The sequence below is a fragment of the Geotrypetes seraphini genome, chromosome 8 (assembly GCF_902459505.1).
Source record: "Geotrypetes seraphini chromosome 8, aGeoSer1.1, whole genome shotgun sequence".
Classification (NCBI taxonomy): domain Eukaryota; kingdom Metazoa; phylum Chordata; class Amphibia; order Gymnophiona; family Dermophiidae; genus Geotrypetes; species Geotrypetes seraphini.
The window spans coordinates 39,968,791-40,257,148 of NC_047091.1; the positions used below are offsets into that span (position 1 = coordinate 39,968,791).

General features: G+C 44.0%; 1 protein-coding gene across 3 annotated transcripts; it reads right to left on the bottom strand.

Moving 5' to 3' along the window:
• Positions 1-8,497: 8,497 nt before the first annotated feature.
• EML2 (EMAP like 2) lies at positions 8,498-218,290 on the bottom strand. Of its 3 annotated transcripts, XM_033954399.1 has the most exons (19): positions 218,167-218,290; positions 204,357-204,385; positions 190,992-191,121; positions 184,776-184,925; positions 165,338-165,407; positions 153,032-153,142; positions 150,995-151,090; positions 142,475-142,609; positions 139,011-139,110; positions 132,472-132,626; positions 124,411-124,536; positions 120,110-120,241; positions 114,454-114,521; positions 106,624-106,712; positions 63,800-63,897; positions 59,751-59,838; positions 36,752-36,847; positions 12,189-12,319; positions 8,498-9,937 (listed from the first exon to the last, which is right to left on the bottom strand). In XM_033954399.1, the coding sequence occupies exons 1-19, from the start codon at positions 218,181-218,183 to the stop codon at positions 9,812-9,814; spliced, it is 1,947 nt and encodes a 648-aa protein (XP_033810290.1). In that variant the 5' UTR covers positions 218,184-218,290; the 3' UTR covers positions 8,498-9,811. The 3 variants fall into 3 exon arrangements, with proteins under 3 accessions (XP_033810290.1, XP_033810291.1, XP_033810292.1); XM_033954400.1 differs by lacking the exons at positions 184,776-184,925; positions 190,992-191,121; positions 204,357-204,385; positions 218,167-218,290 and adding an exon at positions 175,494-175,915; XM_033954401.1 differs by lacking the exons at positions 184,776-184,925; positions 190,992-191,121; positions 204,357-204,385; positions 218,167-218,290 and adding an exon at positions 166,818-166,993.
• Positions 218,291-288,358: the final 70,068 nt, after the last annotated feature.

Here is a 288,358-nt window from a genome sequence, read left to right on the forward strand (position 1 = left end):
ACTACGCTGTTTGGTACTTGATCAGATTCCTATTCATCCTAGGGGTGGCAATAGAAGACTTCAACTCCAGTACAGGGAGCAATTTTGGATTTTTCAGCTCCAGGCTGTGCAGCCCCATGGATTAAATACAAGCATCGATTGGTTCTATTTTTACTGAATCCCGTCAGCATTTCTATAGTTAATCATGTCATCATTTTAGTTTTATCTTGTCTGCAGTATTTCTCTAGTATGCTCTCTTTTGTGTATCAGCTGTTTTTAGCTCATGTGATTTCAATCATTCTGTTTTGTGAATGAACTGACATGGTCTGCCCGGATTGGCTGGTTCATGTTCAGCTGACCTGTCATGCGATCTTTCTCCTGACAGGGCTGGACATGGTTATAAGCCCCACAACAGTGTTTTAAAAGTTGTGGTTGAAAGCAGCAGTTAGGATCTGTGTACTAAGTAGTTGAATGAGCTTTTGCTCTTTTTCAACTTTCAGCAGGTAAGCAATTTCATTTCCCTTTTGGTTTTATGTTATAGGATAGCCTGGATTTGCCATTAAGGCCCTGAAGCAGTGGTTACCAGCCACAAAACGAACGTCGGCCTGGCCTATTTGTGTTCAGTGGTTTTTACCATTAATCATTCTCGGCTATTTTTTTGCTCCCATCTGCTAACTTTAAACTTGTGCGAAAGTTTTTTTGCTTATGATGCTTTGGTGGAAGAGTGTAGGTACACTCTCTGTTTGTCTGAGGCTTTTCTTTCGCTTAAGTAATAAGCTAGCTTTCTTGGCTTGTGTGGTGCTTTTGTTTTGGAGTGATATTTTTGAATCTTTGTACAAATGCAAAGTGATGCACATTGGGAAGAATAACCTGAATCACAGTTACTGGATGCTAGGGCCCACTTTGGGGATTAGCGCCCAAGAAAAGGATCTGGATATCGTCATAGACAATATGATGAAATCTTCTGCCCAATGTGTGACAGTGGCAGCCAAAAAAGCAAATAGGATGCTAGGTATTATTAAAAAAGGGATAGTTAACAAGACTAAGAATGTTATAATGCCCCTGTATCGCTCCATGGTGCGATCTCATCTGAGTATTGCGTTTAATTCTGGTCTCCTTATCTCAAGAAAGATAATGGCACTAGAAAAGATTCAAAGAAGAGCGACCAAAATGGTAAAGGGGATGGAACTCCTCTCGTATGAGGAAAGCGTAAAATGGTTAGGGCTCTTCAGCTTGGAAAAGAGACAGCTGAGGGGAGATATGACTGAAGTCTACAAAATCCTGAGTGGTGCAGAACAGGTACAAGTGGATCGATTTTTCAATCCGTCAAAAATTACAAAGACTAGGGGACACTCGATGAAGTTATAGGGAAATACTTTTAAAACCAATTGGAGGAAAATTTTTTTCACTCAGAGAATAGTTAAGCTCTGGAACACGTTACCAGAGGATGTGGTAAGAGCAGATAGCGTAGCTGGTTTTAAGAAAGGTTTGGACAAGTTCCTGGAGGAAAAGTCCATAGTCTGTTATTGAGAAAGACACAGAGGAAGCCACTGCTTGCCTTGTATCGGTCAAACAAACAATAAGGGCAATAATCTCTCAAAACTGAGAGTAGAGTGATCAAAAAGCAGTGAACAATGTAAACGATGAACACTCAGTATCAAATGATCAAATATAAACAATTATATACAACTGATAGTGAATCATAATGCTCAGAGATATGGAAGTGATAACAGGGAGGTCCCAACACTACCACCTCACCGCCCAATTCAATGCACCAGCTGTAAAATATATTGGGTATGCACAATTGCTTTGAGTGCACTAAGCTACTGATTTTGTAAAAAATAACAAACTCTAGTTAAGTGGTCTGAAACAGCAAACTTATCTTGAGACACAGACACGTTTCGCTCATGCCTCAGGGAATCAAAGGAGAATTTGCAAGGATACTCAAAATGTGTGGGCGAGAAGAAACTCACATATTTAATGCATTTTTACCAAACGAAGGGCTTTCAAAAGCATAAGCGCTTAGTAAGACTGCCTCCTCGCAGCTCCTTTGGTTCCCTAAGACAGGAGCGAAACGTGTCACGTCGGAACCCGCAAGCTTAAGATAAGTTTGCTGTTTCAGACCACTTAACTAGAGTTTGTTATTTTTTACAAAATCAGCAGCTTAGTGCACTCAAAGCAATTGTGCATACCCAATATATTTTACAGCTGGTGCATTGAATTGTGCGATGATTGGGCGGTGAGGTGGTAGTGTTGGGACCTCCCTGTTGTCACCTCCATATCTCTGAGCATTATGATTCACTATCAGTTGTATATAATTGTTTATATTTGATCATTTGATACTGAGTGTTCATCGTTTACATTGTGCCTTGTATCAGTAGCATGGAACGTTGCTACACCTTGGGTTTTGGCCAGGTACTAGTGACCTGGATTGGCCACTGTGAGAATGGGCTACGGGGCTTAATGGACCATTGGTCTGACCCAGTAAGGCTATTCTTATGTTCAGTCAGTTTTCTTGCATTTGCTTCCTAACCAGGCTACACTGATGTTCCGAGTCTGATATGGCTGGTGTGAGATCACAGATGGATGCTTTTGCTATTGAAAGTTAATGTACGAGTGTACCTTTGCATGTACACTAATATTCTCTATATGCATGCGAAGTGCATAGTTCCTTGATAGGCCATGCTGGTTATTACTTTCTTTTATCTAAGTTTTGTTACAGAGACCTTGCTTTTTGTTTACTACTAGTTGGATTACTTCCACAGCTGCAGTGTATAAATTCTTCTTCCCCTTAGGGAAAAAACCTTGTTTCCGCTTAGAACAGGACAAGCCTGCATGCTTTTCTGTAAATACCACTGCAGCTCATTGTCAACCACCTATTTTCATTGCTTGGGGGAGTAGAGCATGAGTGCTGGCAGGGACAGGGATCTGAGGGAAACAAAGAATAATGAAGGCAGACAAAGACCATGTGGTCTATCCCAGTGATTCCCAACCCTGTCCTGGAGGAACACCAGGCCAATTGGGTTTTCAGGCTAGCCCTAATGAATATGCATGAGAGAGATTTGCATATGATGGAAGTGATAGGCATGCAAATTTGCTTCATGCATCTTCATTAGGGCTAGCCTGAAAACCCAATTGGCCTGGTGTTCCTCCAGGACAGGGTTGGGAACCACTGGTCTATCCTATCTGCCCATCTATTCTTCCTTTCACTCCTTTAAGATCCTCTGTACTTGTCCTAAGCTTTCTTGAAGACAGACACTGTTTCTGTCGATATCAGAGGTGTGAGTCAGGTCTGGAGAAGAGGGGTGCCATTGGCTTCTGCACCTGCCCCTCGAGGTGCACCATGAACTGGGAGCTAACATTTGCATGTGCTTCAGGGTGGGTGCAAAGGGCAACATGGAGTTAAATATACAGTAGACATATTTAAATCTCACCCAAGCCTCACCTCTTTTAATCTTGAGGCTGGGGGTGGGAGGAGGAGAGGAATATACATGCAGAGGACTAAAATCATTATTTTCCAGTGTTTTTCCAATTCACACATGTAAATGTTACCATTATTAGTATTTCAAGCTGGTTAGCACAAGGTTGTGCCTGTATATTGATCCCATGTCACATTATCACATGATTTTGTCAACAACGGCATACAATCTGATAACGTACCTCTTTACCCTTCAGCTCCTCGCACATAAACCAACTTTTCAAATTGATTGGGGGCGCTAAACACAATACCAGGAATCACTGCAAGGACAGAGTGAAGTAACTTGCCCAATATTAGAGTAACTCAGCATCCACTGCACCTCCAGAGCTGGCACTTATGAATACAATCACTAGTTGCTGAATTGGGAATTGCCTCAGGCCATTCTTATAAGAAAGAAAAAACACTGTGTAGTAAATGTCAGTATCCCACCATACAGTTCAGCAAATCTCATTACCATAACATAGAACCAGTTTTACACGGGTTCACCGGCTGTGCAGACCACGTCTCTTTCCTCGATCGAGCATTTGTAGGGAAAGATTTTGAACAGCTAAAGAATGATAATTTGGGTCCTTTTAGGAGGAAAGTAACAGTTGGTGTTCTAGAAAATCATACAGATCTAAGCACATCAGAAGATATTACACCAGGCCTTGAGAAACAGGCTGATAAAAACAATGGAGTCCATACTCAAAAGGTAGTACAGCTGGATAAATGCTGGAGAGAGGGATATTAGGTAGCACTTACCAGAGAGTGCTGTTGACTCTTCCTTTGCCTGAGGGCAGGATGCAGAGCTCCATTAACCCAGTGGAAAACAGCAGGTTGGGAGCAATTTACTTTTGCTGGGATAAGCTCAGCACAAACAGCATGGTAAATTATATACACGTTAATTGTGCTGAGTAGTGCTGCCCGATTCAGGAAAAAAAATTTCGATTGAATTGGTTTTTCGATTCGATTTTCCTGCCCAATTGGGTGTTTTTTTTTCAAACATCCTGGTGGGTTTATTTTATAGCCTCTTCACCCCTTTGCCTTCTCCTAACCACACTGGCTCTGTGGTGTAAAAAAAATAAACAAACAAAAAAGACTTTTCCTCTCTCTGTTAAATCCTAGCTCACATTTGCGGTCTAACACCAGCTCTGGCAGGATACACATTTCAAATCTGACATATTGTAATCACAAAACAGAAAATAAAATTAGTTTTTCTACCTTTTGTTGTCTGGTCATTATTCAAATTTTGTTGGTCTCAGGCTCTGGTTGACTTCTGATAACTTGCTTGCCAGGGTCTCCTTCTTTCTTCTTTCTCTCTGCTAACCATCCATCTCTGTTCTCCCCTTCCGTTTCTCTTCCCTTCCCAGGAGGTCTGGCATCTTTCCTTTTTTACGTCTCCCTCCACAGATCCACCTATTCTTAATTACTCTTTCATCCAGCATCTCTCCTTCCTTCCCCACCACCCCAATGTCCACCATTTCTCCTTTTCTTTTCCCAACTATCCTCCTATCCAGTATCTCTATCCCCCCTCCACACCATCCCTTGCATTCAACTTCTCTCCCTTTCTGTTCCTTCCCTCTCTAAATCCCATTGTCCATCATCTCTCTCCCTCTCCTCTGTTTTCAGACCCATTTCTTCCTCCCCAAAGTCCGGCATATGCACATCTCTTTGAACTCCACCTTCCCTCCCTCCGTGTACTTCTATACCAGGGCCCCCCTCCCCTAATGGTCTGTCCCCCCTTGAAGGCCTGCACCCCACCCCTAAAGGCCTGTGCCACCATCCCTGAAGGCTTGTTTCCCCCTTGAAGGCTTGTCCCCCCCCATTAAAAGGTCTGCATCACACCCCTGAAGGCCTGCCTGTTCCCCCTGAAGGTCTGTCCTCCCCGAAGGCCTGTCTCCCCCCCTTGAAGGCTTGCCCCCCCCCTTGAAGGCCTATCCCACCCCTGAAGGCCTGCCTGTCCCCCCTAAAGGCCTGCCTATCCCCCCTAGAAGCCTGCCTGTCCCCCCATTGAAGACCTGTTCCCCCCTTTGAAGGCCTGCCTCCCCCCTTTGAAGGCTTGTCCCCCCCCCTAAAGGCCTGCCTGTCCCCCTAAAGGCCTGCCTGTCCCCCCCCTTGAAGGCCTGCCTCCCCCCCTTTAAGGCTTGCCCCCCCTTGAAGGCCTGCCTGTCCCCCCCTAAAGGCCTGTCCCCCCTTTGAAGGCCTGCCTCCTCCCTTTTGAAGGCTTGTCCCCCCCTTTGAAGGTCTATCCCACCCCTAAAGGCCTGCCTGTCCACCCTGAAGGCCTGTCCCCCCCTTGAAGGCCTGCCTCCCCCCTTGAAGGCTTGTCCCCCCCCCCTTGAAGGCCTATCCCACCCCTGAAGGCCTGCCTGTCCCCCCTAAAGCCCTGTCCCCCCTTGAAGACCTGCCCCCCCTTTGAAGGCCTATCCCCCCCTTGAAGGCCTGCCTGTCCCCCCCTTTGAAGACCTGCCTGCCTGCCTGTCCTGACTGATCCTCCCCCCTCGCCCTCTAAAGCAGGTGTGGCAGCTGCCGCTCCTGCTTTAAGGGGCAACGGGGGAGGGTCAGGAAAATCGGGAAGGCCGATTTTTTTTTTTGTTTTGAACTGATTCGAATCGATTTACCTGAAGTGAATCGGTGAACCGATTCGAATCGTGAATCGGGTAGCACTAGTGCTGAGTACCTCGGTAATAGGGGGAGGAACTGTGCACAAGAGCTAAGCGCTAGGAACAGCTTTTGAGCGCAGGCCCAGTACAGTGCAATGGTAGAGCTCTAATAAGCAGCAAGGACAAAAAAAGAAGAGAAACTTCAGCTGCAGCTGAAACCTTTTTTGCTGCAGCAAGTTCAGAAGTCTTGTGTGTGAGTGTGATTTGGACACAGCTGTTTGTGCTTGTTTTATGTGCATGCTGTTAGGCATGGGGGACACATGCACATAAACCATACCATACCCTACATTTTCTTCTATACTGCAAGTTGCAACAAGGATTCAAGGCAGTTTACAAGATTTCTAACCAGTGCTCATGAACAATGAATTACAGGTTTGAAGAAGTAGAAATGTCTTTGCATTTTGAATTATAGGCTAGAAGAGAAGAGTCTTTAGCTAACCAAGCACAAATAGTTCCTCTTCAACCAGAATTGAAGCTACAGGAAAACTGCACGGTAAGAGGTGGGCATTCCTTGCTGTGAATCACGAGTGCTCATTTTAATACTGATGAGCTCCTTGTAATGCATTTGCATAGGATTCTCAGTGGCTGCAACCGCGTTTGGTAAAGGCCACCGAAAACCATTTTGTGCATCAGAGATTGAGCTACCTAGCAAGCAAGACTAACCACAACCAGTCTTACTTGCATGGCAAGCTTTTGAGCACCAGCTCAATAGTCCAAGGATGGTCCATAGGCAAAGCCAAAGGCAATCTGGTTTACAGCATTATTCAGTGCTACTACCTGCATAACTATTTGAGTAACTTAGGGCAGCAAAAATAAAAAATAAAAAAAATCTGTCCTAAGCACTGTTCCCTCTAAGCTGAGCGGGAGTCCTCCAACTGTACGACTGCCAGTAGGGGGTGTTTTCAATTACTAGAGACAAGCAGGTTCCTTAGAGTTCTGTAGCGCTCGCTTGTCCCATTATTGGAAATGTGATAATGAAACAGCATCCTCCCATTGCCAGGACTGTAATTGGAGGAAAACCGCTTAGCTTAGAGCAGTGGTCTCAAACTCAAACTCTTTGCAGGGTCACATTTTGGATTTGTAAGTACTTGGAGGGCCTCAGAAAAAATAGTTAATGTCTTATTAAAGAAATGAGTTTTGCATGAGGTAAAATTTTTTTTATAGTTTATAAATCTTTCCATTTGGCTAAGTCTTAATAATAATAATATTGTTATTTATAGCTAAAGAGACATATGATCAAGAAACTGTTTTATTTTATTTTTGTAATTATGATAAACATACCGAGGGCCTCAAAATAGTACCTGGCAGGCCAAATGTGGCCTCCGGGCCGCGGGTTTGAGACCACTGGCTTAGAGGGAACAGTGCTCCTAAGTGGTATTTTAAATATGTTGTCTGCTATCCAGTTACTGCTGCAGTTCACCGCTCTATTCGGCAGCCAGAATTTTTAGCTGAATGTCAGCATTTAAAAATGCTAATCACTAGCTGCTCAGCACTGGGGAGAACACATCTTTTTACCATAAATGGAAGCTATTTTGTAAGACAAGGGAAAGGAGGAAGCAGTGCAACTTTTAAAATTGGTGTAACTTTTCTGCATTCCTATTGCACAGATAAGGTAACTTGTTATGAAATTACCTCTCCTTATTGACAACACCTGTGAAATTGTCATACCAATAGCTTATCTGAATTCAAGAGACATGTAACACCCCCCCCCTACCCCATGGAAGGGCATAGATCAGTGAATTGCAAGCGGTGTGCTGCAGCAATATTCAAAGTATGCCACAAAACACTGACAAGGAGGAGTTGCCGGTGCCAGCTGGCTGCCTACAGAAGGTGTGTCAAAGTCTCTCTTCGAGGGCCACAATGAGGTTTTCATGATTTCGCCAATGAATATGAATGAGATCTATTTGCATGCACTGCTTTCATTGTATGCTAATAGATCTCATGCATATTCATTAGGGAAATCCTAAAACTCCAACTGGATTGCGGCCCTTGAGGAGGGACTTTGACACCCCTGGCCTACAGGATGTGCCTCTCATGGAGAGGGGCATGTCCTGTAAACAGTCAGCCAGCTCTGGAGCCTTTCCTCCTCCCCGGCATCTCGCCTCCTCTCTGTACCTCTTCTGTTGAACCACCACCACCGCCACCTCAAGGCCCCATCTGCAAGGACTTTGCGCTTGATGTGATGATATCACGCGGGTGCATGACATCATCGCATCGATGTCCATGCACTTCCGGGTGCCCTTGAGCTGAGGCTACCTGTTTAGTGTGCCCGTTGTTGGAAATAGTTTGCGAGACACTGGCATAGACTAAAACTTTAAAATGTCAACACATCTCAAGAATGAAAAGGGACAAAAAAAAAAGAGCAGACAAGCAAAACAATGAGACACACAGCCCAGGCTGCAGGAAAAAAATGGTTATTCAGCAGGTTTCCACAGACAGAAAATTGACAAGACAATTTTCACTCACTGTGACACAAAAGCTTCAACAGAAAACTTTCCCCAGAGCAAATTCATGATTCCCATTGCCTAGAACTTGGCTACGTTTAGCACTATACTTGAGACTTGCCAAATTGTGTCAGGCACTACCAAGCAGGACACAGGAACTGGTGAAACAAAATTGAAACCCTAAAATCCTGCCTATTATCGGAGTAGATAGGACCACTCTTGTCTAGAAGCACCCAAGAACAGTTGATGGATTGTAAACAATGGGTCAATTCTATAAATTGTGTGCCCATATAAAGGTACCCAGAAGACACCCAATTGGCTCTTTCTATAAAGGATAGTATGCACCTACTGTATAATTAGTTATATGTACACATATGCACTTAGGTGTGAGTATTTATGCCAGCCATAGAACTGGTATAGGTGTAATACCTATACTCCAGAGATATGTGCCCAACTTATAGTATTCTATATGTTATATGTATAGCTTTGCACCCCACCCATACACACCCATATGCCAGATATATGTAGTTACAGAATATAGCTCAGGGGTGTATTGGCATACACATGCATATATACCAGCATTCTAATAATTTTTGTGCATTCTGTAGTGCTTAAATATAGGAGCTCATGTTACAGAATTATACTGAAAACGGCCAAGCAGTGACTAGGGAGTAACTGATGTCCCTCCATGACGTTTTGCAACCCAGCCTCTTGCATCTTTGGTGCATGTATAGGTAGTCCTAATTGGCTGTAAAGCTAGGCCAAATTATAGGCGAAATCTACCATCTTAATCTAGAATGTGAATTTTTTTGGACCTCAATTCTAGAATGTTTCCCTTTGACAAAGGCACCTCTGCATTAAGATAAGAGGGAGTACCTTATGTTCCCTTCTTTCCCCCCCAGATGAAGTTGGGTCTTATAGACCACTATAGGGCATTTCCTATTTCATCAGTGCAAATTCCTTCTCGTACTTCTAAATATTTTTAATGAAGCACATATATGTATATAATTTTCTCTCTCATATATATATATCTATATATCTATATATATAATTATTTACCACCATATTTCAAAGACCTGTGACTTTACAGCATAATTCATAATATTAAAGAGTATAACATATAGAACAGTTATATTGCCTATCTTTCCTACCTGGACACAAATCCCAAAAAGTTACATAGGTTTCTGGGGAATTAGCACCCTCATGATTAGCTGCCTTCTGTTGCACACACGCACATACACACATACAAACTGCTAGGACCGTGGGTTTCAAATGACCCGCCATTGGAAAATACTGGTGTCCTTCCCCCCTGTGGAGAGCAGAAGACTGTCGTCATGCAGAAAGGCAATGTTGGTCACATGACTGCTATGGCCGCTATACGTGTGACTTGAGGCCTAGTTAAAAAAAACACACAAAAAGAGAAGTGGAATTGGAAAATCTCTCTCGGTTCACTTTTCAACCTCAGAAGGAATTTTGTTAAATCTTTAAAAGCTGAAATATATATATTTTTTATGGTGAGGGGGTTGCAAAATAAAGAAATACACAGAAGCAGGTTCTTCACTGATACATTTTACCCTTCTGATCCTCTGCGCCTCCACATAATCACAAGTGGTCTCACTAAGTGAAGGCTCGCAATTCTTAGCCTATCAGCTTTTTCTCTTCCCATTTTAGGACCTATTCCCTCATCCCACCTAGCCCAGCCATATACAGCAGCAGTCCTGTAGCTGGTACACAGGCTATGGTTCCCTGTTTGGATCTGAGTCAGCCCCTAGGTGAGTTATTTTACAAGAACCACCTAGTTTTAGGCACATAAGGCCCAATTTTACATATGGGGCCTAAAAATTCAGCGCCGATCAAGGCAATACTGAGCACAATTCTATAAATGTTATGTACACCATATAGAATCATGCTTAGCACCCATATGTATCATAAGTAGGTGCACCTACTTAGGCCAAGGAAAACCAGGCCTAAATTCCATGAGGATTGGACGCAATGTACATCACTTAGGATCGCCCACTATCCGCCCATGCTTCTCTCTTGAAAAAAGGATGCGGCCAGATCACACACTAGAGATGACATGTACCACTTTCTATAATGCGCCTACAAAGTTGTGTGTAACTTCTAATTATTGTCAATTAGTAGATGTTAACTGCCAATTATTGGTGCCAATAGGTGTGCAAATCGGCTATTTGTACCCATATACAACTTAAGGTGCTATATGAAGAATTAGGTCCTAAGAGCACATGGAAATGCTAGTATTTTTAGTCATCATGTGTGTAAGTGGCCACTTATAAAATGACCAGCATGAAAGCGCAAACAAAAGTTTCAGGGTGTGCACTTTCTCTGTGGACAAATACAGGGTACAGTCTGCACTTATATGAACAGAACCATAATTTACAAGCAAAAAGTATACAGTAACATTTACACCAGAAGTTGGTGGTAATGCACTTTCACATCTATGTTAGTATATCACAAAGTCAAGTAGGTGCATGAAAATGTGCGTTAATTATGTGTGACTTATATAAAATTAAGCTGTAGGTGTCTCTGTTGGGCAACAACTGAGACTCCTTTCTTCCAGCGGCTGTAGCTGTTTTCTCCATAGTGATCCCAGGCTAAAGCCAGTGGCGTAGTAAGGGGGGGGGCTACCCAGGCACCATCTTGGTGGGAGCACTGGCACCTCTCTACACCACACTCACGCCCTCCCTTCCCCCCACACCATACCTCTTTAAATCTTTAAGCAAGTTTTCCAGCCGACTGCTTGTGCCGGCCTGGCTCCCCTCTGAAATCACTTCCTAGTCACAGGGCCAAGAAGTGATAATAGAGGGAAATCCAAAACCAGTGTGAGCGGCAGGCCAGAGAAGCTGTTCAAACAAGCAACGATTTAAAGAGGTACGGGGGAAGGGAGGAAACTTCACTGGCTTCCATTTCGATTAAGAGTTCAATTTACATGTGCCTGAATGATTTTAAAAATCTTACATGGGCTTTTTGTGCCTTTAATCTCCATCTCTAAACACCCTGAAATCTTCAGGTTCAAGAACATCTCACATGTATAAATTCTCTTTCCCATCCATAAAAGGAAAAGTCTACTAGCAAAATTTCCTGTTCCTTGCCATATTAATTTATTGCAATTTGGAATGAATTACCATTTCACATAAGAACTTGTCTATCTTTTCAGATTTTTCACAAAGCCTTGAACACTTGTTTGTTTCAGTGTTTTTTTAGGTAATAGTTCCAATGAATGCCAATAGCTCTTTTCTGTAATTTAATTATGTAAACTGAATCGAGCTCTTAACTCTAGGAGATGATTTGGTATATAAGTCTAAGGTGCCCCGGGTGCCTCCTACCCTTGCTATGCCACTGGCTACAGTCATCGCAAGGTGCTACAACTCAGCTCAGGAATGAAAACTCATTGACAACACATAGGGCTCCTTTTACTAAGGTGTGCTTTGTGTTTTAGCTCACGCTAACGTGCCCATAGACTTATAACGGGCACGTTAGCATTTAGCGTGCATGTATATTTAGCACGTGTTAAAACACGTAGCGCATCTTAGTAAAAGGAACCCTTAGTGCCACTATTGCATAAGCTAATAATGAGTGATTTCTAACAGTCAGTTGCTTGTCCACGAAGCGCCTTCTGAGACTTACCCGCGGCTGGTAGCAGGGGTATGAGAAGAGATGCACTTTTCCAAAATCATCCGCAGAGGCCAAGAGTTTTGTGTCATGTGACCGGCAGATGGCATTGATGTCAGTTCCATCAGAGCCCTCTGGCCACACACCTTTTAATTAGATATTCATGAAAAAAAAGGAACATATTACACTAACTGATCCAATCTTATTAATACACCACTTTACCTTAAAAAAACCAAGGCTAGCAAAAACATAAAAATATAAGGTGTAACATCAGGCACAATAATTCAATAGCCATAACTCATGTAAGAAAACCTATACAAAGACACAAGGCTCGATATTCAGGGTGGGTTAACCAAACAGGATAGACTCCTGTCCAGTTATACCATATTCTCAACCGGAGAGTGCCACTCAACATCTCCGACCACTGTGGCAATCTTTAGTTAGTACCAAGGTATCTGTGGGCAAGGTGTCTGTTACCCAAACGCTGCCAATATTCAGCAGTGGTAACCAAATTGTCCCAAGTTAACCAGGAAGCTATCTGGGTATGGCTACTGAATATCAGTGGTGCCCAGGTAAACTCCCAGTAGCTGCTCCTCACCTTGATATCTGGCTCTGATTCAGCCTCTAGCTCTTGTTGCCAGAAACTTTTAATATCAAAATGTAAAACAAGTAAATAGCAATAAAATAACCAAAAGTATAAAGTGGTGATTGGCATTTAACCCATTTTAAAAGTTAATAGAAAAAAACACAAAAAAGGGAAGTGAAAATGAAAGAGGGTCCAATAAAGCGGTTATCAAAAGTATAAAACTGAGTTCACCTACTGATATATTAAGGAGCCATTCTGGATGTGTTAGTAGGCATTTACATCTGGAAAAAACTAATCAGAATTTTTTTCCCCTCCTTTTATTGTAAATCATTTGAATGGCATTCCTGAAGAGTGGTATATCAAAATAAAAATAAACTTGGAACTTATTTTACTAAAGTCAGAATAATAGCCATACTGGGTCAGCCCAATGGTCCATCTAGCCCACTATCCTGTTTCCAACAGTAGTCAATCCAGATCACATGTACCTAGCAGAAACCCCAATAGTAGCAACATTCCATGCTACCGCTCTCAGGGCAAGCAGTGGCTTCCCCTATGTCCATCTCAATAGCAGGCTATGGACTTTTCCTCTAGGAAACTTGTCTAAACCATTTCTAAAACCGTGGAGGGGCATAATCAAAAGAAAAAAACATCTAAAAAGTGTCCTAAATGGCTACTTGGACGATCAAAACGCTTGATTGTCCAAGTACCCATAACCAAAGCTGTTTTTTAGACGTATGTAAAACCAACTTAGGCCTTTCCCCTGCCTCTAGACGCACAGAGAGAAAAGAGGCGTGTTTAGAGGAGGGGAAAGGGGGAGCGGTGGGCGGGAGGGGGCCAACCTACACCTAGGCGTACAACAGGTATAACCAAAACCTTAGGCAGGTTGCCTAGTCGGCACTTATACGTTTTTGACTTAGACCAAGTCAAGACACGTCTAAGTGCCGAAAACGCAACCTGCCTACCCCTCCACCGCAAGCATCGTGGCAGGAGAGATGCCTCATCTCCTCTACCGCAATGCTATCACTCCTCTACCTGAACTTCCGCGGCAGGAGAGATGCCCTATCTCTCCTGCCGCGGGTCGCGGCAGTTCGGGTAGAGGAGTGATAGCATCGCGGTAGGGGAGATGAGGCATCTCTCCTGCCGTGAGACATCACCCCACACACACACACACATCGGGGCAAGAGGGAGCCCAAGCCCTCTTGCCCCGCGGCACCCCCGCCGATCGTGCCCCCCCCTGCTGAGTACGATCGGGTCAGGATGGGGCCCAAACCCTCCTGGCCCCGGCGCCCCCCCCCCCTGAGTACGATCGGGCCAGGAGGGAGCCCAAACCCTCCTGGCCCTGGTGACCCCCCCCCACAACTGGAATGGGCCAGGAGGGAGACCAAGCCCTCCTGGCCCCAGCGACCCCCTACCCCCCACGCCCCACTACATTACGGGCAGGATGGATCCCAGGCCCTCCTGCTTTCGACGCAACCCCCCTCCCCCTAACGATCGCCCACCCAGAACCCCTGATTGCCCCCCGCCGACCCGCGCCCCCCCCCCGGCCGACCCTATATATAACAATAAGTGATTTTAATTACCCTAATATTGATTGGATAAATGTCATATCAGGAAAAGTTAGGGAGGTAAAATTCCTAGAACTGGTCCAGGATCCAACAAGAGGGGCAGCTACTTTAGTATTGTCCTTAGTGGAATGCAGGACTTGGTGAAAGAGGTAACCGTTTGAATAACAGTGATCATAACATGATGAAAACTGAGCTAATAACTGTGGTGAAGACACTGACAAAATTTGTGGCAGCATTTATCTTTTAAAAGGGCAACTTTGATAAAATGAGGAAAATGGTTAAACAAAAATAAAAGCCAAAAGGAGCAGCAGCCACAAAGGTTGGGAGTTGAAATTAGGTATGAACATTGTTTAAAATTACAACCCTGGAAGACCATTTATATTCCACATATTAAAAAAGGTGGAAAGAGAAGCAAATGACAACCAACATGGTTACAAGGTAGAATCAAAGAGGCTATTCGAGTCAACAAAACATCTTTCATAAAATGGTAAAAAGATCCCCGTTAGCCACATTACTATTATGCTGCTGCTGGGTGGGTCTGAGTCTAAAGTGGGTTGGCTTGTGCCCACCTGTGACTATGCTATTGTCTTCAGCTAAATAGGGAAGTTCTGTCAGAGTTTATGGAACAGTGTTTTGGTGGTTTCTTTAAATAATAACTACTTAAGATTGACAGGAGGGGAGGCAGAGTATTGATATTGGGTAATTTTGAAAGTCCCTTATAATTGATCTGGCTTTGGATATTTTGACCAATTATTGTGAGCCGATAAAAAACAGGTTAGACTATGGGGGTAGGGGGGGCATAATCAGAACTTTAAAACGTCCAAAACCTTACCTAAATTGGTACTTGGACATCCTAATAGGGATTAAGGCATAATCCTCCCTTATTTCCCCACCCAGAGATGGGGGGGGGGAACCCCTCCTACCACCCAGAGATGGAGGGGGGGGGGGAACAGCATATTGAGGGCTTGCCATCAGCTGATTGGGGTAGAGGAATCCCCATCAGCTGAACCAGTTTTGGGGATTTCAGCTGATAGGGATTTCCCCCTGCCAGATCAGCTGAACTGGCAGGGAGATTCCTCTCTCCCTCCCTCCCCAGCCCCCTCCACAGAGAGCCCCCACACTACACCCCTTCCCTCAACATTCCTCGACAGCACTGGCAACACCCCCTCCTCCATATCACCCGTCACTCCCGTATCTTGTGCTGCAAAATTGGCAGAAGGAAAGCCCACTCCCTCCTGTCTACAGGGCTGCATGCTGCGAATGACTAGCCTTCCCTTTCCCAATGCATCTTAGGATGCAATGGGATGGGCCTAAGGCCCTGACTGGCTCAACATTTTTAAAACTTTATTTTAATATGTAAACCACATAGATGTTATCATCAATGCGGTATATCAAATGTAAATAAAACTTGGAAACTTGGTATGATTTTCTTGATGTTTGGTATCTTATTACCTCTCTCAGTTTTCAACTGGCACCTACTTTATCCCATTCAACTAATAAAATAATCAGCTTTTCATTTCAGGTTATTAACTCCACTGATGCTGTTAAGAACACCATTCTCCACAGGGGCGTTCCTTTCTTCCATCTCAATGAACAATTCTTACTAAAACAAACTTTCATGCCTTGCTGAATGGAAGCAGACAATCCATGAGCAATCAACTGATCAGATGAAGAAGCATTTTAACTTATGGTCTCTGTTCATGTGGATGTCAACTTGCTGTTAGTCATTGACATATTTAAATATTCTGGTCAAATTCTTTGGTTTAACTCAATTGTTAATAAATCCATGGTTACTAGTAAATCTCTTAATGTACGAGGTCCACCATCAGCAGTTATGAAAGGTACTCCACTTTCTTAAACCAAGGGTGAGGGAGGTTAATGTGACTCACTAACAGGTTTTATATGACTCAACAGAACAAGTAAAGCTTCAGAGGGACAGGGTGAGGCAGGTTGTTGTTTTCTCGTTTTTTTTTGTAGGGGGGTTCTCTTCTGCCTATAATTCTAAGGGGAGTGCCTTTGTACTTCAGCATAAATCGCTGCTGCTTCACGCTTCTAGATCAAAGGAAGATTCTGAAATTTAGAATTTTGACATGTTCCTTGAACTAGTTTAATCTGAAATAGGTGAATATTTGTGACCATTAAAAAAAGTACATTCTGCAATCTGCTGTCTATATCGGAGGTGAATGAACATCTGCATGAACCCAAAGTGTGACAGATTGCATTTTCCTTCAGAGAGTTTTCTCTGATGACTAAGGGGTCCTTTTACTAAGGTGTGCTAGTGCATCTTAGCGCGCGCTAAAAGCTAACGTGTGGCAACGCATCCATACGATATAATGGACGCGTTAGAATTTAGTGCGCACTAAGACACCTTAGTAAAAGGACCCCTAAGTATGGTTTCATAAACAATTCAGAGAGACATTTTCATTGTGGCTACTATCGAGATGTGTTATTTTACCATTAACCCCATTTATTAGTATATCAGTTTCATTGCATAAAATGGGACCTGTACTATAAGTTAATGGTAAAATAACACATCTTAACAGTAGCCTAGGTTAATAGATAAGCCCCTAAATTTCTTACATGGTTACGTAGAAGGAGCTGTTTCCTTTGAGTAGGGGCTAAATATTTTATTCACAGAGACTGAATTCCTTTAGCCAGCTTCTTTTACCCCTGTCCTGTGCTGTCCCATCTAGCTACTGTGTAATTTACCTAGCACTGATTTCCATATCTCTATGATCGAGATATCCCTGGATACTCAGAATCTGTCTTATTTGGTAAGGTAAAATGTACAAGCTGTTAGAACAGAGTTCTTAATGTTAATTTTGTCAGCAAGTATTCACCCATGCTCCATTAAGAGACCCTTAAAGCAGTCTGGCATGAAATCAGTATGTAAGCAAGTCACATTAAAAAACAGCGTAAAGAACCAGTTAAAGGGAAGAAATTAGAAACTTGAGAATTCTAAAAAAAAATAAAAAAAATGGTTCCCCAACTATACTTAAAACTCTGGAGTTAACCAGGATATATTTAAGGTTTTGTAAGCCACCCTAAGAGTCCTCAAAAGGTATTATGAACACAGAACAAGCTTTAACATTTCTGGCTATATCTGCAAGGTAGAGAATGACACACGGACAAATTTTTCCCCGTCTCCAAGGGAACTCATTTTCCCGTTCCGTCTCCTGAGCTCTTTTCCTGTCCCTGCCCCATTTCTGCAAGCTCCATCCTCATCTGCACAAGCCTCAAAATACTTTAAAATCATAAGTGTTTGAGGCTTGTGCAGGTAAGGCAGAGCTTACAGGAATGGGGTAGGGGACAGCAACAAAACTTGCAGGAAGGGGGAATTTGAGTTCCTGTGGAGATGGGAAAAAATTTGTCCCCGTATCATTCTCTACTGCAAGGCTCCAGAAAATTCAATGTTTTGTAATAACATCAAAGAAGATCTGAGACTTTAATGGACCTGCCCATCTAACCTTAGCTCTGTCTTTAGACATTTCTCAGTCCTGCATACCCTCAGGGATGTTTGCTTCACATCTGATCTAAAATTTTTCTAGTATCTGTAAAAAGTTCCCCTGGCCCATTCACTTAATGCTTCTGTTTCTTAACCTAAAGATAGAATGGCCATCTACTTCCCCTCCTTCCAGGCTGAGCCCTCAGATGGATGTCATGTAGATTTTTATTTAAAATTTTTCTTCCAACTCTGACCACCATTTTCCTACAATTATATTTAAATTAATTTAAGAAAGCAAATGCTACCAGCGGTAATTTTTCTAATATGATTATAATGTTCATTCATAAAAATGACAGATTATTTATTTAAAATCATTTATTATCCACCCTTCATACATTCTAAGCAGTGTACAAACCCCACCACAATATAATAAAATAAAAAAGGCAGACAAAACTACAAATCGGAGCATATATTTTAAAATAATTAGATCTCCAGGCTGATCTAGATCCATTTTAAACTCCCTCTGCAAAATGTTTGCATAAGAGAGATATTTATGACCTTCTTTCAGAATATGAAAAGATCAGTCTCCAACTGTAATTCCCTTATTAAGCATTCCATAATAGCAGATGAGTAATTTGCTAAAGACCTGGCCCTAGCTAAAGACTGAATAACAGCTTTGGGGGTGGGCACAGCTAAAAGACCTGACCCTTCTCGAGTGAACTCCCTAGCTGATAAGAAAAATTTGCTACTTGAAAATAAGAGTGCTGTGAAACAGAGCTAACATTTTAAACTGCATACAATACTGGTATCCAGTACAAGGATGAAAGCTGGGGTGTAATGTGATATTTTTGTACTCCTAGCTGCAGCATTTTAAGCCAATTACCGTATTTTTTGGACCATAAAACGCACCCACCTGTAGAGGAGGAAAAACCAAGAAAAAAAAATTTGGTTCAGAATTTTTTTCTTCTTGGTAACTGACTGCAGCCAATCACAGAGCGGCACAGGACCAGGCAGGAAGCACAAAGGTTGTGCTCCTGCATTGAACGTCGCTCTTCTGGACCACCACCACTAAAAAAGGTACCGGGGGGAGGCGCACAGTGTATTCAGTTTGCCTGTGGCTATGGAAATGCCAAAGCCTGACTCGCCGCTATCACGGGAACAAAACTTTTCACCGCCCATAAGAATGGTGAAAAGTTTTGTCCCCCTTTTCCACCCCATTTTCTCCGGCAACGAATTCCAGAGTTTAATTACACAGTCTGTGAAGACATATTTTCTCCAGTTTGTTTTAAATCTACTACTTAGTAACTTCATTGCATGCCCCCTAGTTCTAATATTTTTGGAAAGCGTGACCAAGCGATTCATTTCTACTCTTTCCATTCCACTCAGTATTTTATAGACCTCTATCATATCACCCCTGGCGATACACAGATAGCTACCTAATCAGGAGCCCCACAAGCGCCAAATGTGCCCTGTGCAACATGCCCCCAACTGACAGTGCGCTGCTACTCTGCCCACTTTGATGATGTCAGCATTAGGGAAGCCAATGGATGGCTTCCCTGGTGCCTTGTGCGGACACACATAGCATTCTACAGCCCTGAACCCAACTAACTTAGGACAGAAATAGGTAGTCCTAAGTTAACTGGGTAGTTGTCAAGAGTATTGCAGCTGGATACTGGGGGTACCCAAGTAACTTCCGGCTGCCTCATCTAATACTGATATTCATCATTAGTATCTAGGTATGGCTGTGCACTGAATATTTATTTAAAAATGCTTACCACTGCAGGCTAAATATTGACTCACTTAGGGCCCCTATTACAAAGCTGCAGAAGCGATTCTCCCTTGGCAAATGCACTGAAACCCATAGGAATTGAATGGACTTTGGTGCATCTGCCATGGGAGAATTGCTACTGTGGCTTTGTAAAAGGAGTCCTTAATTCTAAAAATGAAATCTTCAATTTTTCTCTTTTTTACCTGTAGAATAAAAATTGGAAACTGTATGAATGTTTCTCTAAAATGATAAACATTTTATAAAAATTTGAAGCAGGAAAATGAGCATTTATCTTCCACTTTGACACATGCAGGTAACCTTCTGAACTCTACGAATGATAATTGGTGATTGTAGTTATTTTACTCAAGAATAGTCCCTACTGAATACAATAATTGCTCAATTTATTTCATAACACTAGAATGTCTGCCATTAGCAACAATTTTCATTATTTGGGTCAGTTTCTTCTTATTAACATTATTCACTATTTTTAAGAATGAGATAGGAAAAGCCTCAGAATTGTGATAGCTCTTATGACTTCAGCTATCTATCATTGGCTGAAAAACTTCCCCAATTTTTCATTTCTTGTGCAAACTTCTATTTACTTCTTTTGCAAACATATGTTATTTATTACCAGCCAAAACAAAAAGTATCTTTGCATGAAATCAGCTCCACATTGGGCTAAATATAGCCTCCTCCATACTACGCTTCAATGCTGGCAGCATTTTGCTGCTCCTTACCCGTTGCGTCATGGAACAGTTTTTTGCTGTCTCTATGACTGATAGCTTCTTAAGCTTCAACTGAGCTTTAAGAGCAATGCTGCCAGTCACACAGACAGTATAAAGCAGTTCCCTGATGCAGTGGGTAAGGAGCCATGAAATGCTACCCGCGTTGGCATATAGCATGGAGGAGGCTGTATGATTTCATGCAAAGATAAGTTTCTTTTTTTGACTGTAGATAAATATATGTTTGCAGAAGTAAATAGAGGCTTGTATAAGAAATAAAAAGAAGGGGCGAGGTTTTTCTGCCAATGATCAAATCATAATAGCTCTTATGGATTCAGCTATCTGAGGCTTTTCCTTCCCCATTCTTATAAATAGTGAATAACGTCGATAAGAAGAAACTGCAGAGTTGTGAAAATTGTTGTTAATGGAAGATATGCTAGTGTTACTGTACGAAATGAATTGAACATTTATTCAGTGGGACCTTATCTTATGTAAAATAAGTTACAGATCACTGTCCAGAAGGAAGTGTGTGGACGTCGCCGCAGTAATCTGTGCTGGTAATTACCTTCTAGTGAAGTCTAATCAAGCATCTGACTTCTAAGCAAAATGTCTCTGTAAAATCCAGAGGAACGACAGCAAACTACTTATCTGGTAACTGAAGTTTTGGTTTCATAAGGATATCATCATTTATGAAGATTTGGAAGAAATGAGGTTCAGACAGATTAAGTTACTCCTGTTTCTTCTTTGCCCCTTCACAATGCAGCTCAACTGTCTTCACACAAAAGTGCTGTTTTCCTTGCTCCATACACTCTAATAGAAATTGAATGAATTGAAGCAAACTGATTTTGCTTCAATCAGGATCTGTCCCTGTTTCATTTGAAACCGACATGCTCATCACATTTTCCATTCATGTCAATAAAAATGCATATCCTTGATCTATACATATGATATTCTTATATTTAAGTTAGCCTGAGCATTCTTTCCTGCTACTTCTAGTATTAGAGGTGTCAGGCTCAGTTCCCCATCAATTTAAAAAGGTTATGCATGGGTTTAGATAGTCAGGCATCCATAGAGCAAACCAGAATAGAGTTAGTTATTTTAAAAATTCTCTCATCAATTTTATCTATTTTTGCAAAGGGATTTGTTGGGCTGGGTTGATCTTTGTGTTATGGGAAGGCAAGTACTTAAAGATATTGAACTGAGATAACCAGCTGATTAATGGCCTTGGTAAAATATTCTCTCCATTATCCTGAGGTGATTGCTTAACTGAACAAAACTCAGAGCAGGATAATTGGCAGTAATTTGTTAAGATACAAACATCTCCATGTCATGCAAACAAACAGCTTACATTAAGGATATTGCATTGTGCATAGTTTTTCCCAGTATTATTCTCTTAATTGAGAAGCTCCAGAGGGAATATGGGAAAATCCATTCACACTTCAGTTGTATTCAACCAGCTGGTGGTAATCCTGTTTCATACAGCCTTTCTGCCAGGGACTGAGTAAATGACTGAACCTAGAAGGCTGTGAGAACAAATCTACTGGAGTGGATCCCACTTAAAAATGAAGAATGGAAGGGTGGAGGCTCTCCACCGTATCCGAGGTCTCCATTGTCATTTCTGGTCAGCCAGTACTCAGAACATAAAATTATACTGGATGATTGCCTCAATTTGCCCTGAGTGTCTTTCTTAATTTTACCAGGTTCTTGGAAATGTGCTGTTTTGGCTAGGGTTCAAAATAAATTAATACTTGACCTATTATGCTGCCAGATTCACATCAGGTACTTTTTGGACATCAATTCACTATCACTTACATTTTGTATCATCGTGTTTCTAATCTGGCAGACCTGAAAACCTAACTTACTGTGTGTCCAGAGGGGACATATTAAATTCTATAATCATGTGTGAGGTCCTCCTGGAAATGAAAAGGTCAGATTCAATTCAGTCAGCCATTTTCCCTATAAATTTTGTTCACTTGATTTTTGTTTCATGTATCCATTAGATGTGTTCCACCATTGCTTACACCCTATGCTGTCCATTAAATTGTTTTATTGTATATTGTTTGACATTGTAAGTAGCATACTATGGTACTCATTTTCAAGCAGATGGACATCTCAAAATGCCCCCCAAAAGTCTATCTGCCAAAAATATCCAAATTACGATTTTTGAAAGGCAGAATTTGGACGTCCTACACTGTAGTTCCTTCAGCTTTATGTTAGGCTGTTTAGGACAGAACTAGGGAAGGCCCAAATTAGGATGTCCAAAAATGAATCAAATGGGAAGAAACATCCAAGCCTGAGGGCTACAGAGATGGTGTAAGTCAAGTATAGCAGGTATTTCCCAGTTTCTGGAGGGCTCACCATTTAAAATAACAGAGTTGCAATGGAATATGAACCTGAGTGCCCTAAATTAAAATCCACTGCACTGACCACTAGACTGCTCATCCAACTGATAGTATGAATTTATCTCAAGAAAGCGCTAATCCTTGGGAGCGCAGCCTTTGATTCCAGTTCAAATGGTACCGGCGTCTCATAAGGAAGTCCTTCCTAAAGACAAAGTAATTACTTTGAATGTCTGGCTGGTGGTCAAAAGGATTGAGTCCTCATTACAGGCTACTGTATCTAATTTATGTCAATTTTCCTCAGATATAACTGTTAAAGTTAATGAGCAACAATCTCAGATAAAGTCTTTGGAAAATAGAGCAGAAAAACTGGAAGGTACAGCTGATGCTTTACAGCAAACTACTGCTAAGGACAAGTGTTTAAGCCTGTTACATTAATGGGTGCTAGAGTAGATGTGTCTGTCTGTCTTTCTTTCTTTCTCTCTCTCTCTCCTTTTCCGCTGTCTGTCTTTCTTTCTGTCTCTCTCTCTCTCTCCTTGACCGCTTTCTACACTCAGGCCAAATATTTTACCTTTCTATTCTCTCCCTCCTTCTTTCCTATGTCCTTAGTGCCCCAGTGCCTCCTTCCCATGTTCTTAGTGCTCTCAGTGCTCCTTCCTGTGTCCCCCCTCACTGCCTTCCAGCATTTGTCCCACCCCCATCCCCCGAATCTAGCCAGCCTACCTCCCTATCTGCCGCGCTATAGCCAGCCTGCCTGCCTGCCTCCCTCCCTCCAGCGCCTGAGCCAAAGTCTGTCCCCCTCCCCATACCGGCCCCCGCTGCTGCTACCTACTATCTGGCCTACCGCTGCTTCAAACACCCCCCCGGTCCACCACTGCTGCCGCACGCCGCAACTAAAGCAAAGGGAAAAGGGTCTGCCGCACACAAACCGCCGCAGGATCCAGCTGAACGCGTTGAACACTGCCACAGAACTACAGATCATGGAGGCAGGGATCACAAAGTTGTAAGTGCGCATGCGCGCTTAGGATTATATTATGATAGATAGTACCTTGCTTTATATACAAATGGAAAAAAACGGAGAACCTAATGAGACAAAGGAATCTTAGATACCTCAACTTCCCTATTTGGCACCATTGGAACTCCTAAGAATGTACCTGAAGGATATTTTACAATACACCCTCGGGTGGATTCTTTTGTACCAGATAATTTATATTATATTCCTAGGAGTTCCAAAGAAATAAGGGAAGAAGGGGAAAATGATAGGCTGGTCTCACCCGACAGCTTGAACATCTCCCAATTTCTGGAATCTTCTAAAGATTTGATAACTAAATGTGCTACATTATTGGTAACTTTTAAATCTGAGATGGAAAAACAACAAATTCCTAAATTGTACTTTGTAAATAAGAAAGCATTGTTCTGTGGACAACAATTGAATATTTTTCCGGATGTGTCCAGACAATCACAATTTAGGAGAAGGAAATTTCTACAGCTTAAACCTCAAGTTTTGGCTGTGGGAGCTGAATTTTTCCTACAATTTCCTTGCAAGTGCCTTGTAACATATGGGAATGATAAATTTATTTTTGTAGATCCATTACAGTTGGAAAACTTCTTGAAAGATAAACCTATGCAGAAAGTTTCAGATACTAATTTGGATGAAGATAAAAAGTGACATTTGATTGAGGCCTATTTTGCCTGCCAGGAATATTCTATTTTGTTTTAATTTGTTTCTCATTATATAACTAAAGTGTAGTAGTACTTGGCTCCATTAATGTGGACTAGAATTGATGTTCATTTTTGATTAGATTTTGTTTTATGTATGACATTGTTTATTTTCCTCTATTTTGTTATTTTTTAGAAACAAAAATCAATAAAGTACAAAAAAAAAATACATGCCGACTGTGAAAAATTGCAGACATACCTTAGGAAAATGGAAGACTGAGCATCCAAATGGCAGATGAAATTAAATGTGGATAAATGCAAAGTGATGCACGTCTTTTAGTATATGATACGACAAGAAAGGTAAAATTATGGTCTTACCTGTTAATTTTCTTTCCTTTAGAAGCAGCAGATGAATCCAGACTAGTGGGTATAGCTCACATCGACCAGCAGGTGGAGATAGAGAACTGATTAACAGTTGGCCTTAAAGCCTGGTGTTCCTTCTGTTGCTTCAGTTATGCACTTTTGCCCAAGCATCCCGAAAGGAGAATGAGCCGCAACAAAACTCCATTCCAGTAGAAAATGTGTCTATCTCTTCATAATATTATCCTTTGTTTTTCATTTGGTTTTTTTTTCAGCAATGAAATAATACACTTACCAACCATAGCCCCAACTAACCCAATCAACTAAACACCCTTCACACATCCAGTGCCTATGGGGAGGGGCTCTGGATTCATCTGCTGCTTCTAAAGGAAAGAAAATTAACAGGTAAGACCATAATTTTACTTTCCATAGCAAAGCAGCAGATGAATCCAGACTAGTGGGATGTAGCAAAGCAAACTCAAACTGGGTGGGACGCCAATGCTGCCTCTGTCAGCACTGCAGCGCCAAAACTTGCCTCTGCAAGGGCCGCTACATCTAACCGATAATGCTTTGAAAAAGTATTTCCCGACGACCAAGTGGCCGCCCGGCAAATCTCCTCCAAAGACATCCCCCCGGACTCCGCCCAAGATGTAGCCAAAGCCCGAGTGGAATGAGCATGAAGGTGCTCCGGTACCTTCTTCCCTGACAACACATACGCCGAAGCAAACGTGTCCTTGACCCAACGCGCCATGGACGCGTTAGACGCTGCCATCCCTTTGTTTTTACCCGCGAACGTGACAAAGAGATGGTCCGACCGACGAAAATCATTCGTCACTCCCAAATAATGGAGACGCATACGTCTTACATCCAGAAGCCGTAAAGACCAAAATTGTTTCCCCCAATCCTCCTTCCGGAAGGATGGCAGGAACAAACTCTGGTTCACATGAAAGGACGAAATAACCTTCGGCAGGAAGGATGGCACCGTACGCACCGACACCCCAGTTTCCGAAAAACGCAAAAAGGGTTCTCTGCAAGAAAGCGCTTGCAGCTCCGATACTCGCCTTGCTGAAGCTATCGCCACCAAAAAAAAACTGTTTTCAGGGTGACATCTTTCAACGTGGCCGCTGCCAGGGGCTCAAAAGGTGCCCCCTGCAACTTCCCAAGGACGAGTTTAAGATTCCATGATGGACAAATGCGCTTTACCGGCGGGCGGATATGGTGAACTCCTTTGAGGAAACGGACCACGTCCGGCTGCGACGCGAGAGCCGAGCGATCCACCCGGCCCCTGTAACAGGTAATGGCCGCCACCTGAACCTTTAAAGAGTTATAGGCTAACCCTTTCTCTACGCCCTCTTGCAGGAAAGCCAGAATAGCTGGCAGAGAAGCCTTGAAGGGCTCCAATCCTTGGCGACCGCACCATCCCTCAAAAATCCTCCAGACTCTTGCATAGGAGGCTGATGTCGAAAGTTTCTTGGCTTTAAGCAGGGTGGTGATCACCCGCTCTGAATAGCCCTTCTTTTTTAGCCTTGACCGCTCAATAGCCAGGCCGTAAGACCAAAGCGGGCCGGATCTTCCATCCAAATTGGACCCTGAGTTAGTAAGTCGGGAGTGACCTGGAACGTCAGTCGCTCGCCTACCGCCCGCTGAGCAGATCTGCGTACCACGGCCGACGCGGCCAATCCGGAGCCACCAGGATGACTCGGCCGTGAAAGCGAGAGATGCGCTGTAACACTCGACCTATCATGGGCCAAGGTGGGAACACATACAGCAGGGAATTCGGAGGCCATGGGAGAGCTAACGCGTCCACCCCCTCCGATCCCATTTCCTTGCGTCTGCTGAAGAACCGAGGCAACTTCGTATTGCGGGACGAGGCCATGAGATCCATCTCCGGCAACCCCCACCGACGGACTATCAGGCTGAACGCTGGAGCAGACAACTCCCACTCGCCCGGATCCAGAAGATTCCTGCTGAGAAAGTCCGCTTGCACGTTTTCGTGACCTGCAATGTGTGCCACCGACAGAAGCGGAACATGTCCTTCTGCCCATTGAAACAAAGTTCTTGCCTCTTCTGCCAACCGCGGACTCCGGGTGCCCCCCTGCCGATTGACATAGGCGACCGCCGTGACACTGTCCGAAAAGATTCTGGTCGGCTTGTCCTGAATCAGCGACTGAAAAGACTGCAGCGCCAGTCTGACCGCTCTTAATTCCAACAAATTGATGGGCCACTGGGCCTCCTGGAAGGACCACATCCCCTGCACTGACGCCTGCAGGCACTGGGCCCCCCATCCCCGCAGACTGGCATCCGTTGTGACCACCACCCAGTCCGGCGTGGCCAACGGCATGCCCCTCCAAAGATGCAACTCGTGGAGCCACCACTGCATGCTGCGAGCTGCTCGACGACTCCATTGGAGACGCACATTGTAGTTCAGCGAAGCTGGGGACCAGCGAGAGAGCAGAGAGTGCTGTAAGGGTCTCATGTGGCTCTGCGCCCAGGGGACCACCTCCAGAGTCGCCACCATGGAGCCCAGCACCTGTACATAATCCCAAACTCGAGGTCTGGCCGACCCGAGAAGTAGGCGAATCTGAGCCTGCCATTTCTTCCCCCGGTCTCGGGGTAGAAATACTTTCCCCAGCGCCGTGTCGAACCGCACCCCCAGATGCACCAACGACTGCGATGGGGACAGAAAACTCTTGGGAAAGTTGACAATCCACCCCAACGACTGGAGGAGAGAGATCACTCGCTGAGTAACCGCCACACTCTCCTGCCTGGACGAGGCGCGGATTAACCAGTCGTCTAAGTAAGGGTGTACCCGAATCCCTTCCATGCGTAGGAAGGCGGCTACCACCACCATGACCTTGGAAAAGGTGCGGGGAGCCGTTGCCAAACCAAAGGGCATTGCCCGAAACTGAGAATGCTGACCTAGAATCGCAAACCGCAGATATCGCTGATGCGGAGGCCAGAACGGAATATGGAGGTACGCCTCCTTGAGATCGAGGGACGTGAGGAACTCTCCTGGTCTTACAGCCGCAAAAACCGAGCGCACCGTCTCCATGCGGAAATGGCGAACACTGAGAAATCTGTTGACTCTTTTGAGATCCAGCACCGGCCTGAAGGACCCCCCCTTCTTTGGCACAATGAAGTAAAGAGAATATATACCGCTGCCTACCTCTTCCGGGGGCACCGGCACCACCGCCCCTAGCTCGAGCAGCCCCTGAAGAGTCATCCTGACCGTGTCTCCCTTGGCCGCCCCATTGCACGGGGACACCAAGAAAGAATCTACGACGGGAGAGGCGAACTCTAACTTGTACCCTTCTTGAACAATGTCCAACACCCACTGATCTGACGTGATCGTGGCCCACTCCGCCCGGAACTCCGAAAGCCGGCCCCCTAAGGGAAAGGCGGAGGGAGCCAAGCCCCCGTCATTGTGGAGTGCGAGAGGCTGGGGTACGAGTTAGCTGCCCTGCAGAGGGTCTCGTCGTACGAAAGGAACCCCTCTGCTGAAACCTCGGTCTCGAAGCAGAGGACGAACCAGATGCCGAACTAAAGAAGGGCTTACTAGACCTGGATCTCCGCACATCCCTGAAGCGCGGTCTAGACGAGGAGGGCCTCACCTGGGGCCTAGCTCTATCCTCCGGTAAACGTTGAGTTTTGGTATCCCCAAAATCTTTCACCAGTTTATCTAAATCTTCTCCAAAACAACAAACCCCCTTTAAAAGGGAGCCTCACCAGCCGAAGCTTAGAAGCAGCATCGGCCGCCCAATGCCTGAGCCATAAGGATCTGCGAGATACCACTGAAAGAGACATCTGTTTCGCAGACGCCCTAATCATATCATATAAGGAGTCTGCCAAATAAGCCAATCCGGATTCTAAATCTGCCAGCTCCGAAGGGACAAAACCCCCAAACTCCATTAAATTATCTGACATTACTTGCGACCACTGCAAACATGCTCGGGCCGCATAAGAGCTGCAGATTGCGGCCTGCAAGGTAACCGCTGCTACATCAAAGGACATTTTTAAGGAAGCTGTCCAGTTCAGTCGGGTCAACCGGATACAAGAGCCGCATGGCTTTTGCCACCCTTAAACTGGCCTCTGGCGTATCCCATTGCGCCGAGATCAGCTCCTGCATGGCTTCATGCACCGGAAAAGACTTAGGTGGCCTACGTATGCCTGCCATCAGGGGATTACCTGATACCGCAGTATCTGCCTGAGAAATATTCAGCCCCTGTAAAGCCTTCGAAATTAAGGAAGAAAGTTCTTCTCTATGAAATAACCGCAAAGCGGACGGGTCATCCAGTTCTTGACCCGGGGGATCCACTGCATCCCAATCCAGGACCTCCCCCTCCTCCAACAATTCCGGAAGAGAAAAAGGGGATCTAGGCAGAATGTCCTCTGCCTCCGCGGTCGCGAGCCTACGCTTCTTTGCTACCCGCGACCTCGCCGGCGACCCCACCGTGCCCTCAGCCGGTCTGCCTGTCTCACCAGTCACCACCGCCGACGTCGAGGGCACCGGCCGGGACACATTGACCACCGGCACCGGCGGGGCAGGCTGCGCACCCTGTAACAAATATGCCCGGTGCAGCAGCATCACAAAATCCGGCGAAAATGAACCAAACGGAAGGACCGCTGAAGCGTCCTGATCCGTGCCGGGGAGCGGGGCCGCGACTTCCGCTGGCGCTCCCGCCTCCCCCACCGCCGCCGAACTCCCCCCTGCCAAGGAAGAGCCCCGCAGCTCTGACTCACCCTCGCGTGCCGGGGAAATTTCCCTTGCCTCTCTGACCCGGGCAATAGCCAGCTCACAAGCCTGCAAAAAGGCATCTTCAGCTGGTGCAGCCTCACAATCGGCCGAGCAAAGGCCCGACGGCGTTCTGCGCGTTCCACAGCGCGAACACCGCTGACCGGCCTCCGTTGCCATGCCGCGTTTCGTTTTTTTTTTTTTACACACGCGGCGAACGCCGCCGACGGCCGACTCCGCCCCCAACCACCCCTCCACTCGGCAACGCGACACCCAAGCCCCGAGGCAGGGAAAACACTCACCACTTTGCTCCCGCAATCTCAGACGCCAGGACACAGCTGGTAAGTGTACTGCAAGCAAATGCAAAGATTGCAAAGCTCAGCACTAACAGGAAGTCGACTTTTTTTTTTTTTTTTTTTACTGGAATGAAGAAAGAAGACTCCTGCAGGACCAACAAACCCCTCAATCACCCGGAGGGGAGGGTGGAGCAGGGACCTGGGGGGGCCCAGGTGTAACTCCTGAAGCCGGCACCAATCAGCCAGGCACCCCTGTCCTACTGAAGAGACAGAGTCTCAACAGAGGAAGTCCACCGAACACCAATATCTCCGGCAGTATCCAGAATCCAAGAGCTAGAGGGCTAGCTCAGTCCCTGCTGGGAGATAGAGCAAAACTGAAGCAACAGAAGGAACACCAGGCTTTAAGGCCAACTGTTAATCAGTTCTCTATCTCCACCTGCTGGTCGATGTGAGCTATACCCACTAGTCTGGATTCATCTGCTGCTTTGCTATGGAAATCAATTTTCTCAGTCATTGCTCCATCATTATGGAACACTATGCCCATGTACCTTCATGAATAATCTTCTCTTAACAAATTTAAATCAAATTTAAAAACATTTTTATTTAAAGATGTATTTGATCATTAATGTCATCTGCTTACTACTTTTTTTAAAAATAATTTTTATTCAGGTAGCAGCCAGCACCACAACAAGGAAACATAGGCTACATCACAACAGTATTAAATAACAAAACAAAACAAGCAGGCCCTGTTTGTATTCTTTGTGCACAGCATATACTCGCTGGGGCTCTTACATATGTCTTTTCATGATTCTGCATACTTCTACCTTCTTATTAGATTTTAATACCCTTCCTATTGTGTTTCCCTCTTAATGTTTCTCTTGCCTTTCCATTATTGTATTTCTCCCATCTTTCCGATTATTTTACTAGTCTGTCTTGGTATTTGGAACTCCTATTTTTATTAACTTTGTAATTATGTACACTAGGTGAGGTTGCACCAAGCAGCGATATAAAGGTTTTATATAACATTCTTAGTCTTGTTTACCATCCCTTTTCTAATAAATTCTTAGCATTTTGTTTGCTTTTTGGCCACTGCCACACATTGGGTGGAAGGTTTCAGCTTACTGTGTACAATGATATCCAGATCTTTTTCTTGGGCGCTATCCTCCAAGATGGAATCCTAGCATCTGGTAACTTATGATTTGGGTTATTCTTCCCAATGTGCGTCAAAACATAGTAACATAGTAGATGATGGCAGATAAAGACCCGAATGGTCCATCCAGTCTGCCCAACCTGATTCAATTTAAATTTTTTCTTCTTAGCTATTTCTGGGCAAGAATCCAAAGCTCTTCCCTGTACTGTGCTTGGGTTCCAACTGCCAAAATCTCCGTCAAAACTACACCAGCCCATCCATACCCTCCCAGCAAGTGAAGCCCTCTCCAGCCCATCCTCCCCTAAACGGCCATATACAAACACAGACCGTGCAAGTCTGCCCAGTACTGGCCTTAGTTCAATATTAAAATTATTTTCTGATTCTAGATCCTCTGTGTTCATCCCACGCTTCTTTGAACTCAGTCACCGTTTTCCTCTCCACCACCTCTCTCGGGAGCGCATTCCAGACATCCACCACCCTCTCCGTAAAGTAGATTTCCTAACATTGCTCTTGAATCTACCACCCCCTCAACCTCAAATTATGTGCTCTGGTTTTACCATTTTCCTTTCTCTGGAAAAGATTTTGTTCTACGTTAATACCCTTCAAGTATTTGAACGTCTGAATCATATCTCCCTGTCCCTCCTTTCCTCTAGGGTATACATATTCAGTGTTTCTAGTCTCTCCTCATACATCATCTGGCGCAAGCCTCCTATCATTTTTGTCACCCTTCTCTGGACCGCTTCAAGTCTTCTTATGTCCTTCGCCAGATACGGTCTCCAAAACCGAACACAATACTCCAAGTGGGGCCTCACCAATGACCTGTACAGGGGCATCAATACCTTCTTCCTTCTAGTGGCTATACCTCTCTTTATACAGCCCAGCATCCTTCTGGTAGCAGCCACCGCCTTGTCACACTGTTTTTTTCGCCTTTAGATCTTTGGACACTATCACCCCAAGGTTCCTCTCCCCATCTGTGCATATCAGCTTCTCACCTCCCAGCATATATGGGTCCTACCGATTATTAATCGCCAACTGAAAAGGATCAAACCCTACATCTCCACACCAGACCTCGCCCAACTCCTATACGCATATGTCCTCTCCAGAATGGATTATTGTAACTCCCTATTTAATGGACTAACCAAAAATAATATCAAACGCCTCCAACGGGTCCAAAATGCAGCCATCCGCCTCCTACACAACCTCAACTACCACGATTCCATCTCCCCGGCACTCCATGCTGAACACTGGCTCCCAATTAGCCAACGCTGTACTTTCAAAGCCCTGACAATTGCCCACAAGAGAATTTATTCCACCACCCCCTCCTACATAAAATCCAAGCTACCCATCTACAACCCCACTGCACCCTCCGCTCAAAGTCAGAGATATGCCTATGCACCCCCCCCCCCCCCCCCGGAAGATCCCTGCTCATAGAAACAGCCCACAAACGATCCTACAGCCACTTCATTCCACACCTTTGGAACCAACTCCCCCCCCAACTTAGACAACAGAACTCATTATTAACTTTCAGGAAATCGGTAAAGACCCTCCTCTTCAACTAAAGATCTCCTCTGTCTTCTCCCCCCCTTACGCCCCCCTCCACTCTCCTATCTCCTCCCCAAAACTCCAATATAACCCTCTCTTACTCTCTCCACCAACAAATTGTATCTAAACGCATATAACTTTCCTTAAACTAAACTACTGTATTTCCCCCTTCTCTCTTTCTGCTATACTCTCCCTGTATTTAATTCTCTCCAAAATCTATAAATCCAATTACTAAACCTGTTGTATTACTTATATGTCTATTTACTCTCCACTATGTATGTTCATTGTAGACCGTTCTGAGCTACTGGGAGGACGGGATAGAAATCCAAATAAATAAATAAATAAATAAATAATAAAATAATAAAATAAATAAATGCATTACTTTGCATTTCTTTCCATTGAATTTTAGTTGCCAGGTATTAGACCATTCCTCTAACTTTTGCAGATCCTTTTTCATGTTTTCCACTCCCTCTTCGGTGTCTACTCTGTTACAAATCTTAGCATCATCTAAAAAAAGGCACACTTTTCTTTCTAACCCTTCAGCAATGTCACTCAAACATATTGAACAGGATCGGCCCTAGCACCGAACCCTGAGGGACTCCACTTTCCTTCCACTTTCACTCCATTTTCCTTCCTCCGAGCGACTTCCATTAACCACCACCCTCTGGCATCTGTCCGACAGCCAGTTTCTAACCCAGTTCACCACTTTGGGTCCTAACTTCAGCCCTTCAAGTTTGTTCAACAGCCTCCTATGAGGAACCATATCAAAGGCTTTGCTGAAATCTAAATAAATTACATCTAGCAAATGTCCTCGATACAGCTCTCCAGCCACCCAATCAAAAAATTCAATCAGGTTCGTTTGGCACGATTTACCTTTTGTAAAGCCATGTTGCCTCGGATCCTGTAACCCATTAGATTCAAGGAAGTACACTATCCTTTCTTTCAGCAACACTTCCATTATTTTTCCAACAACTGAAGTGAGGCTCACTGGCCTGTAGTTTCCTGCTTCATCCCCGTGACCACTTTTATGAATAGGGACCACATCCGCTCTCCTCCAATCCCCAGGAATCACTCCCATCTCCAGAGATTTGTTGAACAAGTCTTTAATAGGACCCGCCAGAACCTCTCTGAGCTCCCTCAGTTTCCTGGTATGGATCCCGTGTTTATTCAGTTTTTCAAGTTGCTCATAAACAAACACTCTCCTCCATGAACGGCGCAGAATCTACTCCATTTTCTCGTGCAACTTTTGCACGACAATCTCGGTCCTTCTCCAGGATTTTCTTCTGTGAACACAGAACAGAAGTACAGTGGAACCTTGGTTTACGAGCATAATTCGTTCCAGAAGCATGCTCGTAAACCAAATTGCTCGTATATCAAAGCAAGTTTCCCCATAGAAAGTAAGGGAAACTGCTTTGATTGGTTCCACCTCCCCCCGCCACGAGGCTACCAGCGCTGCTCCATTCTCCCCCCCTTGAGGAATCCGACACTGTTCCAAACCCCTCCCCGCGATCCAGCTTTCCCCCCCCCGAGCACCGGTATTCCCCCCCGCTCGCGTTGTCCCCCCTCCACCGCGATCCTACTTTCCCCCCTCCCAAGCAGTCAATGACACCCTTTACCCGACTTGGCACCAGTGCGGGTGCCCGAAGATCCTCCCTCTTCTGGCGTGGCTGGGCGGTGCGTTGGAGATCCTCCTTCTTCTGGTCTGGGCTGGGCTGGACTGGCTTTGAGCATTTGCGCATGCTCAAAGCCTTCTGGTCTCGCTCTCTCCGAGATCGAGAGCGAGACCAGAAGGCTTTGAGCATGCACAAATGCTCAAAGCCAGTTCAGCCCAGCCCAGACCAGAAGAAGGAGGATCTCCGACGCACCGCCCAGCCCAGGCCGCGCCAGAAGAGGGAGGATCTTCGGGCACCGGCACTGGTGCCAAGTTGGGTAAAGGGTGTCATTGACTGCTCGGGGGGGTGGGGGGGGAAGTAGGATCGCGGTGAAGGGGGGCAACGCAAGCGTGGGGGATGCCGGATAGCAGGGGAGGGGCACTCGTACTGCGAGGCAAGCTCGGTTTACGAGGCACCAAGTTTGCGAATGTTTTGCTTGTCTTGCAAAACACTCGCAAACTGGTGCACTCGTAAACCGAGGTACCACTGTATTTGTTTAGCACATTTGCTTTTTCCTCATCACTCTCCACATATCGTTTCCCAGCATCTTTTAGTTTAGCAATTCCATTTTTTTTTAATCAAAAAAGGACGTTTTTTTTTATTATGGACATTTTCCCTGCTTCTACTTTCAACGTTTAAGGCCTTAGGCCAAAAAGGGACTTAGACGTTTTTTTTTTATTATGCCCCTCACGTGTTTTTTTACTCTTTGCTCTCCCTTTCCATATGCAGGCAGTATTTCAGAAAAAGCTAAAGTCTTTAAAAAAGGTTTCAAGCTCTCATCAAGCTTCCGAAAAGCTTTCTGTGCTGCAAGTGTGGAGTTGTTGGCCAGGTCATTTGTTCCCAGATGGAAAACAACATCAGTATTAAAATCCTAGTGTCTTCCTTAATTATAGTCAGTATTTGCCTGGAACTCCTGGTAGCTGAGGATCCTGGAAGACATTTCACTATTTTGGTCTCCTCGCCCTGTGTTCCAAGGTTAATGCCTCTGATGATGGAATCCCCCAACAGTAATCATTTTCTGTTTTTGGCTTTTTTTTTGTGCTTATGGTGCGCTTGTTCTCTTGAGTTACCTTCATTGGTTCCAGTCCCACCTCCCTTCTGTTTTCTTGGGTATCGCAGTGCACTAGTAGAGCCAAGGAATTCTATAGAGATAATATTTGTGAAAGTGGATGTTTCTGTGTTACATGTCGCAGTGTTCCTGAGCCTACGTGACCCATTTATTCCTGGGCTGTTTTATTCTTTGAGGTAGAGGTGGTAAGTTGGTATGATTTTCTGGAGTGATGGAAGCTGCTTTAATTGTATTCAATTCCTGTTTAAGTTTGCAGAGCTCCTCCTTAATATTAGCAAGTTGAAGACAGATGGGGCAAGTCTTAAACCTCCAAATAGTGTGTCAAGTTTCAAGTTTATTTACAATTTGATATACCGCTTATCAAATATCTAAGTGGTGTACATAATTACAAAGTTAATAAAAATAGGGGTTCACAAAAACCAGGACAGACTAGTAAAATAATAGGAAATGGGGGAGAAATACAATAATCGAAAGGCAAGAGAAACATTAAAAGGGAAACACAATAGGAAGGGTACATAAGAACATAAGAATTGCCGCTGCTGGGTCAGACCAGTGATCCATCGTGCCCAGCAGTCTGCTCCTGCGGCGGCCCTTAGGTCAAAGACCAGTGCCCTGAGTCTAGCCTTATCTGTGTACGTTCTGGTTTAGCAGGAACTTGTCTTATTTGTCTTGAATCCCTCAAAGGTGTTTTCCCCTATAACAGCCTCTGGAAGAGCGTTCCAGTTTTCCACCACTCTATGGGTGAAGAAGAACTTCCTTACGTTTGTACGGAATCTATCCCCTTTTAAGATTGTAGAAATATGCAGACTACATTAATGATCAAATGCATCTTTAATTAAAATTGTTTTGATTTAAATTTGTTAAGAGAAGGTATCGCTGCTTGGTGCAACCTCACCTTGAGTACTGTGTTCAATTCTGGTCGCCTTAGCTCAAAAAAGATATAGTGGAACTAGAAAAGGTTCAAAGAAGAGCAACCAAGATGATAAAGGGGACAGAACTGCTCTCATATGAGGAAAGATTAAAGAGGTTAGGGCTCTTCAGCTTCGAAAAGAGATGGCTGAGGGGAGATATGATTGAAGTCTACAAAATCCCGAGTGGTGTAGAATGGGTACAAATGAATTGATTTTTAATGCCATCAAAAATTACAAAGACTAGGGGGGACACGAAGTTACAGGGAGATACTTTTAAAACAAATAGGAGAAAATATTTTTTCACTCAGAGAATAGTTAAGCTTTGGAATGTATTGCAAGAAGATGTGGTAAGGGTGGTTAACGTAGCTGGTTTTAAAAAATGTAGTCTGCTATTGAGACAGATATAGGGGAAACTACTGCTTGCCCTGGATTGGTAGCATAGGATGTTGCTACTATTTGGGTTTTTGCCAGGTACTAAAGTGCCTACTGTCATTAACTTACATTAGTAATAACTAGGCCCCATTGCATAACATATTACCCATAGTAAATAATGCAAATTAATGTGCATTAGCACATTGTAATGTGGTATTGTATCATATCAGATTTATTAAAAGACAATGGAGGGTGACATGACTTGCCAAAGTGCTGTTTCAATACTGCTGCTTCAATACTGGTATGAGTTTACTTGGTCTATACTTCTCTGAATGCATGCATTGTTCTGTAATAATTTTTGATTTGATAGTCTATACATTACAAAGAAAAGTTTTAAAAACCCAACTCACCAAATACACTGAATCCCAGAACACAAGTAGCTGTGAACCATTCGACATTTCTGACTGACTCAGCGCTGGTAATCTGTTTGCAGTTTGTAGGATCCCCTGTGAGAGAGATGAAAGGACCAATCAGATGATTAAGGGGTATCATCACAAAAGTCAAACATTACTCTTCCTCCACATGAAGAAAACAGATGAGATAGGAAGAAGGTATATCATGCTTATTCATGCTTTCATGCTTATTCAGTTTTGGATTTATCTCTTTCTGCATACTAATCCTCCAGCAGGCCTCTTCAGACTTGCTGCTGGGTAGTTTCAAATTTGGGAACTTCACCAGCTGGAAGGCGCTTGCTTTGTTCCGAGTCACAGAGAAAAGTAAATTGAAACAAATGGCATCTCAAACTGAACCTGATGGCACTATACTGGTGCTAAGTACTGGAAATGGGAGTTGCTGGGAACAAAGAAGTTGTTTTGAGCATCTTTAGGGCTTCCAAGTCATATAAATAAATTATGATGCTAGCAAGAGATATCTAACTTCTGCTCTGTCCTATCTGTCTATATGTTCCAACTCTGCTTACACCTATAATGTATATTAAGATGTTTTAGATTCAAACAGTTTTTATTGATGCAAATATCATCAAATACAATAAATACAGCATCAAAGGACATCAATAATGCATCAATTATTAATAAACATAATAAAAGACAAATTCCAATATCAATAAACCCCCACTTATCTATATGAGTTTGAACCTTTACCATCCCTCTCCACACCCAATAGTACTCTCTACCCAATAATACTCTCTTTCTTTGACTTAATAAAAAGCCCAATTAAGAGATCCAACTTAAAATCGCATTACGACCCTAAGGATGCAAATCTTGCAAATATGAATTCCAAATTTGTATAAATAACATCTTTCGCTTTCTTACAATTCCTGCATCTCTAGCTTCCCAAATGGCCAACTGATGTAATTGGTTCCGCCAATGCCAAAACCTCGGAGGATCAGGGATCGTCCAATATTGTAATATACATTTTCTAGCCAAAAGACTCATTTTCCTACATAACACCCTATTTCCTTTAGGTAAATGGCCAAGAGCTTCTGGCAAATCCAAAATAAAGAAAGAATGAGAGAACAGCGCAATGATCTTCCAATTATTTTTGACATATAATTTATTATTCGCTTCCAAAAGTGCTGAATTATTGGGCAAAACCAAAATGCATGACCTAATGTATGACTTTCCCTCTCACATTTATGACACAAAGGAGTAGGAAGACCTCCACTATAAAACAATTGTGTTCGTGTGTAATAGGCATGTAATGTAACCCTATAATACGTTTCTCTTAACCATGAACAAGATGTCACCCCAGGTGTCGCTCTTAAAGTACGGGCAACATCCCAATGTCTCAAATTAAGCTGTAATTTTTTCTCCCATGTCTCCCGAATTTTCTGATAGTCCTTGTCTGGTTGTAATTTTTGCAAAATAGAATGAATATAAGACACCAAAAGAGACATCCCCTCCTCCTGAGCAAAGAATTCTCTCAATCTAACACCCAAATGCATACTCAACTGTATTCTGTCAAGGGATCTCACATAATGTTTCACTTGAATGCATGCATGCAAATTGCGCTCCCCAAGTTTCTCCCACCTTAGCCAACAATTCAGTACGAGTCAATATTTCCCCCTCATTTCCCAATATGTGTTCCAATCTTAAAATTCCTCTTGCACCCCATAATCTATACTCTCTAGAATCTCTACCCGGAAGAAAAGCCGGATTACCCTGCAAAGGTAACCATTGGATTTCCTCCCAATAATTGCACAAACCAACGCCATACCGTCTGTAAAGTATTAAATACAACACTTGAACGAATAAAAGATGGTAACACATTTCGCGCATAATCATAAGGAGATAAAAACTCCTGTTCCATCTGAAGTGGAGTATAAATGCTTGTCACATTTACCCAATCACCCAAATGACGAAGTAAACATGCATAATTATAAATCCGCATATCCGGTAAACCCAACCCCCCTCTATTCAAATTACCTAGCAAATATGTCATCTTTAATTTAGGTTTCTTAGCAGCCCAACAGAAATGAGTAATTTTTTAATAAAAGATCTTTAAATCCCTCTTGAGTAAACATAATGGCAAAGTTTGTAACATATACAACCATTTAGGAAAGATAAATAACTTAACCAAGCAGATGCGACCCATTAAAGAAAGGGGCAACAACTGCCAGGTATCCAACAAAATCTCCATATTCTGTTGAAGCCTATCCACATTAAGACGATATAATTGAGAAGTCGACATAGTCATTACTGTCCCCAAATACATAAATTGCCCTTGTGCCCAAGTCAATAGAAACTCCGACCCCCATAAAGCATTTACCGCAACAGAGGACGCAAGTGCCTCAGATTTACCAAAATTTATACGGAAACCAGCATAATCACCATATTCTTTAATCAATTCCAATAAAGCCGATAAAGAAGACAAAGGATCCGTGAGGTGTACTAAAATATCATCTGCAAAAGCCGAAAGTTTAAAAGTAGTGTTTCCAATATCAATCCCTCGTATAGATGATATTGCATATATATCCCTAATAAGGGGGTCTAAAGTAAGCACAAATAATAATGTAGATAACGGACATCCCTGTCTCACCCTCCTATAGATAGAGAACTTTTCAGTTTCAAAATCTTTTAACACCAATTTAGCTTGTGGATGTGCATACAAAGCACGGACCGCAGATACAAAAAAACATCAAAACCATGTATCATATAGGAAATCCCATCGTACCCTGTCAAACGCCTTTTCAGCATCAAAACTGACCAGCACCGAAGATAAATTATACATCGCCCTCTGTTCCAAAGATATCAATAATTTCTCATATTTTTAAGCAATTCTTCTTCCCTTCACAAATCCCACTTGGGCATCATGAATGAGAGAGGGCAAAACAGAAGCCATCCTATTTGCCATAATCTTCGCTAACAGTTTAGCCTCCGTATTTAATACAGAAATAGGACGATATGATCCCGCTTTTTCAGGGTCTTTATTCGGCTTAGGCAATACCAAAATTCATGCCATATTCATACCATCAGACAAAGCCTCTGCACCAACCATGATGTTAAACATCCTTGCAAGAGGATTGATAATCTTTTCTTTTAGAAGTTTATAAAACTCTATTCGCATGCCATCCTCACCTGGCGCCTTCAGCAGAGGACTACTCCCAATTGCCCAGTACACTTCTTCTGGAGTAATTGGCTCATTCAGACGCTTCCTATCACTCTCAGAAATACATGGCAATTTTATCTCATCCAAATAGGAATTTGTTAATAAACCCCTTTCTGATGGAGGGCCATAAAGAGACTTGTAATAACGAAAGAAAATATCGCCTATCTCCAGATCAGTTATAACTCGCTTCCCTTATTCATTTATCAAAGCTCCAACCCTATTGAGACCCATTCTAGATGAAACCAAATGAGTTAATAGTTTTCCCCCTTTATTTCCTTGTTTATACAGTTGAAATTTATAATAAGCTATAGATTTATGTGCTCGCTGATGCAGAAAGGAATTGAGTTATTTGGTATTCAATCAACTCTTGTCTAAGCGTTCAGTCACCCAAGTGCCCATATTTCTTCCTACCTTTACAATATCCCTCTCCAAACGCAAAATTTCCCTATCCCGAGCTTTTTTAACATGACAACTAAAACTTTTTGTATCTCCTCTCAACACCACCTTTACAGCTTCCCAGAATAAGATAGGATCCTCCTCTGCATGAGCATTATGCCTCTTATAATCTATCCATATACTCAATAGTCGTTCTCTATATTTTTTGTCCCTATATAATGCAAGCGGGAACACCCATCGCCACCTCCTTTGAGACCCATTCTGCCATCTCGCATTTACCCATGCATGATCAGAAATTGTATAAGGACCTATATCCATCTGTACCAAATTCCAAAACACCAAATCCGTTGCCCAAATGTAATCAATACAAGATTGTGTACCATGTGCTCGAGATACATGGGTATAATCCCTCTCAATTCCATGTAATACCCTCCAAGAATCTATTAATTCCAGATTTTCACTAAATTTTTGGATCTCCCTTTCCCCTATTCGACGCATAGTACCCCCTGGCCCCGTGCAATCCAAATTAAAATCATGTACAGCATTAAAGTCTCCCCCAATAATTAAAGAGCCCTGAGCAAAAGGCAATAATAATCGGGTTAAGTTGACAAAAAAACCCGGATCACTATCATTTGGAGCAGTGTTTTTCAACCGCTGTTCCGCGGCACACTAGTGTGCCGCGAGATGTTGCCTGGTATGCTGCAGGGCTGCCATCAGGGCAGTACTACCAGTCCTGCATTCAGGGGCCCGGAGTTGACAGGGGGCCCGAGGCAGGGGAGCCAGTAGCTCGCCAAGGCAAAGTGAGTCGATCACCCAGGACTCACTTTGTCTTGACGATCTAATCTATCGAGCCGATAAGTCTTCTTCTCCCCGACGTCAATTCTGCAGTCGGAGAGGAAGTTCGGGCCAGCCAATCGCTGCCTGGCTTGGCGGAACTTCCTCTCCGATTGCAGAATTGACGTCAGGGAGAGCATGCGTCGGTGTCGGCTTTGGGTCCTGTTATCCATTGGTGGGTCCTGTTCCCCGATGGCAGCGGCAGTGGCAGTGGCTTGGGGAACGGCAGGGAGAAAGAAAGAAAGGGGGCAGGCAGGGAAACAGAAGGAAAGAAGAGAAACAGAAAAAAAGAAAGAAAGGTCAGGGAGAGAGGAAGAAAAAGTTGGGGGAGGGAATGAGGTGTGGAGGAGAGAAAGCATACAGGTTGTTTTTGTTATAATTGATAAATTGTATGTAATGTTTTCGTTTTCATATGTGTATATTTTATTGTAAATCGCTTAGAAATTTGATTAAGCGATTCAACAAACAACCTAATAAACTTGAAACTTGAAACTTGAAGAAAGTGCAACCAGAAATCACCAGACAAGGTAGGAAAAATGATTTTATTTTAAATTTAGCAAAGTGGAGGCAATATTACCACAGTTTTCAAAGGAATTTGCCCAAATAACTTAATAGTTAACTGGGTAAATTCCCAGAAATGAAAACTTCCCTTCACTTACTATGCACAGTTCTGAATTTATATCTGCTGTCTATATTTTACAATATGGTCACCTTTTACTAAACCGCAATAGTGGTTTTTAGCGCAGGGAGCCTATGAGCGTCAAGAGCAGCGCTGGGCATTCAGCGCAGCTCCCTGCGCTAAAAACTGCTATTGTGGTTTAATAAAAAGGATGGAGGGTATATTTGTCTATTTTTGCATGCTATAAAAACCAAATACAGAGAGAGACTGAGAGCTGTTGACGAAGAGCTACGTGTGTGTCTTTCTTCGATTCCAGCCAGAATATCAGCTTTGTGTTCAGCCAAACAGGCCCAGGTTTCGCACTGAATAAAGTATTTTATAATTTTTCACTATTCTGTTTACTTAATATTTCATAATAAAGTAATTATAAAATACTTTCTTTGTGTTTATTTGATTCCTATTCAAGAGAATTACTTTATATATATAGTCAATATAGGCACAGAGTTAAATTTTTTAACGTTTTCTAATGGTGGTGTGCCTTGTGATTTTTTTCATGAAACAAGTGTGCCTTTGCCCAAAAAAGGTTGAAAAACACTGATTTGGAGCATATACACAGCAAAAAACAAAATTCTGTTGCGCTATAACCCCCTGACAGAGTACATATCGTCCCTCTCCATCTTTACTCAAAATTTGTAAATTATCCACTAAACCCCTACGAAACAAAATCGCTACTCCTCTGTGTTTACTTTGTGCAGAAACTGCCACACATTCCCCAACCCACCATTGCTTCAATTTCATATGTTCAATATCATTTAAATGAGTCTCTTGGAGAAAGGCCACGTCCACCTTGTGACATTGTAATTGTTGCAAAATGTTTGTACATTTGATGGGAGAATTAATTCCCCCCACATTCCAAGATATAAAATTAACCAGGATCCATTTTCATTAACCATTCCACATACTCCTCCCATCGAAATCCGTGTAACTCGGCCATCCCAGCCATTGATCAAGTTCCACCCTAACATCAGTTGATCATTCAGTTTCAAAGCTAGAGAGTACCATTTCCTTTCATCCATCCCTTTATTCCCAACACTTCCCCTATTATACCACTATAATTTCCCACCCCCCCTAAACCCTACCCAAAATTGTATCTCAAGACCTACCATATAGATCTTAAGATCACAAGAAAGAAGTAACCTCATCATCCCAACCACCTCAAAATATTTCTCCAACTTCCAGATAAACACCTAAGAAATCCCCACCTTCAGAATATCCCTTTCAACCTTACTACACTCAGACAGACCCACCACTATTTTCAACACCAATATTAACCCTAGCAATCCAATCAACATACAATCCACACTCAAATAGCACTCAAACCACTCATCAATCCTCCAAATATCCTCACACTATATGCAAACCAATAAAAAGGTCCAGGAATGACAATAAATCTTGTTAAACCAGTCTGAGGCTCCTCTGGTTTGACGCCGCCATCCGGAAGAACCAATTATATCTTATCCTTGGTCACAAGCATATTCTTTCACCGGAAGATTAGGAGCTCCTAATTTTTGTAACTCCATCCAAACCTCCACTACATGACTAGTTGTACTCCCCACAGTCAAAGCTAAAGCAAATGGAAAAAGCCATCTATATTTAATACCCTTTTTACGAAGATAGGTAGTCACCTCTTGCATCTCCTTCCTTTTTCGTAAGGTAACTGCTGCTACATCCTGATAAATATCCAGTCGTAAATTGTTCCATTTGTAATCCTTTAGATTTCTTGCTGCATGAAAGATTTCTTCCTTCATTCGAAAGCTTCCCATACACATAATAATGTCTCGAAGAAGTTTGGATTTAGGACGTCCCATATTAAGATGTTTTAAAGTGTACAGTACTGTGTTGACACCAAGTAGCATATTGTGCTCTAATGTGCACTGTTAATTGAATATGTTTACTGCTGTAATTGTCTTCTACCTAGATTCATTACTTTCTTGCAGTACACAATGTCTTCAAAAGGGCAGTCGATCCCTGAAATTCACAAGGGTTATGTGGTTTAAAAAAATGCCTATTTTCATAGTTTAAACCCTAACTATGCCCCCCAAAACAATTTAAAATAAAGTAAAATGTACATGTACTCACCAATAATGAATGATATTGATTGACGTGAAGTACAATGAAGGTATGCACAGCAAAGCAGAGGATTTACAGCTCCTTGGGTGGTGCCTCTTCTTCAGGTGCTTCAGGAGGAGTCATATCTTCTGACGGGTCTTCATCTGGTGGGGTTTTGTGCTGGCTTTTCTCGATAGGTTTGAGGAACATTGTGATGGGAAGTTGTTGTTTCTTCATGGTGGCAAGGAGGGTTTTATAACCCTTTAATGTAAAATTCCACAAAGTGTTGGAGAGAATTCCGGGTATAAAGAACCCTGAAGGCACGGATCACGCCTTGGTCCATAGGTTGGGATAAGGGAGGTGGTGTTGGCAGGGAGAAACTCAATCTGGACTCCCTATTAATACAAATCCAAATGGAGGCAGCCAGCATTATCCATAATGAGCAACACCTGGAAGTCCATGCCTAAGTCATGGATGTAAATCCTTAGCTTGAGGGATGAAGCACTGAAACCAGTTTGAAGTTAGGATTTTGGTAATCCAGGCCTTAGGGTTGTGCATCCAGTGGACAAGCAGCAGGTTTTTGTTTTTCTTTTTCAAGGTTCGCTGATTTGTAGATGAGTCCTGGTTTCATCATGTAAGCAGCAGCATTGCCATACATAAAGAGCGTCACTCTGTCCTTCTGTGCCTTATCATGATGTAAGTTCTGGACAGCATCTTCTTCCAGAACAAGCCAGTCTCATCCAAGGTTGAAAACTTGTTCAACCTTGTATCCCTTCTCCTCTATGATGTGCCCTAAGTTCATGGGGTACTTTTCTGCGGGTTCTTTGTCGTCAGATGCTGCCTCTCCATGTAGAGAAATATTTTTAATATTGAATCGTTTTTGGAAACAAACAAACCATCCCTTACTGGCTTGAAAATCTTCAGGCTCCGGTGTTGTTGATGGTCCTGGTTGCGGTTCTTTAGCACCTTCTACATTGTCTCCTGTAGCAAACTGCTGGTACAAATTCCGTGCTTTCTCACGGATGATGTTACCGTCCAAGGGGATGTTCTTCTTCCTGCAGTCAGTGATCCACAATGCCAAGGCAGATTCCATCCTGACGATATTCTTATTTCTTACGGTCATTAACTTTTTGGCAATATCACAGAAACTTACTGATACGGTACTCCTGATCGCTGCCTCGTTCTTCTTTATGTAGCGTATGGTGTTTTTGTTGATGCCATAATGGTGCGCTACAGCAACATAACATTTCTGTTCCTGGAGCAAATCCAGTAGTTCAACCTTCTCCTAGAGTGTCTTAAACTTCTTTTGGCACTTAGGTTCATTGTCAGAAACCTTCGAAGGTGCAGGGCATTTAGGTGGCATCTTTGGTCTTTAAACACTCAGCAAAAGTTTCAAATTAATTTAAAATTTGATTTATCGCTTATTCAGACTTCAAATCAATGTACAAAGAAAAAATACAATTTTTCGGGGAACACTTGAGATAGCTTCTATTGTGGGAATGCTGAAATGCATCTCTGATTGGCTACTTTCAAACCTCCCACCAAACCATTTCATAGCTCCCGATTGGCTACTATGCTTCCAAACCTTTGCGGAGGGAAAATCCGCAAACAACTGAGGCCGCAAACTCTGAACCGCAACTTTGCGGGGTTATACTGTATACATATAGACTACAGTATATACTCAAATATAAGTCGAGACCCCCTTTTCCCCCCCAAAAGGAGGAAAAATGGTTGACTCGAATATAAATCGGGCAGATTAATATTCAGGTGTCCTGCCCCGTCAGGCTCTGCACCCAGCCCCCTTCCTTCCTCCCCTCTCCTGTCAGGCTCTGCGACCAGCACCCTTCCATCCTCCCCTCCCCTGTCAGGCTCTGCACCCAGCACCCTTCCATCCTCCCCTCCCCTGTCAGGCTCTGCACTCTCCCTCCCAGGCTCTGTCCTCTGTCCCCTTTCCCTATCTTCTTACCTCTACCGATCTGGTGGAGGTGCAGCGGGTCCTCTGCCGAATGTTGGTGGAGATGCAGTGGGTAGGAGCATGCTTTCTGAACTCCTGTCCCGCGCTAACCGGCTGTGTGGATCCACTTAGTCCAAATAAGTGGCATGATCAGCAGCGCGATTTGGCACTGCTTCTCAGCGCTGAGCGGCTTCCTTACTGACTCCAGCGAATTCTTGCTATAATTCGGAGCCAGTAAGGAAGCTGCTCAGCGCCAAGAAGCAGCGTCAAATCGTGCTGCTGCTTGTGCCGCTGAAATGGACTAAGTTGATCTGCGTAGCCGGTTAGCAGTAGGGCAGAAGTTCAGAAAGCTTGCTCCTGACCGCCACCAACGATTGACAGAGGACCCCGCTGCACCTCCACCAGATCAGCAGAGGTAGAAAGATAGGGCAGGGAGGAGGAGGGGGGCAGAGCCTGGCCGCGACGGCCTTAAAAAAATTCTGGGAGGGGGTACTGACCCGAATATAAACCGGGACTCCCCATTATTGGGCCAATTTTTTGGCCCAAAGATCCCGGTTTATATTTGAGTATATATGGTATACTAGTGTTTTAGCCCGTTACATTCGTTACAGTAACGGGTGATAGAATAGTCGCACCTATACCCTGACCCTGACTCTGACCCCACCCATGCCCTGCCTCTATCATGCCCGGACCCTGCCTCCCACTGATCCCAGTCCCACCACCTCACCTTTCACCATTTCCTTTGTACCCTTTTGGCCCTCATAGATCCTCCATTGCATTTATCACCTGACAGGGCCTTTACTTACCTGAGGCGGCAGCAGCAGTCCTGGCGTACCAACCTTTCCTCCCTCGGTGCCCCAAAGCAGCAGTGGTCCTACCATTTCCATCTCTCCCTTTCCCCCTTTCACACCCTCTACCATCTCTCTCTGACCCTGTTTCATCCCTTTTGCCATCTTTGCCTTTCCTGTCCCCCTCTGTCATTCCCCAAGACCATCTCTCTATCCTGCCCCCTCCACACTCCCTGAAGTCTATCTCTCCCTATCCCCTACCATCTCTCCTGGTCCCCCTAGTAGCCCCTCTGTCCTTCGCATCCATCTGTCTCTGTCTGTCTCTCCTTTCCTCACTTGAGTCCAACATCTCTCCCTTCTCCCACTCCCTCCCCCGAATCCATCACCTCCTGCCTCTGTGGAGCTCTCGCAGCTTCTCCTCGTCCTCCTCCAGCCAGGCTTCAGCCATCTACACTGGCTCCGGGCTTGGCTGCTGCGGCCTGCAGCCACCGACAGCCACCGCAGCCGCCGACAGCTGCCACGGCCTGCAGCCGCCTCGGTGGAGAGAGAGAGATAGAGAGAGAGATTCTCATGTACACCGGGAAAGGGTGCACGGGGGGAGGGGGGGAAGGGGCCACAACGATGGCGAAGTTAAAGTGAGGGAGGGAGGGAGTAGAAGCGCGCATGCGCACTCTTGCCCATGGGGCCCTACAGCTCACGGAAAACGGAACACGCAGGTGGGAGTGCGCATGCGCACTTAGGGTTTTATTATCTTAGATATTGTAGCAGGGAAAAGTCAGGAAGTACAGCAGTGCCCGGTGCAAAGCACATGAAGAATGTAGTCCCTGCCCCAGTACCAAAACCCAGGATAAGCAAGCCAATGCCTCAACTTAGAGCACGTAACCATGTTCCAAATAGAGTATAGCAGCCACAAGAAAAAAGGGTAGCAGACAAGGACCTATTTATTCTTTCCAAAACATGTCACCAGGGTAGTAGAGAAAGCTTCAGAACTCCAAACCACATTAGGAAGTCCTAGGAGGAAAGATATAGGAAAAAGAAAACCTATGCAAATCAGCAGATAGTTTCTGCCCAAGCCTCAAGGTTGAGAACACTCCACCCAATCAGGGGTCAGAGTACACATGGGAGGGTGTTAACAGACTAAGGCTCAAGCAGAAGGGAGCAGCCACATAAACCACATAGCTGGTGAGAAAACAGGAGGCAAGCCAGTTCCTTCTCCAAGGTCTAGCTCACTAAAGAAGCTAGATGAGTCTACAGAAATTTCACAGCTGAGTTTGAGCCACATTGAAGCAAAAGATTTTTGTGAGTGCTGATTTTACTTTATCATCCCCAAGATTTATTTGCAGTTACTCTCATGTCATAATCTATGTGTCATGTCTGTCTATCCAAGTTAGATTGTAAGCTCTTCCAAGCAGGGACTGTCTATAAATGTTGTAATGTACAGCACTGCCTATGCCTTTCAGGCACTATATAAGTGATAACTGTTCCTCAATTTCTTCTACCACTACAACATTAGTTATCTATTTATTCTGAGGATGATGCCAATATAAGGGAACAAATAGGCCCATGGACTGTTCAGACATTTATTGTGAAGTTCCTGATGTAGAAGAAATGATTTGGGAGGCTAAATCCTGAAAGAAGGGTAGATAATCTGCTTCTGTGAGTAAAAGGCTTTTAAAGTTCAGTCTGTGTTTTGCGCCTAGTTAATAGAGCTGCTGAGAGACTTGAGTGAGTCACAAGCATTGAAAAGGACTACAGTGCTCTCCCATGAATTCGCGGTCCCGGTCATTTGCGGTATTTCCTGACCGCAAATGACCAGGCAGGAGAGGGCAGCCGGAGCACCGGTGAGTGGAACGGAACCCCTACGAATATCGGGGTAGTACTGTATATGATTGTTGAGACTCTGTAGTCAAAGCTGTGATCTGTTTGGAAACCTGTACAATTCAGTAACTACAGAAAAGTGTTTAACAATTGACTTATTTGAACTGGAAAGCCAAACTTGGGCTTAAAAAGTCTATAGTAAACCTTGAAAGGGAATGGGGGGAGGGGAGTGTTAATACCAAACTCAAAGGGTGGTTTGCTCCCTCTCCACAGGCTAAAGTACTGAAGAGCTCCGTAGAAGATTAATTCAAAGTGCTACTTGAATTGGAAGACTTTGTGGCAGAACAAGGGTGTTTGGATGACTATCAATTTGGTTTCCGGAAGGATCACAGTATGAAGTTACTGTTGTTGACTTTATGTGATGAGATCCGTAAAGGATTTGATAATGGAAAACATTTCTTGTTGGTCTTGCTCGATGTGGCATCTGCCTTCGACACCATAGATCATCTTATAATACTGGACAGTTTACATGGATTTGGGATTGCTGGTAATGTATTGAAGTGAATCTTTTTTGAGTGATAGATCCTTTTGTGTGGTTAATGGAAATAATCAATCCCCATTTTTTCCATTGAAATGTGGCATGCCTCAGGGCTCTTCATTATCTGCAATGTTATTTAATCTCTTCTTGGCTGCTATTAGGAAGTTTTTGTAGACTTTGGTCTGCAATATCACATCTATGTAGATCTGCAGTTTTTGTTTGAATTTCCAGCAGATTGCATACAGGGCTTCCAGTAGTTGCATTATATGGATGAGATTCAACTGTGGAAGACTATGAACCATCTTTGCCTAAATGTTTCAAAGACTAAGATTTTATGGCTTTCCTCCACTGGTATCGAAGGAGCTCCAGGGAATTTTGTGTATGCTGGGATTACCATTTTAATACAGCAGGAAATTAAGAGTTTGGGAATAATCCTTGATACCTCGTTAAAATTTTGCAGCCACATTGCCTCAGTAGTTAAAACTCTTCTTTAAAATAAGGATGGTTTTAAAACTATGGGATTTACCATCAGCTACGAGCTTTAGATTGGTTATGCAGTGTTATGTCTTAGCACATCTAGACTATTGTAATTCTCTTTTTTGCAGCTTGCCGAAGACATTACTCAGAGTGCTTCAGGTGGCTCAGAATACCACTGCCAGGGTAATAGCTAGATTGCCCTGTTATTCCCATGTTACACCTTTGCTGGCCAAACTTCTCTGGTTGCCGGTTATTTGGAGAATACAATTTAAGCTTCTAACCTTGGTATTCAAATCTATCTGGGATCTATTGCCCAAGGTGATTGCTTCTCTGCTGCAGACTTATATGCCTTCTCATTCTTTAAGATCACAAGATAGAGCTTTTTTGGCTGTTCCCACTCTTTGTTCTGTCACCAAAGTTGCAAATCGATCACATATGTTCTAAGTAACCAGACCGGCAAGAACTCTGTTCCAGATTCTATCCATCTGACCTGATTTTGGGGCATTTCAGAAAAGTTTGAAAGCCTATTTTTTTTGACTTGCCTATTCAAACTTGGTTACTTTGTTATCTTGTAATTACTTGGCTTTTTATTTTAAGGCAGATGTATAAGTTGCTTATTGTATGCTGTTATTTTAATAATCTGTTTTATTATGTATGCAATGTTTTCTTTTAATTATGTATGTATCTGTTGATATGCAGGCTACAAGTGTTTTAAATAAATATGCAGAAGCTAATTTACTTACTTGAGGTAAGCCTAGGGCATGACCCAGGCTCTGGCCTGAGCAAGGCCCATCTTGGACAATGTTCTTTTTCTTTTGAGGGATAAAGCTCTAGCAAAGAGACTGAACAGTGAAGTTGAGTGAAATGTTTATGCCTTTATGACAGCTGAACTGTCATAGTGAAAGGAATGTTTAGGGTACTCTGAAGAAGCTTATTAGAGTTTTGGACTGATTGCTGGATGTTTACATTTTTTTGTTTAAACTTCACTAAATGGTGGAAAATATATATACAATAATTCAGCACTCATATCAAAATTATTCCCCAAATTAGTTTCTATAATTCAACACAATAAAAAAATAGATAAATAAAAGCCAAAAGCTTATACAGTATATGTTTCAAATAATAACAGTATGCTTAGTGTTCCTACTCACTGGTCAATTTGGAAATCACCCAATGAACAAGGGAACTATCATTGCTACACTTTTTTCACTGAACACTATTTTCAATGAATAGATCTTATGTTACTAATAATTACATGAAAAAAGTTTGGTTAAAAATGACTTAAGGCTCCTTTTACAAAGGCGCGTTAGCCGCTACCGCCTCCTCTTAAGCAGGCGGTAGTTTTTCAGGTAGCACGCGCTAATCCGGTGCATGCGCTAAAAACGCTAGCGCACCTTTGTAAAAGGAGCCCTTAGTTCATTCAAAAGGAAAACGTTCAAACTGTTTCTTCTTTTTTGAAGAAAGTGTCACTAGTAAGATGATATTAAATGTTCAAAATTCCAAGGAAACCAGGTGAGCAGTCCAAATTTTAATAACTCCAAAACTCCAAAAAAATAAAGGAAAATTATTCAATAAATCTTCTCAATGTCTTCAAAATCTTCAAAGTGTTCAATAAATGGACAATCCTCAGTTTGAAACCCTTTCGAATCAGGCCGAGCTTCAAAAAAACTCTTCAGGAGGAATGAGGTTAATTTACGCTTTACTGAATAGCTACCAAATTTTTTCATGTAATTACTAGTAAAAAGCATTGGAAAAAGCAAATTCCAGAGAATTGTGCCTGGTGGCGTCTAATTCTTCTTCACCGGACGCAATGTCAGAGGGAAGGCTTCCAGATGAGGTGTGGGGCGCATGTGAGGAGCCGCTGCCCACAGCTTTGTGCAATGCATCACTCAGGGAGCCGGCCCGAAGACGCTGCATTGATCGCACAGTGGACTGGCCCAAAAGATAACACCCAGGGGCAGGCCAGAAGGCATGGAGGGAGAGAAACAACAACGGTAGGGGAAATGCTTTTTTTTTAATTTAGTGACTGATTTGTCTGTTCAGGAAGAAATGCATTTGTTTCTTTTCCTCTGGGGTTGTACTGCTTGCAGTGTCTTGCATCTTAGGGTTTGTTTGTAAATATTAGTACTTTTAGTTTTTGGTCCTGCATTTGCATGGGGTTATCTGTTTTCTGGTAGGAATGAATGTTAAAAAGCATATAGTGTATTTTAATTTTGTGGTTAACCATTATGTGTTGTTAATACAATTATATTGTGTGTGTATATACGGACAAAATGGTGTTACAATTAGTACTATTATGGGGGCGGGGTCTGGGGTGGAGTTGGGCATGACTTAGTCCAGTGTTCTTCAACTGCCGGTCCACAGGCGTCAAAAGGTTGAAGAACACTGCCTTAGAGTATTCCCCAATCCAGGGGGTGGATAACCAAGGTCCTTGAGGGTCACAACCCAATTGGGTTTTTAAGATTTCCACAATGAATATGCAGGAGATTAGATGTAGTACATGCAAATCACTGCTTGCAAAAGATCTCATTAGAGTTTTATACAGAGGCACCATCACCGTTCATTAGCCATTCTTCTCTGAATGTATATGAGCAGTCTTAATTTATTTAGTCACCTTCAGATTTACATTAACATTTACAGTATATTCCACTTCTTCGGGGAGTTTAAAAACACATCCTACATACATAATACTGAACCTGTACTCCCCACCAATATGCAAGTAACAGAAATTTACAGGTTATCTAAATATCTACAGTCTAACAGCCCTCAACATCCCTGACTATACTATAATCTTCTGTACAGGCAGTCCCCAGATTAAGAACGAGTTACGTTTTTAAAGCTGTTCTTTGTATGCAACTCAGAACTTGTAGATTTTAAAATTCTTGCTGCTTACCTCTGCTCCCAGCTGCCAAAAGCGCTAACTGTCCCAGTGTTCCCTCTAAGTTACAACATGCACAACCACACACTGCTCTAAATGTGGCCAAGCATCATTATTGAATCTGCTGCAGGAGAAGTGTAGGAATCTATGCCACCGGACATAATGCTCAGTGAAATCAAATGAATCTACAACTGCGTTCTTAAGTACGAGTCATACTTAAATTGGGTTTCTGTAACTCGGGGACTGCCTGTAGTCACAATAAAGCCCCACTCTCTGGCAACCTTTTATATGCAAACAATTAAACCACCCATAAAAAATAAAGAACCCAGCTAGATACATTCTTTCTGCAACTACATCATGCAAATTCTGCACAGTCTCCTGTGCCGAGTTCCAAACATTCCAAAACAGCTGGAGGTGTAGAAAATGCATGCACTATCATTCTCACAGATTATAAACATGCAGTTTCCCAAGGTGTTGTTGCAAAGATAAGTCATTTCACACCATTTTCAAGATCACTATAGAGATAAAAGATATATTAAATTACTGATATATGGACACTATGGAAATTGATTAAGAAAAGTTAAAGAAAAACAGCTTTATATAATATTGAAACAGGATCGATGATGATTGCTACCAACGTGGGTTATGCGACTCGACTGGCATTCTGAAGATCCCTTATGAAAATGATGTTGCTATAGTTCTTGCTTTGGGAAGCTGCATGTTTGTAATTGATAGTAGAGCCTTTATCATCAGTGAGGAGCAAATTCTCACAGATTAGCAGATACAAATACCCCCTGAGCCTACTCTTGTTTTGTACACAAGTTATCCCTTATACTGTACTGCTCCCTTGGATTTTTGCAGCTCACATGCATGATCCTGCATTTTTTGTAGCAATAAATCTTGGCTGCCATGCTCTAGCCCAGGGGTAGGCAAGTCCTCGAGAGCCGGAGTCAGGTCAGCTTTTCAGGCTATCCACAATGAATATATATGAAATGGATTTGCATGCACTGCCTCCTTGAGATGCAAATCTATCTCATGTATATTTATTGTGGATATCCTGAAAACCTGACCTGGCTCCGGCTCTCGAGGACTGGAATTGCCTACCCCTGCTCTAGACCTTTCATATTCCAGAATACAAGTACTGTGATTTGTCATACCCTGGAGGTGAAAATAAAATAAAATTAAAAAGTTATTTGTGCATACAGAGTATGTGGCTATCTTGACTATTACTGTGAATCAGAGTTGACAGTGGATCTTTTTTGACACATGTGGCCCATCACACCTTTGACCCATAACCCATACCCATGACTCATTGTGCATTTTCCTGGCTCCAGACGCAGTGTCAGCAGATAAGGCTACAATTGACAAATACAGGCCTCTCAACAACAAAGAATGATAGTCCAGCCTCAACAACTAGATGCAGTTCAGCACTCTTCACAGATCGATCCTCTAGTGCAGTGTTTTTCAACCTTTTTTGGGCAAAGGCACACTTGTTTCATGAAAAAAATCACGAGGCACACCACCATTAGAAAAAGTTAAAAAATTTAGCTGTGCCTATATTGACTATATATAAATATATAGGAATCAAATAAACACAAAGAAAGTATTTTATAATGCTGCCACCGCCACTGGGGAATAGGCTGCCACTGCCGCCATCGGGAACAGGCCGGCACCGAGTTCTCCCTGCTTCTCTTCCCCGCAGGGCCGACCAACTCTCGCCACCCGTCGTCAATTCTAACGTCGGAGAGGACGTTCTAGGCCAGCCAGGCAGCGATTGGCTGGCCCAGAACGTCCTCTCCGACGTCAGAATTGACGCGAGTGGCGAGAGTTGGCCGGCCCCACAGGGAAAAGCAGGGAGAACTTGGCGCCGGCCTGTTCCCGATGGCGGCGGTGGCACTCAAGTGGCTAAAGAGCCGCAGTTTGCCGGCCTAGGGACAACACTGGAGGGTGGCCAGCTGTGCACCCCCTTGGGACGTAAACCCGGGGTGGGGCAGACTGCCCCCCCCCACTCTGGTATGCCACTATCTGTACCTCACTCCCTCCCTATGACCAAAAATTCTCCTTTCTTCTATTCCCCGTGTACACAACCATCTCTTTCCCTCCCTTCTTCTCTCCAAAGTCCATGCCTTCTGTGTCCAAACACTCATTCCCTCCCCCACCTCAGCATCTCTTTCCCTCCCTTCCTCTCTCCCAAGTCCATTTCTTCTGTGTCCAAAAATGCATTCCCTCCCCCACCTCAGCATCTCTTTCCCTCCCTTCCTCTCTCCCAAGTCCATGCCTTCTGTGTCCAAAAACCCATTCCCTCCCCCACCTCAGCATCTCTTTCCCTCCCTTCCTCTCTCCCAAGTCCATTTCTTCTGTGTCCAAAAACGCATTCCCTCCCCCACTTCAGCATCTCTTTCCCTCCCTTCCTCTCTCCCAAGTTCATGCCTTGTGTCCAAAACGCACTCCCTCCCCCCTTTTGTGTTCCGTGTTTGCCTCCCAGCCCATCTTTGCAACTTTCTCAGCAAAACGAAGCTCAAGCCGCGAGGCTTGTCTTCTGCTTCCTGCCTGCCCTGCCGCGCACAAATAGCCGAACGGAAGTATTCTCCGACGTCAGCGTTGACGTCGGAGGGCAGGCTTTGCTTAAGCCCTCCCTCCGACGTCAGCGCTGACATCGGGGAACGCTTGCGATTGGCTATATGTTAGCTGCAGGGCAGGCAGGAACAGAAGACGAGCCTCGCGGCTCGAGATGTATTGAACTCCGCGGGTCCCCCGTCCAGCTCTCTCCTGTCCACGTGGGGCGGACCGCCCCTCTCCCTAGACTGGTGTTACTGCCCTGATGGCGGCCCTGACCGTACGGCACACCAGGCAACATCTCGCGGCACACTAGTGTGCCGCGGAACAGCGGTTGAAAAACACTGCTCTAGTGCACAGGTGTCAAAGTCGAGGACCAGAATCCAGTCGGGTTTTCAGGATTTCCCCAATGAATCTGCATGAGATCTATTTGCATGCACTGCTTTCAATGCATATTCATTGGGGAAATCCAGAAAACCCGACTGGATTCCGGCCCTCGAGGAGGGACTTTGACACCCCTGCTCTAGTGAAATATTTGTATCAGGTATCTTTCTCACAAACCGATCAATGTTTTCCTGCCTAGTCTGGCAATAGCACATGACTTAATATGATCTGTCATATTTTTTGTCCCATACTGTTTTAATCGATCCTTCATATTACCTTCACTTAAACAGTAGACAACTCAAACAATTCATGCAGGTTGCCCAGCCAAAAATCTGCTGTTTCAACTAATTTAAACATTTTCCAACATTCAGCTTTGCCATCTGCATTTTCTTTCACAACAGAACCATTTTGAATTGCATTATACAAACTGTCCAATAAAATACTTCTTCTAACCTTCAAAACAAAAATCTCCAACCAACCAGCCTTCATTGACAAACTTATGATCCCTTATGCATCCTCCAGGGTACTCCGATCCAACAATCAAAACCTACTTACCATTCCATCAATATGTGAATCTTTCTATGACACTACATGCAAATCCATTTTTTCAGTCACCATCTTTGTGGAATGCCCTCCCATTGGATCTCCGACCAGAAAACTCTAGAAAAATTTAAAACTAAACTCAAGACTTTTCTTTTTAAAGATGCCTATACTCTCTAATTCCAGCTCCCTCAAATAATTCTCATACAATTCCCCGAAGTAATTTGGAAAATCAAACGCTTCTTTTGAAATGAGCCTTACTCTAATGTATTTCCCCTTATCCACATGCCTCCTTTTTATTTTTAATTTTCATCTAGATGTATTTACTAACTTACCTTCCCTCACCTCTCCCTCATCTCGTGTACATCAGTTTGATTATGCCCCCATACTTTTTAACTCTAGACATATCTTATTTTAACATTTTATTTTTAAATCTCATTTTATTGTGAACCTTTTAGATACCCGACTGATAAAAGGTATATCAAAAATAAAGAAACTTGAGATGGTTTACAGTCATTCTTAGACATCTTGACTGATATTTCACTACTCTTACATACAGAGCCAGACTGCCCAGGCCCACCCAATCTGAGCTCAGATCGCCAATTGGATTCCTACTTACAGTCAGTTCAGTCCTGCACAGCCACCCTCAGCCTCAGCCACCAGTGCACAGAACCAGTGTTTTGTTTTTATTGGGGAGTGGGGAGTCCGCGTTGGGGTTTATGTTTATTGAAAGCTTCTATATTGTTAGTAATGACTGGGGAGTCAATTCAAAGCAGTTTATATGAGCTTCTGTAAAGGTGTTATAATATAAAGTTAGCATTTTTTGAGATGGCTTTCAATACAGACACATTTATACCATAGTCAATCATCCTACGTATATACACCTATAATACTAGTACCATGTATTATGTTCATACTAAATCCTACATATTTGCAGACATAATACCTGCTTCATGTTCTATATTGTGTTCCTAATGGGGGACTAGCCAGCTATCTCCTCTATGTTGCTTTATTAGTTAAAGTAGTCTGTGAAGAGGATGGTCTTTATCCCTTTCTTGAACTTTCCGGTGTTCTTTTCTAGTTTTAATTCCACCACCTTGGAGCAATCACCGAGAGCATTCTTGTCCTAACACTTTTGTATTTGATGTCTCTGAAGGAGGGTATTTCCAACAGGTATTCTTGGCTTGCGTGCAGGGCACATGCTGGTGTAAGGTAATGTAGTCTGGCCGCTTGATATTGCGGTTCCAAGAGATGAACGATTTTGTGTGTCAGCAACAAGATCTTGAATTTCACCCTGCTTTCAATCAGGAGCCAGTGTAACTCTTTCAGTAGCGGGTGGCACTCGCCTACCTCAGGTTGGGCTGCGCCTGCTCAGTTATCTCATTGTGATTTTCTTTCTCCCCGTGTGTGTGGCTATGTTGTGCAGCCATTTCATGTGGCAGCTTCATGGATTTGCAGTAAATTGTCTCCGTAAAGCCACAAGCAGCTAAATTTTGCATCTGACCTCCAGCAGCAGCAGCAGCACTGCAATCTCTTGCCACAGCTCAATGGGCTTTGTAGGAGGGCCAAGCCACAAGTACACACTACAGCGATCATCAGGGCCACTAACCAAGGCAAGTTCAAGGGTGCAGGTAAATAAACTCAATTTTATTATGGGTCATGGGCATTGACCTATTCAAATATTTTTGACCTGTCATCCATTGACTCATCAGTTCAGCTGTGAATCATTTATATTTTGCTGCAAAAATACTTGTAAGAGACCATCTCTGAACAGGCACAGTGGTGTAGTGAAGGAGGTTGGCACCCAGCATCACTGTACCATGTACTCTCACACTCTTACCCACCGCTTGGGCGTCTCCTATCTCTTCCCTACTGCTTGAGCACTCCCCCCCACCCCATGTACCTCTTGACATGTTCACCAGAGCAAGCAGTATCTTTCACCTGCTGGTCACGCCAGCCTCAGCTCCCTTCTGATGTCACATCCTGGTCCCGTGACCTGAAAGTGACATCAGAAGGGAGCCAAGGCTGGTGCAAGCAGCAAGTGGAAGATGCTGCTCACACTTGTGAACATTTAAAGAGGTACATGGGGACTGAGAAGAGAAAAGATGCCAGTGCCCCTCATGAAGACAGCACCCAGGGCGGTCTGCCCCCCACCCCCACATTACGACACTGCAAAGGCAATATATATAAGATGAACCTTTACTATAAAATGGTTAAAGCCAGGAAGGCCAAGATCATAGAGAAGTGGGTTTTTAGTTTAAACCTTAATCCTGATCTCCTTGTAAATACTAGGAACTGAATTTGCTTATTTCTACTTGGAACTAAAATCTCTGACCTACTGTGAGTCTTGTTACTAAGAGACTGAGTTATCCTTGCTCCCTGCTCTGTAGGAGCATGCATTTGAATTTTCAGTCCTTGTAATGAAGAGAAAGTGTGTACCTGCTTTTGTTAAGCCTGTTCAAAAGAATCTTGCTTAGTACCTGAAAGAAACTGTAGCTTAAATGTAGTCAAAACCTGATAAGACCCCCTTCAGGGCTACTTTAGACAGAACCCACTTTCTCTAGCTTTATTTTCCATATTAAGAACATAAGAAGTTGCCTCCGCTGAGGCAGACCATAGGTCCATCCTGCCCAGCGGTCCGCTCCCGCGGCGGCCCATCAGGCCCATCGCCTGAGTAGTGGTCTATATCTATCTATACCCTTCAATCCCTTTTTCTTCTAGGAATCTATCCAAACTTTCTTTGAAACCATTTAATGTGTTCCTGTCTACCACAGCCTCCGGAAGTGCGTTCCATGTATCCACCACCCTCTGAGTGAAAAAGAACTTCCTAGCGTTTGTTCTAAACCTGACCTCTAGTAAATTTCTCACACCCAAACATCTTCCCCCATGCTGATCCACCAATTGTCTCATGCAAATTGCATGTAAAAACCACCCTTCCCTCCACTCCAGACCCTTGGAGCCTGACTTTGCCTTGGAGAGAACCTTCCTTTCCTCATGGAAAACTGAATTCCCCATTTCTATGCAATGGTCTACTAGCAGACCTCTGTTGCTCTTTGGAGGCTATAGCCCTTTTGGTCTCTGGCTTCTTCCTTGGAGCTTCTAGTTATGGTTCTTTCTTTTTTCCAAGGTATAGAACAGTCTCCTTCAATGGTATCTGCTCTTGTAGAAAACCAATAGCCTTACCTATTACAGGAGTAATTCTATACAGAAAGGATCTACATTTAGGTACCAGATACATACATAAACCATTAGAATTAGAGCTGTGCCAAATAGCATTTTTATTATTTGGCTGAATACAAATAATGAAGAATTATTTTTCAGTCAAACATGAATACCAAATTTGAATAAAGGGCACTGAGCCTTTTAACATATTAAATGATAAAAGAAGATCAAGTGATTTTTCAGATCAAGTCAGAGATCAAGTGTTTTTTCAGTAGGATTTAGCACAGTTGAGACCTGGATTATTTGTATTCAAATATAAATCACTATTTGGCTAAATCTAATCAAGTATGACTATTCGGTACAGACAAAGTAGAATACCAGCATATACACACATACATGTGCATATGCATATGTGCTTATGTTTGTTAGGCAGTCTGAATGGAGTGTGATGTGCGTATCTCCAGAACACAGGTGCACACACTTACGAAAGCCCTGTGTATCTCACCTGTTATGCTAATATTCTAATAAAGCTAAGTAGGCACCTATTTTGTTTTATGAAGTAAACACCTATGGGCATCAAGTTATAGAATTACCATGCACATTAAGGATTAAAAAAAAACAACAACCTGCTCGCACTCCACCATTTCTCACATCAGGTATCTAGCTCAAGGCTAATGATTGACATTACTACATGTACATCTTCAGGAACTCCTGCCCACAACTACTCACAATACAAGATTTCGTAGTCGCCAGAGTTGGTTGCAAAGCATTTGCCATCTGTAGACCAGTCCAGGTGGGTGATAAAACTTGAATGACCCTGAAGAAAGTGAGGAAAAAAGGAGATGGGATATCATGTAGCTCAAAAACCCCATAAATACCAACCTAAGCTGCAAGCATTTCCCAAAATGTGGCTTACTGACCTCTATGCTGTACTGTCATAGGATTTATGAGGATAAGTCAGGACAGTGTTCCATGCTTGGGTAAAGAACAAATGCCTTTGATTAACAGCATTTTTTTACACCAATGTGATGATGGTTAGAATTCCATTGGAAACCTTGGTAACAATCAGTCATCTAGAAACAGCTGGTATTGGAAAGGGACCTTTAAAGGGTATGGTGCGGCTTAGTAATTTAGGATTGAAGGTATAAGCGTCAAAATGGAGCAGGCCAATCTGAAGCCAAGTTTTTCCCACTGGCTATTGAGGACTAGTCATCTGCCTAGGGCAGGAGTGTCAAATGTCGGTTCTCGAGGGGCGTAATCCAGTCGGGTTTTCAGGATTTCCCTAATGAATATGCAAGAGATCTATCAGCATACAATGAAAGCAGTGCATGCAAATAGATCTCATGAATATTTGTTGGGGAAATCCTGACAACCTGACTGGATTGTGGCCCTCAACAACCGACATTTGACACCCCTGGCCTAGGGCATCAGTGGGATAGGAATGGTGCATTTTACCTCCCACTGCTGTCACTGCCCTACTCCTTTGACAAGAGACAGACAGAGACAGACACAGAGAGAGAGAGAGACAGACAGACAGACACAGAGACACAGAGAGAGAGAGAGAGAGAGACAGACAGACACAGAGACACAGAGAGAGAGAGAGAGAGAGAGACAGACAGACACAGAGAGAGACAGAGACACAGACAGAGACAAGAGACAGACAGAGAGACAGACACAGACAGACAGAGACAAGAGACACACAAAGACACAGAGAGAGACAGACACAGACAGAGAGAGACACAGACAGACAGAGAGAGACACAGAGACAGAGAGAGATTGACAGAGACAGATTGACAGAGACAGAGAGAGATTGACAGAGACAGAGAGAGATTGAGATTCAGTGTTGGCATGGGGCCTAGAACAGGACCATGCTCATGAGTTGTCACATTTCACCCAAACCCCATGAAGTTCTGTATCAGAGAAGGCAGGATGTGCCAGCACATAAGCATAGGCCTGTTCTTCTTGGTCCCATACCAGTGCTGAATCCACTTTGCTTTTCCCCTCTGGAAGGGGAGGATGGCAGCAGTGGCAGCAGGTCTAGTATGTGGAAGGGAAAGGGGGAGATGCTGAAATGTTGGGGGGAGGTAGGAAGAAAAAAAGTTGTGATCCCAGTATGAAAGAAAAAAATGGAATAAATGACATTAAAAGCAGTAGTGAGAGATGGGGGCAGAGTTTTGAAGACAGGGCTTGAAGCAGAACTGGGGGCAGACCTTGGCTTCACCAACCAAAAGAGGTGTTCCATTGTCCCCAAACTGTCAGATGTTATTTGCACTACCAAAAAGGAGATCTGGTTGTTACAGTATATCCCAGCTGAGACTACTGCTTCTGAAGCTGGCCAGGACTGAAGTAGCCCTGTGGCCACTAGAGGGAAGTAATCAAATCAGAGGTAGCTCCAACCTCACACATCTTAATTCATATGATCGTTTTGTTATTATTATTATTTTTTTAAACTTGTGTTTTTAATTAATAGATTTAGTAACTTATGTATTTATATTTTTGTTCCTGAAGCAGCCTATGGACAAAACTTTGCACCATTTTGGGTTATTGTCTTATATATCAATAAAGACACTGAATTATTTTCCTGGATGTCAATAAAGAAGGGCAACTTGCTGTTTCATGCCACTAGAAGGGAAGACAAGCTGTATAATTGTCATCCAGCACTAGGTAGTGACTGATTAAAATGCATCACTGAAAATAATTATGTTCTCCTGGCTGTAGTTTGGTAATGGGCAGCACTGCTAATCCCTCCTCTCATGGCAACGAAGGTCACCCATTAACTCTGATCTAGCAGCACCTCAAGGATTCCTTGACCTCCTGCTAGGCCTACTAGGCACCAGTTCCATGGATGAGGTTCCACTAGGATCAACTGTGGCGAGAGAAGGGACAATATTCAGTGGGACAGGTCTGGGTAGGAGCCTTTCCTACACGGAAAGTCCCATTGACTGGGCCATACCTGGATTTTCAGTGGCACTTGCCCATAAAGTGCTGCTAAATATCTGGGCAAACCATCACAGCACTATCTGGTTAGTGCTGGAGCAGTCCCAGAAATTATCAGGGCACCACCAACATTTAGTAGTGGTGTATAGCTAATTATCTAGCATGTTGGGACACATAAAATGCAGTTCAGTTTATACCTTTTTAATTATCTGGGTATGGCACTGAATTATCGGCCATACCCAAAGAAATACCAGATGCCACAAAACACACAGATACTCAGTGCTAGTATCTGGATAGCTCTAACTAGATAACACTGATGCTAACTGGCTACTTCTGATCAGAAAAATGCCCAAGACCTAAAGTTAATCAAATAACTTATACAGCTAACTTGAACCAAATTTGTTCCGTGCCACTCTCTTCATTGGTTAGGTTTGTGTATCCAATTGACATTAACTGGCTACTTATATGAGTAACTTTAATCAGATATGCTGCAGCTGGATATGGCGTGGCTCAGAGGTTAGAAAGACATTTCATGCTAGTCAGTCAATCGCCTCTTTGAATAGCCAGGACTGGACAGAAGTTTTATATGGGAGGAATGCATTCATAGGGGATAATTCTACAATTGGCATTACAGTCTGAGAATTCCAACGCCATATGCCGAACGCTAATTCTATAATGGCATAATCTGTGAACCCAGATTCCATTATAGGCTACTGGCATAAATTGGCATGTCTAAATGTAGGTGTGAAAAGTTACTCCATTGTTGACACCTAATGCAACATTTTACCATACAAATTACAGTATTCTGTTTGTAATACATGCAACTGGATGACCTGTCCATGCTCTACCCACAAGTACACCCCCTCACACTTACACACTATGGAGGAAATTCTATAAATGGTGCTAGAAATTAGTAATAAACACTATTCTATAAAGGGTATGCCAGCTGAACCTGATGTAAATCCTGGTGTGCATATTGGGCAAGGATCTCCCCCCATATTCTATGACATTGTTCCCAATTTTTTGAACTGCCCCCCCACCCCCTCCCCCGGACTTGTCACTCCCACGACCACACCTTCTTTTTGGGTTTTGAGCATCCAACCTTTTAGAATTTCATGCATTCAGATGTGCGTGAAATTCTAACTGCTGCCAATTATCAATATTGATTGTTAGCCTCCAATTATTGCTTGTTAATAGTTCATCATCCAATTAAGTTATGTGCACATCTTGGATTGACATGCCCAAATTTGGATGCTACATAGAATTTGGGATAAACAACTTATGTGTTTAACTACTAGTATTCTATAACTTATACATACAATCAGGCCCGGATTCTATAAGCGGCACCGTTAGCAGTGACCGCCTAAAAAACGGCCGATCGCTTGTCAATCACGCAGTGGTGCAGTTTATAGAATCACAATTTCATGAAAAATAGGCTCAAGAAATATAGGCCAGAGATCTCAAGACCTACATTTCCAGCGCCTTTCATATGAATCGCGACTATGGAGGTGCTTTAAGACACCTAACACTACTTCCAGCATTAGATACACCTACAGTAGCATTAGGCGTCATAAAGCATATCCGTAGCCGCGATGCAGATGCCTTTTTTTGACGTTGGTATGTGCCTACATTTTTTTTTTTTAAATGCTGATATTCTGTTTATATATGGTGTTTTCCACTTATGTTAGGCGCCTGTAGGATCCCTGCTGGCGTCTAACTTAAGGTGCTGTTTATAGAATATGGGCCTCAGTGCCTAACTTCAGGCACCAAGTTATAGAATCAGGGGGACAGTGTCAGTAGGGTACCTAGAGAGAGCATGCTAGCTATTTACCATCACCTACCGAGCATCTGCCCACACGGCTGTATTTCCGGCCGCCCTCAGTCACGGCATAGATGTAAACATAGTTGTCATGTGACCCAATGGCAAGGAAATTTCCATCTGAAAGTATATAGAAAAGTCAAACAATTGAAAATTAAGAAGGAAAAAAAAGCAGTCAATACATGGTTTAAACACTACAACAAAACAGCTCAATTTGGTCTCCACTTGAACCTTCTTTTTTTTGGACCCTTGGAAGTATGTTTTGAAAATGCCCCTCCACATCTACAGGAACAGTGCCTGTGGATTGTGCAAAGCAGCCAGTAGGAAAATTGTCCCTTACCTCTACAAGTTCAAAAAGGTTACTGGAGGGGTACTGAGCTCCCATAACATGGTACACATTATTAAATAAAGTTGATCATTCAAGGGGTTTCGGAAGTCATGACAAACTCTTTAACCCTTGCGTTAGAACCAGATACAACAATCAAGAGTTCTGAACCAGAAAAAAAAACCTGACAAAATAATAAATACCCCCATGGAAAAGGAATGGAAAGGTCAAAAATGGACAAAAACTGGAAAAAGAACAAACAACATCAAAGCAGGTGCCATAAGGTGGTAAAAGGGGCCAAAAGAGACTATGAGGAAAAAATAGCCAAGGAGGCAAAAAACTTCAAGCTGTTCTTTCTATATATTAAGGGGAAATGACCCGCAAAGGAAGTGGTGGGGCCGTTGGATGACCATGGAATAAAGGGAATGCTAAAGGAGGACAAAGCCTTCGTTGACAAACTGAACACATTTTTTACGTCTGTATTTACCAAAAAGGAAAGCCGAGAAGCCGAGAGGCTATACACAGGAAATGAAGACGGGAAACTGACAGGGTTGACGGTCAATCTAGAAGAGGTATGCAGGCAGATTGATAGGCTTAAAAACGATAAATCCCCGGGACTGGTTAGCATCCATCCAAGGGTAATCAAGGAACTGAAAGGGACTATAGCTGAACTGCTTCAACTATAGCCAATCTGTCGATCAAATCAGGAAAGATTCCAGAAGACTGGAAAGTGGCGAATGTTACACCGATCTTCAAGAAAGGTTCAAGGGGAGATCTGGGAAACTACAGACCAGCGAGTCTGACTTCGGTACTGGGAAAGATGGTAGAGGCTGCATTATTGATCATCTTGATGGACACAATCTGATGAGGACCAGCCAGCAAAGGAAGATCTTGCTTGATGAACTTGCTGCATTTCTTCGAGGGAGTAAACAGGCAGATAGACAAGGGTGACCCGGTCGACATTGTATATCTGGATTTTCAGAAGGCATTCGACAAGGTTCCACATGAACGACTACTTTGAAAAATTGCAAGCCATGGAATCGAGGGTGAAATACTCACGTGGATTAAAAACTGGCTGGCGGATAAGAAACAGAGAGTGGAGGTACATGGACAATACTTGGACTGGAAAAGCGTCATGAGTGGATTGCCGCAGGATTCGGTGCTTGGACCTGTGCTCTTCAACATATTTATAAATGACCTGGAAATTGGTACAACGAGTGAGGTGATTAAATTTGCAGATGATACGAAGTTATTCAGAGTAGTGAAGACGCAGGAGGATTGCAAAGACTGCAATGTGACATAAACATGCTTGAGAAATGGGCTGCGAACATGGCAAATGAGGTTTAACGTGTCAGTAACAAAAATCTTATACACGAATGCAAGATGGCCGGTGCAGTACTTGGAGAGATCCCCCAGGAAAGAGACTTGGGAGTACTGGTCGACAAATCAACAAAGCCGTCCGCACAATGCGTCAATGGCGAAAAGGGCAAACAGAATGCTAGGAATGATTAAGAAGGGGATCATGAACAGATCGGAGAAGGTTATCATGCCACTATACCGGGCCATGGTACGCCCTCACCTGGAATACTGTGTCCAGCACTGGTCGCCGTACATGAAGGACACAGTACTACTCGAAAGGGGCCAGAGAAGAGCAACTAAAATGGTTAAGGGCCTGGAGGAGTTGCCTTACAGTGAGAGATTGGAGAAACTAGGCCTCTTCTCCCTTGAAAAGAGGAGACAGAGGGGACATGACTGAAACATTTAAGATAATGAAGGGAATAGACTTGGGGCTTCTTTTACTAAGCTGCGGTAGCGTTTTTAGCGCGCGCTTACCCCCGCGCTATGCTGAAAAACTAACACCACCTCAATGGAGGCAGCAGCTTAGTAACAGGAGCCCTTAGTAGATAAAGACAGGTTGTTCACCCTCTCCAAGGTAGAGAGAATGAGAGGGCACTCTCTAAAGTTAAAAGGGGATAGATTCCGTACAAACATAAGGAAGTTCTTCTTCACCCAGAGAGTGGTAGAAAACTGGAACGCTCTTCCAGAGGCTGTTATAGGGTAAAACACCCTCCAGATATTTAATACAAAATTAGACAAGTTCCTGCTGATCCGGACACTGGGAGCCACCACGGGAGCGGGCTGCTGGGTACGATGGACCACTAGTCTGACCCAGCAGCGGCAATTCTTATGTTCTTATTAATTGCCAATATTCTACTAGGGAGATTAATATAGTAATCTGTGAGGATTAATAATAGTAGACTTAACTGCTCACAGCTCTTAATAAATTACAAACTTATATCAAATTATAAATGTAAAGTGCTCAGCCCCATAACCAAATATGTCTGTGATAACTACAAACTATGGTTGTTGTGGCACCATCATAGCTCTTTACTGTCCCGAACCACTCACTATTATTTTTTTAAGAAAAGATGTTATAAAGTAAAAAATAATATAGTCACTTATCTGTGTGGTTGTTAAAAGTGCTGGCAAACAACCATAGATTCCATAAAGTGCCGGTGCTAAGTGCTAAGAAAGACCATCAGCCAAATCCACACTAATGACCCCTCGACTCGAGTTTCAACAACTCTTCCTCAGGAGGGGACATCTGTAATGGCTGTGATCAACTCGAACAGCACTGTTCGAGTTGATCGCAGCCATTACAGATGTCCCTCGGGCGTTTGGATGAGAGAGGAGTAGAGGGGGGCAAAACCGCCGCTGTGTGGGGCTGCACCGGGGAAGACGTCGAGGGAAAAAAAAAAAAAAAAACCCCGAATGGACACGGAACCTCCTGCCACCAGCATATAAGCTTTACAGAGTGCTAACATAAATTCAGAGGGGAAAACCCTCCCCCAGTGGCCCCAAAGGACTCCCTGCCCAAGCAAGGGACCCTGATATACCTTGCCCCTGTATTTCCAGAACAGGGGGAAGGTCACCCGAGGTAACTGAAATGAATGAGGAGGTTCCCGCTGAAATTGGACCTGAAACTGCCAAAATTGGAGCTCCTGCGGCCTGTTGTGTCTGAAAAGTCTGGGATTTTCCTAACGCTGAGGCCGAGGAACCGCCCGTGAAAAAGGAATCCCCAGCCGAATCGACAGTAAGGGAATCCTGTGCTCCCTAACCGTCGGCAGCTGGGGAATCCCCCGTGTGGGCTTCGGGGGAAACTCGGATTTCCCCAAGACCCGCCGCCGCTGCTTACCTCTCTGCTGCTGCTAATTGCGTCCCAGATGTTCCGGGCCAGCCAGGCAGCGATTGGCTGGCCCAGAACGTCCTCTCCGACATCAGAATTGGTGTCAGGAAGGAGGCTTCTGGGCCGTGATTAACAGCAGCAGGGAGGTAAGCAGTGGTGGCGGACCGGGTTTTTTAAAAAAAAAATCAGGTGCTGGAGGGAGGTTTTTTTTTTTGCTCGGCAGGAAGGGAGGGAGGTAGGCAGGCAAGCAGGCAGGCTGGCTTTGGCGCGGGAGGGAGGTAGGCAGGCAGGCTGGCTTTAGGGGTGGAACAAAGTCTGGAAGGCAGTGAGGGGACATGGGAAGGAGGCACTGAGGGCACTAAGGACATAGGGAGGAGGCACTGAGGACATGGGAAGGAGGTACTAGAGGCACTAAGGACATAGGAAGAGCCACTGAAGGCATAGGAAGGAGGCACTGGGAGCACTAAGGACATAGGAAAGAGACACAGGAAGGGGCACTAAGGACATAGGAAGGAGGCACTGAGGGCACTAAGAACATGGGCAGGGACACTAAGGACATAAGAAGGAGGCACCGAGGGCACTAAGGACATGGGAAGGGGCACTAAAGACATGGGAAGGGACACTAAGGACATAGGAAGGAGGCACTGAGGGCACTAAGGACATGGGAAGGGGCACTAAGGACATGGGAAGGGGCACTAAGGACATGGGAAGGGGCACTAAGGACATGGGAAGGAGGCACTGAGGGCACTAAGGACATAGGAAGAAAGGGGGAGGGAATAGAAAGGGACAATTGTTGGGCATGAGTGCAGAAAGAAAGAAAGGATACACAGTCAGAAGAAAACGCAACCAGAGACTCATGAAACCACCAGACAGCAAAGGTAGGAAAAATGATTTTATTTTCAATTTAGTGATCAAAATGTGTCAGTTTTGAGAATTTATATCTGCTGTCTATATTTTGCACTATATTTGTCTATTTTTCTATAGTTACTGAGGTGACATTGCATATTTTAAAATAATCTGCCTTGACATCTTTGAAACCCCTCCAAATATAAATGATTATTAACATTTTCTCTGCATATTTTGTGCTTTGTAGTTTTTAAAAATTTTATGGTTACCATTATGAATTAATAAGATATTATGGGTACATGAAAAATGAATGGAAGAAATTGGGAGCGGGGCTAGGGTGGGATTGGGGCAGGGCTAGGGCAAGATTGGGGGCAGGACTGACAATTAATAGATGTCCCCTTTTGATGAAAAAAATAAATGAACACATTAGGCATGCTATACTGATATACAAGTTTGATCTCTGTCTCCACCTGCTGGTAGCAGTGAAGCATATTACTCATTCGTAAGGACTACACTAGCCTACCAAGTGATACAGAAGTTCCATATTTTCCAATTTTTTATGAACTGTACCCTTATCGTGAATCAAACTGTACCTTCTGGAATTCAACAATTTGAGCTTCCAAAGTGTCCTTTGCTCTGACTTCTTGATGTCTTTTACTACCATATCCAAGAAGGAACATGTAGAGGACACCAATTTAGTAAGAGCAGATAGCGATATGTTAGCTGGTGTGCATAAAGAAGATATAGATACAACTTCAGGATTCACCAAAGAAGGAATAGCTACGTGGAACCCAGAAGCCATGCCTTTCTCAACAGCAGAGGAACCATTCTTCTCTCTTTTAAAAATGACCTGGGAGATTTAACAGTCAACCCTACTTCTGCCTCTGTATTGTTGCAGGTCCTCTCCATTATCAGCAATGTCTTCAACAACTCCAAATTGGTTCATTACTCTTCCTCCAAAAACACCACAGCAAGCTGGGTATTGCTGCAGTCTTCCAGTTATGAAAACACTGATGGCGGTGGAGGAAGGTCAGAAAGCTGCTCAAGGCTGAGAGTGGGATTAACATTTTTAGGAACCAATGCTTTTTTTGTTCCAAGCTATAAACTCCCAGTGCTATTTCATTTTTTTTTCCCCATGAAATTTTATTGTAAGTTTTATCAAAATACAAAAGGGAATAATGAAACATCATTAATATCAGAAACATGGAACAATGAACGCGATTTGGAACAAAAAAAAAATTCTAGCACAACAGAGAAACTTCAAATATGTCTAGTGGAAACATAAGTCATGGTGTTGTGGTATATATGTGAAGAATATGCAAGAAAAACAGGCAATGGGAGGGGAGGGAAAGAAAGGAAGAGGAAATAGGAAAAAGGCTCAAAAAAGAGGGAGGAGAGGTAGGGTTGAATGAAAGCAATAAAAATATGTATGATAGTCTCCCAGAGGCCAGAGAAGAAAGAGATGAGTAAAGGTGAGATAAGGAGAAGTATAGGAAAGATACCAGAAATACTAGAAATGAGACATTAAATAGAGTTTAAGTAGTTTTCAAAGATGGTCCATTTAATGTGAACTTTGGTGGTGAGTGGTATAGTAGTAGAAATCAAGATTTCACGTTTGTGTGGTAATAGAACAGGTTGATACCAAAAATGTACATCGAGGGAATCAAAGGATTTCCAGTTAGATAATATAAGCCATAAAACAATAATGAGAAGCGTGTTAAATAAAGCATGCTGAGAGGTTGGCAGGTTGAGCATAGGTGCTTCTGATTTCAATACTACTATTGTAGAAGAGAAATCTGAAGTAAAATTTAATATTTTTTGGATAATAGACCAAACATTTGCCCCAAAAGTCTGAAGGCAGGGACATTCAACTATCATATACAAAAAGGTAACTGGGAGCAACTTACAGTTCCAACATTTGTTGGAGGGAAGAAGGCCTGAGACATGTAGTTTCTGAGGTGTCCAAGTGGATCTGTGATGTAAGAAAAACATGGACTGCATCGAGTTAGCCGAGGTGATAGTTCTGATGATTGTAGACCAAAAAGTGGACCGACTATCTTGTAGCCGGCAATTTAATTCGAGTTCCCAAGTTTTTTGTAATTGGGTGTGAGACAGTATTCAATCGAGAGTTAATGAATATTTAATAAATGTGAGATGCGGTATGACAAAGAGAATAACGTAGGGACTCCTGCAACTCTATTTTGTAAGATCCTAGATTTAGTGATCGAGGAGGAAAGCTGAAGCCATTGGCAGAATTTCAAAGGTGGAAGGTCGAACTTATCTTGTAAGTCCGAAAAAGTTAGGAGTTGCATAGAACGGATGCAAATATCCGTCAGGTATTGAATACCAATATTAGCCCATTGAGGCCAAAATATCGATGTCTTATCAATGAGAAAGGATGAATTATGCCAAAGGGAGAGGTATGTTGAATTCTTAATTGGTGCTTCCAGTAGCTCGTCAAATTCTAAAAGACATTTTGTAGATTGTGAGATGATGGGGTTTGTGTCAGAAAGTAAAGTATCAGAGGTCAATAAAGGAGCAAGTGATGAATAGGATGGAAAGAGAGTAAGTTCTAGATGAAGCCAAGTAGGTAGATAGTCACAAGAAGAGACATACCAATAACTAGTCTGTTCTAAGATAAAGGCTTTGTGGTAGGTCAAAAAGTCTGGCAAAAAAAACCCCAGCTCTTTCTTTGGGGGCTATGAGCTTTTTAAGGGTGATTCTGGGTGGCTTATGATTCCATATAAAAGCAGATATTTGTTTTTCAATCATTTTATAAAAAAGAGGTGGTAAAATGTGTGGGATCATACTAAGTATAAAATTTATTTTTGATGCAACAACCATTTTTATAGTTTCAACCCTGCCCCACCAGGAGAGATGAAGAGGATGCCAGGACTGAATTAGAGACTTGAGAGTAGAAATAAGATTGTCGCCATTATGCTTGATTGTGGCAGATAGGGATGTATAAAGGTCTAGCCCAAGATTTTGAATGTAAGATGGAGACCAAAGAAGATTAAAATCCTGGATCATGTCTGGATGGGAATGGGAGTTGACATACCTCTGTTTTTTGTTCATTTATTTTGTAGCCGGAAAAAGAAGAAAACGACTGTATGAGATCGAAAAGGGCAGGAAGAGAGCTATCTGGATTGGTGAGGTATAATAGAACATCGTCCATATATGCTGAAAGTTTATATTCCGTTTTATTATGAGTAATACCTGAGATGGTTTCATGGGAATTGATTGCCAATAGAAGAGGTTCTAAAGCAATATTAAAAAGATATGGTGAGAGAGGACAACCTTGACGGGTACTTTTTTACAAGGTAAAAAAGGGTGATAGGATGTTATTAGTAATTAGATGCTTTAGGATTGGAATAAAGGGTTTTAACGTATTCTAAGAATTTAGGAGGAAAACCGAACCATTGCATGGTATGGAATAAGTGGGACCATTCAACTCTATGAAAAGCTTTCTCTGCATCTAATGAGAGGACTATACTAGGGTCCTTAGAGTGTTGGGCGATGGACGCTAAATGAAAAAAAAAACAGGAATTGGCAGTTATCAATCTGCCAGGCATAAATCCGACTTGATGGGGGGAAATGAGTTTATTAATATGAGTTTTAAGTCTATGAGAGAGGACTGTGGCAAATATTTTGTAATTAACATTTAAGAGCGATATGGGTCTATAGTTGGAAATTTGTTGGGGATCTTTATTAGGTTTAGTGATTACAGTAATAACTGCATCAAGAAAGTGACTCAAGAGATCTTCTGGGGATTGAAAGAATTAAACAGGGATGTGAGTATAGGGGAAAGTTTATTTTGGAAGGTTTTATAAAGTTCAACTGTAAGTCCATCTAGGCCAGGTGATTTCCCAGAGGAGAGATGTTTTATAGAGGAGGATAATATTTCAGAGACATCGAATGGATTTTGTAGGGATTTACAGTCCTTTCAGAAAGTTTAGGAGATCGTAGGGTGGCTAAGAATGTGTGGATATTGTCTTGTTGATCAGTCGTATCTGAAGAGTATAATTGGAAATAAAAAGAGTGAAAGGCTTTGGAAATATCAGAGTGTGATGAGAGGAGCCTCCCGATGAAAGTTTTGATTGACGGGATCTGTACTTTAATCCATTTCTGTTTGAGATAATTAGTAAGCATTTTACTATTTTTGTTTTTTTCTACGTAATATTTAGTAGAGGTAAGGAAAACATCTTGTTGAGTGGCAATGCTAACTACATAGTAACATAGTAGATGACGGCAGATAAAGACCCGAATGGTCCATCCAATCTGATTCAATTTAAATTTTTTAAATTTTTTCTTCTTAGCTATTTCTGGGCAAGAATCCAAAGCTCTACCTGGTACTGTGCTTGGGTTCCTACTGCCGAAAACTCCGTTAAAACCTACTCCAGCCCATCTACACCATCTCAGCCACTGAAGCCCTCCCCAGCCCATCCTCCACCAAATGGCCATATACAGACACAGACCGTGCAAGTCTGCCCAGTACTGGCCTTAGTTCAATTTTTAATATTATTTTCTGGATTCTGGAACTTGGAAGCACAGCGTATGGCAGGTTGAAGTTTGAGCTCCCTCCCTTGGATTCAATTTAAAAAGAATTAATTATTTAACATCCTTTTATTTCATCAAATTTGGAAGAAATATTATTGAAGATGACTTCTCTAAAACAAAAGTCTCAAGAAAACTTAGGAAAATCTTCAGGAAAACTGAAAAGATTAAAAGAAGACTCACAAGGGAGTAGTGGAGTGTCATCCTCATTAGATGCTTTGGATGTCATTGAAATATTGGAGAAATTGGAGAATATAAGTATAACTATGTTGGAAATGAAAAAAGAAATAAACAACATGAATGGGAAAATGGACATTATCAATCACAGAATGGATAAAATGGAAAATAGAATTGAAAGCCTGGAAAAAACACAGATAGAAAACAAAGAAGATCATAAAAATATTATTACAATGTAAAAGAAATTAATAGATCTTGAAAACTTTTCAAGGAAACAGAACTTAAGAATTTTGGGGCTTAAAGAAGGATATGAAGGAAATAATATCATCTCTTTTTTGGAAGAAATTCTCCCAAAGATTTTTCCAATTAAAACAAAAATTCCTATTGAAATTGAAAAAGCACAGAGTTGCTTCTAAACCTATGCAAGGTAAGCCAAGAACAATCATATTTAAAGTACTTAGATTTCAGCATGTTTTAGACATTATAAAAGTGACAAAAGAAATTAAAAATATTTCATATAAAGACTCTAAACTAACAATTGTTCCAGATTTGGCCAAAGAAACAGTTATGCAAAGGAAAAAATTTTTGCTTTTAAGGGAACCACTAAAAGTGATGGGAGCTAAATATGGTCTTTTCTATCCATCTCAAATGAAAGTCACTTATAAGGATAAACTTTATGGGGGTAATAATAAAAAAAACAAAACGTCTAAAAAGTGTCCTAAGTGGCTACTTGGACGATCAAAAAGCCTGATCGTCCAAGAACTCATAACCAAAGCTGGGTTTTAGACGTATCTAAAACCAACTTAGGCCTTTCCCCTGCCTCTAGACGCACAGAGTGAAAAGAGGCGTGTTTAGAGGAGGGAAAGGGCGGGCGGTGGGCGGGAGGGGGCTGACCTACACCTAGGTGTACACCAGGTATAACCAAAACCTTAGGCAGGTTACCTAGTCGGCACTTATACATTTTTGACTTAGACCAAGTCAAAACGTGTCTAAGTACCGAAAACGCAACCTGCCTACCCCATCACAAGCATCGCGGCAGGAGAGATGCCTCATCTCCCCTACCGTGATGCCATGACTCCTCTACCCGAACTGCCGTGACCCGCGGCAGGAGAGATGCCCTATCTCTCCTGCCGCGGGTCACGGCAGTTTCGGTAGAGGAGTGATGGCATCGCGGTAGGGGAGATGAGGCATCTCTCCTGCCGCGATACATCACCCCCCCACACACACACAACATCGGGGCAAGAGGGAGCTCAAGCCCTCTTGCCCCAGCCAACCGCGGCACCCCCAACGATATCGGGACAAGAGGGAGCCCAAGCCCTCTTGCCCCACTGATTAACATCAGGCCAGGAGAGAGCCAAAGCTCTCCTGGCCCCAGTGACCACCCTCCCCCCACGTCTCGATCAGGCCAGGAGGGAGCCCAAGCCCTCCTGGCCCAGGCGACCCCCCCCCCTGTGTCTCGATCAGGCCAGGAGGGAGCCCAAGCCCTCCTGGCAAAGGCGACCCCCCCTACCCCCCACCCACCCCACTACATTACGGGCAGGAGGGATCCCAGACCCTCCAGCCCTCGACGCAACCCCCCCTCCCCCAACGGCCACCCCCCAGAACCCCCAATCGCCCCCCCGCCGATCCGCGAACTCCCCAGCCTAAGGCGCCTGGGCCCCACCTGTGGGCGGGGCTTTGGGACAGCTGGGCCAATCCGGCTCCATTCTGGAGTCGGCTGCCTGCTGGACGGGCGGGTTTGGCACCCGTCTGTCCAGCCAACTTGAAAAGGTACGGGGAAGGGGGTGGGGGTGGGGGGGTCGTGTGGGGGGAGCAATCGGGGGTTCTGGGGGGGCGGCCATTGGGGGGAGGGGGTTCCATCGAGGGCAGGAGGGCCTGGAATCCCTCCTGCCCATAATGTAGTGGGGGGTGGGGGTAGGGGGTCGCCTGGGCCAGGAGGGCTTGGGCTCCCTCCTGGCCCGATCGAGTCGCGGGGGGGGGATAGTCGCTGGGCCAGGAGAGCTTGGGCTCTCTCCTGGCCCGATGTTAATCGGCGGGGCAAGAAGGCTTGGGCTCCCTTTTGCCCCGATATCGTCGGGGAGTCAGCGGAGCAAGAGGGCTTGGGCTCCCTCTTGCCCCAATATCATCGGGGGTGTCGCGGTTGGTCGGGGAAGAGGGCTTCAGCTCTCTCTTGCCCAAATGTTGTCGGGGGGGGGGGAGTCGCAGTTCGACATGGCAGGAGGGCTTGGGCACCCTCCTGCCTGAATGGTTGAGGGGGGATTCTGTAACCGGTGTTGTTTTTGACAGACACCGGTTACCGAATCCAGCTTTTAGGCTAAGGACTGGCTCCTCCTTCGCCTAAAAGCCCTTCTCTTGGACGTTTGTGGCTTAGGCGTTTTTTGGTTTCATTATGGCTGAAAAGTGTAGACGTCGTGTGGGTGTACTTTTAGACATAGTGGTGATTGGGCGTTTAGGCAGAGGAAGGCCATAATCAAAACAAGGACGTTTGGTTTGGTTATGGACACTTTCCCTGCTTCTGCTTTGAAGCTTTAAGGCAGGGGTGCCCACACTTTTTGGGCTTGCGAGCTACTTTTTAAATGACCAAGTCACAATGATCTACCAACAATAAAATTTAAAAAAAACACAACGCACACTGTACGCATAGAAAATGTTAATCATCATTCCTATTCCAGGGTTTTCAAAGAGGTCAAAGCAGATGACTCTATGCACTGTCACCTCAGTAACAACCATACAAAAGTAGACAAATACCCACCCCCTCCCTTTTTACTAAACCACGTTAGCAGTTTTTAGTGCAGGGAGCTGCGCTGAATGCCCAGCGCTGCTCTCGACACTCCTAGGCTCCCTGCGCTAAAAACCTCTATTGTGGTTTAGTAAAAGGGGACCATAGTGTAAAATATAGACAGCAGATATAAATTCAGACACATTTTGATCACAAAATTTAAAATAAAATCATTTTCCCTACCTTGTCTGGTGATTTCATGAGTCTCTGGTTGCACTTTCTTCTTCTGACTGTGCATACAATCTTTCTTCCCTTCTTTTAGCCTGTATGCTTCTTCTCCTCCAGACCTCATTTCTTCCCCCCAACTTTTCCTTCCTCTTCCCTGCCCTTTCTTTCTCTCTGCCTCCCTTTCTTTTTTTTCTGTTTCTCTTCTTTCCTTATGTCTCCCTGCCTGCCCTTTTTCTTTCTTTCTCCCTGCCCTCCCCCAAGCCACTGCCACTGCCATTGCCATCGGGGACCAGGACCCAAACGCCACCAATAACAGGCCCCAAGCTCTCCCTGCTTCGGCCAACCAGCATTCCTCTCCCTGACGTCAATTCTGCCATCGGGAAGAGGAAGGCTGATCAGCCCAAGATCGCGATCGACCTATTAGGGGAAATGCTGCCGGGTCCTGCCTTCGCGGAAACAGAAAGTAGGCAGGACCCGGCAGGAAGAAGAACAAATGCTTGTCTCCCGCATTAGCCCATAGCGAACGTTTGCTTCAGGGCTCTCAACATGTGTGCGCCGGCTTCCCTTCTCCCCTCCCCCCCCCCGGACATAACTTCCGGTTTCGGAGGGAAGAGAAGAGAAGCCGGCACGCACATGTTGAGAGCCCTGAAGCAAGCGTTCGCTACGGGCTAATGCGGGAGACAAGCATTTGTTCTTCTTCCTGCCGGGTCCTGCCTACTTTCTGTTTCCGCGAAGGCAGGACCCGGTTTTTTGTTCAGCAGCGGCTGGGCGGATCGTCCAGCTAAAAGGCCCTAGGGAGAAAGAAAACTGGAGAGGAAGGCTGATCGGCCCGTAGATCAGGATGGCAACACGAGTCTATCACAGAGCCCGGGATAGGCTCCGCGATCGACTCGCGTTGCCTTCCTGAGCTACTGGTCGATCGCGATCGACGCGTTGGGCACCCCTGCTTTAAGGACTTAGGCCAAAAGGGGACTTAGACGCTTTTTTTGATTATCCTTCTCCACATATTTAATGATCCAGGAAAACTTCAGGAGTTTATATCTGCTCAAGAAATTCCAATGGAATAATTAAAGGGAAGATACAAAAACTTTGAACAAATGATTTAATAAAGGAAAAGAAAAGAATTAGACATTTGTTTGGTTTAAAATATATATTTCATTTTTTAAGATCTAAAATGGATGCAGTGAAAATCTGTTAACTGATTTAGAATTAACAACATTTTGAAAAAGTTAAGACTCTAAAGGATTAATTGAATACTTGCTGACATCTGAAAATTCTGTAATGGAATGTATCTAGATTATGAAAGTTTTGAAACGGATTGAGAGGAAGGAAGTAACATGGATGTTGTAATGGAAGGACTGAGTGTGCACAGTGTCACCACCTATGCTTTGGCTGAGCGGTTTGGATAGCTAGGAAGCAACATATGCTCAACTACTGGAGTGAGCCCTCTTTGAAGAAGGGGAAACCTTTTAACTGGGATACCTGGATTTTGCTAACTAGCACAGCTCCTGTGTGGGCACCTAAGGAAAACCACCAGTCTGGAGGGTTTAAGGTATAACAATGAGCTTTTACTAAAGTATGGCTCACAGCACTCATGCACACCAGTTACTTTCGGTGGCCTGAATTTACATTCAAAATGATACAAAAGGATTTTCTCATAACACAAAATATAAACTTCTTTGCTCTGGACTTTAGCACAGCATTCATCATGGGCTCAATAGCACTGGGTTCCTGAGCAGAGTTCACCAATGGCTCTTCTATCATATCCTAGTCAGACTGTAACCCATGTCCTGGCTGTTCCTTGGGAACGACAGCCCCATGATGGACTCTCTGTTCCTACACTGCTTGACTTCCTGGGACTCTCTAGCCAGTAGCATACTAAGGCGGGGGTGGGGGGGCGGTCCGCCCCGGGTGCCAGCAGGGCCGCCATCAGGGCAGTACTACCAGTCCTGCATTCAGGGGCCCGGAGATGACAGGGGGCCCGGGCTCCCCCAGGGTCCTAGGCAGTGTTCCCTCTAAGGCAGCGGTCTCAAACACACGGCCCGCGTGTGGCTCTCCAGGTTTTATTTGTGGCCCGTGGTCTGGAGGTGATCATTCTCTTCCTTTTGGAGTAGCAGCCGGCTTGTTCGTTCAAAGCCGCGGGTTGGCGGCTCCTTGCGCTATCCACTTCTGTATCGGAAGCATCTCTGATGTCACACCATCAGAGAGGCTTCAGACGCAGGCGCGGATCTCGCAAGGAGCCGCCACCCGCGGCTTTGAATGAATGAGCCAGCCAGACACGCTGCTGCTCCAGTGGCGTACCAAGGGGGGGGCGGTCAACTATTCTCCTTAGAGTGCGGCTCGCGGCTCGTCTAGAGCAGTGGTGCCCAACCTGCTTCCTTTCCCTTCTCACTGCTGCCATCGGGGATCAGGCCGGCACCGTGTCTTTGATCTCCCTGCTTCTCTTCCCTGCGGGGCCAACCAACTCTCACGGCGGCCCGACGTCAATTCTGACGACAAGAGGACGTTCTGGCTAGCCAATCGCTGCCTGGCTGCCCGGAACATCCTTTCCGATGTTAGAATTGACGTCGGGCGGCAAGAGTTGATCGGCCCTGTGCAGAAGAGAAGCAGGGAGATCTCGGCCTGTTCCCGATTGCGGCAGCGGCAGCAGCCTATTCCGCGGCGGTGGTGGCATGGGGGAGGCAGGAAGAAAGAAAGACAGAAAGAAGGTGGGGGGGACGGGACAGGGAGCCAGAAAAAAAAGCAAAAAATGGGGCACGGAGGAAGGAAGGAAGAAAGAAAGAAGGGGGGGGGGACAGGGAACCAGAAACAAAGCAAAAAAATGGGGCACAGAATCAGAGAAAGACAGACATAGAGAAAGAAAGAAAAAGTTGGGGGAGGGAATGAGGTCTGGAGGAGAGGAAGCATACAGGCTGAAAGAAGGGAAGAAAGATTGGATGCACAGTCAGAAGATGAAAGTGCAACCAGAGACTCATGAAATCACCAGACAAGGTAGGAAAAATGATTTTATTTTAAAATTTAGTGATCAAAATGTGGCTGAATTTATATATGCTGTCTATATTTTTCACTATGGCCTCCTTTTACTAAACCGCAATAGTGTTTTTTAGCGCAGGGAGCCTCTGAGCGTCGAGAGCAGCACTGGGCGAACTGCGCTAAAAACTGCTATTGTGGTTTAATAAAAAGGATGGGGGGTATATTTGTCTATTTTTGTATGGTTGTTACTGAGGTGACAATGCATAGAGTCATCTGCCTTGACCTCTTTGAAAAAAATCCAGAATAGGAATGATAATTAACATTTTCTCAGCGTATAGTGTGCTTTGTGTTTTTTTAATTTTATTTTTGGTAGATCATTTTGACTTGGTTATTTTAAAGTAGCTCGCAAGCCCAAAAAGTTTGGGCATCTCTGAGTTAGAGCGTTGAAACTGTGTATTTCTATTTTATCCCCCCTTTTACAAAACTGTGGAGCGTTTTTTAGTGCCAGCCGTGGCGGTAGCAGCTCTGATGCTCAGAATTCAGGGCTGTTACCACCGTGGCTAAAATCCACACTACAGTTTTGTAAAAGGGGGAGGGGTTAGTTTGTGATGACATATTCCATACTAGGCGAAGGTGTTTTCTGTGTTCTGTGTGTTTGAAAGACATTTATAGGCTGCTATTTAAATGTGGGATGCTTCTAAAATAAAGGCTTATGTATGATATTTCAAATTAATAAATTATCTTAATTTCTAAAAAAAAAATTAAAAAAAAAAAAATAATAAATAAAAAAAAAAAAAAAAAAAATACATGGTTTTCTGTTAGGATTGACGATGTAGGATTGATCTGTGCTGGTCTGGCTTGTTTAATTTTACAATGGGTGTATTGATGTACTGCTCACTGCAATATGTAAGATGCTGCCTTTTCCTAGGTACTCATGTGTGACGTGTGGTTTGTTACTAAAAATCATGTTTTTCTTACAGATTGGGGGGGGGGGGGTGCCAAAAAATGATGGGTCCCGGGTGTTACATATGCTAGGTACGCCACTGTATGTAAAGATACCAGAAAACTGGTGAAGCAAAAACTTTAAGTAAATTGTTATTCTTCTAAGTTTTGAGTATTTAACCCTCCCACAATCTCACGGGCACTCGTTTCAAGTTTCAAGTTTATTGAGATTTTGATTTAAATGCAATATCAAATATTTTCAATGCATATAACAAAAATAAATTTGGGGAAATAAATAAAACCATTTGAACAATAAACATACAAACATATCCATAGATGATTAAAATTACATAAGGAGTACAAGGATAAACTACATTTGTTTAAAAATGCGTCCTCCGCGCCTGCTCATAAATTTGTGGAGTATGTAACTTGTCGCTCATGCATATTTTTTTTTTGCACATACCTCATCAATCCTTAGAGGGAACATTGGTCCTAGGCCATCATAGCACAAATTTCTGTATTATGCTTCTGCTGTGCACAACAATAAACAATAAACACTGCTGTCATATTTTTTTTTGTCCCCTGCCGATTTCCTGATAGCACCCCCCCCGGACAAAAGTGGGGGGGAAGGGGTGCGTGGGGGGGCCCAATAGGATTGCTCAGTAAGGGGCCCAGAAATTTCTGATGGCGTCCCTGGGTGCCAGCCCTGAGGGGGTGCTACCGGCCTGGCCGTTCAGTCCCCCCCACCCCCGAAGGACCGCTCGCCTCACTAACCTTCCTGCACCACCTATGAAGCAGCTCGCAGCAGGATCGCGATGTCAGCGATCCCTGAGGTGCTTGGGCGCTGCTTCCTGCGCCGCAGTCCCGCCCCCTCCTCTGACATCAGAGAAGGGGCGGGACCGCGGGGCAAGAAGCAGCGCTGAAGCAGCACAGGGATCGCTGACATCGCGATCCTGCTGTGGGCTGCTTCATAGGTGGTGCGGGGAGGCCAGGGGGGCGAGCGGTCCTTCGGGGTGGGTCAGGGCATCAGGCCTTCAGGATGGGGCGGGCAGGCAGGCTTTCAAGGGGGAGGGGGGTGACAGGCAGGCAGGCAGGCCTTCAAGGGGGGACAGGCCCTCAAGGGGGGGGACAGGCAGGCCTTCAAGGGGGGAGGCAGGCCTTCAAGGGGGGGGGGGACAGGCCTTCGGGGGATGTGCAGGTCTTCAAGGGGGAGGGACAGACCTTCAAGGGGGGGACAGGCAGGCCTTCAAGGGGGTGGACAGGCCTACAAGGGGGTGGGACAGGCCTTCAAGGGGGTGGGAGCAGGCCTTCAAGGGGGTGAGACAAGCCTACAAGGGGGGGTGAGACAGGCCTACAAGGGGGGGGTGAGACAGGCCTACAAGGGTGGGTGAGACAGGCCTACAAGGGGGGGGTGGGACAGGCCTACAAGGGGGGGTGGGACAGGCCTACAAGGGGGTGCAGGCCTTCAAGGGGGGGACAGGCCTTCAAGTGGGGGACATGCCTTCAAGGGGGTGGGACAGGCCTTCAAGGGGGGTGCAGGCAGACCTTTAAGGGGGGACAGGCCTTTGGGGGGGACCCTGGTTTAGAAGTACATTGAGGGAAGGGGGTGTTCAAAGAGATGTAAATATGCCAAACTTTGGGGGGGGAAAGAAATAATGGGTCTGAAATAGAGGAGAGGGAGAAAGATGATGGACCATGGGATTTAGGGAGGGAAGGAACAGAAAGGGAGAGAAGTTGGACACAAGGGATGGTGTGGAGGAGGGATAGAGATACTGGATAGGAGGGTAATTGGGAAAAGAAAGGGAGAGATGGTGGACTCTGGGGTGGTGGGGAAGGAGGGAGAGATGCCGGATGAAAGGGTAGTTAAGAAAAGGTGGATCTGTGGAGGGAGATGAAAAAAAGGAAAGATACCAGACTTCCTGGGGAGGGAAGGGAAATGGAAAGGGAGGACAGAGTTGGCAGATGGATGGTTAGCATGCAGAAAGAAGGAGACCCTGGCAAGCAAGTTATCAGAAGAAAACCAGAGCCTTGGACCAACAAGATCTGAAATATAACCGAACCCTCAGGGTTCGGTGCTGGGGCCAATCCTGTTCAATATGTATGTAAGTGACATTGCTGAAGGGCTAGAAGGAAAAGTGTGCCTTTTTGCAGATGATACCAAGATTTGTAACAGAGTAGACACCGAAGAGGGAGTGGATAATATGAAAAAGGATCTGCAAAAGTTAGAGGAATGGTCTAATGCCTGGCAACTAAAATTCAATGCAAAGAAATGCAGAGTAATGCATTTGGGGATTAATAATAGGAAGGAACCGTATATGCTGGGAGGAGAGAAGCTGATATGCACGGACGGAGAGAGGGACCTTGGGGTGATAGTGTCCGAAGATCTAAAGGCGAAAAAACAGTGTGATAAGGCAGTGGCTGCTGCCAGAAGGATTCTGGGCTGTATAAAGAGAGGCGTAGTCAGTAGAAGGAAGAAGGTGTTGATGCCCCTGTACAGGTCATTGGTGAGGCCCCACTTGGAGTATTGTGTTCAGTTTTGGAGACCGTATCTGGCGAAAGACATAAGAAGACTTGAGGCGGTCCAGAGGAGGGCGACGAAAATGATAGGAGGCTTGCGCCAGAAGACGTATGAGGAGAGACTGGAAGACCTGAATATGTATACCCTAGAGGAAAGGAGAGACAGGGGAGATATGATTCAGACGTTCAAATACTTAAAGGGTATTAACGTAGAACAAAATCTTTTCCAGAGAAAGGAAAATGGTAAAACCAGAGGACATAATTTGAGGTTGAGGGGTGGTAGATTCAGGGGCAATGTTAGGAAATTCTACTTTACGGAGAGGGTGGTGGATGCCTGGAATGCGCTCCCGAGAGAGGTGGTGGAGAGTAAAACTGTGACTGAGTTCAAAGAAGCGTGGGATGAACACAGAAGATTTAGAATCAGAAAATAATATTAAATATTGAACTAGGCCAGTTACTGGGCAGACTTGCACGGTCTGTGTCTGTATATGGCCGTTTGGTGGAGGATGGGCTGGGGAGGGCTTCAATGGCTGGGAGGGTGTAGATGGGCTGGAGTAAGTCTTAACAGAGATTTTGGCAGTTGGAACTCAAGCACAGTACCGGGTAAAGCTTTGGATTCTCGCCCAGAAATAGCTAAGAAGAAAAAAAAAAAAAAAAAATTTAAATTGAATCAGGTTGGGCAGACTGGATGGACCATTCGGGTCTTTATCTGCCGTCATCTACTATGTTACTATGTTACTATGTTACTATGTTACTATGTTACAGACAACAAAAGGTAGAAAAATTAATTTTATTTTCTGTTTTGTGATTACAATATGTCAGATTTGAAATGTGTATCCTGCCAGAGCTGGTGTTGGACTGCAAACGTGAGCTAGGATTTAACAGAGAGAGGAAAAGTCCTTTTTGTTTCTTTATTTTATTTACACCACAACGCCAGTGTGGTTAGGAGAAGCCAAAGGGGGTGAAAAAGCTATAAAACCCACCAGGATTTTTGAAAAAAATCACCCAACTGGGCAGGAAAATCGAATTGAAAAACCAATTCATTAGGCTGAATCGAATCGAAATTTTTTTTCCTGAATCTGGCAGCATTAGTTTGCGCTACTGTCTTAGAGTTTAGGACCTGGGATTGGGGAGAGATGGCTTCCTCAGTACTTTATAATGCAAGTGAAACGAGGATTTGGTCAGACTTTTGAAGGGTCTGCAGAAAAAAAATATTGTATAGGCCGGGGACATGAGACAGCAGGAAATGGGAACTTTTCTTCCTTCTATTTTTGTGAATGGAAAGGCTGAGGATGTCAGAGAGTTCAGTTAAAATATGTTCTTTATAAGAAAATATAATAATGTGTTTTATAAAGTTTATAGCATAGCTGGCCTACCCAGTGAGGTGTTCCTAGTGGTGGTGGTGGCAGCGTGTCAATGTGTTGAGAGAAAGAGGTGGTCTGGGAAATTCTGCTGAGCAAACTCCGGGCCCATTTCCACCCCCCAGTTAGTCCACTCCACTCAACTGGTTCACACACTGAGTGGGTCTTTGGGTGTTGTTTTGGGATCTCTTCCAATGGTTTATCAGTATCTCCTTCTGGTCCAAGGAAGGAAACTTTGTTATCCTTAGCATTGACCTACAGAATATGTTTGTAACAGCGCTGCTTGTGTGGCATTAGGCTATGTAGTGATCGAAAGAAAAAAAACAGACCTTTGCACATTTTTGCACTATATGGTGGGTGTATGAGGAGATTCACATTTCCTGCACAGCTAAGTCTTTGTGAAGTTACCTTGTTCTTTCTGTATTTGACATCTAGCAAGGTCTCTGTTTGAAAGGAAAGATCTAAACTTAAAAATGAAGTGGCCAGAAGTTATGGTAAAAGCAGATAGTGTAGCTGGTTTTAAGAAAGATTTGGACAAATTCCTGGAGGAAAAGTCCATAATCTGTTATTAAGACATGGGGGAAGTGTCTGCTTGCCCTGGATCGGTAGCATGGAATGTTGCTACTCTTTGGGTTTTGACCAGGTATTAGTGTCCTGGATTGGCTACCATGAGAATGGGCTACTGGGCATGATGGACCATTGGTCTGACCCAGTTAGGCTATTCTTATGTTATGTTCTCATCTGTAGGGGCCTTTGTTTTCACTTCTTATTTTAATGTATTTTTTTTCTGGGAACTTATCAGTGTTTTTTATAATGGGAACAAAAATGGAAGAGAATTAATGTGTGTGGGATGAGGGGGTAACTAATTTCTTCAGCTAAATAATTCATTCCACCTCAAACACATAGGAGAACTCACGCACCATTCACACACCCTCCAACCAAAAACGTCAAAAGAAAAAAACTGTTCGACAACCTCCTAGCCATTCAAGCTGCAACACTCGACCCCCAACTCTACAACCTATTGACCTCGACCACAGACTACAAAACCTTCAAAAAGAAATAAAAACCCTTCTAATCAAAAAACACCTAAAACTGAACTAACACACTCAGAACTGTCCCAAGCATCACCTGCAACTACTCCATATGTACTTCTGATGTCATGACAATTCAGACATAATTTATGTTATGTTATGTTTGGAATATAAGAAAATTTTCACTGCCTGTTTCTATTCTGACCATTTATTCCGTTTCATGGTCATTACAAAAAATATTTTTTTACATGGGGGAGGGGTGTCAAAAAATGATGGGCCCCGGGTGTCACATACCCTAGGTACGCCACTGTCTCTAGCCTAGTTCCTCTTAGAGTTGAGGGAGGAAACCACTCCCCTGTAGCTGCAGGGGGGAAAGTTTCCTTCCCTTTGCTTGTATAATTTCTTCCAGAGTACCCTGCTGATCTGCCTTCTGCCTAATAGACACTGGATAATAACAAGGTAGAACTTTCTTGCCTGACTTTGTGACAGCTTCAGGAAAGTTATAACTTTTTTGTTCTATCTCTATTTCCTTTTGACTTCTACATTACGCCATGGATATTGAGACACTGTTTGCACTTGAAGCTGTAACATTTTCTCCACTAAAGGATAAGCAGCTGATGTTATTGCAAAGACAAGGATCCCTGTTTATGACAGGAAGGGTTCATTACAAAGCCTTTAAAGTTTAAACATACAGGACTGGAGAACAGATCATTGCCCTCTGCTCTGTTTTATTGTTTCAGGTTTCTTTCTGGGTATGCAATATCTACAGTGTGAAAAGAAGTGGGAGTTTTATCTGGCAGTTGATTGAGCTCCTAATTGCCAGTTTTAAGAATGGGGAAGTAGAATGAGAAGAAATTAATCAAAATTAAATGATTTTTTTTTCTTTCTAGCATATATGTGTTTAATGTTTGTATTTAAATGTTATGGGGTTAATAATAATAAAAAAAAAAAAGTCTAAAAAGTGTCCTAAATAGCTACTTGGACGATCAAAAAGCCTGATCGTCCAAGTACCCATAACCAAAGCTGGTTTTTAGACGTATCTAAAAACAGCTTAGGCCTTTCCCCTGCCACTAAATGCACAGAGATTAAAGAGGTGTGTTTAGAGGAGGGGAAAGGGCGGGAGGTGGGCCGACCTACACCTAGGCATACAACAGGTATAACTAAAACATTAACAGGTTGCCTAGTCGGCACTAAGTCCTTTTTGACTTAGACGTAGTCAAACCAGGTCTAAGTGCCGAAAAAGGGGCCGCTGAGCTGATGCCCTTGATGCCCTTGATGCCATCACTCCTCTACCCGAACTGCCACGACCCGCGGCAGGAGAGATGCCCTATCTCTCCTGCCGCAGGTCGCGGCAATTCAGGTAGAGGAGTGATGGCATCGCGGTAGGGGAGATGAGGCATCTCTCCTGCTGCGATGCTTGCGGTGGGTAGGTTGCCAGGCCGCTGAATTGATGGCGCCAGCGGCCATCAGCTCAGCGGCCCCTTTTTCGGTGAGGCATCTCTCCTGCCGCGATCCATCACCCCCCCCCTCGCGATTAACATCGGGCCAGGAGAGAGCCCAAGCTCTCCTGGCCCCGGCGACCCCCCCCCACCACTACATGAATGGGCCAGGAGGAAGCCTATTCTGATTGGCCCAGGCGCTTTAGGCCCCACCTGTGGGCGGGGCTTTGGGACAGCTGGGCCAACCCGGCCCCATTCTGCCGTTGGCTGCCTGCCGGACAGGCGGGTTTGGCTCCCGTCTGTCCAGCCAACTTAAGGAAGGGGGGTGGGAGTGGGTGGGTCGTGGGGTTGGCCGGGGGGTTGCGGGTCGGCTGGGGGGGGCGATCGGGGGTTCTGGGGGGGCGATCATTGGGGGGAGGGGGGTTCCATCAAGGACAGGAGGGCCTGGGATCCCTCCTGCCCGTATTGTAGTAGGGGGTGGGGGTAGGGGGTCGCCGGGGCCAAGAGGGTATGGGCTCCCTCCTGGCCAATTCATGTAGCGGCAGGGGGGGGGTTGCCGGAGCCAGGAGGGCTTGGGCTCCCTCCTGGCCCCAATGAATTGCAGGGGGGGGGGTGGTCGCCGGGGCCAGGAGAGCTTGGGCTCTCTCCTGGCCCGATGTTAATCGGCGGGGCAAGAGGGCTTGTGCTCCCTCTTGCCCCGATATCGTCGGGGGTGCCGCGGTTGGCCGGGGCAAGAGGGCTTCAGCTCCCTCTTGCCCCAATGTTGTCAGGAGGGGGGGGGTCGTGGTTCAACATGGCAGGAGGGCTTGGGCATCCTCCTGCCTGGATAGTTGTGTGGGGGGGGGGATTCTGTAACCGGTGTTGTTTTTGACAGACACCGGTTACAGAATCCAGCTTTTAGGCGAAGGACTGGCTCCTCCTTCGCCTAAAAGCCCTTCTGTTGGACGTTTGGGGCTTAGGCATTTTTTTTTTCCATTATGGCTAAAAAGCGTAGACGTCGTGTAGGTGTACTTGTAGACGTAGTGGAGATTGGGCGTTTAGGCAGAGGAAGGCCATACATAATCAAAACAAGGACGTTTGTTTTGGTTATGGACACTTTCCCTGCTTCTGCGTTGAACGTTTAAGGACTTAGGCCAAAAGGGGACTTAAGACGCTTTTTTTTTTATTATGCCCCTCCACGCATTTATTCTAACTAGTGAATTATATTATTGGAAAAACTCCTGTCATTTTTTTTTAATTGAATAAAAGGATATTTATGGGAGGGTTGGTAGAAACTTGCCTGTACTGATGTTTTCAAGATTGAGTGGGAGGGAATATGGGTGGGAATAGGGTTGGGTTTGGGGTTTTTCTTATTTCAGAAAATGAATATTAAACTATGGGAAGAATTAGAAAGAGGGAAAATGGTAAGACAAGGAATTTTAATGAAAAGGTTACAAAATAATAGATTATTTGATATGATTTATTTATTTATTTATCTTTAACTTTCTAAATGGAGATTAAAGTATATTCACTTAATATAAATGGCCTCAACCATCCTATAAAAAGGAAAAAGATGCTTTTATTCCTAAAACAATAAAATATTGATATTTGCTTTATCCAAGAGACTCACTTATCTTCTATTGAATCTAATAAACTGAAATGTGAGTGGATAAAACATTGTTTTTTTGCGCCAGCTATAGGAAAGAAAGCAGGTGTAGCAATTCTAATTAATAAAAAATGTAATGCCTTATTTAAAATGAAAAATGCAGATCCATCAGGAAGATGAGTCCATGTGGAAATGATAATGGGAAATACTACCTTGGAACTGTTCAATATATACGCATCTAATTCGAACCAAATTGAATTCTTTAAAAATCTTCAGCAATTATTAATACCACTGGCTGCTTCTAATTTAGTTGTGGCTGGGGATTTCAATGCTGTTATAGATCCATTATTGGATAAAAAACCCAGTAGATGTATGAAGTTGGGTTGGATAATTTGGTACAAAATTGTGTTTTTGCATGATATATGGAGAATATTTCATTTTAATGTTCGAGAATTTTCTTTTTACTCCCAGGTCCATAAATCTTTTTCTAGAATAGATTATTTATTTGTTTCAGATTCCTTAGTTCAACAAGTAACACAAGCATGCATTGATCCAATCATTCTATCTGATCATGGAGGGGTATGGATCAAAATAAATTTAATTGATCAAATTATTTGAACGAGACTTGGGGGTAATCGTCAGTGAGGACATGAAGTCTGCCAATCAAGTGGAGCAGGCTTCGTCTAAGGCAAGACAAATCATGGGCTGCATACGAAGGGGTTTCGTCAGTCGTAAGGCGGAAGTCATTATGCCATTGTATAGATCCATGGTGAGGCCCCACCTGGAATACTGTGTGCAATTCTGGAGGCCGCATTATCGCAAGGATGTGCTGAGACTGGAGTCGGTGCAAAGAATGGCCACCCGGATGGTCTCGGGACTCAAGGATCTACCATACGAAAAACGGCTTGACAAATTACAGCTATACTCGCTCGAGGAGCGCAGAGAGAGGGGGGACATGATCGAGACGTTCAAGTATCTTACGGGCCGCATCGAGGCGGAGGAAGATATCTTCTTTTTCAAGGGTCCCACGACAACAAGAGGGCAGCCGTTGAAAATCAGGGGCGGGAAACTACGAGGTGACACCAGGAAATTATTTTTCACTGAAAGAGTGGTTGATCGCTGGAATAGTCTTCCACTACAGGTGATTGAGGCCAGCAGCGTGCCTGATTTTAAGGCCAAATGGGATCGGCACATGGGATCTATTCACAGGGCAAAGGTAGGGGAGGGACATTAAGGTGGGCAGACTAGATGGGCCATGGGCCCTTATCTGCTGTCTATTTCTATGTTTCTATGTTTCTAAATGAATAATAAATCAATATGGAGATTTGATAATACATTGCTTGCAGATACAAATTTTATTGAGAGAATTCAACCAAAAATTAATGAATACTTTCAATTTAATAATACTGAAGATATCTCTATAGAAACAATTTGGGATGCTTTTAAAGCTACCATAAGAGGACAAATCATTTCTTATTCAACATTTACTAAAAAACAAATTAAAAAACAATTTTCTAATTTGGAACAAGAGATAAAGAGATTAGAATCAAACTTAATTAATAATTGGGACAATTCTACTTTACAAGAATTATTAAAAATTAAAGGGAAATACAATGAGATTGCTTCTAAAATGGTAAGGAAAGATTTATTCTTTCAACAAACAATGTATTATAGAAATTCGAATAAGGCGGGAAGATTATTGGCAAATTATTTAAAAGCAAAAAAACGGAAAACAAAAATATTGTTGGTGAAAGATGAAAAAGGGATTGAATATTCTCAAACTAATTTAATTTTAAAACAATTTTTGAAGTTTTATAAATCCTTATATTCTTCTGAGTCTTACTCAAACAAGGAAAAAGAAGGGTTAGAATTTTTAAATTTAGTTAAAGGACCAAAAATTCCTGATCACATAAAAGAAAAATTGGAAAAGCCAATATCATTAAAATAATTACAAACAGCATTGGGGTCCCTTAGAGTTGGATCCGCTCCAGGTGGTGATGGTTTCACAGTAGAGTTCTACAAATCTTTTCAAAATACCATATTACCTTATTTATTAAAATTATATCAAACACAATTGGATAATGGTTGTATAAAAGGAACTATGGCAGAATCAATTACTATTGTTTTACCAAAGCCAAATAAAGATCCCACATTGGTTTCAAACTACAAACCTATTTCTTTAATAAATGTAGATGGGAAAATTTTGGCTAAAACATTAGCTTTACGTTTGGCTAAGGCTCTCCTCCACTTCATTGGAATGCATCAGACTGGATTTGTAGCTCAGAGACATTCTTCTAATAACACTAGATTGGCTTTACATATGTTAAATTTGTCTAAAGATACAAGTAATCCAGCTTTCTGTGTTTCGCTAGATGCAGAAAAAGCTTTTGATCGAGTGGAATGGTCCTTTATGTATCAAGCAATGGAATGGTTTGGAATTGGATCAGGATTCATACAAATGATTCAAACATTGTATAGCTCCCCTACTGCAAGATTATATATTAATAACTTTTCAGAATGTTTTAAGTTGCAGAGGGGGGTTAAACAAGGTTGTCCACTATCTCCTTTGCTTTTTGATATTGTATTAGAACCCTTATTATTAGCAATTCAGCAATCGAGGGAGATTCAGGGAATTCCTCGTAGAGATCAGGAATATAAGGTCTCTGCTTATGCGGATAATATTTTGCTTTATTTGAGGAATCCTGAAACGACGATTCCAAATTTACTTAACTTGATTAATAAATTTGGAAAATTTTCAGGTTATAAAATAAATTGGAGTAAATCAGAAGTCCTTCCACTCAATGTTTATTGTACAAAAGGATTATTTGATACATTCTCTTTTGTCTGGAAAGATGAAGGAATAAAATATTTAGGTATTTGGATTAAAAATACAATAGATGAGACAACAAAAATTAATGAAAAACATATATTACAGAAGGTTACTGAATTATGTGAGCATTGGAATCCTTTACATATTTCATGGTGGGGAAGAGTTCAAACAGTTAAAATGATGATTTCACCTGTGGTTTGTTACCAAATGGGAATGATACCAGTGTTTTTTCAGGGGTCTTTTTACAAAAAAATAAATAGTATTCTTACAAAATTTATCTGGTAAAGTAAAGTAGCTAGAGTTGCCTTAGTGACTTTACAAAAATCAATTGGAGAGGGAGGGATAAATTTTCCAAATTATTATAGGTATCATCAATCCTATATTATGCGCCAAGGTATGTATTGGGTCCTCCCAGAACTCATGGAAAAATTACCAGATTGGTTAAGGCTGGAATGGCAACTCATGTTTCCTGTAAGGCTGTGTCATATTATTAGTACTAAAATGCTTAGGCTGTATAAAGAAAATAAATTATTAACTGACACCTGGAAAACTTTAAAATTGATAGATAATTTAACTTCTAATCCAATTCATAAATCTACAAATCAAACAATATGGCTTAACTCCAAGATTCAAATTGGCGGATTTAAGCTTGTCTGGAAGCAATGGTTAATAGCAGGAATTCGTACTCTTGATGATGTAATGTCTAATGGTAAACTGCTTGATTTTTCACAGTTGCAACAAAAATTTGGCTTGAATAAATCACAAAGTTATAAATGGCTGCAACTGAAGCAGGCCATTCAGGGGGGGGTTCCCTGAATGGAAAAATCTTAATAATCAATATAGTTTAGAATTCCTATACTTTCAAGCAGACTTTCTGGGACACCAGGCCACACAGTGGTACAAATTAATATCTGGATTATTGAAAAAAAAAAAAAAACCCCAAGGAATGGTCTTAGAGACATTTGAAGCATTGAGATTAAGCACTTGGTCTTGGAGGATGAGATGTACAATGTCTGCATCTATGAGACAAACGTGGTTTTTCTTGCTGCATAGAGCTTTCTGGACCCCTGTTCGTTTAAAAAAATTAGATAGCTCTAAATCTGATAAATGCTGGCATTGTCATCTTGAAGCAGGGACTTTAGATCATTTGTTATTCTATTGTCCATATATAATAGAATTTTGGAAATCAATCTGGAATCAAATTAATTCCCTATTAGAAAATCATGTGGCATTATCATATGACACAGTTTTATTTGGTATAGAAATGAAGGCTAAGAAACAAATCTCATCTAATAATAATAAGTTATTGCTAATTTTAACTGGGGCTGCCATTCAACAGATCACTTACAATTGGAAGAATTGGAATAGACTTAATTATTGTTTTTGGTGGAACTCTGTATGCCATATATATATATATAAAATGGAAAGGACACTAGCTGTCCAAAAAGGAAATTATAACAAATTTCAAGATGTGTGGAGGCCATTAATAGATTATTGTAAAGGTTAAAAATATTCTTCCCTGTATAAAATTTTAAGACATTAAGGGGGGGAGGGGGGGTGGGTATTTTTGATTATAATGGAAACAAATCATTTTCATAAATAAATAAGGGAGGGTGGTAATATTTTATATTATGATGATCAATTATATGATTTCAAGTGTATTTGAATGCTTAATTGATAAATGTCAATATTGTACTTGATTTAAGATTTGAAATGAATAAAGATTTTTTTTTTAAAATATTATTTTCTGATTCTAGATCCTCTGTGTTCATCCCACGCTTCTTTGAACTCAGTCACAGTTTTACTCTCCACCACCTCTCTCGGGAGCGCATTCCAGGCATCCACCACCCTCTCCATAAAGTAGAATTTCCTAACATTGCCTTTGAATCTACCACCCCTCAACCTCAAATTATGTCCTCTGGTTTTACCATTTTCCTTTCTCTGGAAAAGATTATGTTCTACGTTAATACCCTTCAAGTATTTGAACGTCTGAATCATATCTCCCCTGTCTCTCCTTTCCTCTAATCTAATCTAAACCTTAAGTAGGGTATACATATTCAGGGCTTCCAGTTTCTCCTCATACGTCTTCTGGCGCAAGCCTCTTATCATTTTCGTCGCCATCCTCTGGACCGCTTCAAGTCTTGTTACGTCCTTTGCCAGATATGGTCTCCAAAACTGAACACAATACTCCAAGTGGGGCCTTACCAATGACATGTACAGGGACATCAACACCTTCTTCCTTCTACTGGCTATGCCCCTTTATACAGCCCAGCATCCCTCTGGCAGCAGCCACTGCCTGGTCACACTGTTTTTTCGCCTTTAGATCTTCGGACACTATCACCCCAAGGTCCCTCTCCCTGTCCGTGCATATCAGCTTCTCTCCTCCCAGCATATACGATTCCTTCTGATTATTAATCCCCAAATGCATTACTCTGCATTTCTTCGCATTGAATTTTAGTTGCCAGGTATTAGACCATTACTCTAACTTTTGCAGATCCTTTTTCATGTTTTCCACTCCCTCTTCGGTGTCTACTCTGATACAAATCTTGGTATCATCTACAAAAAGGCACACTTTTCCTTCTAACCCTTCAGCAATGTCACTCACAAACATATTTAACAGAACTGGCCCAAGCACCGAACTCTGAGGGACTCCACTACTCACCTTTCCTTCCTCCGAGCGACTTCCATTAACCACCACCCTCTGGCGTCTGTCCAACAGCCAGTTTGTAACCCAGTTCACCACTTTGGGTCCTAACTTCAGCCCTTCAAGTTTGTTCGACAGCCTCCTATGAGGAACTGTATGAAAGGCTTTGCTGAAATCTAAATAAATTACATCTAGCATATGTCCTCGATACAGCTCTCCGGCCACCCAATCAAAAAATTCAATCAGGTTCGTTTGGCACGACTTACCTTTTGTAAAGCCATGTTGCCTCGGATCCTGTAACCCATTAGATTCAAGGAAGTACACTATCCTTTCTTTCAGCAACACTTCCATTATTTTTCCAACAACTGAAGTGAGGCTCACTGGCCTGTAGTTTCCTGCTTCATCCCTGTGACCACTTTTATGAATAGGGACCACATCCGCTCTCCTCCAATCCCCAGGAATCACTCCCATCTCCAGAGATTTGTTGAACAAGTCTTTAATAGAACTCGCCAGAGCCTCTCTGAGCTCCCTTAGTATCCTGGGATGGATTCTGTCCCATCGCTTTGTCCACCTTCAGTTTTTCAAGTTGCTCATAAACACTCTCCTCCGTGAATGATGCAGAATCTACTCCATTTTCTCGTGTAACTTTGCCAGACAATCTCGGTCCTTCTCCAGGGTTTTCTTCTGTGAACACAGAACAGAAGTATTTGTTTAGCACATTTGCTTTTTCCTCATCACTCTCCACATATCGGTTCACAGCATCTTTTAGTTTAGCAATTCCATTTTTCATCTTCCTACTTTCACAAATATATCTGAAAAAATTTTTGTCTCCCTTTTTTACATTTTTAGCCATTTGTTCTTCCACTTGAGCTTTCGCAAGACATATCTCTCTCTTGGCTTCTTTCAGTTTCACCCTGTAGTCCTTTCTGCACTCCTCTTCTTGGTTTTTTTTATATTTCACGAATGCCAACTCTTTCATCTTTATTTTCTCCGCCACTAGTTTGGAGAACCATATCGGCTTCCTTTTTCCCTTGTTTTTATTTATTTTCTTCACATAAAGGTCCGTAGCCATTTTTATCGCTCCTTTCAGCTTAGACACTTCTCTTATGTCCTCCCATCCTAACAGCTCTTTCTTCAGGTAGTCTCCCATTGCATTAAAATCTGTACGTTTGAAATTTAGGACTTTAAGTAACGTGTGGCCGCTCTCCACTTTAGCCGTTATATCAAACCAAACTGTTTGATGATCGCTACTTCCCAGGTGAGCACCCACTCAAACATTAGAGATACTCTCTCCATTTGTGAGGACCAGGTCCAATATCGCTTTTTCCCTTGTGGGTTCCGTCACCATTTGTCTGAACAGAGCCTCTTGAAAGGCATCCACAATCTCCCTACTTCTTTCTGATTCCACAGACGGAACATTCCAGTCCGCATCCGGCAGGTTGAAATCTCCCAATAGTAGAATCTCCTCTTTCCTTCCAAACTTTAGGATATCCTTATCAATCAGATCCTTATCAATTTGCTGCGATTGAGTCGGCGGTATGTAGACTACACCCACATAGATAGAAGTTCCATCTTCTCTTTTCAGAGCGATCCATATCGCTTTTTCTCCTTGCATTTCGGTCACTTGAAATTGATCTTTACATAGAGAGCTACTCCTTCACCTTTTTGACCATCTCTGTCCTTCCTAAAAAGATTATATCCCGGTATGTTTGCATCCCATCCATGGGATTCACTGAACTATGTCTTTGCGATAGTGACAATATCTAGATCTGCCTCTAACATCAGGGCTTGCAGATCATGAACTTTGTTGCTTAGACTGCGAGCATTTGTGGTCATCGCTTTCCAGCTATTTTTCAGCGGTAATCTCCTTTTTCGTATGGAATTTTGTTTCATTTCACTTTCCGTTGCAATACTAAGAAATGAGTTTCTGATATTGTTTATGTTGCAATATTTACTACTATTACATCTTTATTTTTGCTGGGGGTGGTCTCTATAATTATCCTTCATACATACACCACCCCCACCTTCTAGTTTAAAGCCTAGAAACATATTGTCTAATTTTCTCTGCAAGGTTTCTTTTTCCCGCTGTAGTAATATGTAGCCCGTCAGTGCAATATAGGTTCTTGTCCTTCCATGTATTTCCCCATTCTCCTATGTACCTAAAGCCTTTATGATGACACCAGGCTTTGAGCCATCTATTAAAGACCTCTGTGTTTTTCACTCTTTGCTCTCCCTTTCCATATGCAGGCAGTATTTCAGAAAAAGCTAAAGTCTTTACAAAAGGTTTCAAGCCCTCACCAAGCCCTCGAAAAGCTTTCTGTGCTGCAAGTGTGAAGTTGTTGGCCAGGTCATATGTTCCCAGATGGATAACAACATCAGTGTTAAAATCCTTAGTTTCTTCCTTAAAGTCTGTATTTGCCTGGAACTCCTGGTAGCTGAGGATCCTGGAAGACATTTCACTATTTTGGTCTCCTCGCCTTGTGTTCCAAGGTTAATGCCTCTGATGATGGAATCCCCCAACAGTAATAGTTTTCTGTTTTTGGCTTTTTTATTTGTGCTTAGGGTGCGCTTGCTCTCTTGAGTTACCTTCATTGGTTCCAGTCCCACCTCCCTTCTATTTTCTTGAGTATCGCAGTGCACTAGTGGAGCGAAGGAATTTTGTAGCGGTAATATTATTGAAGGTGGATGTTTCTGTGTTACATGTCGCAGTCTTTCTGAGCCTACTGTGACCCATTTATTCCTGGGCTGTTTTATTCTTTGAGGTAGAGGTGGTAAGTTGGTACAATTTTGTGGAGTGATGGAAGCTGCTTTAATTGTATTCAATTCCTGTTTAAGTTTATAGAGCTCCTCCTTAATACTAGCAAGTTGAAGACAGATGGGGCAAGCCTTAAGCCTCCAAATAGTGTGTCTTGGAATTAAAGCACCACAGAGGTTGCATAGAATAAAGGTCATCTTGATTGGTTGGGAAGTGACTTGATTTGAGTAGTCCTGATTACTTGGGTCTCTATTTATGAACAGTGGTCCCTGGGGTGGCTGGGACTATAAGTCTTACCCTTAGTCCTATGAAGAAACAGGAAGGAGGAGAAATTAAGCAGATATAATGCTGAAAAACAGTGAAAATAGCAGAATATGAAATGCTGAGTAACATAGCTTTTAGAAATTCACAGGGCAGACTTGTTCACAGCCCTGTCCCAAAGATAATGCAGTTAACCTTAGTAGTAAATCAGAGCCCCTCCCTTCTACACCTAATCAGCAGACACAGTGGTTGAAAACTAGTAAGTCAGAAATACAAGCTCTATACCACCCTAAAACACAGGATTTTAAACAAAAATGCAGGTTCTATACCAATTCAGTAGCTACCCTAAAACACAGGATTTATAACAGGATTTCCCCTACTTTAGTCACCCTGTGCCTTAGGCACCAGGGTTTAATCAGAGTTAATATAAGTCTTACCCTTATTCCTATGAAAAGGAAGAGGAAATAAGATTTAACAGAGGAAAGAGAAGGGTTTATTTTTTTGTGCTTTTTTTTAAAGTAAGAAACAGGGAGGAGAAGAGAAATTAAGTAGATATGCTGCTGAAAAACAGTGAAAAGAGAAAAATATGAAATTCTGAGTAACTTAGCTTTTAGAAGTTCACAGGGCAGCCTAATTTATTATAGGAATACTTCAGTTTGTATATATTTGGTAGGAGGCTTTTATCATTGGAGCTGAAGAAAGCCTTTTCTTATCTAATTTGAGAATCGATATTGAGAAGTTCCTGTCTGTTTTGTTTCATTTGGTATGATTATATAGAGATGAATTCACCCCGGAGGGAAACTTTAAAAGCTTCCCAGACTGTCAGTTCGTCAATGGAATCGGATGCATTAAAAAGGAAAAATTTGTCAATAAATTTAGCCAGACGTTGTTTAGCAGAATCGTCCAGAAGCAGGGTATTAGATAGTCTCCAAATGGGAAATCTAGGTAGGGGAATAGAGGACCATTGCAGGATAGTCGATATTGGAGCATGATCCGTGATAACGATAGTATTAATATTGGTAGTAGTTAAGTTAGGAACCAGTGATGAGGAGATAACGAAATAGTCTGTTCTTGAGTAGCTGCTGTGTGGGGAGGAAACAGTATAGTCCCTATCATCTGGATTTTGTAGTCTCCATGGTTCAGTCAGGTTGTAGTGTTTGATAAGGGAATGTAAGGTAGTGGAAGCTTTAGATATTTTGACAGAGGAGGAAGAGTGTTTGTCTAGCCATATATCTAGGGGTAAATTAAAATCACCCGCCATAATAATAGGAAGAGGATCAAAGGTGGAAATGGATTGAAAGAGCTGTGTAAAAAATTCAGGAGAATCGGTATTTGGAGCATAGATGTTGATAAGAAGAGCTTCTTGAGAAAAAACTTGTGCTCTAATTATGAGCCATCTACCATCTGGATCATGTTTAGATTCCAGGAGTTGAAAGGAGATATTCTTATGAGATAAGAGTGCAACTCCATGTTTCCTACCAGTTGCTGGTGCTTCAGCAATGCAAGTTAGCCAATCGTGGGAACCTAGATAATAGAGACATTAGGTATATGTGTTTCTTGTAAGAAAACTATGGAAGGCTTTAGTTTCTTAAGATGAGTGAAAATTTTTTTTCGCTTTATTGGATGACGTAGTCCATTACCAGTCTAGGTGTGCTAGAGTATCAGAGGAGGCCATTTTATGAATAGAAGACACTGAATCCTAAAAGAGTGCTGGTATTCAAGTAACAAAGAAGAAAGAAAATAAGAAATAGAAGGCCTCTGGGGGATAATATCAAAGGAAGGCATAGAAAGCTGGAAAAGCTCAGCCAGAAGAAAGTGATTAAGATAGTGGAGGAAAGGCAACAGGACAAGAGACACCTGAAAAAGATTTCCTCCAAATTGAGTTTAAGAAATTGAGAAAGCCAGACAAAGGAAAGGGAGATTAAGAAGAAAATTTAGTATAATTGTTGGAAGTAATGATAGAAAAATAAGAACAAAAAATCTAAGACAGAGGAGCTGTTGAGAGAAGGCAGTACATTATGATATAGAGCAAAAGAGATCAAATATATCAATTGTGGAGTATAAATAGACAGGTAAAATTGCATAATAGCTCCTACAATAGTGATAATATATCAATAAAGATTAGGGTAATAAATAGCATGGGACATAACATTTAGAAAAACAGGATTTGTGGATACAAAAGTGGAAATAATCACAGAATGGCTAAGTTGATGAGATTAAAGGAACTAAACCTCTAGAAAATAGAATAGTATATTATTGGTATATTGGAGAAAGGGAATTTCATCAGAATACATGGCTTGTAAAAAAATAAAATAAATAAAAAATTTTATATACAGTATTAAGGCAAATAATAGCAATGTGCAAAACATTAAAAGTATAGGTTGAAACAAATTCATTGTATGCTTATGACTTGATCTATTAATATATGACAGTGATAAAGTACATGTTTAAGAGTTAGTAGTAAAAATAGGAAGTTCATAATAATGCATTCATAAAAAAACCAGATAACTATTGATAGTATAATGCTAAATCGATCTCTCTGAGAGGTGGCATAACAGCATTATAGGTAAAAACATGTAAACTCTTATGATAGAAGTTCAAGGCAATATCAGTAATTAGTGATAATATATAGATGAGAAGAAATAAGCAGTATGAAACAGTCAAAGTTGCAGGGAATAGATAAGAAAGAGGCAGAAGGGTAAATACTAGTATTATAGAAATCGGAGAGAGTAGACAATGTAATGTAATGTAATGTAATTTATTTCTTATATACCGCTACATCCGTTAGGTTCTAAGCGGTTTACAGAAAATATACATTAAGATTAGAAATAAGAAAGGTACTTGGAAAATTCCCTTACTGTCCCGAAGGCTCACAATCTAACTAAAGTACCTGGAGGGTAATAGTGAAGTGAAAAGTAGAGTTAGAGGAAAAATAAAAATAAAATAAACATTTTAAAAAGACAGCATTGATCTAAATACTTTGGAAGGTAGAAGAGAGGAGAGAAAGGAATAGAAGCAGAATGGGTCAGCGTCAGTGATGAAGTGGAGCAAGTAAGTTTAGGAGGAGCGATTGACGTATCCAGAAAGGGCTTCTTCTGGCCGACAGTCCCAGGATGCCTATGTCTCCTCCCCTGCGATGTTCTCCCATCCATGCATTCCCTCCCAGACACACTGCCCGTGCCCCAGCCGCTCCAAGGAGGCTGCCCCAGATGAGGTCCACGGTGAATGCAGGATTCTCTCCTCTGCGGGAAAGCCACCCGGAGCCGACAGTCGATCTTCTTAGCGGATTGCAGGGGGGGAAGAGTTCACACTCTTGGTAGGATCGGGTCTGAGTGCTCTCGGTGGTTGTGGCTGGTCTCATTGCTGCTTAGATGTAAAAGCAGTTGATCTCCACTGCTGCTGATATTTAAAAGCAGGCAGATTGATCTCTCCAATGGACTGCAGGGGGAGGAGTTCACGCTCCTGGCAGGATCGGGTCTGTGGGCTCTTGGTGGTTGCTGATGTACCCGCTGCTGCTTAGGTGTAAAAGCAGTTGTTTTCCCAATGCTGTTGATATTTAAAAGCAGGCAGATTGATCTCTCCAACAAATTGTATGGTGAAGAGCACACATGTCTGGCTGGATTGGGACAAAGGCTCTCGATAGTGGCGGCTGGTCTTGGTGCTGCTTAGGTGTAAAAGCAGTTGATCTCCTACTTCTGATGATATTTAAAAGCAAGCATATTGATTTTTCCAACGGAATGCTGGGGAAGAGCTTACTTGTCTGGCTGGATCAGATGAATAATAATCATTTTAAAGGTAAAGTGTATCGTGCAGGCAGACAGGGTGCTAAAAAGTCTTAACAGTAATTTATGTTAAACAAATCCATAGCAATACATATACCAAAGCAATAATATTGTAATAATCTAAGAGTAATCAATTAAAAGGGGGATAATGAATAATCTATGAACTTTATATATATACATTGATAGCAGAGTGAGGAGAAGTAGGATAATTCATGTGAGCAGATCAATATAACATAGTAGATGACGGCAGATAAAGACCCGAATGGTCCATCCAGTCTGCCCAACCTGATTCAATTTAAATTTTTTTATTTTATTTTTTATTTTTATTTTTTTTTCTTCTTAGCTATTTCTGGGCGAGAGTCCAAAGCTTTACCCGGTACTATGCTTGGGTTCCAACAGCCGAAATCTCTGTTAAGACTTACTCCAGCCCATCTACACCCTCCCAGCCATTGAAGCCCTACCCTGCCCATCCTCCACCAAACGGCCATATACAGACACAGACCGTACAAGTCTGCCCAGTAACTGGCCTAGTTCAATATTTAATATTATTTTCTGATTCTAAATCTTCTGTGTTCATCCCACGCTTCTTTGAACTCAGTCACAGTTTTACTCTCCACCACCTCTCTCGGGAGCGCATTCCAGGCATCCACCACCCTCTCCGTAAAGTAGAATTTCCTAACATTGCCCCTGAATCTACCACCCCTCAACCTCAAATTATGTCCTCTGGTTTTACCATTTTCCTTTCTCTGGAAAAGATTTTGTTCTACATTAATACCCTTTAAGTATTTGAACGTCTGAATCATATCTCCCCTGTCTCTCCTTTCCTCTAGGGTATACATATTCAGGGCTTCCAGTCTCTCCTCATACGTCTTCTGGCGCAAGCGAATACGAGAAAGGGAAAAAAAAAAAAAAGAAACAAGCAAGACAAGAATCAGTTAGGAAGAATTAATGCAATGTTAAAACCGATATATACAAGGTAATAACATGAATCTGTAAATCACGAGTCACGGAAAGTTTTAAGATAAATTGATTAGTTAGTGAGTAAAACAGTCAATATCAAAATTTCATCATAGTGGTCAAGTTAATACAATAATAATAATAATAACTTTATTTTTTCTATACCACCATAATCTTGCGACTTCTAGGCGGTTTACAATGAAAGAGAGATGTACAATCAGCGAATTACAAGGTGAGAAACAGGTAGGAGTCACTGAGTAATTAGTGTTTACAGGTTACAAATAGGTTACAGTGTAATCTTAAGCATTTTACATCAAGGGGCTGGATGGTCAGCGAGTTACAGAATACAGGTGGGGAGGAAGACACTGAATAGTCAAGAGAAGAACAGAATACATTTGTGAAGAAGTGTGATATCAGCATAAAGAGAAAGGTTTTAGGATGGGGGAGGGGTTATCTGGCTGGGAAATAAATCTATTGAATAGAGCAGTCTTGATTTCTTTCCGAAAGGCGCCATAGGACTGCCTGGCTTTGTCGGTAAAGTTCCTAGCTAGGTTTGCCGTCTGGCAGCTTGAAACTTAAAAGTTCTATCCAGAAAGGTTCTGTATTTGCAGCCTATGATCTTCGGGTAGGCAAAGAGGTTGCGATTTCTGGTTGTCCTTGTGGGGGTGTAAAGTTTGAAGTGAGGTAATAGGTAAATTGGGGCCATTCCCCACACCAGTTTATAGCAAAAGCAGAAAAACTTGAATAAAGTACGTGCCTCAATTGGCAATCATTGCAGCAGTTTATAGTAGGGGCTAATGTGGTCACTTTTCTTTAGTCCAAATATTAGTCGGACAGCCGTGTTTTGCACTATCCTTAATTTTCTCAAGGTTTTTTTGGGTGTACCCACATAGATGATATTGCAGTGGTCTAAGGTGGATAGGATCAGTGACTGAATTTAATGGTAAGGGCATAGCTATTTGCGAGAAAAACTGAAAGCATGCAATTGATTCTAAAGCAGGGCTATGTAAGGGTTAATCAGAGAGAAGGGGAAGCATATAAATTAAAATGCTGAATACCGATTAATCAAACTGATGGGGAGATGAAAAAACACACAGCATGTGCGGGAGAGTGTAAAGTGCAGTAGGGAGACATTTAAAAATAAAGGAGAAGCATTTTACTAGAATAAATAAGTTATCATGTAAAAACATTTGTTGTAGAAGTATAAAAAAAAGAGATCCCAGCTTGAACTAAACATCGGGCATAACTGTCCTCTCAGCGGAACAGAGAGAGGACTATCGCGATGTATAATTGAGCATGGGAACTGGACGCCCGCTGCTAGCTTTCACTGTGAAAAATAATTAAAAAAACATGCTAAATGATGCTAAATGCAAAGGTTTTGTTACCAAAATATAATTATTGTTTTTATTTTTTCAATCATGACACCAAAAGAATAAAGCATAATTGCGTTAGCCTTTGCATTAGCGGGAGGTCGTTATAGTTGCCAAAATGCTGGCCTTCTGATAACGAGCTCAGTTCAATATTTTGAAACACTCCCATTATATACCTTTGGCTCAGTGTGACATCGGTTGACAGCCAATCAAACTACCAGAGGTGGTGTTTAAAAGTTAGACAAAGAAAATAAGTTTCAGAAATTACTTTTGTTCTGTTTACATTCATTTCTGAATATACATTAACATTTTATAACATTTCCAATATTCCTTGTATCATTGTCACAAAGGTATATTAAGAGAATCATTTGTTTAAAAGGTGCTGAAATTTTCTAAGCCCTACAAACAGTGCTGAAAATTGGTCGGCCTTAGAGGAAAGGAGGGGCTGTCTCCCCCTCTCCCTAAGTTGACAGTTTCAAATTTCATTGATCTACACACAGAAGCCTTCCTATGTTAGAGCAGCAGTCTGACTTAATTATTTCCAGATGTTATACCCTTTGAATTTCTTTAGGTTGCAAATATATATATGTTTTTTCAAAACCCATTCTTTTGTTCAATACAGTCACACAATCACTCCAGGGGCCCCTTTCATTCATAATTTTCATTCACATCTCGACCATTCATTCATATTTAAAGCAAGTTATATCTCAGTTTGTGATACTTCTTCCTAGCCAGCCTAAGGCACATCTGGTATCAATTAAAACCACGATGCTAAACCTGAACAAAGACATGGGACATAGGCTTATCACAAAATGGAGTACAATACACAGACAGACAAAGAACCCAAAATGGAGTCCCTGTATATCCTGGTTTCCTTCATGATTTGGCCTAATAGCAAAGTACATAAAAAGAATATTATTCTTTCCCTTATATTAATCTGTAGTGTGTTTTTCTGGCTTTGACTAATATTTAGATTTTTATTCACCAGTTTTTCGTACGCTTCTTTTGGGCATGGCTTTAACTTACACATATGCTTGTATCTAACTAGAGTTACCCAGAATCATACGAAAAACCAGGCCCTTTTTTGTAGAAAAACTCTACAAAATACTGCACTATCATGTCCTGATGTCCATTCCATTACCGTAAAACAACAAACAGACTGCAGACAATGTGTACGACTTGCTTGACCCCATTTGATCGTGATTGGTGTGTGTTTGTTATCTTTTACGCAGTTTGCTTTATACCTTAACCACCATGGACCCCTGAGGAAGGCGTGTTATCCGAAACACGGACCATGTCGGGTCCCTTGGTTGGCTATAAGGTTGTATATGTTACTGCATTTACTAATAAACGCCTGCATCTTGTACATTGTCTGCAGTCTGTTTGTTGTTTTCTGGTTGCTGTTGTTTACTGCAGACTATATTGGATTTTCTTTCTCCCTTTTGTGCATTCCATTACCGTCCCATAAACATCACCCCCTACTGGCCACGAGCCACTACTGCTCAATAATCTGAAAAGTTGTCATGTGAGTTAAGTTAGAAAACCTGGGACTGTAGAACAACAGTAGCAACGAGCTGCCAGAAAGTCAGTCAGGGTCCCGTGTTTTTGGATTGAAATTGATCCAGGTAGGTTTGTAGTTGCTCCAGGGAGTCGAAGACCTTAATGGTGTTGTCAAGGGTGACGACCATGCGCGCTAGATATTGCAGGCCGAAGCGTGCATTCAGAGATTTCAGATGTGGTCTCAGAGCTAAGAAAGATGTTTGTTTCCTTGCTGTGGTTTTGGTGAGGTCTGGCACGATCAGAATTTTCCTGCCTTCGATGATCAGGCCCGTGTGATTCCTAGCTGCGGTGAGAATTTGCAAAGCTTGTGGGAATCGCAGGAACTTTGCTACTACAGGTTGTGGAGAAGGCTGATTGAGGCGCACGTGTAATGGCACCCGGTGAGAATGCTCGATATCCAATTCTCCAGTTAGATCAAGGTTAAGGACTTTCGGCAGCCATTTCTTAAGGAAGGCAGTCATGTCTGTCTCTTCAATCCCTTCCTTTAATCCGATTATGTGAACATTACTACGTCGGCTACGATTAGACAGGTCCTCCAGGTCTTCTTCAAGTTTTTTCAGTTTTGTGTCTGTTAGGTTCTGGTACTGAGCTGACTCCAGTGCAGCAGAGTCAGCACAGGATTCAAGCTTCTCAATTCTTAGCTGAAAATTAGACACTGAGGAATTAATTTCTGCTAAATCTGCTTTCAGCTCTTTAGTGGTTTCAAAAATGTTTAGTGGCGAGATCTCTAAGAGCCCTAAGCTCTTCCAACATATCACCAGAAGTTGCAGCCTTTTTCTCAGGAGTCGGTGGATCCGGTTTAGTTCTTTTAAGACTAGCTGTCGAACTAGGAGATGTATCCATTTTACTTGGTTTGGAAGCTGACATCTTCAGTGTTAGAGAAAGCAGCAAATAAGTCCCAAAAGATTGAGGAAGGATGTCTGGCAAACAATAATCTTGGCAATGAGGGAGGAGAGTGATATTCAGGCGTCCATCTTGTCTGTGGCTCGGTCACCCCCCCCCCTCTCCCAGTGCTATTTCAGATGTCCGAATAAGAAGCTCTGTAATGGTTAACTTGCCGATAAGGTGAAATGATTTAGAACTTAGAAAGAAGTCTCTATTTTTTATGCTTCCCCATAAAAGTTACAGGGAGCAGACACAGAGCAACTCTGACTCGTGCCTTCCATCAGGCAGCCATTTTGATTCATAAGAACATAAGAATAGCCTACTGGGTCAGACCAATGGTCCATCAAGCCCAGTAGCCCGTTCTCACCGTGGCCAATCCAGGTCACTAGTACCTGGCCAAAACCCAAGGTGTAGCAATATTCCATGCTACCAATACAGGGCAAGCAGTGGCTTCCCCCATGTCTTTCTCAATAACAGACTATGAACTTTTCCTCCAGGAACTTGTCCAAACCTTTCTTAAAACCAGCTACGCTATCGGTTCTTACCATATCCTCTGGCAACGCGTTCCAGAGCTTAACTATTCTCTGAGTGAAAAAATATTTCCTCCATTAGTTTTAAGAGTATTTCTCCTGAGCCTTTCAAAAACTGTTTGCATTCAATGTTTCAGAGGCTTATATTATATGCAGAAACAGGTGCCATTGTGTGCTTTCACTTCTGGTTTTGCTCAGACTTGCATATGTGTTTATTTCTCACTACCAACACTTAAGTTTGTGTGGGCTTCATTCCTGCTTTCAAAACAAGACAAAACCTGCAGTTCAATGTGGAAAATTGACCAAAAATCTTCTACACTGCCCCTAACCTGGTGTTAAATTGTTGGATTTAGAGCCAGCATTTCCTTCTGCGCATTGCAGTGCTTTCATTTGTGTATTGGGAAGGAATACATATTGACCTCATTAACATCCATTTCAATACAATTTGCCACCATTTTAAGCATGCACATTAACACCCACAGTTGACTAACTGCTTTTTAATGCTCATATTGGATTTGAGAATTGGTCCCTCAGTCCTGGTTTAACTCTGTGTTGTCAAAACTCTCATTTTCTTAAGTCTAACCCCCTAGACCTAGCATTCCGGAGAGGGTTACCAGATTTTCCTTTTGGAAAATCCAGACCCCCAGGCCCACCCAGTTCTACTCATCCTCATCTCCCGCTCTTGTCAGGCAGGAGCACATCCGTGCATGTGATCCTGCTTGAAAGTGATTTGTTCCAACTTTTTCAAAACCTGGACAAAGTGCTGGATTTTGAAAAACCATCCGGTGAAATCCGGACATCTGGAAACCCTAATTCTATGTAAATAAAATGCAAAAGTTAAATCTACTTCATAGACCAGAATATTAATGTTTGTTTAATTAAAACTTTGATATATTGCCTAAACAGTAGAGCAGATCACGACAGGCAACCATGGTCCTCAAGGGCCACAACCCAGTTGGGTTTTCAAGATTTCCATAATGAATATGCATGAGAGCTAAAGGAAGCAGTACATATAAACCAATCTCATGCATATTCATTGTGGAAATCTTGAAAGCCCAACTGGACTGAGGCCCTTGAGGATTGTGACTGACCACCCCTGTCTTAGACTGAAGATACATGGAACCCTGATGCACTTGCAACCTCTTGAAACTTGTGCCATCTCTGCTTTATATGAAGGAAGAGACACACCCCTCCTTGTATGCACTAAGGTAAAACCAGGACTGGCTCATCTGCAAGTCCTGCTGCTGAGGGTACAGGAATATCAGGAACAGGAAGGGAAAGAATCTGAAGACACAGCATAGTAACATAATAGATAGCAGATAATCAATTTGAGCATCCTGTCTACTCAGATTCATCTGTGATTTTCAACCCAGTATGTTTAAAGTTACCTGGAGAGAAGCTGGTGACTGATATCTGTTCACTCCCATCTGTGTGGATGGTAACCAGGTCACTGGTCTCCGTATCCAGCACCAGCCACCTAAAAGGAGACCAGTCAAGTGGTAAATCACACAAACTGAAATATAATTATGCTAAATTGTACAAAGTCTGTCAGATAATCTCTTATGTTCTTTTTATCCAAAGTGGGGGCATCTCTAGCAGCTGAGGGTGTTTAAACCCTATGGAAGATGGGAGCAACATCTCCAGCTAGGGGATCACATCTATTTAGTTAGAACAATGGTGCATCAAACCCAATATCTGGTCTCCAACTAATCTGTGTCATTTTGAGTGCCCAATGGGAAAAGTCCACTCTGGGTCATTTTGGATCCTAAACAGTAAAGCCCACTCTGTGGCGTTCCATCCTTCAATCTGGAGGTGCTGACACCTAAGGTTATGCAACTAAATAATGGTTAATGTTTCTGCTCTCTAGAAATATACCTCTCCCCTTTTTTAACTCAGCTAGAATATTAATCTTGACCACCTTATCTGGCAGCAAATTCCATATTATTTTGGTCAATTCAATATTTCCTAGAATTCATTTTAAATATACTATCAGTTGATATTATGGAGTGTCCTCCTCGCGTTGTTCTTTGAAAGGATAAATAAATGTTCCCTATTCATATAGTCCCCACCACTCAAATTTTATAAATGTCTTCCTTATCACGTCTCTTCCCCAGATTGAAAAGCCCCATCTTGACACTTTATAAAGAAGGTGCTCATCTTTGCATTCACTGCACCGTTAATCAACAGTATCACTTTGTAAAAGGAGCCCTTAATAAATTTTCCGGCATTACAGCAGCTCAGACTGGCACAAGTGCTTGTGCCAAAAATTATAGGCACTTGGTAACCTAGTACTCTATAAAATAAAATAAAAAAAAGATACCTACTATCCTTTATGGAATAAGTTCTTATATATAAGCGCATTGTATGGAATTACCCCCTATATATTACAAAATATGAGCAAACATTTGCGATTCTGATTTAGTTCTTGAACTATAATCTCCTCCCAAGAACAGACATGCAGGCTGCTTGAAAATAGGCATACATTTTCTATCTGTGTACTTTGAGTGAGTATGTAATTGCAGAGTTCTATAAAAACTCTCTCAGTGTGTAAATTGGGCTTTACTTACAGAAAATCCTTATAAAATTACCTCCATTGTGTAATGGAGAAAGAAGTTTAGAATAGTAAGTGTGGGCAGATATTTTTGAATAGATCATTGGATCCTCATGTTTGCTTAATTTGGTAGAAAAAAAAGTGGTACCCAATACCTGAAAAACTTCATAAGCTAACTTTGCTGTGGGGCCAGAGGCTCATTCCTCCATGTAACTCCCATTTTCACCTGGATTGCTGGTAGGGGTACACAAAGTATTTTATTTGTTGCAGGACCAGGGCCAGGACCAACAATCATGCTGGCAGGCTGCAGCAAGCTTTTCACCACACAATCCACTCTCTCACTCCAAGTGACATGAGATTACACCAGGGGTTAAAATGACAAAAATTCCAACTTTACTGTTCACACATGTGCATCTTCAGTTTTTAAAGAAGTAAACAGTTTCTTTCTTGGACTCAATCCATCTATGTACACTTCTCCTATACTTCCCAGAATTTTATTTTCTTCCTATCCAATGGATCAGTTGGTGTACCAGCAGACCCCCACAGAATACAAATTTAGGATTTCCACTGGCTCAGTTGGTGTACTCTAACAAATTTACCACCCAAATCCAGGCCTTAAATTCCCTCTGTAGTGAGGTCATTTTTTAAGACCACTCTACATGAAGTCCAAGATCTGGCTTGGCTTATCAATGGTTTTACTTAGGTTTTTGGAAGCTGCTGGAATTCCTGTCCTGAGTCCCTAGCAGTTTCCAGAGGTGTATGCCTATCTGCACGTAGTCTGTGGTTCTCATGAGCATGAGCTTTTTCAAACTCCCTAGATCAGTGTTTTTCAACCGCTGTTCCGCGGCACACTAGTGTGCCGCGAGATGTTGCCTGGTGTGCCGTACGGTCAGGGCCGCCATCAGGGCAGTACCACCAGTCTAGGGAGAGGGGCGGTCCGCCCCACGTGGACAGGAGAGAGCTGGACGGGGGACCCGCGGAGTTCAATACATCTCCAGCCGCGAGGCTCGTCTTCTGTTCCTGCCTGCCCTGCAGCTAACATATAGCCGATCGCAAGCGTTCCCCGATGTCAGCGCTGACGTCGGAGGGAGGGCTTAAGCAAAGCCTGCCCTCCGACGTCAGCGCTGACGTCGGAGAATACTTCCGTTCGGCTATTTGTGCGCGGCAGGGCAGGCAGGAAGCAGAAGACAAGCCTCGCGGCTTGAGCTTCGTTTTGCTGAGAAAGTTGCAAAGATGGGCTGGGAGGCAAACACGGAACACAAAAGGGGGGAGGGAGTGCGTTTTGGACACAAGGCATGAACTTGGGAGAGAGGAAGGGAGGGAAAGAGATGCTGAGGTGGGGGAGGGAATGCGTTTTTGGACACAGAAGAAATGGACTTGGGAGAGAGGAAGGGAGGGAAAGAGATGCTGAGGTGGGGGAGGGAATGAGTGTTTGGACACAGAAGGCATGGACTTTGGAGAGAGGAAGGGAGGGAAAGAGATGGTTGTGTACACGGGGAATAGAAGAAAGGAGAATTTTTGGTCATAGGGAGGGAGTGAGGTACAGATAGTGGCATACCAGGGTGGGGGGGGGCGGTCTGCCCCACCCCGGGTTTACGTCCCAAGGGGGTGCACAGCTGGCCACCCTCCAGTGTTGTCCCTAGGCCGGCAAACTGCGGCTCTTTAGCCACTTGAGTGCCACCGCCGCCATCGGGAACAGGCCGGCACCAAGTTCTCCCTGCTTTTCCCTGTGGGGACGGCCAACTCTCGCCACTCGCGTCAATTCTGACGTCGGAGAGGACGTTCTGGGCCAGCCAATCGCTGCCTGGCTGGCCTAGAACATCCTCTCCGACGTTAGAATTGACGACAGGTGGCGAGAGTTGGTCGGCCCTGCGGGGAAGAGAAGCAGGGAGAACTCGGTGCCGGCCTGTTCCCGATGGCGGCAGTGGCAGCCTATTCCCCAGTGGCGGTAGCAGCATTATAAAATACTTTCTTTGTGTTTATTTGATTCCTATATATTTATATATAGTCAATATAGGCACAGTTAAATTTTTTAACTTTTTCTAATGGTGGTGTGCCTCGTGATTTTTTTTCATGAAACAAGTGTGCCTTTGCCCAAAAAAGGTTGAAAAACACTGCCCTAGATCACAACTTCATACTTTTCTGTTGTTACCAATTATCACCTATTGTTTTACTTCAACTGCCAAACTGTGCTACTCTAACTGCTAGTTCTGCCCTTTATACCTTAGTCCAAAACTTACAGCACTGATAATTTTAAAACTAACCTACAGTCCTATGTACCTAGGATTACACTCCATATTTGGTGGAAATATCTATAAAAACATCAGGAAGAGGAGCCTTATGGTTAGAGCAGCAGGCTGAGAAGTAGGGACCACAAGTTCAAATCCCACTACTGCTTCTTTTGATCTTAGACAAATCATTAACTGCCCAGAGGCCTGATAGGAATCATAAAAGACATAAGAATTGCACTACTGGGTCAGACCAATGATCTACCTAGTCCAGTATCCCATCTTCACGGAGGCCAATCCAAGTCACAAGTACCTGGCAAAAACCCAAATAGTAGCAGCATTCCATGCCACCAATCTAGGGCAAGATGCGGCTTCTCCCATGTTTGTCTCAATAGCAGACTATGAACTTTTCCTCCAGGAACATGTCCATACCTTTTTTTTTTTTTTAAACCAGCTACATTAATTTCTCTTACCACATCCTCTAGTAATGCATTCCAGAGCTTAACTATTCTCTGAGTGAAAAAATATTTCCTCCTATTGGTTTTAAAAGTATTTCCCTGTAAATTCATCGAGTGTCCCCTAGTCTTTGTAAATCTTTTTTTTATATAAATTCTTTATTCATTTTTATAACTTACAACAAGTGTAATTAGAAATAACATTTAAACTTAAACATCACTTGCATTTCTATTACAATCCTCTTAATGAAATTTCTCTCCCCCCCACACCCATACCATATCATATGGAATCATGTATATCATATAATATATTCTTTTGTATTAATCCAAACAATTAATATAAGATCAAACCCACCCCCCCCCCCCCCCACACACACACACCCTTTCAGTTACAATTGTATAATTAAGGAAAAATGTCTTTGTAAATCTTGATGCAGCAAAAAAAAAAAAAAAAAAAAAAATTGGATCCATTTGTACCTGTACACTCAGGATTTTGTAGACTTCCATCATATCTCCCCTCAGCCATCTCTTTTCCAAGCTGAAGAGCCCTAACCATTTTAGTCTTTCCTCATATGAGAAAAGTTCCATCCCCTTTACCATCCTGGTTGTTCTTTGAACCTTTTCTAGCGCCACTATATCTTTCTTGAGATAAGGAGACTAGAACTGAATGCAATACTCCAGATAAGGTCACACCATGGAGCAATACAGGGGCATTATAACATTCTTAGTCTTGTTAACCGTCCCTTTTTTTTAATAATTCCTAGTTTCCTGTAGTTTTTCACAGACCGCATGAATTTCAATGACTTTGAACAGTTTAGTGCTGTCTGCAAATTTAATCACCTCACTTGTCATTCCAATTTCCAGATCATTTATAAATAAGTTAAATAGTACCTGTCCTAGTACAAATCCCTGCGGCACACTGCTATTTACCCTCCGCCACTGAGAAAAATGGCCAATTTACCCTACCCTTTGTTTTCTATCTGATAACAAATTCTTAATCCATAATTCAACATGGCAATGACTCTTTAATTTTCTCAGGAGCCTCTCTTGAGAAACTCTATCAAGAGCTTTCTGGAAATCTAGATATACAGTGGTGCCTCGCACAACGAACGCCTCGCACAACGAACGCTGCACACAACGAACTTCATGTCTTGATTCACACAATGAACTTCGTTTCACACAACGAACTTCACACAACGAACTTCGTTTCACACAACGAAGTCGCCCGAGCTGCCGATGTATTGCATCCTTCCGTGCAGGCACTGCAGGCAGTCGTTAGTCACTGCGCTTAACTGCCCTCTCTCACTGTATACAGTCGTCCTTTTAAGATAAACTCAATATTTTTTATATATCATGGCTTCTAAAAAAAGCAGGAAGGTGATTTCTGTTGAAATGAAACGGGAAATAATTAGAAGGAGTGAATGTGGGGTAAAACAGTGTGACCTCGTCAAAGAGTTTGGCCTCAGCAAGACCACCATTTTCACCATTTTGACAAATTTATCTTTTTTTATGTCATCTTAGCATATTTTATGCTGCAGAACGAATTATTTTTTTTAACATGTATTGTTATGGGAAAACGCGTTTCACATAACGAACTTTTCGCATAACAAACTTGCTCCTGGAACGAATTAAGTTCGTTGTGTGAGGCACCACTGTACTACATCAACCAGCTTGCCTTTATCCAGATATTTATTCACACCTTCACAGAAGTCAAGCAAATTGGTGAGGCACAACCTCCCTTGGCTGAACCCATGCTGATTCTGTCTCAATAAATCATGCTTGTCTACATGCTCCACAATTTTATTTTTTTATAATTGTTTCCACTATTTTGCCTGGCACTGAGGTCAGGTTATGGGTCTGTAATTTCCCGATCTCCCCTGGAACCCTTTTTAAAAATCAGGGTAACATTGGCCACCCTCTAATCTTCAGGTATTACAGACAATTTTAGCGAAAGATTATTAAATCACTAATAACAGATCAGCAATTTCATGTTTGAAAGTTATTTCAGTACCCTGGGATGATTACCATCCTGTCCAAGTGATTTATCTCTAACTTGTCAATTTGGCTTAGTATGTCTTCCAGATTCACTGAGGTTTTTTTCAATTCTTCTGCCTCATTACCCATGAAACCATAAAGACTGAAGCAAATAATCCGTTTAGTCTCTCTGCTATGGCCTTATCCTCCCCTGAGCACACCTTTTACTCCTTAATCATCCAACAGTCCCAAGGATTCCCCTCACAGGTTTTCTGCTTTTGATGTACCTATAAAAATTGTTACTATGAGTTGCCTTCATATTCTTGTTTAGCTTTCTTTATCAATGCTTTGCATTTAACTTGCTAGTGCTTATGTCTCTTATTTCCTTCATTGGGATCTTTTTTTCCTATTCTTTAAAGGATATTTTCTTGGCTGTAATAGCCTCTTTCACTTCGCCTTTTAACCACCCTGGCTCTCATTTTCTTTTCTTTCCCGTTTTTTTAAATATGTGGAATACATCTTGTCTGGGCTTACTTAGCTTACTTAGCTTCTCTTAATGTTAAACTCTAATCTAGACAAATCGAATAAACACACAGGGAGGTGGTAGAGAGGAAAACTGTGATGGAATTCAATGAATAAGAATGGGCTAACTTTCACAGTCTGAATCCCACAAATGAGATGGTTTGGATAGGCTGGAGTGAGCTTCAACAGCAACTCCAGTAGTTAGAAATTAAGATCAGTACTTGGTAGACTTCTAAGGTCTATGGCCCACAAATAACAAGTTTCAAGTTTATTTCAAAAAATTTTATACCACCTAATTAGACTTCTAGGTGGTGTACATCACAGTAAAAAAGGATTATACAAAATATGTTAAAAATTAAAACAAACATTATGATTACAAGGCAAACTGGATGGACCATTCAGGTCTTTATCTGCCGTCATTTTCTATGTTACTATGTAGATTGAAGCTTACAGATAATCTAGCTTTTGAAGGTAGGGGAATTCTTAGTTGGATACAGAATTGGATCTGTTCATGTAAAATGTTGCCAACTGCAATATGATTGTTTTGGTTGATATGATCCTATAAATTAAATAAAAATTTCTATTTTGATCTCTATTCTTTCCAAATAATTTCTAATACAGTCAAACCTCAGTTTGCGAGTAACGCGGTTTGCGAGTGTTTTGCAAGACGAGCAAAACATTCTTGCAAATCTTGCCTCGCAAACCGAGCATTGACTCGATATGCGAGCCCCCACCCCCAAGAACCGGCATCATCCCCCCGCCCATCCACCAGACCAAACTCTTACTGCTATCGGGCACTGGCACACATCAACTCACAGGACGTGCTGGTGCCGAAAGAGCCTGCTACTGATCTCTGCTGGGCCTTGAGCATCTGCGCATGATCAAAGCCTTCTGGCTCCCGCTCTCTCAGAGAATCTCATTAGAATCTCAGAGCGAGCGGGAGCCAGAAGGCCTTGAGCATGCATAGATGCTGAAGGCCCAGCAGAGATCACCAGCAGGCAGCAGGCTCTTTCGTCACCATCACGTCCTGTGGGTTGGTGTTGCGTGCCAGTGCCCGATCATGGTAAGGGTTTGGGTGGGCAGGGAGCGATGCCAGTTCTCGGGGTTGAGGTGGGCGAAGCCGGTTCCTAGGGGTGGGGTAGGTGGGTGGGGTTTGAGATGTGGAACGAATCGCCTGCATTTCCATTCACTCCTATGAGGAAAGTTGCTTTGATATACAAGCTCTTTGGTTAACGAGCATGCTTCTTGAACGAATTATGCTCACAAACCAAAAGGTTCTACTGTATTAGATTTGCATTTTTAACTGATGCTACATATTGAGCTGATTTAAAAGCATTCTCCACAAGGACTTCTACATCCATTTGCTAGTAGCAATTCATAGTAAAAAATTCAGCACCAAAGGGGAGGATATTGTGTAACCTCTGCCTAGGGTCACTTAAAGATGGTCCCCAAGGGACTGATAAATCCTTCTCCCACCAATTGATTTACCTTCCTGCTAATGTTCCCACTGCCACCACAGAGCCTGTGGGATGGAAACCTGCAGAGCGGGCTGCATCCTGCAAGAACAGAAAAATAAAGTGAGAAACAGAAGAACCACATGAGCTACAGTTAGGCAGAAACATGCCCATGCAATTAGAGAATAACATGGGATCGGGTACCCATGGGTACCCTCAGAGCAGGGACGTTACGGGGACAGGAACAACCTTTGTCCCCATGTCATTCTCTTAAAAACTTGAGACTAGTATCAATATGCAAAAACTTACATTTTTTAGATAATTGACAACTGAATTCAATTATTTAAAAAAAAAACAAAAAAAAAACTGCAGAGGCTGCTTTTGGATTTCAATGAACTACTGTTAAATGACTTAATTTGTATTTTGTCTGCCACCTGCAATGTCCTTCCATCATGTGCCCAGTTGCTCAAGCATCTTAATGTTACTGCAACAGATTTATCCATTGTTGCTGGCATCTAGAAGCTTTTCCAACATTTAATTTTCCTGTTCATCCACTAGATAGTTTAGGTTCTCGTCTACATCCATGTCTGAAAGACAACCCAATAACCTTCCCAGATGATGTAAAGAGTGACAACTAAATCTTTGGGAAGATTGTACCAAAACCAGATCGAAATGTAAGGCTCTATTTATGATTTATAAACAGTTCTACAGAATATTGCCCCTTAAAAAAAATTAAAGATAAAATCATAAGTGTTTGAGGCTTTTGTAAACAAGGACAGAGCTCATAGGGACAGGGCAGGGATGGAGCCTGTGGGATCGAGGCAGGGTCAGGGACAAACTTTGACTCCATTTCATTCTCTACATGCAATACCCTTCTCATAAGAAAAAAAGGTCTAAAACCATTTTGCTGTATCTATTTAAAATCATCTAAGGCACTACAAGATTTGGTCCATTTCATCCAAGCCCCAATGTGTCCATTATAAAAAACAAATTTACATTAAAAAAAAACAAAAACCAACCACACACACAACCCCAAAAAGCCTACCATCAAGGAAATGCAGAGACTTGAATTAAATAATGGAAACATCCGATATTTGGATCATTTTCTATTTTAGATGTGTAATATGTCTTTTTCACTTTGGAAATAGCCTGCTCATTTTTAAAAATCAAAACAGACATTTTTGTAGGATTTCGACCATTTGAGGGCCATATGTTGGAGTCCACTGGTCTACACAAAGATTATCTGGGAAACACTATTTCCACATTGAATATGGACTTCTTAAAGGCACTAGCTGAGCATTGGTGAAGGCAGTCACATCTTACAATAAGAACGCCTTTCAGTACTTCCTTTAATAAGATCTTTTGAGGTGGCCCTGTCAAAAAAAAAAGCTAACTGAAAATGGGTGCACAGTGCCATATCAGCAAGACTGGCCTAAATATTGGTGGCTTAAAACTGAACCCTATTATATTGCAAACCTCAAGGTATCCTACTAAGTGAAAGCAAAAGTGTATAGGAAGGAGGATTTAGTGAAGCAAGCAGAATGAGAGAAGAACTTCAGAATATAGTCCTCATCCTGGTATAACATCTGAGAACTTATTTATAATCTGATAATACATAGAAGCCATTTCCTATGTTTTAAGATTTACTAATCACTTTTTTTTTAACAGAGTCCCCAAACAGAATGCACAGTTACTAGATGGCTCCATCTTTCTCTTCCACAACATTCTGATCCAGTCCAGGTTTTATCCCTCTTCAGATGGTCACAAGCACTATTCCTTCTAAGTTGTGGGATACCTCCAACTGCATTGCTGTAAGTGTGGGAGTGGTGCTTCAATTCTGTGTTTTCAATTGCTAGGGACAGGCAGGTTCTCTGGAGTCCTGCACAGCTTGTCTGTCCCTCTCTATTGAAAATGAGATAATGAAGCAGTGATCCTCTGCTGGCAGAACTAAAAGTGGAGGATTCTCACTCAGCTGAGAGAGAACAGTGGTCACAAGGGATGGACAAGCAGGGAAACATCCCTAAATACTAAGGTTGGGAGAAGGAGGGAGGAAAATGCCACACCGCCCTTTTTAAGTCCGTGAAACTGCAAACTTGCAAGCCTGAGAGGGAACATCACAAATGCATTCCTTGCCCTAGGTACCATTTATGCTGTGACTGCCCTTACTCAGTGGAATAGCGAGGGTGAGAGGCGCCCAGGGCGGAGGTGCCCCTCCCACCACTCCCCCTGCTGAACGCGTGCCTCCCCTTTTTCCCCTATACCTCTAGTTGTTCACTGCCGCGAGCAACAAGAACTTCAAACGTGCTCCTCACAACCCCATCGTCTCTTCCGCTGATTCACTTCCTATGCGCAGAACCAGGAAGTGATGTCAGTGGAAGACATGCCGCGGTTGCGAGGAGTACATTAAAGTTGCTGCTTGCGGCAGCACACAACTATAGATATGGGGGGAAGGGAAGGGGAGCACATATTCAGCAGGGGGAGTGGGTAAGGAGATGAGGGTGGGGGAGGGGCACCACCACCCTGGGCGCCTCTCTCGCCCTCGCTTCTCCACTGAGTAAGGGCAGTGGTGAGGGGAGGAGTGGGAAGAGGCGAGGAGAGGTGCCGACGCCCAAGGTGGACTGGCCCCTGTCTACATCAGGGCCCTCACTTTTGCATGTTGGGGATCTGCATTTCTGCCTTCCCTAAGGAAAGCATAAAACAGAAATAAGGAAAAGCAGTAACCTATAACAGTATTTTGATTAATCACTTAGGAAACACTGAGCTTAATATTCAAAAGGATTTAATCAGGCAGGAGAAGCTCCTGTCAAGTTAATTCATACTAACTGAGGCAAGCTCAGTAATTCAGGAGCACAGCCTTACAATACTGTTGAATATACTCACTAGTATCCAGTGGTACCAGGGTGCTCTGAAGGCACAGTCTAGGCAGAGACCTCAGTGTTCCCTCTAAGCGGGCGGGTGTTATGAGCAAACTTTTTTCACTGTGAGCTAAAAATATCGGGCGCCAGCAAGTTATGAGCCAAATAAATATGTTGCTTTCTACCACAGAACTTCCTTACGTTTGTATGGAATCTATCCCCTTTCAACTTTAGAGAGTGCCCTCTCGTTCTCCCTGCCTTAGCTACTAAGTCTATTCCCTTCAGTACCTTGAATGTTTCTATCATGTCCCCTCTCAATCTCCTCTGCTCAAGGGAGAAGAGGCCCAGTTTCTCTAATCTTTCGCTGTACGGCAACTCCTCCAGCCCCTTAACCATTTTAGTTGCTCTTCTCTGGATCCTTTCGAGTAGTACCGTGTCCTTCTTAAAGTACCAGTGCTGGACGCAGTACTCCAGGTGAGGGCGTACCATGGCCCGGTACAGCAGCATGATAACCTTCTCTGTCTCTTCAGTCCAGCATCTGCCCCTTCCATTCACTGTCTGTCTTTCCCTGCCATCTCTCCTCCTGCCCCCCCCCCACCCCCCAATTTGGTCTAGCATCCATCATCTTCCTTCTGTTCCCCTCATGGTCTGGCATCTCTATCCTTCCCTCCCCCCTGTGGTTTTTAGCATATCTCTCTTCTCATTTCCTCCACTCAGATCTGATCATTCTCTGCTCTCTCTTCCCTTTTCTTCTCTGGTCTTCCTTCTCTATTTTCTGCCTCCATCTAAATTAAATTCTTTCTTACTATTTAGTCCCGTTTCCCTCTTTTCACTGTGTCTACACACAGCTTGTCACCCCTTTCCCTCACCCCTCCATTATCTTACTATTTTCTTCCCCCTTTATTTATCTCCTCCTTCCATCCAGTATGTGTTCTTTCCCCACTTCCATTCAGCATCTGCTCTCCCTTCTCAACTGACATCCATCTGCCTTCTGCTCTCTCTCCCTTCTTCTCACTTCCATCATCTGTCCCCTTCTCTCTCTCTCTCATCTCCTCCATTCCATCATCTGCCCCTTCTCTCCCTCTCTCTCTCTCCCCCCCCCCCCAACTTCCATCATCTGCCCCCCTTCCCCTCACCTTTGTGGGTCACTTTCTTTCCCCTGAGGGTGGCTCATGTCACAGGGGAAGCTTTGGCCGAGCAGAACCGCTTGATTGACAGTGGAACTTACTTGATTGATGTCGATGCTGGGGCCCGTTGCCGTTTGAAGGAAAAAAAAAAAGGTGGAAAAAAGGAACCTGTAAAGGCGAGAGGAAGGGAAACCTCCAGGACAGCTGCTTTTTGCCCTCCTTCAGCGGCCCAAGAGTTCAGACCAGCAGCGGCAGCTCTGTATGCTTTTAACTTCGGCACAGAGCTGCCCCTAATCAATAGTTTAGCGCGGTTTCATGAGGCAGCCTCGGGGCCTTTGATAGCCGGCCCGCTTCGATGATGCGATGTGGGCCGGCCTAGCAAAGGCCCCGAGGCTGCCTTATGAAACCGCGCTAAACTATTGATTAGGGGCAGCTCTGTGCCGAAGTTAAAAGCATACACAGCTGCCGCTGCTGGTCTGGAGGTGCGGAGACAAGGCATGAGGCAAACGCGGTGGAAGGCAGGAGTCCCGGCGAAGGCAGGAGTCCCGGCACAGCGACTGCAACAGGAAGTTGCAAGTCAGCTGTCGCCGGCCTTTCGTTGCGGCGGGGACCGAATCCTTCGCGGACCGGCAAGATTTTGTTTGAGGACCGGCGGTTGAAGAACTGTGCTCTACACTGTGTGCGCTGTGACGAGAAACTTGTGCGCTGCGAGGTAATATTTTGTGCGCCAGCGCACCCCAGCGCAGCTTAGCGGGAACTGCACGTATCCGGTTAACAGTGATTTTCAGCCCACTAACCGGATAAGTAACTGGATAAAGTTAAGTAAAAAAAATTTAAAAAATGCAACCTGGTCTGAAGAAACTAAGAAGGCCAAAGGAGCAGAGACACCAGTATGGTGAAAGTGTTTTATTTATATTACAAGGCCCAATGCAGCCACACTATGGTGGCTGCCTTCATCAGAGGTAAATTACTGAATGAACTTGAATAGATATGTGCAAAATCAAATACGGTGTCTAAAAGAAATCTTAAGGTAAAAGTTCTGAAATCCTTGAGACCTGAAGTATTGACACATCAGATTCATAACAACTCATCCACACTTCTAAAAAAGGGTACCACTATGCTCAAAATATATCTTTATAAAATTAGAAGCACTATCTGAAGAAAGATCCAGTGATTCCATGGCTGTGCTAAATATTGCTTGAGTAAGTTCTTATTTTACATGCCATTGTGATCTCTTTCCAATCCTGCTGCTTGACCTTCTATGTTTTTCCCAAGCTTTACCCCTTGTTCACCTACTGCAGAGGATCCTCTGTGTCCTTCCCATGTTCTCCAATTATACCACTATTTTGCTGCCCTATTCCTGCTGGGAGGCTGTTTCATGTATCCACCACTCTTTTTTTGTGAAGAAATATTTCATTATGCTCTCTTAGGATTCCGTGACTGGCGTCATGATTGTTGCCGTTGCCTGGGTCTCTCTGCATCTGGGTAGGTAGAACCATCTTTTCAGTCATCATGCTGTGGCTTTCCTGATGTGGTGAGACCCAGACAATGACAACAATCATATTTCATTTATACCCCCTCCCAGTCTCCTATCATGAATCCTGGATCTTGTTCCTCTCTCTCATATCCTGCCTAATTTGAATCCAACTGCATGCACTCCACCTCAGTTCAGCATCTTGAATTCTGGCTACACTCCCCACATCCTTACCTCAATTGTTTTATTCCAGAGGGGTCGATGGGTAGCAATGCTCCACAGGTGCACATGTCTGTCCTGGCCACAGGTAAGGAATTGATCCAAAGTGGGGTGGGTGGCCAGACCCCAGAGCTCTTCAGTATGACCCTAACAGCATGAACAAAACAAAAGCCATGAATTATAAGCAGACTCAACCATCCCATCACTATCAGGGAAAGGACAAAAAGCCCCGAGTATAGATTTGCAAAAGAGGACAGGTAGGATAGAAGTTTTAAAAAATATCTATTTTAACTGAGTGCAACAGAGCTGAAGCGAGTTTCCAGGGAGATAGTGAGGTTTTCTGAATTTAAGGGTTTTTAAAAAAGGTCAGACATAGCTCAAGGCATAATTTATGTAACATAACATAACATGAAAATATATATGCAGGAGAAACAAATGATTTAAATAACTAATTCACCAATAGTAATTAATATCTAAAAAAATGAATTCAATAATAAAATACTTATTAAATAGAATAAACACTCTATAATTAAAATTGAATCTGAGTGCTCAGTGTGTTATCTAGACAAGAAAGATATTCAAATGGAGATCAAACAATTGAATAATATGAATATACTCCAAGTCTGTGCCGCTGGTTCCAATCCAAAAGAAAGTCCCCAAAAGAAAACTGCTGAGTCTCAACGGTGAAAAAACATGTGATCAAATCCTCAATGTGAAAAAAATAAATATTCAAGAATAATCCTCTAAATGCTTTTTTCCTTGGATATTTATTTTTTTCACATTGAGGATTTGATCACATGTTTTTTCACCGTTGACTCAGCAGTTTTCTTTTGGGGACTCATCACTTTATTTTTGGATTGGAACCAGCGGCACAGACTTGGAGTATATTCATATTATTCAATTGTTTGATCTCCATTTGAATATCTTTCTTGTCTAGTGAAGACACAGATCTGGATCCTGGGCTATATATCATCTAACTCAGCTAAGTACCATCTTTAGTTTAGTTTTTTATTTTTATAGTCCAGTTTCTATAGTCCAGATTCTATACACCTATATTCAATAGTTAAAATTAGGCTGGTAGGCAGGTGGGTGCAATGATGGAGAATCACTATATCTTTATTCAATATACCTGCTGGTTTTGAATAAGATAACACACTGAGCACTCAGATTCAATTTTAATTATAGAGTGTTTATTCTATTTAATAAGCATTTTATTATTGAATTCATTTTTTTAGACGTAACATAACATAACATAACATATTATTTCTATCCCGCAATGCCTTGCAGTTCAATGTGGGTAACAAAACAATAAAATAAATTGTTCATAAACAGCGAATTACAAGTATAACTCATACAATTAATAAATTAATCATAAATGATTATTTAAATGCTATACATTGTGACAGGGAAGCTCCTGTCACGGTGAAAACTACTACTAAAACTCCCCAGAATGCAGCACAAGGCTGGATAAAACCAGGCATGGAGTCAGTACAGCTGGCTCAGGCAAAAGAAGGCAAGCCCAGGCAGGTTCCAGCACAGCTGAAGAGCCAATTAAGAAAGGCTCTGCAGACCACTGATTGCCCCTATCACTCCTTTCCTGAAGTCAGGGAGAAACCTGAGGCTAATTTAGAAGTGGGTGGAGTCAGACCCCGGGGTTGGCCTTATAGGAAAGATCAATTTACTGGAGAGGGGGAAGGGAGGAAACTAGAGAAGGAACGCGAGTGAAGAGAGAGGAGAACCAGAAGGAGTGGTTGAGAAGCCAAACTACTCACGTGGGTTCCAGGTCACAGAGGGTGCCTCAAGCCCAGCAGGAACGGAGGGCAAGAAGCCCACACCTAGGGAAAGGTGTTACTGCCCTGGAGAGGTATTGTGACTGGCAACTCAAGTCCCAAAGAGCAGGGCTGGGAAAGCCTCCCCAGAGAAAAGCTGCAGATAGTTTTGCAGACGTACAGAGAGGGGGAGGGGAAGCACAAACAGAAAGAAGTGAAGAAACTTCAAGCCAGAGTTTCCGGGAGTGTGAATGGGAAATGGACAGCGTGCTAAGTAATGAGATAAGTGAAGAGGGCATGGACCTGGGAGAATATGATGTTTGCATGTCCTAAGTTAAACTCCTGAAGAACGGTCTCCTATTGTTTGTATACCCGACAGCATGAGCAGTGCGGGCAGAGTTAACAAGGTGCTAATAAAGTGTTAAACAAATGCAGAGAGCTGAGAAGGAAAGGCTGGACGCAAGCCGTGCTCAGCTAGCTAGGCTCGGAAAAGGTGAAGCCCAGAGTAAGAGCAATCAAGCCCGGCAGGGGCTACGAGCCAAGGAAAGCATTAGCTGACTTATACGTTTGCCAGGATTTTACTTGTGATAAGGAAGTGCAAACCTGCTCCTTAATAGAACCTGGACTGTAAGAATATAATGTGGGAGAGGCACTCCAAGCACTGTAACCAACTGAAGTGAATGTTTTATGTTTTTTTCTTCTGCTGTTTTATTTTCGTTGAACTCTGGGTTAGTAATAAACCTGATACTATATTCTAAAGAATCCGGTATCCGGGTCTTCTTTCCACTGCTCTATAAAAGGCGTATTAAAAATCTTACTTGTGGTCCGGGCCGCAGTTTCCCACTTACTCAGGGACGGGCCCGGTCACAACATCTAAAATAATTTTAAACATGTAGGTTAAGTAGTTTTCTAAACTGGAAATAGAGAGTAACTTAGGTGACCAAGACCCTTCCTGGCTCTCTGTTTCTGATAAAGGGGATGGTTCAATATTATCCCCCCTGCTTTTTAATATATTCCTCTCCCCGCTTTTAAATTTAACTCAATCTCTAGGTTTTACAGCATTTGTCTATGCTGATGACATCCAACTCATTCATTCACTAGATCCTGAAAATAAAAATGACATTACAGCTATTAACAACAAACTTGTAACTATAAAAGACTGGCTCAGCACAAATAAATTGGCTTTAAACCTCAAAAAAACAAAATCAATGCTCTTTTCTTGGAAAAAAGACACAATATTAAACTCCCCAATCTCTATTAATAATTTCAAAATAGAACTGGTTACTACTTTAAAAATTTTAGGCGTAATAATCGATGACAAACTTACCTATCATAACCACATTAGTAATATTGTCAAAGCTTGCTTTTATAAATTACGTTTAATTTGTTCTCTCGCTAAATTCTTACAACCAGAATCCATCAATATTCTAATTCATTCCTTAGTAATATCCAGAATAGACTACTGTAACTCTCTCCTTATCAACATTACCCAAAAAGAAAAAAGAAGGCTGCAATTGATACAAAACACTGCCGTGAAATTGATCCACAACGCTAAAAAATATGATCATGTTACCCCCCTGTTGATATCTTCTCATTGGCTTCCGGTAAGCCATCGCATAACTTTTAAATTACTGCTTTTAGTTTTTAAATCCTTAAGTTTTAATGAACCACAATTTATCAACAGGTGGCTAATTCCCTATAGCACAACACGATCTCTCCGCTCGACCTCTTATAATCTTCTCTCCATTCCCTCATTAAAAGTTATAGGAACCAGACGGCACGACATGTTTTCAGTTATGGCCCCTCATTCATGGAATCTCTTACTTCAATACATCAGGGATTTAAAAGATTTAATTCTATTTAAAAAAAAACTAAAATCATTTCTCTTTAAAGATGCTTATGATTCCTAGCACATTACTCTGCGTTTTTTATTTAAGCAGCTAAAATTACCCCCCCCCTTTTCGTCTTTCCCTTATATGTTTTTCCTTCTCTTCTATCTAAACATTGTAACTTTTTCCCCATTTACCCTCACAATTCTTGTAAGTTTTAAATCAGAACAAAATTATTTTATATGTATGTATTTTGTTTGTTAAGTTTTAGCCCAAAACATTAGTTATTTTATATGTCAGCACCAATATTTTATTTGTATATTTTTTATGATTGTACATCGCCTAGCAATTTTAAATAGGCGATTCATTAAGAACAAATAAACTTGAACTTGAAGTTAAAATACAGACAATCAAAAGAAACATTAAAATACAATTCACCGGAGCCAATAGCAACATGCTCTCTCACTAAAACACACCAAAATCATTAAATGACCTTACATTGCAAGAACAACTAAAAAATCATGAATATTACATCTTCTGACAGATACTGAAAAAAAACTGACAAAATGCACCTGCTCATGTTGCAAAAATTCATGCAAACAAAACAATTTTAAACAGTTTTTAACCAGTGATTAGGGGGCATGTGACATCTAGCTGGGCCACAATGGCAGAACTCAGCAGTTACTCAGCTCTATGCCCAGGAGGACAGTTCACTTACCTGCACAAGGGAGGTAAAGCCTGATGCTAGACAGCCCTGCAGCACCGAGTTCCGGGTTGTCCCAACAAAGAGACTCTCCCCCTTTCCTTCAGCGATGGTACGAACTGGCCCAAAAGAGTCAGGGATCTGTGAAACCAGAAAGATGGAAGGTTATGTGGCCCAAGAAAACATGTAGTGCACCTAAAGTAGGAACAGGGATTCTGACTTGTATTTTTATACAGAGCATTCTACACCCCCTTTAAGAAACAGTTCTAATGCCTCTGGCAATGCACTGCCCAAGGTAGCCCACTGCTTCCAATGGTGCAATATACAAAAATACTTTGCATTATATAGATATTGCCCCAGCTTTCAAATCAAAAGTACGCACATACTATCACTCGGGGCCAGTGCAAAGATATCTTGTATCCTAAACAAACTATAAAATCTTGCGCCCCAAACCTGTTATTGCCATAAGCATGAGCCCAAGCAGACTTTTTAGACTCAAATCTTATTTTATTGGGCAAAACAAGATAAACATTTTTGCGAATACACTTTCTTATGAAATCAGATCTGTTACCTCTCTTCATCTATTTAGGAAATCCCTGGAAACTCTTCTTTTTCAGCAGGCCTTAGATGAGCACATAATTGATCTAAATTAGTATTATGAGTGCCAATAATCATGGACTCCTTTTCTGTCCTGTTGTTCCTTGCTTTATAACAATAATGTAAACCGAGTTGAGCCCCTGTATCTGGGGACGATTCGGTATATAAATGCAAGAACTGGATTGGATGATCAAGATATACAGTACAACCATGAAAAAACAAAACATGATAAAGCATGTATACCCTGTCCCCCATTTTATAAGCAAACACTCAACTTAGTAGCTCCCCCCCCCCCAAACTCCCATCTCTCCCCAATCATTTAGCAAAGCTTTCGTTATCAAGTATAAACAAAATGAAACGCATCAAAATTCAATCCACAGGTTATAGCAATGATTTTAAAAAACCCTTCCCACCCTATCTTATTCAAATTATAAACAGGCAACAAATGAAAAGAAGTCGCATATTTAGGACAAATATTTAAAAAGAATGGAAAGGAAAAAGAAAGTTACTCATACTATAACTGTACTCCCTCTAAAGCAGGGATCTCAAAATCCCTCCTCGAGGGCTGCAATCCAGTCGGGTTTTTAGGATTTCCCCAATGAATATGTATTGAAAGCAGTGCATGCACATAGATCTCATACATATTCATTGGGGAAATCCTGAAAACACGACTGGATTGCGGCCCTCAAGGAGGGACTTTGAGACCCTGTTCTAAAGTGTCAGATTCAAATAGTTAAGTATCAGACTATGAGATCTGGAGGGGTGTACATCTATGTAGTATTTCCAGATAGACCAAAAGCATTTCTTTCTTTTGGAAGTAAGACAGGCATCTCTAGCTAGGTGCAGATATTTATGTGTACTATCTTGAGCCGCTAAGTACCTAGCAAGTTAGTAGTGAATGCCAGCATAACCGGTTACATTGCTGTAACTAAAATTAGAAGTGGATATTCAATGCTGGTCTCTAGAAATGGCCCACCAATGAATATCTGGGCTGAGCGCCAGTGTCGGGCAAACAGTGCATGGCATAGCACCAGTGAATATTGCCCCCCTAGGTGTGCAAATAGGAGCCCCACCTAGGTTCTGCCCAAGTGCATGTTCCCTTAAAAATATTATGCTACATAAGTAGGTATTTCCAGAATAGTACTTTGGCACCCTGCTAGCATTTTCACAGGTCATGTATACATATACTTGCATACTAGTATTAGTGTGTGCATAAATGTGGGCACCTAAGTTATAAAATTGCTTGCATTCCAGGAGGAAGAATTACTGCAGGAGTATGGACAGAGAATGACAGAAAATGATTAAAGGGATGGGACAACTTTCCTTTAACACTTTATTGCCCCATGTACAAAAAAATAATTCCCTGTCTAAAATATGTAAACCACTTTGATTGTGACCACACAAAAAAGTGGTATACAAGTCCCATCCCCCCTTTACCCCTATGAGGAAAGGCTAAAGAGGCAGCTTACAGAAGAGGTATTATAAAGTTCTATAAAATACTAAGTGGAATGGACCAGGTAGATTTGAATCGCTCATTTATTTTTTCTAAAAATACAATAATTGGAGGCACACAACATTAGAAAAAAATATTTCTTCATTCAATGTGTAAGTAAACTCTGGAATTTGTTGCTAAAGAATGTGGTAAAAGCAATTAGTTTAGCCGAGTTTAAAAAAAGGTTTGGACAAGTTCCTAAAAGAAAAGTTCATAAGCTATTAAGTTGGACTTAGGAAAGTCCACTGCTTATTCCCGAGATAAGCAGCATAAAATCTGTTTTACTCTTTTGGAATCTTGCCAGGTACTTATGACCTGGATTGGCCACCATCAGCGGCGCACCAAGGGCAGGGCAATAGGTGCAGTCTGCCCCGGGTGCTGGCAGTAAGGGGGTGCACTGAGCAGTTATAGAGCCGCAGTCTATATAGGGTGAGCCAAAAGTATTTATTATTTCTTTTTATTATTTCTATTTATTATTTCTTTTTATTTTACAAGTGTCACTAATAACATTCATGTGAAGTTTTTGTATCAGTTACATTGTGTCGCTTTTACTTGATTATTGTTAAGTACTGTATTATACATATTCAATCCCTGTAAAATAAAAAGAAATAATGAATAAATACTATAGACCTACTTTTGGCCCACTCTATCTATATGTGCATGGCTGTCAGTTCTGCAGGTGCTGTGCCCCCTCCGACATTAAACTTCCTGTTCTGAGGCAGAGAGCCACACACATGAAGGGCCATTTTCTAAAAGAAAGTCTAAAGTTCGGTTCACGGAAGTTTCGCCCCCCACATTTCGCCCCCAGCAATTCGCCCCTCACATTTCGCCCCCGCACATTTCGCCCCCCGGATGTTTCGCCCCCACACATTTCGCCCCCGCACATTTCGCCCCCCGGATGTTTCGCCCCCACACATTTCGCCCCCGCACATTTCGCCCCTGAGTGTCAGACTATTCCTCTCGCAGGCGATTTCTTTGCCGACACGACGGCAGGCTACAAATTCAAAGTGCACAGCTGGCTGTTCTCACTGCCTCTAATGTCGGCCCTGCAGCTCTGGACTTCCCCACACCTGCTCTCTCCCCCCCCCCCCCCGATCACTATTATTTTAAATGTTATGGCAGCCACGGCGCTGTATCCATCGGAGGAGACTTCTAACCTCGGCCATGAAGTTGCTGTTGCAGGAAGAGTTCCGGGGCAGGCAGAGGTTAGAAGTCTCCTCCGATGGATACAGCGCCGTGGCTGCCATAACATTTAAAATAATAGTGATCGGGGGGGGGGGGGGGGAGAGAGCAGGTGTGGGGAAGTCCGGAGCTGCAGGGCCGCCAGCTGTGCACTTTGAATTTGTAGCGGTTTTTTTTTTTAAGGAGTCAGGGAGTATGCTGATGCGCCCCCGAACGCCGGCGCCGCCCCCCAGCGCGAAGAGAGTCGCTCGGCGCCGCGAGCCGCCAGCCCAAACGCGGCCCGCGCAGAGGCGCGGCCCCCCCCAACGACTAGCCGACCCCGAACGCCATCGCGAGCAGACAACCCCAACGCGGCCCGCGGCCCGGCAGTAGGGGAGCGCCGGTCCGCTGCGGTCGGCGCCGCCAGCCGCTACAGGGGGAGCGCCGGCACGCGCGTTCTGCGCCGCGAGCTGCTGGCCCTAACGCGGCTCGCGGCCTGGGAGGAAGGGAGCGCCGGTCTAATGCGTTTTTTGCCGCGGGCCGCTGGCTCCTACGCGGCTCGCGGCCTGGGAGGAAGGAAGCGCCGGTCTGGTGCGGTCGGCCATTGGTGCCGGAGGGGGAGAAGGAGCCCCCAAGCGGCCCGGCCGGGAGGAGGGGAGCGCCGGTACGGTGCGTTTTTGCGCCGCGGGCCGCTGGCTCCAACGCGGCCCGCGGTATGAGAGGAGGGAAGACTACCGGCTAAGGGCAGGAATCCGATCCGACGCTCCCGGGCAGGCGGACCAGCCCGCACGTGTGGGGCGACCCGCCCCGCTCATATAGTTGCCAGGAAGAGAGTTGTTCGGTGCCGCGAGCCGCTGGCTCACACGCGGCCCGCGGCCTGGGCAGAGGTGCCGCCCCCCCCAACGATTAGCCGACCCCGAACGGCAAAGCAACCTGCGGCCAGGGAGGAGGGAGTCGGCGGCCCTGAAAGCCGGCGCGGCCGACGCCCCGACTCCTTGCAAGCCGCACCCCCCCTCCTGCACCAGCTCCACGCGGGGAGAGCCGGCAACAAGTTTAAAAAACGCCGAGGGCAGAAAGCCGATCGGCAAGAAGGCGCAGCGCTCTAAGGCGGGCGGACCCGCACGCAAGTTCCGGGCGGGCCGCCCCCACCGTCCTCTTCCTCATCGAGAGCGCCGTCGTGTCGGCAAAGAAATCGCCTGCGAGAGGAATAGTCTGACACTCAGGGGCGAAATGTGCGGGGACGAAATGTGTGGGGGCGAAACATCCGGGGGGCGAAATGTGCGGGGGCGAAATGTGCGGGGGCGAAATGTGTCTGGGGGCGAAATGTGGGGGGCGAAATGTGAGGGGCGAATTGCTGGGGGCGAAATGTGGGGGGCGAACCTTCCGGATCCCCTAAAGTTCAACATGGATGATTCCCGCTAAACATCCAATGTTAGAAGCACATAAACAAACATTTTCGAAAGCTGAACCACTAGATATCCACACAAACTTTTTTTTAAAAAATCGCCTACTTGGACGTCTAAGGCCGACAGGACGTCCAACCCCATTTTTGGTTAAAGAAAAATCCAAGTTGAAAACATCCAAATTCAGACCATTTGGACATGGGAGTGGCCATCATTGTAATGGACTGACCACACAGATATGTCAACAGAGCAGTGGGACACCTTAGAGAGCACTGCTGTGAATTTCACATAAAGGGTGCCAGAAGTTCATCTCACCATAACCCCCTTAAAATTATGGTGAGTCGTCAAATACTCCCCTAAAACTTATTATACCCCAATAGCCCTTATGGCTGCAGGTGGCACCTATACTATTTAGCAGTATAGTACTATTTTGTTGGGCTCACACTTTCCACCATAAGTGTAGTGGTTAGAGTGCTTGAGTACCTGATTGTAAAAACCACTTAGATAACCTTGATAGGCGGTATATAAAATCCTGAGAATATATGGGCTTGGGTCCTCCTCTCTATGGTTCACTAGCCCTTCCACCAGGTTACTTAAGACATCTGTGTGATGCTCTACTAGGCTTTCCAAGACCAAGATTTTTGGGGGGTGGGAGTGGGTCAATGAGCAGCTGGGGAGGGGTCATACCATAATGTTTCCAGTGTTCATCTGGTCAGTTTGGGCACCTTTGTGGCACTTAAGACGCTTCTAAAACAGGTCTAGCTCAGAATGTCTAAGTTCCATCCAGGATGTCTTAGGAAAGGTTCGATTATTGCCACAAGACGTCCTAGTTAAGCATGCCCAAAACCGCACATAACATGCCTTCCAACACAGAAAATTATTTTAGTTATCAGAACTTGAATGTCTTGGTGATTAGGACATCCAAGTGCCGACTTAGGCGTTTTTTGCACAGGTTTTAGTTTTTTCATTATGAACTTCACAGACTAACTCTGCAACTGCTTGATGCACCCCCCTTTGGAGGGGAAGGTGATATACCTGGAGGAAGGGGGTACTTCACCCCAGGTGGTAACTAAGGTAGGTACTCCACCAGCCACTGTTGGAAGCAGGATGCTAGGCTTGATAGATTTTTGGTCTATCCCAGTAAGGTGATGTTTTATGTTTTCATGTGCTTTTTTCTGGAAAGTTCTATGGGTCAATAGTCAAAGTGATTTAACTAGTCAGAATCGACTCCTGGCTGGTTAGATCACTTGTGTGGACTATCTGCTAATATTCAGTGGCCCAAACAGGTTATGGCCCTTATCCACTAATGTGAAAGCCAGCTATGTTGTGGGCGGTCTGGGGACAGAGTCAGCATTTAAACAGTTATGTGCCGATATTCAACATTCATCCAACTACCTAAGTTAAGCAACCATATCAGACTGCATAAAAGGCAGTCTTATCCGCGTACAGTGTTGCTTAGACCATTAAGTACCGACTAATGCACTTAATTGCATAAGAAATAGCTACCTGCATACACCAGAATATTCAGTGCTGGTGCCTGGACATGGCCAGCAATGAGGCCCTGATTCTGCAAAGTGCGTTCCGATTTTAGGCATCCGTAGGCGTCCTACAGCTGTCTAATCAGCCAATCGGGATGCATGTTTTTTAAAAAAATGCTCCCCAGGCAGGCCACCTATATTGAAGGTGCCTCTGGGAGCCTAGGGAGGCCCACAAGACGCCTAAGCGCCTTAGGTGAACCTAGGTGGCCCTATGTGTCTCCCTAGTAGAGGAAGAGACGCTTACAATGTAGGCCAGCAAAATGCTGGCCTTCTTTGTAAGTAGACGCGGCCGCTATACTTATTGCGGCAAGGGATCTCCCTGCCGTAATAAGTATAGCGGCTGCTTGTCCAATCGCTGGCAGGAGGATGCCCAAACCCTCCTGCCGGAAGGCTGCCCTCCCCCTTACACTCCTGATTGCCGGCAGGACGGTGCCCAACCCTTCCTTCCGGAAAGCCGCACCCCCTCCGGACCCCCCCCCCCCCCCGGCGCTAACAGCCCCCTAACCTTCCCCCCAACTAACCTCTAAAGTGTTGGCCGGCTGGGTCTTGCTGCCGTCCAGCCGGCAGGCCCGCCTCGTCTAAATAATTGCCCCTTCCTGGCCCATCCCCTCTAAGTCTAAGGCCTGATTGGCCCAGGCTCTAGAAGCCTGAACCAAACAGGCCGTAAGCATAGCGGGTCCTCCCATCCCCTCTAACCCTAATGCCTGATTAGCCTAGGCCTGATAATCCTAAGGCCTGATTGGTCCAGGCTTCTAGAGCCTGGGCCATTCAGGCCTTAGACTTAGAGGGGATGGGCCAGGCCTGCCTCATTTCTACGAGGCGGGCCTGCTGGCTGGATGGCAGCAAGACCCGGCTGGCTGGCCAACACTTTAGAAGTTAGTAGGGGGGGAGGTTAGGGGGTGGTAGCGCGGGGGGTCGTTAGCATGAGGGGTACGGAGGAGGTGCGGCTTTCCAGCAGGAGGGGTTGGGCACCTTCCTGCTGGCGATCGGGAGTGTCGGGGGGGGGGGACAGCCTTCCATCAGGAAGGGTTCGACTCCCTCATGCTGGCGATCGGACAGGCGGCCGCTATACTTATTGCGAAAGAGAAATCCCTTGCTGCGATAAGTGTAGCGACCGCATCTATTCTAACCCGATTCTCTAACTGGCGTCTGTAACATGGACGCCGGTTACAGAATTGGGGTTAGTGTAGGCCCGATTCTGTATAGGACACCCCTCCCAGGCGTCCTATACAGAATCAGGGCCTGAGTGTCTGGAAATAATGCCAGTGGCAGCTAAAAAACACTCTCTACCACAGCTGAATATCTTTCCTTGTGTGCCTCAAATAGATAATTGTGTGCAAATATTTTCAGTGGATATTTTTCAGTGGGAAAGAATCAGCCCACATTCCTTTGAATACTGGTGTAACTTAAGTGCATACTGGTTGCATAATTTAAATGGCCTGTTACAAAAGCTACCCTGTCAATAACTTGGGAAGCAGTGCACCATTAGTTTTTAATGTAAAAGCTTGCCAATGTGTGGTTAGTTAATACCCAGGCACTTAACACACTAATTTTGATGCAATTTCCAGACCATAATGACAACATGTATGCAAATAATCTTAAATACATGACCTCATTAGTTAGTACCATGGCAATGCTGCCACATTCTACAGCAAATGTTAAAGCCCTGAGGAAACTTGCAATACCAGACTTGTTATAAATGTGGTTTAGCAGAGAGATTTTATAATGACAAAAAGTCTAACTTCAGCTTCTTTCAATAACTGTTAAACACAAACACAAAACATTCCTTTAACCCTTCTGGTCTTTATTTTCTCCTCATGATCATCTCTCACTTTTTCCCTATTTTGTCACTTCATGTCCCACACTTCTTTTTTTTTTTTTTTACCTCATTTTCCTGGCCCTTCTGATACTCCCGATCCCACAGGATCACCTTTCTGTCCTTCCCACCACCTGTCACAATGGTCCCATTCTTTAGCACGCACAAGCTAAAAATGCCACCTTCGTGAGCACCTGGGACAGCATGAGTGATCCGGTTCCCACCTGTAACAACAGAATTGTATCAACAAACACACATGGCATGCCTTCTCCCCCTTCTTGAACACATCAATGTAAATCTTTCACTCACCAACCAAAGACACTAAAGGGTAAATTCAATAAAGAATACCAAAAAGTAGGTACATTAAAATATAGGCACTAAGGCCCTGATTCTATAAATGGCGCCTAACTCTTAAGAAGTCATTGAATATAATTGTCAATCATTCACTGTGAACCGAAAAAAAACACACCAAAATTGTTTTTTGTCGTATTTTCCACAGATCTCAGCTGGTTCTTAAGAAATTTAGTATGTCTTGTCCTAAATGAAGTTGATGCAAAATTTTTAAAATATTTCCCACCATAACACTTGTGAAAATTAACTGTGAACTGAAAAAAAAACCACATCAGAAAGTTTTATGGCATATCTTGCAGAAAAATGAAAAGTCAAAAAGTAATGTTTCAATTAAGCAGACGTTCGAAGTGCGCTCCCTTTGCATGAAAGCACACCCTCAGCCTTAGCCATCACTGATGTATGGACTTGTCATAAGAACATAAGAAATGCCTTCACCGGATCAGACCGAGGTCCATCAAGTCCAATGCTCCGCTCACGCGGCGGCCCATTTAGGTTCTCTATTATGAAAACCTGAAATTACCGTATCCCTCAATATGATTTGAAAGAAGGTGTATATCCAACTTCCCGAAGAGTAGTCTCCTCCACAACATCAACAGGAAGAGAATTCCAAGCGCCCACCACTCGTTGTGAGAAACAGAACTTCCTGGCATTCGTCCTGAACCTGCTTCAGCTCAGCCCACACAGATGACGTCAGATATTACTGTCTGGTAGATGTGTTCCTGTATCAGTCCCCAGATTCGGTAGGCAATTAGTTTTAGATCTGGTGAATTTGCAGGCCAGATATCTGGACCAATGAAGTCTGGGGTATCCCGATGTAGCAGTTCTATGGTGTCCTTTGCCCGATGTGCTAGCACATTGTCCTGTTGGAAGATAAAGTAGTCTCCCAACATGCGACAGATCATTGGCAACAGCTTCTGTGTCAAGAAGATGTCCCAGTAGTATGCATTGTTGATCTTAACCCCAGGATCAGTGAAGAACAAATATGTGAATCTGAGTTTCGAGATTGCAACCGAGATCATGCTTGATTGGCTGAAGGTTGAGCGAGTCCATACTAGGCGTTTGACATTACCCTCACACTTCAGAGTTGTTGAAGGTATATACAGAAGATCATTGTGTGTGTTAATTGGTGGAGCTACTGTAAATATTTTTTCATATGTAAACCAGATGAAGCTGATGCTGTGCTCCGAGTACTTGATCAAAAGCTGCTTGCATGGTTTCAGGTGTGTGTCTTTGTTGTTAATTCTTGGGCACGATGCTTTTTAAGACACTAATTTCAGATTACTATGAAAATGATCTATTCGCTGAAGAAATATGACCATATCACCGCCGCATTCCTCAACTCAGACTGGCTCCCAATACAAGCAAGAATACTATTCAAATTTTACTGTCTACTATTTAAAGCCATGAATGGAGACAGCCCAGCTTATATGAACAACCGCCTTATCCGAACGACCACCATAACCAGGCAAAGAAGAACCCAGACACCCCCCAATCAGAGGCGTCAAATGCAAAAAAATGTACGATGGCCTACTGGCCACGCAGGCAGCGAAACTAAACTAAACTATCCAATCTACTGACCACGACACCAGACTACAAAACTTTCAGAAAAGAAATAAAAACCCTGCTATTCAAGAAATCAATCAAAACAAACTAACACCACAGGAAGCACTTCAGTTCCCCGAAGTAACCCGTTCAACTCTGTAGCTCTTCTGGAAATGTCCAGATAATCTCTTATGTAATCCGCAAGGTAATGGCGGAATAAAAGTCACTAATGTAATGTAGTATAATTATCCTAACCACAGCTGTATGGCTTATTTCTGTTTCTCTTGCTATTTGGCGAGTTGTTCGGTATGTTTGTGACGCATCCTCCTGGCTCAGTGAAAGATTGTGTACAGCGTCAATGTGCTCTTGTGTGCAAATCAAGTGTGGTCATCCACCGCCTGACTTATGATCCACAGTGCCCATTACTTGGATCTTGCATAGTAGCACATTAAGGTTGTTTTTGTTCCAACCATTTTGTGGGAACACTTTCAACAATTGTCGACTGCTGTAGCCTTTTAGCAGCACCAAGTTATCAGAATTTTTACAATATTTTATATCAACTTCATTCAGGACACGATGCAATAAATTTCATAAGAGTCTGCCAAGTTCTGTGGAAGATATGACAAAACATTTTAGTGTGGTTTTTTTTTTTTTCCATTTCACAGTGTATAAACACACCTAAGTGGTCTTAAGCATTAATAGATGTTGAAACCTTAGGCACATTCTCATTTAGGCCAGGATTTTCTTGGCCTAAATGAGTCTGCCTAAGTGAAACCATGCCCAGAATTCTGCCCTAACCATGCCCACTTACTGGCAAATACCTTAGAGTAGACAACCAATTCAAAGTGGTAGGTGCCTAAAAGCTAATCAATTTTTTTTGGTCTTTTGTTTTTTATTTAATGGTGCTTTATAGGCATCAATTAAACCAATTTAGACAATTAAGTTAGATACCTAGATCTTATAGGCACGCCAGTCTTGGCACCTAACTTTATACATCACTTAATCTGGGCCTGAGTATCAATTCTGCAATAGCAATTGTGTGCAAAACTGGAGCATAAATTGGCATGTACATGCAGTGGTGTACCTAGCATATGTGACACCCGGGGCCCATCATTTTTTTACACACCCCCCATCTATATGAAAAATATGATTTTTAGCAACAATCCACATATCACACAAGAGTGTACCTAGGAAAAGGCAGCATTTAAACACTGCAGTGAGCACTAGAACACCAACACATACATTGTAAAACTAAACAAGCCAGATCCCACAGTCAGTTGATCCTGCAGTCAATGCCAACTGAAAACTATGTTCTTTTCATACACACAGAACAGAGAGACACCCTCGCCCAATATGGAATAATCAAACTAAAAACAGAAATATGTAGACAAAAGTTAAACTGAACCGCCAAGAAACCAGACCCTGGATACAATGCAACACCACAAAAACAGTAACACATGTCCTCTAATACATTGCAAAATATAAAGACAGTAAATGTAAATTTGAAAAAAACTGATACATAACAATCACCACTTTACAAATTAACAAATAAAAATAAAACAAATAATGAGAAATAAAAAAAATACCATTTTATTGGACTAATCCCCGTAAGCTCGGTCCCCATCACCGCAAACCACCTGATTCCATCCACACAAGCCTTGAATTGTTTTATATTGAACTTATTATATTAAAGTATATAAAGAAACAATATTCTGTACAATTGTCAATTTATAAAAAAGCGTCTTCTCCCCACTCTCTCTTCCCCATTTCCCTTCAGCGTCCTCAGCCCACTCTCTCTCCACTTTCCTTCAGCGCACGCACATAAAAACAAGCAAGTAATTTTATATCATTTTCATTCTATTCATTCATAGAAATTAAAGTCTAAATAATGCCAGTCACATAACAAAACATGATTTTACAAAAATAATTCCCTGCACAGTCAAGCCTGCAAGGATTACTAGATGTCTTTCAGCAGCTCCCCTCCCTCCCTCCCCCTTACCTTCGTGGCCAAGTCAAAATGATCTACCAACAATAAAATTTTAAAAACACAAAGCACACTGAACGCAGAGAAAATGTTAATCATCATTTATATTCCGCGGGTTTTCAAAGAGGTCAAGGCAGATGACTTTATGCAATGTCACCTCAGTAACAACTATACAAAAATAAACAAATATACCCCCTCCCTTTTAACTAAACCGTGATAGCGTTTTTTAGCGCAGGGAGCTGCGCTGAATGCCCCACGCTGCTCTCGATGCTCATAGGATCCCTGTGCTAAAAACCGCTATTGCGGTTTAGTAAAAGGGTGGCCATAGTGCAAAATATAGACAGCATATATAAATTCTCAAAACGGACACATTTTGATCACTAAATTGAAAATAAAATCATTTTACCTACCTTTGGTAATTTCATCAGTCTCTGGTTGCACTTTATTCTTCTGACTGTGCACTTTATTCTTCTTTCAGCCTCTTGTATGCTTCCTCTCCTCCAGACCTCATTCCCTCCCCAAACTTTTTGTCTGTTTCACCCTGCCCCCTTCTTTTTTTTCTCTCTCCATACCCCCTTTCTTTCTGTATGTCTGTCTTTCTCTCTCTCTCCGTGCCCCATTTCGTTCTTTGTTTCACCCTGCCCCCTTCTTTCCTTTCTCTCTCCATGCCCTCTTTCGTTTTGTATGTCTGTCTTTCTCTCTCTCTCTCCGTGCCCCATTTTTCTTTGTTTCATGCTGCCCTCTTTCTTTCTTTCTGGCTCCCTGTCCCCCCCCCCTTTCTTTCTTTCTCCCTGCCCTCCCCTCCCCCATGCCACCACCATTGGGAAAATGCTGCCACTGCCGCTGAGGAATAGGCTGCCACTGCCGCCATCGGGAACAGGCCAGCGCTGAGTACGCCCTGCTTCTCTTCCCCACGGGGCCAACCAATTCTCGCCGCCCAACGTCAATTCTAATGTCGGAGAGGACGTTCTGGGCCAGCCAGGCAGCGATTGGCTGGCCCAGAACGTCCTCTCCGACGTCAGAATTGACACGGGTGGTGAGAGTTGGTCAGCCCCACAAGGAAAAGCAGGGAGAACTCGGCGCTGGCCTGTTCCCGAAGGCGGCGGTGGCACTCAAGTGGCTAAAGAGCCGCAGTTTGCCGGCCTAGGGAGAACACTGGAGTGTGGCCAGCTGTGCACCCCCTTGGGACGTAAACCCTGGGTGGACCGCCCGCCCCCACCCTGGTATGCCACTGTCTGTACCTCACTCCCTCCCTATGACCAAAAATTCTCCTTTCTTTCATTCCCCATGTACACAACCATGTCTTTCCCTCCCTTCCTCTCTCCCAAGTCCATGCCTTCTGTGTCCAAAAATGCATTCCCTCCCCCACCTCTGCATCTCATTCTCTCCCTTCCTCTCTCCCAAGTCCATGCATTCTGTGTCCAAAAACGCACTCCCTCCCCCACCTCTGTCCCTCCCTTCCTCCATCCTCTCTCCCAAGTTCATACCTTGTGTCCAAAATTGCACTCCCTCCCCCCTTTTGTGTTTCACGTTTGCCTCCTAGCCCTCATCTTAGCAACTTTCTCAGACAAATACAACTCGAGCCAAATACAGCTGTTCCTACCTGCCCTGCCGCGCACACAGAGCCGACCGGAAGTCTTCCCCGATGTCAGCGCTGACGTCGGAGGGAGGGCTTAAGCAAAGCCTGCCCTCCGACATCAGCGCTGACATTGGGGAAGACTTCCGGTCAGCTCTGTGTGCGCGGCAGGGCAGGTAGGAACAGAAGACGAGCCTCGCGGCTCGAGTTGTATTTAACCCCGCGGGTCCCCCGTCGTTCCCATTCAGCTCTCTCCGGCACCCCCTTGGGGCGTGCAACCGGGGCGGACCGCCCCCCTGGCCCCCCCCCCCCTAGGTAGCCACTGTATACATACCTAACTTTGGGCACAAGCATTTACTCCATGTCAAATGCTGGTGTGTAAAAGCTCAAGCCTAAAGTTGGCAGCTGTGTGCATAAAAGAAAGCCAATCACAGCATGGTGAAGTTAAAATTTGTTTTAACAGAATAGTTCTATATAGTATTTTATAACACCCCTGACCTGCCCATAGGCACACCCCCTTACTAGTTGTGTACTATAGCATTTAGGCGCTATGTTCATAGAATAGTGCCAGAGTACAAATTACTGCCAATTAGCAGTATTTAACGTCTATTATTGGTACTTGAGGCCAATTAGCACCTAATTTAATAATTAGGTTAGGTGCATAACTGGCACTGTTTTATAACTTGTGTGCCAAAAGTTGCTCACAGTCAGAAGTTTGGGCACATTACTTTATAGAATCTGCAAGAAAGTAGCCATCCAATGTATTGGGATGGCAAACCAGTCTAGTCAGATATGGGCCTACCTGCAACCTGCCTCTGCCCTCTTCTCTGGGCTATAAACCATCAGCAGAAGGTACATTCTTGCCTCTCTCAAACATATCTCCCCAACTGCCATCTGGAACATAATCTATTTAAGGAGAACCCTCCTCTGTTCCCAACTCAACAGCTGTGAAAAGGATTTCTATGCAGCCCATATATGTACTCGAAAGTGTCTCTCTGTATTGTCATCAGGGACTTTGGTGACAAGCATCAGTAAAACTACCTGAGATATCATGTATTAAAATGCTGGACCTTCCCTATAGAGACAGGTAGAGAGAGATGCACCAACCACTGCTTGATGCTTAGGAAGAGAGATATGAACTCCTGCTTGACTGACCTTTTCCCCAGACATAAAGGTTGCCACTAGAGTCTCCCGTCAGGACATCACCATTCTCTGTGAATGCCACACACAACACGTACTTTGGCTTTTCATGTTTCTGCCCAGAGGGGAGGAAAAAAAAATAAAAAGATACTGAGAACCACATCTAAAAAAAGTGCTCAGTAAAAGTACCATCACAGGTATTTTATTTGTGATGCAACCTAAAGTACACTCTTTTCTTAGTAGAAAACTCTTTTTTCTGATGTTTCTACAGTGACCCAAGAAAGATGAAAACAATTTTTCCTTTAGGCAACAAGTTCTTAATATGGGAGCAAAGTTATAGCATAGATATTGTAACAAGGTAGGCCCTGCGACTGAGCCAGGTAGTGAAAGGATGCCGATGCCTAGGGCTAGGCTGTGGAAAATACTCTCCCAAAGAGATAACACTACCCACACCAACACCTCTGCTCAGAACTACAGCCAGGCAAGGAAGATTCAGTGAAGAGCAAGGAAGTGCCTATTTGTTTTCGCCAGAATTAGAGAAGGGTGAACAATGGCTAAGGGGAACTAAAAGTACTCAGGATATTGTTCCTAGGGGGAGGATGCACCACACATCTCCTAACATTCATGGGGGACAATTCCAGGCAACACCAGGAAGATTCCAGTCCTCAATTTAGCCAGGAACAAGTCACACCTGTTGCTCATTATCCTGAGGCTTATAGGGACTAGCAGCAGTGCTCAGAGGGGAGGTAGCCACTGAACCAACCCACACTGGAGAGGAATGGAGACAGGAGACCAGTTCCAAGGGCACACAGCAGTATACCTCAGCCTAACACCCAGGTCAGATCTAACATTATGGAAGCTGAAATGTTAAATGAATTCATGAGGGAAGCTTCTGATAATGAAGACTTTTTAGATCAGGAAGAATCCATGGACTTTAGAGGGAAATGTTGATTCCGACCAGTGGGCTATGGAAACTGATGGGGTTTAAAGGAAGTTAGGCTGAGACTGGTGGTGCTAATTAAGGGGCTGGCTGTCTCTGTACTCTTAAGGCAAAAGAAAGGTTACTGAAAGCCTTAGTAGCTTGTGCGGGGTCCTTGCATTCCTTTTGAGCAAGAACCAAAAAGTTTCTAGGCTATGGCAATTAGCATTGCACAGCCTTGGCAGTAGTTTGGAGACTTTTTCTTTTGGGGGTTTTCCTTAGACTGGATTGTGGGTCCTAATTGGGAGGGACCACAGCCAATGGCCATTGTGGGAGGAGGTCCCTCCTGCCCTGAGCTCTGCATCCAGAGTTCAGAGGCAGATCCAGTCTAAAGCTGCCAGAAGTGTTTGCCAGCAAGAAACTGTATCCAACTGCAAGAAAGTATTTTGAAAGTAGTTTGGGAATCTATGGTCTATTGCACTGAGGTACAAAAGAGTCATTTTTGGACTCTAATTGGAAAATACAAGGTTTTTTCTTTTTGGAACTGTGAATGCAATTGTGGGTTTTGGAAAGCTGAGGTTCCTATTGGAATAAAGAAGTTTGTTTTGGAAGCAGAACTGGTGTTTTTTTTACTTGATCCATCAACTCCAATTAGTACTGATAATCCGCTCGGTCAGCACTCTGTGCTCTGGGCTCTTTTGGCCACTTCCGCTTGGGTGTGGCCTGGCCTGGTGATGCACGGTGACAATATCCATGTAAATCAGTGGTCTCAAACTCAAACCATTTGCAGGGCCACATTTTGGATTTGTAGGTGTTTGGAGGGCCTCAGAAAAAATAGTTAGTGTCTTATTAAAGAAATGACAATTTTGCATGAGGTAAAACTCTTTATAGTTTATGTCTTAATTTTTGGCTAAGTCTTAATAATAATATTGTACCGTATATACTTGAATATAAACCTGAATTTTTGGGTCCCGGTTTATATTCGGGTCAATGCCCCCTCCCAGAATTTTTTAAGGCCGCCACAGCCAGGCTCTGCCCCCACTCCTCCTCCCTGCCCTATCTTCCTACCTCTGCCAATCTGGTGAAGGTGCAGTGAGTCCTCTGCCAATCGTTGGTGGAGGAGCAGCGGGCAGGAGCACGCTTTCTGAACTCCTGCCCTGCTTCTAACCGGCTGCGCGGATCCACTTAGTCCATCTCAGTGGCATGAGCAGCAGTTCTGCTTCTCGGCACTGAGAAGCTTCCTTACTGGCTCCCATGAATTCTCGCCAAATCGCGCTGTTGCTCTTGCCGCTGAGATGGACTAAGTGGATCCACGCAGCCAGTTAGCAGAAGGGCAGGAGTTAAAAAAGCTTGCTCCTGCCTGCTGCACCTCCACCAACGATTGGCAGAGGACCCACTGCACCTCCACCAGATCGGCAGAGGCAGGAAGATAGGGCGGGGGGGGGGGGACAGAGGGCAGAGCCTGGGAGGGAGAGTGCAGAGCCTGACAGGGGAGGGGAGGCTGGAAGGGTGCCGAGTAAAGAGCCTGACAGGGGAGGGGAGCATGGAAGGATGCTGGGTGCAGAGCCTGACTGGGGAGGAAACTTGAATATTAAGCTGCCCAACATATTCAAGTTAACCATTTTTTTTTTCCCCTCTTTTTTGGGGGGTGGGGTCTTGACATATTCGGATCAACTTATATTCAAGTATATACAACGGATTGGACAATTTCCTGCTGGAAAAGGGGATAGAGGGGTATAGATAGAGGATTACTGCACAGATCCTGGACCTGTTGGGCAGCCGTGTGAGTGGACTGCTGGGCACGATGGACCTCAGGTCTGACCCAGCAGAGGCATTGCTTATGTTCTTATGTTATGTTTTTATAGCTAAAGAGACATATGATCAAGAAACTGTTTTATTTTACTTTTGTGATGATAAACATACTGAGGGCCTCAAAATAGTACCTGGTGGGCCGCATGTGGCCCTCGGGCCGTGAGTTTGAGACCACTGATGTAAATGCTATGGTTTGTTAGAATATATTGCAGAAATTTTCTATGAGCTGTCTCAATTGTAGTTTTTCTTGGAAGTGAAGGGAGCTCCTTGTGACCCTAGGCAAGTCACTTAATTCTCCATAGCCCCAGGTATGTTAGATAGATTGTGAGCCCACTGGGACAAATTGGGAAAATGCTTGATGTATATAAAATCCTAATAAACTTGAAACAACTATATTGATGAATCTCATTTTTTTAGTTTGTGTCATTTTTGTTTCGACTACTTTCTCATTAATTTGGGATCTTGGTCTCCCCCCACCACCCCCATTGTGAAGGAATTGTAAAGAATAATTGCCTTTGTAAATTTTTTTCTCTGTTATTGTGTAAATTTTTCTCTGATCTTTTTCAAAAAGTTTTTCTTTGACATTAGAATTGTTCTAAATAATACAAAAAATAAGGCGTTGCATGAATATAACCGCTCACCTCCAACTCAGTAACAGATAAGTGTATTTCCCCCATGCAATGCTCTTGTACAGGATCCCAGCATCTGGGCCTTACTCACTTGATGTACACCAGGCCCACACACTCACCTCAAAGATCCCCTGTCGTTTGCTCAGGGTGCTACCTTCCAGGGTCCAGAAATAGATGTGTGACTTTCCACAAGTGATGACCAAATTGGGCTCTGTAGGGTGAAAAGTTGCAGCCAGGACCGACTCGTTGGAACACTAGGAAGAAAATGTATTACCCTTTTTAAAGTTTGCATTTATTCACCACCACCAACACAGTCCTGCAATAAAAGGCAGCAAAATAAAGTTATAGGTAGGACTCAAGATACTAATACAGGGTGTCGGATCCCTATCTTGAACGGTTTACAAATGATGGAGCCTGACTGCAATAGGTGGGTGAGTGAGAAGAGGGTAACAATTGTGCTCACCACAGGGAGGCGATGTAGAGCCAACAGTTAAAAATGAATCGGTAGTACTCGTATAACTCCAATCTACACTGGAATGCATTAGCAGGCATATGATTACTTATTCAATTTTTCAAACCCAAAGGCTCAAGACAAAGTAAAAGCTATACAAATTTTAAAAGAGCACAAGGCCACATCAAACAGAATATCATTCATAAAGGGTAATTTTATAAATTTATTTTCACATGCAGAAACAGCCTTACATAAAATTGCTTTTCAATACATGCATGCTGACAAGACTATGTGCATTTATACACATATGACGTATGGGCATTCTGAAGGGAAGTATTTGGGCAGAGCAGGGGAACAACTGAAATGCACTCATGTATTCTATAAAATAAGTCGGCTACATGCACGCCTGCTGCTGAGCAGTTGAAAGTGTGGGCACGGATATCTGCATACCATAGGGGCAGGATCTGGGTACTTTAAAAAAATAAAAAAAGCTGGTCCTACAGAACCCCCTAGCAAGTCTGATTTTCAGAATATCCACAATGAGTTTGCATAAGGTAGATTTTGCATACCTTGTCTCCACTGCATGAAAATCTCTCATGCAAATCTCTAATGAAAACCAGCCCAGCTAGGAGGTACTCCAGGACCACCTTGAGAAGTGTTGTAATAAAATGCATATGGACACTTGCATTGTCGAAAATGGCAACTAGTTTTTTTAAAAACTTCTCACAGAAACAAACATAAAATAATGGCCCACTGGTAGCAATTTCCAAAACAATGCAGGTATTTGGAAGGTCCACAAATATATTAACAAATGAATTTTACAGCAGTTCTCAAAGGAAAATACCCAAGAAAAGTGAGATTTATATCTGCCTTTTCTTTAGGCACTTTGGGGCTGATTTTATAAGTGACACCTGAAACGGCATGTGTCTAAAAAAAATGGTGTCTGCCGCATGTCAATCACATATAGGCGCCACTTCAGAGAATCACAGCTACCGGTGCCCAACAACAAATTTAGGAGCTGGTTATGTAGGCCAGGGTTTTAAAGGCCTACATTTTTGGCACCTAGGTTTGTTGTGGAATCACACCTAGCAGCGCTTAGCAACACCTAAGGCCAACTCCACCCCTAAGCATATCTACTTAGATGTGTGGCATCACCAAGGGCTAGATTCACTAAGCAAACTGATCATGTACAGATCAGTTTGCGACCCCTTTGCGACCCGATTTTCCTCCAACCCGATTCACTAACCTCCATCCCGATCATCCTCTGATCCGTGCATGCAAATGAGGAGGGAACGGCATTCAAAAAAAAAGGAGGAACATCGACTGGGCTGTCCGATCAAAAATAAGCGACTGCTGAGGACCAGTCGCTCAGGTCCTTTCCAACTGCCCTGCTCTCTGCCCTGATCTCTTGTTCTCTGCCCCGATTCTCCAGCCACCATGTTCTGCCTTGAATCTCCTGCTCTCTGCCCCGACTCTCTGCCGCAATTCTCCTGCTCTCTTGCCACCCTGTTCTGCCCCGACTCTCCTGCCCTTCCCCGCAGTTCAAGCCCGTGGTTTTAACCTGCAGGTTTAAAGCGGGTTAAAACCACGGGCTCACAAAAAAGTAGGGCTCGCAAAAAAAAAAAAGTGTTTCCTAAAGTAAAAGAAAAGTTTTGTTTCCTGCTGCCGGGCACGAGGGCCAGAACATGTGTAGACCATCTACAGATGGTCTGCGCATGCATCAATCGCTGGAGAGCGATCGGTGCAGTTGGTTGGGGATGCGATTCCGAGCATCCTAATTTGCATGAGGGTGCTTCGTGAATCAACCCCCCGGCCATGGATTGGATCGCTCACTGATCAGATCCGATCCATGGCCTTAGTGTATTTAGCTCCAAGTGCTGCTAAATGCTCAGGTGTTAGCGGCTGATTCCAGGAGGCTTCCAAGTTTTTTTTGGGGGGGTAGGGGTCATTGCTTAATTAGCTTTTAATGCCAAAATCAATTATTGTGCCTCTTAAAGCCGATTAAACTAAGTTTATCATGCCTGCCAGTGCTTAACTTTAGTCGGTAATTACGGAATTTTACTCTTTCTCTTCCCAACAATGCGATTAGTATGCAAAACTAAATCCATGTAGCCTTTTCCATCCTTCCTCACTCTGAGAAAAACCTCAGTTCTGCTGAATGGGGGTAGAAGTATGGCACTGGGGACACTCAATATACTTTTATCCACTGGGGAGGAGGCGGTGGGTAAACAACCATTCACCACCCACAGATGGCCTTTGAAAAATATCCTCAACACAATATAAACCAATATACTCATAAAATAACTAAGTGCAGTACATCACTGACTCATTTCTATAAATGGCACCGACAAAGCTCACCAATAAAATTTCATGTTAAGTGTTATTCTATAACTAGAGCTTAGAATTGGGCACTATTTATAGAATAACATTTGGCAACGGGATCCACACCCAATTTTAGGTGCAAGAACTTACACCAAGTAAAACCTGGAGCGAATTCTAATGCCCAAATTATATGCAGATCTCCCTTGGTACTTGGGATCTGGGTTAGCCACTGTTGGAAAACAGGATACTGGGCTTGATGGACTTTCTGGACTTTCGGTCTGTCCTTGTATGGCAATTACGTTCTTTATTTTATAATACTGCGTGCAAATTCCAGAAATAACTTTGATCTGGCCATGCCCCCTCCCATGACCGCACCTCCTTTATGGATGGAAGGGGGAGAGAAAGAATTAGTGAAAGATCGAGTAATAAAAGGATGGGGAATAGGAGAGCTGAGGTGGAGGGGGGAAGACATTGAAAGCTGTAGGTAGATATAGGGACATTGAAGACTGGATAGAAAGAATGAATTAAATCTGGACAGAGATAGAAACATCAATTGAAGAAAGCTGAAAAGGTGGAATGAGATAAATGGCAAATGAACAGGAAATTTTGGCAAGAGTGTTAGAAGATGGATAAAAGCAAAAACCAGACACTGGGACCAATACAATTAGAAAACATCCTGTTTCCAACAGTGTTATTTCCATGGGTAAACAGTTTTCTAAAGTTTACCAGCTACAGATATAGCTAACTTTCACATGTACTATTTACACAGATAAGTACATACACTAACATAATTTTCAAAGGCATGTTGAAAATGGCTGCATCCTCTCACCACCTAATGTACAAAGGGACTATTCTGGAAAAAAAATGACAAGTAAAAAGCATAAAAGCTAGATTTATATTTTTAAAGCTGTGTGCACTACTTTTGTCAGAAAAAGTTCCTGCATGCATAGACTGTCAATGACTCAGATGTTTGGGGAGGCTAATGTGAATTAGGGCTAGGGTGTGGTGGTCCAAGCTAAAACTCTTGGTGGGGGGAGAATGTGCAACACATTCAGCCTTTTGTCAGCAGTAAATGGATAGGGCGGCACTTTTCCAGTATTAAGCATAATGTGAAGTAATACAAAAAACTTTAGTCATGCAGGACCAATAAGGCAAGTCTATTATAAGACTGATTTACTTCCAGAAGTCACACAAGGGCATACCTAGGAAAAGGTAATGTAAATATTAACATTCTTATGTCCACTGATATCCACTAAACACACTGGATTAATACAGGGAGGGAAGAGAAAGACTAGCAGAGCCAGTAGCAGTGAACAGGATTCTGGCCCTACGCATGATTTAAATTTTCTTTGCAGCCTCCAGAATTGAGGAGACAGTGGCAGGGATTCCTATTTATTCCTGCTGTTGAGGCAGGGAAAGAAAGATAGTCTTGGGAGGCTTAGTTTTCCCAAGCCTCTTCTACAGGGCGCCTATGCCTGCAGGAAGTGTAAATCTGTGAACATATTCATCAGTTTTTAGAGAAGGTTGCAGACATAACTATGGCCTCTATCTCAAGTGCAAACTACAATGTAGTCTGTCCACTCTATACAACACCCCTGGAATAGTTATCTTTGGGGACTTTGACTTCAGAGGGCATTGAAAACTGGTAAATCTGCAAGGATAACAAGGCCTAGGTAACATGACCAGGCCAGCGCTTACCAACTGTAGGGCCCTAGATAAACCAGTTTGGGGCTCCCCCCATCTCTGAACCCCCTACCTTTTATATTTCTTCATTGAGGACTCGGGGCAATGGCAGTAGCAGCAGGATCGATTTACTTGAGCCATTTACCACCGATCCTGGAGTTTGCTCTATGCTGCACCTTGCCAAGCAGGAAGTTCCATCAGAAGGCAGAACACAGGGCAGAATGGTTTATGGTTTAACTTATATTCCGCCTTTATACAAGGCGGATAACAAGATAACATACATAAAAGAATGAACAAAAATGAAGTTTATACATGCTCCGGTCTGGATAGCTTATGCAGGCTTTTGGGAGGCGGGGGGACATCATTTTTGGAGGCTCAATGAGTCCTTATTGAAGGATCCTAAGGTAGTTCAGGAGATGGGTATTACCGTGGACTAGTATCTTCAGCATAATGATAATGATACGGTTAGTGATTCTACCTTGTGGGATGCGTTGAAAATGGTCTGGAGTTTTTATTAAATGGGGGGCTTGCCGTAAGCGATTGCAAGCTAAATTACCTTTGTCCCTCCACGAGCAGTTGGTGCACCTTGGGGGTTTGCATCAGAGACACTGGGACCCTTTGGCATATGAGCAACTTTTGAAGGTGTGAGCAGAGCTCTCTCTCTTTTACAGCTGGATGAATTTGAGTTTTTACAGTCGCAACTCCGGCAAACGATTTATGAGTATAATAAGTCCAGTTCGCGATTAGCCAGATTTATTAAATTGAAGGAAGCTAGGGCGGCTATTACGCGTATTTGGGATTCAGCGGGCATCGAACACTGTACTGATCAGGCTATCCAGAAAGTTTTTCTTTATTATACAACACTTTATAATGCACCAACTGGGTGGGGCATCGATGCTATACCGGGATATTTGATTATGATGCTGCTTCCTCAGCTGTTGGCATCTGATTGCGAGCTTCTTAATGAAACCATCGCGTTAGGGGAGGTAATGGGAGTTATTGCACAGCTGAAGACGGGGAAATCGCTAGGACTTGATGGGTATACCAAACAATTTTATAAAAAGTTTCGTGAGGTCTTGGCCCCTTTGCTGGTTTGGGTTGCAAATGGGGTGCGGGGCGGTTCCTCCTTGCCTTCCTCTATGAGTTAGGCGGGGATCTCTGTCTTGCTCAAACCGGGAAGAGACCTTTTAGGGTATTGAGCATACTGCCCTATATCGCTGTTGAATACTGATGCAAAAATTTTGGCCAAGGTCTTGGCTCTTCGCTTGGGTAAGATCCTGACTACGTTGGTCCATATAGATCAATCTGGCTTTATTCAACGTCATCAGGTTAGTGATAATATTAGGAAGACGTTACACTTATTGTGGGCGGCTCAGCAGACCTCTGATAAAATAGCCTTTTTGATGATTGATGCCGAGAAGGCTTTCGATCAGGTAGATTGGGAGTTTTTATGGCAGGTGATGGACAGGATGGGGGTCAGGCTCTTTTTTCTTAGCGTTTTAGAACCCTGCGGGCGACCATTCGTATCAATGGGGGTTACAAAGACTTTCTCCATTGCCCCTTGTCCCCCCCCTCCCTTTTATTTGCTCTCTCCATGGAGCCTTTTGCCATTAGTATTCGAGAACACTTGGCTCTGTGGGGGTTGGGGTTGGTGACCTGGATCATCATATAGCCTTGTTTGCAGATGACATTTTGCTGTATGTGCGAGACCCAGAGGTCTCCCTGCTAATACTAGTTGACCTTTTCTTTGAGTTTGGGGGGGTATCGGGGTTCACTGTGAACATAGACAAATCTGAGGTACTGGGAGTTACTTTAGACGAGGAGGATATACATCGATTATCTGACCGGTTTCCCTTCCGGTGGGCCTCGGGGGCGATTCGGTTCTTGGGGATCTGCTTGCCCACTGATTTATCCCAACTGTATGATTTGAATTATGCTAAGATTGTTCAACAGATTAGGAATGACCTTCAAAGGTGGAATGGTTTATGGTTGTCTTGGTGCGGTAGAATAGCTGTTACAAAAATGAATGTTTTGCCCCGCTTACTTTTTCTGTTCCAAACTTAAGATTCCTGTCCCTTCCTCGGTTTTGAAAGATTTACACACTTTGTTTTTCAAATTTATTTGGCAGGTGAGACCTCCTCGTCTTTCCAGGCATGCTTTATGGTCCACCCGGTCGTGAGTAGGGAGGGCAGTGCCTAACTTGTTTTGGTATTTCCGGGCGGTTCAGATACAGTTTTGTTGGATTGGTAGATAGCCGACCCTAAAATTGCGGTGCGAATGGAGCAGTATTTTGTGGGACCTCATCGCTTTGGTCATCTTCCTCTGCTGGCGTATCCCTGGAGGGTCAGGGGAATCCCTTTTTGGACCATCTTTTGAAGTTGTGGTGTGAAACGCGCCAGGCCTGGGGGAGCGGGGTGGTCCCTTCGACTTTAGGTGCTATACGAGATGAACCTCAGTTCCCTGTTGGTCGGGAGAGTCGTACCTTTGTACGTTGGGCACAATCTGATTTGATCACATTTCGAGATGTTCTTCATAAGGGAATCCTGATGACTTTTGAAACGTTCCAGCTCAGTTGTGTTGCCTACGGGGGACTTTTTAGCCTACTCTCAAATTCACCATTTTATCAGCTCCCGGGGTTGGGATAGGGGGGTCCCCTCAATCTTATGACCCTTTTGCACAGTTGTGGTTCACTCTTCGGGGTCTTCCTAAACCAATCTTGATTCTCTACCAATACTTTTGGGGCTCCTCTCTTTTTCAACCTCCTTATCAAAAGGCCTGGGAACTAGACTTGGGATGTCATTTTTCAGAACAGGAGTGGTCTACGATTTGTATCGAAGTGGGTAAAGCATCCTCCTGTGTACTTATTCAGGAGAATGCTTATAAAGTGTCTACCAGGTGGTATTTCACTCCTGTGCATTTGCACCGCATGTATCCAGGAGCTTCTGCTCTGTGTTGGAGATGTGGGGTGGGCTCAGGGACCTTTCAATATATTTGGTGGGAGTGCCCAGTTTTACAACCTTTTTGGAAGTGAGTAGTGGGATGTCTGTCTCAGTAGTTGCAAATTATTTTACCCTTTTAATCCACAGGGCTGTTTGTTAGGTCTTTATAATGTGTGCTTGCATACCTGGCAAACTAAGCTTCGACGTTGGGGGTTGGCCGCAGCTAAATGTCTGATTGCTAACCATTGGAGACAGCTGGCAGTGCCTACCAAGTTGGTGTGGACCTTAAAATTTCAGACCATAAGTGTCATGGAACTTTCCATGCAAAGCTATGGATACTACTATACACATACCCGGACTTGGTCTTTGATTATGGACAAAGTGGACTCATTGCTTTAAGCTTACCTGTATGGGAGGGGGAGGGTTGGGGGGAGGTGTTTGGGAGCGGGGGGATGTTAGATGGAGTGATCTCCTGAAGAAACAAAAAGGAGGTCCCCTCTTGCTGGGCTCAGGTTCTTGGGGTTTGGGGATAGGATGTGGGGTTCTGTTGGAGAGTGGGTATCGGGTTTATTGTTGCGCTGTTAGCCTGCACTTCTTGTGCTTTCTTGGTATGCTGATTGTTGTCTGGTTTTATTGCTATTTTACATTTATGCTGCTACTGATATCCATGTTTGCTGTTTTGTATTTCAAAATTTTGAATTAAAATTTAATGCTTAAAAAAAATAAAGTTTACAAACCAGCAGTCTAAAGAAGTCCAAAAACTAAAGCCTCAACACAGCAGATGGCCTATGTGAATTGCTGCTGCTATCCTAAGCCCTCAATGGAAAAAGGCATGTTTTGAGGTGGGAGGGTCATGCTGAAGCCTTTGCAACCATGTCCGAAACCTCTGCTTAAAACCAGCCCTAAACATGACCTTGAGGAGAGGGGAGAATTTAAACTGAAGAAGCCGAGGGTAACCAGATAATAACTTTTGGATACAGAATGGAGTTTAACAGAAGTGGTCTTACTGGTCTTATCCAAAGAGGTGGTGGGATGTGTCCCTGGAGGATTTTAAGAACAAGGTCTAGGATGGTTAGTGTATCTTATCTGTAGACACTGAAATGGACTAGAAAGATTACCCCTTTCAGTTCCTTTCCTCATCTATGATTTTATGACATGAAAGTAGGGTAGAAATGTACAGCATTTGAATTCAGCATGAAAGATGAGGTTCTATTGAGAGGACTAAGACACTGTGGTTACCTTACCTTTACATCCGATAATTTTTGCTCCTTCTGCCAATACCACATGGACAGAATATGGTCATTGGAGTCATCCACAGCACAAAGATGGCTTCCTCCATTCTGAAATAAAATTGATTGGCTTCATTCTGACATTAACACAAACTTATACACCGGTACTTCACAGAAAACATCTCTAAGAAACCTCACATTAATATCACACTTTCCTACACTATTATATCAAAAGCAAGAGCTACCCCTTTTTGGCAAATTCAATTGTCATAGAAATATGACGGCAGATAAAGGCCAAATGGCACATCTAGTCTGCCCATCCACAGTAACCATTTTCTCTTTCTCTCTCTGAGATCCCATGTGCCTATCCCAGGCCCTTTTGAATTCAGACACAGTTTCTGTTTCCACCACCTCTTCCAGGAGATTATTCCACACATCCTTTCCATAAAAAAGTATTTCCTCAGATTACTCCAGAGCCTATCACCTCTTAACTTCATCCTATGCCCTCTCATTGCAGTTTCCTTTCAAATTAAAGAGGCTCGACTCATGCACATTTATATTATGTAGGTATTTAAATGTCTATTATTTTGCCTTTCCTCCAAAGTCTGTCCCCATACGCCTTATCACGAAGGCCACATATTTTAGTAGCCTTCCTCTGGACCAACTCCATCTTTATTATATCTTTTTGAAGGTGCGGCCTCCAGAATTGTACACAATATTCTAAATGAGGTCTCACCAGAGTCTTAAACAGAGGCATCAATACCTCTTTTTTTCCTACTGGCCATACCTCTCCCTATGCAACCTAGCAGGACTATCTTATGCTAGACGTTATCCATTTGGGACATGTCTTCCCAACTAGTTAGAGACAAAGAACTGTTCCAGAAGGCTTAGGAGACCCAGAAGATTAGCCAACCCAATGGAATTTGAGATTGTGACTATCAATACTTCAGGGATTGCATTAGAATAGCAGATACTACTAGGGGATAATATACCTCCATATTCAGACCCTTTGCTTCCCAATGAGTGCTTACAGAGCTGACTATTGATCTAATTGCATGTCCAAGTGGCAAGTCAATAGATGAAATTTTACACATATGTAGAGGAACATTCCAGAGTCTTCTACCTGGTAGAATAACTCCCATATCTCTAAAATTTAAAGAATTAAATATTATTGGGCTGGCGACAAACTGATTATCTGTACATTTGTGGGCCAGGTTTGGGGCAGAGTAGAAATGGCAGTTCATCACTGCATTCTAGATAACTTATCCATTTAGTTTAGACCTGCTGAATAGCAACCAATAGTCTTAATCATGGATCAATCTATTCAGCACCACTACCTATACAGATAGCAGTGCTGAATAAATGATTAAGTGCTGACGCTCAAATTGCCACAGTTGTTGAAAACTCAGTCCACAGTAGAGATGCTAAAATGTGGTTATTTACCTTCAGTTAACTTAGGCAGCCCTCTAGTGGTAAGCAGCAATTCTAAACCTCTAACCCTTAGGCAAGAATTTTCTACATGCCCACTGATCTTTCTTTAGTGAGATCAGGAAGTTCTTTGCACTAAGGAAAAGCAGGAGACAAATGTGGCATCACAGACTGCTGCAACTGTGTGACACTAGATAGATGCAATTAGAACAGGGGTTCTTGACCCAGTCCTTGGGCACACCCAGTGGAAGTATTTCATGTAAGTTTCTCATGCAGGTATCTTGAAAAACAAATTGGCTTGGAGTATCCCAAGAACTACTACCCTGATGTAATATAAAGTCTTCCAAGACGAGTCAAGCTGATTCAAAGCCTGTTTGGGTCTAAAATTTGTGGTTAGCCTAGGACCTTCTTCCAGAGACTTATGGTTCAAACAAGTGAGGAATATACTGACTCCCCCTTTTAAATACAAAAGCATTAGAAATTGTTAAAACCATGAGTGGACTAAACTCCAACAGAAGGATGCTTCTGCTTGCTACCAGGTGCTGGCAAGATACACTGTGAAGCTTCATGCAGAAGTGAACAATATTTGGAGAAAGACAGAAAGAGAAAAGCCACGAGACTTACAGATTTGGAGAATCCCACACACGTAACAGCTCGGTCAAAGGCTCCCATTCCCAGGACATGGAGGGTGTTCAGGCTGACAGAGTCCCAGATGCGAACATGGGGCAGCAGTTGCTATACAATGGTGAAAGAAGAAATAAAAAGTTAATCTTGTACATAAACAATGCTAAGCTGCCAAAACAAAGGTATCAACGCTGTGGAAAGAGGAAAACATGAGCACTGCTTCCACTGGGTGGAAAAACAGCCCTTTATTTCTCACAGCAAATAGTTATAAGGCAGTATGGTGTAACTCAAGAAGCTGGAACACTGCAGCTTTAACCAGTTCTGTAGCACTGTGGAAATTCACTGACCCAACCCCAAAATAAATTCCCAGTTTTAATAGACACTGCTCAGTCTCCAATGAACTGGGATCAGCAACCTCGAGACCATTAGTGTCCAGTTCTGTAATACAGTGTTTCTCAATATGCGCAACTGGACGGCGTTCTGGGGAAAAAGCAAGTACTACAGAAGGGATGGACTACACCTCAACAAGGAAGGAGCAAGAGTTTTGGCAGGCAACATGAAGAAAGCAATAGAGAAGGCTTTAAACTGAAGGACAGGGGAAAGCCGACAGTCGACAACCGGTCGATGGCACGGACAACAGGCTGCCCCGACGTAGGAACAAAGGACTACTACTCATACACAAGAGAGGTCGACCTCACAGCCAACAAAGGAGAACAAGCAGGAAGGGACAACTCAGACACAGGAGGGGATGACCACACAGCAAACATGGGAGATAACACAGGAGCAGTAAAGGATACCGTAAATGAAACTGTAAGGACAGCCAAGAGTAGAAGGTCCAAAAAGGTAACACGAAGGGAACTTAGATGTATGTATACAAATGCTAGAAGTCTAGGAAACAAAATGGGAGAACTAGAGACGATAGCAAGACATGAGAACATGGATATCATTGGCATAACAGAAACATGGTGGAATGAAGAAAACAAATGGGACACAGTACTACAGGGATACAAACTATATAGAAGAGATCGAGAAGGGCAGAAAGGTGGAGGTATTGCCCTATATGTTAAGGAAGGAATAGATACTGTTGGAATGATTACAACAGACAGGAAAGAGAAGCTGGAGTCCCTCTGGATCAAAATTCCTGGTCGCAATGGCGCAGATATAAAAATTGGCCTTTACTATCGTCCCCCAGGACAGGCGGAAGTCACTGACTCAGAAATGATGGAGGAAATCAAACAAGTATGCAAGACAGGCAATGTAGTTATATTGGGAGACTTCAATTTCCCAGGAATAGACTGGAAACTAGGAGCCTCCAACTGCGGCAAGGAGGCCAAGTTCCTGGAGGTGCTAGGGGATTGCTTCCTGGAGCAAATGGTAAAAGAGCCGACAAGAGGCGACGCCACCTTGGACTTGGTCCTAAATGGTCTCACTGGACCGATAACAGAAGTAGAAGTCATGGTTCCACTGGGAACGAGTGATCACAAATGTAATCAACTTTAAACTTGACATCGGGAAAGGGAAACATGTCAAAACCTTAACCACCACCTTAAACTTTAAAAAGGGTAAATACGATTGCATGAGAGCCATGGTAACAAAACGACTCGAGAAGATGGTGGACAAACTTGAAACAGTAGATCAGGCATGGTGCCTATTGAAAAATACTATTGCAGAAGCACAAGATCTCTACATTCCGAGGATTTCCAAAGATCGGAGAACTAAAGGCAAAGGAGAACCGGCATGGCTTACCATACAGGTGAAGGAAGCCATAAAAGAAAAGAAGGACTCTTTCAAAAAATGGAAATGCACGAAGACAACCGAAGCCTGGAACAAACATAAAGATAAACAGAAGAAATGTCACAAGGCGGTGAGGGAAGCAAAACAGGACTATGAGGAAAAAATAGCCCGGGAGGCCAAAAACTTCAAGCCCTTCTTTAGATACGTGAAAGGGAAAAAACCTGCAAAAGAGGCAGTGGGACCCCTGGACGACAAGGGAAGAAAAGGGTACATCAAGGAAGATAAACAAATCGCAGACAAACTAAATTCCTTCTTTGCGTCCGTCTTTACGAAGGAGGACACCTCAACAATACCTGAAGAGGAGAAACTGTTTACAGGAGAAATAGAGGACAGCCTCACCACAGTCGAAGTGAACTTAGATCAGATATACTACCAGATCGACAAACTTAAAAGTGACAAATCCCCTGGACCGGATGAAATTCACCCGAGAGTCTTGAAGGAATTGAAGATTGAAATTGGAGAGTTATTGCAAAAACTTGCAAACCTGTCAATCAGAACTGGACAGATACCAGACGACTGGAGGATAGCGAACGTCACGCCAATTTTCAAAAAAGGATCGAGAGGAGAACCGGGCAACTATAGACCTGTGAGTCTTACGTCTGTCCCCGGCAAGATGATTGAATCACTGATCAAGGATAGCATAGTTCAGCACTTGGACACACACGACTTGATGAAACCCAGTCAACATGGATTCAGGAAAGGGAAATCGTGTTTGACGAATTTACTCCAATTCTTTGAGACCGTGAACGAGCAAATTGATAGTGGAAAGCCGGTGGACATAATATACTTGGACTTCCAGAAAGCATTTGACAAAGTTCCACACGAAAGACTTCTCAGGAAGCTACAAAGCCATGGCATAGAGGGAGATATACAAAGATGGATAGGCAAATGGCTGGAAAACCGAAAGCAGAGAGTGGGCATAAATGGGAAGTTCTCCGACTGGGAGAGAGTGACTAGTGGTGTGCCCCAGGGCTCGGTACTTGGGCCGATCCTTTTTAATATTTATATCAATGACCTGGAAAACGGAACATCCAGTGAGATCATCAAGTTTGCAGACGACACAAAACTCTGCCGGGCAATCAGATCGCAGGAGGACAGTGAGGAACTCCAGAGCGATTTGTGTCGGTTAGAAAAATGGGCGGAGAAATGGCAGATGAAGTTCAACGTGGAGAAATGCAAGGTAATGCATTTAGGCAGTAAAAATAAGGAATACGAGTACAGAATGTCAGGTGCAACTCTGGGGAAAAGTGAACAAGAAAGGGATCTGGGTGTACTGATAGATAGGACCCTGAAGCCGTCGGCACAATGCGCGGCAGCGGCAAATAAGGCAAATAGAATGTTAGGCATGATAAAGAAAGGAATCTCGAGTAGATCGGAGAAAGTTATAATGCCGCTTTATAGGGCAATGGTCAGACCCCACTTGGAATACTGCGTCCAACATTGGTCTCCCTACCTAAAGAAGGATATAAAACTGCTGGAGAGGGTGCAGAGACGGGCAACTAAACTAGTGAAGGGTATGGAGAAACTGGAATATGAGGATCGACTTAAAACACTGGGATTGTTCTCCCTTGAGAAAAGGAGACTGCGTGGGGATATGATCGAGACCTTCAAAATACTGAAAGGAATTGACAAAATAGAGCAGAAAAAACTATTTACATTGTCCAATTTGACACGGACAAGAGGACATGAAATGAAGCTAAGGGGGGGCAAGTTCAGGACTAATGTCAGGAAGTTCTGCTTCACACAGAGAGTGGTTGACATCTGGAATACTCTCCCAGGGGAGATTATTGCGGAATCGACAGTCCTAGGCTTCAAAAGCAAACTAGATGCATATCTCCTTGAGAGAGGCATATAAAGATATGGTTGGCTATAAAATAAGCCAGGTGAATACCTAGCAGGGCCTCCGCGTGTGCGGATCGCCGGACTTGATGGACCGAAGGTCTGATCCGGAGATGGCGCTTCTTATGTTCTTATGTTCTTATGCAGTAGGGGAACGTGACCCACTTGTGGGGGGTACACAGCACCAGGCGCTGTATGTCTCCCTTCCTTCTGCCATCACATATCATAAGAACATAAGAACATAAGAACATAAGAAGCGCCATCTCCGGATCAGACCTTCGGTCCATCAAGTCCGGCGATCCGCACACGCGGAGGCCCCGCCAGGTATACACCTGGTTTATTTATAGCCACCATATCTTTATATGCCTTTCTCAAGGAGATATGCATCTAGTTTGCTTTTGAAGCCTGGGACTGTCGATTCCGCAATAATCTCCCCTGGGAGAGTATTCCAGATGTCCACCACTCTCTGTGTGAAGCAGAACTTCCTGACATTAGTCCTGAACTTGTCCCCCCTTAGCTTCATTTCATGTCCTCTTGTCCGTGTCAAATTGGACAATGTAAATAATCTTCTCTGCTCTATTTTGTCGATTCCTTTCAGTATTTTGAAGGTCTCGATCATATCCCCCCGCAGTCTCCTTTTCTCAAGGGAGAACAATCCCAGTGTTTTAAGTCGATCCTCATATACCAGTTTCTCCATACCCTTCACTAGTTTAGTTGCTCGTCTCTGCACCCTCTCCAGCAGTTTTATATCCTTCTTTAGGTAGGGAGACCAATGTTGGACGCAGTATTCCAAGTGAGGTCTGACCATTGCCCTATAAAGCGGCATTATTACTTTCTCCGATCTACTCGAGATTCCTTTCTTTATCATGCCCAACAATCTATTTGCCTTCTTTGTCGCTGCCGCGCATTGTGCCGACGGCTTCAGGGTCCTATCTATCAGTACACCCAGGTCTCTTTCTTGTTCACTTTTTCCCAGAGTTGCACCTGTCATTTTGTACTCGTATTCCTTATTCTTACTGCCTAAATGCATTACCTTGCATTTCTCCACGTTGAACCTCATTTGCCATTTCTCCGCCCATTTTTCTAATCGACACAAATCGCTCTGGAGTTCCTCACTATCCTCCTGCGATCTGATTGCCCGGCAGAGTTTTGTGTCGTCTGCAAACTTGATGATCTCACTGGATGTTCCGTTTTCCAAGTCATTGATATAAATATTAAAAAGGATCGGCCCAAGTACCGAGCCCTGGGGTACACCACTAGTCACTTTCTCCCAGTCAGAGAACTTCCCATTTATGCCCACTCTCTGCTTTCGGTTTTCCAGCCATTTGCCTATCCATCTTTGTATATCTCCCTCTATGCCATGGCTTTGTAGTTTCCTGAGAAGTCTTTCGTGTGGAACTTTGTCGAACGCTTTCTGGAAATCCAAGTATATTATGTCCACCGGCTTTCCACTATCAATTTGCTCGTTCACGGTCTCAAAGAATTGGAGTAAATTCGTCAAACACGATTTCCCTTTCCTGAATCCATGTTGACTGGATTTCATCAAGTCGTGTGTGTCCAAGTGCTGAACTATGCTATCCTTGATCAGTGATTCAATCATCTTGCCGGGGACAGACGTAAGACTCACAGGTCTATAGTTGCCCGGTTCTCCTCTCGATCCTTTTTTGAAAATTGGTGTGACGTTTGCTTTCTTCCAGTCGTCTGGTATCTGTCCAGTTCTGATTGACAGGTTTGCAAGTTTTTGCAATAACTCTCCGATTTCAACCTTCAATTCCTTCAAGACTCTCGGGTGAATTTCATCCGGTCCAGGGGATTTGTCACTTTTAAGTTTGTCGATCTGGTAGTATATCTGATCCAAGTTCACTTCAACTGTGGTGAGGCTGTCCTCTATTTCTCCTGTAAACAGTTTCTCCGCTTCAGGTATTGTTGAGGTGTCCTCCTTCGTAAAGACGGAGGCAAAGAAGGAATTTAGTTTGTCTGCGATTTGTTTATCTTCCTTGATGTACCCTTTTATTCCCTTGTCGTCCAGGGGTCCCACTGCCTCTTTTGCAGGTTTTTTCCCCTTCACGTATCTAAAAAAGGGCTTGAAGTTTTTGGCCTCCCGGGCTATTTTTTCCTCATAGTCCTGTTTTGCATCCCTCACCGCTTTGTGACATTTCTTCTGATCATCTTTATGTTTGTTCCAGGCTTCGGTTGTCTTCGTGCATTTCCATATTTTGAAAGAGTCCTTCTTTTCTTTTATGGCTTCCTTCACCTGTATGGTAAGCCATGCCGGTTCTCCTTTGCCTTTAGTTCTCCGATCTTTAGAAATCCTCGGAATGTAGAGATCTTGTGCTTCTGCAATAGTATTTTTCAATAGGCACCATGCCTGATCTACTGTTTCAAGTTTGTCCACCATCTTCTCGAGTCGTTTTGTTACCATGGCTCTCATGCAATCGTATTTACCCTTTTTAAAGTTTAAGGTGGTGGTTAAGGTTTTGGCATGTTTCCTTTTCCCGATGTCCAGTTTAAAGTTGATTACATTGTGATCACTCGTTCCCAATGGAGCCCTGACTTCTACTTCTGTTATCGGTCCCTTGAGACCATTTAAGACTAAGTCCAAGATGGCGTCGCCTCTTGTCGGCATCTTTTAACCCCAACCTCCCACCCCTACCCCCGGAACAGCAGCAGCAGCTCACTGTGTGACCTTTGCTAGGCCATCCCATCTCCAACAAAAGAAAAAGTTGCATTATCGGAGGCAGGCCAGCCTAGCAAAGGCCCCGAGGTTGCCTGATGGAATCGCCTGCTCAGCAGTATCTTTCCTCTCCCTAGCGGCAGCTCACTGCATGCTTTTAACTTCCCCACACAGCTGCCACTAGTGTTAGTTTAGCCGCAGTTCCATCAGGCAGCTTCATGGCTTTTGCTAGGACGGACCGCCTCCGACGAAAGAGAAAGTTGCATCATCAGGAGGTGGGCCGGCCTAGCAAAGGCCCCAAAGCTGCCTGATGGACCGTGACTAAATTAACACTAGTGGCAGCTGTGTGGGGAAGTTAAAAGCATTAAGTGAGCTGTTGCTAGGGAGAGGAGAGGTACTACTGGACAGGGAGAAGGGGTACTGCTGGTCATAGGGAGAGGAAGAGATCCTGCTGTATAAGGGGGAAGGAAGGGGAAAAGAGGTGCTGCTGGACCTGGCAGAAGGGTAGGGGAAGAGAAAGGTGCTGGAGAGCATATTAGTTATGAGTGGGTTGGGGTAAGGGAAGGAAAATTGTTGAGTTATGAGGGAGAAATGGTGCTTGGAGAGGGAAAGATGGGCTGGGTGGGAAGGAGGGATGTCATGAGGTGAAAGAGAAAGCATGCAGGAGGCAGAAAGTGTTGAGAGAGAGACAGAGAGAGATGTCACATTCAGGGACAGGGGGAGAGGGCAGAGAAAAAAATTAGATTCCTGGAGGGAGAGAGATGTTGGTTGAGGGAGGGAATGAGGAATGGAGGAGAAGAAGCATACCAGAGAAATGTAGGGACTGGTTGAAAGGAGAGAGAAATGTTGGATGTGGCAGTAGGGAGAGTGGGAGAAATGCACCTTGGATTTCTCTCTTTCCACACTCCCCTTGCAGCAAGGGAAGAATGAGAGAAAGACAGAGAGAGAGGGAGATTTGTTACAAACGGGGGTAGAGGAGAGAGGAAGAAAAGTTGGACTCATGGATAAGGTGGCCATATATCCCATTCCGTTATCGGATCGGCCGTCCCGTTGTCCCGACCCATTGCTTCGGGATGCCGAAATGTCCGGTTTTCAGGGACAGCAACCCGAAGCTGTGTGCAGGGACAACGGAGCAGGGACTCGCTTCCCTTCCCTCCAGCGCTGATTCAAACCCCCATCCGCCCGCTGCACCTTCTTCTTGCCGCCCAGAAGTCTTCTTCCCAACATCAATTCTTATGTCGGAGAGAAAGTTCCGGGACAGCCAGGCAGCGATTGGCTGGCCCGGAATTTCCTCTATCAGAACTGACATCAGGAAGAAGGCTTCTGGGCGGCAAGAAGAAGGTGCAGCGGCAGCAGGCAGACGAGGGTTTGAATCAGCGCTGGAGGGAGGCTGGCAGGCAGCGGTCCGGGGGGAGGGGGTTGAATCGGGCGCAGGAGGGAAAGAGGGAGGCAGGCACGGCAGGGAGGGAAACAGGCAGGCTTTGGCAGCTTTGGCGCGGCAGGGAGGGAGGGAGGTAGGCAGGCTTCAGGGGAGGGGGTGGGACAAAGGCTGGAAGTCAGTGAGGGGGACATAGGAAGGAAGCACTGAGGACACTAAGGACATGGGAAGGGACACTAGGGAAGGGACACTAAGGACATGGGAAGGGGGCACTGAGGGCACTAAGGACATAGGAAGAAAGGAGGGAGGGAATAGAAAGGGACAATTGTTGGGCCTGAATGCAGAAAGAAAGAAATTAAAGAAAGAACACAGTCAGAAGGAAACGCAACCAGAGACTCATGGAATCACCAGACAGCAAAGGTAGGAAAAATGATTTTATTTTCAATTTAATATCAATTAATATCAATTTTAAGAATTTTTATCTGCTATCTATATTTTGCACTATATTTGTCTATTTTTCTATAGTTACTGAAGTGATATTGCATATTTTAAAGTCATTTGCCTTGACATTTTTGAAAAGCCCCCAAATATAAATGATGATTAACTTTTTCTCTGTATATAGTGTGCTTTGGTTTTTTAATTTTATGGTTACTATTATGAATTAAGATATTATGTGTACATGAAAAATGAATGGAAGAAATTGAAGGCAGGTTTGGGGGCGGGACTGACAAAAAAATAAATGGTCACATTTCTCATGGAGGAACAGAGAAAAATGTTGGTTGGGGAAGAAAATAAGGTCCAGAGGAATGGACACGTGCAGGAAGCAGAAATAAAGTAATATTGGTTGCACAGTCAGAAGTGCAACCAGAGACTCATGAAATCATCAGACAACAAAGGTAGAAAATATGATTTTATTTTCAATTTAATGATCAAAATGTGTCAGTTTTGAGAATTTATATCTCCATATATTTTGCACTATATTTGTCTGGTTTTCTATAGCTGTTCCTGAGGTGACATTACATATATTTTAAAATCTGCCTTCACCTCTTTGGGGAAAAAAACCCCAAAAACAAATGCTAAAAATTTACTTATAAATAAAGAAATTCTTTATTTTTAAGTAAATTTTTTTAAAGATATATACTGGGCAGTACCCAAAGTGCCAAGTGCATAACCAGCGTTAAGAATTCAAAACCAATGTGAAATCACTTTAAAAAAAAAAAGTCTTTTTTGGTCAAAAATGAGAATCAATAAAAATCATTAAGTTCAACCCATTGGCCACTGGGACTTATTACATTACATTACATTACATTACATTAGGGATTTCTATTCCGCCATTACCTTGCGGTTCATGGAGACCGCAAACGTCCACCAAATGAAGGAGGTCCATTCAAGGGAGTGCCTCAGCTGATCGCCCTACAGAGCCCCATTTTGTATCCTTCTTCAATTTAATGCTGCTCCTCTCCAGCGTGACTTATTTTGAAGAATGACAGAGTAAGTATTTATGATCAGGAAATCACCGAGTGACCCCCCATTTCTCAGCTGTTTGTGATTACAAAGAACCTAACGCTGTAGATCTGAACCCGCCCCCCCCATCCAATCAAAGACTGAGGAATTAGGTCAGGGCGGGCAACTCGCTTCGCGTAACCACACACCTCTTTTCTTAAATATACATCTTACTTAGGGGGTGGGATACTCACTTTATGAGGCCACTCCCCCCTGTGTATATCTTAATTTGGGGGCGGAAAGCTGGATGAAAACAAATCTCTGCCAATGAAAACCAAGGGAAGGAGGGGATTACTAAAGATGAAAGTAGACTTGGGTCAGCCTTTGAATGTCAGTGAAAGTGACGTCATGATTTATGTCAAGCTAGATTGGATAAAAATAACAATAACTGTTGAAAACAGGGCTCAACTTGTCAAAACCTTTTGTTGTCAGTGGAAGTAATATAATAGTTAAAGACGATTTCTATTTAAAATTGAATTAAATGAAAAAGTGTTTTTGTTGTTTTACTAATTATTCGTATTGCCTGCTACTTGCCCTCAGTTCCAACCAGCCGGTCAAGAATCGAGAGCAAGTCTTTTCTAACCAGACTAAAACTAGACCAGCCTGGGATCTCTCCCCCCCCATCAAAAAAAAACAAAACACAAAACACACACACACAACACATCCCAATGCATTTGTATGGGATCCTAGAAACTTACATACAATGAAATATAGTAGTTGTGAAAAAATGCATCTTTCAAACTATCCTCTGTTCAACTCCAACCTGCTCCTACTCTCCTAATAAACCTCCCTACAACTAATTTCCTCGTTTAGGTAGTCTACCATCCAAACTGATCCAACGCCTCTATACTACCCCCCCCCCCCACACACACACACACACTATATATAATACATGTGCACACACTTATATAGCAGGGTTGGAAAAGAATCCCATCAGCCATGCGCTCCATTCTTTTTATCTTTATAATAAGTATCTTAAAACTCAGGCAGTACACCAGGCATTTAAAATCTAAATGCAGTGAAAAATCAAAGTATGAACAAATTCAGCTGCAGAGTGAGAGAAGAAGAATTTCAGAATATGTGAGTCTTCATAAAATTGTGTAAATCTGTAATTGTCTATAGCATGCTTGATCAACCCAATGTCCACAGGCCAGAACTTATTCATTTTCCTGCCCTACTGAAGCACCATGAAGTCCTCCAAGTGGATCCCTGCTTTCCCAATGTGAATTGTCTACGTGAGCTTAAGCTGTGTGGTACAGGAACTTGAGGCCGTTCTCTGTAGTTCCAAGTCTTGTGAGACCAACCTCAACATCTGATGCAACACGGCTCAAGCAAGAGGTTATACCAGTCACAGGGATCCCCTCAGAGAGCTTCATATACTCATGGCAGAGAAGTAAAGATCCATCAGAGAAATTGCTGAAGCCAGGTGAGGGGAAAAGAGAACTGATGAGTGAATGAGTTATAACTAAGATGACCATACGTCCCGTTTTGAACAGGACCGTCCCGTTTTTAGATCCCCTCTCCCTTTGTCCCCACACACAGCTTCGGGACGCCAAAATGTCCTGTTTTCAGGGACAGCGTCCCGAAGCTATGCGCAGGGACAATAGGATAGGCGATTGCTTCCTGTCCCTCCCTGCCACACACACAAAAAAAGCCTCCCTTGGCCCCCGGTGTGGTGCTTTAGGCAACAGCGTCATGTTTGTCGTCATCGCCCCCCCACCCTGCACCCGAACCCCCGGTGCACCCTCCCATCTGACCCTCCCACTGCGAGATGACCACAAACCTCTCGGCTCCAGCAGCATCCGCAGCACTCTAAATACACTGCTTCGCGGCCTTCTACCACCCTGATTTCCTCTGCTGCGTCCCTGACGACAGGGACGCGGCAGAGGGAATCGCAGGCAACAGAAGGCCATGAAGCAGCGTGTTGAGTGCTGTGGACGCTGCTGGAGCCGGGAGGTTTGTCGGTTGTCTCGCGGTGGGAGGGTCGGGTGGGAGGGTCAGTGGGGTTGGCTGCACGGTGACAGTAGTGGCAGGGGGAAGGAGATAAAGATGCTGCTCAAGGGTTCTACTGCACAGGGGGATGGGAGGGAGGTAGGCAGGCAGGCAGGCTGGCTGGCTTCAGGGGTGGGACAAAGTCTGAAAGGCAGTGAGAGGGACATAAGGAGGCATTAAGTGCCCCCAGTGCCTCCTTCCTATGTCTTTAGGGGCACTAAAGACATAGGAAGGAGGCACTGGGGGCACTAAGGACATAGGAAGGAAGGAGGGAGGGAATAGAAAGGGACAATTGTTTCACCTGAGTGCAGAAAGAAAGAAATGAAAGAAAGGAAACGCAACCAGAGACTCATGAAATCACCAGACAGCAAAGGTAGGAAAAATGATTTTATTTTCAATTTAGTGATCAAAATGTATCAGTTTTGAGAATTTGTATCTGCTGTCTATATTTTGCACTATATTTGTCTATTTTTCTATAGTTACTGAGGTGACATTGCATATTTTAAAGTCAATCTGCCTTGACATCTTTGACACCCCCCCAAATATAAATGATAATTAACATTTTCTTTATGTAAAGTGTGCTTTGTAGTTTTTTTTTAAATTTTATGGTTACCATTATGAATTAATAAGATATTATGTGTACATGATAAATGAATGGAAGAGATTGGGGGTGGGACTGACAATAGATGTCCCTTTTTGATGAAAAAAATAAAATGGTCACATTAGTTATAACTGCATATGGCAAAAAAAGCTGGAGGGCAGGTCAGAACTAAAGTAAGAATGGAGTTTTATTTTGAAACTGCCATTTTAGTCATTGAGATAGTAAGGAACATAGGCTTGGGGAGGTTTGCATTCTCGTATTTGTTTAAAGAACAGAGCTTGGTGGATTTGAGGCATTTACACACACAAATGTCAAAGCCCACTTAAAGAACTTTCTTCAAAGTGCAACTAGAAAATATGTATATTAGAATAAATGTATATTAGAATAAAAAATTTTTAAAAACCCAAAACCAACATGAAAACCCCATGAGAGTCAAAGGAACAAGCATACTAACAGTGTGAGCATTGTTTTTAAATGCAGGCTGAAAGGGATTTTCTGAGCAGTACCACCTTTTTATTTTCTTACCTTGCCATCCTGGGATGTCCCAGCCACCTGTCCCGTTGCAATGGTGACCATATCAGGATGGACTGCGAGGCTAAAGATTTAGCAAAGAAATAGCATTAATATGGATTTCTAAAGTCAGAATCCATCTGAGTTAGACTAAACCATATTTATATAAATTAAGTACTTTGACTATGTCAGGCTTGTCCAACATACGGCCTATGGGCCAGAATCCACCCAAATGCTTTTTTTTCTGGCCTTTGGCAGTTCTTGTTGTGCTTATATGTGGATTTCTGCGTCTACATTATGACTTGACATGTTCTGAACCACACAATACCGGAAGTTCTGATTGATCATGCAGTTTCAAGTCTCATGAGATTTGAAATTGAGAGATCAACCTAAACTTCCAGCACTGTGCAGCTGAAATTGGGTGAGGAGGAAAAGGGACTTGGTAGCATGGTGAAGGCTTGGGGTAGAGGGGCAACATGAGACTGGTTGTCCCTTTCCAGCCTTCAACATATTTATTTAGTTTTCTATACTGTTTTTCCAGGAAAGCTCAGAATGGTTTACATGAGTTTACGCAAGCATTTTTCCCTGTCTGTCCCGGTGGGCTCACAATCTATCTAATGTACCTGGGGCAATGGGGGGGAGGGGCGGATTAAGTGACTTGCCCAGGGTCACAAGGAGCAGCATGGGTTTGAACCCACAACCCCAGGATGCTGAAGCTGTAGCTTTAACTACTTCATCACACTCTTCCACAATCAAGTTTTGCCACTATTTCACCAACATGCAGCAAAAAAGTTAAAATAGAAAGAAAGAAAAAAGTTGGACAAGCCTGTTTTAGGGTATCTAAAAATCCAGATTAATGACAGAAAAAACAGTCCTTTGATTCTACACTTTCATGTGCTAAATAGGGGGCCCTTTTACTAGAGTGTTAAAATATGAGCTTAGCATACAAGAAAGTCCCACATTAAAAACACTCTAAGCTCATACTTAAAAAAGGTACCAGTATTTTAAAGCTCTATTTTGCAGGTCCCACGCAAAATCTTTCCATTAGCGGGCAGGACTTGCAAATAAATAAAGTTGACAGAACACCGACCATCTCCTATTTAGGAAGCAAATGCCTTGCCTATATTCAGTCTAAATCTACATATGTTGTTCAAACATGCCTGCAGACCTAATTTGCAAGTGGAGTGTAACAGAAAAAAATGCAATTAGCACCAATAATTGGACACTAATCAGCATAAATTTAAATTTACAGACACACACGTCAAGTCCGTACATAAATTTTACACAGATCTGAAAAGAATGTGTAGCTATGACCGGAGCATGGGCAGATCAGGGGCGTTCCTTGCTCAGTAACACTGCATGTAAATTCAAGGGAGATCATGCCTAAATTAGGCGTGAGAATTTATACCCTTGTACCAAACACTATTCTATAAACTGTTCCCACTCTGAGTGTTACGTATTTATAAAAATGGTGCTTAATGTTAAGTTTGCTCACCCCAGGTTCGTTCGCTAGTGGGTCAGGCACAGGCTATATGGCTCCGTGGAGGTGTTTCCAGGATTGGGGCAAGTCTGGGTTCCTCTGCCAGGCATGTGTGCAGCGTGTCCAAGTTAGAGAGCTGCACGGGAACGGGGACGACGGGAATCCCGCGGGACCCGCGGGTTCCCCCTTTGGGTCACGGGGATCCCGTGGGGACGCCCCCTAGGGTCGCGGGGATCCCGTGGGGACGCCTCCGAGGGTCACGGGGTTCCTGCGGGGCTGGATGTACTCAGTCGCGCGGCTCTTCTCCCTACCTTCTCTGCTTGCAGCACAGAGCCGAACGGAAGTCTTCCCGACGTCAGCGCTGACGTCGGAGGGGAGGGAGGGCTTAAACAAAGCTGGATGTACTCAGTCGCACGGCTCTTCTCCCTACCTTCTCTGGTTGCAGCACAGAGCCGAACGGAAGTCTTCCCGACGTCAGCGCCGACGTCGGAGGGGAGGGAGGGCTTAAACAAAGCCCTCCCTCCCTCCGACGTCAGCGCTGACGTCGGGAAGACTTCCGTTTGGCTCTGTGCTGCAGGCAGTGCAGGTAAGGAGGAGAGTAGCCTCGCGGTTCGAGTGGCTACCAAGGGAGGGGGCGGTCCGCCCCGCCACACCCCGCCCCGCCACACCCCGGTTGCAGCACAGCCGGCCAGGTCCCCTTACTTTTGTGGCACTTCCCCGACCGACCGACAACAGCCCCGGTCCGACAATCCTCCCTGCCCTGTAGCCGCGAATCTAAATTATCTTCTTACAACAGCTGTAATAAGGTAATTTAGATTCGCAGTTAAGGGCAGGGAGGTTTGTCGGACCGGGGCTGTTGTCAGTCGGTCGGGGAAGTGCCACAAAAGTAAGGGGACCTGGCCGGCTGTACTGCACCCGGGGCGGTAGAGAAGGAGTGGGGAGAAGGACGCTGAAAGGCCATGGGGAAGACGGGAGGGGGGGGGGAAGGACTCTGAAAGCACTTGAAGACAGAGGAGGGAGAAGGACGCTGAAAGCACATGGGGAATACAAAGGGATGGAGAAGGACGCTGAAAGGCCATGGGAAGGGCGGGGCGGGGGGGGAGGACTCTGAAAGCACTTGTGGAAGACAGAGGGGGGAGAAGGATGCTGAAAGCACATGGGGAAGACAAAGGGGTGGAGAAGGACGCTGAAAGGACATGGAAGACAAAGGGGTGGAGAAGGACGCTGAAAGGCCATGGGAAGGGCGGGGGGGAAGGACTCTGAAAGCACTTGTGGAAGACAGAGGGGGGAGAAGGATGCTGAAAGCACATGGGGAAGACAAAGGGGTGGAGAAGGATGCTGAAAGCACATGGGGAAGACAAAGGGGTGGAGGACACTGAAAGGACATGGGGAAGACGGGGGGGGGGGTGGAGAAGGACGCTGAAAGGCCATGGGGAAGACAGAGAGGGAGAAGGACGCTGAAAGGACATGGGGAAGCAGAGGGGGGAGAAGGACACTGAAAGCACATGTGGAAGACAGAGGGGGGAGAAGGACGCTGACAGGACATGGGGAAGATGGGGGGGAGAAGGACGCTGAAAGGAAATGGAGAAGAGAGAGTAGGGAGAAGACACTGGCAGGGAAGAAGACAGATGCCAGACTATGGGGGAGCAGAGAGAAGAAGATGGGTGCCAGACCAATTTGGAAGGGGGAAGAAAGGGAGAGGCACAGTAACAGAGCAAATGGAAGATGCAGAAGGAAGAGAGACAGTGGATGGAAGGAATTGAATGAGAACATGAGGAAAGCAGAAACCAGACAACAAAGGTAGGAAAAGAATTATATTTCTTTTTTTTTATTTTGCTTCAGGGTAAAGTAGTATATTAGTTGTGTTGATAAAAATTTATAAACATTAGAGGCTCTGGTAGAAACCCATTTGCAAAGTATGTATTCTTCCCAATTAATATTTTCAAATTAATAAAGTCTTTTTGCTTATTTGTAAATGGGTTTCTACCAGAGCCTTTAATTCAGTAGCATAATTAAATGAAATAACTATTTCTGAAGTTTATATGGACGGGCGGGGACGGAGGGGATTCCTCGCGGGGACGGGTGGGGACGGAGGGGATTCCTCACGGGGATGGGTGGGGACGGAGGGATTCCTCACGGGGACGGGTGGGACTTTGGCGGGGACGGGTGGGGACGGGTGGGATTTCTGTCCCCGCGCAACTCTCTAGTCCAAGTGTAGTGGAGGTACCCGGCCATGGATGTCGGACAGGTGGTGCAGTCAGAAGATAAGAAGTCCATCTTGCCTGCTTCTTTAAGCAGAGGATCTCCCTTTAAGCAGATTTCAGCTTCTCTGGCAGCATTTCTAGGGAGCACATGGAACAGTGAATAAAAGGCTGAAAGTCTAAATCAGTTGTTTGGGGGGAGGGAGGGATTTAGGTGGTTTCTCAGTGTGCCCTTGCCCTCCACACCCCTAAAAATCACACAAAATAATTGCCATTTTTGGAGGGTTCCTGTGCTTTTACAAGGCGATTTCATTCTAAAACCCGCGATGGACACCTTGGATTTTCCCCGATCTCATTTAAAAGTTATTTTTAGCCTCTGCAAGCTTTATTTTTGCAAGAAAAATGCTCACATGGACTCACAGGGCAGTATTCAGTGGACACATGTCCCATTTGTGGTGGATGGCTGTCAGGCATGCAGCTGTGTTTCAAGTGCTGTCTGGGAGGAGGGACAAAATTTGTTTGGCCCAAGTACCCTCAAATTCTTAAAGGGGGGGGGGCTTGCCTCCGTTTCTGCTTACATGCCTATGGAGTGCGCACTTGACGCCCCAGGGAAACTCAAGTATGTTGCAGCAAAAAAGTCTCACAAATCCTACAAGAGTTCCAATAAGGGTTCACAGGAGGCGGCCCCTGCCCTGGATGATGGGGTTTCCCCCAAAATTTATTAATATGATGTACCAGACTTATTTGGCTAAGAAATTACTACCAGCCGCCAGTCTTCCTCAGGCGTCTTCGCTGGCCGTGGGGACCTCTCCTACCCAAGGCAAGAGCCTTATCTCCTGCCCCTCCCCCCACTACCCAGGGCAAGGGCCTTATCTCCTGCCCCACCCCCCACCCCACTGTGGTCCCAGTCAGTACACTGGCCAGGCCCATGGTTGATCCGGATTCCCTGACATGCCTCTGCTTATGCAGGCGGGCACCACTATTGCGGGAGATGTTGCAGACCTCGCAGATCTCCAGGACCATGATACTTGTGGTGCCCCAGATCTGGGGAAGGATCTCACTGTGCATATATTTTTCAAGCTCACATATTGGTGGATTTGATCTTTGAGTCCCTCAAGGACTTGTCACTGTGGAATGTTCCCTCAGGAGTGATCAGAGACCACAATCCTCCACCTTTTCTAATCATCCCGACATAGTTCAGATTCTCTCACGGACATTTGGGAGGTGCATGAAGGCCCCTTAAAATGTGCTAGGGCCATGTCTCAGCTCTACCCTATGGCAAACACTTTTAGCCAGCGTTTTGCTTCCCTGTGGCACAGGTTACCAAACACATTTTTCTCCCCAGTGACAGTGGGTGGCCTGAAGGATGTTCAGAACCATTGAGTGGATTTCATTCTTAAGTGCTTATTTGACTTGGTGGTTGCTGGAATTAAGGCGGCAAAGGCCTTCTTTGTGGCTAGAGCATGCCATTCTAAGCTCCACCATGATCCTGACACTGTGCTCAGGGACCTTGATTTCCAGTTTTCAGGGGTGGATTATATGGCAGATGCCCTTTATGACATGTTGAAAGTCTTCACTAAGCTTTCCACGTATTCCATTTGGGTGCATATTATGCTGTGGATCACACAGTGGTCTGGTGACTCATCCTCGAAAGTGACTTTCAGCAGGGTGAGCTTCCAGGGACAATGTCTGTTTGGCAAGAGTCTGGATGACCTCATGGCTAGTGTACAGGACCACAAGCCTATGTCTTTGCCTGTCAACAGGCCCTGAGCATTAAGGGGTTCAGGGCGGTCTCCTTTTCATGCCTTCAGATGTTCCCCTCAGTACTCAAGAGGCCTCCACTGGCAAACGTTCCTCTCAGTCTACCAAACCACAGTTCAGAGGTTCTCGGCACCAGCCATCCACAAGGAGCCGTCTGGTGGCGCCTGCAAAGCAGTAATTCGTTTGGTTGTGTCAGTGCCTGGGCGATCAATTTCCATAAGAGTTGCCTTGAACTGGCACAAGATCTAGAACAGTGGTTCCCAACCCTGTCCTGGAAGAACACCATGCCAATTGGGTTTTCAGGCTAGCCCTAATGAATATGCATGAAGCAAATTTGCATGCCTATCACTTCCATCATATGCAAATCTCTCTCATGCATATTCATTAGGGCTAGCCTGAAAACCCGATTGGCCTGGTGTTCCTCCAGGACAGGGTTGGGAATCACTGATCTAGAATACCTGAGGGTTCGTTTTCACATGAGTTGGAACCAGGTTCTCCTTCCCATATTGCATCAGGGACTTCCTGGCCGCCCCGGTTCTAACAGCCTGGCAAGATCTTCAGGTTCTGGAGATCATGGTGGCAATGATTGATGTGGTCTCTTGGGCCAGAGCCCATTTGTGCCCGATGTAGGATGCTCCGATTTTGCACAGGAGCCCGCAGCAGGATCAGTTTTGTGCTCCACTGCCCTGGATGACGGTGGCTCAGAGCAGTCTAGCCTGGTGGCTGCACCCTCTCTCCCGCTCCAGATTTTCAAGTGGGTAATTCTGACAGATGTCAGTCTCAAAGACTGGGGTGCAGTTTACATGACAGACCTGTTCAGTGCTGGTGGGCCCTCTCAGAGGAAAGTGGTCAATCAATTACCTGGAGTTGCGGGTGATTCAACTGGCGCTCTTCCACTTCGAGGGTTATCTCTGGCTTCAGGCTGTCCATGTCTTCTCAGACAACGCCACGATGGTGGCTTACATCAATCACCAGAGTGCCTCCCTGAACATGGCAACCCAGCTTCTCTTCCAGTGGGTGGAGTCACCTCTTAGTGGCACATGTGGCTGGAGTGTCCAGGCAGATTCTCTCAGTCATCTTTGGGCCCTGGGGAGTGGTCCCTGTTCCAAAGGGCATTTGACTGCATAGTTGAATGTTGGGGGTCACCCCATGTTCGATCTCGTGGCATCAGCAGCCAACAAGAAAGTGGTTCAGTTCTTCCGTCAACATCGTGAGGTTGGCAGCGAAGACCTGGATGCTCTGGTTCAACCTTGGCCACGGGAAGGTCTCCTGTATGTCTTCCCTCCATGGCCCATGATTGGGCATCTGTTGAGAAGGATAGATCCACAGAGGTCCAGTGGTCCAGTCATGCCCGATTGACCAAGGCACCCATACGCCAATCTTGTTCAGCTACAGCAGGAGCCCCCTGGGCTTTGGCTTCTGTGTCATCCTCGTTTCCTCATGCAGGGCCCAATTTTGCTGCAGGATCCAAACCACTTTGGGTGCTACAGCCTGGCTATTGAACACTTGGCCTTAGTTAGCAGGGGCTATTCTTCAGCCATTGTTGCTGCTCTCCTCTGCAGGAAGAAGTCCATGGTAGCTGCCTACACCAAGGCTTGGAGATGTTATTAGGCGTGGTGTGTCTAGAGGCACATAGATCCGTCTGTATCGTCAGTTCCCCAGATTCTGGAATTCTTTCATGATGTCTGGTAAATGACCTCACTGTGGCTTCTTTTAGAGTCCAGATTTCTGGTCTCTCTCGTCTCAGCCCTAATCCCAAAGGGCTCCTTGGCCTCTCTTCAGTCTGCAGGGTTTCTGAGCTTCAGGCTCTCTCCTGCTGGGATCCCTTTCTATGTATTACAGATTCCAGCATGGTGCTATGCACTGTTCCCTCCTTCTTTCTGAAAGTGGTCTCAGCATTCCACATTAACCAGGAGGTCTGTCTTCCTGCTTTCGCTTCCTCTGGTTTGAGGGAGCAGAACTGGATGTTGTGGTCCTTGGACGTGCGCATGATCCAGTTGTAGTATCTGGATGTTAAACAATTTTCGTTTCTGACCATCTTTTTGTTCTGTCGTGTCCTGCCCGCAAAGCTACCATTTCCAGATGGATCCAGATGGCCATTTCCTCTGCTTACATTGCAGCTGGAAAGAAGCCCACCCCTTGCAGTGAGGGTCCTTTCTACCAGAGGCACCTCGTCCTCTTGGGCAGTTGGTGATCTCTTTGGATGAGATCTGCAGGGCCGCTACACTCACCAAGTTTTATAAGATTGATGTGGTAGCCAAGCAGGATACTGCTTTTGGCAGCAGATTCATCAGTCCCGCCCTGACTCTCCGGGACAGCTTATTATATCCCACTAATCCAGGTATATAGAGTGGTATTATACAAGAACAAAAGATTAGGTTCTTACCTTTGCTAATCTTTCTTGCTAATCTTTCTTGTAAATCCACCTGCCCTGGGATTTGCCAATTGTCTGTCTTTACAAATACTGGTAAACTGGATTTCTGTTTTCTGACCAGCCATCAGAAGGAGTCCCTATATCAGGCATCCATTCTGACAGTGCAGGCTGTTTCTTTTTATAGCGCTGTTTTTTTGTCATTCTGGTTTCTGTTTAATGACCTCTTGCAATTTTTGCTGTTCTAAATTTTTTGTTTGAGCAGATTAGACTTATTTGTTGGAGTGCCCCATACCTCTCTCTCTCTTTTCACTTTGTCCTCTGCAGATGTTCCTGGCTACTTTGACACAAACTGGATTCCTGAAAGGTGGGGGGGGGGGGGCAGTCCTGAGGTTAAGAGGAAAGGGGCTCAAGACTCTGAATAATGAGGCTTCCTACAAGAATCATCACCTGTCTGCCTGGAGCAAGGGTGAAGGATGTGGCCAACAGGATCTCCAGTATCATAGACGGCGCAGGGGGAAGAGGACACTGTTGTGCTTATCCACGTGGAAACCAACGATATGAGCGGACAAAAGTATGACAGGGAAGAGATGAAGGGCCAGCTCCGCTCCCTCGAAAGAAAACTGAAGATCAGGGTGGTGAAGGTGGCTTTCTACGAGATCTTCCCAGTACCAAGAGCAGATGGAAAGAGACAAGGAGAATTGCAAGCGATCAATGCCTGGATGAGACGATGGTGCAAAGAGGAAGGCTTTGACTTCGTGCTCAACTGGACGGCATTCTGGGGAAAAAGCAAGTACTACAGAAAGGATGGACTACACCTCAACAAGAAAGGAGCAAGAGTATTGGCAGGCAACATGAAGAGGACCATCGAGAAGGCTTTAAACTAAAGGACAGGGGAAAGCAGACAGTCGACTACCAGTCGATAGCCCGGGCAACAGGATGCCCCGAAGAAGGAACTACGGAAAACTACTCAGACACGGGAGGGGATGACCACAAAGCAAATAAGGGAGACAACGCAGGAGCAGAAAAGGATACCGTGAAAGAAACAGTAGACTGCTAAGCTTAGAAAGTCCAAGAAGGTAACACAAAGGGAACTCAAATGTATGTATACAAATGCTAGAAGTCTGAGAAACAAAATGGGAGAATTAGAGACAATAGCAAGACACGATGAACTGGAAATTATTGGCATAACAGAAACATGGTGGAATGATGAAAACAAATGGGACACAGTACTACAGGGATACAAACTATACAGAAGAGATAGAGTAGGGCAGAAAGGTGGAGGTATTGCCCTATATGTTCAGGATGGAGTAGAAACTGTTAGAGGCTATGACGGAAAGGACAGATGGAGGAGACAGACTCAGAAATGATAGAGGAAATTAAACAAGAATGTAAGACAGGTAATGTAATAATCACAGGAGACTTCAATTTCCCGGGGATAGACTAGAACCTGGGAACCTCAAATTGCGGCAAGGAGGCCAAGTTCCTGGAAGCGCTAGGGGACTGCTTCCTGGAACAAATGGTGGGAGAGCCGACGAGAAGAAACGCCACCTTGGACTTGGTCCTAAATGGCATTACGGGACCGACAAAAGAAGTAGAAGTCACGGTCCCGCTGGGGACGAGCGATCACAACATGATCAACTTTAAACTTGACATCGAGAAAGGGAAACCAAAACCTTAACCACGACCTTAAACTTTAAAAAGGGAAGATACGATAGCATGAGAGCCATGGTGAAACAACGGCTCAAGAAAAAGCTGGACAAAGTTAAAACGGTAAATCAGGCATGGTCCCTATTGAAAAATACTATCGTGGAAGCACAAAATCTCTACATTCTGCAGATTTCCAAAGAAAGGAAAACTAAAGGCAAAGGAGAACTGGCATGGCATACTAGAGGTGAAGGAAGCCATAAAAGAAAAGGACTCCTTTAAAAAAAATGGAAACGCATGAAAACCACCGAAGCTTGGAACAAACACAAAGATGATCAGAAGAAATGTCACAAGGCGGTGAGGGATGCGAAAAAGGACTATGAAGAGAAAATAGTGCAAGAGGCCAAAAATTTCAAGCCCTTCTTTAGATATGTAAAAGGAAAAAAAAACCTGCAAAAAATGCGGTGGGACCGCTGGATGACCAGGAAAGAAAATGGTACATATCAAGGAAGACAAACAAATTGCAGACAGACTAAATTCCTTCTTTGTGTCTGTCTTTACGAAGAAGGGCACCGCAACAATACCAGAAGCAGTGAAAGAGTTCAAAGGAGTAATAGAGGACAGCCTCACCACAGTAGAAGTGGACTTGGACCAGATATACTACCAGATCGACAATCTTAAAAGCGACAAATAGGGGAGTGCATTGCTTACCTGCTTGGGACATAAGAGGAGATCCTGAACGCTGCCCCATGCTCCCGCAGCAGCGGTTGGCCTCGGAGGAGAACCGGGCAGGCATCGAGGAAGACGGACCCCTGATGTCACTGGATCCGTCTTTCCTGCTCGTGGATTTTCTTTAAATTCCAACGCTGTTGCGGCCACAGCCGCGCGCCACAGGGCGTACCCTAAGGGGCAGGTCCCGCCCCTTGGGAGCCCCTTGGAGCAACGAGGAGCCAGGGAGTGGGAGCTTAGGTCTATAACTTTATTCTGTTACCATGGGCAAAAGAAAAATTAAGCCTAAAAGCTCAACACCTGCTGTTTTGGGTCCTATGGATAGACATTTGACATTTTCAACAGAAATTACCTCACGACCTTTACCGGACATGAACTCTCCCATATCAGGAGCATCGTTGAGTTCCCTCGAAAGGACCCCCCCCCCCCCCTTCATCCAGTATCTTGTGGCAGCGGGAATATTATGCCCGCTTCTTCCACTGAAGTAGGGGTATCTTCTACTCAGATAAGTAAACTGGACTTTTCTGAAATACCTAAACCACTTGAACTTTCAGGTGTAGTAGAAGACCAACCAATAGCAGTGGAAAAACAAGATATTACCCTTAAGGATTTATGGTTAGGTATATCTAGAGTTGAAGGGTTTCTCAGAGAGTCATTGAAACAAACTGTGAGTTATTCACATTCAGTCTTTCAAAAGTTTGAGAATGTTGATTCCAATTTAAGCTTTTTGGATAAAAGATTAAATGTGGTTGAAACTCAAAGAAAGGCTGTCTCAGCATCTGCGGTTAAAGATTCTACGGTGTTACATACTAAAATAGAAATGTTGGAAAACATGCATAGAGCGAGGAATCTACGCTTGGTTAATTTCCCAGTGACTCATTTACTATCTCCTGAAATCTTGTTAAGGAAGTTTTTTAAAGAAATACTGGGATTACCCAATCCGGAGAATTTCCCAATCGATAATTGTTATTATATTCCGCAAAAGAAAATACAATCCCACCAGGAGGTGGACCACCTGATAGCAAGTGAAATAAATTTGACAGAGTTTTTGGAAGATACTCAGGATGTTATTCAGAGTAGGTCCACCATGGTATTAACATGCATGAGTGAGATAGATAAAATGTTAATTATGAAACTATTTTAAAAATAGGTTAACAACATTTTGTGGAGATTTAGTCAGAACTTTTCCTGATGTCTCAAGAGCTATACAATTAAGAAGGAAATAATTTTTGAAATTAAGAACAAGAGTCTTAGCTCTTGAGGCATCTTTTTACTTAAAATTTCCAGGCAAATGTCTTGTTAAATTACAATAATCAAACATAGTCGGGGCTGGATAAATTCCTCTTATATCCTCAATATTACCAACAAATAATGGAAGACCCTACTGAAGGTTTGGGAAGGAAGATACTGAAATTTTTGAATGACCATCTGGAGTCAGGGATGATAACAAGGAGAGAATACATGTTCCTGTTTGAGAAATATCCAAAGGTACCGAGGATCTCATTTATTCCTAAGATCCATAAGACACTGGAGAATCCACCGGGTAGGCCCATAGTGAACACTCGACATTCGATCTTGGAACCTTTATCCAAGGTTATAGATTATTTCTTAAGAGATGAAGTTCCTAAAATTAGATCTTACATTAGGGACTCTTCCCATTTCTTAAGTAAATTGACACAGATGGAGGTGGATATGTATGATAAATGGATGGTGACATTGGATGTCACATCTCTTTATACGAAAATTCCCCAAGGACAAGCTCTACAGATAATAAGGGAAACATTGCAAGGGAGAGAACCCCCCCCCCAAAAAAAAACGTATTTCTACGAACTTTTAATGAAACTGGCCCAATGGGTGATAGAGAATAATTATTTTCAGTACCATCAACAATTTTTCCAGCAGGTTCAAGGGGTCGCGATGGGGGCCACTTTGGCCCCCTTGGTGGCCTTTTTATATATGGCCAAATTTGAGGATACATTAATATGATTCTGTCTGGCAGTCCCAGATTATTTTTTGGGGCCGGTTTCTAGATGACATTTTTTTAATTTGGCAGGATACCAGGGAACGGTTGGATCAATTTTTTCAGTATTTAAATTCTGTAGATCCTAATATTAAATTTACTATGACATGCCATCAAACACAGATTGATTTCCTTGACATTACTATCACAGTACAACAAGGTAAAATCCACACCTCATTGTATAGAAAGCCAGTCACCCGTTTTGAAAGCTTCTACCCATATAAGTTACGGTTTAATCTACCTGTAGGACAATTTTTGCGGGTCCATAGGGTGTGCTCCTCTTTACAAGAATATAAGAACCAAGCTACTGTTTTATCGGATAGGTTAAGGAGGAGAGGTTACCCGGAACGTTCCATCAGGCAGGCATACCTGAGAGTGAGATTTGCCCAGAGGGAATTGCTTCTTACACAATTAGGGTCTACTCAGAATATTGCGAGTCAATGTTTGACATGTGTTTTATCATATTCTAGAGTGGCTAAACTGATGGTGGATCTTCTGAGGAAACATTGGTACATTGTACAGACACATAAATCTCTCCAAGAGTTCCCGAGGATAGCATACTCTAGAGGAGTGACACTTGGGCAAAAATGTAACTTTCAGAAGTATGGGGTTAGATTAAGAAAGGGCGGGGGTTGGCACAAGGCATGTGGTAAATGCCAGTGGTGCCCATCTACTATTGAAGGTGAACAGTGGGAGGTTCCAGGGAAAGATACTATATTGAAGTCTAGTACAGCTACGGATTGTAATACGGAGGATGTCATCTATGCGATAATCTGCCCTTGCGACCTGATATATATAGGTCGCACTAGTAGGAAGATACGAACTAGATTAACAGAGCATAAATCACGTATTATTAATAAAGTAGCTCTAGCCCCCCTAGTAGATCATTGGCTTCTGCACAATCACACAGTGGAGGAGATACGCTGGCGTGTCATTGATAAGGTCATTGGGCAGAATGGTGGGAAAGATCAGAAAAAATTGAATGAATGTGAACAACGCTATATTTTTACCCTTGATACAGTAGAACCTAGGTGCTTGAACTGTGAGATCGAATGGATGACTGATTGGCTGATTTTCGAGCGAATGGGACCCAGGGGGCGTGTATGTTCATCAAGTTGGTGGGAGGTATTTAAATCCGGGGAAGAAGGCCGCCGCCATCTTTCTGTTACAACTGAAGATAAGTGGAGTCGGATGACGGCAGCAACCTCGGTGATTCTGAGATATGAGATAATAGAGGTTGAGTTTGCATATAGGGGGGGTTAGTTGGACAGAAATGTTTGTGTTTACAACTTTCTTCTCTTTACACTTGTTTATTGTTTAGGGAGACCCTTGATACAGCTCTTTGTGAGCGAAACATGTCGGGTCAGACTCCCAGGTTTTTGGCTGATATGGAGCTAAGTATTTAAGCACTTTATATTTATATATTCATGCTCCGAGAGGCGTTTGGTAGCCATCGAACAGCTCGTTGCCCAAGCAAAGAAGATTCGCCAGACGATCTTGCAAATTGGGGGCCATGTCTACTATGCGAAGCCAGGCCAAATGACGCATAGCCACTGCAAAGGCCGTAACCCTAGAGGATAATTCAAAGGCATCATATGTGGCCTGAAGCATAAAGAGACGAATCTGAGAAAGTCTCCTGGAGCTGGCGGAACTCCAGCAGGCAGTGAGCAGCCACATCAGAATGGAAAGACGGCATGGTCTTAATGCAGTATTTGAAGTAGGATGTAAAGTTGAAGTTATAGTTGAGGATCCTGTTAGCCATCATCAAGTTCTGGTACAGACGAGGGCCAAACTTGTCCATGGTACGTCCCTCCCTGTCCGGGGGGACAGCAGCGTAGACCTTGCATTCATAAGATTTCTTTAAAGAAGATTCAACTAAGGACTGATGGGACAACTGCGCCTTCTCAAACACCTTGCAAGGGACCGTCTAATAGCGAAACTCCATTTTGGACGGGATAGCAGGAATGGCATAAGGAGTCTCCAGATTCCTGAAGAAAGTCTGTTTCAAGACCAGATTCCCTGGATGGATGAGGAAGATTCATCTCCGCCAAATATTCCGGGGTATATCTGGATTCAGACTGGAGATCCTGCTGAAGAGCAATACCCATGTCAAAGACGAACTTAGTAAAGGAGGAAGCCTTGGAAGAGGAAGGCCCCTCTGGAGGCAATCAGGATCTGGACCTCGGAGCAGCTGAGAAGGAAGGGGAAGCCTCCCTAGAATATTGAGCAGGCATATCCGTGTCCTGTAACAGGGACACCGAGGAGGTTCTACTATGCGACAGTGGAGTAGTCAAAGAGTGCCTATGCTTGAGCTGCCTCGAAGGAGAAGACCCCGGAGTCCAAGGAACGGAAAACCGCGCGGCAAGTCTCGGAGAGCCCATAGAGGAAGGAACCCTCCTGAACGGCCTCGTGGAGGGGGTCCTCGGCCTCGATTTGCCACGACTCCGACACCTAGGAGGTGTGGTAGACTGCCGAGATAGAGACCCATGCCCGGGCTGCACGGAGGCCTCGATGGACCTCGAGACTCGAGGCACTGGAGACCGTCTCCTCAGAGGAGGGGAGTCCTTCGGCCGCTCAGAAGGTAGGTGCCTCGAGGTCGAGGCAAGCTTAGAATGGTGCCTCAGTCGAGGCTTAACGGCCGGCAACTCAAGCCTGGAAGGATGAGAAGATGAGTCACTCGAGGACAACCGGCGAGGCTTGTCCCGAGGGGCCTCGGTAGGATGCTCAGGCTGGCTCACAGGGAGCAGGGTCGAGGCAAGGGTAAGCTGGGCCAAGAAGGACAAAATTTGCATGGTCAGGATAGCCTTTAGCATATCCTCAAACATGGGCACCGAGACCAATGAATCTGGTCGGACAGGTGCAGCAGTGCGCTCCAATAAGGGCGACCTCAAGGAAGAGTATTCCCTATCCTTGGAGGGAGGTCTCAGAGGTTGGCAGGACTGCACTCACTGCCTGTGTTGCCAGAGACTCCATGGAAGGGTTCTTCGGTAAGGAACCTGAAAGAGGAAGAGGAGACTTATCCAAGGACAGGGTCTTAACAGGCACGGCGAACAGGGCCCTAGAGGCCGGAGGCGACTTGATCGAGGTTGAGGCCCTTGAGGTCGCTGAAGTCGAGGTCTTGTCCTCTGGCTGCTCCATAGCACCGAAGAGCCCGCAGTTGGAGAGTGGCATAGCACTGGCAGGACTCGGTCCAGTGGTTAGAGCCCAGGCACTGAATGCACCAACGATGAGGGTCAGTAATAGAGATCACCCGACCGTACTGCGTGCACTTTTTAAACCTGGTGACAGGCCAGGACATAAGGAAAAAAGGCCTGCCGGCCGAACAAGGCCAGGCAGCCTGGCCGAACACCGGAATCCCCCGGGTTGAACAACGTAAGAAATTAAGTTTTGGGGTTTTTTTTTTGAAGATGCGTCGCACAGCGAGTAACTAATCAAAAACAATAAAGCAAGTCGTGGTGCAAGAAGGCACTTAGAAAATATACAGAGCTGAAAGACAGGGCTTCTTGGCTCCGTTGAAAACTAAGAACTGAGGCCACGTTGAGGAGACGTGCGCCCTGACTCGGGCGGGAAGGCACTCGCGCATGCGCTGTGAAGCACTCACAAACTTTGAAGATCTTCAAGCAACTTTGCTTGTGAGGCTGTCCACTACGGGGCTCCGTGGAGGACGTTACCCACATGTAGAGAATATGCTGCCTGCTTGTCCTGGGATAAATAATAAATACAACAGCAGATTATAGTTAAAAGTATACTGTATAGTCCTAAGCTTAAAATATATATTACAAAAATAAAAGAGTAAACAAAAAAAATTCACGAATTTCCAAATATCTAGTTAAATAAATGCAACTTAAGGACTTTTTAAAATTTAGACAAAAGTCAGGTTTTTAAGGGAAGGTCATTCCAATAATTAGGACCAACATAGCAGAAAACAGATTGGTGAGAAGAGGAAAGTCTCACTTCATAGAAGGGAGGGAGGATGAGAAGATTATTGGTCAACAGAATGAAGGGTATCATACTTTGAAAGATGTAAGGAATAATCATAAGAACATAAGAATTGCCGCTGCTGGGTCAGACCAGTGGTCCATCGTGCCCAGCAGTCCTCTCACGCGGCGGCCCCTAGGTCAAAGACCAGTGCCCTAACTGAGACCAGCCCTACCTACGTACATTCCAGTTCAGCAGGAACTTGTCTAACTTTGTCTTGAATCCCTGGAAGGTGTTTTCCCCTATAACAGCATCCGGAAGAGCGTTCCAGTTTTCCACCAGTCTCTGGGTGAAGAAGAACTGCCTTACGTTTGTACGGAATCTATCCCCTTTTAACTTTAGAGAGTGCCTTCTCGTTCGCCCTACCTTGGAGAGAGTGAACAACCTGTCTTTATCTACTAAGTCTATTCCCTTCAGTATCTTGAATGTTTCTATCATGTCCCCTCTGTCTCCTCTTTTCAAGGGAGAAGAGGCCCTGTTTCTCTAAACTCTCACTGTACGGCAACTCCTCCAGCCCCTTTATCATTTTAGTCGCTCTTCTCTGGACTCTTTCGAGTAGTACCATGGCTCGGTAACAGCAGCACGATAACCTTCTCCAATCTGTTCGTGACCCCCTTCTTAATCATTCCTAGCATTCTGTTCGGCCTTTTCACCGCCGCCCATTGCACGGACGGCTTCATCGACTTATTTACCAGTACTCCCAAATCTCTTTCCTGGGGGGTCTCTCCAAGTACGGCCCTGGACATCCTGTATTCATGTATAAGATTTTTGTTACAGGCATGCATCACCTTACACTTATCCATGTTGAACCTCTTGCCATGTCGTGGCCCATTTCTCGAACGTGTTTGTCACGTTGCAGATCTTCGCTATCCTCCTACGTCTTCACTACTCTGAATAACTTTGTATCGTCTGCAAATTTAATCACCACACTCATACCAATTTCCAGATCGTTTATAAATATGTTGAAGAGCACGGGCCAAAGCACTGAACCCTGCGGCACTCCACAGGTGACGCTTTTCCAGTCTGAGTATTGTCCCATTTACCCCCACTCTGTTTCCTATCTGCCAGCCAGTTTTTAATCCACGCGAGTTTCACCCTCGATTCCATGGCTCGCAATTTTTTGAAGTAGTTGTTCATGTGAAACCTTGTCGAATGCCTTCTGAAAATCCAGATATACAATGTCGACCGGGTCACCCTTGTCTATCTGCCTGTTTACTCCCTCGAAGAAGTGCAACAAATTTGTCAAGCAAGATCTTCCTTTGCAGAAGCCATGCTGGCTGGTCCTCATCAGATCGTGTCCGTCAAGGTGATCAAAGATGCGGTCCCTTTATCAGCACCTCTACCATCTTTCTCGGTACCGAGGTCAGACTCATCGGTCTATAGTTTCCCGGATCACCCCTTGAACCTTCCTTGAAGATCGGCATAACATTCGCCATCTTCCAGTCTTCTGGAATCCTTCCCGATTTTATCAACAAATTGGCTATTAGTTGAAGCAGTTCAGCTATATCCTTTCAGTTCCTTGATTACCCTCAGATGGATGCCATCCGGTCCCAGGGATTTATTATTTTTAAGCCCATCAATCTGCCTGCATACCTCTTCTAGACTGACCGTCAACCCTGTCAGTTTCCCTCATATAGCCCGTCGGCTTCCGGTATGTTGTATATATTCTCTTAGGTAAACAAATGCATAAAAATGTGTTCAGTTTGTCGGTGTTGGCTTTGTCCTCCTTTAGCACTCCCTTTACTCCATGGTCATTCAATGGCCCCACCGCTTCCTTCGCAGGTCGTTTCCCCTTAATATATCAAAAGAACAGCCTGAAGTTTTTTGCCGCCTTGGCTATTTTTTCCTCAGTCTCTTTGGCCCCTCTTACCACTTTATGGCACCTGCTTTGATGCTGTTTGTGCTTTTTTCATCCATTTTTGGCCTTTTCCATTCCTTAAATGAAGTCTTCTTGCCTCTGATCGCTTCCTTCACCGCTACAGTGAGCCACGCCGGTTCCGTTCTTTTTACTCTTGGATCTTTTGCTGATATACGGTATATAAAGATTTTGCGCCTTGGTGACTGGGTCCTTAAAAAGGGACCATGCTTGCTCTAGCGTCTTTACAGTGCTTATCCTCTTCTTAATCTTCTTCTCCACCATGGGTCTCATTCCTTCGTAATACCCTTTTTGCAAGTTCAGCACAATGGTCGCCGTTCTGGATCGATGTTTCACCCCTGTGTCCAGGTCGAAGCGTATCATATTGTGATCACTGGTTCCCAGCATCCCCTCTATTTCTACACCTTGTGCCGGTCCTCGTAGTGCATTTAGAATTAAGTCCAGAATTGCATTTCCTCTTGTATTTTCCTTAACAAGTTGTTCCAGGAAGCAATCGCCTATAGCATCCAGGAACTTGGTCTCCCTAACGCAGCCAGAGGTACCTAGGTTCCAGCCAGAATCAGAGTGACTTAACCAAGGTCTTGAAAAATAAGTCATGCAGAGTGAAAGCCAGTGTTCAGTTTTAAGAGAAGTAACCCTGTCAAATTTGTGAGCAGAGTGGATAAGTTTCATTGCAGTAGATTGTATAAGTTGAAGACATTTGAAAGAAGTTAAAGGAAGACCAACAAAGGGGAGTTACAATAGTCAATCTGATAAATTACCAAAGCATGATGGGAGACATCTGGGGTTGATTCGTGAAAGTGACTTACAATATAATCACAAATCTCAAAATTCTCCTCACTTCTAAATCTTCTGTGGTCATCTTTGTATGATTTCAATACAAATACATGTTAATTGTGATTCATATGTTGCTTTTTATATGACTTTATAAGAATGGAAAGATGAAAATTCAGCGTTTTCATGTTTTTTAAACAGATAAATTGCAAAATTTGACTATCCTGGTCACAAAAGCAATATTTATGGAAATAACGGATGTTTTCTATACTTCAGGCATGAGCAATTAGGAAATTACACTTACTGCCCAGGACCAAAAATTGTCAGTGTAATTTTACATTGATTTGGGTTTTGCTACTGTAAACATAAAAAGTATCCTAGTGAAAATTAAAAGCTTACCGTTTCAGTACATCCACTTCTGGTGGTAAAAAGTCTAACTGCCTAAAGGTTAAAATATAGTAGCACAACAAACTGGAAGAAAACCAACAACACTGAATTCTAGAAGATAATCGCATCTCCATCTACGGCCTTAACTGCTCTCAATAGCACCCCAAACCACCACCTCCAGCCAGAATGAACATTGGTGCTAAAATAAGAGGTTAAGAAGGTCTCTCACCATTTGATGTCATCATTATGGCCCAAGTAGTGACGCTGGTGTTCCTCTTCCACATTATAAAGTACCGCCACTGAGGCAATGAAATACACTATCTCCCCTGTGGGCAGAAGATACAAATTGGAGCGGCAATCACGCCCACGGTAGCCATAGCTGGAGGCAAGAAGTCATGGAATAGCAGTTTGAGTGGATATAATCACCTGCCCCATTACAGATATAGAGTATACCAAACCAGTGGTGCACTCATGTTGAAGTCATAATCATGATACAGTATCAAAAAGGGTAACACAATGAAGTCTACAGAGGTGAATAAAGTAAAATGAGATTTATCCAATATGTAAACAGCCACATTGGTGCTTCTTACAAGCCCATTTGATCTGCATATGATAAACAGATAAATAGGCAAAGACTGAAGAATCACCTAAAAGGAAAGTGAATTGCATAACAAGAATCTAATGACAATATAAAAAGTTGGGAAACAGGATGGGAAAGCCACTAGCCCAGGCAAGCAACAAAAGTCCCAAAGCCCAGAAAAGATGCTACAAAATCCATGTTTTTTTACCCAACCTTGAATTTAAGGCTGAGAAAGCACATTTACTTACCGTAACAGGTGTTATCCAGGGACAGCAGGCAGCTATTCTCACATATGGATGACGTCATCGACGGAGCCCGGATGCGGACACCTCACAAGCAGACTTGCTTGAAGAAACTCAAAGTTTCGAGTTGCCCGCACCATGCATGCGCAAGTGCCTTCCCGCCCAGCACAGGGCACGTCTCAGTTCAGATAGCTAGCAGAGAAGCCAACCAGGGGAGGTGGGTGGGTTGTGAGAATAGCTGCCTGCTGTCCCTGGATAACACCTGTTACAGTAAGTAACTGTGCTTTATCCCAGGACAAGCAGGCAGGTATTCTCACATATGGGTGACCTCCAAGCTAATCAGAATGGGATGGTGGAGTGTTGGCAATTTAGGAGAATAAATTTTGTAATACTGTTTGGACAAACTGTCCATCCCGTCTGGAGAAAGTATCCAGACAATAGTGAGAAGTGAAGGTATGAATCGAGGACCAAGTAGCAGCCTTGCAAATTTCCTCAATAGGTAAAGATCTGAGGAAAGCTACCGAAGCTGCCATAGCTCTGACTTTATGGGCTGTGACTTTACTGTGAAGGGGTAATCCAGCCTGGGCATGGCAGAAAGAGATGCAAGCCGCCATCCAATTGGAGATGGTACACTTAGAAATAGGATGTCCCAACTTATTTGGGTCGAAGGAAACAAAAAGTTCTGTGTGGTTTGGTGTGTTCCAAGTAAAAGGCCAAAGCACGTTTACAAAAAGACAGGAAGTACGATGGATTGGTTGAGATGAACTTCTTTTTTTTTTTTTTTTAGTTCAGAAATTTTATTGAGTTTTATAATATAAGAACAGCATCAACATTAGAAGTACTCCTAAAAAGGAGACACAAAAAGATAACAAGTACAAACACCGGTCAGTACAGTACAATCAACTGCGAGTTACAGGGCTTTATGCATATGCGTAACAAACAAAAGAGAATGTCAAGAGTCCAGGGTCCAGGTATTGGGAAAAGAAAGAATCAAAAATTGCATGTGATAAATATCTAAAAGCAATATGGGAAGAGCTATAGAAATTCGTAAATAGCATAGAAGTATTAATCATGTAGTTCATATGCAATAAATAATGTACAAATATAGAAGGAAAATTCAAAGGTCAGATGTACAATAATCGAGAAATAAAGACCAAATTTTGTTACAAGTGGATAGCGAGTTATGACGTTCTGCTATGTGGCGTTCATATCTAACATGCAGACACATAGAATTCCACCAGTGAGTCACATGTAGCTTCGAGGAATCTTTCCAGTTCTGGAGGATAAGTTTGAGAGCAATAAACAGCATCAATATAAGCAGTCTATCCTGATATATAGGTAATGGGGAGGACAGTGCAAAAGAGCCTGTAAGCAGGATATCATACGTAAAAGGGTCACTGATATGAAAAATCTTTTGGATATTGGACCAAACCACAGACCAAAAAGATGACACATGGGGACAAGTAAAGAGCATGTGTTGAAGAGAGCCATCTCGTGATTGACAGGTCCAGCAGCATCCATCTGGAGATCGGTTAATTTTAGCAGTTTTGTTGGGGGTCCAAAGTGCACGATGATATAAGAATATGGCCGTTTGTAGATGTGAAGCCAATCGTAAAGATTTTAAGTGACTAAATTTACCACACGTTCCAGGCACAGCACGTCACAAGTTTTCCTGAGTTCCTTTTGCCCCACATCAAGCAATCGTGGTGCTTTTGCCCCCTATCTCGGATTAAGCAGGCTCCACAATCTTCTTCCTTCATTCCTTGCAGACATTTATTTAGAATGCAGTATACAGCTACCTTTATAACTGATTAAGTTCTGGTGGTGTTTTGGAAAGTCGTATGCTAGTCCACCAACCATAATTACAAGTATCTTCAGGTTTATGTTCAATCACCGCTGGCTCTCTTTGAAATGAGCAGAATAAACACAAACAGGATAGATTTATCATCGGCATGTACACCTTGTCCGCAGGTTTCAGTGATCGCGAAGAGCCACCACTTTCCTACAAAAAAAACAGAAAATAAAAATTTTCCTTTTTAAAACACACAAACACATTCAGCTTCATAAACCCCTCAACACCGACCTCTGTCAATGAACAGTGTGTGTGTGTGTGTGTGTGTCTCTCTCTCTCTCACCGTGGAAGATCCAGGCTTTTCCAACATGTCTGTCGCTTCGGCATCTGCTGCGGCTTCATAAAGCTCTATATCCGAAGTATTATCCTCTGGTAGTTCAAAACCTGCATCTTCATTTTCTGTGTCCGAATCATATAGCTTTTGGGCGACTGGAAACTCCTGTATTTCAGAACCTGTTAATTCGTGTGTATGCTCCCCGATATCTGCCATTGCATCAATCGGTTTTTCAGCCGGTGGGTAACCCTCTTTCTCTGCATTACAGTCTTTAAGAAAGTTACGAGACCTCTTGGTAGGCCTTTTTTCAGTTACCTGTGTGTTAAAGGGGTCCATGTTTTCTTTGGTCTGATTCGTACAGTTTTTCTGTCATCGGGTAACCCTCTTTTTCTACATCACGATCTTTAAGAAAGTAACTCAATCTACGTACCTTCGTGGCAGTCATTTTGTTTGACGGTTTGAGAACTTTTATTTCTGATGTTAATAGCTGTTTGTTAAAGAGCTAAGGCATACATCACTATGACAACACCAGGGGGCCGGGATGTGTTCAGACAGTTGTTTTTTTTTTCATGTTTAAACATCCCTGGCTTTATCAGACCACCACGTCCATTTCACGAGACAAATTTTGTTTTTACTTCCTCCTTTTACCTTTAGAACCTTTTCGGTACAGTATATTCTGTCCTGTACCAGCTTGACTTTTAGTAATTCTTCAGGATAAAAAGAACCTTGTATAGCTTCGCTATCGTAATCCTGTATCTTGTATGTTGTTCTCTGACCCCTATTTAAAACATCTTTTATTATAAATATCTCATCCGTCCATGTTTGCTCGTAACCTTTCTCAAATTTTCCTTTAACTTTTGACAGCCTCACATGGTCTCCTTTCTTTAAGAGATCCTTGATGTTACTGCCGCAGACTGTTTTCCAAATCTGCAAAGAGTTTGAGGGTGTCACATCTACAGGCCTCGCCAGTATCATTCTGTGAAAACTATAATTATAGCTGTGCATAGCCTGCAGCATGTCTTTATAAGTAAAGGGGGTTGTGAGATAGCACCATATTTCGGATTTTAAAGTCCTGTTAAATCTTTCCACTACAGCTGCTTTAACATCATTATGGGTCACAAAAAGGCTAACACCTTTTTGTTTTAATAAATTCTTCAGAGACTTATTTAAAAATTCTTTACCCTTGTCTGTTTGAAGTTTTTCAGGTGTACGCCCTAAATTAAATATTGTTTCAAAGGTTATGGTAACTTCATGACCAGATTTTGTTTTTAAACTCACGGCCCATGCATATTTTGACAGGATATCTATTACCGTTAAGATGTATTTGTAACCGCTGTTATAACAGCTAAGTCACTTTTGCCACTGGCTGTCAACTTCAGACACCATTGTTTTATTTCTTTTAAAATGGATTCTAGCAGGTTTGTGTAAAATTGTATGTGTGTTTTGACTTCGGACTGTAATATCGCTCTTTTTAGCCGCTTGAAGTAGAGGGTTAATGCCTCCATAGCTTCCTGCCGCGTATGGATCATAATAAATTTGCTTCAATAAAGATTCTTTCATGTTCCATTCAGCTCTGACAGCTTAGCTCTAAATAAAAAAATAGGTCTTAAAACTCTGCCTTTTTAATAGAGGACAATAGGAACAGGCTTTTTTTAGATTGTTAAGACAACAGCAGGAGGCCAGGACATGTTCAAACAGGTTTAAACACACCTCCAACTCTCCCCCTTGGCTTTATCAGGGGGATGCAAGGGGCTTATCAACTGTTACCATGATAATAGGGGAGTTGGCCCATTAACCATTAACTCAGAATTTCTACTGAAAGTGTGTTAAAACCAGAAAAGAAAAAAATGCAGCCTTTTCTCAGTTGTTTCTGCACTGGTCTGTTTTAAAAAAAACCAGGAAAGATTTGTGAATGTCTTGTTTTGTGATCTGCCTGTGCATGAGCTCTTAAAACCTGTCTTTTAACTAAAAAACTGTTAAAATAAAGACACTTCTTTTTCTGGCCACATCATTTCTGGGGGTTTTGCCTAAGTCGGTTTCCGGTAACATCATCAGAAAATGCATTTCCGGCACTTCATTTACCCTATTTCCGCCTACGTCATCAGAATGTGCACTTCCGGTAGGGCAGGAATTCCCATTTCCGGTGATGTCATCAGAAAGTGCATTTCCGGGGGTGGGGCATGAGGGGCAGGGCCATGTGTGGGGGCAGGGAATGGGCGGGGCTACTACCATTCATTCCTATGGGAGGGGTGGGGCATGGGTGGGAGGGGTGTGGTGTGGATGGGACCTGGACAGGGCTATGAGAAAAGTTGGTGTGGCGTGGGCGGACATAGGTAAACATGGGTGTGGAGTGGGCGGGGCATGGTGGGGTTTGGGTAAAAGTGGGCGGGTTTTGGGCGGAGAGTGGGCGTGGTATGGCGGAGAGTGGGCATGGCTTAACCTGGAAGTGAACGCTGATTGGTCGATCCTTATCTCTGACAGCTGTCAATCATTTTGACATGAGGTGTACCCATTATACTACTGACCTGGGAGTCTTAGACACTTTAATCACCACCGGCAGAACCGACTGCTGAGCTATCTGACCTGAGGAAATGGGGGAAGATACAGCAGATGACGTCAAAGCAAGAGCCGCTGCAAACGACGAAGGTCTGAAGTAGTAGACGCAGAAGGAGCCTTGGTGGGAGTCGAGGCCGAAGATGCCTTCGAAGCCTAGGAATCCGTAGAAGACTCCATTCGAAGAGCTTGTCCACCAAAATGCAACGACGCTTAAAAGCACGATACTAAGTGTTTGGCAAGGCAGGCACGACCTAGTATGATGTTTCGGCCTAAGGCACTTGAGGCAGTGTCTGAGGGTCCGTAAGAGATCGCACGCTGACACTTGCTACACCTCTTGAAGCCCGTGGCAGGCCGTGACATAGAAGTAAAAATAGCCGCCGCAAAATCGAAGCCCTCGGGCTGCGGCTGAGCGGTCTGTCCCGGAAAATGAATGGAAGAAGAATTTTTTTTTTTTAAACTAAAATAAAAGGAATAAACTAAAAACAGCAATTCGTGAGGAAAAAAACAGAAACCGCGGTTGAGAGAAGGCACAAAGGAACGAAGTTAAACGCAGAGAGTCAAAGATGGACTTCTCGGCTCCGTGGAGAACTGAGACACGCCCTGTGCTGGGCGGGAAGGCACTCGCGCATGCGCGGTGCGGGCAACTTGAAACTTCGAGTTTCTTCAAGCAAGTCTGATTGTGAGGTGTCCGCATCCGGGCTCCATCGATGACGTCACCCATATGTGAGAATACCTGCCTGCTTGTCCTGGGATAATGTCATGACTAGGAGAAATCCTTATGCGGACAAGTTGAGAGATGTGTAATACAAAAATAAAAAAGCAAGCTAGTCCTACTTCTGTGTGTATAGCAATGGCAGGAGATATGTTTCTAGTGACTCCTGCAGGGGATCATCATGTAAAATTGTCATGCCAATAAAGTTATTGGAATACAGAAAGGATACACCCAGTCCAGCTTCAGCCTCTGCTGGGGAAGTTCTGCCTTCACTTCCAGGCTGTAGGAAGCCACTAGAGAATCAGGAACATACATTGTCACTGGCCGACCACGCAAGAACATCTTCACATAGCCATCCTCTGGTATCAAAAAGGCAGAGAGAAAGACAAAATGGAGAGACCTGCTTTAATTGTCCTTCCACCTATAACAGCAGCTCTCAAATCCAGTACCAAGCCCCCCCCCCCCCCCCCTTTACTCTGCACTAGGCCTCTTTTAGGGTATCTATTTGACTATTCATGATGAAGTCAGAGCATGCCTGGGACAGATACTAAGAACAGACAGGGAAATTTTGTCCAACAAGGCTAACTACAAGCACCTTACTAGTCAACAGTTATGTTATTATGTTAAGACCCACATTAACCTGACTTGAAAGTGTTGGGTTGGGAACACTGTTTTGAGAAAATGACAGCAGGTCCTTCATAATGAAGAGCAAAAGGTTAAAACTAGTATCCTGCCCATTTAACTTGACCCTGGAAGTGGAAAAGTGGGACTGTAAAGGTTAAGTTGTGGCCTTTCCTGTGCAATCTCCCTATGTTAAGCTTTGTCTCTGGTAAAATGGTCACTCTCTCAAATGCCACATATCCCTGAATATAAACTTTTCTATGCCAGTTCTTTAAAGTATAACTATATAACTATATGCTTCCAATACCAGATTCATTTCTGTTGCAAAACAAAGCTAAGTCCTATTTCTTATGGTATGGTAACTTTACGCTTACCTGGTTCTGCTCAATAGTTTACCAAGCTTCTGAATTGCTAATTCGCTCCAGATTGGCCCCTCATTCCATTGCATGGGAAATACTAACCAAGTTGTTACAAATTTTTAAAATTTGTTTTAGTTCAGTTTGACATTTAAATGTAATCTATAATAATAAAATGCTAGCTGCGCATGCGCACTCTCACTGCGTGTTCCCCGAGATCTGATCTGTCGCGCTGTGCCCACGGTGAGAGTGCGCATGCGAGTTTACTACGTCACCAGGACTGCAGCCAGCCGCTGATCACCTCCACAAGCCGGGACCGCAGCCAGACGCCGCGACACGGTTGAAGAACAGCAGCAGCCTCCGAAGCTCCTCACCAGCCTGTCCCGCCCCCCCGAGAAGGGCTGAAAAGCTGGCCTCGCGCACTCTGCAACCAACTGCCGCTTGCCTCCGCCTGCCAGGGTGATGCGCAGGCGCAGGGGCTCCCGCAATGTCCGGAAATTGCGATAGCAGGGGGAGCAGGAAGAGGTGCTGATAAAGAGGGGGAGAAAAAAGGAAGGGAGGCCTACCGTATTTTCTCGCATATAACGCGCGCGTTATACGTGGTTTTTACATACCGCGCATACCCTTGCACGTTATATGCGTGAGCGCGTTGTAAAATTTTTTTTTACATAGTTCCCCCCCCCCGACGTCCGATTCACCCCCCCCTTCCCGCAGGACCGCTCGCACCCCCACCCCGAAGGACCGCTCGCACCCCCACCCCGAAGGACCGCTCGCACGCACCCGCACCCCGAAGGACCGCTCGCACGCACCCGCACCCCCACCCTGAAGGACCCCCCCATCATGTAGAAGACATCCTACCGGTGTCCTGCTGCTTCCTCTTGGCGGTCCCGACACCCGACACGATCGGGGCTAGAGGGAGCTCAAGCCCTCTTGCCCCAGCCAACCACGGCACCCCCGACACGATCAGGGCAAGAGGGAGCTCAAGCCCTCTTGCCCCCCCCCCCCCGACTCCCCAACTCCCCGACAATATCGGGCCAGGAGGGAGCCCAAACCCTCCTGGCCATGGCGACCCCCTACCCCCACCCCGCACTACATTACGGGCAGGAGGGATCCCAGGCCCTCCTGCCCTCGACGCAAACCCCCCTCCCCCCAACGACCGCCCCCCTCCCCAAGAACCTCCGAACGCCCACCCAGCCGACCCGCGACCCGCCTGGCCGACCCCCACAACACCCCCACCCCCCTTCCCCGTACCTTTGTGTAGTTGGCCGGACAGATGGGAGTCAAACTCGCTTGTCTGGCAGGCAGCCAACGACGGAATGAGGCCGGATTGGCCCATCCATCCCAAAGCTCCGCCTCATTCCGTCGTTGGCTGCCTGCCGGACAGGCGGGTTTGGCTCCCGTCTGTCCGGCCAACTACACAAAGGTACGGGGAAGGGGGGTGGGGGTCGGCCAGGGGGGTCGCGGGTCAGCTGGGGGGGCGGTCGGAGGTTCTTGGGGAGGCGGTCGTTGGGGGGAGGGGGGTTTGCGTCGAGGGCAGGAGGGCCTGGGATCCCTCCTGCCAGTAACGTAGTGCGGGGTGGGGGTAGGGGGTCACCGTGGCCAGGAGGGTTTGGGCTCCCTCCTGGCCCGAACAACTAGCGGGGGGGGGGGGTCGCCAGGGCCAGGAGGACTTGGGCTCCCTCCTGGCCCGATATTGTCGGGGAGTTGGGGAGTCGGCGGGGCAAGAGGGCTTGGGCTCCCTTTTGCCCCGATCGTGTTGGGGGTGCCGCGGTTGTCTGGGGCAAGAGGGCTTGAGCTCCCTCTTGCCCCGATCGTGTCGGGGAGTCGGGACCGCCAAGAGGAAGCAGCAGGACACCGGTAGGAGCTTCTACATGATGGGGGGGGGGGTCGGGAGGCTGTGGGGGTGCGAGCGGTCCTTCAGGGTGGGGGTGCGGGTGGGAGTGCGTGGGAGCGGTCCTTCGGGGTGGGGGTGCAAGCGGTTCTGCGGGGGGGGGGGGTGAATCGGACGTCGGGGGGCATCAGGCTTTCAGGGTGGGGACAGGACTTCAAGGGGGAGAGGAGAGTCGGGGCGGGCGAAAGGAGAGTCGGGCAGCATGCGCGGTATACGGGTGTGCGCGGTATATAAAAATTTCTGTACATAAATTTGTGGTTTTCGCGCGCTATACCCGTGTGCGCGTTTTACACATGAAAATACGGTACTGCTGGACAGGGGGAGCACAGAAAGCGGCTAAGGAGACAGAGAGAGAAAGAAATAAAGACACACACACACACATATTCTAGCACCCGTTAATGTAACGGGCTATAAAGCTAGTATAAAAATAAAACCAGTAATACAGAACAGTTCTAAAAATGGGAAAATACTGAAAAAAATATGAATAGTTCTCAGAAAATGTCTCAATTAAATAAGAACATACTGTAAATTAAATAGTCTTGAGAGGGAGTTGTGTAAAGATTCTTCATAAGGTCACAAGTTTTTCATATATATTTTTTTCAATAGGCTTTAGCACAAATTTGAAGGTTAAATTGTATTCCACCAAAAAGTTACTTTTAAATTTGTGAAATCTTTCCAGTTGTATGGTATTGTTTAGATGGCAAGTGATATCAAAATACTTGAAAGCAGGTAGAGATTCATTTAGCTATAGAGATGGAACAATCATTGCTATACGAAAGGACATGGGAGGAGTTGATCCTGAAGGGCATGGTCCAGGAAGTATAAACCTGAGGCTTGTAGTTAAGTAGGCCCAGAGGGAAGCAGTGTTGCTCCACTGCATGTGCTTCTACCACAGGCAGCAGAATGCTGCTTTATTTGGAGGGGCCCAGGAACTCAGCCCTAGCACACGACCTCTCAGCAGCTCCCGAGACCCCCACCCACCTACTCCCAGCGCTTTTGTTTTAAATCTTCAGCAGCCACCGTGCAGCATATACAAGCAGGCCTGCCCCCAGAAGTAGATTGAAGGGTTCCAGGACAGGCCTGGTGTTTTGATGCTGCATGGTAGCTGCCTGAAGATTTAAAACATAACAGCGGGAGAAGGGTGGGCATGAGGGCTAAAGCTAGCAACTGAAATTTTTGGGTCTACCATGGTCCCTGTGGCCTCCCCCATTCCAACGCCTAATGGCTCCTACCACTTATATGTGACCTGCAACTGCTACAGTTAGCTAGGTCAAGTTTATAGTTAAGACTTCCTATACTACCCATAAATGATACACAGAGCTGAGCGGTTTACAATGTAAAATCAAAGAAATAAGAAAAGAACTTCAATGAGATAGAACAGAGCACAAATCATATACTCATCATAACAAAAAGATGACAGGAGTATGCAGACATTGAGCAAGGAAATGCATCAATAGAATTGTAAAATGGGATATTCCTAACGTGAGCATTTATTTTCTTCATCAAAAAGGGACATCTATTAATTGTCAGTCCCGCCCCCCAATCCCACCCCCAATTTCTTCCATTCATTTTTCATGGACACATAATATCTTATTAATTCATAATGGTAACAATAAAATTTTAAAACACCACAAAGCACATTATACGCAGAAAAAATGTTAATCATTTATATAGGGGGAGGGTTTCAAAGATGTCACTAAATTGTAAATAAATTAATTTTTCCTACCTTTGTTGTTTGATGATTTCATGAGTCTCTGGTTGCGTTTCCTTCCGACTGTGCATCCTTTCTTTCATTTCTTTCTTTCTGCACTCAGGCCCAACAATTGTCCCTTTCTATCCCCTCCCTACTTCCTTCCTATGTCCTTAGTGCCCCCAGTGCCTCATTCCTATGTCCTTAGTGCCCCTTTCTATAGCCTTAGTGCCCCCAGTGCCTCTGTACCATGTCTCTAGTGCCTCCTTCCCATGTTCTTAGTGCCCTCAGTGCCTCCTTCCCATGTCCTTAGTGCCGCCGCCTGCCAGCCTCCTTCCACTGCCAATTCAAACCCCCATCCGCCCGCCACCACTCCACCTTCTTCTTGCCGCGGTGGGTTGGGACAACGGGACTGTCAGTCCAATAACAGGACGGTCCCGTTGAAAACGTAACGTATGGTCACTTTAGATCAGGGGTCTCAAAGTCCCTCCTTGAGGGCCGCAATCCAGTCGGGTTTTCAGGATTTCCCCAATGAATGTGCATTGAAAGCAGTGCATGCACATAGATGTCATGCATATTCATTGGGGAAATCTTAAAAACCCGACTGGATTGCGGCCCTCAAGGAGGGACTTTGAGATCCCTGCTTTAGATATACCGGTAATCTGTCACGCTCCAACAACATTAGATTGATTAACTTCCCTAGAAGTGCTGTGTATTCTCTTAGGGAAATGTTAGAAAGATTTATGATGGAGGTTTTGGAGATTACTGAGGAACAATTGCCTCCTTTATCCCAGGTTTACTATTTACCAGCAAAACCACAAATTCAGTAGCAAAGAATTGCTCTTCATTTAAATGTAACAGAATTGCTTGAGCTGTCAGATAGTGAAACTATTACACCTGCTACATTTTTACTGACAGTAGTAATGGCACCAGATAAAAATTGGCTTACGAAAAAGTTTCTTTAAGCAGAAGCCTTTTTTAGGTTTAAAAGTTCAAATGTATCCGGATTTGGCCAGGGATACCCAAAAACGCAGGAAAGAATTTTTGTTGTTGAAACCGGGGGTTCTTGCCTTAGGGGCAACATTTTACTTATGTCACCTTTGTAAATGTGTGGTGCGATATTCTTCACAAAAGTATGTATATTTTTTGAACCTGCTCAATTGACAACTTGCGACTGGAGAAGGAAAAAGATAAGATCTAAAAGCCTAATATAGAGATAGTAATGAGGTGAATATGTCAACTTGATCTCAGCCAAGTCAGCCATTTGAATTCTTTATTAATTTTTCTTGATTCCGTTAAGTTTAATCTTGGAACCTATTAATTGAGGACTAGAGCTAGATTAAGCATTTATTGTTTCTTCATATATTATTTTTGTTTAAAGTATTACCTTATGCTTAAAGCTTTCTGTACAAGTTTATGCTTGATTGTTTTAATATAAAAATGATAAAATAATAAAAAAATTTAAATGCTAAAAACCTGCTCATAGAGCTAAGTTTTAATTGAAGTTTTAAATTTCTCTAGATCAGTGGTCTCAAACTTGTGGCCCGGGGGCCATATGCGGCATATGAGGCCCTCGGCATGTTAACATTGTTCTGGAACACTGCCCGCCTCACTGCTGTAACCTCATGCAAGCACTTTCCTGTTCTGGAACGCTGCCCGTCTCACTACTGTAACCTCATGAAAGCACTTTCCTGCGTCTGTACATGATTGTCCTCTCCACTCCACCTAACAATCGCACGAAAGTGCTTGCATGAGGTTACAGCTGTGAGGTGGGCAACGTTCCAGAACGTACCAGAATGTAAGATAACTACTGGAGGCAGTACAGCTTGTGCATGTGTATGTAATCTCAAGAACTCACGAAATTCGGCATCTCTCCTGGCGGTGACTGCTTGATGTAAGATGGCGGTTGTGTCCGGTGCTGGAGGAGGTGATTGCTGAAGGCGGTTGCAGACGCGACCACTGGATACTTAAGGCACAAGTCGGATATTGATTCTCCCCCTCTACAAAAAAGAGCCTAGAGGACTACACCAAAATCCTGTCTCTTGCAGTTGATACTTTAGAATCTAAATCACAATTTTGTATAAGGTTTTTCACTTTCTGCATGTTGCACTGCTTTCAGCTGTGTATAGCTAAAATTATCAGAAGCAATTCATAAACTATAACGAGTTTTACCTCATGCAAAGTTGTTATTAACTATTCTGGACCTCAAGGCAGTCAATGCAGCCCTGAAGGTTCATTTCCGCATGGAGGTGCATTCAGTTATCGCGCCAGGGGAGTTTATAGCTTCCCTGGATCTGACAGAGGCGCATCTCCACATTCCCATTTTCCCGGACCACTGGAAGTATCTGTGGTTCCATGTTCTGGAGCAAACCAAAAAAACTCTGTGGAGTGACGATGTTCCTAATTCCATCCACATAAAAGTAAATCATCCACATAAGAGCCTTAAAAGGACCTAGTCTGCTAGAGATACAGGACCCAACACGGTCCGCATTTCGACAAAAAGTCTTCTTCAGGGGTCCCTGGGGGTCCTATAAAGGTGTGTATGTGGGAAACAATTGTGTGGTGAACCGGAAGTGAGACACCGTGTTGGGTCCTGTATCCCTAGCGGACTAGGTCCTTTTAAGGCTCTTATGTGGATGATTTACTTTTATGTGGATGGAATTATTTTATGTGGATGATTTTAGTGTACCTTTGGAACTTTGATACTTTCAAATAAAGTCCATTTAGGAACATCGTCACTCCACAGAGTTTTTTTGGTTTTCTCTGGATTTTCTTCTTTGTGGATATTTTGGGGTCAATTCCTTTTGTTTTTTCCATGTTCTGGAGCAACATTTCCAGTTTGTGACACTATCCTTTGGATTGACAACAGCACCCCAGACCTTCACCAAGGTGATAGTGGCCCATCTTCGCACCCTGGGAATCTTGGTTCACCCATATCTGGAGAACTGGTTGATCACAGCTCCCTCACTGTACGAGGGGGCATCAGGCTGTCCAGAAGGTGGTACAGTTGCTGCAACACTTGGGCTGTGTGATCAACTTTCGGAGAGTCACCTCGAGTCCATTCAGGATTTGGAGCAGTGTTCTTTAACCACTGGTCCGTGGACCGGTGCCAGTCCACAGAAAATTCCTGCTGGTACAAGCAGGGCTGGTGAGATAAAGCTGCAATTTCCTGCCAGTCTACAACTTCCTGCCTCAGACAGTGGCTTTCTTCCCTCCCAGTAGCTCTCGGTACTTGCCAGCGCAGCGATTCACTTCGGCAGCCTTGGGACTTTTGCTGAATCGCAGCCCACCTCTGATGAAGCAACTTTCTCTTTCCTCAGAGGCTGTGCGACCCATTAAAGAACCCAAGACAGCCTTAGTGAATTGCTGCACTGACAAGTACGGAGAGCTGCTGGGAGGGGAGAAAGCCACTGTTGGAAGCTGGGAAGCTGTTGGACAAGGGAAAATAAAGGGACAACTGCTACTGGACCTGGAGGGAAGGAGAAGGAGGGAAAGGGAAGAGAGTTACTGCTGGACAGGGGGAGGAGGGAAGGAAAAAGGAAGGAAACAGCTGGCAGGAAGATTAGCGGAGGGGAAGGGGTCAGGGTGGAATGGAGAGATCAGATGAGGGAAAGGGGAGAGACAGGAATGAGAAAGTAGTGAGATTGATGCTGGGAAGGGGGGTCAACAGAGGGGGACAAAGATGCTAGATCTGGTATAGGAGAGATAAAAATGAAGAGAGCAGTGAAGCTGGAATGAATCATGTAAAAAAAGGGAGAGGGGCACAGAAAGAAGATGGATACCATATGGAAGGGGGAGAGGGCAGACAGTGGATGGAAGGGGCTGATGCTGGACTGAAGACAGAGAGCAGACGCTGGAAGGAACAGAGTGAAAAGAAGATGAAAGCTAAAGCCAGAGACAACAAAAAGGTAGAAAAAAAAAAGTTTTATTTCTATTTTGTGATTAGAATATATCAGATTTGAAATATATATCCTGGTGTTAGACATAACTGGGGACTGCAAAGCCCAGGCAGTGACTTAGGGTTCTCTCTGACCAGGGGACAGTTGCCCTAGTTGCACTCCTCTAACACTATTCCTGTCATTTGCGACTGCGGTACTCTGTTAGCATGATATTTCTGTGTAGCATTCTGTAATAATTTGGCTTATTCAGTTTTCTTGATAGTAGAGGGGATATATGTGAAGGGGAAGGGAGACAGGGGTTTTGTTGATCCTTGCTCTGTATTATTCGTATTTATAAAATGACAATTGTACAGAATATTGTTTCTTTTTATACTTTAATAAAATACATTAAATATAAAATCATAACTTGAGACTTGTGCGGATGGGATCAGATGGTTTGCAGGGACCAAGCTCGCAGAGACAGGGCAGAAATGGTTTTTTTTAATTTCAGTTCTAGTAGTTTACTGGTCCACAAAATAATTCTTTTATTTCCGCCAGTACATAGGTGTAAATAGGTTAAAGAACACTGATTTGGAGTATCTGGGAGTTCGATTTAACACGGGTGAGAACACAGTGGTTTCTGCCCGTGTCCCATCCAGAAAAGCTACGACAGATTATCAGACATTCTGGCCTCTCCAATCCCGAGGGTGTGGAAGTATCGCCAGGTTCCGAAGACCATAGTAGCAATGATCGATATGGTACCATGGGCTAGAGCTTGCCTGTGTCCGCTGTAGGAGTCTCTGCTTTCATGGTCCCACTCTAGATTCATGCTGGAATCCACAGTGGGACCTGTTACATGCACCCCTGCCCTGGATGACTGTGGTGCGCAACAGTCTAGCATGGTGGCTGTGTCCTCTCGCTGTCCAGGGATCTTTCACTACAGATATCGGATTGGGTGAGCCTGTTGATAGATACGAGTCTCAAGGGCTGAGGGAGAAGTGTGCATGTGTCCCGGTTCAGGGCCGGTGGGCACCCTCAAAGCACAAGTGTCGATCAATCGCTTGGAACTGCAGGTGATTCGGCTGGCCATTCTCCATTGCAAGGGTCGTCTCAATCAAGCTGTCCATGTGTTCTCGGACAATGCCTTGGCGGTGGCTTACGTCAATCAGGGCGGCACAAAGAGTCCCTCATATGGAGGCTCAGCTGCTTTTTTGGTGGGCAGAGAGGCACCTTGTGGCACTGTCTGCGGCACACGGGCATGAGTGGACTCTGTCATCAGACTCTGGACCCTGGAGAGAAGTCTCTCAAAGAACATTCAATTGCAGAGTGGATCATTAGGGGTTCCCCACGTTCGATCTCATGGCGACTGCAGCAAACAAGAAGGCCGATCAGTTCTTCAGTTGTTGTCGAGAGGCTGGCAGCAAAGGCCTAGATGCTCTGGTTCAACTCTGGCCCCGGGAGGGTCTTCTTTATGTCTTCCCTCCATGGATCATGATAGTGTCTGTTGAGACGGATAGTGGATCACGAGGGGCCGGTGATTCTTGTGGCTCCCAATTGGCCAAGGCAGCTGTGACATGCCGACCAGGTTCAGCTTCAGCAGGGTCGGGGGCTACAGTTACTTTGCCATTCTCGACTCCTCAAGCAGTGTCCAATTGCGATGCAGGATCTGGACCACTTTGGTCTTGCTCTCGAACACGTGGCCTTTACTGGTCAGGGCTATTCTTCACTGGCGATTGCCACGTTGCTTTACAGTAAATGGAAGTCCACGGTGGTAGCCTATGGTCTTCCTTGTGGCTATTACTTCAGCCCGGATGGTTTCAGAGCTTCAGGCTCTTTCCTGCAGGGATCCCTTTCTGCATATACAAAAAACAAAGTGCAGACTCCTATGTACCAGATGCAGGCAATGTTTATTATACCAAATTTGGAAAAGGTCATAAACGGACAAAAACTGGAAAAAGCACAAGCAACATCAACGCAGGTGCCATAAGGCGGTATTTGGGGCCAAAAGGGACTATGAGGAAAAAATTGCCAATGAGGCAAAAAACTTCACGCTGTTCTTTCAATACATTAAGGGGAACGAAACGACCCACGAAAGAAGCGGTGGAGCCGTTGGACGACCATGGAATAAAGGAAGTGCTAAAATAGGACAAAGCCATCGCCAACAAACTGAACACGTTTTTTGCGTCTGTGTTAACAGAACAGGATATAGGAACATACCGGAAGCTGACAGGCTATACCTAGGAAACGAAGACAGGAAACTGACTGGGTTGACCATCAGTCTAGAAGAGGTATGCAGGCAGATTGACAGGCTTAAAAATGACAAATCCCCTGGACCGGATAGCATCCATCTGAGGGTAATCAAGGAACTGAAAGGGGTTATAACTGAACTGCTTCAACTAATAACCAATCTGTCGATCAAATCGGGAAGGATTTTGTAAGACTGGAAAGTGGCGAATGTTACACCGATATTCAAGAAAGGCTCGAGGGGAGATCCGGAAAACTACAGGCCGGTGAGTCTGACCTCGGTACCGGGAAATATGGTAGATTTTCTGATAAAGGATCGCATCGTTGACCACCTTGACGGACACAATCTGATCAGGACCAGCCAACACGGCTTCAGCAAAGGAAGATCTTCCTTGACAAACTTGCTGCACTTCTTCGAGGGAGTTAACAGGAAGATAGACAAAGGTGACCCAATCGACATTGTGTATCTGGATTTTCAGAAGGCGTATGTCAAGCTCCCACATGAACGACTACTTCGAAAAATTGCGAGCCATGGGATTCAGGGTGAAATACTCTGGATCAAAAACTGGTTGGTGGATAGAAAACAGAGAGTGGGGTAAATGGATAATACTCAGACTGGAAAAGCATCACCAGTGGAGTGCAGCAGGGTTCAGTGCTTGGGCCTGTGCTCTTCAACATATTTATAAACGACCTGGAAATTGGAATGACAAGCAAGGTGATTAAATTTGCAGACGATACGAAGTTATTTTATTTATTTATTCATTCAATTTTCTATACCGTTTTCCCAGGGGAGCTCAGAATAGTTTTACATGCATTTATTCAGGTACTCAAGCAGTTTTCCCTGTCTGTCCTGGTGGGCTCACAATCTATCTAATGTACCTGGGGCAATGGGGGGATTAAGTGATTTGCCCAGGGTCACAAGGAGCAGCGTTGGTTTGAACCCACACTACTCTCAGAGTAGTGAAGATGCAGGAGGATTGCGAAGACCTGCAACAGGACATAAACATGCTCGAGAAATGGGCCACGACATGGCAAATGAAGTTTTACGCAGATAAGTGTAAGGTGATGCATGTCAGTAACAAAAATCTTGTACACGAATATAGCATGTCTGGTGCAGTACTCTGAGAGACCCCCAGGAAAAAGACTTGGGAGTACTGATCGACAAGTCGATGAAGCTGTCTGTGTAATGCGCGGCGGCGAAAAGGGCGAACAGAATGCTTGGAATGATTAAGAAGGGGATCACAAACAGATCGGAGAAGGTTATCATGCCACTGTACCAGGCCATGGTGCGACCCCACCTGGAATACTGCATCCAGCACTGGTCGCCGTACTTGAAAAAGGATACGGTACTACTCGAAAGGGTCCAGAGAAGAGCGACTAAAATGGTTAAGGGGCTGGAGGAGTTGTACAATGAGAGGTAAGAGAAACTGAGCCTCTTCTCTCTTGAAAAGAGGAGACAGAAGGGACATGATTGATACATTCAAGACAATGAAGGGAATAGACTTAGTAGATAAAGACAGGTTGTTCACCCTCTCAAAGGTAGGGAGAATGAGAGGGCACTCTAAAGTTAAAAGGGGATAGATTCCACACAAACGTAAGGAAGTTCTTTTTCACCCAGAGTGTGGTGGAAAACTGGAACTTTTCCGGAAACTGTCGTAGGGGAAAACACCCTCCAGGGATTCAAGACAAAGTTAGACAACACAGGTAAGGCTAGACTCAGTTAGGGCTCAGGTCCTTGACCTAGGGGCCACCATGGGAGCGGACTGCTGGGCATGATGGACAGGTTTTCAATGTATGATAACCTGTATTATTCTTGCTGGAGAATAGTTTCTGTCTATCTCTCCAGATGTTCCTGGCTGCTTTAAGACTGACAGCTGTGGACAGGAGCATGCTCAGTGATGAGGTATGAGAGAGAAGGGGTAACAGTCTCTAAAGTTTTGAGCTTTCTACAGATCTCTAGTGGGACGAGGAAAATAACCCACTTGTTCCGGAATAAATTGAGGATTTACAAGAAAGAAGATTAGCAAAGGTAAGAACCTAATCTTTCAATGGCTAAGTAGGCCAGTGACACTAACTTGAAAGCTTTAAATGTAGTAATAACATTTTTATAGATAACTTTGCAGATTTTATTCTTTGACCCGAGTAATTGCTAGAGACTTTTCTAGTAGCTGAGGAACTGGGTCAGGGACCAGTAAAGTGTGCTGCTATGGTGAGAGACAATAAGGTATACAGTACAGTGGCCCTGTAGGAGCAGACCATATAAGGACATTAGTCTATAAATGTAACAAGTTATATTGCCTTTCCCCCACCCCTACCTCCACCTGTGAATAAACAGGAGACCTGCCCTAACAGCTTTAACAAACATCAGCAACTGCTGCATTACAAACGTGCAAGGGAAATAATTGATGTTATGGAAGGCAAGTCTCATACATTTTAATAGTTATTAGGCAAAGGAATGAGTTAACTGGTAGCAAATTTGCCCAATGGGGTTAATCCAGTCCTAGGTTTGCTCCACTGCATGTAGGGTCTTGCTTTTTAGATAATTGGAAATTATAATCACAAGTCCCTGCATGCAGTGGAGCAAACCTTGAATTGGATTAATCTTGTTGGGCAAGTCTGGAGCCAATTTGTGATGGCAGTGTAAACAGTGGGATAGGCTACAATGACAATTTGATACTCACGGCCTAGTACAGTGGTGGGCAACCAAGGTCCAATGGTCACAATATGTATGAGATTGTGTACAGTGGAAACAGTACATGCAAATCAGATAGATCTCGTGCATATTCACTGGAGAAATTGTGAAGACTCAACTGGATTGTGGCCCAGAATGTTTGCCTGCCCCTAGTCTAGCACCTTCCCTCTCCCAAACCTTCAGCATAACGTCGCATTACAGGCAACCTAATTGGAAACTTACCTGCGTTAAAGACAGCATCTCTGGCTTTACTGTAAGAGAAAAGACAACCCAACACAAACATAGTAAATAAAAGAAATAAAGAAAGATCTAGCATACCCCATCTACCCAGTAAGGCAATTACATGCAGATTACATCCCCTCCCCAACCTTTGCCTTTAATTGTGAAAGTCATTTGTGTTTTGCTTTGAATAGAAATACTCCATACCTATTTCTTCTTGCTATAAAAGTGATCTTCTGTCTATTCCACACCTTTTTGAATTTTTCACCATCTTTGTTCCCACCACCTCAACTACCAAGGCATTTCAGGCATCCACCACCCTTTTCTGACGTTGCTCTTAAGTTTATATTTATTTGGTTTTATATCCCCCATTTTCCCAGGGGAGCTCAGAACAGCTTACACATTTACATACATATTAATATGTTTTTATACAGGGTGTTGGCAAACATGGTGTGGCAGGACATTGTCCGATAGAGAAGGAAAAACAGTTAAAGCATGGTAAAACATAACACAGTATAGTGAGACATAGCACAATGAGCATTGTATGAGAAAACATAGCATGGCAAACATAGCATTGTATTTCAAGCGTATAGCATGGCAAACAGAGCATGGGAGATATAGTATATAACCTTGCAGCTTAGCTCTAAGTCCTCTGATTCTACCATTTTCTCATGTTTGGAAAAAGTTCCATCTGTTCATTAATACTTTTTCAATTATTTAAACATTCTGCATGCACTCCTGTGACTCTTCTCTAGCATACACCATCAATCCACAACGGCATATAATAAACTTAAAAGTGCCTAATTTCTGAGCAATCTTTTTTTCAGATAATACATTTCTACTTAGAAATGTAGAATCTGAAAAAAAGTTTGCTTAGAAATTAGGCACTTTGAAGTTTATTATATGCCGTTGTGGATTGATGGTGTATATTACATAGACAACGTCATAAACAACATTGGGCTATTTCAATACATCTTCTCTAGCATATATATACTCAAATCTTCAAGTCTTATACGTTCTCTAACATAGGCCCCATAACCACTTTATTAAGAGCTCCTTTTACAAAGGTGTGCTAGAGTTTTTAGCGCACGCACAAAATTACCGCATTGGTAGCCGAAAATCTACCGCCTCCTAAAAAGGAGGCGGTGGTGGCTAGTGTGCTCAGGAATTTAACGCACGCAATAGCGCACCTTTGTAAAAGGAGCCCCAAGTGTACTATGCACTGCTTCACATGGCCTCAATCTGGACAAAGTATTCCCAATGAAGCCTCACCAATGCCCTGCAGAAGGGAACATAAAGCTTTAAAGTGCTCAGTGCTTCAAACATAATATGAATGCAGCTACTCTAAATCCTGGTTTATTATTGTTAATACATTGTCTATGTATAATGTAATTAAATGGACCTTGTTGGCGATTCATTTCAAATTGAGTGACCTCAAAGCTCATGACTTGTCAATCTCATCGAACTGTATAACTTACTTTATTCAAAAATATGTAGAAATAAAAAAGTAAAACAAAACAAAAATAATCCAAGTGACACCTTTTTTATTGGACCAACTAAAGCATGTTAGATTAGCTTAAAGCTGATATAACTATGTTCTACAGTACACATTATTTTTTTTAAGAGCAGACTAACACTGCTGCCATACCATTTTATTAAAAAAATAGTTGTTTTTAATATATTTCTAAAAATGCCAGAAAAGCAACACATTTCCTTTTTTTTTTTTTAAAGTTAAATAAATTTTTATTGAGTATTTTGAAAAATACAAGGAGCAATTCAAATACATAAGAATAAGATAACGTTTTGTATATATATATATGATCTATAAATATAAAATTAATTATAAAGGACCATAGTATTAAGAAAAGCTCAGAGTAATGGAGTTGTTTGTGAAGACTGTATGAGAAAAAGATGAAAGAAGACAGAGTAAAAATAAAAAGAGAAAGGAAAGAAAGAGGAAAGGTGGAGAAAAGGAAGGGAAGACAGGAGTGTCTACAAAGCAGAGCGTACATATGAATCTAAAAATGACCAGGGTGATTTCTTGCTTTTTAAATTCATGGAGATTCGGAGTACGATTTTACTCTCATATGCATATGATTCAAGTCTATGATACATACATAGTGAGTTCCACCAAAACGTATAATCTAATAACGAAAATGATTTCCAATTTTTCAGAATGTGCATGAGAGCAGTCACAATCATGGTATCAATGAGTTTAGGAGGACATTTTGATTGTGCGAAGCAGGGATGTTGAGATCAAAGGATTATAATGTCCATAGAAATTTCTTCTGAGCAGTTAGTGATAGATTGTATGGTATTCCAAATTTGGGTCCAAAAAGAGCAGACTAAAGTACAATGAAAAAACATATGATCAAGAGTTCCCTCCTCTTTCAAGCAGTTCCAGCAAATAGAGTCAAGTTTTAAGTTGGCTTTCCACATGCGAAATGGGGTCCATATTGCATTCCACATAATAAAGAACATTGATTGTGAAACTCTAGAAGATAGAAGTGGGCGGTTTGTTGAAGACCAAAAGAGTTCCCAATCAATGTCAGATAGCGGAATGGTGAGTGTATTATCCCAGTGTTTCATAGATTGATATGAAAAAGTGAATAAATGATCTCTCAGAATATTATAGAAAAAAGATATAGCTTTTCCTTTTGATAGAGACCATAAAGACCAATGGTAGATAGTGTTTTTGGAAGACATGAAGTCATACCGTATATGCACAGAAGACAGCACTTCAATAAGTGAGATCCACTGTGAATAGGAAGAGGAAGGCAACAGGTATTTGGAGCAGAGTATATCAAAAGGAATTGACGTAGTGAGAGTAGACAATTTTTGAGCAAACCATATACCTGCTCGCTGCCACCGTTTCCATGAAAGGGATTTGCCATGGTTTTGGATTTTGGGATTATTCCAAAGAGACATGAGTGGGCTTACACTAATTGAGATCTCAGCTATATTATCTAAATGATGGAGCATGCTGCGTTGAATTTAACAGAGAATACTTTCTCAAATGTCTAGGTATTGATATCGTTAGTAAGCAGGAGATGTGTAGAGGTTTGCATAGAAAACACTCCATTTCAAACCAAGTAGGAGGGTCTTGAGAAAAGGAGTCATTAACCCAGTAGGCTCCATATTTAGCTAATGAAGCAATATAATAATGATAGGAATCCGGGAAGTTAAGACCACCGTTAATTTTAGAGGCCTTCAGCTTGGCTAGAGCAATTCGAGGTTTTTTCTTGTTCCATATAAATTCAGATAGCTTCCTATTTAGCCAATGGAAAAATGATTTCTGGCATAAAAGAGGAAGCATAGAGAGAATGTAATTAATTTGAGGTGCTAGGGTCATTTTGATGGATGCTATCCTACCCCAGTGATTCCCAACCCTGTCCTGGAGGAACACCAGGCCAATCGGGTTTTCAGGCTAGCCCTAATGAATATGCATGAGAGAGATTTGCATATGATGGAAGTGATAGGCATGCAAATTTGCTTCATGCATATTCATTAGGGCTAGCCTGAAAACCCAATTGGCCTGGTGTTCCTCCAGGACAGGGTTGGGAACCACTGTCCTACCCCACCAAGACAAATAAAGTGGAGACCACCGAGATGTAGTGTTAAGAATTAAATTTTTGATTTTAGATATATTAAGATCTTGAGCGAGGACCGGATCCTTGTGTATTAAAATCCCCAAGTATTTCACAGCTTCATTAGACCATGTGAATGGAAAGTTAGCCAAATCTGATTGAAGAATGTTATTATTCAGAGGAAAGATTTCTGATTTCTCCCAATTGACAGAATATCCGGAAAATCGGGAGTATTGTTTGATGATATGTATAAGATGAGGAAGAGAAGATTGAGGGTTCCTAAGAAAAATTAAGACATCATCAGCATAGGCTGCTAAATTAAAGTTTCGATCAGAGGAGGGAATACCGTTAATTAAGGGGTTTTGTCGAATAGCAGAGAGAAGAGGCTCCAACACTAAATTGAACAGTAGTGGTGAGAGAGGACATCCCTGTCTAGTGCCTCTGTGAAGGGGAAATTTATTGGATAGAGAATTGTTAATTAGAATACGAGCGGTGGGACAGTGATATAATGTTTCTATCCATTTCGTGAAAAATGAGCCAAAGTTATACCATTTCAAGACACAGAAAAGAAAAGGCCACTCCACTCGATCAAAGGCTTTTTCAGCGTCTATAGCTAGGCCTATTATTGGGTCTGTCAAAGTTTTAGCGTGAGCATTAATATGGTGAAAGAGGCGCAGGTTATCTCCTATATATCTTTGTTTGATAAACCCTGTTTGATCCTTATGTATAAGATGTGGAATCACTTTGGTAAGTCTTAATGCAAGTAATTTTGCCATTATTTTGTAATCTAAATTAAGGAGAGAGATAGGACGGAAGTTTTTGACCAAAGTGGCGTCTCTGTCAGGCTTAGGAATTACTACAATGGTGGCTTCAGTGAAATTAAATTGTTTATCTGGAGTGGAATGGAGGAAATCATAGTATGTAAGGAGATGAGGAGCTAAAATGTTTTGGAATTGTTTAAAAAATTCATTAGTGAAACCGTCCGGACCAGGAGCTTTCCCAGTCGGTAGGGAAGATATGGCAGCTTCTATTTCTGTTATGGTTATCGGAGAATCTAGTTCCAATTTAAGAGAGTCCGATATGGTCGGATGAGATAAGGAGGAAAGAAAGGAGTCTATATTTGATTCAGAAGCCGCAAATTCAGATTGGTATAATGAAGCATAAAAATTTTCAAATTGAGAAGAAATTAAAGATCTGGTTTTGACTAATTGTCCTAATGAATTTTGGATAGATGTGATATGTAATCTTTTGGATTTAATTTTAAGGTATCTGGCCAAAGGGCGACCCATAAGATTATCTCCCATATAATGGCCAGATTTGGAGATGAAGATATCCCGTCTGGCTGTGCATGAAACTAAGGTATTATATTCATATTTAAGTTTTTGGATATTTTGGAGAATATTTGGGTCATATAAGTGATTAGACATATGTTGTATTTCTAATGTTTTAATAGAGTTTTCTAATTCTTTTTCCTTTATCATGAACTGTTTTTTTTTCCAAGAGGCAATTTTTATCAATTCACCTCTAAGGGTTGCTTTGTAAGCTTCCCAGACTAAGGAAGGACAAACTTCAGGATCTTTAGAGTTATTTTCAAAAAATTCTACTGTGAACGAATTAATTTTTTCAACAGTTTCTTCATCTAAAAGTAGGGCGTTGTTCAGTCTCCAAGAAGGAGATTCTTTACATGGAGCCGAGATAGAAATATATAAAGAAATGGCAGCATGATCCGTAAGAGAGATTGGATGTATAATAGCATTGGTAAGATCCTGAATGAGAGAAGAGGATATGAGAAAGAAATCAATTCTCGAGTAAGTATTGTGTGGTGGTGAAAAATGTGAGTATTCTCTACCTTTCGGGTGAAGTAATCGCCAAGGATCTACAAGTGAGAAGGCATCATTTAGAGCCTGGAGAGCTGTGAAAGACTTGGATTTGGAAGGTTTACAAGAAGAAGATCTATCAATATACAAGTCTTGGATTTGATTAAAGTCCCCTCCCAATATTAGAGAACAAGAACCAAATTCAATTAGCGCTAGCTGAATATCTCTAAAAAAATCCGGGTGATCTTTAACCGGGCCATATATATTAAGAAGAACAAAATCCACTGAGTGCAACGCAGCATGTACCAGACACCATCTTCCCTCCGTGTCTGTTTTAATTGAATGAATAATGGGAGCGAGTTTATCTTTAAGAAATATTGAAACACCATTTTTCTTTTGATGAGTTGCAGAGGAGTATAAATGAGCGGAATATCCCTTTAGTTGGAATTTCGTAGCAGCAGCGGGTGGAAGGTGGGTTTCTTGTAAGAAAATTATATCTGGATGTTTGTTGAACACATAATTAGATATCTTTTTTCTTTTAATGGGATGATTCAGCCATAATATATGATATGCATTGGTGAAATATAAAGTACGGTATATCCCCTTGGTCAAGAAAAAATAGCTGATATATTTGTAAAGTTAGGTAGACACTCCTGTCTAAGAAGAAAAATAGAAAGAGCATTAAAATAAGAAAGAAGAAATCAGTATTATCAGCATAATATATGGTTAGAAAAGAAGTAAACCATAATATTATGCATATCTTAAAATATTTTAAGGGTGCTCCTATGAGCACAGAAGAATAACACATGTGAAGCAATTAACAAAATCCACACCTAATCAGTAATATAAAATGTGAGATTAGTGTGCTTAACTTAGTAGACTATACAAAGTATGTATTTCATTACATAGTACAGTGAGATAAGAGCTTATTGGCACAATCTGAAATATCAAAACTGGAATTGATTTGATCAGACAGAGACCTCAAAGAAAACTGCACGACTGATGACAAGTAGAGTTAAATCGTTGGGGTATTATTGATCATAGTCTCAGACATAGAGTCTATAAATAGTTGTGCGGCTACTTTGTCTGTGAAGGTATGTGGTTTCCCATCTCTCCATATGCGTAAAGATGCCGGGTACACAAGTGCGAACCTCACTCCCCGACGATGAAGCGTGGAACAAAGTGGCACCATTGCCTTGCGAAGGGTGGATACATGTAAGGAGTAGTCATTAAATAATAGTAATTTTTGACCTTCATAGTCAAGTCGACCATGTTTCCGAAAGGCTTGCATGATGAGTTCTTTGTCTTTCCAGTTAATATATCTAGCAATTACTGTTCGCGAGCGGTTGTTATCCTCCATACGTTGGCCTAAGCGGTGTGCCCGCTCGCATAGAAAACCAGTCACAGGGGTCACCAGGCCAAGTTGTTTTGGGAGCCAAATCTGAAAAAAATGGTATAGATCTTGATCAACACGGAGATTAGGTAGCCCCACAACTCGTAGATTATTGCGGCGTTGACGATTTTCTTGGTCATCCAAACGTGTTGTCAATGTTGCCACTTGATTTTGCAAGGCAATCACATTTTCGCGATCTTGCAATGTTGCATCTTCATTTTCAGACACCCTTTGCTCCACTGCTGCAATACGCCCAGCATGTGCTTCAAAACGATCGTTAATACAGTCTACAGCCAACTGTAATTTAAGAAATTTATCTTCTAGGGCTGCAGTGACCATTTTTGAAATTTCTTGGGCCCAATCACCCCATTGTGCCGAGGTTAGAGTTGGAGTCGGTGACGTCGCCATTTTAAGCACTGAGCAGGATGATTTATGTTTAGGTGTTTTCGCCGATCTTACCGGCATTCCTATCTGATGCGTACTTTAAAACTGCTACACATATACGAGAAAGCTCTGTAGGTGAGTCAGAAATAGTTTGAATAAGATTTATTCTTAGGCACACTCTCTTCTACCCACAGCCGCAAATATACCTGTGATATACAGGTTCAAAGGAATGCAGCAAGCTCCCTGCAGGGGAGAGAGATCTCTGGTAACCAAGGCTGGTTCAAAGTCACTCAAGTGAAGCAAATCCAAATGAGATCATGTTGTGATGTTGAGCACATCTGAAAATGAGTTCATACTTCTGAGCAGCTCCAATAACTCCTGTATTTGAAGGGATGTTCGTGATCTCAGGTTTCTTACTGTTGAACAGCGCTGGAGAAATTTTCTTTCCCTTTTTTTTTCCTTTTTATTTGTGCCGGTTTTTTTTTTTTGTATTGTTATTTTTTTTAATTTGTGTCGGTTTCGCCGGAGTTTAAAATTCCAGGAGGCATGAAGGTGAAGGTCTCACATCTCTGGCACACTTACGATTCCGCCATGGCATAAGACATGAACAAAACGTTCATCCGAGACATCAGGAGTCTGGAGATCTCAGGCCTCTTACTGCTGAGCAGCGCTGGAGAAGTTTTCTTTTCCTTTTTTGTTCTTTTTAGTTTGTGCCGATTTTTTTTTATTTTGTGCCGGTTTCGCTGGGATTTAAGCGAAGGTCCCGTACAACTGGCGCATTTGCGACCTCGGCATGACCCAGGATATGAGCGACACCTTCATCCGGGACATCGGGTGTCTGGGTTACTCGTCTGAGATGAGTTGAGGGTTCTGGCAGCAAAAATATAATAGACTGTGTAAAAAAAAACAAATATAAAAGCACAGTTTTATTTGAATTAGGCGTGTGCAAGAGGAGCCGTTACGCCATCTGTGTGTTTTCCGTGGCGATCAGGCCACGCCCCCCTAGAGCCGACTACTTCTTAAAATTAACTCGCAGTCCAACCGCCGCAGTCAGCACTAAGCCTCTTCTGAATCATCTGATATCAGCCGGCTGCTTCTTCAAGATAACTCACAGTCCAACTGCCACTGTCAGCACTAAGCCTCTTCTGATCTGTCTTTACTATTCAAATTTAACAAGCAAAGTCACACCTTCAGATGATCATTGGAAGTATTCACATCGAGTTCTCATTCACAGAGCTTGGCACTGGAAGAAATACCACCGAAGATGTAATGGACTGTCTTAAAAAAGAACTTTTTATGATAGTCTTACACAGAGCTTAAGCTGATGCTGCCATCTTGCAGAGTTCTAGAACCCTCATATTTCCAATAGAGGCATTCACTGTAACAGACCAGGACCCCCAAAGCTGACATGGGCCATGTTTTGAAAGGGCTGCTTCAAAGGCTGGTCCTAATATTCTGTATAAGTAGCATCTCTCAGACTTATTTGAAGCATTGAGCATTTAAAGCTTTGAATTCTTTCTTGCTCTCGCTATAATTGTACAGCATAAGTTATATTTGATGAGGATACCGCCCTATCTCACTTCTCAATGTAAACATAAAAATTTTGGTCAAAATATTGGCAGATCGTCTTTCCCACCTTCTCCCTAGGTTAATTGTGCCAGAACAGGTAGGCCTTGTGAGGGGCAGGCAGGCAGTACAGAATGTCCGCAAGTGTTACTGACTATGGTTCATGCCCAATCGTATGACATACCTTGCTAGTCAGTTTATATGCGGCACGTGCTTTCGATCAAGTGGATTGGACTTATTTGTTTGGTGTGTTGGATTCTATGGGGGTGACTGGCTGGTATGCTCTAGCATTGAGGACTATGTACATGGCTCAAGAAACTCGTCTATTAGTTAATTACATGATCACGGACTCTTTCCCGATAGGGCGGGGAACTAGACAGGGATGTCCTCTGTCCCCACTCCTCTTTCTTTTGTATTTGGAGATTTTTTTACGAACTATATCAGGAGATCCTGCTATAACAGGATTGACATTTGCAGAACATACTGTCAAGGTGTTGGCCTTTGTCAATGATTTACTCTTTACTTTGACCCGGCCAAGTCATTCGATCACTATCTCTTACAATCCCTTGACAAATTTTGGTTTTATTCAGGGTTTTCGTTGAACTGTACTAAGTCCAAGGCCTTAGCTGTCCCCTTTACTATACAAGGGACATGAGAGGGGGATTTTCCATTTTCATGAGCCCCAATATCAATAAAATATTTGGGAGTTTGGTTACCTCGTGATATTAAGACTTTATATGCCTGCAATGTTGGCCTGTTATTGGGAGGACACATTGAAAAAGCTTACTATTTGGGCAGTTTTCCATTGTCCGTAGCGGGACAGATAGCCCTATATAATATGGCACTTTTTCCACAATAGTTATATAAATTTCAGATTTTGCCCATTTTGTTATCTCACATACATCGTGTCCAACTTAGAAGGCTCCAACGCTATGTTTGGGGGGGGGGGGACAAAACACCATGAATGACGTTTGATAGGGTTTGTCTTCCTGGGGAAAGGGGGGGTATTCGATGGCATGCTAGATGAGGCACATTAATGACTGGTTAGAGGGACGTCCTATTCTTCTGCTACTCAGTTGGAATTATCATTGCTATCCCCTTATCATATCAGTTCTTTATTGGATGTACCAACCCCGGCTCTCCGATCCATGGTGGCAAGACGGGCCTGACAGTGGCTTTGTTGTTGTCTAAAATTGTCATCTGTGATATTTTCATATCTCCCAATCCAGGGAAACTGATTTTCAGCCAGGACTTCAGTGTTTGTGTCTTTTAAGAGGTGGGCACACTACGGATTACAATATCTTTTTCAATTGTATACAGAAGAGACATTTTGCCTCTTTTGCTTTTCTACAGCGTGCATATGGATTACCAGAGATGGATACTTTTGCGTACTACCAAGTATGCCATTATGTACAATCATTACCTGCTTGTTCGTTAACGGAGGACTGCCGCGAGTCCATATCAGAGATGTTTAGTCACTCAGCTCAACAATGGATTCCTCTACGATTCCATCATGTGGGATTAAGAGATTGTCAGCCAGGGATTAATTTTAAAATACTAGCTGCATTGTGAGCAGAGGATCTTCAAAGTACTCTTTCTGCTCAACAAATACAGCAAGTAGTAGAAAATTTGATGAAGGTTTCTTCTGTTACACATTGGGAACTACAATTTAAGATTATTCTACGTCTGTATATCTCGCCTATGCGAGCATTCCGGATGGGTATCACTCGCTGCCATGATTGTCCCAAATGTGCTCAAGCTCACGCTTCTTTGAGTTATATGCTTTGGACCTGTTCCTACTGTAGGGGTGTTTCCTTATTTGCACCTGAAGATTAGGCCTCTCTGACATCATCAAGCCTGAACCATTGTTTGCAAGAAATCATTCCAGCCTAAACCTAGTAAGAAGAGAAAGAAGAATACATCTTTGCTGTTTCTGCCTGATGCATTCTGGGTATGTACCAGAATTGTATTCTAGTCAAGGACATCCAGCTATGCCTCCATGCTTAGCCTGTGTGAATCTTGGGGGAGGAATTGCTCTTATACTTCTTATCTAACGAAGGCGCCTCTGTCTCACAGCCTGTACGAGACTCTATACAGAAAGGCTATTCATCTAAGTTCTGTTTCTGGATTGGTCATCTGACGAGATCCAAGTGAAATGTGCTAATTATAATTATTCTGTGTTGGGATGCGAGGGAGCTTATATCTTAACATTGGATTCTCTGCACATCTTATAATGAGGAGCTCTTGTTTCAGCGTCCTCTCTATTATGGAGCAGTTCAAGCCCCATAACAGAGAGGACGCTGAAACAAGCTCCTCATTTGAACCCTTGAGAAAGCCTTTATGGGCAAAACGGATCCCGTCGGGGCATACTTGACATACTGCATTAAAGGATAAGTAAAAAGATTCAACAGTCATGGTTATCTTCTTTTAATAGAAAACAGTGAACTGGAATAGTAAGCTTATTAGCTATTAGAGTTAACAGAATTGCTACCGTTTCTGGGCAGGCAGGAACTTGGACTCAAAGAAGAATATTACAAGTTTCTAGGCCTTTTTACAGTCAATTCCCAACCAGTGGGGTTGTTATTTGTTGTGGGAATTGCCAAAGGAATAGTCACCATCTTTTTTTCTGCTGGTTATGCTTCTCTCCATGCAGCCTAGCATCCTTCCACCTTTGGCCATCACCTTGCCACATCTAAGCTCACAGGTAGTGAAACAATCACCCCAAAGTAGGGCATTATCTTGTAGCAGCATTTTATAACCAGGTCTTTCCTTCAAGCATGTTCATTTAGCAGTGGGCAATGCAGGAAAAAAAAAATCACACCTATAGCTGTGCGCCGATGGCCAAGCTCATGGTTTCCACCACAAAAATTAGCAATAATATATTCTGCAATGATTCAGTAAAACTAATGAGATACAAAAATTCAAAGTGCATAGAACATACATCCTAACCAGGGAAAGGTTCTGCAGTAAAAGCAGTTTCATTGTGATCCTATCCAAAGAAAACAAGTGTCATAACACATTTGTGCATGAACTAGAATGTTGGTATGCATATAAATATTAGCTTCAGAAAAATGTCTTGCATATGAAGTTAAGGCTAATATTTTTGCACAAAATATGCACAGATGTGTGCTGGTATTTTTTCCATTTTCTTTAAACATGCAGTGAAGCTACTGGTATCTCCACATACAGCTATTATTTTCATTCCTATTTTTAAAGTTGCAGGTACAGCAGAACAAACAAATGGCAGTATATCCCAAAAACTGAATTAAGTTCTCTTGACTAACCCTTCTGTGCTGCCATGAACCTGGAAGTGATTTTTTTGTATGTATTAAAATCACAATATACCTCTGTACATGGTGAAGCAATACCTAATATCCTCATTATAACTCATTTTAATATACTGTAGAGGCGTGGCCTAGTGGTTAGGGCTGCTGCCTCAGCACACTGAAGTTGCGAGTTTGATCCTAGCCTGCACCTTGTGACTCTGGGCAAGTCATTTAACCCTCTATTGTCCCAGGTACCACAGTTAGGTTGTAAGCCTGCCGGGACAGATAGGGGAAAATACTTATAAGTACCTGATAACTATTCAATGTATTGTAAACCGCTTTGGGGTGAATCTCTTCATGAAAAGGTGATTAATATATCCCAATATATAAATAAAATAAATACTGTTTGCCCTTATGTACATAAAAGTTGACTACCATGCTTAACCCCCTTCTACATCATATACCAGTAATATGCACACAGAATGCTGGTTAATAGCACATTTCTGCTAAGGTAGGTAGCTTTTAGCATCAGCTTGAGAGATCTTAGGGTGTCAGTACAATGAAAGACATATTGCAAAGGCAGTAGTTCCCAGCCTTAGGGGAATCTGCTTGCAGACTGTAGGGGCCCAATGTACACAAAGCTGCATCTTTTGCATAGTCATCGGAAACAGCCTGAAACGACAGCAGGCGCGTCTGGAAAACAATACCTTGTTCTAGAAGCTAGAACAGATTACGGTACATAGTGCATTTTGTGAAAATTTACCATGACCAAATACTGTTCTCTTATAAAGAACCAGTATAGTAATAGTACTGGTAGCCACATGAGTGGAGTTAGAGGGGCTCAGGGGAAAGAAAATGCAGCAGGAATATTGTCACAGTCATCAGGATTAGAACTGAACCAATCCTAATGTTACCCTCATCATATCCATAAACTTGTAGTCCTTGCTTTTCTTAAGAGACCCTAGCAAAATCAGAACTGTCCAAATTACTTACAAGTAGAGCCTGTATTAATACTAGCCATTATCAATGACAAGTGTCCTAGTTTTTGACTGGAGACTTCAGCCCACTCCTGGATTATTGCAGAACCATCTTGATGCATACTTGTAATCTGCAGCACTATTTGGAATAGTAAAAGTACTACACCTACCCCAATGGCATATGATTTAAAAAAAAAAACAGGACTGGTCTAGTGTTTCCTCCAAGAAGTGTCACTTGGCAGCTCAGGAATATTGTAATGTGCAGTGTGGCATTCTTCTGTTTAAAACTCAATTTTGTACGGAGTAAAGATAAGCGTTATGCTTTATTTAGTATGCATGTTCAATATGGCGGTTCGGGACTTTTAAAGTTCTGTGATGGTCCCGATATCCACCTTTGCTGGACCCTAGAGGTTTTATTGAGCACTATAGTGGTTGGTCTGAGCAGTTCTCTATAATATTGTTTGAAGGTACTATTTGATTTTTACTTTTTGACACTTTGCACGTTGAAGGATTCTTCTGTTTAAACCGTATCCTACTGGCAGAAACCAGGCAGCCAAGAAACCCCCTCCCCAAGAGACAGGACAGTCACCGATGGGATCTTAAACCCGGCACAAACTTCCTGGAGGAAATCGGAAACAGGATTAAATAGTCCACCAGTCTACAGGAGCAGCCAGCTGACACAATGGGTGGAGGCAGCAAGAGAGAACAAAAATGAAAGGAAACAGACAGCTAGGAAAGTGCAAACTCTCCGATAGGGAGGAAAGTTCCCATTAAGAGTTTACAGCCAAATAAAGGACTTCGCCCCTACAGAAATGTCTCTTACCTGCCTGCCTTTCTCATACTGGCTGCTGGTTAGAAGAGTATGACTGACGTTTCAACAAGCGAACGCCGCCGCTGCTCTTCAGAGTGAGCCAGTGGTTTCGAGCCGCTGCTTTTTAATGGAAACAAGCAAGCACACAACCAACCGGAATCAACTTCCTGCACCCCAGAGCTGCCACGCCTTCTGGCTTTTGCTCATTTAGAGTAACTACAACTGTTTGTGCGAAGACAAAAGCAAACAGGGGAGGAGATGGAAAAGGTGCAGATCTCCTGAAACTGAAGGAAAAATAGCAGACTTGCCCCAAAACAATAAGAAAGGGGGAGGGGGGCTGCGTAATTGTGGGGAAGCAGCAGCAAAATATGACGGCTAATTCTGATTTTCTTGGGAAACCCAAAGCCTTATTAAAAACTAAAAGTCTATCCATATAATGGAGAAAAGCCAGATCTGGGTGAACCTGTTCCTTAAGTCATGGAGTCATATGGCAACTCTAAAGTTTGCCTAAGCAAGAAAAATGCTTTTGAACAAGAATTAGGGAAGCAAAGGTTCAAATCCCTCTGCTGCTTCTTGTAACTGCCAAATTATCCAGTTCCAAGAAGGACATTTTAGGCTAATCATAGTTTCAACTTTACAGTCCCAAAGCAGTATTGTACTTGAAGTCCTTGATTCTGCTTAAAACTGGTGCCCTAGATCCCAGAGTGTAACAGAATTCAGTTGTCTGAAATCAAGGACTGGCCTATAATCAGTGGCATACCTATCATATGTGACACCTGGGGCCCATCATTTTTTTGACACCCCCCCCCCCCCCCATCTGTATGAAAAACATGATTATTAGTAACAATCCACACGTCACACAAGAGTGTACCTAGGAAAAGGCAGCATCTTACATACAGCAGTGAGCAGTACATTGTAAAACTAAACAAGCCAGACTAGTACAGATCAATCCTACACAGTCAATCCTAACAGAAAGCCATGTCTTTCGAACACACAGAACACAGAAAACACCTTCGCCTAGTATGGAATATGTAATCACAAACTAACCCACTTTTACAAAACTGTAGTGTGGTTTTTAGCCACGGTGGTAACAGCTCAGATGCTCATAGAATTCTGAGCATCAGAGCTGTTACCACCATGGCCAACGCTAAAAAAAAATGCTCTACAGTTTTGTAAATGGGGAGATAGAATAAAAACACATAGACAAAGGTTAAACTGAAGCACCAAGAAGCTGGACTCTGCATACAATGCAACACCACAGAAACAGTAATGCATCTCCCCTAAAGCAAAAAAAATAAATAAATAATTAGAATTTTTTTTCTACCTTGTCTTCTCTGGTTTCTGCTTTCCTCATCTTCTTGTCACTCTCTTCCTTTCATCCACTGTCTACCCTCTCTCTGCCTAATGTCTAATATGTATATTTCACTGATTGTCCAGTTCTTCTTCTATGTGAACCGCCCGGATCTTTTGTGGGTGGGTGATATACAAGAATAAAGTTATTATTATTTTTTCTATATGGCATCTTCTCTCCTTCGATTCCCCTTCCAGAAACTTTATGCCTCCCCCTTCCATCTCTCCCTTCACCCCCATTGGTCTGGCATCCATCTTCTTCCCTTCCCTCCTCCAATGGTCTGGCCTCTCTCTCCTCTCCTTCCCTTTCCCACATCCCCATGGTCTGGCATTTCACTCTCTCCTCTCCCTTCCCCCCACTTCCATCAGCATCTGCCCCCTTTCTTTCCCTCCAACCCAATTCCATGCAGTATCCTTCCTCCTTATGTCTCTTTCCCCTTTCCCTGTACACCAATTCCATCAGCATCTGCCCCCTTTCTCTCCCTCCACACCCTTCCATACCACCCTGACCCCCTTTCTCTCCTTTCACCACCCTTCCATACCACCCTGACCCCCCTTTTTCTCCTTCCACCACCCTACTATGCTCCTTTCTCTCTATATCCCAATCAGCAAGGTCCCACGATGACTACTTCTGCTGCCTCTGCTCCGGAAGAGGTAAGTCAAGTTTCAAGTTTATTAGGTTTTTATATACCGCCTATCAGGGTTATCTAAGCGGTTTTTACAATCAGGTACTCAAACATTTTCCCTCTCTGTCCCGGTGGGCTCACAATCTATCTAACGTACCTTGATGTTGGATGTAACGTGACGTAACGTGATGTTGGATGGGGGTGGGCCAGCAGACGCAGGGAGTTGTGGCAAGGTCCCGCGATGACTGCGGCTGCTGGTCCATTCCCTTCTACGTCACTTACCTCTTCTGGAGCAGAGGCGGTAGATGCAGTCATCGCAGGACCTTCCTGCACTTCAGCGCAGCTACCGACTCTGCTCTGGAATAAGTACAGCAGCCACGCTGAGGTGCCATTTAGAGCAGCGCGGGAGGTTCCGGACCCGGCTGGCTGTTCACCCCCTTGGAGCGTGCACCCGGGGCGGACCGCCTCACCCCCCTCCCCCCCATATTGGTATGCCACTGCCTATAATCTACTACTACTAATTATTTCTATAGCACTACTAGGCATATGCAGTCCTGTACATATTATATGCAGGTACTTTCGCTGTCCATAGTGGGCTCACAATCTAAGTCTCCCTGTTGGGAGACTTCCCAGGCTGACTTCCACAGTCAGTGGTGAACCCGTAAAATCAATGCCAGGCCATATCTGGCAACCAGCATTGAATTTCCAGTCTATTTCTAGCCACTAAAAATATAACTGGCTGGCCAGTTATGTTGTAGTGGCCAAAGACAGACCTGCATAAATAGCAGGTCTAGTTGGCTGCTCAACTTAGCCATTCAGCCAATGAATATTGGTGCTAAATGGCTGTCGCTGTCGCACAACATAGCCGGTAACTGTGCTAGCCGCTAAGCGCTAATATTAAGTGACCATCTCATAGTGAATATTAATGCTTAGCTAATTAAGTGCTATTTAACCAGCTAAGAGCCATTCCTAACTGGTTAAATAGCACTGAATAATGGGCGGAATATGAGCAGGCTAAACTGAACACAGGTGGCCTTATAATTGACTTTGTTATTTCTCTCTGTACTTTAAATTCGTCCCTTTCACCATTTTCTGCTTTTCTTTGTTAACACACTCAGATGACTTGTTAGAGCCAGAAAGTATCTTGAGCTTAATCATAAAGGAATCAGGGCTTCCCAAACCTGTCCTGGGGACCCCACAGCCAGTCAGGTTTTCAGGATATCCATAATGAATATGCATGAGACTAATTTGAATAAATTGAATCTTGAATGCATACATTCAAATTGATTTCACTGGGTATTCAATTGTAGATATCCTGAAAACATGACTGGTATTGAGGTCCCCAGGGCAGGTTTGGGAAGCCCTGAATTAGATGCAGTGGTTCCTAAACCTGGCAATCAGGTTTTCAGGATATGAATAATGAGACACTGAGGGTAGCCCATCCCAAAGAGTGAGACCGAAGATCAATGATGTAGAAAACCACAGTAGGCTTTTTGTACTAAATTAGCTCAGCCTCAGTGCACAATTCAGGGAACATACCAGTCCATGGTAATGAGGCTTTTGGCTATTCAGTGAAGATGCAGAGACATGAAGAGAAGACCAAAAGCTTGCACATCATGCCAGGGCTTTAATGCTAGGTCTGATGAGGCATAAAAGGTTAGCGAGGAGCTTTTATGGTAGCATTAGTGAGGATGTTTATTCCTTTTAATGAGAGGATAATGATGCACAAACTTTTTAGAGTTTGTGGGAAGTGTGCTGTTACAAAAAGCTTAAGTGCTGGATTGTTGACAGACATGGGTCTAAACATAGGTCCGAGCAAAAAAAAAAAAATTTGTATCAGCACTCAAGTAGCATGTACACATTCACATGTTCTGGAATGTTATTGTGAGCTTAAAAATTGGTATCACAAAAATGTTATGTACAGCATGTTATTCCAGTACATGTGCAGATGTGTATACATGCAGCTCCAGATGACTTAAGCTGTGAATGCATGGTTGAGGAGATGGTGCCAGGAGGAGGGCTTCCACTTTGTGAGGAACTGGACGTCCTTCTGGGGAAAGAGCAAGCTCTACCGGCGGGACGGCCTGCACCTGAGCACAGCGGGAACTAGACTACTGGCAGCCAATGTGAGGAAGGAGATTGAGAGGGCTTTAAACTGAGGAGAGGGGGAAAGCCGACAGCTGATCTGATGTTGACGCTTCGGACAACAGTATCCAGAACAGATGCTGAACGGGCTGACTGCAGGGAGGAAGCAGAGGGACCGGAAGATCTTAGAATCAGACAGCGAGGGAAACATCAGGTAAAGGGAGCTTGCTGGGAGAAAACTAATGGGCATGGAGACACAGGGAGACTGGGTGGCACGAGAGCGAAAGCCGAGGGTAATATAGAGGTACCACAAGGCGAGGGGGATCAAACAGAGGCTCAAGGGATGATAGCCCAGGAGGGGGCCGGTAGTGCTAGAAAACCCAGAGGAAAAGCGGGGAAGTGGGGTGGCGGGGATGTGGGGAAGCTGAAAGCTAAGAGGGTAAAGGCTGAGGGCAAAGCAGAAGCACAGGGAACAGGAAAACAGCCCGAAATCCAAGGGCAAGTGGCCCAGGTAAATGCAGAGGTGGAAGAAAAACGACGGGACCTGCGGTACTTATACGCAAACGCAAGAAGCCTCATGGCCAAGATGGGTGAACTAGAAGTCGTGGCCAAGGGGGAGGACCTGGATATAATTGGAATTGTAGAAACCTGGTGGACAGAGGAAAATCAATGGGATGTGGCGCTGCCGGGGTACAAACTCTACAGGAGGGACAGGACCCACAAGAAGGGGGGAGGCATAGCACTATATATAAAGGACTCTATCCACTCGGTCGGGATGGATATGGCAACGAAGGCAGAGGGGCTGGAATCGCTATGGGTCAAATTACCGGGAAACAAGGGTGCGGGCATAAAGCTGTACTATCGACCATCTGGTACGCCAGAAGGAGTCGGACATGACTTGGAAGCGGAATTGAGACAGGAATGCAGGACTGGAAGTGTAACAGTGATGGGGGACTTCAACTACCCGGGAATAGACTGGAGTACGGGTCACTCCAACTGCACTAGGGAGACAGGATTTGTAGAAGCTGTGAAGGACTGCTTCATGGAGCAACTAGTCAAAGAACCGACGCGAGGGGGTACTACTCTTGACCTCATCCTAAACGTATTAGGGGGGCCTGCAAGAGGGATAGAAGTGGGAGGACCACTAGGCAACAGTGATCACAACACGATCAGATTCACATTAGAAAGAGAGACACCCATAGTAAGGAGGACCGCAACAACTGCGCTGAACTTCAAGAAAGGGAACTATGTTGCTATGAGGGAAATGGTGGGGAGGAAGCTCAGAAACATCTTTAGGATGGAGACTGTGGGAAGCGCCTGGACCCTATTCAGGGACACCCTGCAGGAAGCACAGAGAATGTACATCCCCAGTTTCAGGAAAGGCTGCAAGAACAAGCAATCAAAGGACCCGATTTGGATGTCAACAGAAGTAAAGAGGGCGATAAAGGACAAAAAAGTATCCTTCCAGAGATGGAAAAAGGACCCAACGGAGAAAAATCACCAGGCGCACAGGAAATGCCACAAGGAATGCCACCGGGAGATTAGAAAAGCAAAGGGGAAATACGAAGAGGGGCTAGCCAGGGAGGTGAAAAACTTCAAGGCATTCTTCAGTTACGTTAAGGGGAAGCGACCAGCGAGAGAGGAGGTGGGGCCGTTGGACGATGGGGATAGGAAGGGAGTGATTAAGGAGGATAAAGAGGTAGCTGAGAGGTTGAACACGTTCTTCTCGTCGGTTTTCACGAGCGAAGACACATCTAATATACCGGACTCAGAGGAGCTCATGAGTGGGGAACAGGCTGAAAAATTGGAGCACATAGAGGTAAGTAAGGAGGATGTCCTCAAACAGATAGACAGGCTGAAATGCGGCAAATCACCGGGCCCGGACGGGATCCACCCAAGGGTTCTGAAGGAACTAAGACAAGAAATAGCGGGTACAATCCAGCATGTTTGCAACCTATCCTTGAAAACTGGTGAGGTACCAGAGGACTGGAAATTGGCGAATGTCACACCTATCTTCAAGAAGGGATCGAGGGGTGACCCCGGGAACTACAGGCCGGTGAGCCTGACTTCAATTATAGGGAAGATGGTGTAAGCTATGATCAAGGACAGCATTTGCGAGCACATCGAGAGGAATGGCCTACTGAGAACAAGCCAGCACGGATTATGTAAGGGAAGGTCGTGCCTAACGAACCTTCTGTACTTCTTTGAGGGAATAAGCAGTCGGGTGGACAATGGGGAACCCATAGACATCATTTACCTCGATTTTCAAAAGGCTTTCGACAAGGTGCCACATGAAAGGCTGCTTAAGAAGCTGTGGAACCACGGGGTGGGAGGGGATGTGCACAGATGGATCAAACACTGGTTGTCGGGTAGACTGCAGAGGGTCGGAGTAAAGGGTCAATATTCTGACTGGCGGGGAGTCACAAGCGGTGTGCCACAGGGGTCGGTGCTGGGGCCGTCACTCTTTAACATATTTATCAATGACCTGGAAAAGGAGGCAAAGTGTGAGGTTATAAAATTTGCAGATGATACCAAACTGTGCGGCAGAGTTAAGACCAGGGAGGAGTGTGAGGACCTACAAAGGGACCTAGACAAGCTGGAAGACTGGGCAAACAAATGGCAAATGCGCTTTAACGTGGACAAATGCAAGGTCATGCATATAGGGAAAAAGAACCCGATGTTCAACTACAAATTGGCGGGGGCATTGTTGGGAGACAGCAGACTTGAAAGAGACTTGGGTGTGCTGGTGGATGCATCACTGAAGCCATCTGCACAGTGCGCAGCAGCCTTGAAAAAAGCCAACAGGATGCTGGGCATCATAAAGAAGGGCATAACAACCAGAACACGGGAAGTCATCATGCCATTGTATCGAGCGATGGTGCGTCCACATCTGGAATACTGCGTTCAGTATTGGTCGCCGCACCTCAAGAAGGACATCGCGATACTTGAGAGAGTCCAAAGGAGAGCAACGAAAATGGTAAAAGGGCTGGAACACTGCCCATACACCGAGAGGTTGGATAGGCTGGGGCTCTTCTCTCTGGAAAAAAGGAGGCTCAGGGGAGATATGATAGAGACCTTCAAGATCATGAGGGGCATAGAGAGGGTGGATAGGGACAGATTCTTCAGACTGAAAGGGACAGCGAATACGAGGGGGCATTCGGAGAAACTGAAGGGAGATAGGTTCAAAACAAATGCAAGGAAGTTTTTTTTCACCCAAAGGGTCATGGACACTTGGAATGCGCTACCGGAGGAAGTGATCAGGCAGAGTACGGTACAGGGATTCAAACAGGGATTGGACGGATTCCTGAGGGATAAAGGGATCGTGGGATACTGAGGGAGGAGCTGGGATGTAACACAAGTATAGAAAGCTAACCAAGTAATGAGTATAGAAACCAAACCAGGTCGTGCATGTGCAAGACCGGAAGGTTAGGACTTCGATAGGAAGACAGGACTTAAATGAGAAACCAAGGTGGCAAGGGAGCCTCTTCTGGTGATACAGACAGGTCGTGACCAGTTTGGGCCGCCGCGGGAGCGGACTGCTGGGCAGGATGGACCTATGGTCTGACCCGGCGGAGGCACTGCTTATGTTCTTATGTTCTTACTTGCATGCAACACATAACACAGACCTGTGCACTCTCCCATGCTAGTGCACAATTTTTGTGCAGTTAGGGAGGCCAAATTCCGCATAGAGGAGTCTCTAGCGAAGAACATCCAGAAAGGAGATAAATCCTTCTTCAGGTATATCAGTGACAGAAATAAGAACTCAGGCAGGATAGTACATCTTAGGAAACCAGACAGAGACTATGTAGAAGCGGACTCGGTAAAAGCCCAACTGTTAAATGAATACTTCTGCTCAGTGTTCACCCGCGAGGTGCCAGGACTCGGCCCTCAGCTACAGACAAGGGTTGACGCAGATGTCCCGTTTAGTAATTTCGAGTTTACACCCAGCAGTGTCTACTGCGAGCTGTCAAAGCTTAAGGTTAACAAGGCAATGGGGCCTGACAACCTACACCCCAGGGTGCTCAGGGAGTTGTGTGATGTCTTGGCGGAACCTCTATCTGCACTCTTCAATCTCTCCCTTATTACGGGTAACGTCCTGTTGGACTGGAAGACGGCTAACGTCATTCCACTCCACAAGAAAGGCTCCAAGATGGAGACAGCAAACTACAGACAGGTGAGTCTCACATCAATAGTGTGCAAACTAATGGAAATTATTATCAAACGTCAATTGGATTTGATCCTGAATGAGGAAAATCTACGGGATCTCTGTCAACATGGATTTACTAAGGGGAGATCCTACCAATCCAACCTGATCATCTTCTTTGACTGGGTGACGAGGAAGCTGGATGTTGGGGAGTCCCTGGACATCGTATACCTGGACTTCAGTAAAGCATTCGATAGCATACCACACCGCAGGTTGCTGAGCAAGATGAGTTCTATAGGATTGGGCGACACATTGACAAAATGGGTTGGGAACTGGCTTGGAGGTAGGCTTCAGAAGGTAGTGGTGAACGGCACCCCCTCTGAAATGACGGAGGTAATCAGTGGAGTGTCGCAGGGCTCGGTCCTGGGCCCGATCCTATTCAACATCTTTATAAGAGACTTGGCAGAAGGGCTGCGAGGTAAAATAACATTATTCGCCGATGACGCCAAACTGAGTAATGTAGTGGGCAAATGCACAACAGACAAAGATTCAATGCCCGACAACATGATGCACGACCTACTCCTACTGGAGCGATGGTCTAGGACATGGCAACTCAGCTTCAATGCCAAAAAATGCAAAGTCATGCACCTGGCCAGCCAAAATCCATGCAAGACTTACACCCTTAATGGTGAGATCCTAACAAGAACTGAAGCAGAACGAGACTTAGGGGTGATCGTCAGTGAGAACATGAAGACTGCCAATTAAGTGGAGCAAGCTTCATCCAAGGCAAGGCAAATCATAGGTTGCGTACGCAGGAGTTTTGTCAGCTGTAAGCCTGAAGTCATTATGCCATTGTATAGATCCATGGTGAAGCCCCACCTGGAATACTGTGTGCAATTCTGGAGGCCGCATTACCGTAAGGATGTGCTGAGACTGGAGTCAGTCCAGAGAATGGCCCCCGGATGGTCTCGGGACTCAAGGATCTCCCGTAGGAGGAACAGCTGGATAAGTTGCAGCTGTACTCACTCGAGGAACGGAGAGAGAGGGGTGACATGATCGAGACATTCAAGTATCTCACGGGCCGCATCGAGGTCGAAGAAGATATCTTCTTTTTCAAGGGTCCCGCGGCAACAAGGGGGCATCCATGGAAAATCAGGGGCAGGAAACTGCACGGGGACACCAGGAAATTCTTTTTCACTGAAAGGGTGGTTGATCGCTGGAATAGTCTTCCACTTCAGATTATTGAGGCCAGCAGCGTGCCTGATTTTAAGGCCAAATGGGATAGACACGTGGGATCTATTCACAGAGAAAGGTAGGGGAGGGTCATTGGGGTGGGCAGACTAGATGGGCCGTGGTCCTTATTTGCCGTCTATTTCTATGTTTCTATGACTGATTTGCATATTATCGGTTACAGCATTGAGGAGCTACTTTTGCATTAGGAAGCTGTGCGAAGGCTCTAACTGCAGGTTTCTGCATTGTCTTGAGTCCAGCATATCAATATGGAAAGATTTACTAATGAACGGAGCACCACAAAATGCAATTTAGGTTCTTTTGGTTTTATTAAATTGTAGTTCAATTCAATATACAAATTAGATAAAGGAACATACCAAGAAGCTTCTTAAGGGCATAGTTATCAATGTGAGCTACTGCTAAGATGTATTATTTTACCACTAAGGGCTAGATTCACTAAGCAAACCGATCGTGTACCAATCAGTTTGCGAGCTCTTTGCGACCCGATCTCCCTCCGACCTGATTTACTAACCTCTCTTCTGATCCAATCCCGATCCGTGCATGCAAATGAGAGGAATCGGCATGCAAAGCAGGAAAGATGCGATTCACTAAACTTATCGACTGGCTGGCCGATCAAAAAACTAGCGACTGGTGAGGACCAATCGCTTGTGCTAAAAACCCCGATTCTCCTGCCTGCCGCCCTGCTTCTCTTCTCTCAGCCCCGATCTGCTCTCAGCCCCAACCTGCTGCCTGCCACAATCTCCTGCTCTCAGCCCCAAATCTCTCCTGCCGCCCCGACTCTTCTGCCCTTCCACGCAGTGCAAGCCCATGGTTTTAACCCGCAGGCTTAAAGCGAGTTAAAACCACGGACTTGCCAAAAAAAAAAAAAGGTTTCCTACTGAAAGCATCTACAGGCAAGGAAGATGGTCTGTGCACGCTCAAGGATTGCTCTCTAGCGATCCTTGCGGTGGGTAGGAGGCATGCCAACGATCACACCCATTTGCATGCAGGCCTTTAGTGAATTCATCAGCCTGCATACAATCAGACACGGATTGGACACAGAAAGGAGGTTAGTGAATCTAGCCCAAACAGTTGTTATTTTAGCACAGATCCCATTTTATGCAATGAGACCTAGTTACTAATAAATGGGATTAAAAGTAAATAACATATCTTAATGGTAGCCCACACTAATAACTTCCCCATTTAGTCAGTACACAAACAATAGGGAATGTAAAATTAATATTTGTGATAGTATATCACCATGGGGTAATATTATGAAGCGTGTTTTAGACTCAGAAAAGGACTTTTATAAAATTCACAACCACATTCGCAAATAAAAAGTACACACATGGACTGAGGGGGCAAGATGGACACCAAGGTAGGATACTGAGCAAACAAGCTTCTATAGTATTCAGACTAAAGTTATTGCTTCTGTGCTTTTTGCAGTTGATGATGGGGGAAAAGTGGTGTCTTACTTAGCAAGTACCCTTCCAGTTCCCCAAATGAAGATTTTTGTTTGCTATGCCAGGGGGTGAGGAAGGCACTCCCTGCTCTGAGGAGGATATCTCATTGAGCCCGCTGGCTCAAACTCCTCCAAAGCCTGAAGCAGTAAGCTTGCCATTGTTGGATGAAGCAGCCTCACTGAGGAATACACAGCAGTAAAAGCTTTGGCCCAAGGCCCTGCCCGACAGGGAGCAGAAGGTGATGCTGGAAGAAACTTCAGCCCAGTGACCGTAGCTACTGAACTGTATCTGAAGCCAGGTGATCAAAGCAAGCTGGCATCTGATGATCCCAGAGTGTCAGTTAAGAGTGGATGAGAAACAATACCTCCAATAACTTTAAAAGCTATCTGGAAGTTTTTAGCTTCTTATGATATATTTGCGTTACTACATGGTACACGAAATGCGTTACCATCTCTTATTCGTTCAAGTGTTGTATTTAATACTTTACAGACGGTATGGCGTTGGTTTGTGCAATTATTGGGAGGGAATCCAATGGTTACTGATCTCTTGCCTTTGCAGGGTAATCCGGCTTTTCTTCCGGGTAGAGACTCTAGGGAGTACAGATTATGGGGAGCAAGAGGAATTTTAAGATTGGAGCATATACTGGGAAATGAGGAGGAGCTATTGACTCGTACTGAATTGTTGGCTAAGGTGGGGGAGTCTTGGGGAGCACAATTTGCTTGTATACAAGTGGAACATTATGTGAGATCCCTTGGCAGAGTACAGTTGAGTTTGCATTTAGGTGCTAGATTGAGAGAGTTGTTTGCTCAGGAGGAGGGGATGTCTCTTTCAGTGTCTTGTATTCATTCTATTTTGCAAAAATTACAACCAGACAAGGTCTATCAGAAAATTTGGGAGAAATGGGAGAAAGAATTACAACTTAATTTGAGACATTGGGATGTTGCCCGTACTTTAAGAGCGACACCTGGGGTGACATCAAGTTCATGGCTAAGAGAAACGTATTATAGGGTTACATTATGTGCCTATTACACACGAACACAATTGTTTTATAGTGGAGGTCTTCCTACACCTTTATGACACAAATGTGGGAGGGAGAGTCATGCATTTTGGTTTTGCCCCATAATTCAACACCGGGACAGTACTAGCTACAGCGGTTCTCATTAGAAGAGCTCACAAATCTCTCCCCTTTATTCTCTTAGCAATGGGTTGCTGTGCCTTGTGCAGGTCAGCTCTGCTTATCCCTCCTCTTTCCTTAACCCTTCTGCTGTCAGGTAGCACTGCCTGAGAATTAAAGAGCACTTGTACTGATTGGGGATAAAAGGAATAATAGGGTAATTCTTTAGCCATCTCTGTCCTATCCCTTATCAACTGCCTTACTGGAGGGTTTCCCATCTCTTTGTTTTTTTAAAAAAATCTGCTCCTCTCTCTAGAAATGGGAGCAATTTTAGCTCTGTTGGGGCTTGTTGCAGAGTTTTGTGCAGTGACAGGTTCGTCCCTATCACAATACATTATCAGAAAATAATGCACACTCTGTGTAAAGTGCTCACTTTTTTTCAGAACAGTGTGCACATTTTTCAGTGTGCCTGTGATGTCTAGAAAGCTGTCTTTTGCTTGGCAATCAGGGTGAGGGGCAGTGGCGTACCTAGGGTATGTGGCACCTGGGGCCCATCATTTTTTGACACACACACCCCCCCCATGTAAAAAAATATTTTTTGTAATAACCATGAAGCGGAATAAATGGTCAGAATAGAAACAGGCAGTGAAAATTTTCTTTTATTGAACCTCATATATGTAACCATTATTCCTAACATAACAAACATAACATAAATTATGTCTGAATTATCATGACATCAGAAGTACATATGGAGTAGTTGCAGGTGATGCTTGGGACAGTTCTGATTGTGTTAGTTTGGTTTTATGTGTTTTTTGAATAGAAGGGTTTTTATTTCTTTTTTGATGGTTTGGAGTCTGTGGTCGAGGTCAATAGGTTGTAGAGTTGGGGGTCGAGTGTTAGGAGGTTGTCGAACAGTTTTTTTTCTTTTGATGTTTTTGTTTGGAGGGTGTGTGAATGGTGCGTGAGTTCTCCTAAGTCTGGTTGAGGTGGATTGAATTATTTAACTGAAGAAATTAGTTACCCCCCCCCCCCCCTCCATTCCAAACACATTAATTCTCTTCCATTTTTGTTCCCATTATAAAAAACACTGATAAGTTCCCAGAAAAAAAATATATTAAAATAAGAAATGAAAACAAAAGCCCCTACAGATGAGAACATAACATAAGAATAGCCTAACTGGGTCAGACCAATGGTCCATCATGCCCAGTAGCCCATTCTCATGGTAACCAATCCAGGTCACTAGTACCTGGTCAAAACCCAAAGAGTAGCAACATTCCATGCCACCGATCCAGGGCAAGCAGACACTTCCCCCATGTCTTAATAACAGACTATGGACTTTTCCTCCAGGAATTTGTCCAAATCTTTCTTAAAACCAGCTAAGCTATCTGCTTTTACCATAACTTCTGGCCAGTTCATTTTTAAGCTTAGATCTTTCCTTCCAAACAGAGACCTTGCTAGATGTCAAATACAGCACAAGGGAACTTCATACGGACTTAGCTGTGCAGGAAATGTGAATCTCCTCATACACACACCATATAGTGCAAAAATGTGCAAAGGTCTGGTTTTTTCTTTCGATCACTACATAGCCTAATGCCACACAAGCAGCGCTGTTACAAACATATTCTGAAGGTCAATGCTAAGGTTAACAAAGATTCCTTCCTTGGACCACAAGGAGATACTGACAAATCACTGGAAGAGATCCCAAAACAACTACCCAGGCACAACACCCAAAGACCCACTCAGTGTGTGAACCAGTTGAATGGAGTGGACTAACTGGGGGGTGGAAATGGGCCCGGAGTTTGCTCAGCAGATTTTCCCAGACCACCTCTTCCTCTCAACATATTGATACGCTGCCACCACCACCATCATTAGGAACACCTCACCGGGTAGGCCAGCAATGCTTATAAACTTTATAAAACACATTATTATATTTTCTTATAAAGCACATATTTTAACTGAACTCTCTGACATCCTTAGCCTTGCAATTCACAAAAATAGAAGGAAGAAAAGTTCCCGTTTCCTGCTGTCTCATGTCCCTGGCCTATACAATATTTTTCTTCTTCACCCTTCAAAAGTGTGACCAAATCCTCATTTCACTTGCATTATAAAGTACTGAGGATGCCATCTCTCCCCAATCCCAGGTCCTAAAGTCTAAGACAGTAGCACAAATTAGTGCTGCCTGATTCAGGAGAAAAAAAAATTTTGATTCGATTCAGCCTACTGAATTGGTTTTTTAAATTCAATTTTTCTGCCCAATTGCGTGTTGTTGTTTTTTTACATCCTGGTGGGTTTATTTTATAGTTTTTTCACACACACACACACACACACACACCCTTTGGCTTCTCCTAACCACACTGGCGCTGTGGTGTAAATAAAATAAAGAAACAAAAAGGACTTTTCCTCTCTCTGTTAACTCCTAGCTCACGTTTGCAGTCTAACACCAGCTCTGGCAGGATACACATTTCAAATCTGACATATTGTAATCACAAAACAGAAAATAAAATTAGTTTTTCTACCTTTTGTTGTCTGGTTATTTTTGAAATCATGTTGGTCCAAGGCTCTGGTTGTCTTCTGATAACTTGCTTGCCTTCTTCCTTCTTTCTGCATGCTAACCATCCATCTGCCATCTCTGTCCTCCCCGTTTCCCTTCCCTCCCCAGGAGGTCTGGCATCTTTCCTTTTTTCGTCTCCGTCCACAGATCCATCTTTCCTTAACTACCCTTTCATCCAGCATCTCTCCCTCCTTCCCTACCACCCCAGGGTCTACCATCTCTCCCTTTCTTTTCCCAACTACCCTCCTACCCAGTATCTCTATCCCCCCTCCACACCATCCCTTGTGTCCAACTTCTCTCCCTTTCTGTTCCTTCCCTCCCTAAAAACCATGGTCCATCATCTCTCTCCCTCTCCTCTATTTTCAGACCCATTATTTCTTCCCCCCCAAAGTCTGGCATATGCACGTCTCTTTGAACCCCTCCTTCCCTCCGTGTACTTCTACACCAGGGTCCCCCTCCCCTGAAGGCCTGTCCCCCCCTTAAAGGTCTGCATCCCACCCCCGAAGGCCTGCCTGCCTGTCCCCCCCCCCTTGAAGGCTATCCCCCCTAAGTTATATTGATTGATTGACTTATTTGTAATTTCGCATGCAGTCTCTTGTCATGTAAACCGCTCTGAACTATTCTGGTACTGCAGTATACAAAAATAAAGTTATTATTATTATCCCCCCCTTGAAGGCCTGCCTGCCTGTCCCCATTGAAGGCCTGCCTACCTGTCCCCCCCCTTGAAGGCATATCCCCCCCCCTTGAAAGCCTGCCAGCCAGCCCTACCCTGAAGGCCTGATGCCCTGCCCCACCCCGAAGAATCGCTCGCCTCCCAACCCTGAAGGACCGCTCATCCCCCTGGCCTCCCCGCACCACCTACGGTAGAGAAGCAGCCCGCAGCAAGATCGCAATGCCAGCGATCCTTGCGCTGCTTCGGCGCTGCTTCCTCCGCCGCGGACCCACCCCCTCCTCTGACTTCAGAGGAGGGCTAGGACCGCGGGGAGGAAGCAGCGCCGAAGCAGCGCAGGGATCGCTGGCATCGCGATCCCCCTGCAGGCTGCTTCTCCACCGCAAACGGTGCAGGGGGGGAATGGACGCCAATGACTTGAAGGCCGGGAACAACCCCTCAGGGCTTGCACCCGGGGCGCACCGCCCCCCCCTTGGTACGCCACAGGTGAGGGGTACCTGTCAATATCCTTTGGCCAGGTCCAGCACTGAATTGCACTTAGCTCCACCCAGTCTTTTCATCAGCTTATCCACCTTTGGCATCAGGTATGTGTCCAGTTTGCAGACAGCATTCACCTTCCGGAAGTCTACACAGAACTGGATGCTTCCACCACATTTTGGAACTAACACAATGGAAGATGCCCAGTTACTAGTGGATTTCTCTATCACACCCAGTTTCAGCATCTCCTCTGCTTCCTTGGCTATACTGCTAATGGGTTTCTGAAATCCAACATGGATACTGATGATACACCACTCCAGTGACAACGTCATGGGTTGAAAAATGCATCCAGCCTGGCACGCTCTCTTACATAAGAACATAAGAACATAAGAAATGCCATCACCGGATCAGACCTTCGGTCCATCAAGTCCGGCGATCCGCACACGCGGAGGCCCTGCCAGGTGTACACCTGTTGTAATTTATAGTCCACCATATCCTTACATGCCTCTCTTAAGGAGATATGCATCTAGTTTGCTCTTGAAGCCTAGGACGGTCGATTCCGCAATAATCTCATCTGGGAGGGCATTCCAGGTGTCAACCACTCTCTGAGTGAAGCAGAACTTCCTGACATTAGTCCTGAACCTGTCCCCCCTTAGCTTCATTACATGTCCTCTAGTCCGTGTCAAATTGGACAATGTAAATAATCTTCTCTGCTCTATTTTGTCGATTCCTTTCAGTATTTTGAAGGTCTCGATCATATCCCCACGCAATCTCCTTTTCTCAAGGGAGAATAATCCTAGTGTTATAAGTCTGTCCTCGTATTCCAGTTTTTCCATACCCTTCACTAGTTTTGTTGCTCGTCTCTGCACCCTCTCCAGCAGTTTTATATCCTTCTTTAGGTAGGGAGACCAATGTTGGACGCAGTATTCCAAGTGGGGTCTGACCATTGCCCTATAAAGCGGCATTATAACTTTCTCCGATCTACTCGAGATTCCTTTCTTTATCATGCCCAACATTCTATTTGCCTTCTTTGCCGCTGCCGCGCATTGTGCCGACGGCTTCAGGGTCCTATCTATCAGTACACCCAGGTCCTTTTCTTGTTCACTCTTCCCCAGAGTTGCACCTGACATTGTGTACTCGTATTCCTTATTCTTATTGCCTAAATGCATTACCTTGCATTTCTCCACATTGAACTTCATCTGCCATTTCTCCGCCCATGTTTCTAACCGACACAAGTCGCTCTGGAGTTTCTCTCTATCCTCATGCGATCTGATCGCCCGGCATAGTTTTGTATCGTCTGCAAACTTGATGATCTCACTGGATGTTCCTTCCTCCAGATCATTGATATAAATATTAAAAAGGATCGGCCCAAGTACCGAGCCCTGGGGTACTCCACTAGTCACTTTCTCCCAGTCGGAGAACTTCCCATTTATGCCCACTCTCTGCTTTCGGTTTTCCAGCCATTTGCCTATCCATCTTTGTATATCCCCCTCTATGCCATGGCTTTGTAGTTTCCTGAGAAGTCTTTCGTGTGGAACTTTGTCGAACGCTTTCTGGAAGTCCAAGTATATTATGTCCACCGGCTTCCCACTATCAATTTGCTCGTTCACGGTCTCAAAAAATTGGAGTAAATTCGTCAAACATGATTTCCCTTTCCTGAATCCGTGTTGACTGGGTTTCATCAAGTCGTGTGCGTCCAAGTGCCGGACCATGCTATCCTTGATCAGTGCTTCAACCATCTTGCCGGGGACAGACGTAAGACTCACAGGTCTATAGTTGCCCGGTTCCCCTCTCGATCCTTTTTTGAAAATTGGGGTGACGTTCGCTATCCTCCAGTCGTCCGGTATCTGTCCAGTTCTGATTGTCAGGTTTGCAAGTTTTTGCAATAACTCTCCGATTTCAACCTTCAATTCCTTTAAGACTCTCGGGTGAATTCCATCCGGTCCAGGGGATTTGTCACTTTTAAGTTTGTCGATCTGATAGTATATCTGGTCTAAGTCCACTTCAACTGTGGTGAGGCTGTCTTCTATTTCTCCTGCAAACACTTTCTCCGCTTCAGGTATTGTTGAGGTGTCCTCCTTCGTAAAGACGGACGCAAAGAAGGAATTTAGTTTGTCTGCGATTTGTTTATCTTCCTTGATGTACCCTTTTCTTCCCTGGTCGGACTTCTGATGGACTAGTTGTTCCAGGTCTGTTTTCTAAGTGCTGAGGGTTGGTCACCGAGCAGGACTTGCTGGGACAGGATTTCCTGTCGCTATGCCACACTCGTTCAGTTCGAGCCTATCTGGATTACTGTTTGCACCACCTTAATTTACTCATTGGTCACTAGCAAATTAGATTATTGTAATATACAGTAAAACCTTGGATTGCAAGTAACTTGGTTTGCAAGTGTTTTGCAAGACAAGCAAAACATTTGATTAAATTTTAACTTGATATACAAGCAATGTCTTGCAATACAAGTACATACAGTATACACACAACACAACTGAGTCAATGGTTCTTCTCTCTGACAAGAGTGTAGTGACTGTTCTAAACAAGCAATAAGAGTGCATGCAGCATACACACGTCACATCATCACAACTGAGCCAATGGTTCTTCTCTCTGACATTGCAAGAGTGAAGTGAATGTTCTAAATGAGCGAGGTCTTGCAATACAAGTACATATAGTATTTTGTATTAAAGATTTTAGGTTGTGGAATGAATCGTCCGAGTTTCCATTATTTCCTATGGGGAAATTCGCTTTGATATACGAGTACTTTGGATTACAAGCATGCTTCTGGAACGAATTATGCTCGCAAACCAAGATTTTACTATAATCTGTTCAGATCTTTCTACAACTGTTTTAAACAAATTATAGTTGGTCCAAAATAGAGCTATTCACCTTCTTGCTCATGCCAACACATGCAGTCATGTTACTCCCCTTTTTATAAAGTGTCATTGGTTGCCTGTACAATTTAGGATCCAGCATAATTCTGACCCTTGCCTATAAGGGTCTATGTACAGCTTCCCCTTCCTATCTAGCTTCATTGATCTCCCCTTATGTCTCTGCCAAATCCCTACAATCCATGAAGGATGATTGTTTGAGAACAGCGGAATAACTAACGTGACCATTTTTTTTTTTCATCAAAACGGGACATCTGTTAATTGTCAGTCCCGCTCCCAATCCCACCCTAGCCCTGGCCCCCTTCTTACATTCATTTTTCATGTACACATAGGGGCTCATAATAAAAAAATTTTTAAAAAAAGTCTAAAAAGTGGCCTAAATGGCTACTTGGACGATCAAAAAGCCTGATCGTCCAAGTACCCATAATAAAAGCTGGTTGTAGACGTATCTAAAACCAGCTTAGGCCTTTCCCCTGCCTCTAAACGCACAGAGAGAAAAGAGGCGTTTTTAGAGAAGGAGAAAGGGCGGGCGGTGGGCCGACCTACACCTAGGCGTGCAACACGTATAACCAAAACATTTGGCAGGTTGCCTAGTTGGCACTTATACGTTTTGACTTAGACCAAGTCAAAACAGGTATAAGTGCCGAAAAAGGGGCCGCTGAGCTGATGGCGGCTGGCGCGATCAGCTCAGCGGCCCGGCAACCTACCCACCCCCCACCGCAACCATCAGGGCAGGAGAGATGGGTCATCTCCCCTGCCCCAATAGCGATACCACCAACTGCCGCCAAACGCAGCACCTGGGATCGCTAAAGCGGCAGGAGAGATGACTCATCTCTCCTGCAGCAATCCACCCCTCCAATCGGACCAGGAGAGAGCCCAAGCCATCCTGGCCCTGCCAAGTACGATCGGGGCAAGAGGGAGCCCAAGCCCTCTTGCCCCGTGGCACCCCGACCTTCTCCAACTCGATAGGGCAAGAGGGAACCCAAACCCTCTTGCCCCGCGATCCCCAACCCCCCCCCCCCCCCCGGGGCCGAATCCGTTGGGCCCAAAAGGGAGTCCAAGCCCTCCTGGCCCGGCGATCTCCCCCCTCTTCCCCACCACATGATCCGGCCAGGAGGGAACCCAAGCCCTCCTGGCCCGCGACCCCCTCTAGCCCACACCCCCACTAAAATACGGGCAGGAGGGATCCCAGGCCCTCCTGCCCTCGACGCAACCCTCCCCAATGACCACCCCCCGAACCCCTGACCGGCCAACCCGCAACCCCCCACCCCCCGCCGACCCCCCGACCCCCCACCCACTTCCCCGTTCCTCAAAAAATGTTGGCCAGACAGACGAGTGCCAAGCCCGCCCGTCCAGCAGGCCACCCAGCATAGGAATGGGGCTGGATTGGCCCAGGTGGCTCAAACCCCACAGGTAGGACCTGTGGCACCTGGGCCAACCAGAATAGGCCCAGGAGCCTTAGGCTCCTCCTGTGGGCGGGGCCTTAAGCACATGGACCATTCCTCCTGCCGCCGCCGATCTCCGTTCCTCCTTTGACACCCACCCCCTTCTCTTCCCGTGGGCCCGAATGGCGATTCTAGCAGCATGTGCATCAGTCTTCACACGCTGCTTCGGGCCCTTCTACTGCCCTGATTTGCTCTGCCGCATCTCTGATGATGTCATCAGGGACGTGCCAGAGTAAATCAGGGCAGTAGAAGGACCCGAAGTAGTGTGTGGAGACTGATGCAAGCGCTGATGGAATCACCACGTTTGTAGTCCGGACCGCGGGAAGGGAAAGGGGGGGTAGAGGAAACGCTAATGCTGCTGCACAGGGAACGGGTGGGGGGGAGGGAAATGGAGGGGGAGGGAATGATGCTTTGGACAGACAGACAGAGAGAGGAAGGGAAACACAAAGAAAATAAGAAAGACACAGGGGCAGGTGCACAGGGAACTGGTGTGGGGGGAGGGAAATGGAGGGGGATGGAATGCTGGTTTGGACAGACAGACAGAGGGAGAAAGAAGAAAGACACAGGGGCAGAGAGATACACAGAAAGACAGACAGGCAAAGGGGGACAGGGACAGAGACAGACATAAAGGACAGCGGGAGCCGCGTCAGGAGGGGTGCGGGATGCGGCAGTGGGAACTTTTCCAATGGGTGCAACTGGGCGGCTGTCGGGAACCTCTGATCAGGGACAGAGCAAGGTAAGAGTATCATAGGGATAAGAAGGAGGAGGGGTGATAAAAAAGGAAGGGATATCTACTGCTGGACAGGGGGAGAAGGAAAGAGATGCAGGGGGGGTGAAGAAAAAGGAACAGAGGAAAGCCAAGGAAAAAGAAAGGCAGAAAGAAAGAAAGCGGCTAAGGAGAGAGAGAGAAAGAAATAAAGACAGACACACACACATATGTTCTAGCACCCGTTAATGTAACGGGCTTAAAGACTAGTATGGTATAAGTTTAGACGTAGTGGTGGTACATAAGTACATAAGTAGTCGCCTCCGCCGGGGCAGACCAGAGGTCCATCCAGCCCAGCGGTCCGCTCACGCGGCGGCCCATCAGGCATATTGCCTGGTCAGCGGTCCCTGACTAATTTTATTGCCTACCTCTACAGTTATCTCTAAACCTTCCACTGCTCTTATCTGTACCCCTCAATCCCTTTGTCTTCCAGGAACCTATCCAGGTCTTCCTTGAAACCCTGTACTGTGCTATTTCCTATCACGGCCTCCGGAAGGGTGTTCCATGTGTCCACCACCCTCTGTGTGAAAAAGTACTTCCTTGCGTTTGTTTTAAACCTGTCCCCCTTCAATTTCATCGAGTGACCCCTTGTTCTTGTGGTTTCTTTCAAATTGAAAAATCTGTCTTTGTCAACCTTTTCGATGCCCCTCAGGATCTTGAAGGTCTCTATCATATCTCCTCTGAGTCTCCGCTTTTCCAGGGAGAACAACCCCAGCTTCTTCAGTCTGTCAGTGTATGTAAGGTTTTCCATACCCTTAATCAGTTTAGTTGCTCTTCTCTGGACTCCCTCAAGCATTGCCATGTCCTTTTTGAGGTACGGTGACCAGTACTGTACACAGTATTCCAGATGCGGGCGCACCATAGCCCGGTACAGTGGCAGGATGACTTCCTTCGTTCTGGTCGAGATACCCTTCTTAATGATACCTAACATTTGGTTTGCTTTCCTCGAGGCTGTGGCGCATTGTGCCGACGCCTTCAATGTCGTGTCTACCATCACTCCCAAGTCTCTTTCCAGATTACTGACCCCTAGCATTGATCCCCCCATTTTGTAAGTGAACATCGGGTTCCTTCTCCCTATATGCATGACCTTGCATTTCCCAACATTGAAGCTCATTTGCCACTTTTTCGCCCATTCTTCCAATGTCGTAAGATCCCTTTGGAGATTCTCGCAGTCAACCGTGGTTTCAACCTTGCTGAATAGTTTGGTGTCATCTGCAAATTTGATGACCTCGCATTTTGTTCCCTCCTCCAGGTCGTCAATGAATATGTTAAACAGGAGCGGTCCCAGCACCGATCCTTGAGGAACCCCGCTCGTGACCCCTTGCCAGTCCGAGTAATGGCCCTTTACACCAACCCTCTGCTTCCTGTCTGCCAGCCAGTTTTTGATCCATCGGTGGACCTCCCCGTGCACCCCATGGTTCCATAGCTTCCTGAGCAACCGCTCATGTGGTACCTTATCGAAGGCTTTTTGGAAGTCTAGGTAAATTATGTCTATGGGTTCTCCTTTGTCCACCTGGTTGTTTACCCCCTCAAAGAAGTACAACAAGTTTGTGAGGCACGACCTACCCTTGCAGAACCCATGCTGGCTCGACCTTAGCTGTCCTTTTTTTTCGATATGGTCACAGATGCTGTCCTTAATCAGTGCCTCCATCATCTTTCCCGGGACCGATGTGAGGCTTACCGGCCTATAGTTTCCCGGGTCGCCCCTCGAACCCTTCTTGAAGATGGGCGTGACATTAGCTATTTTCCAGTCCTCCGGGATCTCTCCAGTTTTTAGGGATAGGTTGCATATTTGCTGAAGTGTCTCTGCTATTTCATTTCTTAATTCCTTGAGCACCCTTGGGTGAATGCTATCCGGACCTGGCGACTTGTCGCTCTTTAGCTTGTCTATCTGCCTGAGGACATCCTCCTGGCTCACCTCTAATTTGACCAGCTTGTTATCTTGATCTCCATTTTCTATTTCCTCTGGTTCCGGAATGTTGGATGTGTCCTCCCTCGTGAAGACCGACGTAAAGAAGTCATTTAACTTGTCAGCTATTTCTTTTTCCTCCCTCACTAGTCCCTTTCTATCCCCATCATCCAAGGGCCCCACTTCCTCCCTCGCTGGTTGCTTCCCCTTTACGTACCTGAAGAATGATTTGAAATTTTTTGCCTCTCCCGCTAGTCTCTCTTCATATTCCCTCTTTGCTCTCCTAACCACTCGGTGGCACTCCTTCTGGCTTTCCTTGTGTTCCTTTTGGTTGGCCTGCGCTTGATCCTGTTTCCATTTTTTGAACGATGCTTTCTTGTTACTGATCGCCTTTTTTACAGCTGCCGTTATCCATGCTGGGTTCTTTATTCGATTTTTCTTGCACTCTTTTCTGAACCTGGGGACGTACAGGTTCTGTGCTTCGTGCACCGTACGCTTGAGCAGGGTCCAGGCGCTTTCTACGGACTCTACCTTCCTTGTGCTGCCGTTGAGTTTCTTCCCCACCATTTTCCTCATTGCATCATAATTCCCTTTTCTGAAGTTGAGCGCTGTTGTTGTGGTTCTTTTCACCCTGGATGATCCCAGTTCTAGTCTGCACTGGATCATGTTGTGATCGCTGTTTCCCAGTGGGTCTAATACCGCTACTTCCTTTGCAGGTCCCCCCAGTCCACTGAAGATTAGATCAAGAGTAGCTTCTCCTCGTGTAGGTTCCATGACCAGCTGTTCCAGGAAGCAGTCCCTCGTGGCTTCCAGGAATTTGGTCTCTCTCTCGCAACTTGAGTGCCCGATACTCCAGTCTATCCCAGGGTAGTTGAAGTCTCCCATCACCACCACACTTCCATTTTTGCATACCTGCCGCAGTTCCGTCTCCAGGTCCCGGTCGATTTCTTCCGATTGGCCAGGCGGACGATAGTATAGACCCAATTTGATGTCTGCTCCAGATCCTCCTGGTAGCTTAACCCATATTGATTCCAAGCCTTCCGACCTTACTGCTGTTTCCATTTTGGTTGAGGGTATGGAGTCTTTTATGTATAGCGCTATTCCTCCACCCTTCTTGTGTGTCCTGTCTCTCCTGTAAAGTTTGTACCCTGGTATGACCACATCCCATTTATTATCCTCAGCCCACCACGTTTCTGTGATTCCAATTATGTCCAGGGCTTTTTGACTGGCTATAATTTCCAGCTCTCCCATTTTGGCCCTGAGGCTCCTCGCATTTGTGTAGAGGCAATATAGGTCCTGATTTGTCGCCCGCCCTGCTATTTTCTTTGCATGGCTCGGCGCTCCCACCTGGCTTGCCTTTACTCGGTCATCCACCTCCCGTGGCGTGTCCGTTTTGCCCCCATCCAGTATCTCCTTTTTTGGATGGTCCTCTTGCTCCCATTGTTCTCTTTCAACCATGCCTGTTAGGCTCGTTTGTGCACTGGGCCCCTGCATTGCATCTGTGGGCCTTTTTTCTGAAGATTTCCACTCAGCCCTTTTGTTTAAAAGTTCCCTCCCAGTCCCTTTGTCCAAAAAGTCCCTCTCAGCCCCTTTGTCCAAGAGTTCCCACTCGGTCCCTTTGTCCAAAAGTGTCTCCTCAGTCCCTTTGTACAAAAAGTCCCTCTCAGCCCCTTTGTCCAAGAGTTCCCACTCGGTCCCTTTGCCCAAAAGTGTCCCCTCAGTCCCTTTATCCAAGAAGCCTCTCATAGTCCCTTTGCCCAAGAATTTTCTCTCAGTCCCTTTGTCCAAAAGATCCCACTCGGTCCCAAGCTCTCTTTTGCAATGTCCTTGTTCGGTATCATTTTTTGATACCAATGTCCGGTGTGTCGAGGCCAGATCGACTTCCGGCTTTCCCCTTCTCTTCAGTTTAAAGCTAGGTCTATGGCGTTTTGGATGTTTCTTGCCAGCTGCCTCGTCCCAGCTGTGCTCAGGTGTAGTCCATCTCTCCTGTAGAGCTTGTTCTTCCCCAAGAAGGTCGTCCAGTTTCGAACAAAGTGGAATCCCTCCTCCTCGCACCATCTCCTCAGCCATCCGTTCATTTCTTGTAGTTCGCTCTGTCTTCTTGCGTCTGCTCTCGGTACTGGTAGGATCTCCGAGAAGGCTATCCTATTTGATCTCAGCTTCAGTTTCCGCCCCAGGATCCTGAACTGCTCAGTCAGTGTAGTCCGGTTGAAATTTTTCCTGCTGACGTCGTTGGTTCCAATGTGGATTACAACTGCCGTCTCCTCTGTCTCGGCTCCCTCCAGGATTCTATCAATTCTGCTGATGACGTCCGTTGTTCTTGCCCCCGGGAGACATGTCACTAGTCGGTCCTCCCTTCCTCCGGCAATGTGACTGTCCACTTCTCGCAGGATTGAGTCTCCTACTACAACAGCAGATTTCCCCTTCCTCAGATGTCTCTCTGGTCTCAGGTCCGTGTCCTCCGGGCTCTGCTGGATCTCCGCTGGTCCTTCCGCCAGGTCCTGTTGGGTACCATCATCTGCATTTTCAGACCCTACGCTAGGTCCCACTCCCATGGTGTTTGTTGGTTCCTGACCTCCAGCTGCCGGTTCCCGTCTGATACGCTGGTGGTCCTGTGCCTCTGCCATCTGCCAGGCCTCCTCTATGTACTTCTCGAGCTCTCTGACTTGTTCTGAGATGTGGCTCTCTCTGGTAGTCTCCTCCGTTTCCCCACACTGTTCCTCTATTGAGCAGAGTCCCTCCAGCTCCTGGACTCTAACCTGCAGCCTTCCGACCTCCCTCTTCAGGCTATCCAGTTCCTGGCATCGATTGCATATGTATGCCCGCCTCCCAAAGGGGAGGTAGTCATACATATGACATGCGATGCAGTATACTGGGTAGCCCTGCTGGGTTCCTGCAGCCTCCATTTCTCTGTTTTCTTTCCTGTGTTCTGTAAGAGAAGAGAGGGAAAGAGAATGAGAATGAATCGCGAGTAAATTAGAGAAAATGTACCTCAGGAATTTCTCTACTGGGCTGCCTGTGCTCCTGGCTCCTTCTCAAGGCTCCTCCGCAAAGGCGCTCCCGCTAAGGCGAGCGCCTTTGCCGCTCGCCTTCGCCGCGCGCCGAACGGCTGCACGCCGTTGGCTCCCCGCCTTTTAAGGGGGAGCCCGCTGGCTGAAGCCGCTGACGCGATGCGGGTGGGCGGAGCTAACTCTCGCCCGCCCCTGGCTCACCGCGTCCCCCTCGCCTCTCTGCCTTCCTGCTCGCTGCCGCTGGAATCGGCAACGAGCCCTGCCTGCTCTCCTGTCCCAGCCGCGGCTCCCCGCCTTTTAAGGGGGAGCCCGCTGGCTGAAGCCGCTGACGCGATGCGGGTGGGCGGAGCTAACTCTCGCCCGCCCCTGGCTCACCGCGTCCCCCTCGCCTCTCTGCCTTCCTGCTCGCTGCCGCTGGAATCGGCAACGAGCCCTGCCTGCTCTCCTGTCCCGGCCGCGGCTCCCCGCCTTTTAAGGGGGAGCCCGCTGGCTGAAGCCGCTGACGCGATGCGGGTGGGCGGAGCTAACTCTCGCCCGCCCCTGGCTCACCGCGTCCCCCTCGCCTCTCTGCCTTCCTGCTCGCTGCCGCTGGTCTGGGCGTTTAAACAGCTGAACGTAGAGGCAGGCCATTATTTTTAAAAAAACCCTCCTTTTGGATGTTTTTTTTGATAATGGACATTTTCCCTGCTTCTACTTTCAACATTTAAGGCCCTAGGCCAAAAGGGGACTTAGACGTTTTTTTTATTATGCCCCTCATAATATCTTAATTCATAATGGTAACCATAAAATTTTAAAAAACTACAGAGCACACTATACGCAGAGAAAATGTTAATTATCATATATATTTGGGGGGTTTCAAAGATATCAAGGCAGATGACTTTAAAATATGCAATGTCACCTTAGTAACTATAGAAAAATAGACAAATATAGTGCAAAATATAGACAGCAGATATAAATTCTCAAAACTGATACATTTTGATCACTAACTTGAAAATAAAATCATTTTTCCTACCTTTGCTGTCTGTTGATTTAATGAGTCTGGTTGTATTTCCTTCTGACTGTGTAATCGTTCTTTCATTTCTTTCTTTCTGCATTCAGGCCCAACAATTGTCCCTTTCTATTCCGTCTCTCCTTCTTTCCTAAGTCTTTAGTACACCCAGTGCCTCCTTCCTATGTCCTTAGTGTACCATCTTATGGCCTTAGTGCCCCCAGTGCCCCATCCTATGTCCTTAATGCCCCTAGTACCTCCTTCCTATGTCCCCCTCACTGACTTCCAGACTTTGTCCCACCCCCACCCCCGAAGCCAGCCAGCTAGCATGCCTGCCTACCTCCCTTCCTGCCGCGCCAAAGCCAGCCTGCTTGCCTGCCTACCTCCTTCCCTCTCTGCCGCACAAAAAAAAAAGTCTCACTCCTTCCTTCCCCCCCACCTGGTCTGCCATCGCTGCTGCTCTCCTTACCTCTCTGCTGCTGCTAATTGCCACGCAGAAGACTTCTTCCCGACGTCAATTCTGGCGTTGGAGAGGATGTGCCGGGCCAGCCAATCGCTGCCTGGCTGGCCTGGAACGTTCTCTCTGACATCAGAATTGACGTCGGGAAGAATGCTTCTGGGTGGCAATTAGCAGCAGCAGCAGCAGGGAGGTAAGGAGAGCAGCAGCGGTGGCGGACCGGGAGGATTGAATCGGAGTGCTGTAGGGAGGCTTTTTTTTTTGCGCGTGGCAGGGAAAGACAGGAAGCGATCGCCTGTCCCATTGTCCCCAAGCACAGCTTCGTTACGCTGTCCCTGAAAACGGGACATTTTGGCATCCCAAAGCTGTGTGTGAGGACAACGGGACAGGGGATCTAAAAATGGGATGGTCCCTTTCAAAACAGGACGTATGGTCACCTTAGGAATAACTGACTCAGCTCTCCTCTGGTTTTCCTCTTACTTTGCTGATAGGAACTTTCAAGTTCACTCTAAAGGAATCTCTTCTGCCCCAATCTTTCAAACTTACGGTGTACCACAAGGCTCTATCCTCTCCCCTCTACTATTCAACATTTTCCTAGCCCCACTTTTGACATTAACTCAATCTATCGGATTCACTCCATTTGCCTATGCCAATGACATTCAACTCCTTCATCCACTCAATCCGGCCAATATCAATGACATTCAAGAAATCAATCTTAAACTTGACAAATCAGCTCTTGGCTCTGAATTAACAGACTCTCACTAAACATAGCTAAATCACGAGGGATTCTATTCCTTTATAAAAATTCTTTAATCGGACAAATATGTATTGATACAATTCCCCTCCAAATAGAACCCAAACTCAAATTACTAGGAGTAACCTTTGACAATGATCTTACATACCATGATCAAATCAGTTCCCTGTCCAAAAACTGCTTCTACAAACTCTGCTTAATTCGTTCCATATCCTCTGTTCTCGAACCCACTTCAATCCAAATCCTAATTCACTCTCTAATCATTTCACACATAGACTATTGCAACTCTCTTTACCATGGTATAACTCAAAAAGAAACCCGTAGACTACAACTGATCCAAAATACAGCAATCAAACTTATTTATAAGGCCAAAAATATGATCATGTTACCCCACTTCTTCGAGAGTTACACTGGTTACCAGTCTCTCACCGAACTACATATAAAATTCTTCTTCTAATTTTTAAAATTAAGACCTCTCACCTCCCTGTTTTCCTAGATAAACATCTCATTCCACATAGCGCTCTTAGGGTCCTTAGATCTACAAATCAAAACTTATTGACAGTACCTTCAATCAAGGACCTATACCAGGGGTGCCCACACTTTTTTGACTCACGAGCTACTTTTAAAATGACCATGTCAAAATGATCTACCAACAATAAAATTTAAAAAAACACAACGCACACTGTACGCATAGAAAATGTTAATTATCATTCCTATTCCGGGTTTTTTTCAAAGAGGTCAAAGCAGATGACTCTATGCACTGTCACCTCAGTAACAACCATACAAAAATAGACAAATACCCCCCTCCCTTTTTACTAAACCACAATAGCAGTTTTTAGCGCAGGGAGCTGCACTGAATGCCCAGCGCTCTCTCGACGCTCATAGGCTCCCTGCGCTACAAACTGCTTCAAGTTTCAAGTTTCAAGTTTATTAGATTTTAATATACCGACCATCAAGCAAATATCTGGACGGTTTACATTGGATTTAAAAAATTTACAGGTAAGAGTAGAAACAATTGAGAAAAAAAAAACAAAACAAAAGATATTAAATAAATTGCGGTTTAGTAAAAGGGGACCATATTGTAAAATATAGACAGCAGATATAAATTCAGACACATTTTGATCACTAAATTTAAAATAAAATCATTTTTCCTACCTTGTCTGGTGAATTCATGAGTCTCTGGTTGTACTTTCATCTTCTGACTGTGCATCCAATTTTTCTTTCAGCCTGTATGCTTCCTTTCCTCCAAACCGCATTCCCTCCCCCAACTTTTTCTTCCTCTCTCCCTGCCCTTTCTTTCTTTCTCTCTTCATGCCCCCTTTCTTATTTTCCTGTTTCTCTTCTTTCCTTCTATCTCCCTGCCTGCGCCCCTTTCTTTCTTTCTCCCTGCCCTTCCCCAAGCCACTGCCACTGCCATCGGGGAACAGGACCCAAACCGCCACCAATGGATAAAGCCGATGCCGATGCCACCCCAAACTCTCCCTGCTTCGGGCCGACCAGCCGACGTCAATTTTGCCATCGGAGAGGAAGTTCCGCCCAGCCAGGCAGCGATTGGCTGGCCCGAACTTCTTCTCCGACGGCAGAATTGATGTTGGGGAGAGGAAGACTGATCGGCCCGAGAGATCGCCAAGGCAAAGTAAGTCCTGGGCAATCAACTCACTTTGCCTTGGCGAGCTACCGGTCGATCGCGATCGACCTATTGGGCACCCCTGACCTATACTATACCAGAAATTCCATTTTTTTCGGTAGTTGCACCCTCGCTCTAGAATGCAATGCCACTTTATCTCCGCAATGAAAATTCCCTAAATAAATTTCAAACAAATCTCAAAACATTTCTTTTTAAAAATGCCTACCAATAAGTGGAAAAAAAAGCTTTTAAGAAGCGACATCCCCATCTCCCTCTTGTTACTCCCCATCCCTCTACCCCTCCTTTTTATTTTTATTTATCATTGTAATTAAAACTTCCCTATCACCTAATACCTTTCGTCTCTAATAAGTCTTAATTTGTCATAGTTTTAGTTTTATCCTCTTCTTATTTTATTTCACCTAAATCAAAAATTTTATTAGATTTTTCTAAATATTAATATTGTAAACCGTCCAGATACATGTGATGGTCAGTATATCAACTTTGCAATAGCACAACACACACTCTTCACAAGGGACTCAAATCAATAATTATTCTTCCAGAGATAGCAAACCGTCTACTACCTTGGTATACCCTCATGCATACATATTCATATAACGTTCTTAAGGGCTTAGGGCAATGAGATTGAATTGAGCCCTAAGTGGTGCCGCTGAGGATCCTTAAGAACGTTATATGAATATGTATGCATGAGGGTATACCAAGGTAGTAGACGGTTTGCTATCTCTGGAAGAATAATTATTGGTCAGTATATCAAGCCATAAATAAAGTTGAAACTTGAACTCCCTGTTTTCTGTTCTAGGTTAGAGTCAACTAGAAGATTGGCTTTTTTTCTGCACTGTTCCTTTTCTTTGGAATTTGCTCCTGCTCTCCCTCAGATCAGAGCAATCTTACAAGAAATTCAGTTGCCCATCTTTGCTGGCACAATATTTGGTTTTTTTTGTTTGTTTGGGGTTTTTTTTTTTTTGGGGGGGGGGGTTGTGAGTGTGTGTGTGTGTGTGTGTATTAATATATGCTGTTTCCATCACCTCTTCCAGGAGACTGTTCCACGCATCTACCACCCTTTCCGTAAAAAAGTATTTCCTCATATTATTCTGGAGCCTATCACCTCTTAACGTCATCCTATGCCCTCTCATTGCAGAGTTTCCTTTCAAATGAAAGAGACTCGACTCATGCACATTTATTTTACAAAGGTATTTAAACGTGTCTATCATAGCTCCCCTCTCACGCCTTTCATCCAAAGTATACAGATTGAGATCTATAAGTCTGTCCCCATACGCCTTACCATGAAGACCACACACCATTTTACAGGGGAAATGGATAGGGCTCGGGCATGCCCAGAGGGGCACGGGCACTGCACGTGCTCAGAGAAAAAAAAAAAAATCTCTCTGAGCTATTGGAGAGCTTATCCGCAAATTGGGAGCTGTTGGGACAACACCCATATGTGGCTGACTCATCCATATGTGGCTGACTATCCTGCTGTCCACGGAATAACTACACTGTCCAGGTAAGTAACTACACTTTCTAGGGCTTCCTGTCCATTTTCTCATCCGCTTTCTTCCTATCCTATGTCTATGTTGATGCTCATATTTCATATTCAGCTTTGTTTCATTTTTCTGCCTCCTTCTCAAATCTAGTTTTCCATCTCCCTTCCCCTCCAATCAATGTGCATTTCCACTTCCCTTCCCTTCATGTGCAGCCTGTATCCTCTCTTCTCTTGATGTACAGCATGTCCTTTCCTTTCATGTGCAGCATGTCTAACGTGACCATTTATTTTTTCATCATAATGGGACATCTATTGTCAGTCCTGCCCGTAATCACGCCCTAGCCACGCCCCAATCCTACCTTAGCCCCACCTCCAATCCTGCCCCCAATTTCTTCCATTCATTTTCATGTACACATAATATCTTATTAATTCATAATGGTAACCATAAATTTTTTTTAAAACACAAAGCACACTATACGCTGAGAAAATGTTAATTATCATTTATGTGTGGGGGGTTTTCAAAGATGTCAAGGCAGATGATTTTATTTTCAATTTAGTGATCAAAATGTGTCAATTTTGAGAATTTATATCTGCTGTCTATATTTTGCACTATATTTGTCTATTTTTCTATAGTTACTGAGGTGACATTGCATATTTTAAAGTCATTTTTCCTATCTTTGCTGTCTGGTGATTTCATGGGTCTCTGGTAGTGTTTCCTTCTGACTGTGCATCCTTTCTTTTATTTCTTTCTTTCTGCACTCAGGCCCAACAATTGTCCCTTTCTATTCCCTCCTTCCTTACTATGTTCTTAGTGCTCTTAGTGCCCCTTCTGTGTCCTTAGTGCCCCCAGTGCCTCCTTCTTATGTCCTTAGTGCCCCTTCCTATGTCCTTAGTGCCCCCAGTGCCTCCTTTCTATGTCCTTAGTGCCCCTTCTCATGTCCTTAGTGTCTCCAGATCCAGTGTCAGTTCTCCTTTGTACCTTTGTTCCAGGTCTCCTTCTCTCTCCTTCCTATAATGATCTTGACTCTCTCTGTTCTTCTTCAGGGTCTCTCCCCCTCTGTTTGCACCTCCAATAGTTCTGCATCTGCCTCCTGTATTTCCCCTTTGGTCCAGACCTTTCTCTCTCTAGTCTTTCTTCTGCTTACAACCCCCCACCCTTTCTCTGCCTCTTTCTCTCCTTTCCTATGTCCCCCTCACTGCCTTCTAGCCTGCCTGCCTCCCTCTCTCCTTGTTGTGCCAAAGCCAGCCTGCCTGCCAACTCTCTCCCTACCACACCAAAGCCAGCCTCCCTCAATCTCTCCAGTGCCTGATTGAACCCCCCCCCCACCCCGGTCCACTGCCGCTGCTTGCCAGCCTCCCTCCTTCCAGCACCAATTCAAACCTCTCCCCCCCGGTCCACTGCCGCTGGTACTTCTTGCCGCCCAGAAAATGAAGGTCTAGGTGCCAGCCCTGAAGCCGCCTTCCCAATGTCAATTCTGACGTCGGAGAGGAAGTTTCGGGCCAGCCAATTGCTGCCTGGCTGGCCCAAAACTTCCTCTCCAACGTCAGAATTCATGTCGGGAAGAAGGCTTCTGGGTCGGCACCTGGACCTTCCTTTTCTGGGTGGCAAGAAGCAGCAGCGGCGGCAGACTGGGGGGGTGTTTGAATCGGTGCTGGAGGGGAGGGAAAGAGGGAGGCTGGCAAGCAGCGGGGGCGGACCGATGGGGGGGAGGGTTTCAATCGGGCGCTGGAGGGAGGCTGGCTTTGGCGCAGCAGAGAAGGAGGGAGTGGAAGCAATCACCTGTTCCATTGTACCCATGCACAGCTTCAGGACGCTGTCCCTGAAAACGGGACATTTCAGCGTCCCGAAGCTGTGTATGGGGTCAACGGGACAGGGGATCTAAAAACAGGACAGTCCTGTTGAAAACCGTCCTGACACTACCAGATCCGCCCACATACTCAATCTATCTTTCCCCTCGTTAAAAGGTGTCATGTATGCACATAAATTAGGGAAATCCATTTTCTTCAAATTCACTGAGCTTTGGAATAACCTTCCTGCCCCGCTGCGGTACCTAGGCTCATTCCAATTATTCCAAAAGCATCTGAAAACCTGGCTTTTCTCCAAAACGTAAAGCTATCTATTTAAAATGTAAAGCTAGCTATCCTCTTCATAACCTCTAATTTCTTATTATGTCCTTTCCTCATTTATTGAATTACCTGTAAACTGTGTCGAGCTCTATCTTTATGGAGATGATGCGGTATACAAACTTAAGGTTTAATTTAGTTTAGTTTAGTATGGTCACCTTAAGCATGTCTCTCCTCTACCTTTCCCTTCCCTTCATGTGCAGTATGTCTCTTCCTCTGTTTCTCCCTGAGGGTACAATATTTCTCCTTCCCAACCCTGTTCCCTCCTGCATGTCCAATCTCCCTACCTTCTTCTTCCTCACCTTTCAGGCCCAGTCTCTCTCTCCTCAATCACAAGTTTTCAAATTTTTCATTGTTGCCAGTAGCAATTAGATCAGGCCTTTCTTTGGCTGCCCCAAATCTTTCCCTCTGCCACCTTCCAACTACATGGCAAAAAGAAATTGCAACAGATGGAAAAACTCCAAAGCTGGCCAGAGGAAGGCCTGATCTAATCGCTGCTGGCAACAGATAACAAATTTGTAAACTCACAGCTGAGGGGAGAGAGACTGGACCCAAGGGATGGGTGAGGAGGAAGGTAGGGAGACAAGGCCAGACTTTCCAGGGAAGCACACTGATTCTGGTTGGGGTGGCAAGGCTACTGCTTGGGATGGTATTTGCCACCACATAGCAACACCGATGCCCTGTAACCACAACTCTCTCCTGCTTACTCTGTCTTCAAGCCATGTCTGCCTCTAACGCCGCAATTTAGTTATCAGCCCAGTGTAGTTAGGCAAATTTTTTTCCCTCCTTTACTATCACGTAGCATGGGTTTTAGCACTGGCAGCACTGGCAGCAGCGGTAACTGCTCCAACGCTCATAAGAATTCTATGAGCATTGGAGCAGTTTCTGTTGCTGCCAGCACTAAAACCCGTGCTTGGCATTAGTAAAGGAGGGGGCTTGTGAGATATAGCACCAGTGAGAACAAGACTAGGTAGCTGAGCAAGTGTTACCATGAGCTGTGGCTGCTTATGACTTCTGAAAGAGATCTGGGAAAAGGGGTGGCTCAAGGTAATCTGCTACCACCTCTTTGACCATCTCTGTCCTTCTTAAAAAGATTATATCCAGGTATGTTTGCATCTCATCCATGTGATTCACTGAACCATGTCTCTGTGATAGCGACAATATCTAGATCTGCCTCTAACATCAGGGCTTGCAGATCATGAACTTTTTGCTTAGACTGCGAGCATTTGTGGTCATCACTTTCCAGCTATTTTTCAGCGATAATCTCCTTTTTCGTATGGATTTTTGTTTCGTTTCACTTTCCGTTGCAATACTAAGAAATGAATTGCTGATATTGCTTATGTTGCAATCTTTACTACTATCACATCTTTTCTTTTGCCGGGGGTGGTCTCTATAATTGTCCTTCATACATACACCTTCTAGTTTAAATGCTTAGAAACATATTGTCTAATTTTCTCTGCAAGGTTTCTTTTTCCTGCTGTAGTAATATGTAGTGTATGTCAAAAGAATATCCAGATTGTAATTTGCCTAAAAACTGACGCCTCAGCCCCACCACTCCGCCGCAATAGTTAGTTTAAAAGCGGGAAGTTTTATGTGGGAGCCTCATCATTGGCTGTCAATTTTATAACATTTTTTAATCATTATCGTTTTTAACTATTATATTTTTTGTTTTTTATTTTCACCCTTCAGTGTGATAAACTTCAAAAAACTTTAAGAAATTTCAAAACTCTTCAATTTTTAAATATCATAGTATAAAGTTTAAAAGTTTTCTTGTATACTTATCTCAGCATAAACCCAGGGAGTCAGACCCGACATGTTTCACAGAAATGTGTTTTATCAAGGGTCTCCCTGTAGGATATAAAGAGAAAGTTGTCACATACGATTGCATAACCTCTCCCTCCCATCTATAGTTAGTTTACAAATAGTCCTATTTCAATGGTATACTCACCAAAGGTGCCGCTGCCATCCGACTCCACATTAATCATGAGAAAAGATGGCGGCGGCGTCCCTGGAGTGAGATTTAAATACTCCCTCTCTGTCATCCAAGTCTCCACCCCCTCATCATTCTATTGGTCCCGACCGATAGACACTGGGCGGATAGACACTGCGAGACTTAATGAATTTGAGCAAAGATACATTTTTTCTTTGGACACAGTTGAACCTCACGGATTAAACATTGAGATTGAGTGGGGCACGGTATGATTCGGTCGGGACCAATAGAATGATGAGGGGGTGGAGACTTGGATGACAAAGAGGGAGTATTTAAATCTCACTCCAGGGACGCCGCCGCCATCTTTTCTCATGATTAATGTGGAGTCGGATGGCAGCGGCACCTTTGGTGAGTATACCATTGAAATAGGACTATTTGTAAACTAACTATAGATGGGAGGGAGAGGTTATGCAATCGTATGTGACAACTTTCTCTTTATATCCTACAGGGAGACCCTTGATAAAACACATTTCTGTGAAACATGTCGGGTCTGACTCCCTGGGTTTATGCTGAGATAAGTATACAAGAAAACTTTTAAACTTTATACTATGATATTTAAAAATTGAAGAGTTTTGAAATTTCTTAAAGTTTTTTGAAGTTTATCACACTGAAGGGTGAAAATAAAAAAACAAAAAATATAATAGTTAAAAACGATAATGATTAAAAAATGTTATAAAATTGACAGCCAATGATGAGGCTCCCACATAAAACTTCCCGCTTTTAAACTAACTATTGCGGCGGAGTGGTGGGGCTGAGGCGTCAGTTTTTAGGCAAATTACAATCTGGATATTCTTTTGACATACACTACAACTATTAATCCGGATTACATTAAATAAATATTTTTGCCACACGGTTTACAAGCTTGTAGTAATATGTAGCCCATCAGTGCAATATAGCTTCTTGTCCTTCCATTTATTTCCCCATCCTCCTATGTACCTAAAGCCTTCTTGATTACACAAGCTTTGAGCAACCTATTAAAGTCCTCTGTGTTTTTTACTCTTTGCTCTCCCTTTCCATATGCAGGCAGTATTTCAGAAAAAGCTAAAGTCTTTACAAAAGGTTTCAAGCCCTCATCAAGCTCCCCAAAAGCTTTCTGTGCTGCAAGTGTGGAGTAGAGAGTTGCGCGGGGACAGAAATCCCACCCGTCCCCACCCGTCCCCGCCAAAATCCCACCCATCCCCACCCGTCCCCGTGAGGAATCCCTCCGTCCCCACCCGTCCCCGTGAGGAATCCCTCCGTCCCCACCCGTCCCCGCGAGGAATCCCCTCCGTCCCCACCCGTCCCCGCGAGGAATCCCCTCCGTCCCCACCCGTCCCCGCGAGGAATCCCCTCCGTCACCATCCTTCCCTATAAACTTCAGAAATAGTTATTTTATTTAATTATGCTACTGAATTAAAGGCTCTGGTAGAGACCCATTTACAAATAAGCAAAGAGACTATTAATTTGGAAATATTAATTGGGAAGAATACATACTTTGTAAATGGGTTTCTACCAGAACCTCTAATGTAAATATAAAATATAAATACTCAGCTGATGAGAACCCACAAACTGTCAGCTGAGGACTTCCTTTGCAGTTGGCCTGGGGTCCCTTTTGCCAAGCTTGGCAGGCAGCAGTAGCGTCCCTGAGTCACAGATGCTGGCACCTCAGTGGCTCATGGATGCTGCCAGCGACTGCTGCGCTTGGTGGAGGGGAGTTCTGACCATCTCTAGAGGAGGTCCTCTGCTGGCGGTGCTTGGGGATCCCCACCAGTCACAGCAAGGGCCAACAAGTACTTCAACACTGTAGAAATAAAACCAGAAATGCATTTCCTTTTCTTTTGAACACAAAACAAAGATATCTGCCATATACATTTCCCAAGGCAGATGACTCTATGCAATGTCACCTCGGTAACAAAATACAAAAATAGACAAATACACCCCCTCCCTTTTTACTAAACCACAATAGTAGGTTTTAGCACAGGGAGTTACGCTGAATGCCTCGCGCTGCTCTCAATGCTCATAGGCTCCCTGCGCTAAAAAACAATATTGCGGTTTAGTAAAAGGGAGCCATAGTGCAAAATATAGACAACAGATATAAATTCTCAAAACAGACACATTTTGATCACTAAATTGAAAATAAAATCATTTTTCCTACCTTTGCTGTTTGGTGATTTCATGAGTCTCTGGTTGCACTTTCTTCTTCTGACTGTGCATCCAATCTTTCTTCCTTTCTTTCAGCCTCCTGTATGTTTCCTCTCCTCCAGACCTCATTCTCTCCCCCAACTTTTTCTTTCTGTCTCCCTGTTCCCCCTTCTTTCTGTCTCTCTGTCTGCCCCCTTTCTTTCTTTCTCCGTGCCCTCCCCCAAGCCACTCGGTTTGCTGCCACCGCCATCGGGGAATAGTCCCCAAGCCACCGCTGTCCCAAGCTTTCCCTGCAGAAGCGTCGCGCTGACCAGCATTCCGCTCCCTGACGTCAATTCTGACGTAGGAGAGGAAGTTCCGGGCCAACAAGGCATTTCTCCTCATTCCATCCAGCCTGAGCCCCATCTCTCCTTGATCCAGCATTTCCCTTCTGTGTCTGTCAGAATTACCATTCCACCTATTTTCCAGCATCACCCTTCTTTGTGTCCATCTCACCTATATCCCTATCTCACCACTTTTTCAGAATCTTCATTTGTCTCTGTCCTTGTCTTTACCCCATATTCACCATTTGCCCTTTCAATGTCTTTATCTCCCCCCCACACACACACTTTTTCAGCATTACTTCTATGTCTCTATTTCACCTCCTCTTCATGTCCCCTCTGTATCTCTATCCTTATTCAGAAGGTCCTGCTTACCCTTTCTCTTCTTTGTGTCACTATCTCCATTTTCAGCTTTCCCCCTTTTTCCTTTGTTAATGCACCCTGTAGCCAGAATCTTTCCACCCTCTCTCCACTCCGGCCCAGCCCAGTATGAAATATTTCCTTTTGTTTCTCTCCCCTCTCTCTTCTCCTCCCTCACCCACGAGTCCTGCATCTGGCCCTCTCCCTTCTACCTGCACCTGGCAACACCCCCCTGCTCTCTTAAGCAACTCGTCAGCAGCGGTGATCAAGACAAGCTGCCGACATCGAGGCCTTCCCTCTACGAGTCCCACCTTTGTGGAAAAAGGAAGTTGAAACAAGCGGGACTCGCAGAGGGTAGGCCCCGACGCCAGAAGCTTGTGTCGATCGTTGCTGCTAAGTTGCCGAAGAGAGCCGCAGGTAGAAGGGAGAGGGAGATAGGAAGGCTGTAGAAGCTCCGGAGCATGACACCGAACCCGGCCAGGATGATTTCTTTTTCAGGCTGCTGCTGCCGCTACCATCCCCCACCCGAAATGACAAAAAACAGCCTAATGCCCGCGTCGGGAAATAGCCATGCTGAGCAGTGAGCTCAGCACGTACACAGATGAAAGCCTTGCTTGCTGATTGGTCCGGCGGCACGGTGGGGCGGGGCCGCCGGACCAATCAGCAAGCAAGGCTTTCATCTGTGTACGTGCTGAGCTCACTGCTCAACATGGCTATTTCCCGACGCGACGCCAGACTTGCATCGCCAGAATTTAGGTAGGTTGTTTTCATCCCCGTGGGAGTCCCGTGGGCAAGGGGGCGTCCCCGTGGGAGTCCCGTGGGTCAGGGGGGCATCCCCGTGGGAGTCCCGTGGGCCAGGGGGCGTCCCCGTGGGAGTCCCGTGGGCCAGGGGGGGAACCCGCGGGATCCCCGCGGGACCCGCGGGATCCCCGCGATCCCCGTTCCCGTGCAGACCTCTAGTGTGGAGTTGTTGGCCAGGTCATTTGTGCCCAGATGGATGATAACAACATCAGTGTTAAAATCCTTAGTTTCTTCCTTAATTATAGTCAGTATTTGCCTGGAACTCCTGGTAGCTGAGAATCCTGGAAGACATTTCACTATTTTGGTCTCCTTGCCTTGTGTTCCAAGGTTAATGCCTCTGAAGATGGAATCCCCCTGATGATAAACCTAGCTTCGCTATCCTCTGGAACCACCTCCTCTGGCAACAAGTTCCAGAACTTAACTATTCTTTGAGTAAACAAATATTTCCTCCTATTTGCCCTGTTAGCTTACCCTATTGATATCCAGCATCCCCCTTCTGTGTACCTTTTTACTCTCTCCCCAATCCATCTATGTTTTCCCTCTCTCCCAAGCCATCATCTTACTCCCACCCTTTTCAAACCCTTCCCTCTTCTCCATCCTGATCCATCATTTCCCTTCTGTCACCCTAGTCCCTTCCAATCTTCTCCACCTTCCATACTCTTCCTCAGAGCAGGCTTATTTCCTTTCTTTCCCTCCTCCCTGATCCAGCCTCTCCTTTCTTCCTTCTCCAAGTCCAGCACCTCTCTTCTATCTCCCTAACTACTACTACTACTATTTGTCATTTCTATAGTGCTGCCAGACATATACACTGCTGTACATTAAACATGTAAGAGACAATCCATGCTCGATACAGCTTACAATCTAATGAAAACAGACAAATAGGACAAATAGGGGTTAGGGAACTTTTCATAGAGGGAATAAAACAGACATTAGTATGAGTTAGGAGTTAAAAGCAGCCTTGAAAAAGTGGGCTTTTAGCCTAATTACCCCTTGTGTCCAGCATCTCCTCTCTGTGTCTCTGCCTCCCCTCCCCCTCCATGTCCAGTATTTCCCTTGTCATCCTACTCTGTGCAATCCAGTATCCCCTCTTTGTAACCCTGTCTCTCCTCTGTGTCTCTAGCTCTCCACCATTCTCCTATCCTACACCATCCTGCATCTCCTTTCTTTTTTTTCTACCCTGTTCCACTACTTCTCCTCTCTTCTTCCCCACCCCTGAGTGAGTATATCTCCCTTTTCATTTGCCCCCCCCCCCCTTCTTCAAGCCAGCACCATTCCTCTCTTCTCACTGCTGCCTCATCTGTTGCTACTGTTTCCCAGGACATGTGTCAATAAAGCACAGAGAAGTCACGGGACCTTCCAGTTTCCATGTGCCACTAAAGGCTTTACCACTCCCACTCCTCAAATATGAAGTGTACATAGGAGGTGGCAGGATCGGCAGAGTCTTTAGCAGTGCACGCAAGGTAACAGATCCCACAGTTTCTCTGTGTTTAACTGATGCTACTGCACGTACCAGGAAGCAACACTAGTGGTGGGTGATATGAAACTGGGGCCTAGAACCCACAGAAGACAAGTGAGGCCACCATTGCAGGGGCAAGTTGGGGGCACATTCTGAAAATCACAAAATTTTGCCACTTGAGCCTGCTGTCTCACTTAGCCTAATCAGAAAACCATCCCTGCTTGGAAATGAACAATCAGCTGGGATTTTGCAGTGCTTAACTTGCTGTTTGTTGTTAATACGGACAGTATAGCCAGTGCTGCAGCATTGGCTCCCGATTGCTGAGTCCTCTCCAATAATAAGACTTCAGTGGGCCCAAATTCAGTATAACCAGTTCTGAAGCCCCTTCTGTATTATAGCTTCCTGTGGCCCAGTTTCACAACTTAAACCACCGAGCTAAGTTTCTTGCTCCTTCCACCCTTTTTATGGTCTTCCCTTTAAGGAGAAGGGATATATCTTTTGGCCTTTACCATGGCTATTTCAACTGCATCCTCACACAGGCATGCCTTTTGTTTCACAAATGACTCATTAAACCTGATTTGGAGGGTAGTTTGCAGGAGATACACACCTATCTCGTTTCCCACTGCAGGAACTGCTGGATGATGTGGTTCGGCTTCTCTGGTCAGCAAAAGTCTCACGCCTCACTGACATCAGGCGCTCAGGGGAGGAGCATCTGCGGAAACTAGGAGAGGAAGAAAAAAGCATGAATTTGGAGAGAAACAAACAAGGAATACTAGAAAATGACATATATATCTTAGTACTAGGGAAAGCCAAACCTTGAATTACCTACAGATCTATAAAATCTGTATCTAGGGGGCAAACTTCATCCCTCTTCAGAACTTTGATTTATATTTCTCTCCCATGAGTAGCTGTAGCAAATTTTTCTAAAAGGCAAATGACTCCCCACCACCGCCTTAAGTCCCTTCCTTGCAAGCACACATGCCTCTACCTTCATAATGGTTATTTGATCCATGTCCCTAAATATCAAATAGCTTCCCTTGTTCCCTCACAAACATCTCCAAATTCCTCCCTCTGCCTCCTCATCCTGAGACACTGGTCACCTCTGCAGTAGCAGTACTATCTACAAGAGGTTGAGTATGCACAAAACTGAGGCCTCGAAGTTCTAAACTTACCGTGACTTTAACATTTGACACTAAACCAGTTCTAGTTGATTTAGCATCGAAGTATTGCATGATCTTTTTTGTGCTTCATAGCATCCTCCAATAAAACTATGTACATGTAATACAAGGTCAGTAATGCTAAAATGAGCACTCCAGGTGATTCCCAGACATTGCCTGGTGATGTCGAAATGAAGCCCTGATCTCTAATGCTCCAAAATTACCGGCAGGTCTGGAGGTGCTGGAAGAAAAACCTCCACAGACTCCAACGGATCCAAAATGCTGCAGCCAAGCTTATCTTTGCTAAAAGTAAATTCGATCACGTCTCACCACTCCTTTCCAAGTTTTATTAGCTTCCGATAACTTCCAGAGTCCACTTCAAATGCATCAGCCTAACTTTCAAGATCCTCCACGGCATCCTTCCTCCATTAATTCCACTCTCCTGGAATTCCTCGAATCTTAGTACCTCCTTAGTACCCCAAAATCGAAACTATCCTTCCCCTCACTAAAAGACATTTCCCACCCAGGAAAACTGGGGTCTTCCCTCCTCTTCAGATTCACCAAGCTCTGGAATAACCTCACCTCCCCCCTTCGGAACCTGAGTGCTCTCCAACCCTTCCGCAAACATCTGAAAACCTGGCTTTTCTCTAAAATCTAACTCTCCCTCCTCTCTGACATTCTAGCTCTCTAACATTCTTCTTCCCTCTGATCTTCATCTAACCCTTTCCCTGGAGTTCCTTTCTCATTACAATCCCTGTAAACCGTGCCGAGCTCTACGACCATGGAGATGGCGCGGTATAAAAACCTAAGGTTTAGTTTAGTTTAGTATGTTAAAAATGCATCTCAGGCACGTGTGTTAAAGGCATATCTCATGCACGTGTATCAGAAGTGTATACTAGTGCTGCCCGATTCGCGATTCGAATCGGTTCACCGATTCACTTTGAGTGAATTGATTCGAATCTATTTAAATTTTAAAAAAATTGGCTTCCCGATTTGGACCCTCCCCCCTCGCCCCCTAAAGCAGGAGCGGCAGCGCTGCTCTTGCTGGCCAGCCGCTCCCGCATCTGCTTTAGAGAGCAGGAGGGAGAGTCAGTTGGGAAGTGCAGCTGTCGACTTCCCCCCTGGCCTCCCCGAAGGACTGCACATCGCATCGCATCCGCCCCTACCCCCCCGGAAGACCTCAGTGTTCCCTCTGGCCTCCCCGCAGCGTTTACCTTATAGCTGCAGCCTGCAGCGAAGATCGCGGTTACAGTGTCTTTGTAAACTTGCTTTCAGTTGTTTCCTCTACCCTGATCCTGCCTCTGATGTCAGAAGAGGGGCGGGACCGCAGCAGAGGAAATAGCTGAAAGCAAGTTTACAAAGACGCTATAACCACGATCTTCCCTGCAGTCTGCAGCTATAAGGTAAACGCTGCAGGGAGGGCAGAGGGAACACAGAGGCCTTCCCGAGGGTGGAGGGGGGTGCAGTCCTTTGGGAGGTGGGACAGGTCTTCAGGGGGTGGGACAGGCCTTGGAGGGGTGCAGGCCTTTAAGGGTGGAACAGGCCTTTAAGGGGGGGTGCAGACCTTTAAGGGGGGGACAGGCCTTCAAGGGGGGGGACAAGCCTTTAATGAGGGGACAGGCAGGCTTTAAAGGGGAGGCAGGCCTTTAAGGGGGGGGACAGGCATTCAAGGGAAGGACAGGCCAGGGATGGTGGCATAGGCCTTCAAGGGGGGACAGGCCTTCAAGGGAGGGACAGGCAGGCCTTTAAGGGGGGACAGGCCTTTAAGGGGAGGACAGGTCTCAAAGGGGAGGACAGGTCTTCAAAGGGGTGACAGGCCAGGGATAGTGGCATAGGCCTTCAAGTGGGGGACAGACCTTCAGGGATGGGGGGACAGGCCTTCAGGGGGGAGGTGCAGGCCTTCAGGGGAACAGACCTTCAGGAGAGGAGGGCCCTGATGTAGAAGTACACAGAGGGAAGGAAGGGGGGTTCAAAGAGATGTGCATATGCCGGACTTTGGGGGAAGAAATAATGGGTCTAAAAATAGAGGAGAGGGAAAGAGATGATGGACAATGGGATTTAGGGAGGGAAGAAACAGAAAGGGATAGAAGTTGGACACAAGGGATGGTGTGGAGGGGGTGATAGAGATACTGGATAGGAAGGTAGTTGGGAAAAGAAAGGGAGAGATGGTGGACCCTGGGATAGTGGGGAAGGAGGGTGAGATGCTGGATGAAAGGGTAGTTAAGAAAGGGTGGATCTGTGGAGGGAGACGAAAAAAAGGAAAGATGCCAGACCTCCTGGGGAGGGAAGGGAAACGGAAGGGGAGGACAGAGATGGCAGATGGATGGTTAGCATGCAGAAAGAAGAAAGGAGACCCTGGCAAGCAAGTTATCAGAAGACAACCAGAGCCTGGGACCAACAAGATTTGAATAATGACCAGACAACAAAAGGTAGAAAAACTAATTTTATTTTCCATTTTGTGATTACAATATGTCAGATTTGAAACATGTATCCTGCCAGAGCTGGTGTTAGACCGCAAACGTGAGCTAGAATTTATGAGAGAGAGGAAAAGTCTTTTTTGTTTGTTTATTTTGTTTACACCACAGCACCAGTGTGGTTAGGAGAAGGCAAAGGGAGTGAAGAGGCTATAAAATAAATCCACCAGGATGTTTAAAAAAAAACCCAATTGGGCAGGAAAATCGAATCAAATCGAATCGAAAAACCAATTCAGTAGGCTGAATCGAATCGAATCAAAAAAATGTTTCCTGAATCGGGCAGCACTGGTGTATACTGCAGGTCTGGGCTGCAGATTGCATGATAGATGGAAACTGAAGATACATTTATCATACTTTAAGGGGTGGGGGGTCCATATATGTATGTGTTAAAAGTGCATCTCATTTGCGAGTCTTAAAGGCACATTTCATACATGTCTTTTAACAGCATAAGCCGGCAGGTCTGAGGCAGCCAATTGCATGAAAGGTGAAAGTTAAAAAAATACGGGGGCAGCATTTATGTCCCTCAGAAGTGTAGAAAAATGTATTTGCATGGTTTGCTGGAAGTTTTCCGTTCTTCCCCTCCGCCTATGGCATCAACGAATGCTTATGAAGTGCACCCATGATGCACTACAATAAGCCATGCGTATGATTAATGCTCATGTGTGTGTACAACATAGCATTTCCAGGCACATGCGCACATTTATGCCTCTTTCCGTGGACTATCTGCACATGTGTCAATCGCTTTTTCTGACTGATCAGATCAAATTTACATAAACCTCTGCAGAGCTCATTTGCATTCAAAGTTTTTGCAGAATCACTCACTTTTTTGAAATTGGAAAATTTACTGGCACTAGAATGACCCACAAAATTTTAATGCTAAGTTTAGAACATCAGGGCATGAGACTGCTCATGCTCACAAGCTCCAATTTCCCATTTGGATGTTCAGAGAGAATGGGACTGATGGTTCTGTGAGCATGGGCAGATTCACACTCTCACTCATCAGAACATAAGATAAGTAGTACATCTGAAAAGAGACAGATGGAGCTGCAAGCAGTCAACACATGGATGCGGCGCTGTTGTGAGGAGGAAGGATTCCACTTCATGCGCAACTGGATGACGTTCTGAGGGAAAAGCAAGCTATTCAGGAAGGACGGACTCTACCTCATCAGAGTCGGAACAAGCAACATCAAGAGAGAAGTTGAGAAGTTTTTAAACTAGGAAGAAGGAGAAAGCCAACAGTCAACCGAGAGAGAGAGTCGATGGTTCGGGAACTGGTATACCCGGAGGACACCGTGCAGGAAGATGGAGGGGAAGACTCACCAGATCGCAGACAAGACAGACCAAAAGGGACACAAGACAAAAAGACACGCAAGAAGGGAACAGGCTGCAAACTCAAGTTTATGTACATGAACGCAAGGAGAAATAAGATGGGTGAATTAGAAGCTGTTGCACAAAAGGATAACGTTTACATCATCAGCATCACAGAAACATGGTGGACTGATGAAAATGTCTGGGACACGGTGCTACCGGGATACAAACTATACCGCAGAAACAGAGTGACTCAAAAAGGAGGAGGCATTGCCATATACATCAAAGCGGGAATTGAATCTACTGGAGAGAACATGCCACAAAAGACAGATAAGTTATAGTCTCTATGAGTCAAAATTCTGGGAACAAATGGACCAGAAACGAGGATAGGCATCTACTACCGACCCCCAGGGCAGTCTGAAGAAATTGATGGAGAAATGACGGATGAGCTTAAATGCAACTGCAAGGGAGGCAATGCAGTTAATATGGGCGACTTCAACTATCCGGGGATAGAATGGAACCTAGGCACCTCAGGCTGTTCCTGGAAACTGTAGGCGATTGCTTCCTAGAACAACTTGTTAAGGAAAATACAAGAGGAAACGCAATTCTGGATATAATTCTAAATGGACTGCGAGGACCGGCACAAGATGTAGAAGTAGAAGGGTCACTGGGAAACAGCGATCACAATACGATCTGCTTCAACCTGGAAATAGGGGTGAAACTTCGTTCCAGAACAACGGCCACGGTGCAAAACTTCCATAAAGGGAATTACGAAGGGATGAGATGCATGGTGGGGAAAAAGATTAAGAAGAGGATAAACACTGTAAAGACGCTAGAGCAAGCTTGGTCTCTTTTTAAGGATACGGTCACGAGGCGCAAAATCTCTATATACCGCATATCATCAAGGGATCAAAGAGGTAAAAGAAAAAAGAACCAGCGTGGCTCACTGTAGAGGTAAAGGAAGCAATCAGAGACAAAAAAAAACCTAATTTAAGGAATGGAAAATATCAAAAACGGACAAAAACTGGAATAAGCACAAACAACATCAACGCAGGTGCCATAAGGCAGTAAAAGGGGCCAAAAGAAACTACGAGAAAAAAACAGCCAAGGAGGCGAAAAACTTCAAGCTGTTCTTTCAATATATTGAAGGAAGTGGAGGGACCGTTTGATTACCAAGGAATAAAGGGAGCGCTAAAGAAGGACAAAGCAATCGCCGACAGACTGAACACGTTTTTTGCGTCTGTATTTACCAAAGAGGATATACACAGCAGGCTAGCTATATGCTAAAAGTGAAAACGGGAAACTGATAGGGTTAACGGTCAGCCTGGAAGAGGTATGCAGGCAGACTGATAGGCTTCAGAGCGATAAATTCCCAGGACCAGATGGCATCCATCTGAGGGTCATCAAGGAACTGAAAGGGACCATAGCTGAACTGCTTCAACTAATAGCCAATCTGTTGATCGAATTGGGAATGATTCCGGAGGACTGGAAGGTGGCGAATGTTACGCTGATCTTCAAAAAAGGTTCGAGGGGAGACCCGGGAAACTACAGACCGGTGAGTCTTACCTCAGTACTGGGAAAAATGATAGAGGCGCTGATGAAGGACCGCATCATTGATCATCTTGATGGGCACGGTCTGATAAGGACCAGCCAGCATGGTTTCAGGAAAGGCAGATCTTGTTTGACAAACTTGTTGCACTTCTTCGAGGAAGTAAACAGGCAGATAGACAAGAGCGACCCTGTCGACATTGTATATCTGGACTTTCAGAAGGTGTTCGACAAGGTTCCGCATGAACGACTACTTCAGAAAATTGTGAGCCATGGAATCGAGAGTGAAATACTCATGTAGATTAAAAACTGGCTGGTGTATAGGAAACAGAGAGTGGGGGCAAATGGACAATACTTGGACTGGAAGAGCATCACAAGTGGGGTGCCGCAGGGCTCGGTGCTTGGACCCATGCTCTTCAACATCTTTATAAACGATCTGGACATAGGTACGATGAGTGAGGTGATTAAATTTGTGGACAATGCGAAGTTAATCAGAGTAGTGAAGACGCAGGGGGATTGCAAAGATCTGCAAGTGACATAATCAGGCTTGAAGAATGGGCATCGACATAGCAGATGAGGTTCAACGTGGATAAGTGTAAAGTGATGCATGTCGGTAACAAAAATCTCATGCACGATGTTATGCCTCAGCATATTACTGACATGTTCAGCATATTACTGACATGTATCCTAAAGTCTGCTTATCTGAAATTCTGCTTATCTGACCTCCTTGTCCTGAGTGTTACCTTGACAGCACCAAAAGGACAGTAAAGTCTGTTTATCTGACATCCTGATTTCCTTTGCCTGCTGTCGCCTGGATAGCATCAAAGAGACAGTAAACTGCAACACCTCCTTGCTTATCTGACATCCTGACCTCCTTGATCTCCAAAGGACAGTGAAACCAGATGGTTTCTGCAATAAGCTTGCTTATCTGACATCCTGACCTCCTTGATCTACAAAGGACAGTGAAACCAGATGGTTTCTGCAATAAGCTTGCTTAGCTGGCATCCTGACCTCCTTGATCTCCAAAGGACAGTGAAACCAGATGGTTTCTGCAACAAGTCTGCTTAGCTGACATCCTGATTTCCTTTTGCCTGCGTGTCTCTCAAATCACATCAGTAAAGCCAGATGGGAAACCGGGCTCTGTAACACCTCCTGGATAACATCAAAGGCTGCTTCTCTGACATCCTGACTTAACAAAAGACCAGGACCAGGACCAGGACCAGGGTGCCTGAATCGTAATAACAGGACCAGCTGTTCTTATTATGAACTCAGCAGTCTCTCATCCTATATAAATGGAATTCTGCCTCTAACCTTAGAATCCATTTTTCGTTGCAACTAAGGGACAGCCCGTGTCGACCCTCCTATCAATTGCAAGGATTCCCGATTGTGAAGGATGGTGTTGCCCAGACTTACGGTGATGTTATTCTATTTTCATATTCATCTATATATATAAGTGTAATAAAGTGTTATTGTTTATGTTTTATATTGTCTGCGTGCTTTTCTGAGTGTCACTGATCATCCCATTTGACAGAAATAAGTGGTGGAACACACGAATACAGGATGTCCGGGGCAGTACTTGGAGAGACCTCCCAGGAAAGGGACTTGGGAGTTCTGATCAACAAGTCGATGAAGCCATCTGCACAATGTGCGGCAGCAGCAAAAAGGGCAAACTAGAATGCTAGGAATGATTAAGAAGGGGATCACGAACAGATCAGAGAAGGTTATCATGCTGCTATATTGGGCCATGGTGCGCCCTCACCTGGAGTACTGCGTATAACACTGGTCGCTGTACATGAAGAAGGATTCGGTACTACTCGAAAGGGTCCAGAGAAGAGATGGTTAAGGGGTTAGAGGAGCTGACATACAGTGAATGATTAGAGAAACTGGGCCTCTTATCCCTCGAACAGAGGAGACTGAGAGGGGAAATGATCGAAACATTCAAGGTACTGAAGGGGATAGACTTAGTAGATACGGACAGGTTGTTCACCCTCTCCAAGGTAGGAAGAACGAGAGGGCACTCTCTAAAGTTGAAAGGGGATAGATTCCGTACAAATGTAAGGAAGTTCTTCTTCACCCAGAGAGTGGTAGAAAATGGGAACGCTCTGTCATAGGGGAAAACACCCTCCAGGAATTCAAGACAAAGTTAGACAAGTTCCTGCTGAACAAGAACGTGGGCTGGTAGGGCTAGTCTCAGTTAGGGCACTGGTCTTTGACCAGAGAACCGCCGCGTGAGTGGACTGCTGGGCATGATGGACCACTGGTCTGACCCAGCAGCGGCAATTCTTATGTTGTTATGTGTCAGCCTAAGATCCATTGAGCTCAGCATCCTCCTTCCAATAGTGAGGAGTATGGGTCACAAATACCCTACAGATTCTAAAAAGTAGATTTATTTCTCATAGCTCATTTCAAGGCATGAATGATTTGGTTCACAGCATGTCCTCTTGTTTTAGAGTTGATTGAAATGTTAAACAACATTTCCTATTTAACCATTCCACTCCACTCAGGATTTTCTAAATTTCTATCATATCCCCTCTCAGTCACCTTTTATCCAAACCCAAGCTAGGGGTCTGCAGTGATGTCAGTGACCCACCCGACCCATCTTCATATAAGGTGTGTTTTATCCCATTTATCATTTATTTATTTATTTAAAAATTTATATACCGCGTATAACTATGCGGTTTCCATATCACATACATAAAATCTTGTTTCCCTGCAATTACCACATATAACATAGACATGTCTAAGCAACATCATTAATCGTCCCTGTTATAAACAAGAATAGAGCACAAATTCAATCAATTCAGAAATACAGCCAAACCTCGGTTTGCAAGGTTTATCTTTGGGACATTGCTGTGAACAAGGCTGCCCTGTGAACTTCAATAAGATAAGTTGCTCAACATTTCATATTCTGCTCTTTTCATTGGTTTTCAGCATTATATCTGCTTAATTTCTCTTCTCCTCCCTGTTTCTTACTTAAAAAAACAAAAAAGCACAAAAAAATAAACCCTTCTCTTTCCTCTGTTAAATCTTATTTCCTCTTCCTCTTCATAAGAATAAGAGTAAGACTTTATTAACTCTAATTAAATCCTGGTGCCTGTGGCTCAGGATGACTAAAGTAGGGAAAATCCTGTGTTTTAGGGTAGCCACTGATTTGTTATAGAACCTACATTTCTGTTTAAAATACTGTGTTTTAGGTGGTATGGAGCCTATATTTCTGACTTACTAGTTTTTAGCCATTGTGTCTGATTAGGTGGAGAAGGGAGGGGCTCTGTTTTACTTCTAGGGTTAATTGCATTATCTTTGGGACATTGCTGTGAACAAGGCTGCCCTGTGAACTTCAATAAGATAAGTTGCTCAACATTTCATATTCTGCTCTTTTCACTGGTTTTCAGCATTATATCTGCTTAATTTCTCTTCTCCTCCCTGTTTCTTACTGAAAAAAAACCAAAAAAGCACAAAAAAATAAACCCTTCTCTTTCCTCTGTTAAATCTTATTTCATCTTCCTCTTCATAGGAATAAGGGTAAGACTTATAGTTCCAACATATATAGAGACCCAAATAATCAGGACTACTCAAATCAAGTTACTTCACAACCAATCAAGATGACCTTTATTCTATGCAATCACTGTGGCGCTTTAATTCCAAGACATACTATTTGGAGGCTTAAAGCTTGCCCCATCTGTCTTCAACTTGCTAGTATTAAGGAGGAGCTCTGCAAACTTAAACAGGAATTGAATACAATTAAAGCAGCTTTCATCACTCCACACAATCATACCAACTTACCACCTCTACCTCAAATAATAAAACAGCCCAGGAATAAAGGATCACAGTAGGCTCGGGAAGACTGCGACATGTAACACAGAAACATCCACCTTCACAAATATTACCTCTACAGAATTCCTTCGCTCCACTAGTGCACTGCGATACTCAAGAAAACAGAAGGAAGGTGGGACTGGAACCAATGAAGGTAACTCAAGAGAGCAAGCACACCCTAAGCATAAATAAAAAGGCCAAAAACAGAAAACTATTACTGTTGGGGGATTCCATCCTCAGAGGCATTAACCTTGGAACACAAGGCGAGGAGACCAAAATAGTGAAATGTCTTCCAGGATCCTCAGGTACCTGGAGTTCCAGGCAAATACAGACTATAATTAAGGAAGAAACTAAGGATTTTAACACTGATGTTGTCATCCATCTGGGAACAAATGGCCTGGCCAACAACTCCACACTTGCAGCACAGAAAGCTTTTCGGGAGCTTGGTGAGGGCATGAAACCTTTTGAAAACACTTTAGCTTTTTCTGAAATACAGTGGTACCTTGGATTACGAGCATAATCCGTTCCAGGAGCATGCTCGTAATCCAAAATGCTCGTTTATCAAAGCGAGTTTCCCCATAGGAAATAATGGAAACTCGCTTTGATGCGTTCCCCCCCCACGAGAACCGGCATTTCTCCCCTCTAAGGCCCCCCCGCGATCAGGCACCTCCTCCTGTGATCCAGCACCCCCCCCCGCCTCGAACCGGCACCCCCCTGCCACGATCCGACCCCCCCGACAAGATTGGGCACCCCCCCGACATGATCTGACCCCCCCCGACACAATTGGGCACCCCCCCGACACGATCCGACATCCCCCCGACACAATTGGGCACCCCCCGCCGCTTCTTACCCTCATCTGGGCACTCTTGAAAATCGGCTTCCTCCTCTGCTGGGTCTTGAGCATCTGAGCATGCTCAAGGCCTGCGAGTTCACGTTCAGAATGTGAACTCGTAGGCCTTGAGCATGCTCAGATGCTCAAGGCCCAGCAGAGGACAAGCCTGATTTTCAAGAGTGCCCAGATGAGGGTAAGAAGCAGCGGGGGGTGCCCAATTGTGTCAGGGGGGGTCGGATTGTGGCGTGGGGTTGCCCAATCATGTTGGGGGGGGTTGGATCGTGGCGTGGGGGTGCCCAATCATGTCAGAGGGGTCGGATCGAGGAAGGGGGGTGCCGGATCGCAGGGGGGGTGCCGGATTGCGGGGGGGGGGGGGTGCTCGTAAATTGAGCCATGCTTGGTTTCCAAGGCAGCGATTTTACAAATGTTTTGCTCGTCTTGCAAAACACTCGCAAACCGGTGCACTCGTAAACTGAGGTACCACTATACTGCCTGCATATGGAAAGGGAGAGCAAAGAGTTTAATAGATGGCTTTAATAGATGGCTCAAAGCCTGGTGTCATCAAGAAGGCTTTAGGTACATAGGAGGATGGGGAAATACATGGAAGGACAAGAAGCTATATTGTACTGATGGGCTACATATTACTACAGCAGGAAAAAGAAACCTTGCAGAGAAATTTAGACAATATTTTTCTAGGCATTTAAACTAGAAGGTGGGGGGGTGTATATACGAAGGACAATTATAGAGACCACCCCCGGCAAAAGAAAAGACGTGATAGTAGTAAAGACTGCAACATAAGCAATATCAGCAACTCATTTCTTAGTATTGCAATGGAAAGTGAAACGAAACAAAAATCCATACAAAAAAGGAGATTTTTTTAGGAAGGACAGAGATGGTCAAAAAGGTGGAGGAGTAGCTCTCTATGTAAAGATCAATATCCAAGCGACCGAAATGCAAGGGACCTGGGGAGAGAAAGAAGCGATATGGATTGCTCTGAAAAGAGAAGATGGAACTTCTATCTATGTGGGTGTAGTCTACAGACCCCCAACTCAATCGCAGCAAATTGATAAGGATCTGATTGTGGATATCCAAAAGTTTGGAAGGAAAGAAGACGTGCTGCTGTTAGAAGATTTCAACCTGCTGGATGCGGACTGGAATGTTCCATCTGCGGAATCAGAAAGAAGTAGGGAGATTGTGGATGCCTTTCAAGAGGCTCTTCTCAGACAAATGGTGATGGAACCCACGAAGGAAAAAGCAATATTGGATTGAGTCGTTGGTCTGTAGACTACACCCACTCAGATAGAAGTTCCATCTTCTCATTTCAGAGAGATCCATATCATTTCTTTCTCTCCCTAGGTCCCTTGCATTTTGGTCGCTTGGATATTGATCTTTACATAGAGAGCTACTCCTTCACCTTTTTGACCATCTCTGCCCTTCCTAAAAAGATTATATCCCGGTATGTTTGCATCCCATCCATATGATTCACTGAACCATGTCTCTGTGATAGCAATAATATCTAGATCTGCCTCTAACATCAGGGCTTGCAGATCATGAACTTTGTTGCTTAGACTACGATCATTTGTGGTCATAGCTTTCCAGCTATTTTTCAGCGGTAATCTCCTTTTTCGTATAGATTTTTGTTTCATTTCACTTAGCAATGCTAAGAAATGAGTTGCTGATATTGTTTACGTTGCAATCTTTACTACATCACATCTTTTTTTTTTTGCCGGGGGTGGTCTCTATAATTGTCCTTCATGCATACACCAACCCCGCCTTCTAGTTTAAATGTCTAGAAGCTTATTGTCTAAATTTCTCCACAAGATTTCTTTTTCCTGCTGTAGTAATATGTAGCCCATCAGTACAATATAGCTTCTTGTCCTTCCATATATTTCCCCATCCTCCTATGTACCTAAAGCCTTCTTGATGACACCAGGCTTTGAGCCACCTATTAAAGTCCTCTGTGTTTTTTACTCTTTGCTCTCCCTTTCCATATGCAGGCAGTATTTTAGAAAAAGCTAAAATATTTACAAAAGGTTTCAAGCCCTCACCATGCTCCCAAGAAGCTTTCTGTACTGCAAGTGTTGACTTGTCGGCCTGGTCATTTGTGCCCAGATGGATAACAACATCAGTGTTAAAATCCTTAGTTTCTTCCTTAATTATAGTCAGTATTTGCCTGGAACTCCTGGTAGCTGAGGATCCTGGAAGACATTTCACTATTTTGGCCTCCTCGCCTTGTGTTCCAAGGTTAATGCCGCTGATGATGGAATCCCCCAACAGTAATAGTTTTCTGTTTTTGGCTTTTTTATTTGTGCTTAGGGTGCGCTTGTTCTCTTGAGTTACCACCATTGGTTCCAGTACCACCTCCCTTCTGTTTTCTTGAGTATCACAGTGCACTAGTGGAGCGAAGGAATTCTGTAGAGGTAATATTTGTGAAGATGGATGTTTCTGTGTTACATGCCGCAGTCTTCCTGAGCCTGCTATGACCCATTTATTCCTGGGCTGTTTTATTCTTTGAGGTAGAGGTGGTAAGTTGGTATGCTTTTGAGAAGTGATGGAAGCTGCTTTAATTGTATTCAGTTCCTGTTTAAGTTTGCAGAGCTCTTCCTTAATACTAGCAAGTTGAAGACAGATGGGGCAAGTCTTAAGCCTCCAAATAGTGTGTCTTGGAATTAAAGCACCACAGTGATTGCATAAAATAAAGGTCTTCTTGACTGGTTGTGAAGTGACTTGATTTCAGTATTCCTGATTATTTGGTTCTCTATATATGAGTAGTGATCCCTGGGGTGGGTGGGACTATAAGTCTTAAATATTGAAAGAGGGAGGTTTATTTTTTTTTAAAGTAAGAAACAGGAAGGAGGAGGAGGAGAAGAGAAATTAAGCAGATATAATGCTGAAAAACAGTGAAAAGAGCAGAATATTAAATTCTGAGTAACTTAGCTTTTAGAAGTTCACAGGGAAGTCTTGTTCACAGCACTATCTCAAAGATAATGCAGTTAACCTTAGTAGTAAATCAGAGCCCCTCCCTTCTACACCTAGCAGACACAATGGCTGAAAACTAGTAGGTCAGAAATGCAGGCTCTATAACAGTTCAGTGGCTACCCTAAATCACAGGATTTTAAACAAAAATGCAGGTTCTATACCAGATCAGTGGCTACCCTAAAACACAGGATTTTAAACAGAAATGCAGGCTCTATACCAGATCAGTGGATACCCTAAAACACAGGATTTATAACAGGATTTTCCCAGGATTTAATTAGAGTTAATATAAGTCTTACCCTTATTCCTATGAAGAGGAAGAGGAAATAAGATTTAACAGAGGAGAGAGAAGGGTTTATTTTTTTGTATTTTTTTTTGGTTTATGTTTTTTAAATAAGTCTCCTGCCCATTTGCCGTTTTCTTCTTTCTCCATGCTAACCATCCATCTTCCATCTCTGTCCTCCCCTTCCATTTCCCTTCCCTCCCTCGGAGGTCTGGCAGCTTTCCTTTTTTTCATGTCCCATATCCTCAGCTGCAGCAATGGACCCCACCATCCCCCAAATCCACCATTTGTCCTTTTTTCAACTACCCTTTCATCCAGCATCTCTCCATCATTCCTCACCACTCCAGGGTCCATCATATCTCTGTTTCTCTTCCCAACTACCCTATCCTATGCCACTTCCTGAAACTGTATGCCTCCCCCTTCCATCTATCCCTTCACCCCCCATTGGTCTGGCATCCATCTTCTTCCATTCCCTCCTCCAATGATCTGGCATCTCTCTCCTCTCCTTCCCTTCCCTCTCCTACACCCACACCCCCATGATCTGGCATTTCACTCTCTCCTCTCCCTTCCCTCCACTTCCATCAGCATCTGCCCCCTTTCTTTCCCTCCAACTTAAATCCATCCAGTATCCTTCCTCCTTGTTTTCCCCTTTCCCTGCATACCAATTCGATCAACATTAGCCCCCTTTCTTTCCCTCCAGCCTAAATCCATCCAGTATCCTTCCTCCTTGTTTTCCCCCTTTCCCTGCACACCAGTTCCATCAGCATATGCCCCCTTTCTCTCCCTCCACCATTCTTTCCACACAGCAATGGCAACGCACCCCCCCAGCAATGGCAACGCGCCTCCCCCTATGGCAATAGGCCCCCACCCGGCATCAATGATGACAACACCACCCCCACCCCGCAGCATTGATGGACAGCAATGCAACCAACCGCGGGCATCAACGGCAACGCAGCCAACGCAGCTCCAAGAAGATCCCGCGATGACTGCGTCTACCGATCCATCCCCCTCTGACGTCACTTACTTCTTCCGGCAGACGCAGTCATCGCGGGATCTTTTTGGAGCTGCATTGATGTTGATGCTGGCGGTTAGCTGTATTGCTGTCCGTCGATGTCGGGGGGGGGGGGGGCGGCAGGTGGGGACCTGTTGCTGTGCAGGGAGGGAAGAGGTAGAGTCCATTGTCTTCTGAAAAAAATGGCATGGTAAGTCATCCTTCAGCAGGCCCCCCTGACTATTTCAGGCCCTAGGCACGTGCCTAGTGGGCCTATTGGTTCATCCGGCCCTGCCTAAAATGATGATTGAATCAATCTTCTTCTTGCTTCCCTATCCTTCTCTCTTACCAGTGATGTACTTCCATTCCTGCTATTTTTATGTTGTAATCCAACATAAAAATATTTTGGCAAAGGGCGGTCTATAAGACCCTAATAAACATAAATATTAGAGCTGCTTTAACTAGCCATGAGGCCTTGGGAAAACATTTTTGTGGATGGGTCCCCCATCCAGTAATGCCTTTTCAACCCATTGTCCTCCCTGCAATCCAGTATTATCCCTCCTCTCCTCCCTCCTACCCATTCAGCATCACCCTCTCCACTCCCCAAATTCAATATCATCCCTCCCCCCCAAGCATTTCCTCCAAAACCTGCCTCTTCCCTTCTGCACCGACTGCAACCTGCTACTGCCATGCTTTCAATACAATACAATTTTTATTTGTATACCGCCAATACCTCCATGAAGTTCACAGCAGTTTACATAAGTAATTATGGTGATACAAATTAAAAGCTAGTGTTACAATATTTAGGAATTATTAGTAACAAATTCATGAAATAGATAGGTCTTTAGGTCTTTTTTGAAACATTTAAAATTAGATTGCTGGTTAATATTAGTCGGTAATGCTTTCCACAGTTTTGCTGCTTGATATGCCCATGTGGAGTTAAAAATTCTATTGTATCTATGTTACATTACATTACATTAGGGATTTCTATTCCGCCATTACCTTGCGGTTCAAGGCGGCTTACAAAAGATTAATAAAATGGGGGTTACAATGGGAGAACTATTGATTAACTAGAGCGGTAAGTAGTAGATCTTTTAACATTTCTCGGGTTGTTAAGGGTAAGGCGGCTTACAAAAGAATTAAAACGGGGTAACAATGGAAGCACAATTGTTGTTACTAGTGAAGTAAAGAGTAGATCAATTGTCAATTTTAGAGTTATTAAGAGTACGTGATGTTACATTACATTAAATTACATTAGGGATTTCTATTACGCCATTACCTTGCAGTTCAAGGCAGCTTACAAAAGATTTATAAACAGGGTTACAATGGGAGAACAATAGATTTGCTACAGTGGTAGAGAGTAGATCTTTTGATATTTCTTTGGTAGTTAAGAACAGGGAGGCTTAACAGAAGATTTATAAACTACAATTGTCCTTGCTATGATAGTAAAGGGTAGATCCTTTGTCTATTTTAGTGTTGTTGAGAATTTCTTGAAAAGTATAGTTTTTAGTTCTTTTCTGAATGTCTTGTAGTCTGGGGTGGACATCAGAAGGTTGGAGAACCGGTTGTCCAGTCTTGCTGCTTGAGTGGCTAGGAGGCCGTCGTATAGTTTTGATCGTTTTACTTCTTTGATCGGGGGGGGGGGGGGAATGAATGGGGAGTGTGTTTTTCTGTGTCTGGTTGTGGATGCTGGGATGAGACGGTTGTTCAGGTAGGACAGGCTGTCTCCGTTAAGAGTTTTAAATAACATGCAGTAGAATTTGAATTGCATTCTTTCTTGGATTGGTAGCCAATGTGAGTTGATGTAGGCTTCTGTGATATGGTCATGTTTTCTCAATGAGTAGATGAGTCTTAAAGCTGTATTTTGGATTGTTTGTAGTTGTTTGGTCATAAAGGTTGGGCATGGGAGATAGAGGATGTTGCAATAGTCCAGTAGTCCTAGGATTAGGGATTGTACTATAAGCTGGAATTGTGTTCTTTCAAAGAATTTCCGAATTTGTCTGAGATTTCTCATGATAGCGAAGGATTTCTGTATTGTGTTGTTTATTTGCGGTTGCATGGTACAGCATCTGTCTATAGTTATTCCTAGTAGTTTTATGGTGGTTTGGATGGGGTAGTTGATTGAGTTGAGTTCTAGGTTGGCTATGGTTTGGATTTTGTCATTTTCGAAGAGAATGAATTTGGTTTTGTCTGGGTTGAGTTTAAGTTTGTGATCTTTCATCCAGGTCGTAATGGAGTCTAGTATTTGTTGTAGTGTTTTAGTCAGGGAGGACTTTGATTGATCATAGGGTATGAGAATGGTAATGTCATCCACGTAACTGTAGGTGGTTATGCCTAGATTGTCTAGATGTGTTCCGAGAGAGGCAGTGTATAGGTTGAAGAGGGTAGGGGATAGTGGGGATGTTATGGCTGCTTCAGAAATTTCTTGAAAAGTATTGTTTTTATTTATTTTCTGAATGTCTTGTAGTCTGGGGTGGTCGTCAGAAGGATGGAGATCTGGTTGTCCAGTCTTGCGGCTTGACTGGCTAGGAGGCTGTCGTGTAGTTTTGATCGTTTTAACTCTTTGATCGGGGGAAGTATGAATGGGGAGTGCGTTTTTCTGTGTCTGGTAGTGGATGCTTGGATGAGGCAGTTGTTCAGGTAGGATGGGTTGTCTCCGTTTAGGGTTTTAAATAACATGCAGTAGAATTTAAATTGTACTCTTTCTTGGATTGGTAGCCAATGTGAGTTGATGTAGGCTTCTGTGATATGGTCATGTTTTCTCAATGAGTAAATGAGTCTCAAACCTGTATTTTGGATTGTTTGAAGTTGTCTAGTCGTAGTAGCTGGGCATGGAAGGAAGAGGATGTTCCAGCAGTCCTAGAATTAGGGATTGTACTATAAGCTGGAATTGTGTTATTTCAAAGAATTTCCAGACTAGTCTCAGATTTCTCATGATTGCAAAGGATTTCTGTATTGTTTTATTTATTTGCGGTTGCATGGTGCAGCATCTGTCTATGGTCATGCCAAGTAGTTTTATGGTGGTTTGGATGGGATAGTTGATTGAAAGTTGATTGAAAAGTAACCAAAGAACTTGTGGAAAGTCGATGTCCAAGTTGATGGCTTTATTAAGGCAAATAGATAATCCACAGGTTTGAGCGCGTCGGTTTTATGCACAGATCTTTTGTTTTAATCCACAAGTTCATTTTTAGGACCAGTAGGGACCCCTGAAGAAAACAATTGTGTCAAAACACAGACCGTGTAGGGTCCTTATGTTTCTAGAGGTTCCGGCCCTAGACGTATTTCTTTGGATTATCTATTTGCCTTAATAAAGCTATCAACTTGGACATCGACTTTCCACAAGTTCTTTGGTTTCTTTGTGTGTGCTTTTTGTGGAGAGAACAGGGTCAATTTCTTTTGTTGTTTTGGATACCGAATAGTATCATTGTTTCTTAGGTTCAAAGATGGATTTTTAGAAAATTTACCCCCTCTCCCTTTTATTAAACTGCGATAGTGGTTATTAGCACAGGGAGCCGCGCTGAATGCTCTGTGCTGCTCCCAATGTTCATAAAATTCCTTTGAGCGTTGGAAGCAGCGCAGAGCATTCAGCGTGGCTCCCTGTGCTAATAACCGCTATCGCGGTTTAGTAAAAGGGTTTGTTAATGAGATGTGGCATATAATCAGGAGTTTCAGGCTCACAGCAATAAGAAGCACAGTACCAGTGAGAAGCATGATGGAGCCTTTGAAGCCATGTGCTTCCCTACTAACACTTCCATGTGCATCAAAGGGGGTGGAACCAAGAGGGTCTTGCTGGCCTTTGGAAGAGCATGGGCTCAAAGGCTAATGCTACGGAGGCAGGAGCGGCAGTGGTTGTTGAGGGGAAGGGTGAGGGGAGGAAGGGAATTGGCTCAAGGATCTGGTGGCTCAACTGTCACTCACTCATTTGACCAACAGACAACTAAGTGGCTGGGACCCCTTTATGTAGGGGCCCTGGATTATTGCCCCTTTTGCTCATTGTTAAAAATAGCTCTGGGTGGTACTGGAGCAGTGAATGTAGAACTTTGGAGGCTGTTGATAATGGAGAGAGCTCAGTATAATAGTAGTGAGCATGGATCCCTTGAGGCTTGGACAATGAGGTGGGACCCCTGAAGTTGTGATACTGGGGGCAGTAGGTAGAACCCAGGATGAAGAAAGCCCAGTTTGCTGGTAGTAGCCATGGATCCCTTCAGTCTTGGGCAATGAATCTAAGACTCATCATGCTGTTGAACTGCAGAGGACTCAGCATTTTATTACCATCTTCATGGCATCAAATGCAGGATCCATGAGGATGTAGTTCTGTGGATGGCTGTTAATGCTGTCCCAACCAACAAGAACCAGATGATTGGGGGAAAGGGTGTGAATGAAATCAGAAGTTCATGAAGGGAGGAGAGTGATCAAATCTCTTTAGAGAAAGATAGAAAACTGGCAGTGTATAGCAGCATGAAGGGTATAATTTTATAACAGAGCACCTAAGTGTTTGTTTTTGAACTAAGATGTAAATGTTAACATTTCCTTTGTATATACAGTAAAACCTTGGTTTGCGAGCATAATTTGTTCCAGAAGCATGCTTGTAATCCAAAGCACTCATATATCAAAGCAAATTTCCCCATAGGATATAATGGAATCTCAGACAATTCATTCCACAATCCAAAAACTTTAATACAAAATCTATACGTACTTGTATTGCAAGACCTCACTCATTTAGAACAGTCACTACACTCCTGCAGCGTCGGAGAAGAGCCATCGGCTCAGTTATGATGATGTGATGCGTGTATACTATATGTACTCGTATTGCAAGACTTTGTTTAAAACAGTCACTACACTCTTGCAGTGTCAGAGAGAGAAGAACCATCGGCTCAGATGTGATGATGTGATGTGTGTATATTGTATGTACTTGTATTGCAAGACATTGCTTGTATATTGAGTTAAAATTTAATCAAATGTTTTTCTTGTCTTGCAAAGCACTTGCAAACCAAGTTACTTGCAATCCAAGGTTTTACTGTATAAGTATTTTATAAAATACACACACAAACTGAATCACTGAATCCCATGCACCGCCTAGACCCTACCCCTGTGCATGTCTACTATAAAATCATGTGCTGGCTTGCATTGTGCATACATTTAGATGTGACATAATTTTATAATAGTCCATTTATGCACCTAAGTCAGTATTTTAGGCACAATAATGGTTGTCACAAGCCTAAATTCATCAATGGAGAAGGCTCAGCATGGTGGCAGTGTGTATCAGACCTATGAGATTGAGACAGAATGAGGATCCCTTGAGACACAGGCTGTGAGCCTGGAATACACAAGGCTATAGGAAAGGCAAGGTTTAACATTGAAAACACTGAGCATAAGACTCCTGAGGCTGTAGTACTGAGGTAAACTCAGTTTAGTGACAATAATTGTGAGATTGTTACAGGGTATGCAGCCACTGCACAGCTCAAGTTCTAGAGCGCCTTCCAGCTTCATCCAGATGCGGGCCATAGGCAACTGGGGGAAATTAAAAGACAATATGTGGAGTGCCTGAGAGTGGGTGGACCCTTGTTTGAATTTGGGTGCTAGCCGTATGTCAGGAAGAAGAGAAACAGTGAACAGACAGCTGGTGTCAAGTGTTGGGGCAGGAAGGAGCCTCCTATGGTTGTTTCTCAAAGTATACTCAACTGCAAACCTAGATAAGGGCTATCTAAAGAAACTTGTGCTTGCCTGGAGCTGTGCCTGAATTATGGGCAGCAGACTTCCGTGATGCATTAAATTAGCATCAGGGTTACCAGCTCCTGAAAAATACTATGAGTGACTATATGAGTGTTTTACTAACAATCCAAATATTTTACTGTCAATATAAATGTGCCTCTGAATATGGAATAAGGTAGATCGTCCCTCAAATAATTTGCTTAGGAAGCTGTTCACTCAGATAGCCTACAGACATCAAGGGGGTGGTATGGATGAAATAGTTCTGTGCACAAAAGAAGAATGGGACCTGGAGGTGACTGTATCTAATGATTTTAAGGTACACAAACAGGAAGAAAAGGTGACAGCAAAAGCCAGAAAGCTGCTTGAGTATACAGTATATATAAAGAAATAGGCAGCAGAAAAAAAGGAAGCCTTTGTATAAGTCTCTAGTGAGATCTCATTTGCAATACTGTGTACTGCACAATTCTGGAGACTGCACCTTCAAAAAGATATAAACAGGATAGAATCAGTTCAGAGGGCAGCTACTAAAATGTTCAATGGTTTTCATCATAAAGCATATGGGAATAGACATAATGATCTCAAAAAGCTTGGGACAAGTATAGAGCATCTCTAAAGGAAGGGAATAATAATAACTTTATTCTTCTATACTGCCATCACCAGCAGTTCTAGGCAGTTTACACAAAAGAGAAACTGGACAATCAGTGAGTGTACAATCACACAGTAAATACACTAGTTACAATCTTAAAAACTCCTAAGCTAGGTAATGAATTGATCTTAACTAAATTTCGAAAAGAACAATAAGACAAAGCTTGATACATTCACCTAACCAAGATTGCAGTTTGCCTGCTTGAAATGTCAATGTCCTGTCAAAAAAAGTCTTATATTGGCAAACTTTTACCTTGGGATAGATAAATAAATGAAATCTTCTGGTTTCCCTCAAAGGTCTATATAATTCAAAGTGGAGGGGGGGGGGGGAAGATAAATTGGAGACAACACCGATACCAATTTAAAACAAATACAGGCAAATCTGAATAATACTCTTGTTTCTAAACTAAAACTAAACTAAACTTCTACAGATAACCAATTCAATAGTCGATAGTAGAGCATAGTTGTTGGCTCCCTCTGTTGGAAATCTCTAAAGCCTGGAGATGGGAATTCCCAAGGCCTATGGAATTTTCTGAAGCTGTGCATTGGGGTACAAGAGGGAAGAGATGATCCAAAGATGGTACTGAAATGTCATGTCAAAGACAAAGTTACCATATGGCTCCAGAAAAAGGAGGATGGATTTAGACATCCAGGTTTTACTTCCATTGCTTTACATGGAAGTAAGGAAGACATATTGAGGCATCTGGGTTTTACTTCCTCTTCTGATGCTGCTGCCCTGTCCCGACAGGGTGTGGCTTCATGGGCTAGCATCACTGTCAGAGGAGGGCGGTATAGCATTTCTCTTCTCCCTCCTCTGATGCTGGCTTATGAAACCTTATCATGCCGGGACCAGTCAGTAGCATTGAAAGCTAAGTAGCATGTTTGAAGCTAAGTAACAACTTTTTGAATAACTCTTGAAGCATTTTTAAGCTGTATATAGCTACATTAAGTTATTTAATAAGTTTGAAAAAAATGAATTAAAAATTTGCACATGATGAAGATGAATTTGTTGATTCAGTGACTCAGCCATAACAACTATGGGCTGGCGATAGGCATGTTCTGAAGACTTTGCAAAAACATTTCACATAGTTAAGTTTCTCCTTAATACATTTTTGTTGCTGTTATTTTGGTGTATTGTTCATCCCCCAGTAGTACTGCCATTGCACTTTTTCCCAGCCAGATTTTGAAATCCCTGGGTTCTAGCATGAGATTTTGCAGTAGAAGCCTGAGTTCAAGCACTGGTGCCAACCACCCTCCTCCCAATGTTCATTGTCAGGGGGAGGGCAAGAGATGGCAGCTCTTGAACTTAGGCTTCTACTGCAAGGCCCCACAACAGTACATAGGGCTTTAAAAAACGCCAGGAAGAGGTACAGCACGGACATTGAAATCATACTGGACACAGGAGCAGGGTAAGGAAAGTGAGTTTAAAAAATGCTCTTCTGCTACACTGCCATCTCCTAAATGTTGTCTCCCTAGTGTGACAAACGGACGTCTTTCCCAAGGTTTGCCACAGGGAAATTAAGGAAAGTATGTAAACCCCAGTGCAGAAGGGCTGACCAGGTCAGTTCCCAGGACAATAAATTAGCTGACTACCTGGTGAGTGACAATGAAATGGAAATAGAACAGGAAGGCTTAGACTTACCTGAAGCAGTTCCAGAGCCAGGCAGGAAGAAGCTGCCTTGCTATTGTCCATTGCCTGTAAGGCAGAAAGCTCATAGGCAGTTTCCCCTCAGAGAAACGGCATGGGCTGAGGAAGGAATTCCCTTCCCCCATCCAAAGCCAAGGGGGAGTGGTTCTTCCCCTCAGCTTAAAGCCAGGCTCGTTAGAGAGCAGAGGGAGGAAGGAGGAGGAGCAGAACGAGGCTTGGCAGTAGAGCAGAGGCAGGACGGGGCTGAGCAGTTCCTCAGCACTGACTGGGAAATGACTGAGGAACAGGCTGGTAATTTGGCCACTGAATTCCTTCCCCCAGAACCCATGGTGTTGGAGGAAAGTGGGGCTATACAGGAAAGCTGGCCAGAGGAAATGGAGAGCTGAATATCCTGAAAAGGTCTGTGAACAGAGCTTTGTTTTGGCTGTATTTCTCTGTTGGCTCTTTGAACTAATGACTGTGGGAGTTACTAGGGAAATAATCCTGTACTGCAATTTCACCTGTTGGTTTGCTGAAATTGATAAAGGATACAGTAACCTCCTCTTCAGGTTATGGTCTCAGCTGAACCAAACGCCATGCTGGCTAGTTTAAAGCCCAGAATTTCCTGACTTCCACACTCCGTGGAAGTGCCCAGCTGTTAAGATAGTGCCTTAGCAACTAACTAATTCAATTAGTCTGCCTGCCTCGTAGGAAGAAGGAAATTAACCCTCTCAGGGAAAAGCCTGCTCGGGACTAGGGAGAAAGTTCAACCCAGCTAGAGAGAGTGAATGCACTGCAGGACAGCACAACTTATTCCTCAGTCAGGAACAGGAATGCCTCTTCTGTCAAAGCTACAGGAGAAAGTTATTTGTGTTAACTGTTTCACTGCCTAGCCTCATGGCATATTAAGGACTGTATGTGTTTTACCAATCAAGTCCAGAGCTGCTTGCTTGGTGACCAGGAATGAAATGAACTTTTTTGGTTGTTTTTGTATGATGTTCATGCTACCAGGAAAACCTGGAGCGGCACAGTAATTCCACGGCCGGTGGCCGAATAAAAGCTTATGTTTTCACCAAGGCCATTCTGACAAAGTGTGATTTTTTTTCAAAATCCTTGGAGAATAAGCTTAGTGGGGCATTTGCCAGCGACTACCAACTTGAAAGGTGACCCTAATTCTAAAGGGACCACGCCAGTAACAAGCTTCATATCACTACCCGACGGCTCAAGGTGTTCTCAGAGAGCGTGGGTGTGACACTAGACAGACATCTACTTAGTGGCAGGTCTGATCCTGTGCAAGACTTATGGAGTGGCTAAATTCTTGCTCCAAAACCGAATGATGTGACCAAAGTCTAGGTTGTATTTTTACATACATTGCAATATATACAGTAAGCTAAGTCCTGCCTCTGTTAGTTAATGTATATTTTCTTCAAACCGCTTAGAACCTAACGGATGTAGCGGTATATAAGAAATAAATTACATTACATTACATTTTATTATTGAATGTGACTTATAGGGCTCCAACTTGCCAGAGCAATATGATTGGAGAGGGCTTACCTCTTTGCCACTGAAGCCCTAATGCTCAAAGCAAACTGGGCTTGAAACATTTCATTTAGACTAGTTTTAGCCAGTCTTTTTCGCCTATCATACAGAAGCAGCAACTGAAAGTCCTATGCATACGAGCTTGCTAGTTTTAAAATTAGGCCATTAGTTATTCCCTCCAATGCTCAGAGAAACAGCGCACAAAACCCCCTTCCCTAAAAACTACTGACAGTTCTCGAGCAGGAATTAGGATGGTTTTTGAACAACTTTCTGATTTTATCGAATCTACAAACGTACTGCACCCTAATCAAACGGGATTTCGTAAACACCACAATACAGAATACTCCTTGTTAGGTCTTATAACTAATATTCATTATTTCTTGGATCATCACAAATCGGTTTCTCTATTTTCTTTAGACCTATCTGCGGCTTTTGATACTATTGATCACGCTCTATTACTTAATCGTTTGGAATCTTTTGGCATTGGTGGAAAGGTTCTAAACTGGTTTGCTTCTTTTCTCTCTAATCGATCTTCCACGGTCATAATTAAAGATGATCACTCTACTTCTTACTCTTCTTCTTTTGGAATTCCCCAGGGATCTATTCTGTCACCTCTTCTATTTAACATCTTTCTTTCTCCTCTGCTTACTATCTGTCAATCTCTGGGCTTTACCTCATTTTCCTACGCTGATGATATTCAACTTCTTCATTCATTTGACCCCGAAAATGATGAAGAAATTAAATCAATCAATACCAAACTGGACACAATAAAAAATTGGCTTAGTTTAAATAAATTGTCATTAAACCTACAGAAAACTCAATCTATGTTCTTCACTTGGAGAAAAGATATTCTTCCAATTTCTTCATTTGCAATTGATAACACCCCTATCGAATCAGTATCTAAGCTGAAAATTCTAGGTGTAATTATTGACACTAACCTTTCTTTTCATGATCACATCAGTCACACTGTTAAGTCCTGTTTTTATAAACTTTGACTGATTCGATCTATCTCAGCTTTCTTAGAACCCAAATCCATCAACATACTTATTCATTCTATGATCATTTCTAGATTAGATTACTGTAACTCTCTATTATTTAATATACCGCAAAAAGAAAAGAAGAGACTTCAAATAATACAAAACACAGCAGTAAAACTTATTCACAAAGCACAAAAATATGACCACGTAACACCTTTATTAATTAAGTCTCATTGGTTGCCCATCAATCATCGAATTACCTTTAAAATAGCATTTTTGGTATTTAAAATACTATTATTTAACGAACCGCAATTTTTATCTAGAATGATCACTCCGTATCATTCATCTCGATCTCTTCGATCATCATCACAAGGTTTACTATCGGTCCCATCCCTAAAAATTGTGGGAACAAGGAGAAATGAAATGTTCTCTGTTTTAGCTCCTCAAACCTGGAATGCGTTACCACTTTATATTAGACAAGAAAAAGATCTTCTCTCTTTTAAAAAACTTTTAAAAACTTTTTTATTTAACGACGCTTTTAATAATTAAACGAACAAACTAATGTGCTTATCCTATTAAAATTACTTCCCCCTTCCCTATGTTTTTATCCTTTTTATGTTTTTTCTTGCTTAAAATATTGTAACTTTTCCCTTTTTCCCTTTTATATCATGTTTGTCACTAAGTCATGTAAAAAGAAACTCTCTAGCACTGTGACTTTTTATTTGTCCCTTAATAACATTTGTTGTCTAACATATTGTTTTAAAATTGTTTAAAATTGTTTTAAAATTTGTTTGTTTCCCTTTACTTTGTTTTAATATTGTTCACCGCTTAGAATGTTATTAATAGGCGATTTATCAAATAAATTTGAACTTGAACTTGAACTTGAACTTGATTAGGGATGAAGGCACTCGCCAGAAGTAGAGAATGACAAGGGGACAATTTTTTCCCATCTCCGCGGGAACTCATTTTCCTGTCCTACCCAGCGAGTTCTTTTCCTGGCCCTACCCCATTCCTGCAAGCTCTATCCTCATCTACACAAACCTCAAACACTTTAAAATCATAAGTGGTCGAGGCTTGTGCGGTTAAGGCAGAGCTTACAAGAATGGGACAGAGACAAAACTCATGGGGACGGGGAAATTGAGTTCCTCTGGGTACAGGGACAAATTTGTTCCTGTGTTATTCTCTAGCCAAAAGCTCTGAAGAAAAGATTGCATAGAGACAAAAAAAAAACTAATGGGAGAAATAAAAGCAGCAGAATTTTCCCTAATATACACTCCCACAAATGCAAGTGGTTCAACAAAACCGCTGAGTTTGTTGAACCCTGTAGACATGTCAGAGACTTACCATTGCATCCTTCCTATAGGTAACCCTTTATTTAGTATTACAGGAAGATTTCGGGAGCTCCAGAGAAGAGCTATCCATTCCAGGAAAAAAAATTTTGATTCAATTTTGCCAATTGAATCAATTTTTCGATTTGATTCAATTTGCTTTCTAAGATATAGCTTTAAAATTAGCTGACAGGTTTATTTTGCAGTCTCTTCACCCACCCCACTCCTTTACCCTCTGGAACTCCACGCCAGTGCTGTCAAGCATAAACAAAACAAACACTATTAGGTCCTAGCTCGTGCTTGCGCTTGATGTCTAACACCAGCTGTGCAGTCTTTCTCTTTCCCTCCCTTGCCAAACCCAGAGCCTCTAATATAAATATAACAGTGTGGACACCAATTAAATTACAAAAATTGGATGCTACCAGATCTAATGCTTGTTGGAGTTGTAAGAAGGAGGTGGGTACACTGGACCATCTTTTGTTTTATTGCTTGCTGGTTCAAACATTTTGTCAAGAAGTTTGGAATAAAATACGATGTATGGAAGCTCGTATACCTTTCTCATATGGCACGGTGATATGTGAAACACATGTTACTTCAGTAATCTTATTGATGGTAAACAAAGTTCTTCCTGATATTTTCTGGAATAGCATTACAGTTAATAGTCAAAAATTGGAAAAACTTCACTCTCTTGAACTTTCATTTTTGGTGGGAAACAGTATGCCTCTATTATCGATATGAAGTTAATTTAGCTGAAAGATCTGGGAATATGGCCTCCTATGTTGATGTGTGGGGCCCTTTAGAGCAGTGTATCTGGCGAAGGACGTAAGAAGACTTGAGGCAGTCCAGAGGAGGGCGACGAAAATGATAGGAGGCTTGCGCCAGAAGACGTATGAGGAGAGACTGGAAGCCCTGAATATGTATACCCTAGAGGGGAGACAGGGGAGATATGATTCAGACATTCAAATACTTGAAGGGTATTAACGTAGAACAAAATCTTTTCCAGAGAAAGGAAAATGGTAAAACCAGAGGACATAATTTGAGGTTGAGGGGTGGTAGATTCAGGGGCAATGTTAGGAAATTCTACTTTACGGAGAGGTAGTGGATGCCTGGAATGCGCTCCCGAGAGAGGTGGTGGAGAGTAAAACTGTGACTGAGTTCAAAGAAGATGAACACAGAAGATTTAGAATCAGAAAATAATATTAAATATTGAACTAGGCCAGTTACTGGGCAGACTTGTACGGTCTGTGTCTGTGTATGGCCGTTTGGTGGAGGATGGGCAGGGGAGGGCTTCAATGGCTGGAAGGGTGTAGATGGGCTGGAGTAAGTCTTAACAGAGATTTTGGCAGTTGGAACCCAAGCACAGTACCGGGTAAAGCTTTGGATTCTTGCCCAGAAATAGCTAAGAAGAAAAAATTAAAAAATTTAAATTGAATCAGGTTGGGCAAACTGGATGGACCATTTGGGTCTTTATCTGCCATCATCTACTATGTTACTATGTGTTTTTCAACCTTTTTATACCATTGGCTTGGCAAAAATAAAAGAATTATCTTGTGAACTGGCAAATTACTAGGACTAAAATTTAAAAACCCCGTTTCCGCCCCATCTCCGCGAGCTCGGTCCCCGCAAATCATCTGATCCCATCCGCACAAGCCTCAGTTATGATTTTATATTGAATGCATTTTATTAAAGTATAAAAAGAAACAATATTCTGTACAATTGTCATTTTATAAATACGAATATAGAGCAAGGATCAACAAAACCCCTGTCTCCCCTCCCCTTCACATATATCCCCTCTACTATCAAGAAAACTGAATAAGCCAAATTATTACAGAATGCTACACAGAAATATCATGCTAACACAGGGGTAGGGAACTCCGGTCCTCGAGAGCCGTATTCCAGTCGGGTTTTCAGGATTTCCCCAATGAATATGCATTGAAAGCAATGCATGCAAATAGATCTCATGCATATTCATTGGGGAAATCCTGAAAACCTGACTGGAATACGCCTCTTGAGGACCGGAGTTCCCTACCCCTGCGCTAACAGAATACTGTAGTCACACATGACAGGAATAGTGTTAGGGGAATGCAACTAGGGCAACTGCGTCCTGATCAGAGAGCACCCTAAGCCAGCTGGAAGCTAATGAAGCACTGCCTGGGCTTTGCAGTCCCCAGTTATGTCTAACACCAGCTCTAGCAGGATATATATTTCAAATCTGATATATTCTAATCACAAAATAGAAATAAAATTATTTTTTTCTATCTTTTGTCGTCTCTGATTTCTGCTTTCATCTTCTTTTCACTCTCTTCCCTCCAGTGTCTGTCCTCTCTGTCTCTTCAATCCAGCATCTGCCCCTTCCATCCACTGTCTGCCCTATCCCCCTTCCGTATGGTATCTTTCTTCTTTCTATGCCCCTCTCCCCTTTCCAACCAGCCTGTGCCCCCTCTCTCCTTTTTACATGATTCATTTCAGCTTCACTGCTCTCTTCATTTTTATCTCTCCTATACTAGATCTAGCATCATTGTCCCTCTCTGCTTATTTCTCTGCTGACCCCTTCCCATCATCAATTTCTCTACTTTCTCATGCCTGTCTCTCACCTTCCCCTCCTCTAATCTCCCTGCCAGCTGTTTCCTTCCTTTTTTCCTTCTCCCTTCCCTCCTCCTCCTGTCCAGCAGTAACTCTCTTCCCCTCCTCCCCTCCCAGCAGCATCTCTCCTTCTCCTTCCCTCCAGATCCAGTAGCAGCTGTCTCTTTTTTTCCTTTGTCCAGAAGCTTC

Excerpts from the sequence above, each read along its gene's own strand:
- EML2 (XM_033954399.1), bottom strand. Across the intron at positions 165,408-184,775 it reads CATAATGATGACATCAAATG|CCTCGCAGTCCATCCTGATA; the intron begins GTGAGAGACCTT and ends CTAAATCTTTAG. Across the intron at positions 59,839-63,799 it reads GCCGTGTGGGCAGATGCTCG|GGTCATTCAAGTTTTATCAC; the intron begins GTAGGTGATGGT and ends CACTTTCTTCAG.